The sequence below is a fragment of the Stegodyphus dumicola genome, chromosome 2 (genome assembly GCF_044657685.1).
Source record: "Stegodyphus dumicola isolate Sdum_Otavi_A_Nest chromosome 2, ASM4465768v1".
Lineage (NCBI taxonomy): Eukaryota > Metazoa > Arthropoda > Arachnida > Araneae > Eresidae > Stegodyphus > Stegodyphus dumicola.
In genome coordinates, this window is record NC_140769.1 from 170617335 (window position 1) to 170825070 (window position 207736).

Sequence of the window (207736 nt, forward strand, 5' to 3'; positions counted from 1 at the left end):
TATATAAATTGTATCATGCTGAATAACTGCGTTTGAAATATGATAAAACGGAGAAAATACAAATAGTCTGTAAGAGTTAGTGTTGTTAGTTAATACGCTAATAATAATAAAAGTTTGGTAAACAGTCGCCATATGCAAGCAAATTGAAGAAATCGGATTTAAGAAAATATTAACGTTCTGCAGATATTTTTCTATAAAACACTCTAAAAAATATATGTTCCCAGAAGAAATCGAGGCACAATCATAAAACTCGGCAGGAATGTAGACTGGTAAGAGATATGCCAATGATTTAAATTTCGACGCCAATGAGACAAAGATAAGCGCGCTATGCGCATATGAGATGATCAACTGGGAGAGCTTAAAAGCATGATTGTTTGCGCCGTAGGGCTATTCAAACGGATCTGTCAACTTTGGTATATGATAATGGGACTAGAAATGTCTCCGAGACGTAACCAGGGGCAATACGAATACCAGGGGCCTTTGTCGGAGTTTCAGAAGGCAGGTATAGTAGGCATCAGAGAAGAAGGTTGGTCGAAGAGTAAGTAAGTTGGTCGAAGAGAAGTAAAATATGCGAACACATCGGTCGGAGCGATTAGGTAGTTGCTAGATGTTGGTGACAATGGATCACGAAAGGCATAGTCTACCGTCGCTGAAAGTCAGGGCGTCCTAGGAACACAAATGTACGCGAAGATCGCGCAATCATAATAACAGCCGCTTCTGTACCAGTGTTACTGGATTTTTGCCGAACTCGGGCAAGCTGACGTGTGACCGACAGGTGAATGCAGGGCCCGGACTTCTTTATATGACAAATCGGGTGTCGTCCGGTACCCGCACCTATCTAGAACAACACAACCCTCGCGGCTTCCCGAAAGGGCTGCATCGGGAATTTATTAATGGAGAATATGAGGTTTTGACGTGGCCAAACAAGGGCGTATGCATATATGCTTCAGCATACAATTAATAAAAATGCCATACATAGGTACATTGGCTAGTATAGGTACAATGGATACATATGTGTGTTGGCCTAAGTGGTTAATGAGATAGGCAAACAATAAACATTTATACATTAAAAGAAATGATACACTGACAGTGCAACTGGCGCATTAATGCAGAAGATGACAAATAACGATTACGCGTAATCGTGTATCATCCTGTATGACTATGCATAAACTACTAGAAATGATATATGTAAACACTTAATCAGTAATAGCAATGATATTCTGACATGCACAGTAATACGAATGATGGCGATAAATGAAAACACATAATCATGTATTATTCTACTGGGCTATGCACACATCAATAAAAATGATACACACCTATACATTGACAGAAATGATACACTGAGAATGAAAATTGTGCATCAGTGTGAACGATGACAATTAATGATTACACATAATCGTGTATTACCTTACGTGGCTATACATATATTAGCACAAATGATACAGTTAAATACTTATACATTAATGGAAATGAAATACTGAAAATAGCACTTGAACATTATACGATAGATGAAGAATAATGGTAACACGTAATCGTGTATCATCCTATGTGGCTATACATACAGTAGTAGAAATGATACACTTAAACATTTATACATTAATAGAAATGGTACACTCTGACAATGAAATTTGCACATTAATACGAAAGATGGCGATTAATGATAGTACATAATCATGTACTATTCTACTGCGCTATGCGTACATGAATAAAAATGAGACATTTAAACACCTGTACATTCACAGAAATGTTGCACTGAGTGTAATACTTGTGCATCATTGCGAAAGATGACAATTAATATATACACATAATAGAAAACAGATTCCGTGCTACGGAAGGCCTATTCTGCGTTCCATGGTTGAAGACATTATTGAAGATAAAACTGCAGAACTTCAAGATAGAGTTTCTGCTGTCGAAGAACAAACTGAAGACAGAATTTCTACCGTGGCCACCAAGGAAGTTGACGGTTTAAGAAGACTATAAAACAGCTGGTCACAATTCTAACATTTTAAAATTCGAATATATATCCTCCCCACCCTTTCTAAAGCTATCCGCATAGGATGGAAGGACTTCCGGAAATGTTTACAACACGCAGTTCAGTATAGTGGCAATTGTAAATGGATAGGATTCCGAAGCTAAAGCCTGCCCATTTCACTTTTTTCTGAGAGCAGACGCAGCAGATATCCTTCCAACTCTGCCCGAAAACCACAAGCTAGAATCCAGTGCGTTCAATCTGCGCTTTGGGAAGAAGTGGCTAAGAGACTATAGCAGACTTTAATCAAAATCTCCTCAACTGAAGCTCCAAGAAATACAAAACATCTCAAAAACGCAGATGTCAAGGATCTGAAAAGCGCTTAAGTGTATACCACGATATTCGACGCACCTCAGCAAGCAACTAGTAGAGACCGCCATTCAATCAGAACTGTTCAAGTCCAGAAGCCAGTGGATTCACAGCTCGTATAGACGATTTAATCAGCAAGTCAGTGCCTTGATACGGAATAAGAGCGACAAGAAACAGACCTCAAAATATTAGAACTGCAGTGCTGATGGATGCATACGAAAGAAATCCAGAGCACCCCAAGGCACGTAAGTTAAACCTTTCCTAGCAAAAAGCGAGGGAAACTAATTAATGGCAATATCGCGAGACAGAGGTTGCGAGATAGTGAAAACCCCATTCTAAAGCGCTTCAGATTTCTACAGTGGGTGGTGGCAGTAATGGGCTTTATATCATGGGACGTACCAATGGAGATCCTTTTTAAAAATGAACCATTAACATCATGTTTGTAAGTGCCACCTACCACACACAGCATATGTAGGAAATATTTCTGACCTTTTTATACCAGGAAGAGACTTTATAAGAAATACACTTGTTTCCTTGGAATTTAAGAATCACGAACTGCATTGTAACTCTGAGGGTATAACTCTGTTTGTAATTAAAGATGGAGGAATTAAATACGTCCAACAAAAATAGCTCAAGACGATATCACAATATCAGCGAGAACAGAATTTTATTTCCTAGTTCCATAAGTGAAAACAGAAATTTCCGGTACGGCATCATGGAATATCCTAAGAACTATTAACAGCTCGAAAGGTGTACTAGTAGCCTCAGCATTCGTCGACGTATTGAGGACCATTATCACGGTGAGAGTTGCCAACGTAACCGATAAGGAGAAATAAATTAGGAAAGGTGAAGTGGTTGCTGCGCGCACTCCTATGACCTACGTTTAAACGAAACAGTAACTCATCAGAATCTGTGCTTTCGGAGAGCCTATCATCTGTGTTGTTGCAAAATGCATAACTAACCGATGAAGAGAGAAAATGCTGCAAAATATACCTTTCAAGAAGTATTTTTTTCTACTTATCTTCTGACGTAGGCCGAACCATTTTGATAGAGTATAGAACTGATGCAAGACATTATCCACCAATTTAGATCTAAAACGATGGTGAATCTAAAACGAAAGGCGATGGTGGTCCACCTATTAGGTGCCTCCATAATAAAGAGACCACCACATCCGGTCTTGTATAGATTAATGGACTGGGTTGTACTTGTAATTGTTCACAATCTGCCATTGGAAAAAAAGATCTAAAACGTGTATTGAGTCCTAAACAGGAAGAAGTAGGAAAACTTCTAAAGAACATGCAAGAGGAGACGTCGAACCTTCGGCAAATCCATGAGCCTCTCCCATCCATCTGGCTAAAAAGAAAGTCGATTTATCAACTAGATATTGCATTGACCTGCGCTTGTTGAACGAGGTTAAGAAGAAAGCTGGCAACACTCTTCTGAAAACTGACAACATTCTGGAAGCAAATGGTTTTCGAAGTTTAATTTATAGAGTGGATATTGGCAGTTATAAATACATCTTGATGACCGAGAAAAGCCGCCTTTTACTACCGAACAAGGAATTTGGCAGTTCATGGTGATGCCGTTTGGACTATGTAATGTACCGGCGACATTCGAAGACCTCACGAAGACCGTGTTGAGAGGCCTTTCCTACGAAGCCTGTCTGGTACACCTGGTCATCATGGTCGGGAAGAGTTTTAAGGAACATTCAGAAATAACTCAGAAAAGTATTCCAAAAATTGAAGGAAGCTAATCTAAAATTAAGCCACCTCAAAGTGTAATTTGTTCAGAGAGGAAGTGACTTACCTCAGACATGTCATCTCTGCCGAAGGTGTGTGTACGGATTCGGAAAAATTGTCAGCAGATGAAGACTGGAAACGCCCTTAGAATGTCGATTAGCTGAAAAGTTTCTTGGGGCTTTGCACGTAACATATGAGAGTTTTTAAGCACTTTTCTTCCATCGCAAGACCCCTTTCACAAGCTTACGCAGCAAAAAGCAAGCAAAAGTTCTTGTGAAGAAAGGAATGTGAGGATGTATTTAGCAAAATAAAGGAAGCCTTTAATATCTTCCACAATCTTAACTTATCCTCAGCTAGATAAACCATTTATTCTTGACACATGCGAACGCGAGAGAATCGGTGCTCTTTTGTCTGAAGAAATAAAAGGTCATGAACGTGTCGTAACGTACTGGAGCAAGTATATATTTAAACCGGAGAGGAATTACTGTGTTACCAGGGAAGTGTTGCTAGCCATATTTAACGGCGCAGAACATTTTCATCTTTATACTTATGGCAGAAAATTTCTGGTCCTTACAGATCATGCATCGTTGACTTCGCTATTAAGTTTCAAAAATCCCGAAGGCCAAATAGCCAGATGGATACAACGTCTCCAGGAATATGACATCACTCTGCAAATTTTTCGATATAGGCAAAACTCAAACGACATCTTTACATCTGCGATCAGACGGCATGGTAGAGACGTTTAATCGAGCCACCCTTAACAGCCTCTCACTGACGATTCCCAGAAACCAATAAGACTGGGACTAGAAGTTGCCTCTATTCTTACATGCCTACCGCAGTGCTATCCACGAGACTACTGACTATTCCCCATTCCATATGCTCTTCAATCGTGACCTTCGTCTGCCTTGTGATGTTTTCTTTGATCGGTCCCCTTATGTGCCTCCATCGCTTGAGGAGTACATCGAAGATCCTCTGGCACGATTTGAAGTGATGCAGAGTTTTGTACCAAAAAGGATCAGCTTAACGACGGAGAAGATGAATACTCGATATTACACGAGAGCTACAGAATATCGATTCGACGAAGGTGACAAAGGGGTTGGAATCCGATTCCTCAGAAAGGACTCTATCCTAAACCGACTATGGTCTTATTTGTGTACAAATCTGTAAATTTATGCATTTATTCATTGATTTAGTATTCAGTTTCTTTAATTTTATATACTGAAATTGTTCTTTTTGTATTGCATTTTTGTATTTTCCATAGTTGTAATCAGGGATTGCACTTCCCGGGACGTGGCCGCAACATTTTGCGATTATTCTAAAGTATACGGCCTTATTACAATAAGCCTGAAAAATATCAGGTTGATTAGAAATGCTTAATAATTTCTCGTATCGTTGGACGCAATGCAAAATTACTGCTCTTTGCAACACGCCGTATTTGTCAGTTACCCTACATCATGAATGTCATTTTTAAAATATGTGCATATAAAAATATGTTTTTATTGAATAAAAAGCAATTTTTCATGGTATTCACACAAAATTTGTAAAATAGCACAATTAATTTCTGGATATCATTTTTACTAAGTAATAAGCAATCGCATTAGTAATTAAAACAAATTTCGCTATGATGCCAATTTGTTTCCAATCATTTATAAATAGACTGGATTAACGTTCATGACAAAAGTTATGGTACATTTAGATAATTTTATTGATAATACCGTAGAAAATATTTTGATCTTCAATCAATGCATAATCTTTGAGGGATAAAAATTTATTATTTTTCTGGCTTTGATATAGCATTTAAAATGCAGAGCAGATGCATGTATATCCATCATTATTCATTCCGCCGTAGTAGTCAGAATTTCATTTTCTTTTTGAAGTTTTTTAATTGAATTTTTGAATAATTTCTTTTTGAAGCTTTTTTTTTTTGTGTGTGTGTAGGTGAGATAGATCTTTAAAAAATGTTCTAACTCGTTGCTTATATTCTTTTCTAAAATAATACAATCCTTTCGACTGTGAATATGAAAATGTTTGATTCAGTATTTTCGAATATTCTGCATTTAAATATATAAATATCACGAAAACAACTATAAAAATAATTTTATTAAGTCAACGAAGTTCAGAAGTAATATAAAACTTGTCTTATAAATTACTGAAACTTCAGATGACTTAAGGTACATTCCAACGTAATGTTAATTTTTTATGGTTTCCATTATTACTGAAATTTTGCATTTGAGAACAAACCTATCAATTTATACAAATATAAAATAACAATCATTATTTATTCATATTTTGATATTACCAATCACTCTAACTTTAAGATACTGAATAACTAATACGGAGTTATACAGTAAATGACGAGAGAAGAATCATACTGAAATGAAATTTTAGGTTAGTGATAGTTATCTTATAGCAAATTATTTATTGTAACACGCAATAATCCTTAATAATATGACATTTCTTATAGTTACATATGACAAAAACGCTTCACCACATGCTTTAACAGAGCTTAAGGGACTAAATGTTGCAATAGAAATTAAATTACCGGTAGTACGGATCACATTCATGTGCACAAAAGCTTAGAAATACACTCATGTCCATAAATTAAGGATAATTCGGAGTCACGCGGAAATCGAACTCTAAAATAAATATATCACCTGTAAAATCACTACACACATCTTCAAGAATCATATGCAAATTTCACGAAGTAACCAGATGACACCGATGGTGCGTCACAATGACGAGAGTGTAAGAACGTGATATATAAGGAATACAGGCAAAGAAGTAAAATTGTTTGCAGGCGCTTTATAAGCATTTCAGTGCAATAACCGAATAGTTATGACACAAAGGACGCATTTGGATGATTTTTTTACGTGGTAGAATTACCGGCCGTCTGGAATGTGGGCGTACCCAACTGGAAGTATCAGACGAACTTGGAATTGCCCAGAGTGTCATCTCCAGGCTTTGGCAACGATTCAAGATGATGGTAATGTGAGTAGACGTTACAGCACAGGTCGCCCCAGAGTTACAACGCCGAATGAGGACCGGTATTTGGCAGTTACTGCCAAAAGAGACAGGCGGGGCACAGCCTCAGACCTGTGTTGTCAGCTCTCTTCAGCCACTGGTACGACAATTTCAAGGCAGACCATGTACAGACGCTTACGGCAGATTGTTCTATATGCTCGTAGATTTGTCAGATGCGTTCCACTTACTGCAACTCACTGTCGCCTGCGGTTAGCCTGGAGTAGAGAGCATGCATTGTGGACCCCGCAACAGTGGGCTTGTGTGATGTTTTCCAACGAGTCCAGGTTTAGCTTGCTGTCTGATTCTCGCCGGATTTTCATATGGAGAGCTCCAGGTATCCGTTACCACCAAGAAAACATCATTGAACGACACCGTTACGGTGGTGCAGGAGTGCTCGTTTGGGGTGGAATTATTCTGGGTTCCAGAACTGACCTGCATGTTCAAATTGGAACAATGACAAGCCAAATCTATCGGGACGTCATTCTGGAACAACATGTACGTTTGTTTCGGGGCGCCATGGGCGCACAATTTGTGTTTATGGATGACAACGTCCGTCCTCACCGTGCAATCATCGTAAGCGAATGCCTTCAATCGGAGGATATCACCCGTATGGACTGGCCAGCATTCTCAACGGACTTGAATCCAGTAGAGCACGTGTAGGACATGCTTGGCCGACGAGTTGCAGCCCGTCAACCTCCTCCTACATGTCTACCGGAACTTCGGAGAGCATTGCTTTTTGAGTGGTGTAATATCCCCCAAGATCAGATCAATAATTTGATACTCAGCATACCTAGGCGTTGTACGGACTGTATTGCATCGTCTGGGAGACATACAGTGTATTAACAATCATGCCAACCATGTAATATTTTTTTTTTGTAATTTTTTTTTTTTTTTTGTAATTTTTTTTTTCTTGGAATTTGCTGCAGGGAGAAAAAATCGCTAATTTTTTTAATAATATAAAACATATAGCATCTTTTTTTGCTCTTTACCTTTTGTTTAACAAATAAGCTTTACAAATAAGTCAAATTTGTTTTGCTTCTAACTCTTCCTTTGTCTGATTTTGCATTATCCTTAATTTATGGACATGAGTGTAATACAATTTTTTATTAGCTGTGGCTGCAATTATTTTTCTACAGAAAGGGTCGAAAACAGCTTATTTATTTGAAATAGTCCTAAAAATTACAAAAACAGATTATTCCAGACAACCTAAAATGCTTTTAGGTGATAAAAACACTTGACTCTTTATTTCGCTGTACCTAAATATAGTTCGCGTTTAAAAACGAAATGTTACAACATGCAAAATTAATATTTTCTTCATTGCTTTAAATCATGTGAATCCTAGTTTCTTTTCTATAAATTAAAACTTCAAAGGTTAAGCATCACATCTGAATTTTCAAGGTTGATATATCAGCAGTTGCCCTTTAGAAAAGTTATCGCGCATTGTTCTTCAGAAAAGGTTGAATCTACTCCAGGCCATTACCTAAGCTTCATATATTAAGTATCAGTTTCTTTGAGATGTATTAAAAATGAGAAAACATGAAATCGCTAACAACGAACTATGCGTGACACCAATTTTTTCATTTAATCGCATTTAGGTAAGCTCCGCAGCTTGAATTATTACGAAACACTTCCACTATAGAAATCCTCTCCGTATACTTTCAGACGCTACTCTGCGTTAGCGCTGTATTTCCATTTTCATTTTGCATTTGGTCCTTTTGTAGAGAAGGCACACTTTCTTCAGGATCCGTCTTTAAAGGACTTTCCCTTTTCTTGCGGCATTTTATGCCAAAGAAAATGGAAGCTAATATGAGAATGCAAACTACTACCACTCCAATGATGATTTTGATGTGCAAGTTCGAACCGTCCTCTTTCTCTCGTTTCTTCAAAATGTCCAAAATCCTCTTCGTCCCTTCAGAGATATTAGACGGTTTCTGGGAAACAGGACTTTCTGTAGAGCTGCCATGAAGTGAAGATTCTGGTGCATTTGTGACGTGTTCATCAAGAACAGCTTTTCGTTTCGCAGAATCTGAGATATCTGTAACGTCAGGTGTCTTTACCTTTGTAGAATCTGATATAGCTGTAACATCTTCAACTGTTAGCTCTGTAGATTCTTCTTCCACATTTATCTTAGCTGGGATATCTGCAGAGCTTTTGGCATAAGATATCTTTCCCTTGGCTACCATGTCTTTCTCTGCATTGCCTGAAAAACAAACCACAACGTAAGTTTATTTATTTCAGTTTGAATTTAATAGTCTTAGTTTATTGTAAAATACATTTGCAATAGGACATAAGAAATTCAATTTGCCATTAATCAGCTTGAATTTCCTATAAACCCTTCTCATCTCATAACACTACAATATAAAAAAATATAACAGGAATCTACAATATAAAAAATGTAATTCATTAACACCTTGAGCGCAGCGTCGTTCCCTGGAGACGGACAGTGAAGTTTCGGTTTGCCTGGCGTCATTCACTAGTTTAATTTATAAGAAAATATTTATTTTTATTAGATTTTTTTCGCATGGCAGGCACTAGTAAAAGGCACAATATTAGGCTGATTGCCTTTTGGATCAAATCATTCATTTTGGTTACTGGCTTCATTTAGCACTTACGCCACAGCTGTCATTGTCGAGTTCTATTGCCTGGTCTAATGAATTATTATCTTCCAAAGATGATAATCGTAAAACTCGACGATGTCGACGTTTGGGTGATAAAAGTAATTCACTTGACATATCAATATCTCCTTCTTCCAGCACTTTCAAATCTTATGGGCAATAATTACTTTAAAAAACAAACCAAAAGTTTCTATTCTCAAATCATCTCTACACTTCCGTGGCTTTTTTCTAACTAATCGTCTTTTGAAGCTCGCCTTTTTGCCTTCGTATACGTGCGAATTGGCTGCTCCTTTGTTCCAGTTCAAAAAAAAAAAAAAAAAAAAAAAAAAGGTGATGAAAAAAATTGTCTCCTATTCGTTCCCATCGCTGCTCGCTCGGTGCTGGCTAGACTAAAGACAGCAATATCGAAGCCACGCTCAAAGTTACGCTTAACACTGTGTTAAGAGATCATTAATTTAAAACTATGTCTATACATTTAAAGCTCTAAACGAGACAGAGATAATTTAACACTAATCAGGGATGATTAGAAGGGAAGTGAGTGATAAACTTGTGAAATAAAGTTAACTATAGTTTTTAGTTTTTATAGAGTTTCAGATTTCTCTTTGCAGTTTAAGAAGAAATCTTCATTTAAAAAAAAAAATTACATTCTTTTTATAAATTGTAAATTTCTTTGATGTAATTATTAAAAACTATTCATTGCTTTTCGCCCTTTATTTAAAATAAATAGATATAATTATTTCCAATGTAAATGCTATACAATTTTTATTTCTTACCTGATACGTAAACTGCATTGTTTTTTAGGTTAAATATTTTTATTTATTACGTGCACAGTAATTAATCTTAAAACCAAATATACACTATGTATTTGCGTATACAATACTAACCCCAACATTTTTATAAAAAAATTTTGAGGCAAAAAGACAGTCGTTAAAATTATCATACACTGCCGTAATCTGAATCAATGTTAATAACAAAATCCGGATCTTGACGACAGGTACTTTTGCATTTTTTTGGGTATTTCCCTCTTTCAATGTTTTATAGCATTTTTGAAACTTTTTAGGGTATTTTTGGTGTATTTGAGAGTATTCTGAGGCATATTCTATTTATTAGATTGAAAAATAAAGCTATCCTTGAAATTACACTGTCTCAACTCCTATGAACACATCGTTCATAGTTAGGCATATCCTATCCACAGAAAAATAGCTTTTCTACTCCGGCATTTGTTAGGACTTTAAGCCTTTTTGTGCATATTCACTTTCACAAGATTACATGCACAGAAGAAAAAGATATTCCACATACACAGTTTTGGAATTTTACATGCACAGCTGTCTCCAACATGTTTTCCTACCTCGATAAAATCTCCTTTATTTTTTTTATTTATTTTTTTTTCTCAGTTGGTATAGTCCATCGGCAGTAAGTTGGCGAATGAACCTTGGATATTTTCATTTTTAAAAAAGACACTATCGGATTAGTATTGTCATCACAGCAAAAGACGTCTGGCGACCGCACGTTTCTCAAACGATTCTTTTGTCTCGAAAGTACAGCCGAAACGAGCTTTAAGAATCTCTGCTTCCTATGTCTTGTTTTCGCAATCTGCTCGAACAGAAAGTGTCCCTTCACATATCAGGCTCAAAATATAGCTTTTTAGGTTTAAAACAAAGCTTCCTTAGTTTTTCACGCGAGTTATACATATAAATTTTCTTACGTTATGTATGTTCCGCCCTGTTGTGACTAAAAACTGTGAGTTTCAAACTACGTGGAAATTATCCCTTATCTTGACAGGAAAAGCAGACAGAAGCATATGTCTCACACACGACAAGCATGAAACTAAAGAAAGTTCATTTGAAGTTGAAGAAGAGTTAACGCTAAGTGATCCTTTTTTTTTTCCAGGTATGCTCCAAAGCTGAAAATTCGGAAGAAAAAATGAAATTCAAGTGACAGGTATATATAAGTGTTTGAAATTTATTGCATTTGTCGGATGTATGTCAACTGCGTCATTTTTTATATTATTTTAATTATTTTTAATTATTATGTTTTATTTTGGGAGGAGGACATATTTTTATTTTTTAAGTTTATGTTTTATATATATCTATACAAATATATAATTATTATGTTTTATATATATCTTTACCATTTTGAATGCAGCTTTCAAACATTCCCTATTTATCATTACTTACTTCGAGAACTTTCTTTATACTTTTCATGATCATTGGTCAACAAACTGCTTCAGCCGTTTAGGTGTGAAGGTTGTAACACTCCAAAAAATTTTTTCGTGACCCGGTAAAAATGTTTATGGCTTATTGAAAAATTGAATTAATTCTAATTTTCAAATATTTTTCCTTTATCGTGAAAGTAACAAGAATACATATAAAAAAGTAAAACAAAATATAGTTTAATGGGAACTATGATGCTGTGTCTCATTAATTTAGAAGGCCTAGAGAAAATTTCCCGAACAGGTTGTTCCTAAATCTGGTTTGACCTGGTTTAAAGTCGGTTTCTGTATTTATTTTTTTAGAAAAATAACTGGCGAGAAGACTGTTTCACATTTGTAAGTGGAACCAAAAGGCATTATAAGGTTAACTGCCTTTTGTACCAAAAATGGATACTCTTGACGATAGAATATCCGAAACTCTACCAGTGGTATTTTGCTGAAGCTATCTTTAAGCACTGTATCACAAAATATTTTAATTATGGATTATATACATGAATCCAATAATTCCATCCCTAATTCTATATTAATTGCGAAAGATTTTATTATTTATACTTTGCTATTATGAATTAGAGAACAATATTCTTTAAGATTTGTATGCAATCCTCTTAGATGTTCTTTAACAGCACCTGAAGTTTCATCATGCATAGAACTGATGTTGTATTCTTTTTGCACTTCTGTTAGCGTCGTAAAAGTATTATAATTTCCTGCTTCCACATTAAGGGTCGACACATTGATGTATGTTTTATTGCAGCTCTTATCGTTCCTTGAACTTTAAATACAGTTACATTTTTGCCTTGCAACCAAAGATTCAATTTATTAATAACAGATTTTAAAAAGCAAATTTGGGTTGATGTTGATTTTGAAATCAGTTTGGAGAACTATCTGAACGTGCTACCAGTTACAACAGGAGAATACACGCTTGAAAGAATACACTCACTCCTTACGTTCTTTTCCCCCTTCTCCAACATGTAAACAGTGACTAGGGACGGGACCGAGAGCCAACTTACTTGATCTAAATCTACGCCAAACTCAAGGTTGTTCCGTTACTGTTTTTATAAATTTCAATATTAGTTCAATATTAGTACTCAAAAGTACAGTGTTATTTGTCTATCCAATGTATCCTCAGTTTTGAGTCTAGATGTCTAGACATTTTGGATTTAGATATAGATCAAACTCAAGGAGTGCCACCATGGTTATAGAAAAGTTTCCCGTTATAATTATTACTCGCTGGATTTGATGAATTCAATTTTCTTTAGTGTGTAGGGTTTATATTTATTTTAACTAACATTTATTTTAAGTTTAAACTATCTTTCCTGCCAAGCCTTACTTTCCCCTGGAATTGCCAATGCCAGAGTATGTAAATTTTCGTAGAACGCGCAAAGTATTCAAATTGTCATCGGAAGTATTTTGAGTTAAATAGAATGGAAACGAGTTCGAAAGTGTGCTTTCTTGCTTCACGAGCGTGGAGGTGGCTAGGTAGAAATTGAAGAACCACGCGTTTCGGCCTGTGTGCTTGCCTCGGCAGAGAGTTGAATCTTTAAACTTAATATTCAGAAGTTTGCTGAATTATCAGCGGTATCTTAGAACGCGGTTAGGTTAGTTACGTTTAGAGAGCCTCGTAGGTAGTCACTTGTTATTATTCATTTTTAATTTCTTATTTTTATTTTACCGCCGGGTCGGCGTAGTTTGTGAGCGTCAAGAGCACGCATCTGTAATTTCTAAAGTTGAATAAAAAGGGATTTAAACCCTTCTCAAGACTTTGTGTACTTTCTAGTTCTTAGCAGTCACCACTATTGTTGCGTGCAGGTTGGGGCCGCGCAACATTACAAGTGTATGAGTAAATTGAACAAAGTACGAATTTTTCCTGGTCATCAGTTATCAATTATATTCCAAGTTCTGGTAACCAAGTTCAGCTTTATCATTTTTATATTCTCCGTTGATTTAAAAAAAAAATAAGTAAATAAATTAATGCTGAAAATGCGTTTATTTCTTCCAATAACTAAACTTCAAAAATATCTAACATGACAGAAATTTAGTTTAAGAATTAGTGAGAAACATAAAAATTTATTACCTATTATTATTTATTATTAGTAATTATTTTTTATTCATTTATTAATAATTCCGATGTAACCTAATGTGCTAAATGCATGACTATTTAATGCAACTTACTCAATTGTATAGGCCTGTTAACTACAATTATATGTGTACAATACATACACTAAGCTCGATTACCAGCTTATATCGAATCAAAAACGCAATATATAATATAGAAACTTCAATTCTTACTGAGCTATATGTACGTGTAAAACGCGCGCTAAAAGAAGATATTTATGAGCGTACTGACACTGAGAACAGCTGTGAATCATGCTTATCACCTTTAGAATATTTCTGGCGCAGGACCCAGGGCTGTAGGATGGGTGGAAGTATGACGTATTTTCACATTCTAAATATTCATTTATTTTTAAAACATTTTGTGTAATAAATTATTAGTATAATTTACTTCAGCTGTCGCTATCAAATAAGAATGATAAAGAGGATCGATAGTATAGTACATCGCAGCATTTACAGAGCTAGTATCTTTTACAAGAAAAGCTAAAATTTAGACTCATAAATACCAAGTATTAGAGTAGGGACGAATTCTAAATTTTCGAATTGAAAAAAGGTTCTCAGATCTCCTTCATATAAGAATAAGGAAAGAAAAAAAGCTTTTAATTTACGTTAATTTTTTTTAATTAAAGCAAAATTTGAAAGCTATGTTTAATGAAAAACAAATTTAAAAATGAGATTTTTAAAAATACCCCTGTATTGAAGGCAGTACAAATAGATTTACCAAATGAAGTTCATAATTAAATGTTCTGAAATTTGTGTTCCTATACCCAGTACAATTTGATAAAAATATTTGAAAAAACATTACATTTTTTCTGAGTCTTTTTAAATCAAAGCAAGTGTAAAGGGAAGAAAATTATGTCAAGTTTTAATATAGATAAACCTTAAAAATGGTAATATTACTTTTTCTCTAAAAAATTATTATACTTAGGGCCTCCACAAGGTGATATTGGTGATTCAGGTCTACTAAACTTTCAACTACCCCTTTGTTTTAAAGAATGCTCCTATTGAAAGTCAATAAAAGTAATCTTTCGAAAGTTTTAAGTTTTTGATTAAAACATTTAACATTTTGTTTTGGGCAGAAGGGATAGGAGTGATTAGAATTTGCTTTATCTAAATAGTACAGGATGGAAAAATTACCATGTCCTAAATGTTTTTTTTTTTTTTTTTTTCTCCGCCAAATGAATTCACTGACGGTGATAGTTTGTTTATCTCGTTCTTGGTTTTTGCTAACTTTCACTGTAGCGCGGTTTATCACGAATTTGTTGTCTTCTTAATTAAAATTTCTGTTTACTCACGATTTTTACGTCATATCTAATTGTTGTGTAGCAAATTCACTTAATTATTTAAATTATTACTTAATGAAAATTAATTTATTAATTTCCTAAATTTATGTTACACAACTTGTATTTTATTTAATATCTGTGCTGATTTGTTTAATTTTTAATTGGGGTTTTGTACGAAAGAATTGATACGTTCTTTTCACTCGTAACTTGTAAATGCGCTGAAACACACACAATGAAATCAGGTGCTTTTCTACGTAATAATCTTGATTTTATATTACTTGATTTAGTTTACTCATTCTTAATTTATACCACCAGAAGCAGAAAAATTAGCTCTTTAATTTAAGATCACTTTCAAGATTCTAGCCTTAACAGATTTTAAGATACAATAAATTATTTAACTGAAATTTCCATTTTTCATTGTGTGGAAAGTAATGGGGGATGAAATAGTAAAAACGCTGTTCTTAACCAGGGCTAAAGGGCTGGCTCATCAGCTCCTCGCCGCTGAAACCGGAAGAAGAGAGTGATGACGTAGGTGGGTTCGCTTGCTGCTTTGAGAGTGCCTTATACCACCTTCTGTTTCATGAGTATTTGCTTGAAAATCAAAAGTTTTTGAACAACTGTTCGGTAAATAATATGAGGAAGAGATTTTATCTAATGAAATTACAATGTGTATGGATATATAGCTGACCTAGTAATGTAGCTATGGTCGATTTAATTAAACTATAGTACGCGTAAAATATAAGCCTTAAACTAATATTTAAAGTCGAATATACATTAAATATGGTTAATTTTTTTCTACAATATTTTTTGAAATGCATGTAAATAGTAACTTATCGATAAAAAACATTGACAAATTTCTATATTTACGAATAATTCTTTTTGAGTTAAAATATCACAAGTTGGGTTATAGAAATATCAAATTAAATCATGCAAACGTATTTTCAGAATACGTCCTTACAAACTCATCTGATTAAAAGCTAATGAATGCTAACAACAAATTTCATAATATATTAAATCCAAACAAATTTCACTTCATTTAATTTTGTCTTTCAACTAGCACTGGAAATGAGATAATTAGGTTTTTGTAAGTCTTGACAATGACTATTATGAAAACATTATTATTGATCATCAGGATTACTATGCAGTGTCCATTACTCATAAATTAATAAAAATATTTTAAATTTACATTTATATACGTTCTTATGAATAGTGTAGTCTTATATTTTAAAAGCATGTATTCTAATGCTAATTTATCTCTATGCAGAATTTCATGATTTGTTTTGAATAGTTTCATAAATAACCAAAAACGCATAAAATAAATCACATAACACATTATGAATAATAAACCAAATAATAAAATCTTATTTTAATACAATAAAATTAATTAGTTTACATGATTTATTTCCATTTACCTATTTGATGGTTAACTTTTCTTGCCGACACAAGGGATGCGTTCCAATTTAAGTGTCAAACTCTTACGACTGTTCATAATCAGCAAAATAAACGAATCGTGTTCTTATTGAGGGACGAAAGACGTTTTTTAAGTTTAGAAATATGATTTTCAATTGCTCCCATACATTTTGAAGAATTTTCTTCAACCTTCGGGGAGGCTTTTCAAGGAAAATTGCTGATATCTACCAATCATTTTACGCATAATCATTTGATTACAATGCTTTCTGAAATGCCATTTGGAAACAATTTAATTCGCTTTTGTTTCACTAATGCAGTTATTTGTATTTCGGTATATATGGTTAAAACATAAATTTTCATTTTCCATAATTTTCCATTTCCTTGATTAATTTTTAGGCCCGAAAGGGATGTTATTCTCGAATGGGATATTAGTCTCGATACGGCATTTTGAGTTGAATCACTGTAAACGGCGTATGCGTTTCAAATTGTTGCCACCAAATATTATCACACTGTACTATATTTAAAGAAATTAAATAATGAAGAATCTGCATGAATGTATATTCTTCATTATTTAATGAAGAAACATGAATGTATACATGTTTCTCTAACTGTGAAAAAACAACTATACATAGAGCCACCAAATTTTGAATAACATTGCAGCGGCAGCGCCAAACAGGCGATACGGACTTAAAAACTGTACAGAAAAGCGCCAATTGGCGAAACAGTAAACCCGTTTGGCAAACCTACAGGCTGACGGGGAGAGAAGAATTTTCCCCGGCAGTCAAGTGGAACTACTTCAACAAATGTGTGCGTCTCTGCTTCGCCGAGATATGTGAACTTGTGTACTCGCATCTGTACTGTGCTCTGAATTTCTTAAGCCGTTATAATGTACCCGGCAACTGTTACTTTTCCTTATTAAATTTGATTATTAATTGTAACATGTCTATCTTAACTAAGATTTCGGCTTTCCTAGTTAATGTTAGGGATATTTTCGTATGCACGTGTTACTCACACGTACATCAACATAATCCTCCACCTGAACATGGCCACCTGGAAGCTCGAATTTTGAATATCGTATTTGTTTTATTATCTATTTCATATTTTGTAAAAAGTTTAATGAATTTTTAAATAACAAGCTCAACGATCACAAAGCAAGCAGTGGCAACACTGTACGGAAAAAACCATTTTTATCTCCAGCGCGCGAGACTGTCTGTCGGAAATTTTAAAGAAAAATGTTTTTAAATATTTTGAGATTTTGTTGTTGAATCGAATTTTATGTGTAGGAGGCGCCAAGAAAGGGATGTTTGATAAATAAAGTAAACATCAAAACGTTAATAATAAAAAGGCCAAAACATTTTGTAAAGCCAACTCAGTAAGAAAACTGAACATTGATATGATGAACTGATTAAATACTGCACCCACACCTTTGCACTTAAACCATAAAATTCAATTCAACAGAAATATCGCAAAAGGATTTTAAAAATGAGCATCTCTTTAGAATTTCCGATTCATATTCTCGCTCGCTGGAGATAATTTTTTTTGGGGGGGATACAGTATTGCCACTGCTCGCATGGAAATCGTTGAGTTTGTTAATCAAAAATTCATTAAAGTGTTACAAAATATGAAATCGATAATAAACAAATTCCAAATTAGGGCTTACAGATGCCCATATTCGGTGGAGGATTACGTTATTCAAAATGTGATGTCTCTAGGTACTATCATTTTATCACAATGTGAGAAACATATATACATTTATGCAAATTCTTCATTATTTAATTTCTTTAAATATAATGCAGGGCTCTAACATTTGCTGGCAATAATTTGAAAAGTGATACCGCGTTTATAGTGATTCAACACAGAATGCCAAAACGAAATTAATAGCCCTTTGAGCTTAAAATAATAATAATAATAAAAATAAAAACAGAAAAACGTATGCTTGCTATGCTGCCATTCTTTCGTCTACTGAAGGTTTCTGTACGGAAATTGTTGAAATATCACGTTTGTTTGTTTCGTATTATGGTACGCATTACCGCAGGTAGCAACGGCACAGGGCTCCATTTTTTTTTTGAATAATTTCCCGTTACAAACACTAATTCATTTTAAAAATATCCTCAGCTATAATTTTCAAGTCAAAGAAACCTCTTTCAAAGAAATAAGAAGTAAAGATTTAAGCTTTCGCACTGTGAAGCTCTGGTCAGTAGACGAGGCGACGAACTCAGTGACGTCACATTGCTCCCCAACTGGGTTCGTGTCGGCATCGTTCCCCCTCAAACGGATTACCTAGCCTTTCTTTTTCTTTAGCCCTGGTTCTTAACAAGATTTCTAGCTCTCTGGCATACGCAGTTAGGGGATTTCTGGTGGGGTAAGTTTATGGTTGCCAGCTCGGCCTTCGCAGATGTTCCAGCTCGGCATTAGTTTGGCGATGTTTAAATTTGTGCTCAGTTCAACGCCTAGGAAAAGGAGAAATTTTACATAGTGTGAGGCGGTGGTTGTAAAAACTGGTTTTGTCACAATTTTGAGCGTGTATTGGCGTCGGTGATAACCTTGCTTAACAAAACGGGATGATTTCAGGGTGAAGGCAAAGAATCTCTAAGATTCTTTGGTGAAGGTCACTTTTTTCCTTCTTCACACTCTGGTCTCAGGACTAAGAAAAATGTGAGTTTAGCTTCGACCATGGGAAGCGGAAATGAGTCTTTATGGTATTGCCAGGGCTAGTTTGCCCGTTAAACGTATTCAGGAAGGTTTCATCTATATATATACCTATAAAGGCATAATGCATAGGAGTCTGCGCTCCACAGAAGTCATGTTTTCTCCTTCCCTTTTCCATCTAACCCTGAGACGGATGAACTTGAAGATCGTACAATCAACTCCATCCGAAGATTACTTCATATTCCGCCTACAGCGAACTTGTTACTCTTCTTCGGGATGTTTTCACCTTCATTTTTACATCTAACCCTGAGACTGATGAACTTCAAGATCGTTGAATCAACTCCATCCGACGATTATTTTTACATTCCTGCGACCGCGAACTTGATGCTCTTTTTCTGGATGTTTTCGCCTTCTATTACCATCTATTCCAGCGAAGGAGGGATTAACAGAGAAAAAAATCTTTATTCCGCACCGTCTGATCCGTTTTTTCCATTCTGGGTGCTCTGAGGGCGGCGACTCATCTTAGGATGCAGAGGGCTTCTATGAAATGTTCTGAGTTTCCGCATTTTTTCTTAAGATAAGTTAACTTTTTTTCGTTATATCATGTAAATTTTCTGGTTAGTTAAGCTTCTAAAATGTAAGAAATTAAAATTTATTCTTCACCAAGTTAAGAAAATTAAGAGAATGGTTTTTTTTTTTTTTTTTTTTCGATTTGATATGATCTGTTAAGTGGTACTGCAAATGAAATGATGCTAAGGAAATTTTAAGTTAATTACAACTAAAGAAATGTTAGGGAAATTTGAAGTTAACTGTAACTGAAGGAAAGAAAAATATCTTGTTAAAGTTATTTTATAGTTAATGCTCCTAGATTTGAGAATACCTTCTCGTACCAGCTGTAAAGTAATATTTATTGAAGAAATAAATTAGAGCAATAGTTGTAAATTAACCGAATACCTCTTGTATGAATTAAGCTGAGTATAGATGATCCTTCGAGGAGTCTTGTTAATGCTATATTTTCTTGTTTCATTTTTTTATGTGCAATATATTGTATAAATATTTGGTTCTACAAAAGCCTTCATAAAATACCTTTTATGTAGATAATTTGAGTATTTGATTAAGAAAGAATAATAGATTTCGGTGAAAATGTTAAACTAAACAGAGATTAAAAGGTGCAATCAAATTTAGATATATCCTATGTTTGTTTTTGACTTCTCCCAGGAGAAATGTTTTTTTATATGCAGAAGATTTTCAATATGGTTAAAATGATTTAGATGTACTCTGTCTTTGATAAATAAATGTCATGCATTTCTTGAAATAACAATTGTATGTTTTATTTAATCACTACTCATGATCATCACCAATTATCAACACGAGATTGTAGCGGTTAAATCACAACGCAGTGTTTGTATTAGTTCAGTTAGGATTTTAGGTAAATTTAAATTTGTGTGTGGTGTCTTCTTAAAAGGAGCCATAACATAATCAAGATCATCGGTTATCATTGTCCTGTGGATTAATGATCATTCATGTGAGACAGCGCAACAAATTTGGATAGATTTGAAGATAAGCTGACAGTCATCAGTGCTTCTTAAATTGTTAATTAGAGGTGGACTATGAGTTGGCTGTCATCAGCAGTTAGACTGTTAAGGGCCGTTCCCACTGAGATTCATCTGAGCAGTTCCATGTGTCGACTTGCTCCACTATGCCTGCAGTTCAGATTTTTTAACTTGCTTCCTATGGAAAAAAACTGCTTTTGGAGATGGGTCGGCTACGTCAGTTGTCTCTGTTAGCTCAGATAAACCCCAGTGGGTACGGAACTTTACAGGATAGAGCAGTAAATTAAGCTAAGTTACTCAATCAAAATTAAACCGAAGGACACCGGTGACGCTTGGTGATTTATGAGTTTAACTGTCACCAGTGTAGGCAATATTTTACGCAGTGTAAGCAGTTGTCAACACATTGGTGTGTATGGTATCGTAATGTTATAAGATATTTTCTCCTCTCCTTTCCGCATGCCTTCGTGGCCCGAATGGAAGCATACTTGAGACATGTTCGAGAGGTCCAGGGCTCGCGAGTCCCGGCGAGGACATTGCACATTTTTCACGTTTTTTACTTAATGGTTCTAATATGTAGCATTCCAGAAAACTTAATGGTTCTACAATGTACCATTCCAAAATGTTTGGACAGACTTTGCTGAGGATTTTCTAATGTCAATAAAAATTTAATAAATCACTAAGAAAAAGATTTACTGCTTTTATAGCACTCAGCCTGTTAAGCAGTTATTGAATATGAAACATAAATAGCGTGAATGGTAAATTAAAAATCTTACGTTTTCATTTGTTAAGAGCAGGTTTTAGACATTTCCCTTCGGTCAGTTTTCAAGACATTATCATGCCCGCGGATTTGAGTTTTCCAGGATTTGATTTTAGTGGTAAGCAACGCTTGCGAAGGTAAGTCAGTATCAGCGTAGCACATCATAACATAACATAAAGTAATGGTTTGAAACTTCTGTAGGGACTCGGTTAAGGATGCTCCTAATGGCAAACAAGATTGAATAATTTTCAAAATAACAGCAAGATTTCGCTAGAAAAATTATCAAAAGCGTAGAATCTGCTCTTTACTTAAAAGAAAACAAAAATTGAGCTTCTGAAATAACTGAACCTTTTGTAAAACATCTTTAGTACAATTTGTCAAACAGAACATTCAAGCATTTCTTATAAGCATTTTAAAAGAGTTTTCAAGAAATTTGTTCAGGCTTACTGTTAAATTCTGGTACAAATCGTAATTTAAGTCTCTAATCTCCGATATAAAGTAAGTCAATTTGTAATTTTAAATAATAATCAAGCGGCTCAATAAACCTCAAATGTAAATATATTATTTTTGATTATATAATAAGCAAGTTCATCTTATAAACACAAATTTTTTTTATTTCAAAAATTTATTTATTTCCTCTTAAAAATGAAATTCTAAAATAAAATTTTTATGTGAGTTAAAATTTTAGAATTTTTTTTCAGTGTAAGTTTAACTTATTGCTGCAGTATGTAAATGGAACATAAAGCAACATGACTTTTTATGTAAACAAATTTTAGTTTTATCGTAATTAAAAAAATAGCTTCTAAAACGTAGTGATTGTTGTCAAAAGAAGTAACACTTACACAGTATTAAAATAAACAGTAAAATGAATTATATAATGAAAACAGCATTTCAGAAACGCTTAAAAAACTATAAAAAATATAGAAAAGATAGAAAATTTAAATAGCAATGTCGTTAAATTGCATAAATTATGACTAACAAAAGCAAAGAATGCTTGTTGATATTTTCCTTTAGCACAACTTTTCAGCAAAACAGGTCAAGTGCTAAGATTCAGAAGACCTGTTCTGTACTGCAGGTCTTCAGCGCTTGTCATCTTTACCACATGCGGTGAATTACAGTGTTCGGTAGCGAAGATTGAATTACAGATGTTGTAGAAGTTGGCAGTTCCGAGATTCAAGATGGATGTAGAATATTTGAACTCAAGCACGTTCCATTCATACCTGATAAAATTTAAGTGATATTTAAAATTAAGTTCTTCAGAAATCGGAGCTTGGCAGAAAAGCATAAGATTTTAGAAGATGGTCTTTTAAAAATCTTCAGGACATTGACCTTAGCTGATTATATCTCAGATTCTCACTCAAAAACGAAACTCTCACACTCTCTAGTATTCAGTTCTCACTGCTTTAATGGCTTTAAATCAAGACAGGGAGGCCATTAGAGGGTAGCCATTACACAAATCTTCCAGCAGTTACATAGCATTAGCCATTACACAAATCTTCATGCAGTTATATACGGAAGATGTACACTGAGGGGAAATAAAGGGGAGACATTTATATATCTCTCGTTCTACTGGGTCGACTGAAGAAATTCAAATTGCGTTTTTCATGTCTCGAAAGCGCGACTTAGAATATATATTAGAGTTATATATATCATTATTCTAGCATCGTTATTCTGACACAAAATCGAACTTTTTCTGAAATGACATGCCAGTTTTTTACCATATTTCGAGTCTACGACTCAATTTATGCCTAGACATTAAATTTTGTAAAATTTGCTGCGAAATTTATGCATAAATTCAAAAATTTATCTTGGTGCATTTTTTTAAATTTAAATTTAAAATTTTTTTTTTCATTAAAAAATAATTTACTTGGCGAACTTCTTAATTTATGCGAACCTATTTTCCTTTCCTTTTTCTCATTGTAGACGAGCCGAAAAAAAGTCATCGTTTATACTTTCAGATAATTTTAACAAAGTGCGTAAACCACATTTGGCATTATTATAACTTATAACAAATATGCCAACTTTCAAAACGCGTCAATATGTAAATTCACGTATATCTTCAAAAATTTTGAACAAAGAAACTCTAATTTTTTGCAGGTGCGCCTAGAAATACTACTACTATAAGATGATGTTAAAACTTTTATAGATTATACTGCGAAAATGTTTTCGAAAAATTTATAAAAAATATTTTAAAATACAAATTTAAAAAATAAATCATAAAAAATGTGCGAATTATATTTGGATTAAGCCTAAATTTCGAATTCTGAAAGAAGGAATCAAGTAAGTTTAATAAAAAAAGGAGATATAAAGCAGCCATCGCATTCTTTTATAATAATAATATTTTAGCATATAAGCTTTTATAATAATAAGCAGCAATCGCAAACTCAACTATGCAAAAGTTGGCAGTTTGGCATAATTTGAGTCGTAAAATCGAAATATGTAAAACAATTGACATGCCATTTCAGAAAATGTACGATTTTGTGTCAAAATACCTATATTAGAACAATGCTATATATAAATCTAATACATATCCTAAGTCGCGCTTTCGAGACATGAAAAACTCAAGCAAAATTTCGTCAATCGGCCCAGTAGAACAGGAGATATAGAACTGACTCTTTTTTTCGCAGTGTACATCGATTAAACAAACTACTTCCCAATTCCTGTTCTTATAGTTCTACCGATTTATTCTCTTTGTTTTCAGGTGCCAGAAAAACATGATTTTTTTCCCCACAACTTTCCTTTTGTAATCTACTAAAAATTATTCCGTGTCTAAGAATATTTCGTTTAACTCTTAACTGCTAAGTAGAATAGGCTAGAAATGATGTTGGTATGGCAATAGAGCGGAATTGATGTTGGTATATTACTGCTATAGGGTGGAAAGGATGTTGGTGTATGTGCAATACGGTGAAAATGATGTTGTTTGGAAATGATGATAACCATGGAACGGTTTAATTTAGTTTCTGTGAAATTCGTAGCTGGTTACATTAGACATCTTACAGAGTTTAAGTTGAACATTTGGTCTTGTTTATGCAAGATACCTCCTGGTAAATCACGTCATGATGGCTCTGCCGTATCATGAGGGATATTAAGCTCTTGTACGGAATGACAAAATTAATATGCACTTTTAGGTTGTTATACTCCGATTTCGTGCATGTCTTTACACTTTTGCTGATTAATTAATAAATATTGGCTCGATATTAAGAAATTTTTTAAAAAGTAAATGCTCAGAGCTGAAATTTAAGCATCCCATTTTATTTTGATATTCTATCCATGTTACTGGAAACAAGTAATATTTCTCCAGTTAAAAATTTTGATTTTAATTTACACAATATCTACTCTCAAAACTACTAAGTGCATGTGCTAATGAAAATAGTTGCATATATGTATTTAGATTGTTAGAGCTTTACATGTTCTCCGCATTTTATTATTATCTTTACAAATATGAAATAAATTCTCACTGTTAACAGCGATGCATAAAATATTTTTGATTAATCTTATGATAAGTGGCCGCAACTGAAATGCTAACAATTTAGCGAACAGATGTGTGGATTCTAAAGATCCTTTTATTCTTATTTAAATCTTTTGACTCCGTGCAAGCCATTCTGTTCTACACAGAGTCCAGAAAGTTCCTTTCCCCTCTGAGTTTCAGAGAGAAATGTAGCGCAATTTTAGTTTATTTATTCAGTACATACTGTAATCCAATATTTACATATACTAACTATGTATCCGAATAGGGGATTTGTATATACTCCATTGAGCTGTTACACATAGATGTATGCGTCTCCATTTCCTTTTTGGCAAGTTGAGGAGAATTTGAGAAGTTATATTTCAAAAGGCTTCCCCACCACTTTGCCCAATTCTCCTTTGCTCTGTACCGAGGATGATTGGAGATATGTGACTTGACTATTTGCTGATAAATTGGCTGGTGTCGAAAGGCCCGAGGTTCGTGTGTGAATATGTCAATGACGATGAGGAAGCTGTCAAATGCGGCGGCCTGGAAATTGTTCATTAAGGAAATCCTGTGCTGGAGAGGAAAATGCAGATTATCTGTCCTGTTGCATCCCCACCCTATCCACGATTACTTACCACACACGATCAACATAAAATGGAGAGATCCGTCCTGTTGGACCCATACACGTTCCATGATTACTTACCACACGCGATCCACAAAAAATTCAATTCATCATCAATACCACAAAATATTTAAAAACAGCATCTTTTAGAATTTCTAATAGGCAGTCTCACGCGATAGAGATAAAAATGTTTTTTTTTTTTTTTCTTTTTTTTTTTTTCTTCTTTTGTACAGTGTTGCCATTGCTGGCTCTAAAATCATTGAGTTTGTTAAATAGAAATTCGCTTAAGTTTTATAAAATATGAAATATATAATAAAACAAATTCGAAATTCAAAATTCGGATTTTCGGGTGCCCATATTCGGATGGAGGATTACGTTATTCAAAATTTGAGTGCTCTAGGTACCGTCTATTTTTTATTGTGCGAGAAATACCGATACATCCATGCAGATTCTTCACTACTTAATTTCTTTAAATATAATACAGGACAATAATATTTGGTGGCCATTTTTTAAAAAGTGATTCACCGTTTATAGTGAAACGCCATAAAATGTCATTTTGAGACATACAGACATAGCCTAGAAGGGCTATTTAATAGCTCTTCTGGGCTACCCTCCTTTCGGGCTAAAAATCAATTAATCAGTCAGTTGATTATTCTTTCAGAAGGTTGGCACACAGTCAATGGTTAGTAAAATGAAAATTTAAGTGAGTAACAAAACGCAGATAAGAGTTGCACGCCGGAATGAAAAAGAGCATTAAAAAGAAAAATTCTTCCTTCCGACCTTATTTTCGTGGTTTTCCCCATGTTTATCGTGTCTTTACGAGCCTTAGAAAGTCCTCCACGAAAGCATCCCTCCCTTTAGGCCGATAGCCCTAAATGGCAGATAGATATTTAATTATTAGGCCTTTAGGCAGATATATATTTAATTATTAGGCCTTTAGGCAGATAGATATTTAATTATGGCAAAGCACACTAGTGGGTTTTGCCATATAGTATATATAATTATGGCAAAGCACACTAGCAATAGTGTGCTTTGCCATAATTAAATACACACACACACATACACATATTTCTTTCCGACCTTCCCCCACACCTCGCTTTTGTCGGAATATATTTTGAATGCTGATAAGTGTTTTGCCCTGTCATTTTCCCACGCTTCATAACTATACATTTTTTAATCAAAATTTTATCCATATCTAAATTAATAAAAACAAACATTTAATCGCTTGTATGCATATTTCACACACCATGAATAGACACGGATAATTTTAATTATAAAAACTAGGCGTATTTTGAAGAAATGTCCTATCTACCTACGTTCACCTCAAAAACCTACGTAAGGTATTATGTCAGCGTTAAAAAGGAGTTCTTTTTTTCCCGGATTTCTTTCTTTAAACTTAGAGTTTCGTTTTTTTTTTTTTTTTTTTTTTTCTTTTCGTTCTTTCGTTTCTCTTTCTAAGTTTTATAGTCAGTTGATTATTCTTTCAGAAGGTTGGCACACAGTCAATGGTTAGTAAAATGAAAATTTAAGTGAGTAACAAAACGCAGATAAGAGTTGCACGCCGGAATGAAAAAGAGCATTAAAAAGAAAAATTCTTCCTTCCGACCTTATTTTCGTGGTTTTCCCCATGTTTATCGTGTCTTTACGAGCCTTAGAAAGTCCTCCACGAAAGCATCCCTCCCTTTAGGCCGATAGCCCTAAATGGCAGATAGATATTTAATTATTAGGCCTTTAGGCAGATATATATTTAATTATTAGGCCTTTAGGCAGATAGATATTTAATTATGGCAAAGCACACTAGTGGGTTTTGCCATATAGTACACATACATTGAAATGTATCTTTTGTAATTTTTTATTTGTGTTAAGAACTTTTATAAAAATTTAAAACTGAAAATATTTATGCATTGGGCATATAATGTATGATTTAGTGAAATAATTTGTTTCTTGTAACATGAAAGCTTTTGTTCGATATTAAGCCAGCATTTTTGTTTTCGTAGTTCTGTCTATGTATAGCGTGGATACGAATTACTTTCCCTTATATAGGCTTTCACGAAGACATTCCTATCTTTAGGCTGACATCCCTCGCGTGCATTATGTTATCAAATAAGCCAAAACAATTACGATCTTCTTAACTTGAAAGTAATTTCGACGGAAGACGTTTTCCGTCTTTTGGTAGTAATAAAACTTCAAAACAATTTTCAAATTACCATTATAAAGGAACAGAAAATTTAAAGTATTGCACACAGGGCCGCCCGGTGGCGGTTAATGGAGATCCAGTTCCACTAAAATAAACAGCAATCGCATTCTTTCTTTAAACAATGCTTCTAATAAGGGTCACTAAAATTAATCTTTCCAAAGTTTTGAATTAAAATGTTTAACATTTTTATGGGTTAAGATATGAGCGGTTCGAGTGACGAAAAAGGACAAAGATTTGAATTTTGAATCTCAAATCCTTTTAAATCTCTGTGGTAATTTGAAAATTAGAATATTAAATCCCTAATAAAAATCGACAAAAGTTTACGATCTTCTCAACAATCAAAATGGTAAAAATTTTGAAATAAACGTCTTCGATCCCATGTCAGCACCAGCATAAGAAAGAACCAACTGATAATTTATTTTTATGTATTTGGGTCATATAAAAAGTCTCCGCGCTTTTTAGGTACATTTTTCAACAAAAATTTTCTTAATTGAAAATCAATTTTAATCAACTACATATTGATCATTATTATCTAGGACCTTTGGCCATTTTTCGGGTAGCTGCATAATTCCATCGGTATAAAACTTCTGTGGTTTATCGTCGAAAAACTTAACCAAGTGACCAAGTCGACCAGACAAGTGACCTGTACAAGTGACTTAACCAAGTCGACGCGTGCAGGGCCGAATTGATGGTTTCGCTAGGTTGCAGCAGTTCATAATGGACAATTCCCTTCCAATCTCGACATCGAAACTTCAGGAATGGAATTAAGCAAACCACTGCTGAGTCCTTCTCTCACTCAGAGCATTCTCCCCGTACACTTCACAAATATTCCGGCATATTTTTTGAAGCGTTGTTATTTTTTTTATAGTAAAAAAAGCATCACATACCGCATTTCTTCAGATATTTCACTCATTTTCAAATCAATACAAATTTTGACACGAGCAACAAATTAGAAAACTATCTTCACGAACAATGGAAGCTAAATGTCACCTTTTAAGCACATGTTCATTAGAGACAATCGGGTATATAGGCATCAATACCATCCAGTGGCAAAAAAGCGCGAAGGCTTTTTATATGACCCAATATTATATATCATAATGCGTTAGTTTTCACTAACACGTTAAAACTAATTGATCCTGAAATCGTTACATATGTCAAAGAAATCTATTTTTATAAACACAGATATAGACATAGGTAGAGGTACACTGCGAAAACCAAAGGGGGAACAGTTTTATTATCCCGTTCTAATAGGCCTATTGACGAAATTCAACTTGAGTTTTTCATGTCTCGAAAGCGCAACTTAGGATATGTATTAGATTTATATATAGCATTGTTTTGATATAGATATTTTGACACAAAATCGGACTTTTTCTGAAATGACATGCCAAGTTTTTTCCATATTTCGATTTTGTGATTCAAATTATGCCTAAAGATTAAATTTTATAAAATTTGGTGCGAAATTTACGGATAAACTCAAAAATTTATCTTGGCGCATTTTTTAGAGTTTGCGCCAAGAATAATTTACTTGGCGAACTTCTTAATTTATTCGAACCTATCTTGAGCTCACGAGACTATTGTCACTCGGAAAAATGACAGCGAAAATTAGCACTTTCAGAATTTTTAATTAACATCTCGGCTGATTAATATCGTACGTAGATGCGAATGGCCGAAATGTCTTCCCAAGAATTTTTGGAATGTAGAGGGTACCTCTCTTGAAACTCAACTCCCCGCCATTCCGGAGGAGATGATGCCAGACACAAACAAACAAATAGATGCGCACAGATTTTAATACTATAGAGTATAGATTATTCCAAAGATCTGATCTTGAACAAGATATCTTGTTTATGCCTAATATTATGTGCTTGACTTAACAAATTTCTTTAAAATATAGTTCAGCAGGAAGATACATTATATGTAAGATATTCCGCAAATGTTACTAAATTACACATAAAAACATTTTTAAAAACATCCCAATAAATTAAAAATCTCCAAAAAGAGAACGCAGATTTGATAAAATTAAAAACTAAAACCAATGCAAACGGTTATCATACATGATATAGTCCTCAAGAAATATTAAAATTTTCTAATAAAAACTTGATGGAAACGCATTCTAAATATGGCTACAATCTCTTAAATGTATCTGATAGTTTACGTAAACCTTGTTAGCACAGAAAGAATACTTTAGAATCTAAATAATTTTAATTAGAACTGATTCGAGAACATCGATGAATAAAAACCGGCAGAATAAACAAAGCAGCAATTTAGGCTGAAAATAATATTATCCAAACTGTTCAAAGCAAGAGGTAACAAACTAATTTTTTTAAGTAACACTGCTTTCAGTATTCCAAAACTTTTAAAAAGTTATGCTCATTTATGTTTACGAAATTTAATATATAATATTTTTATAAAATTATATAAATCAAATATTTGTTTAAAATATGTGAAGACTTTTTTTTAAATATTACATTTCGTTATTGATTAGAGCATAGAGGCGAAGTCAAATGTCTTTTGGAAAAGCATATACATCTAACACATGTAGTCGAACATCTAAAACTGCATCAATATAATTTATCACTTTTCATTAAATTTGCGCTAAAATAAAACGTATTTAATTAGTTTTATTCTAAAGTATAATTTTTGATTATTTATATATATGCATGTGTTTAATGCACACTTCAGTGCATTAAACAACTGCTGTGTAACAAAACCGTTCTTACACGTAAGTAGAATTTTTTTTTCTTGGAAACAATCATCTTGTATATCTGTAATTATTATGTTTGAAAGGGTTTCGAGTACTTTTCCCTCGAAATCAATATTTTAGTCCCTTGGGGGGAAAAAAAAAACTTTAAAAAAGTCTGAAAGCTTTCAGATTTTACATTCCCCACAATGGGCCGTTTCATTAACGCTTTGTGTGTTACCTTTATTTATTAAATATCATGTCCTTCCCACTTAAACCATAAAATTCAATTCAACAGCAGTATCGCAAAATAATTTTAAAATGAGCATATCTTTACAATTTCCGATACACAGTCTCGCGCGCTGGGAATAATTTTTTTTTTTTTTCCCTTCGGTACAGTGTTGCCATTGCTCGCTTTTAAATCGTTAAGTTTGCTAATCGACAATTCGTTTACGTGTTATAAAATATGAAATCGATAATAAAACAAATTCCAAATGAGGGCTTCCAGATATCCATATTCGGTTGAGGAATACCTTATTTGATGGTTCTAGGTAACGTTGTTTTATTCCAATACGAGAAAATTCACATATTTATGCAGGTTCTTCATAATTTAATTTCTTTAAACGTAACACAGGGCGATAATATTTGGTGGCAACAATTTGAAAATTGGAATGGATATTTAAAAGTTTTCAGCGCAAAATGCCAAAACGAAATTAACAGCCCTTCTGGACTAACGCCCTTTGGGCTAAAAAAACACTGCTACTAATTCCCTTGAAATCAAAAGAAATTTTTCTCTAATACCAATTTCAGTCTAATGTTTAATTTAGAGTAGTTTTACATTTCAGAACTTTTTCAAAAGTCATGCTTTTTAAATAATTTTACGTCCTTTATTTATAACAAAAACAGTAGGTGAAATCGTTAAAAAGTTACGGAAATTTAATACACAATTTGATAACACAGCGTTCTTCTTGAGATCTTTCATAAAAACATTTTACAAATAAAAAATAAGTGTTGCAACGAAAATTCTATTCAAAAGATTGGATGCTAAATGATCCCATGATTTTTAACACCAGCCAAAAACGCAAAATTGGCTTTGTCACTTTTGTCCCTACCGATTCTTTAAACTTGGAAAAACATACGCATGTTCAGACACGTTAATTATTATATCTGTTATACATAAGAATATCGCTTACCTTCAGTAGGAAAAGCAAGGATCTCTCGTGATAAAATTAGTAACAGAAATGCAAAAATCGCTTTCATTTTCATAGGATTTGGATTTTCCACAGCTAATTTTTGTTTATTTTCCCAGGTTTTTAGCTCAATTTACTGCGTTCCAGCTTAGTTCTGCATATTACACACCTCGCTTTCTGCTGTTTACGGATACGCCGGAGTTCCGATGAGCGACGCTGTGGACCCACGCGGTGCAAGGTCATCAGTCACGTGTTTTCAAGCTGGAGGTGTTCATTAAGCGCGTCTAAGCTGGTTTTTTAATAAACTTCCCATCTGAAAGAAAAGCGCTTAGTAAAACTGGGTGTCGGTATTGTTAGTAGAAGTGAGTTTCCAATAGAAATGAACAAGGTCGCCGATAAATGTTTTGGCGCCAGAGCGGAGCAGGTTTCCGGCGCTCCTCTTGCATATCCTTGAAATAGTAATAACAGTAATAATAATAAAAACCCTTTGTAAACCTTAAAGAATAAAATGCTGCAGAGCTTCTATTATCCTCATTGAATATTATCACTATGGTTCGGTTAACTGATTCATTAAAGAATCAATTTTCACTTGGGGGGGGGATCTGAAAGCTTTCAGATTTTACATTACGTCCAAAAGGGCGTTTTTTTAACGTTTTTGTGTGTTACCTTTATTTATGTTTTTCTCACTTGGACCATAAAATTCAATTCAACAGCAATATCGCAACATAATTTTAAAATGAGCATGTCTCTAGAATTACCGGTACACAGTCTCGCTCGCTGGAAATAATTTTTTTTTTTTTTCGTACGGTTTTGCCATTGCTCGCTTTGAAATCGCTGAGTTTCTTAATCAAAAACTCGTTGAAGAGTTACAAAATATGATATCGATAATAAAACAAATTCCAAATTCCAAATTAGAGCTTCTAGATGTCCATAATTGGGTGGAGACGTACGTTATTCAAAATTGGATGGCTCTAGATACCGTTATTTTTATCACAGTGCGTGCATACATTTAACATGCATGCATTTATTCTTCATTATTTAATTTCTTAAAATATAACACAGGGCTCTAATATTTGGTGGCAACAATTGAAAAGTGAAACGTACATTTAAAGTTTTAGACGTAAAATGCCAAAACGAAATTAATAGGGCTTTTGAGCTAAAAATCCCTCAAGTACACCATTTATTCTTCGGCATTATATTATTTATTTTTAGATATTATTTACTGTATTTTATATATATATCCTTCCTTTTATGAAGTAAAAGAAGTATTGTAATTGCATATAGATTTTGATCCTTCCAGAATCCAATTTAGACGCGGTTCTTTTTTTTTTTTTTTTTTTTTAATTTTATTTTCTATGTTATACTTTTATTCTATGTTATACTCTTAATTTAGATTTTTTATAGGTGATTGGACATATTTGGAAACGGATTAAAATTGTTTTGTTGACGTTCTCTTTGTAACACTTAAGATTATTAATATAATAAATTTTATCTGTATGCATAAATGCTATTGATCATTCCAATTACTGTCTTGTTTTTTTCCTTGCAATTCTAAATTTAAATCATTTAATTTCGATGTAAAATCTGTAAGAAATGATAAATCACTAAGCTAAATTTTATCACTTTAATTTTCAGATATTTGATCTTCTTCTTCGATAAAAAGTTTTATCTCAGTTAATAAATCACAAAATTGTTTAAAAAATTTTCTTCTGCTTATATTGGTACGTAATAACAGTTCTAGCTATCCTTTATTAAGTTGCAGCTGAAGAGACGTAGTTCGCGAATAAAAGTAACAATTTTCAACACTGTTGTGCATTATTTCTTTTGCAGTTAATATTTTCAGTCTTTTGCAGTCTAACACTTTTAGAAAAAGGTAGTGGAAAAAACTTAGGAAATAGCCATCGTTTTGGAATAGAGTTATATATCCATGCTCCATGTATGCCTATATTTATGCCATTTATCATGTATTCCTATTGCATCTGTTGAATTTCAAAGTAATTTACAAAATGGTATTTTCAAATTAGTGTGAAAGTATTTAAAAGAGTTGAATGTATTTACACCTCTCGTCATTTTTTTTAAAGACATCATACCGAACAATCCTTCTTACAACTGTTGCATCATGAAATTGAAGGAAAGATCGAAGAACATTTTTTAAATGCCATTACGCTTTCTTTTGGTAAAATATGAATTAAATTTTAAACGATACAAACAGTCACTTCACGGGATTTCAACATGAGCTTTTTGGAGCCTACTAATAGTAATTCATAAATTTTGATAAGCCTATTAATTATTTTTAAAACTTCTATTAGATAATCATCGAGACAAAATCCTCACGAGAGAAAACGTCACGGAGAAAATACAGGGATAAAACGTCGCACAAAATCATCGAGGAAAGAGCGTCGAAGAAAAAGCAGAGAAGGAGGGGGGGGGAATTTCGCAGTTCTAAATATGGACTCCGTGGTTCTAAAACAACGCGTTACAAAATATCGTCTAGAAAATAAAGTAGCAACAACATTTCGCAATATGAAAACATTGTCATACAAAATATCATGGTAGAAAGTAAAGTATCTGCAAAACATTCAGCGATGAAAACATCGCAGGAATGCACAACTTATGTGTCTAAGATGATCAGAAATAATAAAACTGTAACTATCACCAAATAACTTAAAAATATGAAAATCGTGAAATTGAAATTATTGATGTATTATTCAAACAGCAAGATTAAAATATTCTTATAAGTAACATCAAATTACGTATTAAACAACTGACATTACATCTATCATTCAAAGCAAAAAGACTATATTCTATAGTTTCTCCACCAATTAAAATGCAGTGAACGCTTTCGTAGCAACCACTCTCTAACACGGCCTGAAAGTAATTTCGTGAGAGTAATAATTCTGAGAGTAATTTCTGAAAAAAAAAAAAAAAAAAAGGAATAGCATCTCTATTAAACATTCCCTCTCTAAAATGACCACCTCTATAAATGATCAAAATCCTTTGGAACCCTAAGCAGTCAGTGCAGGGCTTGTTTAATTCAAAATAAGACAAAATAAAATTACACTCACAAAAACATGTTTCACAGAATTCCAAACATTTTAAACGCATAAATAATCCATATTTCTGAGATTTTTCGCCATCCGATGTTTTGTCTTTTTCGTATTGTTACGACTTTTGTATTTAGTTAGATATATTTAGTAAAATTATAATTAAAATAATTTTATTACCCCGTGCAATGCAGCGCGTGATATATTTTAAGAGAAAGCTACGCTGAAAAAATATAAATATAAAAAAAAGTGCATTCAACACTAAATAGTAATTAATATAAATTATAGAAATAAAGTTTATTTCTATAATTTATATTTAATTTGAATAAATGTAATTGACTACTATGTTAGCTGTAACCGCTGCTTTCCAGAAATCTCGAGAGCAGAAATTTCTAGAATCTCTCGCGACCTATTTAAAGCTATAAAAAGCCAGACAGAGAACATCTCATCTCAGTTGGCAATTTAATAAATGTTCCAGTTTTCCAAGTTGACTTAAAAAGATCCGCAGAAGAGAAAAGAATTTACCATCAGAGTCAGAACCATCAGAGGTTTAGAAGTCGCAATTGAAACTTATAAATCGAGACCGGGACCCGTGCGTGCCATTAAGTGCTAGCGGTACGAGAACTCTGCCACTATAAACCTAGATGCCTAAAATGTGCACAATTTCACGAAACGTACACATGTATGCAAAAGAAAGAACATAATAAATATACCTGCTACTTGTGCCTTACGTGGCGAAGCACACGTTTCGTCCTACAAAGGGTTGTACCAAACACCTAAAAACTATTCAAAAAGCTATTGAAGCTGCAAGAAGCAAAAAAGAATCCTTAAAATCATAAAACCAAAATAAATTAACATTACCAAAAGAAGAATTCCCTTCTTTGCCAAATACCAAAGAACAAAATTGCTCAGAAAACGCTTTCGGCTGGTTTAGAAAGAGCAAGATACCAAAGAAAATGAATTATCCTTTTTTTTGAATGGGTAAAAATTCACTTACAGAAAGCCAAAGAATTCTTTGCGAAATACAAAGCTGCCAAATCTATTATGGATAAACTTGAAATAGGAATTTCCCCAGCAGACTATTTTTCAAATGTTAGTTTTGATTTCTAGTCTATTAAATTAGCAAATGCAACATTTTAGTTTAATTCTCTTCAACTGCAGTATTCTACCCTCATCATCATCTCTGTTGAAAGGACTTAGTGATTTTATTTTATCTTTTAATATTACTTAGTGTGTTTAAACTCATGAATTGAATTTTGTATTTGCGCCTCTGTACGATGATGCACTTTAAAAATAGTGCATCTTATTTTTGAAAGCAAATGTTGATGTGGCGCAATTATTAATACACTGATCAAAACTCCTAGAAGTTGTATATCAGCAATAAAGTGTTGATACTTGATACCTCTCATCTCAATTGTTGTTTAGTTAGCTTCTGTTGTTATTCTTTAGAGTTCAGCGAAAGATCGGATTAGCTTTCTCTGTGCTTTGCGTTATATTTTAACGTTTTTAGTAATTTAAAGTAAAGCTGCTGATTATATTGCATGATATTGTATGAATATCTCTCAGGAAAAATTTAGCGTTCTGTTATATTTCTGGTGAAAAGAATAAATTTTATTAACCTTTTTATCGAACTTGTGCATTCAATCTATTACAAATCCGTAATTGCGAAATTATCACACTTTATTTTCTATGACATTTAAAAGTACAAAGTTTACTCCTTACGTTCCTCCACCCTAGTAAAATCTTTCGCATGATAACATTTCGCTTTACGTTGTTTTCTCAAGGACGTTTTCCCGTCTGCGATGTTTTCGCTGCTAACTGCAGCCTATTACGCAAAACTTCCAACGCCAGCTGCCTAGTTTTTAGAAATTACTAAATAAATTTCATTTAAAAGCAATTTCGGTTACTATTCGAAAATTTCATTCTCATTATACTACGTCTTAAATCATAAATACGAATTTAGTTTCCTGAGATAGTTTGTTCTCTATGAAAGCATCTATCACTTACGCAAGTAGCTCTTGTGTGCTTTGCAGCATTGCAATAAACAAATCTTAATAAGGCTTTCATCTGTAAAGGTTTATTCTCGACGAGATGGATAGGGCCATTTGAAATTCGCGAAATTTAAACAGACGCCAGTGGCGGTAGCACTCATTAAATGAGACTGAAACATATGGAGTCTATTTTTTCAATACCTTCCAAAAATTTCCAACAGTTATTAGATATCCGCTCCGTCCTTCCCACATAACGTCGTGTTGTAACTGGAAGCATACTCGAAGTGTATTCTTAAGGTCCACAATTCGAATCCCGGCGAGAGAACTGCATATTTTTCACCTTCCTGCATCGATATAACCTAATGACTCTACATGGTCATTAAATGTCGCTAATTGGAAATATGTTCATCAACAAAGAACGATCAAGAATATCATCATGAAATATGTTGCGCCTGTTATTTTCCATATAGTAATGATACCACTATGCAGATGAATTATTCTCAAACTACCTAATGTATAGACAAAAATAAATAATATATATATATATATATATTATATTATTTTTCATTATTCTTGCAATTTTTATGATGTTTAGAATTAGTTTTTTAGTTTATTTTGGTTTACATGCATAATTCGTGTCGGGGAAGTACCTATATAGGTTTGGGAAACTTTGGCTTTTAATTGATAAATTGGCTTTATGCTTTTAATTAATATTTTTTCCTATAGTGGATTTGCTTTCTAAATTTCTCAAAAATTTCTTAACTATGACATTTCACTTAGTTTTAGTTTTGTGTAATTCTTAACCTATGCCTATAAGGATGACGAAACACGAATTAAATGATTGAAGAGTTAGGTTTCGGGGCAACTTCCCCTTCAAAAGATCTGTCTCCTGCCTGCTCCACAATTATTCACTTTATGCAAATTAAATTTAGTTTTAAAATAATTAAAAAAAGTTTTATGATAAAATGCAAGTTAGTTCGTTGCAATAATAATCATTTTATATCTTTTCAATTGAATTTACATAAGTAAAAAATTTAAGTTACTTTATATGAATGAGATATTATATTATATTATATTATATTATATTATATTCGTTATATATATAATCTGATATAAATCACCATGTCATAGACAGGGCTATGAAATTAACAAAAATGATTGAGAAAACGGTTTAAGGCATTGCAAAAAAGAACATAAAACCAGTTATTCACTAGAAATTCAAACTTAGACCACAATTCTTTCTTTAGAGACTGTACTATTGTAAAGTTTTTATTTTATTTAACCGGGTATTTTATCATTTTAATTTTTCTATAATTCTACTTTCGTCAACTTCCACCAAAATGCAAAATTTAGTTCAAAGTAAAGATAAGGTGTCGAGTTTAAGGGATTTAGATTTGGCAGATTAGGTTGGCGCTACTTTGAATTTCTACTCTTGTGATTAGTTTGCCGTGAAAATATTAGCTTGCTATGATTCTTTGCACACTTTTGGCCACAGAAAGTAAGACTTTAAGCTGGGTTTTGAGATAATACTATAGAATACATTCGATTTCACTTCATTTTCTGTTGGGAAGTTATTGCTTATCGACAAGTTATCAGAGTTTTCTTTTCCTGTTTAGTTTCAGTTTATGCAATCGCCAGATCGACTTGTTAATAAAAATATATTTTTAAAATTTTTCTTTGACTTTGCGGCTTCTCGCTAAGATGTCGGATGGGAAGAAAAGTCGTCCGATAGTCTACGGTTACTGAATAGTTAGTTAGTTCTTTAAATTTAATATTCTAATCATATTCTGTTTTCTAAATGAGATACTATCTAAAAATATGTATTACACAAAAAAGGTGTGAAAATTCGAGTTAATGAATTAATTTTTCTTTTATTAACAAATACCATAAAATGTATAAAAAATATTATTTCAAAATATTAAAAACGAAAATTTCAGACATAATTTGTGCAACCGGAATGTATTTTATAGAAGCAGCTAAGGCGCAAGATGTTTGTATCCCTGATAAATTTTAAAGTTTAGAAATCTTCTTGACAATCATAAACTATATCTAAACTTTAAACAGATGGGAAGCAAATTATCACTTAGTAAAAACTGAGACTTGAGACTGGTGTAAAAGTCCCTTTATTTAAAACGAAATAAGAACAGAAGCCACATTCTGTGCTTAACAACTCAACCAACCACTTGGTTGAGTTAACTTACATAAATTAAATTCTAACTTACTTAACTTAAAGAGTAAGTTCAAACGTAAAATTTTAATTCAAATAATCTAGTAGCCGAAAGCTACATAAATCAGTTAACGCGAAGTTGGCCCCAAAACTTAACCTGTGTGTTATTATTGGAACGATAAGAAAGGCCGAAGACTGGAAATCTTACTATCTAAGATAGCAACCTAGTAACATGGCCTCGAGAAACAGAACACGCTCTTGAGGCTTCTGTATCTTTGGTCAATAAATTTCCAACAATGAAAAGCAAAAATTCCAAAATGAGATTTGTAAAACATATACTTTTAATATAATATTTGATACGATTATACAAAAACATTGATACGTGTAAAGATTTAAATATTGTAAATTTATATAGACTTTCATACAAAAATAAATCAAAATTCTTAAAACCTGTTTCCAAGTACCCTCTAAAAAATTAAAGTTATTCAGTTCAGATAGCACTGCGGGAACAAATAAAAACGAGTTAAATAATGTTTATTTCCAGCTGATGTTCATTAAAACTAAATTACAAGAATATTATAAACTATATCTTGTTTGTTTATTTAAATAATCTAAGCTCATAAGGATCATCGATCTAAGGGAAAGGATGCCTTCATGGAAGACTTTACAAGAAAAATTGACTCGTATTTACGATATATATACTGGTGTCATAATCAGGAGAATTTTCACATTTGGTCGATTAAATCCAAAACTGATGGAGAGGTTCCAATAAAATTCGGTAGGGACATAGACTGATATGATACCAAGCCTTTCTATCAGTCACATAGCTTTTGCATCGTGACTTTATACTGCAAATCAGGTAGTTTTTAAGTCTATGTTTCAATCGGTTTCACAGCTGCAATAAAGCTGATTTCAGATCCTAGAACGTTTTCGGAGGGGAAAGGTAAGTTGCGATTGCCTTCTAAAGAGCGCCCCAGGCATGATGTATAGAGCTTAGGTCTCTGGATCTGGTTGGCCAATTCATTCTGTTAATACTCTCACTTTAGGAAATCAACTATTAATTGGCCCTATGTGGATGAGTGTTATCGTTCATAAAAATGAACTGAAAGCCGACTGCACCTTTGAAAATGCGAACACCCTAAGATATCGGTTACTTGTAAAATCTGCTTGCTGTCTGAGTCCCTCTCACTTCTGCACACAGAAAAAAACCTTGTTTTGCATAGTGTAGAGAACATTAATATTTCGATGAAACATCAGTGGGAAACCGCTAGAGGAGTACCAATTCAGCCTAACCACTGATTGTTTATATACCTTCATCTGAAGAGAATCTGTGTCCTGGTATATGTCTTCCTACATCCGCGAAAAGGGCCAATATGACAGCGGAGGTTTAATAGTCAGCATATGCATCATGTTTGATGAACTCTCAAGTATTCATGTCTTTAACAGAAGCTTTGTGACTGCTACGAGGTACAGAGAATAGCTCTTAGAACCCTGCGGTTGCTTTTACAGGGGTACATATAACCTTAAGTTCATTTTTATGAACAACAACGCTCATCCACTTAAACCTAATCTGGTGAATGATTTTCTTGGAAGTGTGGATATCAGCCAGAGAGATTTTCAGACTCAAACCCTACAGAAAATATTTGTAGGATTTAAGCATTTGGAACCGGATCATAATCAACGATTGGAGAGCAACCACAAGTAGCGTTTCCCTCTCAGAACACTTTAGGCCATAAAGACAGCATTGCTGCAGAATGGAATTGACTGCCGTAAGAACTACTGTATTTTCAATATGAAGTTACTCTGTAAGAGCTGTACAATACTCTGTTAAAGGAGATTATACTTTCAATTATCATTCTGTTTTGTTAGATCTTGCAACTGCTGTTTCAAATCTTTCCACATTGATGAGCTTTACACTCGATCTTGCATGTGCACCATTGACTGTTGCATCATATATAATTTTATATTATATCAAATTATATCTATGCCATTTTCATTAAAACTTATCCATCAATTCTAGAGACAATGGACCAAACGAGAAAATCCTCTTAATTTTAAACAGCAATGTATATAAAGAAAATCACGAAAACCACTGTTCAACTACTCCCTTTGTCTAGATTTAGAGTCAGAAAGAACTAAAATTTTCAACTGTCATTCCCACTCAAACACTTATAAATATCATAAAGTTGATATAAAAATAATTATAAAACTCGGTGAACATAAAATATCGAAGGAGAAGTTTAAGCATTTCTGTGTATCTGCCTTAATCATCTACAAATATAATATATACCAAAAGACTTTGCCACGCTCGCTCATAAATATTTGCTTACTTTCGTAATATAAAAAAGGCTTATGAAAGATCACTTTTCAAAATTAAAATGTGCCAAAAATCGATTTTGTAATGCTTTTTTGCATCTCGTCTGGAAAATCACGGAAGGTCACGCATCCCTGTAAGGTCACGCATTTAAGGTATAATTAAAGCAATAAGTTTTCTTTTCTTTAATTCTTTTTTATACAATAATTAGAACATTTGAGGTTCCTACTTCTTTTATTTCATTGGTCAATTAATGTTAGTAACGCTTCTGATATATTTATATTCAGTTGTTGTTATACTTAAATATTATTAATATGTACGTTCAATTAATTATAACTTTTTATTACCAGTAGTTTTAATTACCAGTAGTTTGAATTTTAAAATTTTAATTGCCCTGAATTAGCTTCGCACGTCGATCACACGTCGTACAGCCCTCCACTCTTCACTGTTGTCTCATGCATTTTAAAAATTCTAATATAGCAATCTAAATTACACCGAAAATTTCGAAGTTTTCAATTCAAAGAATGTATCATAAACTCATACGGCTCCAAAGGTTCATGGTAGTCATTCATAGTAAAAAAGATGTTCTTTTATAATGTTTTGATCTGTAACCTTCGAAAATATACACTGGTGTGCAAAATTTAAGGACGAGACGGTTTTTTCAATATAACTTTGTACAAAAGCTTTCCAAATCAACACATTTAATACCGTAAGATCCCCAATACGTAAGGACATGAGTAATGTAAGCAATACTTACTAAAAGAGAAATCAGAGGGATAAAAAGAAGCTTTATTGAAAAAGTAGCATGGAGCGCAATGCGACTGAAGGCCGAAACATCCCTGTGATGGGTGTCCAGCAAGAAACATCCGGTCTTTAATAGGGGATATGATCTCCCCTGACTGCTAGGCAGGTTTCACAGCGTCTGCCCATGCTGAGAATGAGGGTGTTAATGAGTTGTTGAGGCATTGCTGCCCATTCGTCTTGCAGCGCCAATCGAAGCTCCGGAATCGTTACTGGTTGTAAGGTACGAGCTGACAAGCGTCTGCCTAGAAAATTCCATACATGCTCGATGGGATTGAGATCCGGAGATCGTGCCGGTCAATCCATACGTTCAATATCCTCACTCTCTAAGAGCTGTTCGGCAGCTACTGTGCGATGACATGGTGCATTGTCTTCCATGAAAAGGAACTGCGGACCCATAGCTCCTCTAAAAAGACGCACATATGGAAGAAGAGTCTCGTTACAATAACGGGTCCCGTTGACTGAACCTGCGTCGATGATGTGAAGGTAAGGTCTGTACGACTACCAAGCATGATGCCTCCCCAAACGAGAACACCGCCACCTCCATACCTGTCCCTTTCAATGATGTTCGAGGGATGATTGCGGCTTCCCCGCTCTCTCCAGATGAGTATACGATGAGAATCGCTACTCAGACTGAATCTGCTCTCATCTGTAAAGAGTACTCGTCCCCATTCATTGTCTCTACAATTCCGGTGTTCCCAGCACCACAGAGACGCCTTCTGCGATGGGCAGGCGTTAGAAGTACACACCGTACAGGGCGTCGTGCAAACAGTGACCACCGTGCAGTCTTCTGGCCACGGTAAAACGCGATATCGGTCGTCCAGTCGCCTGTGTCGTGTGTCTAGCGATTTCTTCCGCTGTCTTCCGCCTGTTTCTTCTGGCCTGTAAGGCAATATACTGGTCATCTGCAGGTGTGGTTCCTCGTGGACGACCACTACTAAACCCCCGGATAGCTGTTCCTGTAGTTTGAAATTGTCTCCAAAGTCGTGAAACGATGCTGTGAGCAATTCCGAACTCTGCAGCCACATTTGTCACACTGCGGCTTTCCTCCAACTTCCTAAGGATTCGACCTCGGGTAAAAGCATCCAGATGTCGTCTAACAGATTGATTATTCGCCATTTCTCGCTGAGGCAGCAACTCGGTGTGATTTTAACTGCTATACGGCGTGCAATCTCTTTGCCAGAAATACTGATCTTACACCGACAACATGCTTTATACTACTCAGACACTCCCCCATTATGTCTACCTGCATATCTGCGCATCTGCTACCGTACATCACCTTACCTAATCTCCTGATTGGTCTTTCTGTCCGCTCTGCCTCTTCGTTCAGCTGATATGCTAATTTTTCGACTTCGTCCTTAATTTTTGAACGCCAGTGTAGTTGGGACAATTAGTACTTCATTGCTAGACAGACAAACATTAGTACATTGGTTCATTGGTTCGAAACGAAAGCGTGTATCATTATAATTACAAAAAATAATATAAAAATAATTACTTGAACATACATTATAATAATATTTAATGTCTTTAATGACTTATAAGCACAACAAATAGACCCTCAACATTTGCAATATGAAATAGTTGGCTTGGCTACTTTTCCACAGATATTTTGTCCAGGAAGAATGTAAGAAGACTCATTCCTTTATGATAATAATATTCCAACAGTTGGCTCCTTTTTGAGATAATGACATACAAGATGAACGAGGTAGGCAATTTCTCCAGTTTATGTCAGCAAATCTCAACTACAATAACTCGTCTTCCACTTTCGACACAAACCTGGCAAAAGGCTAGCAGCATGTAACACTAGCATTTCAGATATAGTTATGGCACATGTTCCCAAGTACTACAGACTCTCCTTCTCTTTTCTCTGCCAAAAAGGCGGGTGGTTCTCACAGCAGATGTGCTATTCAGCTAGATATGCCACGATAAAGGTTTTAAAATTTACCTTTTCCATGTCACGAACATGTCCCCAGGAAGTACCAAAGCTTATTACGTAACTGCTGCTATAAAGTTAAATTGTCCCTATTTCAGAGAGCAGTCCTTGGGCCAGGAGGGATTAGTACACTTCTGGCCATTAAAATTGCAGCACCAGGAAGGAATAATCTGACGAACGTCAAAATCACATGAAAGGAAGAAGAGGCTAGGATATACAAATGGGATTAGTATTCCCGACGTAGGAGGAAGAAACGACATCTGAAGCACTGATATAAACGAAACGTTGTGTAGTGGACTTCTCATTCGTAACTGCTGCTATAAAGTTAAATTGTCCCTATTTCAGAGAGCAGTCCTTGGGCCAGGAGGGATTAGTACACTTCTGGCCATTAAAATTGCAGCACCAGGAAGGAATAATCTGACGAACGTCAAAATCACATGAAAGGAAGAAGAGGAAAGAGCTCTATAAGGTCGGGGTTGGTTTGCTCAGAATATCCTGCTATGCTTCGAATAATAAGAAAAAATGCCTACCAGCAAATGTCGGAATTCAATAGAGGCAGGATCGTTTTCTTTCGAGAGTGTGGGTTATCGTTCTGTAACATCGCCGGTCGCATTCTCTTGCGAATATGGAATCAATGGGTTGCTGAGGGTCATACTGAACGGCATGCAGAATCTCAACTCCTTCCCATAAATAACGCTCGAGAGGACAGACATATTGTGAGGTCATCCCTGCAGAACAGTACAACCACGTAACGGACCATTAATCAGGAAATGGGCATGTCTGCAGCACGCGCAGTATCCGCTCGCACGGTGCGTCGACGTTTGCAGCAGCGTGAACTAGCAGCACTCCGAACATTACTTCGTCTTCCCTTGACAATCCAGCATAGAGAGAGACGGCGACTCTGATGCGCAGAACAACAAAGCTGAATACAGGATTGGCACAATGTCATCTTTTCAGACAAGTCCCGGTTTTATGTGCAGTATTCTGATGGTCGTATAAGTATCTGGAGGCTCTGATATCGAATGCACGTCGCCTGCTTGCATTTGATATCAGCAGAGGGACCCTGCACCTGGAGTGATGGTTCGGGCAGCCATTAGGTACACGACACGCACATCTCTGATTCCGATCGACGGTAACTGGAATCGGTGCATTTCTGACGTCTTACGTCCAGTGGTGTGCCCTATCTTCAAGACCTGCCAAAAGCCATCTTCCAACAAGATAATGCAAGACTACATGTTACACGTCGTATTCTGACCTTCCTTGATACACAGGGTATTCGATTGCTGCCCTGGCCTGCACGGTCTCCAGATCTCTCACCGATCGAAAACATCTGGTCATGGGTTCTGAGACACTGACCCACCACCGCTCTCCAGCTAATACGGTTGATGATGTGTGGCATAGATTTGAAGCGGCATGGAATGAGTTGTCCGTTTCCATCATCCAAGCCCAGTTCGACTCCATGCCTAACTGGGTAAGGACCGTTTGAGCTGCAGGGGTAGCAGCTGTTTCTACTAATTTCTCCTCCCTGTAAACCTCCAAACTGCTTTTGTCTTCATGCCTTACTGTTTACGTACAATAAATATCTTGTTTGTATTTGCTCTCTTTCATGGTGTCGCAATTTTGATGGCCAGCGGTGTATAAAGTCCAAGAGGAGAAGGAAACAATATGAGAATGTGATTTAAGGTCGAAACAAAGAGCAAAATAGCGAGTATAGATAGTACTGAGCATGAAGCTAAGTATCGTAGCGCTACCGATAGAGTACGAAATATAGAAAACTATTAAACTAAGCTTATTACAATAAGCGGAAAAGAAAACGTTACAGACATCATGCGCATGGTATTCAAAAAAGAAAAGTATTTGCAGCTGCTGCAAAAATATTGGCTTCCGCTTCTTTAGCCTTCATTTGAGATAAATATATGTATCAAAAACGTGGGCTCATTTTACTCGTCATCGCACTGGTTACCTGCAGAATCACTTTGATGCAATGCAGAATCACACTGATTAGATGAACTTTCCAAATCAGATTGAGTAGATGGTATGTTTGACAGCTCATTGTTTCCACTTTGATTATAGAATGGATTTTGGTGAAGTGAGGACACATTTTCATCTAGAACTGTTTGGTTAGATGAACGATGATAGCCTTTTCTCATCATTTTAAAGCAAAAATAAATAATAATTCCGATTATTAATATTATGACAGCAATACCAATTTGTACTGATTTCGTTTCGAAATATTTCTCTTCTTCACTGAATAGCGAAGACATAACATATTTTATCTTCGTGATATTTTCAGGTAATTCCATAAAGGTTTTGTTCCAGTTTTCGGGAATGAAGCTTTATTTTCCAATTTGGAAGAGAAGATTTCTTCTTTGCTCTTCATCCATATCACCTAAAAGAAAAGTTTCGAATTAGAAAGTATGGTGAAGTATTAGAAATACAAATTTGATAAATTAAAGCTTATTTATATCAAAGTTAATCAATAAATATTGTTCTATGATGGTATAGGGAATGTTTATTTAAACTCAACAAGCTCATTAAATTTTTAAATAGAATCTTCTCGAATTAGTACAGGCTCCATAGAATTTAAAGTTCCCTACTATGTTGTAGTAACAATAAGAAAGATCATTCATACTTAACATTATTTACAAAAAAATAAGTACTGCCAATACTTAAATAGCTCAGAATGCAAAGAAATTACTAGACTAACATAATCAAACTTTATGGACTTTTGGTGCACATGCAGCAGACCACATAGAGATGGAAAATCGGTGCACGATTCCTTACAAGTCACTGGTTTCAAGCTGTTACGATATGTGAGACGACATGGTTTGACATCGCAGACACAATAATTCGTTCCGGTTGACAGTAAAAGAGACATAACTTCACGACCAGTGTCAAGAGATTTTAGCGTTCTGCAGTGTGTCTGTCGTCAAAGTCTCTCGATTTCAGGAAGGTTCACGAACCAATGATCTTGTGTTTCTTGTGATATCGTTCCAGATATAAAGAATCAGAGGATGTAAAATACAACTGAAAAATTAAGTAGGGTGGCCAATTCAGTCTTCAGATTTTTCCAACGCAACAACACGCCAGAATGCTCTGAAACTCCCGACTAGAGAGACCCGTCGTTAGCAAGATCTTCACATAAAGAGGATGGTAATCTTACCTACAATAATTGTTCTATGCTTCCCATGTTATTCCATGTTGTTGTGTAGGAGCTTCTCATAAATTTGTAGTAAATATATTTTGCGTTGCAAACATACAATAAGTAATATTTAACCTCAACAAATGTAGTAATTATTACATGGAGTCATCAGCGATACCTGCCGCCGGTTAACACACGCATAACAAAGCTTAAAACTCTTACAGGATGAATACAAACAACCCCTTCCCCGCTCTATGAAATTTACTCCCCTTCACTTTTAAGAAAAACTTACACTATTACCTTTTTCGATTTACGAAATAAATTTGGAAAATATTTCTGCTTTTACGAAAGAAAAGAGATAACATCATTGTGTTTATTTTATGCAACGATTGCACAAAATTTTATTTATTTGCAATCGTTGCATAAATTTTTTAAATAAAATTTTGTGCGTGCTTGGCTAAAAGTAATGCATTCGAATTCCATGCCGTTCTTCAAATAATCATCGTTACGTGACTCAAGAGTTGATTGTTCAGATGAATTCCATTGGCCATATTATCAACTTTTCAAGTGTGTGCTAACAGTTACACCACAAAGGCATGCAGAAAGGAGGGAGAAAATACTTTATAAACTTTCTACTAAAAAATGCTTTATAAACATCGGGATAAAAAGTAAAGAGGAACTTTGAAATTAAAAACAAAGTCGCACAAAATATCGGATAAACTACAAATCAGCTATGTAAAACATCCCTTGAAAAAAATACAGCAGAAATGTGCATTTTATGCATCTTAGAAACGTGCGAAATTCCATGAGTACTTTAATTAAAAGCCAACTCTCACGAAGACATTTTTAGCTATTTTTAGCAATTTTAAACTACTTTTATACAATTTCTATCGCAAAATTAATGATTCCCATACTGAATGCTATTATTTGAAGTGAAAGTCTTTTGAACATTTTAAATATTTATTAAAATTAAATATGAAGCCAGACTTTCCATTTTCAAACTTCCGTTATTTCAAATGACAATAAAAATTAAAACGAAAAATAATATTGCAATATGACTTACAATTAGATTATAGCTTAAGGTCTGAAAGCTGATGTAAACTTACATCCTTATCATATGAAAAGTGAGAATTGAATAAAAAGGGACCTTATTTAATAATACTGTTGCTTTGTACTGGTTCATGGATTTGGAGGGATTGACGGCAACACTTGACGAAGAATCAAAACAAAATTTATTCGCCAGTATTTCACAGGAGAATTCCAAGGACGCGTTTACAATCGTCGAAAACCTCCTATAAACATGCTGAAACAATTAGCAACATAGCCTTCCGACTATCAGACACAACTTCACGGCTAAACCCTAAATACAGCTCTCGACTCGGTCGATCGCTCTCGGTGCTCAACACATTCAAGATGCTCGTCGCGATATACTCTACGATACACTGACAATGCACTACAATATACTGCTACGCCGCGTACAGGCAAGGTTTATATAGCTTTTGGTCTGCCTACGAGAACATTCTGGGCCAAACCAGTAAGAATTCGATCTAGAATATTTTCCATCCATCTATGGCATATCTCCAATTTTGTCGCTAAATGAGGGGTTTCGGGCCAAATCGGGCAACCCTGCATCTCCTTGCCATTTTCTCGCAAGCCTAAACCCGCTTTGCGAGAAAGCTATTTTACCGCAGCTGAGCATTTCGTAACACACCGAACCATTTACCTGAATGGTTTAAGTACTAATACAAAAACTACGAACATAAACCATACTTTATTTAAATGAGTGTAATCTAATACATTGCTTACTGTGAAAACTGCTACATCATCAAGGAAGCGCGCAATAAGCTCTTATACATGTTACACACGAGAAAAACCACGAAAAACACCCATGCACCCAACCCAGGTTGACACTGCCAGTGTGTGCCTGGAATCGAACCCAGCTTGACACTGCCAGTGTTCAGTGATTTTAACACCGCTTGGCCGTTGTGGGCTGTAGCCTAAAGGAATGCGAATAATGATAAGTCACAATGACTATTCTAGTGCATCGAGAGGCAGTGACTGTTATGAGAATTTGAATTCTATGAATCAAGAAGAATACAGTGAACGATATGTAATGCCTAAAGAGCCCTCACTCCCCAATACCAGAAAAGGCAGGCATCTTTGACCGCGTTGCTCTTAATCGTGCAGCCACATCACCTACCATGGGCCGAGAGAGTGGCTGTGTTGCACGAGCTAAGTATCTTCACGTACGGTCCGAAAACTTTGGCAGAGTCACGGAGTAACAGGAAAGCGACCATTGCTTCGACTTTCCTTGAAGCTACAACACAAAACTAAGCACCTGCTATGGTGCGTTCAACGGCGAACGTGGACACATCAGTAGCGTGATATCGTTCTCGATGATGAATCCCGTTTTTGTTTAAACCATTGTGGTGATTTATTTAATTTGCTTAACAGTTATTTTGTGTTTAAGTGACTTTCCTATCGCTCTTGCTTTCAATTCACACTTTCTTGGTGGAATGTAAATTATCTAAAGCGCGTATATTCAAATTAGGTAAAATGAAATTAGTATTTAATGGAAGGTTTCGGAAAGTGAAATCAGGACGTGTTCTGCCTGCCAGAATACCACGTTGCTTTCTTTGAATGCCTAGCGATTAGATTTATGCGGCGTTGACCTTTCTTGCCATTAGGCTTGTTTACGCCGACTTTCTGAGTTATAGCTAGCTTGCGCCATAATTAACATGGGAAGCCGTTAGGCTAACTAACTTCCATTTAATTTATTACTTTTAGCTAAGCCAAATTTCTTGCGAGTACTCTCAGGCTATGGAGGCGTGTCCAGACAGCGAACAAACAAGAGATCACAAGGTAAACAAAGGTCACGATCGAAGATCATCTGAGAAGGGGAATAGCCGGTATAGTCTTGTAGACAGCACTGCGATAAGCCAGTAAAAATAGATGTAACTTCTTGGCCCAGTCCTCTTGCTTTCTGGAAACCACCAACGATAGGTTACTAAGGATGGTTCGATAAAACCTCTCTTTCATTGCCGTCTGGCTTTAAAGGCGTTGTTTGGGTTTTTTAAATGGTAAGTAGCTTGCAGATTTTTTTAATTAGAGCCGAGGTAAAATTCCTTCTTTGATAAGAATGTAACTAAAGAAGCACTCCGAATCTGGAAATTCAGTGTTGTATCATTACCTCTGCTACTGTGACAGCCTTTTTATCAGTCATAAGATACGCTTCAGGCCACTTGGTGAAGTAATCTATGACAACGAGGATGTATTTTTGGTGGTCGTGTGCTTAATGCATGATATAATTAAAGAAAATAAGAGTAGACAATCTCCTATAACAAAAGAATATATTAAGTACTAAATTACAATTTAAATGCAGAGATGCAGAGATCAACGCAGAGCTCGGAACACAGTTCATGCTTCCGTCGCGTACAGTTGCCTGACCAGGAGTCTGAGTGAGTAATGACGTCGCGTTGCTGCTCCGATTAAGAACTGGATTTTACACGTGGCGCTATCTCATGAATAGAAGTTGAAGTATCTGTCGGAACGCCCCAGTACCCCCCCCAAGTACCATCTGTACGTTATAAGTACTTTGGGTTAAATTTAACCTTTCTTCCAGATCTGGTAGTTTTAGGTTGCTCTTTAACGGGATGTAAGCTTTCTTCCGGGAGTGATGTTGATGAGGAAGTTGTTGGATCTTGCATTAGAAATGCTGGTTTGAGACGATCGATTCCAATCACTGATTGTTTGCCATTGCAGATGATGGTGAAATGTTTCGGTGTTCGTTTGACAACTTTGAATGGACCATCATATGAAGGTGTTAAAGTTGGCTTAATTGCATCGTTGCGCACGAATACGTGCGAAGAGGTCTCAAGCGCAGGATGTACAAAATAGCTTGGCTGGTTATGCGAAGATGCTGGGGTTGGCGAGATATTGCTCATGGTCTCACGTAAACGTTGAAGGAATGTTGGAGGGTCGATAACTGGAGTAGATTCTGGGTGAAAGAATTCACCTGGCAGACGTAGGGTTGCACCATATAACATTTCAGCACAAGTGCTACCAATGTCTTCTTTGAATGCTGTGCGAAGACCAAGCAAGACTAGGGGTAAGGCTTCTGTCCAGTGTGTGCTACTGTGGCACTTCAGACCTTGTTTCAGAGATCGGTGAAAGCGTCCCACCATCCCATTTCCAGTTGGATGGTATGGTGTTGTGCGAATATGGCGAATGCCAAGAAGAGAGGTGAGGGATGCGAACAAGTGACATTGAAATTGTCGGCCTTGGTCAGTAGTGATGGTGGTAGGCATGCCAAATCTTGAAAGCCACTGGGAGATGAATGCTCGAGCTACAGTTTCAGCGGATATATTTTCAATAGGAATGGCTTCAGGCTATCTTGTGTACCGATCAATACAAGTGAGGAGGTAAGTGTATCCATTTGAAGGAGGCAATGGGCCAACCAAGTCTAAGTGCACATGATCAAAGTGTCTTGCTGGAAGGTTAAATTGTTGAATGGGGCTGTGAGTGTGACGGGATACTTTACACCGTTGACATCTAATACATGAACGAGTCCTTTCTGTGATGTCTTGATTCATTGCTGGCCAGACAAATCGGTCTGCGATCAGCTTTTTGGTGGCGCGGATTCCAGGATGTGCCAAATTGTGCAAGGCATTAAACACTTCACGTCTAAAATTGACAGGAATATAGGGACGTATTCTATTGTTCTCTATGTCACAGTAAATTTTAAGCGTTGGATCAATGTGCAGCGGTTGTAACTGAAGGGAGGTTTGTGGATTTGAGATTAGGTTCTTGAGTTCCTCATCATGCAATTGAGCTTTCGCAATTTCAGAGAAATCTGGGGTAGTGAGGTTGATATTTTTTACCCGAGACAAGGCATCAGCGACACAATTATCAGTACCAGAGACATATCTGATATCTGTACTAAACTGGGCGATGAAATCCAGATATCGAAGCTGACGAGGAGAACATGAGTCAGAGTTTTTTCTAAAAGCGAAGGTTAATGGTCGATAATCGGTGAAAATGATGAAGTCGTGTCCTTCCAAGTTCTGCCGGAAGTATTTAACAGCACAGTACACAGCAAGTAGCTCCCTGTCATATGTGCTGTATTTCCTTTCTGCAGTAGTAAGTTTTCTGGAGAAGAATGCCATTGGGGAAAGTCCTTTAGTGGTATGGGCTTGAAGCACTGCTCCTATGGCCGTGTCAGATGCATCTACCATTATAGAGAGCTGATCACTAGGTGAGTGATAAGAAAGTGTGGCTGCATTTGCCAGATCGTGTTTGCATTGCACGAATGCTGCAGATGCAGATTCAGTCCAAGGGACAGCTCGTTGATCGTTTTTTTTTTTTTTTTTTTTTTTTTTTTTGCTATTCTTCAGAAACTCATGTAGGCAGGCTTGTGTTTTTGCGGCATTTGGCAGAAAGCGTCGGTAGAAATTTAACATTGCTAGAAAACGCTTCAGTTCAGAGATGGTTTTGGGCTGAGGTAGGTCGTTAATTGCTTTGACTCTTTCCGGTAAAGGTTTGACTCCATTCTGGGTGATAAGACATCCAAGAAAGGAAACTGAGGGTTGACCAAATACACATTTGGATGGATTTAGTTTTAATTCATGATCTTTAAGGCAAGTGAAAATCTGACGCAGATGTTGAAAATGTTCTTCCGCATCTGTAGATGCAACCAGGATATCATCAAAATATGGGATGCAGAAATCGAGGCCAGACATTACTTGGTGTATGAAACGCTGAAATGTTTGGCCAGCATTGCGAAGGCCAAATAGCATATATAAGTACTCAAAGAGACCAAATGGTGTAGTCACTGCGGTCTTGGGCACATCTTCAGCATGCACTGGGATCTGATGATATGCTCTGGCAAGATCGAGGGTAGAAAATATGTTTGTTCCATGAAAAAGATGGGTACAGTCTTGGATATGTGGGACTGGATATGTGTTAGGGACTGTGAGGGCATTAAGTCGACGATAATCTCCACAAGGCCGCCAGTCACCATTAGACATTTTAACCATGTGAAGTGGACTGGCCCATGGACTTTTAGATGGGCGAATGGTTCCCTGTGCTAGCATGAATTCAAATTCTTTGCGAGCAGCTTTTAGCATCTCTGGAGAAAGACGACGAGGCTTGGAAAATACAGGTGGGCCATGTGTTTCAATGTGATGATACACTTCTGGCTGATGAGTATGCTGCCCTGATTTGGATGGGTTTAAAATGTCAGCGAATTCTGCTAATAACCGATGAAACCGTGTGCTGCCCGATACAACACTTATGTTGGTAGGTACGTTCGATATGTGAGAAGCTTGGCCCTGTGATGTCAGCTGAGTTGTAGCATCAATTAAGCAATTATTCTTGACATTCACTAGAAGGTGGAAATGTGTCAAGAAGTCGACACCAATAATTGCTTGAGTTACATCCGCAATAATAAAAGGCCAGTTGAAAGTCCGGCGCAAGTTTAAATCAAGTATCAATAGTTTGGTGCCGTAGGTTGCAATTTGGATACCATTGGCTGCATACAGTACAAGTTTATTAAGTTGGTGAGCATTTGTTTTAGTTCTCGGGAGCACTGATATGTCAGCTCCAGTATCTACTAGAAAACATAACTGAGTTGAACGATCAGCCAGTACTATTCTGTCGATGTGGCGGACATTCTGTTGGCCAGCAGAAGACCGCCCATTTAGTTTCCCGCTTGTTCAAAAGTGCATGGAGGGGCACACTTGCGAGCTTGAGCGCCAAAGTTCATATGATAAAAACATATGCCCCTTGTGGGTTCTTTGTACTGCGTTCGAGTATTGTGACGAGATCGACTCCTGCTTCGGGCACGAAATTTATTACGTGGGCCCTGATTTGATCGATTATATCTCCGTAGACTTGTAGAGAGTTCAAATAGTTTTTTGGTCAATTCAGCCACTTGTTGTTCGAGGGATGAACTGGAAGGTGCAGCATTAGCAGCACTGACATAAGCTGGAGTAACAAGTTCATTAATTTTGTCAGCCATTGCTGCTAAACGGGTTAGATCTTCATTGGAAGCAGCAAGAATTATTTGTATGTTATTAGGGAGACGCGAAAGCCATAGTGACTTCAACAAGTCGTCACTAAAATGGCTTCCTGCCAGATCACGCATTCGTGACAGCAAGTATAAAGGTCGCTGATCTCCAAGTTCAAGTCCTTGTAGTAAAGTACGTATTTTTGAAGATTCACTTTCTGAATAGATTTCAATGAGCCGCTGTTTCAGTTTGGACATCCACTAGAAGACTTCAGTATCACAATCAGGTGGTTTGAGAATTAAGTCATGCACTGAATTCAGAATATCAGACTCAATTGCTGCAACTACATGGTTGAATTTTGTAGAATCCTCACTAATGCGAGCGATAGAAAATTGTGCTTCGATCTGAGCGAACCACAATGAAGGATTGTAACAGACTTATTTAAGTGTAATTGAACTATTTTATTCACGCCATGAGCTCATGAACTGTAACCGAACTATTTTATTTAAACGCCATCTCGTGGCGATATGAAAAAACGTCAGTCGACCTCCAGCCGCCATGATGATAGCTTACTATGTTATGTTATTCTCAATGTTTGATGTTCCATTTCGTTTATGTTTCATTTTTATATATATTTCTTTTGTTTGTAACCGTTCCTGTGTGCTCTGTTAATAAATCCTTTTAAAGCTAGCCGGCATTAGTGTCTATTGAGGAACGGCTACATCACATTGGCGCCCAACTAAATTTGAATCCAAAATGGCGCAACAAAATGTTTAGAATTTCTGTTTGGCTTTAACAAGCTCTTACTCCCGAATTTAACTTTTAGTTGCTGGAGATCGGCTCAGTTTCTTTTCAGGTGTGGACTACTGGTCAAATATTCTGGAAACGAATTCTGGAATTAAAATTGTCATACCGTGCTGCTAGCGCATCGAATCATCAACTGGACAATTTCAACGGAAAAGATAAGTTTCGTTTACATTATCGTTTAATCTGAGTTTAAAGTTCTTTTAAACTGATTATTTATTATAAGCTGCTTCTTAAAGCAAATGTAAATTCTTTACTGAAATCTCATTTATTGATACTACATAAGAGTATTAAACGAAAGCAAACAGCTTTCTGTTAACCAAACGTTATTTCTTGAATTGTAATTTGTTATTTTAAAATGTTAATTCGCATAGTAAATTAATTTGTGAATAATATTGTTTCACTGAATACATGTTTTGATGTTAAAGTTTGAATATATTCATGGACGTTGTTCATTAGAATTTATTAAGTTTCGCTTCTGACATACAGCAGCAGATGTTTTCCCCCCGCGGAAATGTTTAGACTAGCGATGATTTATGATGTGTTTACGTCAAATCTTTTATTATTTTTATTTCCTTTGAGTGCTGTAGTTCCTTATTAAATGTTTTATTCTACATAAAATAAAATATTGTACTTGTTGATTTATCTTTCGACGAACATTTTGAGAAAATGATTATAGTATAATACTTTAAGAAAATACGATTGTTTTCCTTTAATGAATGCATGTCTTGAAAATATTTCTTGAAGCGAAAGAAAATAATTATGAATAAAATCGAATGACTATTTAAATAAAGTAAAAGAGTTACTAAGTGTGTGTTGCTTAATCAGCTTAATATTTTGTTAAGATTAAGATTTCGAAGAATTCAGCTTAAATATAAAAGCTTATGGTAAGACATTTATGTATGTTTTGTATGTTTTGCTAAGTAGTAAACAATTTTTGAGCAATTTATTATATGTTATTTTCTTGATACAAGTTGAATTTATGAGGGCATTTTATGATATTTTTACGACTTCGAAATAATAAACTTTGTTAGTATTATTGTTTACATTTATAAATACTGTTTAATAGTGGTATATAAATGTACGAGTAACATTGTTTACATTCACACATACTGTTTAATAAGGGTATATACATTTTACTTAAAGGTATAATTATTAATTCTAAAATACTGTATTGTGAATAAAATCGAAATAACAACAAATTCAACTTCATCTCTTCCCTCCCCCCTGACCTCTCATATAATTATGGCTTACCTTGCCAAAGCACGAAAAGAGGATTTAAAAACTCTCGCTGCAGAACTGGGTTTCACTGTAAACGACACCATGCGAGTAATAGATCTTAAAGATCTTATTGTCAATTCCGACACTTATGATGAGGCTTTTACCAGGAATCTTCTGGAAACTTTAATCGAAACTAGACAACAAAAACAACGTGAAAGCAACGATCTGGAGACACGTCAAAGAAAAGAACAAGAACTTTTATTAGAATTGGAACGTTTAAAATTAAACCTGGCAGCTGCTAGCTCAAACCCTAACTATGCCGCCTTTGCTTCAAATGCAGCTATTGGAACAAATATTCAACACCTAATCCCTAAATTTACAGGAACTTCTGACATTGCAACCTACCTGCAAATTTTTGAAAGACAATGTGAGAAAGTTAATATAAAACAAATAGATTACATCACTCATCTCCTACCTCTTCTGCCTATAGACGTTTCGCAAATTATTTTAAGAGAACCAAAAGACAAATTAGAAGATTATTCTTACATCAAGAAGATTATGCTACAAAGATTCAAATTAAATGCTGAATCATTTCGAATTAAACTTACCACCCACCAAAAACACCCTGGGTCCTTATGGAAAGATTTTGCTTACGAATTAAATAATTATCTCGAAGAGTGGCTTCATAGTCTCGATGTTACAGACTTTGAATCACTCAAAGACTTGGTCCTGATGGATCAGCTTAAAAGAAGAGTCAGTAGTGACGTTAAGGAGCATTTTATTGATACTTGGGGAAAAATAATGAGTTCATCTGAATTAGTACAGAAATTGGATGATTATGAAGCTGTACGTGTTAAAAATACGAACTATAAAACTCAACTTCCTGGCAGGCGGAACTATTCTTACAAACCGACTAATCCATCCAAAAACAAAGTAGAAAATCGAACAAGTGACATACAGGGAACTCATAAAACCTTTTTAAATCGTGGTCAGCAACAAACAGAAGGAACGCGACCTCCTTTAACATGCTATGGGTGCGGAAAAACTGGTTTTATCAAGTCTAAATGTTCAGACTGTAACCCCCCAAAGAGTTCAAATTCATCAAATTTTGGCACTATCCAAATCCGATCCTGTTTATCTTCCACTCGGACTGCTGTATTTCCAATTAGTATTGGTGGTGTTTCCGGTACAGCTTTCGCCGACACTGGTGCTAGTCACTCAATTGCAAGTGAATCCCTCTATCATATTCTGCAAAAACAAGATGCAGTATTTGAAAAGACAACACTACAGGTGTCTTTCGCTGATGGTTTGGTATCTGAAAAAGAGGTACTTCGCACCGAACAAATCATTCTTCTCGAAGGCAGAGCGTTCAAAACTCCGCTCCTTGTGTTGCCTGATGCCAAGAATAACTCGACTTTGTTAGGAACTGACTTTCTTCAAAAAGCTAAAATTGTTTTAAATCTTGCTGAAAATAAGTGGAACTTTTCTGATGAACCTCGAAGAAAATATAGCTTCGTGAAACCTCATCAATCCCAAGTACTGGAAGAACCCCAGTTGTTATAAACAACTGCCGACTACGAGAAAATGAAGGACAGCAATTAACTACAGCCCAACGGCTTGCAACTGATGCATTGCTTAACAAATATCACACTGTCTTCAAATTAGGGGGAGAAACCACTAATCAAAAGCCATCTGGCTTACTTCAAATTCCAGTCTATGCTCAACGTTTTGAAACCTTGTCAATTGATCTTTTCGGTCCCCTTCCTGAAACACCGTCTGGTGAAAAATGGATTTTTATTGTGCAGGACTGTGCTACGAAGTGGACAGAACTATTTGCTTTAAAGGAAGCCACGGCCAGAGAATGTGCCACTATTCTTTTGGAGGAAGTCGCCCTTCGATTTGGGTTACCCAGGAAAATAATAAGTGATAATGGTACCCAGTTTACTAGTGCTGTTATGCAACAACTATGCTATATCTTGAACATTGATCAAAGTCTTACTTCTGTCTATCACCCACAATCTAACCCAGTTGAAAGGAAGAATAGAGATCTGAAACCACGTTTAGCAATACTTGTTGGTAACGACCATCAGTCATGGAAGGATAAACTGTCATTAATAAGGTTTGCTTTGAATACAGCCAAATGTGATTCAACTGGACATTCTGCTGCTTTTCTTCAATTTGCACAAGAGTTACGAACCTTAGATGATGTAAAGCATGATATAAAAGCCGTAATTGAGAACGATAATTTTGTTCCCGAAATTACTCCATATTTGAAACGTTTTGCAAGAAATGTACAACAGGTACGAGAAAGAGTCGAAATGCATCAAGATAAGCAGAAACGATATGCTGACAGAAAACGAAGAGAAACACCGAAATTCGTTCCTGGAGATAAAGTTTGGGTCACCCTCCACCAAATCAGCAAAGGTCTACTGAAGAAAACTACTAAATTCATGCCGAAGAGAGATGGTCCTTATGTGATAGTGACTACAAGATCTCCAACCACTTATGATATTGCCGATCCTCATGAACCAGACAAAATTCTCGGCAAGTATCATGTTTCAGCCTTGAAACCATATCAAGATCGAAATAAGCAAAACTCAGCTCGTGTAATTCCAGTGGTTCCCTTAAAGAAAACAGGACGCCCGAAACGTGTAATACCATCCGAATCTGCACCTGTTGCACAAGGTGCTGGTGACGCAAAATCTACTCCTCGTCAAACTGGAGCCCATTCATCTGATTCTCCGCCCGCTGCACAAAGTAGACAAAGGTCAGTTCCTGACTTCTTGCCGAGACGTCTACGAAGTCAGAGGGGGAGGATGTAACAGACCTATTTAAGTGTAATTGAACTATTTTATTCACGCCATGAACTCATGAACTGTAACCGAACTATTTTATTTAAACGCCATCTCGTGGCGATATGAAAAAACGTCAGTCGACCTCCAGCCGCCATGATGATAGCTTACTATGTTATGTTATTCTCAATGTTTGATGTTCCATTTCGTTTATGTTTCATTTTTATATATATTTCTTTTGTTTGTAACCGTTCCTGTGTGCTCTGTTAATAAATCCTTTTAAAGCTAGCCGGCATTAGTGTCTATTGAGGAACGGCTACATCACAGGTTTATTTTTCCAGAAAGGCGGTGAAAATAAACCTTTGTGGCTCTGGTGGAATATCGTCGGGCATACTGATAGATAATTTTCACTTTAATTAATAAACACTTAACAGCACAAATATTGTAGCAAGAGGATACACTATTGATATTTTACCATGATAACAATAAATATTTTAACCATACAGAAAAAATTTACGTAACGATACACACACAAATAATACAGGATTAGCAATTACACACACAAATAATATTTTACCGAAATGCATTTGAAAAGAAACCCCTATTTGAGAAAAAATGATGCGTTCATTTTGTATTGCGCACACACAAAATCACCACTTCACACTGCTGAGGCACATTATCGAAGGAAAAAGGAAATCACTCCTGTAGCACGTGGGAAAGAAATTCACTACTTTCGAACACTCAGGGAAGAATTTTGCCGTAGCACGTTGCACAAAAGTTACTGATGTAGCACATTTAGCGAAAATCACTGTTGTAGCACATTTGTCACAAAAGTTGAATGATCGAAGAATTATTGCACGACTGGCGAAGTCAGCGGAACGGAACAGATCACATTGATGATTTGCTGAAGCTCCTTGCGATGATATGCACGACTTTGAAAAAAACACAAGCAATATATATATCAATATTTCTAGAAATAATTGAAGGGGTACGTTGTAGCATACGTTTAATGTCCATATTCGTTGTTATTTTTAGTCAGTTTTTCAGAATGCCTTGGATGCACGTGGCTCAAGGTCGTTGAAAATCCATTGTCAGTAGCGTGCTCAGTCAAAAGGTCACCAGTTTTGGTGGTCGTGTGCTTAATGCATGATATAATTAAAAAAAATAAGAGTAGACAATCTCCTATAACAAAAGAATATATTAAGTACTAAATTACAATTTAAATTACATTGCAGAGATCAACGCAGAGCTCGGAACACAATTCATGCTTCGTCGCGTACAGTTGCCTGACGAGGAGTCTGAGTGAGTAATGACGTCGCGTTGCTGCTCCGATTAAGAACTGGATTTTACACGTGGCGCCATCTCATGAATAGAAGTTGAAGTATCTGTCGGAACGCCACATATTTGTTGCCATCAGCTGTTCGTGGCAGAGGCCCCAAGCTATCAAACAAGATACGTTTAAAAGGTGCTCCAACATTGTAACGTTGTAACTTCCCTCTGCTGCATTTCTTTGGTCTTTTCCAACCCGCACAGGCATCACAAGATCGGCACCACTTTTGCACGTCATCCTTTGTGTTACAACAATAGAAATGCTCTCAAAGTGGCCATTCCAAAGTGGCCTCCTGTAAGGCTGCTATGTAGTTTTTTAAGGACGTCCGGGATCTAGGATCTAGGAAGCATCAGCTGCCATTTACGTAACGAATAATGGAAAGGCAGCATCAGCTGCCTTTCCATTATCCGATTCGAATTTCCGGTACAAGGCGCCATTTCGAATGTGGAGCGAGTTCCCAGAGAGCCCAGTATTGTTTTCTCGTCAGACTATAGATCGAAATGTCCTGCCAGGTAGGTTTTCTGTTTGAGGACTGCCATAAATCATTTATGGGCTTAATGTCGCCATCTTCCAGCTGGGTTTTACTGACTTCTTTGTTACTTCATCAGCCAATGCTGATGTTGTAATTTGCCGTGCGACCGGATTAAGCAGCTCGTATTTTCCTTCGACCCTAGAACAATATCGCTAGCTTTCTGGACAAGGTCTTCTAGACAAGGCGTTGGCTTTTCAATGTGATGATACTTTCCAATGACGGATAGTGATGTCATATTCCTGGATCCTCTGTATCCACCTCTCAATTTGGACTTCAGGATTTTGGAATTTTAAAAGCCAGGTCAGCGATGCATGATCCTTGCGGAGGAGGAATTTTCTGCCGTAGAGATAATGATGCAAATATTCCACGGCTTTAACTATGGGCAGCAACTCTTTCCTGGTGATACATTAATTCCTCTCCGGTTTAAACAGGCATTTGCTCTAGTAGGCCATGACACGTACTTGGCCGTTTATTTCTTGGGACAAAACAACATCGACATTTTCATTGCTCGCATCCTTGTCGAGAATAAATGGTCTTCTGACCCGAAGGTCTAGAGCTCCCTTCAGGTTGTTAAATGCATCCTTACATTCCTTTGTCCGCAAGAACTTTGCACTTTGCTTTCTGTCAGTTTGTAAAGGGTCTTAAAACCGAAGAAAAGTCCTTCACAAATCTCCTATCGTAAGTGCAAAGCCCTGGAAAACTTCTCAGTTGACGGACATTTTTAGGACGTCTCAAGAGCATTTTCAGGGCGGCTTTAACTTCTTACACTTTTCAGGATCCGTACATACACCTTCAGTAGAAATGACATGTTCGAGGTAAGTCACTTCCTGTCTGAATAATTTACATTTAGCGGGACAAAACTTTAGTTTGGCTTCTTTCAGTTTCTGATGAACCTTCCTAAGATTTTCTAGATGTTCTTCCCAGTTTTTTCCGACAATGATGATGTCATCAAGGTATATTAGACAGGTTTCATAGGAAAGACCTTCCAAAATAATCTCCATGGAGGAGTTCGAATGTTGCCGGTGCATCACAGAGTCCAAACTGCATCACCTTGAACTGCCAAAGTCCTTGTCCGGTAATAAATTCCATCTTTTCTCTGTCATCAGCGTGTATCTCTATTTGCCAATATCCACGCTTTAGATCAAGCGTCGAAAACCACTTGCTTCCAGAAAGAGTGCCCAGAATGTCGTCAATTCTAGGCACACGGAAGCTCTCTTTCTTCCTAACACCTCGTTCAACCGGCGATAACCAACGCAATCTGGTTGAACCGTCTTTCTTTCTGACGAGAACGATGGGAGATGCCCATCGACCTTCTTAATACTTGATGGCATCGCTTTTTTGCATGTTCTTTAGAAGATGTCCTACCCCTTTCTGTTTAACAATCGGTAAACGTCTTTGATGTTGCTTAATTTGTGGTTGAACCCCCGTATTGATTCTATGCTATGTCAAACTGGTTCGAAGATGAAACCACGTCAGAAAATGAGCGGGAGAAAAGATCTTGAATGACACGTTCTGCAGCATTCCTCTTTTCATCGTTTAATAGTGCATTCTGCAATAACTCCGATGTATTGCTCTCTGGAGACACAAATTCTTGAGCGTTACTCTTTCGTTTAACGCTGACTACTGGAGTACATACTGCAACCACTTCACCTTCTTAATCACTCTCGCCTTGTCAGTTACATTGGCAACTCTCACCGGGATAACGGTCCTCAATGCGTCGACGAGTGCTGAGGCTACTAGTACTCTTTCGGGCTGTTTATATTCTTGGGATATTCCATGACGGCGTATCGGAATTTTCTATTTTCGGGTATGGATCCAGGAAATAAAAATTCTGTTCTTGCGGGTACTGTGATATCGTCTTGAGCTATGACTTTGTGGACAGATTTAACTCCTTCATCATTAATTCCGAACTATGTTATGTCCTCATAGGCAGAATACAGTTCGCTACTTTTAAAGCCCAAGGAAATATTTCATTTCCTCAAAAAGTCCAATTCGAGTATGCAAAAGTCTGTAACCTCTGCCACATATTCCGTGTGTTGGTAGCAGCACTTCCAAACGTGATGCTAACGTTTACATTTCCGTCGATATCGATTTTCTCGCCGGACACAGTCTGAAGGATGAAGGAGTGCGGCGTCCAGATAAGGTTACCTTCCAGTTGTTGAGCCAAATTTTTTCTGATGCTGGTAACGTTGGCTCCTGTATCGATGGTCATATTGCAGAGAACTTCATTTCTATGCCCCATGATGAAGAGTCCATTACTGCCGCCACTAGCTGCAGAAATCTGAAGCGTTTTTAAATGGGGCTTCTCATTACCTTGCATCCTCAGCCCCGCGAGATGGTCACTAATTAGTTGATATGAGCGGTGTTAACTTCCGTGCCCTGGGGTGTTCTGCAGTTTCTCCGTACGTGGCCTTCAACGCCATAGTCGAATTTTACGATCTATTTCTTGTCACTAATCTTCCGTCTCAAGGTATTGAGTTGTCTATTTAAATCATTAGACGAGCAGTGACTTGATCCACTTGCTCCTAGACTTGAGCAGCTCTGAATGGTGGCGATCTCTACGAGTTGCTTGTTAGGCTACCTCGAATTTACTGTTTAGACAGTCAAATCACTTAGTATAAAAAGGACTGTTGACCAGGAGCCGTTCAAAACTTTAAAAAATGACTCATCTTACATATATATGCTCTATTGAAGTGCGCATTCTCTTACCTGATTAGTGTATATAGAATTTTAGAGTTCTTATCAGCCCATAGTGATATGAAAAGGAGAAAAAGTGCCCTAAGAAATTATTCTTTAAGACAGTAAAATTATGTGGTGAGTATGCAATTACTTAATTCCATTTATCCATCAAGCATCCACCCGAGATTATTGCGTAAGAAGCATGTCTCTAAAAATCTCGGTCATGAATAAGTAGTAGTTGCTATCTTCATCTACAAAATTATTACAATTAAAAGATCAGCAGAATTCGAATCTGTGCGGTTTGGTTGATTTAGTTGATTATGGAAAAGCACTCGAGGGCTCTCTGCCTAAGGAAAGGAATACCTTCGAGTAGGACTTTCTAAGGGAAACAGGCTCGTATACGCGTTTCATATGGATGAAATCACGAAAACGCTCATTCAACGAGCCCGTTCGCGGAATTCGAACCCAGGCCCAAGCTACTACTGTTCGACGACTTTGCCCTTCGGCGGCTGGTGGCCCCGAATCTCTGCTGAGAAAACCTCAACTGATTTCGAGCTCAGTCAAGTCTTTTAATTGCAATAATTTTGTAGGTGAAGATACCAATTACATCTTAGTCATGGCCGAGATGTTTCAGAAAGATGTAGCTCGCATACAAATAGGATGCATAATGGATGGAAACCACAGGTAGCTGGATACTTACCACATAATTTCATTTTTTTAATAACATTTATTTCATGTAATTTTATTTACCAAATAATTTCCGCATATTTAATTTGTGGAATAATTTTTAGGACACCTTTTTCTTCTTTTCACATCACTATGGGTACGACAAGCACCCCACAATTCTATACACACTTATTGCATTTTTAAACACTAGAAGATTCAGCTAAGCGAAGAGAAAGGAGCTAGCCAGACAACAGCGAGTAGAAAAAGTGAATGCGCAATTTTTAGAATAGAGAGGGGAAGTACCCAAATTAAAATGAATAATTTTTGGATATCCTGCTTTTATTTCTGCAACTGTTATTGGTAGTCATATACTTTCAGTTACAGGAGTTTTTTAAATGACAAAAATATTTATATTTCGGCAATGCCAAATTTTTAAACAAATAATTTTGGGCAAGTAACAAAATTTAACTTTTAATGCAATCTCCTGGTTTCCACACTTATATTTGGGAAAGTTTTATACTCCTTGTAAATAATAAAATTATAAGAAGTTTGACACCTGTATGGCAAAAATTGATTGGGATCACATTTTGATGTCATTTTCAACTTCACTTGAGGGATCGGTTAATTAACGTAGTGTCCACATGAGATTTTTTTCTTTCTATTTTATCTTTTTAAAGAACCTTGCTTCCGGGGTGATTTTATGAATCATCACTTTGAAGCATAGCATTTGTCAATTCGTCCACCCCCTTACGTGCATTACTATACATCACTATTAAACTTTGAAATTTTCAGCTCTTTATTATTGAAATTAAGGACTGAAATTATTTTTTTCAGCCTGAGAAAAAATAATTTCTTTGAAACATATAACTATATCTCCTCTCGTTTTCAAAGATTTTACACTAACAAACTTATTAGAAACTTCAGTCCGTTCATGGATATACTCAAGTAAATATTCTTTTGAATTCAGATTTCTAAAAATAATTTCTGTTGCTAGTGGAAGTAATTCTGAAAAGAAATGCTTATCCTGTTGATATAAAAAAAAAGCTTTATAATTAGGAAAAATACTGGTAAAGGTACTTATTTAAGAGTGCTCAGTTAGTTAAAAGAACTCAGTTAAAAGGCACTTTCACTTGGAAAATTCTCTCTTTAAAAAAAAATGGAGGGTATTTGTATTAATTTACATCTTTTAGCTTGATTTATCACCATTTTGTGCGACTAATCTAAACATAGTATATATTTTCGGAATCAGCGATGGTCGCTTTATTTTTTTAATCAAAATTGAAAAATTGATATTTGTAAGGTTAATTTGCTCATATTATTTATATTATTTGTATTATGATTATGCTGCATATTATAGAGAAAAATGTAAGAAGGTCGATGACGAAAACCATTCTTTTGAAAGTACTAAAAGCAATTAAAAGGTTGGGAATTCTTAGTTTAGAATATTCGAAGAACATTGTTCGATTTCGAATTGATTTTAAAAGTTCAAATGGATGATTGATTACTTATCACTGAAAACAATACTATTGGCAAGAAAGTACTTATAATTTTTTTAATGTTATTAACAATTAAAATTTAGGTTACCACCGCCCTAAATACTTTATGACAGATTAGCTGTTGTGGAAAGAAAAAGCAGACAAGGCCATCCTGTCACGTGAATACAGCAAGGAAACTATTCTGCTTAAATGCAAGATCTTAAAATTGCACTTTTAATGTCTAAAGGTTGAAAAAAAGATTCATATTATTTAGACATAAATTCCTTACGTCTACAAACGAAATTCCTTAGTCGAGATTTTTTCAATCTAGAAAATATTCTAAATTATATTGTTTTTCAATATTAAATAGTGAAGATACAATTTAAAACCCAGATATACTTTTCAAATTTAAAAAATGGATTAAAAAAAGCTTTAATTCGATTTCTCAGCTTTCAGCTGAAAGACGCACAAATCGTAAATTCTCACTTTTTAACACTTGCACCTCTCTCGAAAAATAGAAAACGAAATATTTTTTAAATGAAAAAAATTCATGTAGACCTACGTTAAATGGAAACTATAAAATTTCGGGTTCTAAAAGGCGAATTTTGCTGGTAATTTCAACCCTAGAAAATTACGCAAAGGTTTCCCTTAGTAAAAATACGTTATTTCGATTTAAATAAATGATTAGTTTAGATTATAAGAGAAAAACTGAAAAACAATTTTTACAAGGAAATGCACTTGAAGTTTAAGAAATTTAGCCTTTGTTTTAATTATTAATTTTTTTTTTTCAAATGACATTTCTGATAGTAACATCGTAGTATTTCAACAGTAATATTAAATGCCATTCATGGCGCCATCTATTAAAAGAATAATAAAATAAATATTGAATAAGTAATGGAAGAGAAACATGTTAGTATGACATTTAAAATTAAGCCCAAAAGCACTTAGTTTGCTATTTATTTCATTTTACTTTTGCTACTATTTCGTTAAACACTGAAGTCATTTTGTTCTTGAGGAAGTGTGTGTCTATTTCTCTCTCGAAATCAATAGCGTTTTATTCAGTCCACGCTGACGGAAAATGGAAACACTAGTTCGTCTGTGGTGCCATCTGTTGACGTAAAATACTAGATCTGATAATATAATAATATTAATAGCAATAATCATGATGTAAAAAAGTGTTTTTTTAGAGTAATTATTTAATATTCACACTTGTGCTAGATTACATTTTAATAATCTGTTATCTTATTTTCTTTATCGATGTAATGCTAATTCTCAATAAGATTAATTTAAATCTTAAAATTTATTATGTATATTGGTGCTGTGTTTGATGTATATATCAATAAAGAATGCATATACTACATACTGATTTACATGTATATTGATAATGTATTTACAGTTATTTCTTTCATCCTTTTTATCCACATGTTACCTCCTCCCCTCAGACTGTCAAAAACTAAACACACAGATTTTTTACTATTAATATTACTCTGAATTTTATTTGCCTGCATATTTACAACCTTCTGATTCGCAGATAATTTGAAGCCTGATTCCTAGAAAGAGACAAAAATTATTTGCATTGTATTCTCCCAATTTAATTACGATTAAACTAATTTAATTAAAAGAAATTGAGATACAACACCACTGAGGGAACTTTAATGTCATCTAATTAGAACAGCTGTACAAAATAAATGGAAAAATCAGAAAATCATTAATTTTTTTGTCATCATAGTGTACTGACTATGTTTCGTCTCTCTAGACTTGGATTTTCTATCAGCAACAGAGAAAGACTCAAAATACACTTCCACGCTGTATTGAAGTAAGTTTGTAAGAAAAGGAAAGCAGTTAATAATTACAAAGCTTTCATAGGCCGTCAAAATTAGACATGAATCACATAGCGTCATGTAGCGTAGCACAGGAAAGGGGCGGAGATTCTTTTTGCTGACGGACAGAAAATGTAATGGGTTGGTGTACCAAATTTTAATCAGTGTAAAAGTGATTTAAGTCAATCTCCGCCCCGTTAGGCTTAGCTGTTTACACAATAAACAAACTCCTATAATCAATGCAGATTCCGCCCCGCTAGGCTTAGCTGTTTACACAGTAAAAAAACTCATATAATCAATACAGAAAGTAAAAACTTCAAATAATCGGCAGATATATGCGTGAAAATCATAAATATATGTTTCGCAACATAATTAATGAACTAAAATACAATACACAAAAAGTATGGATAATTTTAAAAGTGCGTCATGCGTTACGGAGGGAACGATCTTAAAATCACAGTTTTCCTCAAAAATACAACTTAAAATGCCAGTAAAGGAATAAAATTAGTTGCAGTAGTAACTATTACACAATAAATATACACATTTCAAAGAGAAACACTGATATTTACCAAAATATAAACAAAAATTCTAAAAGCTTATCGATCCCCAGACACTCGCGTTCTTCACATGTGCAGAATTGCCCAGTGCCCTTGTCATCGTGGCGCTCACACTGCAAAAAATTTCATGTATCATATTCCAAAGAAAATGTCCATTTTTACCACTTTCAAATCCATTGGAATATTTTTTTTTTTTTTTTTTTTTTTTTTAAAGTACGGCTTAAGCATTTTAGACAGGCAAGCACAGCGACGCAGAATTGTTTTCATGGCAGAAGTCAGGATAAAAAGGAAGGCATAGTTCCTCGCAAAGCAGTATTTATACTACGTAGGTGTATATGTAAAGCTAAGCCGTGATTGGTAAATTTCGGTTTTTAGTTACCTTTTTAAAGTAGTGTTATGTAATTTGGAAAGGTCTCGAATTTGGGAGAAAGGATGAACTCAGGAGGGGGGGGGACATAAAATTTAGAACAGTCGATTTTAAGGTTGCCAATTATTTCTCAACACAGCCATCGTATTTTATCTTACCTTACACTTACAAATGATAAAATATTCCTTATATGTGTAAAAATTAGTATTTTGTAAAATTTTAAGATTTACGATTATTCGTAATAATTAATGGCTGCATAATTTTTTATAATTGTGATATTATGTGTAAACATTTTTGGAAATGTTTCCCTGATTCGTAATGGCAGACCGCACATTGAGTTGAACAGCGTTAAACGAATGTCGCATACTGCGCATGCCCAGAAAACAATTTGGCGTAATTACTATGTTGGCGCGATTTGAAAAGAAGATAAATACGGTATGTGGTAAATGTACCGCCATCTGATTGTAAACAAATCTGGCGTTTAAATCTTCGTAGAGTATAATGTAAATGTAAATTAATTACTGTGTTAAAATACTATTTTTTGCTGTACTGCTCAAACAACTAGAAAGCTGAAATTATTGCGAAGTAATGTGAAGCAGTGTTTGCATTCAAAATGTCAAATTCTGCACGTTCCTTTGGAACTGTACAAATTTTCGTTCAGAAAAAGACTGAAATTTAGGATATATTAGTTGAAAATTTATTCATTATACTTTTAAGCAATAAAAACAATTCAGGATTTACCATACGTTCCATTTGAGCATAAGAAACACTGAGGAGTATAACAAATAACACTGAAGAAAATTTACAGTTCCTTAATGCTAGTTATTAAATTCTTTGAAATGAGAAAATAAAAGCGCGAATATACGCTAACAAACTAAGCGAGATACTCCAGTTTACAATTACTGAATTATAACATGTAAACAAATTACATTTAAATAACGAATTATTACGAACATATGTTAACAAATATTAAATGCACTGTTATTGACAAATTACAATGAAATATATATTAGAAAAATAAGCAAGTGCAATCGGTAGGGACGTTAAAATAACTAATAAGCAAAGTTCCACAACATTGCAGTTGTAAACATCATTCGAACACACTCGACAGCCATGGTGATCACGAATAAGCTAGCGTAGGGTTGCTTAGTCGCCAATATTTCTCCCCGCGCCAAAAGACCACCATCAAGCATGCGCAGTAATCGAAATTTGCTTAACATTGTTCAACTCAATGTGCAGTCTGCCATTACGCTTCCCTGATGTATCAAAATCGTGATGTGAATGTTCCAGAAACCAGAACTTTTTAGAGATCCGACTCAAATCTTAATAGGACTCTAAAAATGTGCAATTATTTTAAATGAATATAGCGCTTAAAATTATTATTGAATTCACAATTTTACGACTTGTAATTTTTTTATTGTTTAAAAGATAATTTTGTGTTTGTATTTTCAAAATGATATCTCTCATATTTTGCTGCTCTAATGCTTTTTCTCCCAAAAGAGTTTCTCTATTGCTCCGACGTTTTCTCTTTGAAGGGGGGGTTATGTGTAAGATAAAAAATATGAAAGCAAAAATTCTCATTTTAATTGGCTATAACCTCTTTTATTGTTTAATTTGGGGACTTCCTCTCTATATCTTAAAAACAGCGCTATAAGTCTAAACTGCTTCATTGAAATTGCTCATGCAATCCTAAGATACCTCTTTTGACTTACAATTTAGTAATGAGTTGGTGCACCAACCCATTACTAAATTGTAAGTGAAAACTTTTTTAACTGGAACTGAAACTTTTTGATTCCTTCTCATCTTCCTCTGAATTGCTGGGACACTTTCGCTTACACTTTCCTACTGACAAGACGCTTTGCGGCTACCTTCTTTGTTCACTGAATATATGCTGAGCTAACAAAAATGTAAGGCGCATAAGACGCCCGTCCGTATGTGAACCAAATATTCCGAGGGTGGATATTTTGATGTGATACAGCTTAAAGCCTGCGTAGTTAGATAGATGAAAATTATATTTTGAAAAAATAAAATAAATAATTTTCAAAATAAAATTATATTTTGAAATGGCCACTTTTGGATGCATAAACCAAAACTTCCAAAAGTGGCCATTTCAAAATATAATTTTATTACATGACAATTCATATCAGATAATTTTTGTAGACAAGGTATTTATTCAATCATAGTTAAATACGATAACTTTTATTTACAGTGTTTTTAAAAGTACGACGTAAGCATTTTAGACCAGCGTTACCAGATCGTGAGATTTTTCGCAATTTTGCGACTTTTCACAAGCTTGTGCTATTAAAATTTGAGTATTTGCGATTTTATAAAATATTTACTACCTCCATCATTTTTTTATGTTACTTTTTTGACTTGAAATATTTTAATATATCTTAAAATGCTTATATGTTAAAATAATGTATCAATTAAAAATAACTTATATTAAAAAAAAAGCAGTTAATTTAGACTTGAATAGAAGTTGACATCTAGCAATCCTGTTTATATGTGGACTTTCTTTTTCAAGGCTGCATAACCTTATGCCGTTGTAAAGAGAAGGGGGTAGGGGAAGGGAAGAAGGCGGGAAAGAAATTAAATATTAAACTGCTTCGGGACCTCTCACCTCCCCTCCCTCGTCTCCCGTGCGCATGTCGTCATCGGCCGCCTAGTTTATAAAATTTAGAAGACACGAATGTATTTATAATTGGCATAACTACTTTATTGTATCTATAAAAATCCAATATATCGCTATTTACACTCTTATTAAAATCTTGTAAAAAAAGGTTCAAAATTTTGCTTAGTTCGCAAAATGTTTTTTGAACTCATGAAGGAAAGATTGTATCGTTTTATTGATAGATAGGCCAATTCCGTATAAACAATAGCAATAAAAGAAAAAGCACTGAAAAAGGATGTAAAACCGAGAATTATGTACCTTAATACTAATATTTATGATTCTAGTGCTCTACAAATTTTGTTTTCCAGTCAGTCGGCCCCCCTCTGTTCTATGGTGATAACGAATCGAATAAAAGAATTTGCAGCTTGCACGCCATATATTGGGTACCCAAACAGAGAAAGATATGAAATTCATTCTTCTGATTATAATATTGCTAAGAACTAAGCAACGGAAATATTTAAAAAACAAAGCAATCGCATTTTCCTAAATAACAACACACATAAATTTAGCAGTGAAAAATCAAGGCTTTCTTAACTAATCAGAATAAGTCCACCACGGAAAATAGAAAAAATCACTGAAAATCATTCCTCAATTAAAATTTCCACGGTTAAACAAACAAACAAACAAAAAACAAACAAACAAAAAAAAAAAAACAATGACTTAAAAAAATCAATTGCCAACGCAAAAAATTTAGTACAAAAGCGCTTGCAATCTAAACGTGAGGAATATCTTACAAATTAATTTAAAAACAGAAACATAACTTAAATAAGAATTAATTAAAAAAGGAATGGATATTTAAACAATTGAAAACCATCAATATAGTTTTTAAATTTTCCCTTAAAGCTAAGATTTGTAATTAAAATGATTAAGAATCGAATACAGTCTGTAACTTAAACAGAACCAACGGACAGTAAATTTGTGATAACGTCAGAGGCCCTGTGAACAAGCGTAGCTATGACGTCACAAAAATCATGTGATCTCAGACGTCTTTTGCTACTTTAGTTGAAAAATTTCTGACAACACTGTTTTAGACAGGCAAGCATAGCGGCGCAGAGTTGTTTGCATGGCAGAAGTTAGGGAAAAAAAGAAGGCGTAATTCCTCATGAAATACTACGTAGGTATTTATACTACGTTGGTACATATGTAAAACTAAGCCGTGATTGCTGAATTTTAATTTTAATTATCTTTTTTACGCAGCGTTATATTATTTGGAAAGATCTCGAATTTGGGAGAAAAAATGAACTCGGGGGGGGGGGAACATAAAATTTAGAATAGTCAATTTTAAGGTTTCCAAATTATTTCTTAACACAGCCATCGTATTTTATTATATCTTACATATACACTGCTCGACATTGAAAATGCAAAACCAAGAATGAGTGGTCAGAAACTGATGAAATTTGGAAAAAGAATATAAATCAATTCAATAGCTGATTAGAATAGTGCTGGTTTAGCACGGTAAAGAATGGTTAACTTAGGCTGAATAAAACCTATCAGGCGTGACAATTATGCGAAATGTTCAAGAGGTTTACTAGCATAGCAGCGAGATAGCAACGAAACATGCGCTGGCTAGCGAAAACACGCTCTTAATAAACTCCATTTCCACTTCATTTTCCTCTGTATACGGGACGTACCCTTCGGGATATTGCAAGCTTTTTGCCAGTTGTCATCAGATAAGGAATCCTAAAAGTAGAATACAATTTTTAAGGAGTCCCGAGAACAAGATATGAAATTTAAAAAAGAGAGTGACTACCTTGTCACTGTGCAGGTATGCCCTCGTGGGGTGGAGGTATTTTACAATTTCAGCAGATAACATGAAAGAGCAAAAATTTCTTGATTAATTTAAAATATTGTTACGAAAAGTACAGGCGCGGTGGGATAGCTTCCCCGCAAAGCAGTTTGAGGGATGCCATAAAAATGGCACAGGAAGGCAGTGTTGCCACATTTGGCAAGAAATCGCCCATTTCGCGACATTTCGCGACAAAATTGGCGATATACCATTTACGGATGAAGAACCTTATATTAGCCCAGAATGTTCTAGAACACAAGCCGAAAGCTATATAAACCCTACTGGTCCGCAGTCAGTGTGTGCCTCGTCTAGCGAGCTGATAGTCAGTCATTGAGCGAGTGTTTCGAAGTCTAGCGCCGAGTTGGTCGTCGAGTGCATCGAGAGAGTCTTAGTGCATCGTCGAGTTTTGTCTTAGATTGTGCTGAGTCGAGAGCTATACTCTTGTGTATCGTCGAGTGCATCGCGTGGAGAGTCTCGAGAGTACGTGGAGTTCCGAGAACGGCCAAACAGAGTCGGAAACTGTACTCTGGTGTTTTGCAGTGAAGCTGTCTCCGCCGTTATTGCCTGACAGTGTGAAGGCTGTGTCGCTGAACTTGTCAGTATGTTTATAACAGTTCGACGACTGTAAAAGGGATTTTGGAGCTGTCCTGAGAATATTGGTGTTTCTATACTTCATCAAGTGTCTTCGTTATTCACTCCGAACCTACGAACGCCGTACGAACGTGAAGGAAGAAAATAACGTAACAATATATACATAAATACTTAAAACGAAAACAGTTCAGAAATAATCAGAGTCCAATTTGGAGGTCACGTGATGTTCCACAGTCTTTTCATTGGCTTTGGCAGTAAAATAATAAATTGAGTAACTTACAAAATAAATTATATCAAGAGCTGTGATTTTACATTTTTCTATGAAAAATTAAGGTCCATAGGAGCACTATTAGAAGAAACATATATAACACAGCACAATAATTTTCAAAGTCCAGTTGGGGTGTTCCGTGATGTGGATGCAGTCATTACATTGGCTTTGGCGGTAAAATACGAAAAACACTTATATTAAAATAGGAATTCATATTTTTCTGAATAAACTCAGGGATTCACCCGTTTAAATACTCACTTAATTTACATCCTGGCGAAGAAAGGCGAGGGGAAGTTGAGGAGTTCAGGAAAGGTATCAAACTTAAAATAACTTGTTATGCAAAATAAGGGAAACCTTACAATAGTTACTGTCCACGTCGATAGCAGGACGACACACTCTCCGGATAGGTACATCGGGAGGATGCACAATCTTCACACATTTCTTGGTTTTCCAAGGGCTTATATAGTGCTGACATTTCACCTCTTCAGCACTGCGCAGGCGCAAGGGGGATGCAAATTTCCCAACTGTTTTTAATTATTCTTCACATAACTAAAAGTCACCGTCAAAAGAAGACTTTTTTCTCATATTGGACTACTATATATGGATTTCAAATTGTAATCAATTTATTTTATAATAAAGGTACATTTTATTAAATTTATATTTATGAATTGTACGCATTAAATTTGTCTTAGTTTTTATGTAGCCATTACATAGTTTTAATAAATATATGTTATAAATACAGTTGCTGTCTTTTCTTATTCATTCTAAATCATGTATTTTTGGCATTCATAAACAAACTTTAAAAATGCATTATTGTTGTTTTTGTTGTCATCGTCATCATAATCACCATCATTTATCCTTCAAATGACATGAACTGATCTTCTTAAATTTCTAAATTAAATTGTTTAGCTATTTAAGTTTTTAAAATCGCCCAAGATTTTTTTACGTTTATTCATTTGAAAAAAAATGAGTATTTAAATATCTAAGTTAAAAGATATTATTGAATCTTTACTCTCTTATGTTACAAAGATACGAAAATTATCAACAAAATATTCAGTATACAAAAGTAAGATGTAAGGAAATGCAAGCAACTGTAAAAATAAACTTAAAATGTGTTATTTTTAAAACTGCAAATCATGTATTGGGATTTAAAATTAGTTTCATGCGATAAAATCAGCAAATGATAAAAAAGATGTTGTTAAAATGTAATTGCATTGGAAAAGTGAATTTTATTTAGGTTTAAAAACAGTTTCCAACCTGCAATGAAACTTCGAGTCTCACTTTCTATAGTAGCATAAACTCATGAGCTCTAGAAAGACTATAGGGGAATAATCCTTGTGTTTTAACTGCAGACAGACAAAGTCAGAAGAAGGAGGTAAATAGTCCTTTTATTTGATCACAAAGAAGTAACAATAACCCACTATAGTTTACGCAAACCAACACGTATAGCTTAGCTTAAACAAGTAACGTTGAACTAAAATAAAATGAAGTTAGTTTAGCCTATCGGCTCACAGGATAAAACAACGCCTAGGAAGGCTCTGGTCTGTAAGAAACCGGCAAGACAAGCTTATCGTGTAGAAGCATTCAACGCAACAGAATCAAATCGCTATATAGTCACGTTAACAACGTGGCCTTCAGTAGGCAGAGCATGCTCTAAAATAACCTTGGAAAACCTTTGCTTAAATAGCACTTCTTTCTCTCTCAATCTGGATAAACGCTCGCTATCTCATTTACATTCTGGCATAAAACTTGAGTGAAAATGAGAACGGCTAAAAACTTAAACACAACATTAACTATTAGTCAAAAATAAATAGATAAATCCCCACAGACTGTAGTAGATATAACTGCTGGCATAAATGGACGGAACACGCATCTATAAAGCCAGAAACTGCTATTAGATTATGTCTGAAAGAATGCCAAAATTCGAAATTTTAACTGAAATTACTGCAATTTCACACTGATAGCAACAATTTAATTCACTCTGAAATTCTCTCTGGACTCAAAGTCAGTGAAAACTGATTGGCAGTGACTGCGGTTTTATAAAAAAGTTTTGAATTTTAGAAAGCACCAAATTTAATTCTGTGCATTTCTTATTCCCTTCTCAGTTGAATAAAAGGAATATGCAGTGTTACGATCAGGTATGCAGTATAAAAAATATATATATTTTAGAACCATTAATTAGTTACAACTTCTTAAAAAAATTCCATCGCATTAAACATACTTTTACAAATGCATGTATATTTTAGAGAAACTTTAATCACTAAATAAAGCAAACAAAAAGGAAAATGAAGAACAGGAATTTCGATCGAATATAGTATATCTTCCTCATGAATACACGGCTATAAAACGAAATCTACAGAGCTTTTCGCATATTTTAAAACTACTTTGCTTTGCTGTTAAAAAAAATGAAGAAAGAAAAAGAAAAAAAAAAAAAAAAAAGAAAATCTTCTGCTTGGAATTTTTTTTTTAACAGCAACTATATTTCCCAAAGTATAGATTATCGTCTGCTACTTGACAGTTTTGTTTTCATGCAAAATGGCGCTTTTAAAGAAGCAATAGATGGAAGGCTATGTCTCGGCTTTTCCCGAAGAAAATTATTCCTATCTAGCAATTACAAAAAACTATAAAAGCCATGGTTTTTCGATATCTAAAGCTAAAATAGGTAATATTATCACCAAGAAAGGAAAAAAGTGTCAAAGTTTGGCTTCAAGTGGAAAAATTGTTCCAGATACATATCCAAGGAAAACACGGAATGTTTAGAATTTTGTAAAGGTAAGATTTTTAATGCTAAACGAAACTTCGCCAAGTCGAAGAACAAAAGCATGGTCACTGTCAACTGTAAACAAAGTTATTAATGCTAATTTGAATCCTAAAAAAGGCGAAAAACATAATCTGCATTTTTTTTTTTTTTTTTTTTTTTTTTTTGTCTACGACATATCGCCAGACGCAGAACGTGCTGCAGAATTCTTTATGAGAAACATTTATCCGGACAAAAATGGAAGAATGTTATCATAACATATCAATCTTGCGTGTACTTAAATGACTAAAATAAAAAGAGATCTATTATTATCATCAAAGATGAGATAAAAAATCTTATGGTTCAAAGAATCTCAAGAAAGTTTTCCAAAGGGATTTATGATTGTTGCTGGTTTTTCATATTACGGTAAATTAAAAATAAAGAGAGTAAAGAAAAGTATTAAGATCGACTTTAAATATTATCAAAGGCATATTTTATACCCAATATTCAAATATGAAGTACCTTGTGTTTATACACAGTGGGATCAATCAGTAGTATTGCAGCAAGACAAGGCAGCGACACGTCAAAATCCACTGTTAATTTCCTAGAAAAAAAGTGGAATGAGAAACGGGTATCAAGGCAAAAAACCTTCAGTCATATCGCTACTAAATCTCCTGATCTAGTATCTGCAATGTATTTTTGTGCTTTGGGACTTTTAAAAGTTTTGGGACCACCTACAACCTCTAGACTTAGGAAAGCTATTCGAGAATAATGGGATAAAATACCTCTTCCGATGCTACAAAAGACTGTCTTGGAAATTACGGTGTATAAAAATTGTGATGAATAAGGGTTACCAAATGGAACATTTAGGACATAAAAAGTTTAGGTAATGTATTCCTGTAATTGCTTTGAAAAATCGTCTAAAAAATGTGCGAGCGTTCTCGGTAGATGCACTGTAGTTTAAAAGGCAGGCTGAACTTTATGTTCAAAATGTCACGTTATAATCTTTATCTCTCATATTTCTATTGCCGAATCCAAACTTTCGTAAAGTAAGAGAAACATAATCTTAGCTTTTGTAAAATGAGATAAACATAATCTTAGTAAGACAAACATAATCATCAACAGAATCAAGTGTTTCACTATCACCACTTCATATAATAATGTTCATAAAGAATTCTGCAGCGCGTTCTGTGGTAGTATATCGTGGAGAAAGATGATGCGATGCACACTTTTTTTCGCCTTTTTAAGATTCGAATCAGCATTAATAATCACTTTGTTTATAATTGATACTGAGCGTTTTAATGGTTTTGGCCTTATTTATGTTCTGGGTGGTAATATTCTTCTTAAACAAATCTTAGTTTTCTTACGCTATATTCCTAACTTATTATTTTTTGCTCAACTATTTTAAATTATTTACTGTATGAGAAATGGAGATTTGTAAATTACAATGCTAGTAGCCTGGAAGTCAGAATTTCATTATGCATTAAACAATATTGCCAAACATGGCACAATTTATAATACAATTTGTAGTATATTCCCTAATATTGATATATTGTGTAGTTAACTTATCATTGGTGATTATTGGGGGAATTAAAGCAACAAGAGTCAGCGTAATATGCACAAATTTCCATGACTATTTTCGGAAGCTTAAATATAGAACTTTCTTCAGCTACTGAAGCTTCAGGTACAAAAGTTGAAAAAGAAGGTTCTGTATTTAAACCATCGAAACTACTTTTGCAAATTTGCGCCCCCCCCAGTGGCTGAGCGGTAAAGTCGCTGAATACTGGTAGTTCGTCCCGGCGCTCGAGTTGACTCCATGAGTATTTTCGTGGTTTTCCTCATGTATAGCGTGTATACGAGCCAGTTTTCCTTAGAAAGTCCTTCACGAAGGCATCCTTTCTCTTAGGCAGATAACCCTTGAGTTCTTTGCCATATCTAAATAAACCAAACCAACCTGCAAATTTATGAATATTACGCTGATTCTTGTTGCTTTAACTCTTTCAATATTCATTGTTCGGCGTGTTATTTTAACTCAAATTATCGATGGGGCTATCAATTTTTCCTGCAGAAAATTATGTAGCATTGCTTTTAAAACATGAGTAAAATAATTATAAAGCAGAAATATGTGTTTATTCTGTAATTATTGTTTCCTTTTCCCTCCTCTAATTATACAATAAAATTGATGTTTGTAAAATAAACAGCAGTTTTTATAGCATGTTCATGTGTAATGCTTGAATAGCCACAGCAGCTGTATGTATTTGATAAAATTTCATGATGCGTTTTGTTTTTCGATTGGATCGTGCTGTAATCTCAATCTGCTATAATTTTGAAAGGTTATTGCAGTCTTAAGGTGATGTAGGTATTTCTACTGCATAAAAAAATAACACAAAAAAACTAGAATTTCATATTTTATTTACATAATGGACACTTAACATTTAGTTAACTAAATACAACCACTAATACATCAATGCACAATAAAAAAAAATATTTCCTGCATTTTATCCTTTTGAATTTCCGTGCTTTAACAGAAAAACAGAAACTACTAATTATTATTAAACTTAACTTTAGTATAACGATGTTCTGTAAATGAAATAGTGATTTAAAAATCTATCAAAGATATTCTGGAGGAAAAGCATATAAAGAAAAAAATCATGTTTCTTTCTTTTCTTCTTTTTTTCTTTCAAAAATCTTTCAGCATTCCCTTTATGAAACGAATTTTAACAATCTAAATTTTAACAAAAATATTCAAAATTATTCCAAAAAAAATTTAGGTTTATGGAACTTGAAAACCCTTGAAAGCATGTTTTTTATTATTATCTTCAGTAAAAGTATTTATGTACATTTTTACACGTTTTGAAATTTTGTGAGAAACAGTTTTCCTGATAAATTGCTTTTAAAAATTTTACTATTATTTTATTAAGTTCTGGACAGGAAGTCAATGAAAACTAAACGCTACCAAGAAATTTATTGCAATTCAAGTTAGCAATAAGATAAAGCACATTTGAAAATAAACATTAGCAACTTATGCTAACTTATAAATACAAAAATTAACATTACATTTTCTATAGGGAAAAACTCTTTATTTTTTATTTGATTTTATACCCAAAATTGCATTATTTTGTAAAATCCAAAGTAATCCACTTTTCTAGAAGCAGCTCTAAATTCAAATTCAAATTTCAATTCCTGTTTATTTAATTTATTATGTTCTGTTTTCTTATTTTATTTCTATTGCAAAGATTATCGATGTCAATATACCAAATATAATACCGCTTCATAAATGGCTTTAGTCATTAAATCGTAGTTAAAGATTATTGATGTAAACAAATAAGAAATGCCTATAAAGTGCTTAAATTGTAATATGTTAGTTTAACTGTTTTGGTTAAGAGTTTTCCTTGCCATTTAAAAAGAATTTCATAATTAATCCTTAATTCACTAACTATCTTTAACTGTCTTCAATCTTAACTATCTTCGCAATATGTTATAAAGAGAAAAGAGAAAAGCAATCACTCTGTAAGGTTTTATTTTAATTAGGATTGATTAAAATAAATTTGAATTTATTTTTAATTAAACATTAATTTAGCCTTACCTGTAACACGCAAGGCTAAATTAATGTAAGCATTACTCAAGCACGTAAGGCCTTACATAAGTAAAGCTTAATAAGGTTTACGTATAACACGCATCGGCACGTTCTTTAACATTAATTTAGCCTTACGTAAACATTAATTTAGCCTTACGTAAACATTAATTTAGCATTATGTATTTAGAATAAATAATATTCTATTAGTCATCATTTCATTTATTATACACTACGAATTCTCTAGCAGAATTTTAAAATAATGCAGTATTTATGTCATGTGTAGTAAATAAATAGAACTGCGGAGGATTTCGGAAGATAGTGAGTAGACTCCTGCACCTGAAATTTGAAGCTTCGCCCTTGGTGCTAAGCTTTCCTGGCAGGAAAGCTTAGCACCTTTTTTGGTGCTAAGCTTCAGAACTGAGTTTTGTACCTTGACATTGAAGCTCGAGGGAAAAATAAGAAATCATACATAATATGCAATTCACTAGAAAGCTTCATTCGCAGTAATACTATTTTATACATTGCTTCATTAATCCAGAATCAGCAATAACCTTGTTGTTCCCCAGAATGTCTCAAAAATGTCTATAGATATAATATCATTATGTATATTATTATTAAATTGAACTTAACTTATTATTTGGAAAACGAATAATTAACTTAATACAATCCCAGATTTCTATCAAACATTATTTTAAATCTACGAATATTTGCAAAATAATAAATCTCGGCCTCATTAAATATAACATTTTTGCAATTTGTTCTACTAAAAGTTTTTTTTTTAATATGTCAGGCACTAGCCTTTTTTAGTATTTTGCCACTGCTAAGGCCAGAAGTGGCGGTCATTTTATTATTGAAACGTTTAATAGGCAGCTACCGTTTCTTCTGATGAAGGGACAGGCAGGTCAGGCAAAATAGGACGGATCACCAAGACTTCGCATATGCTCACAAAGGTACTGCTTCGTCGCACTACTGTACATGAAGGGACAGACAATTTACATCCATGCCTTCTCCGGGATTCGAGCCGACACCCTTCAGTATCGCAGTCGGCATCCCTAATCACTATACCGTCTGGGTGACGTTCTACTGAAAGTAACCTGCGTCCTTATTTTTGGTTGCCATATTTGATGTGAGTGACTCTAAAGAAGTTAATATTCTGCTAACTAAGACTTCATTTATATTAGGAATAAAAGAGGTTAGTTGTACTTAAACAAATTTTAAATAATTGTTGATAATTCTACAACTATTACATGCAGATTAACTAAAAACATAAAACCTTAACAGAAACAACATAATTCAATCACTTTTAAAGCAAAAAATGCACAATTTACCAAAATATAAGCATGAAAAAAAAATGAGCTCACCTAGACGAAGTCTACCGTAACAAAGTCGGTATATATATATATATATATATACTTTTGGTGCGGCCAATTTGAACCAAAAACGGAGGTGCACAACACATGTTATAGTAGTCCTATATACAAAATTTCAATGTCCTGAGGCTACTCGGTTTTGAGTTATGCGAAATATATACATATGCACGTTCGGATGTCATGAAAAAAAATCTCTTCTGAGTCCATTTTAAATTCATTTTTGGAAAAAAAGTCCTTTGTCTTGTCCTTACATACATATGTCACGCAAAAACATCGTTAAATTGCATTCGATAGCGGTCAAAATGGACATTTTCGTTGAAATATGATACCGGAAATTTTTTGTGATTACAGTGCTTCCTTTATTTCGTACAAGGAAGTTAAGAAAAAAAAAAAAGAAGAAGAATTGTACAGCAAACTGTTATTACTCTTCATCAATGAATGGATATATTACCTACGGAATTAGAAGCGAGCGAGATAAACTGCTGATTATCAGCTAGATGAATTTAAAAGTTCGAATGACTTTGTGTTAGTTTAAAGTTTGTTATTCATTTATAGTTATACTTCTTTCTTCACATTTCAATGAGCATACAAATAAATTCTTTATTGAATATTTGAAAAAAAAAAACTTCTATTGGCAAATAATTTTTATTTTCTTTTAATTTGGCTGTGAAATTTAATTAATTTAATTGAGAAATTAATTGATGAAAATGCTTTATATATATATTTCACGTTCAATCTAAAAGGTAAAGGAAAAAGCGCATTTTTATTTACACTTTATGATGCAATTATTTTCTCAAAACATTCATTTTTATTATTTAATTTTTAAGCTGAACTTTTCACTATTTGAGTATGATGACACATAACGTCTTTTAATATTTCTCAGCATGCTTGGAGCTTCTGAATACGAACACTTAAAAAACAACGACAACAATATCAATAAATACCCATATTAAGAAGTTAAGCTAGAATCCTTTTGTTATGGCTTTAATTATAGCAACGAAATCCTCTGTAAAATATTTTCAATGTATACACACACACACACGTAGATATATATACATAATAACTTAAATGTTTAAGATCATTTAACATCTTTTGTCACATTCTTTCCTGCCATAAATTAATCAAAAGACAAAATGCAGTTTTATATGTCTATGTTACAAGAAATCACAAGTTCCTTCTTAAGAATCTGAATAAGATTCAAAATGTATGATAATGGTCCTTAAAGAACGTTGACAACATTCTAAATATACGCTGTGTTAAATATTTTTGAGCTAATTACTCGTTTACTTAATGTTAACTGCACTGTTGGCTGGGTTCTGTTTTAATTCCAGAAGCGCCGGCTTGATTAATATTTTTCTTTGGTCCATAGATGGCAAGATACTCTTCTCTTTCTTTGGCATATTTTTCCAGATCTTTTACGCCCAATTCCGCGAAGGGATCTTTACCTACATTAAATGTAACAGAAGGCTCTTCACTGGTGCACTTCCATTTGTAAAGTCTATACGCTCCATATGCAAGTAAACACAAAAATATGAAGGCCATCACCAAGGCTGCACTGTGAGAATTTGGTAAGCGAGTTTCTCCACCGCCAACTTCCTGATCCACTATAACAAGTGGATCGTCTGAACCAACTTCCATGATTTCTGCAAGAAATAAAAAACATCTCAATATATTATAAACACATGTTTAATAACGGTATTTCGAATCTACATCAATAGTCCGAGTATAGAACAACTTCTCATATGAGAAGAGAGGGGAAAGAAGCTTGAATTTAAAACAGTTTCATGCAAGTTAGGAAAAAAAGATAAATTTTTACTAAGTCCTAAAAGCATTGCAAACATCTAGCTAATTGGTGAAAAACTTACGTTGTATTCAAAGGGAAATTTTCTGGGATTTGCGATTTAAAAAATTGAAATCTTTATATTTTATACTACTCCTAAAGTGGCGGTTTTTTTTTTTTTTTTTAAATTTACACATACATACACACACGGTTCGAGAGCATTTAGGCTAACGCCCCTTTGGGCTAAAATAGCATATCTTTAGAATTTCCGACAGACAGATACGCGCGCTGGAGATAGAAGTATTTCATTCCGCATAGTGTGTTGCCTCTTCTCTCTTTGAAATATTCGAATTTAATAATTAAAAATTCGTTAAAGATTAAAAGTATGAAATAGATAATGAAACAAAATTCGAAATTCAAAATTCGGCCTTCCAGGTGCCTATATTCGAGTGGAGGACTACATTATTCAGTATTTGTTGTATCTAGGTATTGTTGATTTTCACAATGCTAGAAGCATACATACATTCATGCTGATTCTTCATTATTTAATTTCTTTAAATATAAAATAGGGCGATAACATTTGGTAGCAACAATTTGAAACGTGATGCGATGCAAAATACCGTTTCGAGGCTAATAGCCCTTCTGGGCTAATTATTCAAGTACAGGACTTAGAAAACAGTTTGAGATATTTTTGAGATAACAATGACTGTCATTTCAAGTTTGCTCAGCTTTCTAATCGTTTAGCTTGTCATAATCGTAACTTGTAACATGTCAGTGTGTTTAAATGTTTAAAAAAACACAGTTTCAGTGTTTAGGTTCTCTTTAACAAAGGACTTAACAACCGCCATTTATTTAAAATCTAGTGTTTCTTTACAGGCACTTTGGGATCCACTGCACTTTGTCCTGCACTGGTTTTCGGATTTTGAAAGATTTCTTTATGTTTCTGTAATTAGCATTCTGATCATTAATATGACATCTTCTGTCCTATATCATATATATCTTAACTTCCTATATCTTAACGTATACTATTAAATTTTTACACAGAAATTAATTTCTGTTTCTTGCGCGTAATTAGCTGCTGTTTTAATGAAATTCTGTACTGAAACTGTTGCTGATATGATTCAAATTTTGCCACTGCTACAATTTAAAAATCAGAATGTTAACTTTTTTTTTCTTTGGAGCTCCGTTTTATGCATGTGACTTTACCAAAATGAGCGAAATCGAAATGGAAAGTAAGAGCATTTTAAAATTTAATCACTAAATTTTCTTGTCACAGAAGCTGGGTGTATTAATTTATAAAACATTTCATGAAGAATATCAGCAGCGTTATTTAGGTATTTTGGTCACATAATTTATCTAATAAACATCATTCAATAAAATGGAAGTTTCTGAGCAATTTCAACAAAAAGAAGTTTAAAAGAGTTTTCTCCATTTGGAAATACTTTACTTTCTTAACCAAAGGTTCACTCTCTTCACTTTGCAGAAGTTAGCATGAAATTTGAGAATATTAATTCTAGATTTTCTGATAAGTTAATTATATCAGCAAATTGGAAACGTTCCTTTCATAAATATTAGAAATTTAAAATCAAAGAATTTGTAAAAATCTCTTACTGAAAATGTGTTTGAATATACCGTATTTGCCGGCGTATAAGACGCACCGGTCTATAAGACGCACCCCCTTTTTTATACACACATTTTTGAAGAATAAAACTTTATTACTGATCATTATAATGAATTTACAGGATTTTAAATATAAAGTAATACAAGTAAAAATTAATACTTTCTGCAAATATCCGATCTACCTGGAAAAGAACACCTTTTTAATCTTCTTCGTCGAAACCCAGACGAAAATTGCCAGAGCTAAATGAAGAGTCAAACCTCTTTTAAATCAGCATCTGAGTCCTCATACAACAAATTGTCCTCTGCAACATCCAGTATTTGTTTTAGTCCGCATATATAGCTGGTTTCTCTGAATCTTGAAAACCATGATGCTGATTCAGTAAAATTGGCAATCTCTCTACCAGTTGCTGTCACGTTCGCTTGAAGAGTAATCATTTTTATAGAGAAGTATTCAGCTATCCAAGTATTCAGCTCTGCCTCAAGTTCAGGCCGTTGTGCAGTTCCCCATTCGTAGGTTATGTTTACTGTGAGCTGTCTTGTTTAGATTCTCTTTCTGATTCTGCCACATTCTTATCATTTTCTCAGTTGGGGGGACAGAAATGCCTCTCTGCAGCCCCGTTTCTATGTTCTTTAGCATAGACAATCCCACGTAGCTTGTATGCTATATTATAGCAATGCCGACGTTGTTTTCGAGCCATAACTTTCCAACAAAGTTAGGACAATTGAACAGTAGAAAGTCACACACTTTAAAGTCGTTCACAAAAATTGGAAAATTTAAACGAACTCAGATGAGATCGTCAGTAACAGCGCATGCGCATTCACTGAACTCTACGTATCTGTAATATTCCCACACTCCACAAAGAAACAAGAAAAAACGTCGCATAACTCTGAGCTGAGGAAATTTTCAGAAAAGAATGTAATCAAAAACTGAGTATCGAAGTATAAGACGCATTCCGTTTTTCAGACCTATTTTCAAAATAAAATAGTACGTCTTATACGCCAGCAAATATGGTAATATAATTAAAAAAGAGTAAAAAATTCTGAAAATTCTAAATTCTCTAACTTCTAAAACGCATTGGAATGAGTTGGTTAAACTAAGCTGCAATGCAACTAAGCTCCATCTGCTAGTATTTCACCATTTTTTCCTAATTATCTTTGCAGTACTAGGGTCATTCTGCATAAGTACTAGAATTTCGCCATTGCAATGCTCTTAAATGCTAGGGTCACTAAGTTTAACTTAAGGCATTTAGCTGTTTTTGAAATACAGCTGTATTTTTGAAATTTTAACTGTACTTTTGAAATACAGATAAATGCTGCAAGTTAAACTTACGAAATCATAGATGTGTTTAAAGTAGTTTCCTCCAATATCAATGAACTTTGTAGGAGAATTTTTCAAAGATTAAATCCTTTAAACTATCAATTCCTTGGAATGTGCTTTTACAGCTTCATCACTCTTATCTTCGGAATAAAAAATGATGGCCACGTAATTTTTTTCGATTAAAAAATAACGAAAGTTCACTGATAGCAAGATCAGGAGAACAGATATTCTATCACTTAGGAGATATTCTATCACTTAGGAGATATCTATAGAATATCGGAGATATTCTATCACTTCGATGCATTTTTGATCAAGAAATTTGACTGTCAGTCTTGCTGAATAAGAAAATTCATTATTATGGGGAATCATAAGCCTCCTAATATTCCCTTCTTGAAAAATTTCTGGAATTTTTCAAGTTGTAATTATCATTTAGTTGTAATTATTTTCTATCTCTCTAACTTGATGACTTCACCAGTCCTGTACCTCTGAAGAAAAGGGCATACATTACTTTTCTCATTGTCTTCTCACCATTGGTTAGAGATCATCTTCAAAGACTCATACTTTACTTTCTTGTTGTGTTGGAACGCCAAAACAAGTATGCACGTTTCATAACCAGTTATCTAATGTGATTCCCAGCATCACTATACTATTTTAAGACTTCTTTACTGATTCCCATACTCTTCGGTTTTGATGTTCTGTTAATTTATAGGGAACCTAACGACAAAAGTTTTTTCTGAATAATTTTATGTTTAATTGCAAATCCAATGTTAAATTTCTTCCGGATCATTTTAGTAGGTACATCATTATCATTGGTCAATATTTTTCCTATGACCAACACATTTTCTCGAACTATAGTTGCCAAAGGATTTCGTGTGTGTTCTTCATCCAGGAGAGAATTTCGACATCTACGAAATTCCATAAACCATCTGAATATAGTGTCACGAGATGAAACTTCATTTCCATGCTGCACACATGTGTGAAGGCATTCTTCTTGATTTAACCCCATCTTAAAATCATACAAAAGTTATGGCATAATAATGCTTTCGCGTCAGATCCATTATCCTTTCTTTCAAATGGTATTCTGAGATAGATAAATTGTAGTTATTGCCATAAATTATCGCATGAGGACACAAAAGAATTTAAATTTACATAACTAATAAATAATTGTTTTTAGCGCATATTATCTGCTCCTCTCTCAATAATTTCATGGTTACCCACGTAACAAAAAGATAGAGTTTAAAGCAAGAAATTAAATGTATGGAAAACAATTATCGGTGACGTAAGGAATGTTCCTAAATTGATAAATTATGAATAGTGCCAGAAAAGACAAAATTCAAGTGACGACGAAAGCGAAAAAAATCTACTTTATTTTAAGGAAACATTTATTATGAGACAGCTCCAAAACTCAACAAAATTACATAATTAAATATGTATATTATGCATCTAATTCATTTTCCAAGGAAATTTGTATTACTTTTTAGCATATTTCTGCAATTAATGTAAACCAGTTTTAATGACTGATTAAAATGTTTTTATTTGTTATAAAATTCAAATGCGATGTTTCACTTTAGACACGAATACCAGGTGAATAGGTGAATGCAGGATCGGACACCTGGATGGCTTTTTATTACAAATCGGATATCGCCTGGTAGCCACAACTGTTTATTGGAACACTGGTTTTTTGTTCCCCAGCGTACACTACAATTGGCCACACATATACATATATTTAATACATACCATAACATATAGATATCATAGCACTTTCATTATCATTTACATGTCTAAAGGGGCATTTGTTTTTTCATTTACACATACACACACGTTTCAAGAGCATTTGTGATAACGCCCCTTTAGGCTAAAAATATTTAAACACAGCATGTCTGTAGAATTTCTGATAGACAGTCTCATGCGCTGGAGATAAAAACCTTTTATTCCGCACAGTGTGTTGCCACTGCTCGCTTTGAAATCGTTAAGTTTCTTAATAAAAAATTCGTTAAAGTTAAAAAATTATGAAATAGATAATAAAAAAAATTCGAAATTCAAGTTCCGAGCTTCCAGGTTGTCCATATTCGGATGGAGGACAAAGTTATCCAATTTAGTATCCAATCTCTAGGTACCGTTGTTTTTTCACAGTGCAAGAAACAGACATATATTCATACAGATTCTTCATTATTTAATTTCTTTAAATATAATGCAGGGTGATAATATTTGGTGGCAATAATTTAGAAAATGATACAGCCGTTTATAGTGATTGGACACAAAATTTTGAGATTAATAGGCCTTCTGAGCTACCGTCTCTTTGGGCTGATAAATAAATAAGTTTAACAAATAAAAAATTTAAAAAAAACACTAAGGAAACGTGTGCTGTTGTCACGCAATGTATAAAGTGACCCAGATACTGTGACTGTGTCACGAAGTTTTCAAGCAGCACTTTAACAACGAATCTTGTCACGATAAACCTGAAAATTTACAAGAAAACAATCTCGAACTCCTATTTTAGAGAGTTTTTTTGTTCCTCTATGTTTTGGTTCTTATTCCCGAGAAAATTCGTAGAAAACTTCAACTGGCAAATTTTGTTTTCCCAAATTCGAAAGCTTTCTGTTTTTCCCAAACTGTTAAAGTGAGAAATAATCTTTTGGTACGAGAACAAGTTAAACATTTAAATGAAGTGTTAAAAAAAAACATCGAATCATTGGAAAATGAAACCGAAACATCACCATAGTTCACCATAACGTTTTTGAAGAGACGAATTTTGGATGACATTCTTAGAATGAAATGACATTAAATATGATGAGTAATTCTTTTACAAAAGCAGGAATTTTGTTATGGATTTAAGATTGCCTTTAAACCTTTTGATTTCTAGAATAAAATATACAAATATTTTAAAACTAGGAATGAAAATGTATAAGACACTTTTGTTCTAATATAGGTATTTTCACAAAATTTCTAGAACAAGTTGCAATTTTCTCTAAAATGCATCTTTTAAATACTCTCAATAACAACAACGCAGTTGCTTGCTGTGATGATTATTTTGTCATAGTTTCACCACCCACCTAACAAAATCAGGGCAAAATCCTTCATAAATTAAGACTCTGCAAAGATGTTTGGAGTATGACTCCCATAGTTTGGTGAATAGCAACTGATTTCGGCTTATTACGAAAAAAATGCAACGAAACTAAGTTCAGCGTCTTAGGTAAAAAAACTTTTGACAAACTGAACATTTCTAATTAAAGAAATCCGACTTTCTGCGCGTAAAAAAAAAAGAAGAAAAACCTTAAAAAGATTTTTAAAAAAAATCTGAAAGCTTTCAAATTTTACAATACGACCAAAGACGCATTTTTTAATATTTTGTGCGTTACCTTTATTTATTAACTATCATGTTCTTTGCACTTAAACCATTAAATTCAATTTAACAGCAATATCGCAAAATATTTTTTTAAATGAGTAAAACTTTAGAATTTCCGATACACAGTCTCGCAAGCTGAAAATAAAAATGTTTTTTCTGTACAACGTTGCCATTGCTCGCTTTGAAATCCTTGAGATTGTTAATCAAAAAGTTTTACAAAATATGAAATTGATAATAAAAAATATTCCATATTCCAAATTTGGGCTTCCATGAGCCTATATTTGGAAAGGATTACGTTATTCAAAATTGGATGGCTTTGGTTAAAATTGGATGGTTTGTTTTATCACAATGCGAGACACTTGCATACATTTATGCATTTATTTGCATTTATTACATTATTCGTACATTTATTTAATTTCTTTAAATGTAATACAGAGCGATAATATTTGGTGGCAATAATTTGAAAAGTGAAACAAAGCTTATAGTGAATCAAAGCAAAATGCCAAAACGAAATTAATAGTCCTCCTGGGTAAATTGACCCTTTGGACTGAAAAAAAAAAAAAAAAAAAAAAAAAAAAAAACCATTTACTTTTAATAAATTTCACCTGCGGAAATCTATTAGTTTGTTATATTTATCAACTATTTCGAATTATCAATATACCAGTGGTCGAAATCCTGCTATACTTAACTAGATTAATTAACATGCAAATAAAATGTTAACTTTTGTCTTACCTGGGTTTAGGTACCGATTTGAATTCTTTCTCAGTCAGTTTCTAAATCCGCATAGGAAAAACTTGCATAGTAAAAGGTTTATAATTATAAAGAAAACTCTCTTTCGATACATAAGAAGAGAACGCTTCTGCACGTGTGGGTACTCGCAGCTGTCGTCAGAACTGTTCTGCTTCTTTGCTTGTGACAGATTGAGTAAAAGAGTACGGAGGAAGGACTGTCTCCCAAACTTTGCGTGTCAAGATAAAGGTTTGACTCTAACCTTGACTATGAAAACTTCAATTGTTTGACATTGGTAGAATTTATCATAGAAGTGCAAATCGCTCATCTATATCCAAAAACCTAGCAATTTAACGCAATGGCGTAATACCAGTATTGATATTTCACATTCTTTCCCGTATATTTTTGTTGCGATTAAAAAAATTAATTTTGGGGTAGGTTTTTTTTTTTTTTTTTTTTAATGATTCTTTTTCATTCCTTGCGCAAAACTATTCTGAATTTCTATTTTTATTTTATTTAGCATAACGCAGCGTTCATAATAGTATATTATTGTTCGTCTTTTTCAAACCATTTACATATTGGTCAGTATTTGTAATTCGTAGTTTGTTACAAATATCATGGAATATCATGGATTCTGTAATGAAAATTGAAAGTTAGGTTATAATCTGATTTCATAATTTAAAGTAAAGTACATAAAAGAGCTCCTTAAATCACTTGTAAGAAAAGATTATTCCAGTACTTTCCATATTTTTGAATCCACGTAAATTACAATAACATGTAAAGCAGAATAAATCTTAAACCTTGCAAAATTTATAAAGTTCTACCTCTTAATTTTAAAATAACTGAGTAAACAAAAATAATTTTGGTGACTTGAAACAGCGACGCTAGAACAATAAAAATTTTTATTTTCTTTTATATTTTAGAGCTCTTAAATTCAAAATAATGATATTAGCCTTCGTCTTCTTTAACATAAATGACTTGCAAAAATATAAATATCATAATTATTCAGTAGATAATATACAACAATTTGCATCTTTGAAAAATGTTTCCTTCATATACCTCATATTTAATTAATATTAAATAATTAATAATCAATTATTCCTCAAATGATATTAACATTTCTAGAATATATTTCTGGCAAAAAGAATGATTTTAAAACAAAGAAGCTCTGCGTACCAGTTGCTTGATTATTTCAGAAACAGTTTGTGCTTCAGAATTAAATAATGCATTTTTGGCAACATTAACACGCAGCACAACTCAAAAGATGGTCAGTTGTCTTGTGTCAAACAATTACAAGTGCGAAATGTGCTACCATCTTTAAAATGGTATAGAGAATTATAAAACCTTTTACTATCTCTAGACAACAGCGTTTGTTAGTAGGTGGGATAAGAAGTTAATAAATTTATGGCCTTGCCATTGTCCATACAACCTGTAGACAAATCGTCTGCGTTTCGAAGGTGCAAGAAAAACGCTCCCGGTGTCAAAAATAAATCATACAATGAGAAGCATCCGAACTCACGCTTCGAAGTTAACATTTGGTTTTGAATTTAAAAGAAAAAGAATGCGTGCTTTCGTCATTCTGGTCATGGTCATAACTCCTTCCAATAGCGTAAATTATCGGAGTCTATTTGAATTTAATAATCACGATTTTTTGTAGAATAGGGGTGAAAAGAGGTATATCTTATGCTTTGTTTTATGTAAGACTTGTAACCTTAGAATAAAGTTTGCATTAAGCTAGAGAGAAATGAATTTTTTTTTTTTCTTTATGAGCAGCTGAAAGAGAGGTGAAAGATTTTAAAGGGAAAATTTTGCGAATTGAAGGATTACTAAACCGTTCCTGTCATTCTGTGGATCAAAGATCCTAGAAATTTATTTTTCTACTCAAAATTCATAGTTAAGAAGAAATCATGTAAAAAATATCGCCTTGACAAAATGTTACGAAATAAATTTTAAACAGATTTCCAGAACACAGGAGAACAAAAGCTCCAATACTTGGATTAAACACTTTTAGTACAATTTTTGTACGTATACGAAACTATATCTCATTTTTAAAAGACAAATTAAAACTAACTTTAAAAGTAAGTGACCCATACGTATTCTATTCTAAAAACTCAAACAGGGGACAATTACTATTATGTTTAAGGAAGATTTAAATAGAGACAGTATAATCACATATAGTTGATGGAAGAGGTACAATCAGTTAAAAAACAATAATGACCAATTTTGGATTCCTCTGGATTTCAAGGAAAAATGTGTGACACCTGTCCCTCTAACACCATTTCTGTTTTGACAAAGGGTATCGAGCAGCAAGAGAACGACAGTACAGTAACTCTTTTAACCTATAAATAATCTTTCTTATGGACTAAAGATCGACAGTTTGCTCCATAATCCTCCACGGCAATGTGTAGTGTCATAATGGGAGCGCTGTCACGTATCCCACGAGGTGATAGGAGATACCTAACACCAGCGTAACTAACCCTTCTGCCAGGTGATGTTAGTTAAACTCATGTCAATATGGTCTCATATGAGACTGTATGTCCATGAATTCTTCGCCAAACAGAAAGGACCTCTATCAGGAGTCCAATAGGACAGTAAGAGAAAGTTATACGTGCTCTGGGGCGGTCCTTATTGAGAATCAAAAGAAATGGGGGTGTTGATGGTGTGTGATGCCTTCCATTAATTTCGCAGAAGGTGGTAGACGTGGAAAACGATTACACTGAGGGATTTTGAGTGTTTATATTTATGATCATTAAGTCTTTCGAGAACTATCAGCCTATTGTCATTTCTTTTTATCCAACCTTTGTACACAGTATTTTTACACTTCGCGATTTCTTTATAAAACTCAAGCTGACTGCATAAACAGTTGATAAGCTCGATGTCAACAGTGGCGAAGTCATGAGTAATCAGTGTGAACAAATCTGTAAATAGCTGTTTATTCAAGCAAGAAAAAAATTACATTATGAATGTGATATAGAATCAATGATTTTTATTCAGTTGTTTACGCTATCAGAATTCTCAGAGCACAACAAAAGGATTATTGTTATTCTGAAAACAAGCTCTCGGTATACACTTGGACTAAACAAAAGCCATAATAAAGAAATGCCTTCCAAAATGATTGACATTTCGGTTGTTTCATCTTTAAATTCATTCGCAACTTTAAAAACATTATTTATATAGATATTTAATAATTATTAAATATCTACATTATAAGCCATATTTTATTAGTAAGACTTACAATTCCGTACTTATTATCGATAGCTTCGAAGAATTTTTTTTTTAATTTAACATAATGAACATTGTGTTGCTGAGTTAAGTCACCTAGACCATTTCATTCTGAAAACATATAATTTTCCTTTTTCAGAATTAAATATTCAGCATATTTAATCAACACATTAGTTGTTCAATAAATTGTGAAATTCATTGAAAATAAAGTGTTTAATATTTTTACTTTTGAATAGTTACTATTCTTATAGGTGATGATCTGTTTTAATTTTAATAATGCTTCCAATGTTGCCAGTATAAGGTTTTTTAATGAAATATTGATTAAAGAACGTTAAATTTATAATCTAAAAGTGTACGCTTTACAAAGGGTGTTCACACATTTTTGTAACGATTTTTATTTTTTCCGTGAATTTAAATAGTAATTTAAAATACAAACGCGACTTGAATCAAATTGGAATAAGGTTTGATTATCATCTGTACCATTAAAAATATTTTTTCTTTAAAATGTTGCTGAAAAATAAAGAATGCATCGAAGGGTATTTTTTTGCGCTGTCCGAAGAGAAATACTCTTATTATTAAAACCAAGATGTGAAAGGCATAGTTTTAACATTTCTACATGTAAAATAAGGGACATAGTTAATATGAAATGAAAGAAATGTCAAAGTTTAAATCTGTCTGAGAAAAAGGCATAGGCAAAAAAGGCATACTTAACAAAGGCACGTACAGCTCTTAGTAAATCTGAAGTCGCATCTCATGTTTTAAAAGAAAATCCAGGCCCCCCCCCAAAGACCTATTGCAAAATTTTTAAATATACCTGTAGGAACTGTGAACAAAATTATAAAATCTGATTTAAAGATAATCGAAACAAAGAAACATGATGTTCATCGCCTAACGCCGAAGCATGTCCTAGGCGTAAGACTATGTGCAGATTGCTGTATGAAAATTATTTGACAGGTGAAAAATGGAAATACAGGCTTGGATATATTTATCTAACTGAAATAGAAAAAGATCGATTTATTACTGAAAAGAGGAGAAAAAGACTTAATGTGTTGGATCAGAGAAAACAAGGCGAATTTTTTTAAAGATTTTATGATTATTGCTATATTTTTTATAACGGAAAACTTAAAATAGGGAGAGTATAAAAAAATGTTAAACTTAATTCGGATTACTATCAGAAATAATTTTAACACCTATTTTTAAAGAAACAATTCCATCTGTTTATCCAAACAATCTTCACTGTGTTATTAAGATCCATCAGGATAAGGCTCCAAGCCATATCTGTAAAATCTGTAAATCTACTGCTCTGTTTTTTTTTTTTTTTTTTTTTTTTTTGAAAAAATAAGAAATGAAACCGGAATTGAAGCTATTCCCTTTAAATGCATCCCACCCAAGTCTCCTGATGTGTCTCCTATGGATTAATGTGTATTCAGACTTTTAAAAGAAGATCTTTATAAGCGGCATCCCAAAACATTGTATGGACTCTGGGAGATTATGAAAGAGGAGCGGAATAAAATCAACCTTGATGTTTTAAATAAAGGACTTTTATCTTGGAAATCAAGCTGTAATATTATAGCTCAACAAGAGGGCTGTCAGTCTGTATATATTAAAATATAAAATTCTAAGGTTTGTTTACATAAAAAATTTTGCAAAATCGCTACTAAAATGGGTGAACACCCTCTGTATAATCTAAGCACAGAACTTTGCAAATTGTTCATAAAGTATTTTAGGGTAAATATTAATATTCCATATGTTTATTTCTTTATTTACACCTGAGTTATTACTGCCATACATGTTGGTTTAAATGATAAAGGTTAAATGACATTATGCAAACACTTTTACTCAAGTAAATAACAACAAAGTGTCTACAGGCCTTTCCTTGAAATTCAGCTTACATATACTTCAGAATAAAGAAGAATGAATCTAGAACTTACAGACGCCCATGGTAGGTTCTTTATGATTATGTCCACTCCTTCTGTTCCTGGGGGAAAAGGACACATGATTCTGCCAGAGAAAAGCAGAAGTAGTATATAGATAGCAGGAAGTTGGAACTTTTAAAATTGCATGTCGTTTATAGGCAATTAATCACGGAACACTTTTGAGTCTTCCGTTCTTCGCAGGAAAGAGTCGGCATATATTACGCGTTGAAACAGTAATAAAAAGAAATGAGATTTCTGAAAATTTCGTTTTAAAGTCTTATGAATAATTCAGACTTTTGTATTCTTTTGTCTAATCATCTGGCATACCAGTTGCGAAAGTAGTTTCAGCATCATAAACTACTAAAACATGGCTACGTAAAGAAACAAGAATAGCTGTCAGGAATAATGTTTTTCTTCGCAACAAGAGGAAAAGAATACTGTGCATAAGCCTCAAAGAAGATTTATTTCCAAACTTCGATTATGCAACTAATGCAAAGAAATATTTAAAATTTTTGCATTTTCCATCTCCTGAAAATGATACGCTGAAACGAATCATCAAATCTCCTTACTTGCAGGAAATCAAATAGTACTTGTTTTTTCCTTGAATCAGAACTTTTTTTGGCATCAAAGAGGAAACATGATACTGTACCCCAGTTATTTCCTCATTCAATAAATAAGAATTTTTTTTTTTAATTTCTAGATCAATAAGCATTACAAAACATGCCACTCAGAGTCCAGAAACTTGTTTCCCTCTACACTTAATAGTTTCTTTATATCGTTTACCTCTATAAGAGTTGCCATTTTTTTTATTTATTTAATTATTTTTTTGTGCAATTAAAAATTTGTGTTAATAAATTTAAATGTGTAAAAAACTAAAAAAACCTAAAAGCCTTCAGATTTTACATTACGTCTAAAGAGGTGTTTTTTCAACGTTTTGTGTGTTACCTTTATTTAATGAATATCATATTCTTCGCACTTAGACCATAAAATTCAATTCAACAGCAATATCGCAAAATATTTTTTAAATGAGTAAAGCTTTAGAATTTCCGCTACACAGTCTCACACGCTAGAGATATTTTTCCCCGTAAAGTGTTGCCACTAATCACTTTGAAATCGATGAGTTTGTTAATCAAAAACTCGTTAAAGTGTTACAAAATACGAAATCGATAATAAAACAAATTTCAAATTCCAAATTTGGGCTTCCAGATGCCCAGATTCTGTGGAAGATTTCATCATTCAAAATTGGATGGCTCTAGGTACCATTGTTTTATCTATCCTAGTACGTGAAACATACATATATTTATGCCGATTTCTTCATTATTTAATTTCTTTAAATATAGCACAGGTCAATAATATTTGGTGTCGACAATTTGAAAAGTGACATTTATAGTGAAGCAACGCAAAATGCCAAAACGAAATTAATAGTCCTTCTAGGACCGTAATTGACCGTTTAGACTAATAGAATGACGCTCAAACTTAAGCAGCACTATTCCTAATAATAAATTCACTGGATCAGAAACCTGCTCATTAGTTTCTGAAGTGAAGTGCCAAAAAACAACCGCCTATATTTTCATGCTTGAACGCTTCCTTAAATCCTCTTTCTACGACAATTTGTTAAACTAGCTGTGTAGGAAATGGCCCTGAAATTATAACTGTGACTGAATGATGTAACAATAATGCGCCACCAGGGGCGTAGCGACGGGGGGAAAAGGGGGTGTATGATGCCCCGGGCGCCGCTCGCAGAGGGGCGCCAAATTGTCTCCAAATTTGATTTTCCGGAAAATTTCAGTTTTTATTTTGATCGATTTCTGGAAAATGTATTTAAAATTAATAATTATTGTAATATAATTAATAATTTATTTTCTTTATTTCTGACCACTTTTTCTTCTAAAATAAAGATATGTTTTTATTTTTTTTAATTTTTAAACGATAACAAACGGTACAGTCTCATATTATAACCCTTCGACCTTGAACTACACTCTTAGACAAAAAAAAAAAAAAAAAAAAAATCACCACGGCGCCCCGAGAAGATATAAAGCAAATTGGACACAAATTAATTGATATGCATACAGATTTCGACGGGAAATGCAAAATTTTACAGTTTGGCTGCCAATGAATGAACGGTTGTTGCTACAGCGCATCTGATCTGCTTGAATTGGCAGGATATTTAAGAGGAGAAATTACGATTCCAGGTCATAAATTCCCGCCGAAATTTATTCCGTGTACTCTGGTAGAATAAAAATCTAACTAGTAACTATGCTTCGCATACAGGTGCGCCAACGATATGCGCAGATGTCAGAATTTGAGAGAGGTCCTGTAGTTGGGCTCAAAGAAGCCGGTTGGTCCTTATCGGCGAATAGTTCGACATTTGAGCAGGAACGATGCTACTATTAGACAAAGTTGGCAGGAATGGGTGAACCATGGCCGCACGCAACGGTAAAAAGGAAGCGATAGGCCTAGAGAAATTCCTATTTTAAGTATAGAGCCCCCAAATTTACGCAGTAGCTAGCTTGTAAGGATTATATTAATTTTATTAATAGTTAAATTTTGAGTTAAGCTTCCTTTCCTATCGCTTCTTAACTTTAACCTACCACTTCCGGCCAGAACGCAGTTTTAGAATCCCGTCTGCATACTAATGAGGAAGAGCAGTACATAAGTTTTACTGTCTGAGGGAGACAGACAGACAGACAGAAAGAAGTACAGGAGGCACCAAAACATCGCCATGGGCAAAACGGGTATCGCCCCACTGCACTAACCATCCATAGAAGTGTACCTTGACCGGGCACGCTAACACCGTGCTCGGGAATTAGTTGACATTGCAGCAAGTAGCATTCATAATACACAGTTATATATTAATGGTGCATAATTTGCATTGCAGACAATATTGTCTCAGATATACTTTACACGGGTACTTTGCAGTTGAATGGATAGATACAATAATTACAATAAGTTATTTACAGATGCATATACATATTTCTTTTGTGTTTCGGTTTGGAGCTTTGTTGGTGGGGGGAGTGTTTATTTTATGTGGTTCGTTGTTTGTTTGGTTTTTTTGTTACGCTATTCACATTTTATAAGTTATCATTCATACTGCAGTTCATAATACAGCATACAGTTTATGAATTCATTTCATGGTACATAGTGTTGAGTATGTAGTACTGGTGCATCTGTCACACATTGCACAGTATGGAGTAGTTCATAGTTCGTGGTATGAGAAAAGTTACGGTTGTCTCAATAAATGGATATATTTAAGTGTGTTTTCTAAAGGCACTCCTGTATAGTTTGAGGGTGAGAGTGGATATTCTTATTGTTGAGTTTTATGAACTTAGAGGATTATTTGGGGTTGTAAGCTATGGATGACACAGGTCCAGTCCTTGGCGGTGTAAGAAATCAATAATATTTTTGATGTTTTGGAAAACTTTACGGTGCTTAATAATGAATCTTCTAAATTCTATTCCAGTGTCGGTGGGATGGCGAATGTGATGGGCTGACGTTAGCGGACACTGAAACATGTAATGTTCAGGGTCTCCGCATTCCCCGCATATGCATCTATCCAACGTAGCCATATTGCAATCATAAAAATACTTGGGGAAGGGACCGTGACCAGAGATGTACTGGGTGAGGAAGTAGGTTTAAATTGTGGTATTTTCATCAGCCTTGGGTAGTAGTTCGAATGTACGTCGTCCTTGTGGTCCTTGTTCCCATTGACGCTGCCACTTTTCATTCGCCATTTGTTTTAGTTTGTATTTTAATGCTGATTTAGGCCATGGGATATGAATTTGAGATCCTTTTTGTTCTAGAGCTACCTGTTTTGCTAGATAAGCGGTCCTTTCATTGCCTTCACAGGCGTTGTGCCCTCTGGTCCATGACAGGACAAATTTCTTATTACTTGTGCTTATGATGTCTTGAATTTGCCGGGCTATAGGAGAATTTGTGTGCTGCTGTTTGATGGCATGTATGGAAGACTGATTGTCGGTGATTACGTGGATGGTATCTGTATTCAAGTCATTAAGTAGCATAATGCTGTTTAGTATGGCTATGAGCTCTGCTTGATATACACTGTTTTGCGGCCGAATGTAACATTGCCATTCGGAGAGGAGGCCTGTTTTTGTTTTTATGGTGACACCGCTTCCTACCTTATTTTCATCTTTGATCCATCAGGGACAGGGACAGGGAAAAGTGGACGGAGCACCAGAACTTCGTCAGTGACTTTTACAGGTGTTGCTCCGCCGCACTACTGTACCCCGCTGGGCTTTTAGTTGGCCCGCATCGGATGCTAGCCTACCAAGACATTTACATAGTAATTTTACATTAATATTAGACTTACGTATTGAATATACAATTACAAAGACATAGTATACAATTATTGCAAAGAAATTAACCTATTAACAAAAGTTGGATTATGGCAGATTGAAATAACATAATTACTTCGAACATACATACAAACTTTCATTGTACATTGTACTTCATACAAACAATATATTTACATTAGTATATCTAGTTACATCGAATTAAAATAAACATCATTTTAAGGAGCTAATTGAAGGTTTTTTTTTTTTTTTTTTTTTTTTTTTTTTTTGTGCACTTTATCATACTTAGTTGAATTACTAAGGCGAATTCTCTTATTAATACATTTCCTTTCATTATATTCTTTTACACTAATATATCTAATAGAGTCGTATATTATTTATATTATTTTTTAATTAATGATTTAATTATTACATTAATACAGTCCAAATTCTTAATGTAACTATTTTATAAAAACTATTATTTAGCCTGTTTCAGACACTTGCAATATTTCTGAAATCTTGCATTATTTTTGCAAGTTGTAGAATAAGAGGTATTTATACAGATGTGATAGCATCTTGACATATGTCTTCTCTTTTATATGCAAAAAGTTTCTTCATAATCAAGGAAACCTTTTGTTGTAATTGAGGTATCGTTAGCATGCATTTAATGTACTCAGGCGTAATTTGTGACCTTCCTTTGCAGTGTAGCTCTTTTGTGAGCTGGCACTTGAAAACATAGTGTTCTGGGTCTCCCTTTTCTCCACATACGCACTTGTCTGAATCGCTCAAATTTCGTGCAAAGTAGTACGTGGGGAAAGGACCATGTCCAGATAAGAATATGTTGATGAAGAAGTTATAAGAGATTGGATCATATGTGGCTTTCTTGTAGAAGTTGAAAAGCCTTCTACCTACTTCTGCATTTTCCCATTCAGTTTGCCATTTTTTTAATGTAATTTTTTTCAACATATGTTTCACATACGATTTAGGGAATGGGACATTGATTGGAGGTAGAGATGGGTCTTGAGCTGCATTTTTAACAAGCGCATCTGCCCTTTCATTTTGGGCTTGTCCAGCATGCGCTTTTACCCACTTTATTTTTATAGATGTTCTCTTGCGCTGTGATAATAAATCGTAGATATCTTGCACTATTGATGATTTGTTTCTTGCATCATCGACAGCTTTAATTTCCGCTTGGCTATCACTGTAGATGGTAACATAGATGCTTTTGATGAGACCACAGAATAGCGTGTTTTATGGCTGAAAGCTCAGCTTGGAAAACGCTGTTGTTGTTCCTTAGGTGTCCTTTCCATTCTGTTGTTTCTTGTTCTGAGAGGAGTGCAAAGAATGCGCATCCTACTTCTTCGTTTAACTTTGACCCATCTGTGTACACGACTGGAAATGAAGGTACACTGAGGGTGTCTTCTTTTGTAGATATTCTGAGTTTTGCATGTACTGCAGGGTGTCTTAGGTAAGGATTTCGTGGCTGTTCAAAATCAAGGGGACACAGGTTTTGATCTTCTACCTCTATGTTTTCGTGAGGTGGAATAACGTGGCTAAGTCTGCATCTTCTTTTGCTTTCAGGTGGAGGGGTGGGATTCCTGTTAATACACAGAGAGCTGCCGTTGAGGTAGTTCTGTATGCTTTTGCTATTTGTAAGAGGAAGGGGCGTTGGATCGAAGCTAATAGTCTTTTCTTTTTCACTGTCATAGGGTGAGTCCATGCTGATGCCCCGTAGAGGATTATTTTTTCGATCAAGGTATTATAGAGAATGTTTTGCATCCTCGACTTGAGGCCCCACGTTGTGCCTTGCATCCTCGCGAGGGCTATAGAAATAGTTTGGGTCTTCTTCCGAATTTCCATGAGGTGTGGGATCCAAGAAAACTTTTGATCAATTTTCAATCCAAGAAATTTGATTTCTTTTGAGATCTTGATTCTTCTATTATTGATTTTAATGCAAGGTAGCCTTTGTAGCGATTTGCCCGGTTTTGGAAATAAAATAATATGTGATTTAGACTCTGAAATTATTAGTTTTTGATTGACGCAGAGGGAATGGAATATGGAGAGAGTCTCGTTACTATTCTTTTCTAGTATGTCTCTTGAATGCCCATTTGTTACAAAGGCCACATCGTCGGCAAAGGCGATGAGCTTTGTATGGTCCGGCCACTTGTAGGAGGTGATATAATTGAAGGTGATGTTCCACAGGTCTGCACTTAGACAAGAACCCTGTGGACAGCCCCTCGTTATTCTTCTTTCTACTATACAGTTGTTGCTGATGATTATCGTTGCTCTGTTTGTTAGGAAACTATTCATTAGCTTGAATACGTTCTGAGGGCATTTAATGTTGCGCAAGGCTTCAAGGATACCAGGCCACCACACGGAGTCAAACGCATTTTTGAGATCCATGCAGAGTACTGCTGTATGGAGAGCTGAAGATTTATTCCTACGGATCTGCTCTTGAAGTTCTACTATCGCATGTGATGCAGATTTGAGAGGTCTGAAGCCGTATTGGTTGGGGCTTATGGTTTCGTTTTTCTCTAAGTGGTGGCGTAATCTGCCCACGATTGCACGTTCCAGAAGTTTACCTATTGCAGGTAAGAGGTTGATTGGTCTGAAGGCTTCCGGATCCGTAGGATCTTTATTATTTTTCTTGAATAGTATTGTTTGTCCCTGTTTGAGACAATTCGGGAAGACATAAAATTTGAGGCAGAGGTTTAGTAGTTTGTGGAACAGAAAAGGCATTGCGTGGTGAATTATCTTAATAATCCTGTTGTCTAATCCGTCAGGTCCCGGAGCTTTATTATTCGGAAGATACTTAATAATTTTTGAAATTTCTTGTGAGTGGAATTCCACATCGTCTGGAGTATTTGGAGCGGTATTATTGTATCTAATATTGGAATGTGAGTGGCCATCATCTTCTGCGTTATCTTTTAGGAAGACAACATCTAGAATATTGTTGAGAATCTTTTCAGTGACATTACCAAGCTGGCTGTTATGTGAGAGTTGATCTCTCGAAAGACCGATATGTGCGGGACTAAAAACTTTACTTGTAGCCATTTTATACAGCTGGCCGTACGTATCTTTATTACTACAGCAGTAATTCTTCCAGCTGCTTAATTTTGCTTCAGTTATTTTCTTTTTGTAATTTGCCAATTGTTGCTTGTATTTTATCCATATTTCCATTTTCAACCCTTCCGGAGCACTTTTCATTTTTCTACGAAGGGCCCTTGTATGTTGCTTTTCACGTCTTAATTCCTTTGTCCACCAGTTAGTCTTCGTAATCTTGTTGTTGTTACGGAGTTTAAATGTGTTGGTCGCTGTCTCCTGTATTGTTTTGATAATTGTTTCCATTAAATCATGGACTGCATCGGGTGATGTGCATTTATCTATAAGTTTCTCCGCATACTGAAGACATGTGGAGATTTTTCTTCCAAATTGCCTTGCTTTTTGCTTTGAGATTGAAAATCTTCTTAATTTGAGGTCGGGGATTTCTTCTGATAATTCAAATGAAATGTAGTTATGATCTGAGTGGCTTGGATCATCAAGAACTTTCCATTCTTGTATTTTATTGGAGATACTCAATGTTGACAGTGTCAAGTCCGGCCATCCTTTACCATTTGTTGTTTCAAATGTAGGAGTGTCTGAAGAGAGGTTATGTATATACAGATTGTGTGTAGCAATAAAGTCAGCTAGTGTATGTCCTCTATTATCTGTATTATTGTAATTCCTTTGTCCACCAGTTAGTCTTCGTAATCTTGTTGTTGTTACGGAGTTTAAATGTGTTGGTCGCTGTCTCCTGTATTGTTTTGATAATTGTTTCCATTAAATCATGGACTGCATCGGGTGATGTGCATTTATCTATAAGTTTCTCCGCATACTGAAGACATGTGGAGATTTTTCTTCCAAATTGCCTTGCTTTTTGCTTTGAGATTGAAAATCTTCTTAATTTGAGGTCGGGGATTTCTTCTGATAATTCAAATGAAATGTAGTTATGATCTGAGTGGCTTGGATCATCAAGAACTTTCCATTCTTGTATTTTATTGGAGATACTCAATGTTGACAGTGTCGAGTCCGGCCATCCTTTACCATTTGTTGTTTCAAATGTAGGAGTGTCTGAAGAGAGGTTATGTATATACAGATTGTGTGTAGCAATAACGTCAGCTAGTGTATGTCCTCTATTATCTGTATTATTGTAATGCCACATTTGATGGTGAGCATTGAAGTCACCTGTAATCACGTGCTGTGATCTTCTGAGATTACTAAAAAATCAGTTGATGGAGGTGGCTTTTCGAGGTTGCAGTGGAGATTGTGAAGACCCAGAGCTGGATGTCTGTTATATTTCAATGGCTTTTCTTCATATTCTTGTGGATTGAAAATTACGCCGTTGTACTTCGAAGTTTTCTTGAGTTGTAGGATGATTGTGGACAGTGCGTCGATTTCTGTTTGAATTGGTAGTGGCGTCACCCCGGCTATTGTTTGTAGTGCGTTGGTGGAGGTTGTTGAGAATGATCGGGTAATATTGATCAAGAAAGGTCTTTGAATTGAGTTAAGGGTCCGAATTTTTCTTGCTGTCATGGGAAAGGCCCAGATAGCGGCTCCATTGGTGATTATTTTATTGACTACTGTCTTTAATAGAATTTTCATAATGCGATGATTAATTAATAAATGATTAAGGCAGGAATATCCTTTCATCGCCCTTAATGCTTTTGCGATTTTGGCGGTGGTTAGCTTCTTTTCCTGAAGATGTGGTATCTAATTGAATTTCTGGTCTATGGTGAGTCCTAAGTACTGAATGGTCTTCACCCATTTTGTTTCCAATTCGTAGCGTGGGTTTCCTGGTTATTGTTTGTCCTGGCTTGTGTACCAACGCACTACAAACAATAAGTGCGTGCGATTTTATATGTGATATTTGGAGTTTTCTTCTATGACAAATGTAGTTGAATATATTAAGGGTGGTGTTGCAGTTTTCCTCTAGTTGTCTTCGTGTAGATCCTTGGATTATGAAGGCAACATCGTCAGCGAAGGCTACAATCCTTGTATGATTTGGCCACTGATGATCGATAATATTATTAAACGTGATGTTCCAGAGGTCCGCGCTCATACACGACCCTTGGGGACACCCTCTAGTTTGTTTTCTGGCGATTATGGTATTGTCATGGATTACTACGCCTTGTCTGTTCTTGAGATAGTCCGTAATCATAAGGTACAGGTTTCTTGGACACTGCATCTCCCTGAGGGCCTGCTTGACAGCTGGCCTGCAGAGAGAATCGAATGCATTTTGCAGGTCAAGACATAGGAGAGCAGAATGCATTTGGCGGCTTTTGTTTGCTTGTATTTGAGAGATTGCTATATCTATTGCATGAGTGGTTGAGCTTTTGGGTTTAAATCCATACTGGTTGGTACTTATTCTATGTCTTTATATATACGGTATTTTAGTCTATTGACCAGAAGTCGTTCAAGGAGCTTTCCCATGGCTGGTAGTAGATTTATTGGTCGGTATGTGCGAGAGTCCTCTGGTTTTTTATTTTTCTTCGAGAAGAGGATGATTTGTCCGGGAAGCAGTTGTATTTCAGGCATTTATTGTACAGATTTAGGAGTATTTCTGGGCTGACTTTAGAGATTATCTTATTAACTTGATTTGAAATCCCATCTGGGCCAGGTGCCTTTGCATTGTTGAGTGTTTTGACGAGTTGTAGTAGTTCTTTTTTTGTAAATTGTCTGTCATCTGGGGTGCTTGGTGAATTAATGGAGGTTCTTAATTCTCGTTGCTCTGGGGTGTCTTCTTCACAGTTGTCATGTGGGAAAACATGGTCTAGGATGTTGTTTAAGGTTTCTGTCGTAACGTTGGCGTTGTTGTGCGTATGTATGCTATTTGGGGTGTGTATCTGCGTCGGCTTGAAAATCTTTGAGGTGGCCATTTTATAGAGTACTCCGTAAGTATTTTGGTTATTGCTGCAAAAGGAGGTCCAAGATTTTAGTTTAGCTTCCGTGATTTTCTTCTAATAAATTTGTCTGAGGGAGAGAGATACCAGAGATTCTGGTTAGCACGCGTCCGCCTTTTAAGGCTACTCTCTCTTAAGCTATTGTTACGCTCGGCCGTACTTTAGGCCCTTGATAACTTCGCAGTCAATTAGAGTTAAGGGCCAACTAAATTAGACTCTTAATAGCTTCGGCTATATCTCTTTAGTTAAGATTAGTTTAGTTTAATTCTTAGTTTCTCAAGTTCAAGTCCAAGTGTCGGCTTTATTGTACAACTCCAAGACGGAGTTCTGTTAAATCTTATTTGAATAATAAAGGGTTATTTTACCCTTCTATCTTGTTCTTTCCTGTCACACAAACTCAAGCGATTATTCGCTTATCAGTTCTTAAGATTCTTCACTTTCAACGTTAACTTAGAATTACACAGTGGAGAATCCTACAAGCTTTATACAAAAATGCAACTCCAATTTCCCTATCACCAGTGTAGGATTTACGTATAAGCTACCCAAGCTATAGTTTACGCCCCCCCCAAATTTAAAATATAGCATAACAGACTTATAAAGGGTCCCAGTTTTCAAATATAGCTTAGGGCCTCATCAAGTTTAAATCCAGCCCTACCTATCACTAATAGTTGCAAAGATTTTTTTATTGTACGTAATTGCCTTTAATGTCTTTTTATTTCGTCAATAACTTCTCTTCCCGCAACTGTCACAAATTATTTTTTATTTAGACCATGTCAATGCCAAGGAAAAAATTTAGATGTTCTCAGAATCGATAAAGAAAACTAGAGCAAGAAAAAGAAGCTCAGAACTCCAGAATAAGAATGGAATTATATTTAATAAACAAATCGCAAAAAGAAAAACTGCACATCACAACAAATCAAATACAAAGATGATGAATACAAATTCAAAGATGATGAATTTTGGGGGGGGGCAAGTACATCATAAGTCCCAAATCCATTTCCATTACTAATAAGTACAGAAAATGCAACAGAAACACTCATTGCAATTCCGGACGTTCTGGAGTTCAAAGATGTTGCTTATTTAAAATTCTCTAATAATCTTCCAATAATATCGAACCATCTTCGCGCCGAAATGATTATTCGTGGATGCCGCGTATTTTAAAACGAACCCAGTCTAAATGCAATAGCAACATCAACTAATCGTCTAATGCCAAAATCTTGGTTTTTTCGACGAATCGGTAATGAAGAAGGAACTGAAATAAACCGGTCTTGGTTATTATATTCACCAAAAAATAATGCAGCGTACTGCTTTTGTTGTTAACTGTGTGTTACATCAAACTCCGCTACACAGTCATCTTTCGTAACAGCATCTGGTTTTAATAAATGGAGGAAAAAAGATAAATTGATTAGCCATGAAAGAAGTCAAATTCATCGAAAACCGTTTGCAACGTGGAAAGAAGCATAAAGAAGATTAATTAATAAAACTGGACTCGATGAATCATTAAAAGCAAATATACTGTCTGAAAGGGAACGGCGGCGAAACATATTGCAACGGATTTGTATGAAGTATATGATTATACAAATTCTTCCTCTACGTGGTCATGTTGAAATTCTAGCGCTTCAAGACGGTACAAATGTCGGAAACATATTATCTTTACTTAAACTTGTAGCTTAAATTGATCCACTGCTAGCTACTCATCTAAAAAATTTCATAGAAATGCCGAGAACTGTCTCATACTTATCACCACAAATCCAAAATGAATTTATTCATCTTTTGGCGTCCAATCAATTAATAAGTGACATCAAAAGAACTAAATATTACAGACTTTTATTTGATTCGACTCCTGATATTACTCATCGAGAACAAATGTTGCAAGTCTTTAGTATGTAGATATTGATTTTACCAATAGAAAAGTTTCCATCAAAGAATCTTTTTTAAGATTTATTGAAATACATGCTAAAGATGCAGCCTCAATTGAAAATACCATATTAGAAAAATTAAATTCCGATCAGATTTCATTAACAAATTGTAGATTACAATGTTATGATAATGCTGCCGTGATGTCAGGTCACATATCTGGCGTTCAACAAAGAATTATGGAAAAAAATAATAAAGCATTATTTGTAAATTGTGAAAACCTCTCATTAAATTTAGTAGGAGTCACTGCAGCTAAGCAAGATCCAATCGTTATAACATGCTGTGGAATAATTGAAAACATATATCTCTTTTTCTCACGTTCAACATTACGATGGGAACAGTGGCGTAGCTAGGGTGGGGCAAGGGAGGACATCAGTCCCCGAGCGCAGCATCCAAGCGCCAAATTCATGCTGCGAAATTTTTTAATGAAATGTTTTCCATTTTTGGCACACAGAAAGGGGCGGAAATTCTTCAGTTGTCCCCAAGCGCTGGAAACTCTAGCTACGCCCCTGGATGGGAATTATTAAGAAATGCTTTAAAGAAAACTGTTAAACATGAATCTGAAACACGATGGAGCGCCAAAGCAGAAGCGGTTAGCGTTATTGTTGGAGGACTGGAAGAATTAGTAGAATTATTCGAAAAATTAGAAAAGGATAGAACTACCACAAGTGACATCAGAAGTGAAGCTGCACTTTTATTGCAAAATATGCTGAATTTTAGTTTCATAACTTTAGTCCATTTTTGACATAAAATCTTGAGGAGAACTGATCATGTGCAGCTTAGGTTACAAGATCCTAAAATGAATTTTAGAGAAGCGTTCTTGATCGTCTGCAGTAGGAAATAAATAAACGATTTACACAACTAAGTGATCTTAACTCCAAATTTGGATTTTTACTGGAAGTTGAAAATTTAGTGATCGCAAGATGTTACCAGTAAAAAAGTTAATCTAAAACTCCATTACAGCTTCTTACCTTTATAACATCGTACGGAGAAGATGTTTTTCAAAACCTGAGAGTCGCTCTACAAATACTCCTTACTATTTCAGTATCAATTGCTAGCTGTGAACGTTCGTTCAGCAAATTAAAATTAATTTTGACACATCTACGATCAACGATGGGACAAGATCGCCTAAATGACCTAGTATTTTTAAGTGTAGAAAGAGAAACATTTTAAATGATCGACTTTGATGAAGTAATTGATAAATTTGCTTCATATATATAAAAAAATATAGCGATCTTATATATATTAACTTTATATATATCTTATATATATTAGCTTTTAAATTGTTTATATATATAGCGATCTTATATATAGCGATCTTATATATATTAACTTTTAAATTGTTTGAAAATTGTACTTTTTTTAATTAATTAAGTATGTTAAATAAATAACATCTTTAACTTATTCTAGATGACCGTATATCCGAGTTTTCTACTGACAGACAGATTTCCGAATGCAATTCCTGTCTTGGTTTTTTAACAAGATTCTTTTTCCTCAAATTTAAAGCCTATCCTGAGCCTGTGTCCCTATATATCTCGAAAACCAGAATAGTATTTTTAGAAGAGTACTTGCAGTGACTATTCATAATATATTATAGAATATTTTAAGCTAGGTACTGTAATCTTTTATTTTTGTCTTATATCCTTATTACGAGTATATTCTATATGTTACATTACTATATGTTTCTCGGGGGGGGGCGCCAGAAAGGTATCGTGCCCCGAGCGCCAGTTATGCTAGCTACTCCACTGTGCGCCACCTAGCTGAATGCGCAGACGAGTAGAAGCTACGATGACGAATTCGAATGCGTAATGTTGTCACAATTCTTCTTTTCTTTTTCTTACCCCTTTAAATTTACGTAGTATATAAATAGTAACTTAGTAAAAATTGAGCATTAGTTATGTTTTTCCCATATTTATATACGTGTTTTATTTTAAATACCGTATTTGCCGGCGTATAAGACGCACCCCGTTTTTCATACACATTTTTGAGCGATAAAACTTTATCACTGATCATTATAATGACTTTACAGTATTTTAAATATAAAGTAACGCTTTCTGCAAATGCCCAATCTGTCTGGAAAAGAATACCTTTTACTCTTTTTCGTCAAAACCCAGACTCTCATCTCCAGAGCTAAATGAAGAGTCACTTGAAATTTCTAAAAGTCGTTCGCAAGAATTAGAAAGCATAAACGAACCCAGCTGTAATCATCGATGACAACGCATGCGCATTCACTGAACTCTACGTAACTGTAATATTCCCACACTTCCCAAGGAAACAAGAAAAAAAATCGCTTAACTCCGATTAGAGAAAATTTCCAGAAATGAATCTGATCAAAAGCTAAGTTTCAACGTACGAGAATAAGACGCAGTATCGGCGTATAAGACGCATCTCGTTTTTCAGACATATTTTCAAAGAAAAAAAAAGTGCGTCTTATACGCCAGCAAATATGGTATATATAATTTTAAAATGCAAAATTTAATGTATGTATATGTTACTGTGAAAGACCGAAATTGGAATAAGGAAGAAATAAATACTAATTACACATAAACAAAGTTTTCGACTAAAAATGGCAGCTTTACTTTTTAGCACAGCTTCTTCGAGTATTCTACACTAAAATGGTCAGCAAATATATGCACCTCTCAGAATAACAGGGGACAGCGAAGAAGTGTTCAGTATAACAAACTTAGTCCCACATTATGATACGTACACTGTGAAAAAAATAGCGACAGTTCTATATCTCCCGTTCTATTGGGCCGATTAACGAAATTCAACTTGCGTTTTTCATGGCTCGAAAGCATGTCTTAGGATATATATTAGATTTATATATATGGCATTGTTCTACGGAGAAATTCAAAAATTTATCTTGATGCATTTTTTTTTCGGTTTGAGCTAAGAATAATTCACGTGACAACTTCTTAATTTATGGCAACGTTTCCTTTTTCAATTTCCGTTTTTACATTGTGCATGAGCGGGAAACAAGTTGCATCGTTCCTACTTTCAAATAATTTTAACAAAGAGCGTAAAGCACATTCGATGTTATTATCGCTTTCAACGAATACGCCAAATTTCAAAATGCGCCAGTATATAAAATCACGTATATCTTCGGAAATTTTGAATAAAAAACTCTAACTTTCTGCAGGTGGGCCTAGAAATACACCTACTTTAAGATGATGCTAAAAATTGTACTGGATATAATAAAAAAAATTTCGAAAAACTTATAAAAAATATTTAAAATTACAAATTTTAAAAATAAATCATAAAAAGTAATATCTAACAAAAAATCTGAATGGTTTCAGATTTTATATTACGGCAAAAAAAGGGGCGTTTTTTTAACCTTTTGAGTATTACCTTTATAAAGTATTTCTCCCACCTTCCTAGCGTGCCTTCGTGGTGTAGTGGTTCTGCACGCTGGGCCGGTATTCCAGAGGTTCGTGGTTCGTTTCCCGGCGAAGGCGACTGCTAATTTTTCATCTCTCCGACTTTCCCAATTAACTTGATGTCTCTACAGTGGCGCCCGAACTAAAATGGTGTTGGATGATGATTCTCCGCACCCAGGATTTGGCAATTGGGTCCCCTAAAAACTGCAGTCGCCCTTTAAAAAGGGAGAGTATATAAGGTGTTTCTTCCACCTACCTAGCATGCCTTCGTGGTGTAGTGGTTCTGCACGCTGGGCCGGTATTCCAGAGGTTCGTGGTTCGTTTCCCGGCGAAGGCGACTGCTAATTTTTCATCTCTCCGACTTTCCCAATTAACTTGATGTCTCTACAGTGGCGCCCGAACTAAAATGGTGTTGGATGATGATTCTCCGCACCCAGGATTTGGCAATTGGGTCCCCTAAAAACTGCAGTCGCCCTTTAAAAAGGGAGAGTATATAAGGTATTTCTTCCACCTACCTAGCATGCCTTCGTGGTGTAGTGGTTCTGCACGCTGGGCCGGTATTCCAGAGGTCCGTGGTTCAATTCCCGGCGAAGGCGTTTGCTAATTTTTCATCTTGCCTGCTTCTAGAAATAATAACCTAATGTCTTTACACCTTTATTTATTAACTATCATGTTCTTCGCACCATAAACTTCAATTCAAGACCAATATCACAAAATATTTAAAAGAGCATATCTTTAGAATTTCCAATAGAGTCTCTCGCGCTGGTGGTAATTTTTTTTTTTTTTTTTTTTTTCCGTACGAAGTTGCCACTGCAGTTGTTGAGTTGCTTGATGAAACACTCATAAATTCTTTACAAAATATGAAATAGGTAATAAAACAAATTCCAAATTCCAAATTTAACCTTCCGTATGCCCATATTCGGTGGAGACGTACGTTATTCAAAATTGGATGGGTCTTGGTACCGTTGTTTTATCAACATACATACATTTATGGAGATTCTTAATTATTTAATTTCTTTAATTATAATACAGGGCTCTAATGTGTGGTGGGAACAATTTAAAGTCATTCACCGTTTATAGTGAATCAACGCAAAATGTCAAAACGAAATTAAAACCCCTTCTGGGCTAATTGCCCCTTTGGGCTAAAAATGCGCAAATTATATTTGGATTAAACCTAAATTTCGAATTCTGGAAGAAGGACTGAAGTAAGTTCAATAATAATAAGAGATATTAAAAAATTCATATCAAATACAATTAACATTGAGGAGTTAAAATTTTGTGAGGTAAGTTTTTGAAATCCTTAATCCCCCTTAATTTGATTACTCTTAATCTTCATTATCTTTCTGCACCGTAATTTACAATACAATAATTCTTTTATAGTATCGGAAGAGCTATTTTATCCCATTGATCTCGAACAGCTTTCCTAAGTCTAAGGAGGTTATAGGTCGACGTTTGGACAACCGGCTTTTTAAAAATCCAGAAGCGCAAAATTCCATGGATGATACCTCGGGAGATTTAGTAAGGATATTAGCGAAGGGTATATACCTTGATACCCGTTTCTTGTTCTATTTTTTCCACGAAATTAACAGTGGTTTTTCAAGTGCGGCTGTTTGCTTTGTCTTGATGCTGTTCTGATGTTTGATGGCATCGTGGGTAAAGATAAGGTACATCATATTTAAAAATTGGGAATAAAATATGTTCCTGATAATATCTGGAACTGCTCTAAATATTTTTCTCCACTCTCTTTATTTTTAATTTGCCATTATATGAAAAACCAGCAACAACTATATAGCCTTTCAGGAAACGCCCTTTAGATTTTTTTAACCATGTTTTAAGATTTTTCTCTCCTCTTTGGTGATAATAAATGGATCTCTTTTTTATTGTAGTCATTTAAATATACCCAAGATTGATTGGTTATGACAGCATTTTTTCATTTTTGACCGGATAATTGTTTCTCATAAAGAATTCTGCGTTCGGCGATATTTCGTGGGGAAACACGATGCCTATTATGTTTTATCGCCTTTCTAAGATTCAGATCAACATTCATTACCTTTTTTATAGTTTTGACATTGAGCATTTTAATAATTTTGCAACTTTTGACTTCGGGGATTTTCTTTCAAGGTTAAAGATCTTACCTTTGCAACATACGAAATATTCCGCTTTTTTCTTGGATACGTATTTGGAACAATTTTTCCACTTGAAGGTGAACTTTGACATTTTTTCCTTTCTTTTTGACAGTGTTATCTATAGTAACTTTAGATATTAAAAAAGCATGGCTTTCACAGCAGTTGTGTTGTGCATAGTATCCCTTGTCTGACTGTAACAACAGAATAATTCATCGTGGCAAGGAGCGCGAGATTGCGCCTGTCATTGATAAGAGCCTTGAGCATTATATAGGGGACAGTACGACTTTGCTCATTCCACCCCCAATTTTGAAGGACAGCAATCCGAGGGTCTTCCACTGCTCTTCCCCTACCAGCAGCCTCTCGAGAGAGCTTTTGCTCGACGCATAGTTAGAGTGCCCATGCTGCAGAGACACTGTACATTTACAAACATCCATGCTTTCCGGAATTCGAACCCGGGCTCTTCGGCACGCAGTCAGCGTTGCTAACCACTAGCCTGGTTGGGCCGCGAACGTTTTACAATAACTAGATACGAATAATTTTTTTCGAAAAGAGCGTCAGTTTAGTCTCCTATCCACTGGTTCTTTAAATGTGCCATTTCGCATGAAAAGAAAACTTTCAAGCAGTAGACGATAATTTATACTTTCAAAAATATTGTTTCATTTAAAAAAAATTCTGAGCAGACTATTTTTTTATAGCAGGCAAAATCTTCAAAAAAATCTACGAAGAGCTTCTGTATATAAAAACAACTTTGCCTGTGTCCTTTATTCATTGAACAGCTGTGATCAAACAAATGTGACACTTTTCTTTGAATAGCTCTAATCAGAGAAAAGCTTTGACATTCTCATTTTCTAAATACCGGCAAATATTTTTGAACATCGTTCAATAAATATCGTACAATGCAGTAGCGAAAATGAAGAGATGGAGAGCAAAATACTTTTTAGAGATCACTCTCGATGTTTGTACTTTTTTAATTTCGCACTAAAATATAATGATGTTTCTCAGTAAGATTACCTTTAGCATATTAAATTAGTCTTCACTGCTTTAATCAAACTTTTAAGGCAGATAATACAGTTTATTTTCTCTACCTCTTCTGTAAAGAATCTAGGAAGATCTCATACAGTAGAAACGTTTTCATTTAATACTTTTTTTCAAGTACCAATACAAGCACATGATGCAGTATCAGGATTGATTATTGTCTTGGCGAGGCTTTACGAACTGAAATTTTAGGTTGGCTGTTAACGAATTATTGCTGACTACTTTAGCTCTTATACTGAAACCACATCGGAATGGAATACCCCATCTAATTGCCAAAATAACCAATAATATTCCATAACTTCAAGCAATTTTTTCCTACGTTAATTAAAGTATTGTTATAGTAGTTGTAAATTATTTTGGGCGTCATTTCCACTCAGAAAAGAAAAAAAACAAAATTCGAAATCGAATAGAAGTAAGGCCAAGGTTACAGGAGCAGACGATAAGCTAGCAGATAGCTGAGTCACCAGATGCATTATTTATGACTATGAGACAGCAGAAAGTCAGGGAAAAAAGGTCTTATTTCACAATGTTTGTAATATTTCCTGCATACAAAGCAGCTGTAGAACAAGGTTTTTGATGCCTTATAAAAATGTCAGTGCTTCATGTCCACTTTTTACAAAATGAAGAAAATGTACAGTCTGGAATCAATGAATTTTCTGTTCTTCTGGCGTCCATATTTATTCATTGTACTATATCATTTGATGCTCTGCACTGTACTTCTATGAAAATAGTCTACGAAACTCTTGTTAGGAAAAGGTTTGGATCTTTAAATACGTCAAAGCACACGAAAGTTACTTGCCTAAGGGGAGGAATACCCTCGTAGAGGAATTTCTAATATAAACTGGCTTGTATTCGCAATACACACAGCCAGTCCGTTTGCATGGATTTGAACTAGAATCAAACTACTAGAATTCAGCGGTCGTAACTAGTACTTGGCCACTGCTGTAGGGCGTAAGAAACAGATTTGCCTTGACATTCCAAAAGAAGAAGTAATTACCTAAAGTGCTGTTTCTTAATTACATATCACGCATCATATATTACAATGCCTTCTGACAACCTGAATAGGCTACAAGAGAACTATCTTCAACTAAATTTCTTAAATGAATTAATATGATGAATGAATTAAAAGTTTAGGTAAAAATAGGTTAAATGAATTAAAAGTTTCAGAATTTTCAGTCTTAAAATTATGCATAATAAATTAATCAATGTTACTAGCTTAATTTACAGATTTCATTTGGGTAATGAAAAATACGTAAGCTAAAATTTTTTTAGAAAAGAAAAGACCTGTAATATTCTGATAAAGAATCTTACAAACACATTTGCGCATCGATACAATAATTGAAACCAAGAAAAACTAACATCATTTAAATTCTTTTCAATTATTCATACAAGCTAGGGAAATATCTGGGGTATTTGTTGTTAGCAAATTCGAAAGGAGTTAGACCAAAACTTGTGCATGGTCACGAGTTGCAAATGGTGACGAATGTCATTTAAAGACGAGATTTCTTTCAAGTTTTCCCTTGCAAGTGCTCTTAACTGTGGAAAAGTTACTTTCATTAAATGAAAATTTTCTGGGGAATAAACTATAAAGGTTTGAATACCTTTATATTTATTGCTCAGAATTGCCTTTGTATTATATTTTTAATACAAAGAAAAATTTATTCCTTTTTTTGTGAAGGAAACGTTGTTGGAAATAAATGAAAGACAGCATTCCATACGTAAAACTGAATGGGCAGCTACAGACTTGTTGCGATATTATGTTTTAATATATGAAATTTATATAGGATTAAAAAAAATACGTAATTAAAAATTCTAATTTAAATTTGTAATAGCCCTTTAACGTTTCATTTTCATTTGGAAATCCTTTTCCATTTTTAAGAATAGCAGTTTCTTATAATAAAAAACCTTTCTGGGCTGTGTCATCTCCAGATTACTCCATGTCGTACGACTTTTACATAACGCTGGTGAGGTTTTGTGAATTTAAACTCGTGCAGCCAATAATAATTTTAGAGCGCTATTAATTAGCCAATCAAATGATTTCGAAATTGAAACTAACTCATCCTTAATTAAGATTACTTTTGCATTACTTTCTGCTTCTCGTGTGAACAGGACCTGCTAATATCTATTAACAGAGCCTGTTAACAGGACCTATTGCTTCTCTTCAAAATTATAATTTTAAAATGTCATGGTATCGATTTAATTATACAAAAAGCAGGCGCTATGACTCCCAGTGTGCTTTTTGCTTTGTTGAAATGCTTGGCCAACTAAATTTTAAAAAATATTTAAATCTGGCTTCGAATGTAACTCAATCATTCTATATCTACAACGCAACACCATGACTTCATATATATGTGTTGTATACTTCAACATTACAGCCATGAATGATATTTCTAAATTATTATATTCATATATCATGTTTCTTCTTTAGCAGGCACTTGATAGCCGGAAGGTCGCTAGCCCAGAAGGGCTATTAATTTCGTTTTGGCATTTTGCGTTAGTTTCACTATAAATATCTGTTCACTTTTCAAATTGTTACCACGAAATATTTGAGCCCTGTGCTATATTTAAAGAAATTAAATAATGAAGAATCTGCGTAAATGTATGTTTCTCGCATCGCAATAAAACAACGGCACCTATAAGCCATCCAATTTTGAATGGCGTACGTCTAGACTCGAATATGGACATCTGGAAGGCCGAATTTGGAATTTGTTATTATCGCTTTCACATTTTGTAACACTTCAACGAATTTTTTATTGACAAATTCAGCGATTTCAAAGCGAGCGATTGCAACACTGTACAAAAAAAAAAAAAAAAAAAAAAAAAAAAAAAAAAACATTAGCGCGAAACTGTGTATCGGAAATTCTAAAGATATGCTATTTTAAAATTATTTTGCGATATTGCTCTTGAATTGAATTTTATAGTTTTAAATGCGAAGAACATGATATTTAATATATAACGTTAACAAACAAGACGTTAAAAAAAAGCTCATTCGGGCGTTATGTAAAATCCGCAAGCTTTCAGATTGTATTTCTTTTTTGGTATTTTGTTATTCCTTTTTCTCCCATAAATGGCCAAAACTGTGTCCAATATTTCTGTCTTCTAGTTATTAGTTTACATTTAAGATTATCTTTGTGTCCAGTCGATGTGTTTGTCGGCGGAAGTTTTCTCCTCTTCGAAAGGGCAAGGTCTTGAGTTACGCATAAAACCTAGACCAATCGGTTCTCAATCTTTTTCGCCCCATGCACCCCTTTCCCCATTGCTAGACGATCCTGTCCACCTTTATCCTTTCCAAAATTCAAAAAATACATATACATTTATTTAAATCTAGATTATTTTTAGTGTGGTTTAATTATAGAAAATGCCAATAAATGTCAAAACTAGAAAAAAAAATAGTTTTTCGATATTCATAAACTAAGTAATTAATTCTAAGTGTAATTGTAGTATCTATGCTGGTAAGGATAAACAGTCTCGAGAAGTTGGTGAAAAAGTTTGAAGGTTATGAGATCTGCGAATTTAACTCCCCGAAATTTTCTTGATCAGAATTTGAACAGGGAGGGAAGCTCCCAAGGCTCATGATCACCGACTAATCGATCCGTTGCTTTAGCTCATGATTATTCTTGCTTATTTGCTCAAGGACTGTAAATAAAGAGAGGTTCTTTCCTTAAGTTTACGGAATGTTCAGCTATAATTTTCTAAGAGTAGTACGTGCTTCTCCAATTTATTTCATAGAAAACCACGTTTAAAAAAATTTTAACAATATAATGCTTCTTTAAACATCTGAATTTAAGGCAAAAATAAAAGAGAAAGAAAAAGAAAATGACATAAAAGCATTTTTTAAAGAAATTAGAAATGGCGTACCTAATGAAGTGGTAACAAAAGTAGACATGAAGGATAAAATATCTAATTCGAATTATGCGTGACTAAAGTGAACACGAAGAATGAAATATTATCTCCACATGCATCATTCTAAAAATATTCGAATTTCCTGAAGCGGAAAATTTCCACACTTGGAAATATGTATTAAGGGAAATTGCGTATCGCGTGGACAGTAACAATAAAGGAGGTCTAACTTTAGGATGTTCTAAAAAAGGACTGACCATCTGAAATCTTATAATTTCTACATATTTTTATTTTTTATGAATTACAATTTTTTCCAAAATGGAAACTCAAATATTAGAAATACATACCCATGCATTTGTTAAAATTATGCAGTGTAAATATCCTACCTTTCACAAGCACTTTCTTTTAAATGCATTCTTTCTGACAGTAGTTAAAACCTCGTGCTGCAGCGCTTGAATACATGTGCCTGTACCACGCGTACAGCACAGCTATTATCCTTAAGTTGCGAAATGTTTGAGGCTTCACAGATGTTGAATTAACGGACGAATTACGAAATCTGACGTTGGATTTACTGTTTTGTTTATCAATAGCTTTTTCGGCAGTGAAAAAGTACAGGGACTGTAATTATTATAGAAAGTCACATAACGGCTGTCTACAGGAAAGAATGCTGTTGTGAATGATTTTTTTAAGATGTAGAGTCATTAGGATTTTTGAAGTAGGAAACACGAAAAATGAGCAATGCCCTCGTCGGAACTCGAACCGGACCTCTCGAATACGCGCCGAGTGTGTTGCCGTTACACCCCGAAAGTATGCAGAAAGGAAAAAGAAAATACCTTGTAAGGAACTACATTTCATTTATATAATACATGGGGGAAACTACATTACGAAAACCCTCACGCGGCTAGCCCAATAGCGCAGATTTGGATCCAGGTTGAAGTACAAGTATTCAGCTATTTTACAGCTCTATCGCTGGTAAGCCGAGGAATACGAATAGAAAAACTGATTTAATTTAATATTAATAAACTTTAGAAAAAAGTCTGACGTTTCGTGGATTTCGGATTTTTCTATATAATTTCTCTATGTGATTCGAAAATATTAGTAAGTATCTGGCATGCTATGAGATCTTCTGGTGACTTTTGAACAACCTACACTTCATCATTTTTCCATTATGTCCTCTAATTTTTATTTCATTTCTCAGTGAGCATAGTTCTTAAAAGACAAGCAAAAAAGGCAACAGCGGGATAAAATAAAAACCATTTAATCGGTATGCTTAAAATTGATCCAAGAGGTTGGTGTAGCATTACGAGACCACATAACAAACAATAAAGCAAAGGTATACAAAAACACGTGTATTACGACATCACGTCGTGAAAGACCAAATGGGTCGGAAGTATGTTCAGTGAAAACTCGCTAATAACGGATATGATACCCTCTAGCTTAAATACATGCTTTACAGCAGTCTGGCAAAGTGTCATTGATCCCTTCTCGCCCATTCCTGTAGTAATGCATGTCGGAGCTCGTGGAGGGTGTCTGGCAGGAAACTGCGATCTGATATCCATCTTCCCAACATGTCTCATGGATTCAGGTCCGGTGATCTAGCAGACCACGGCAGATGTGAAATGGTTTAATTCCCCAGATAATTCCGCATCACTCGAGCTCTATGCAAGCGAGCGTTATTTTCAAAAATATCGCGTCGGTACCCAATGCAGCGATAATAGAACACACAAGAAGATGCAGAATTTCATCGCGATATCGGACGGCTGTGACGGAACCACCAGGAATCACATAGAGGTTGGTGCAACCGGTCCGTTGCTATCCAGCTCATACAAGTAAGCCTCTTCTTCTGTAAGGTCTCTTTCGACGATGTTTGACGCCCGATAGCATGCCCCTGTCTCTCGCCATATCATTACCTTTCGGGAATTATTCTGGATGTTAAATCGAGAGTTATCCGTAAAGAGTGCGTGGTACCACTGCTCTGGTGTCCAACTGCGATATTCAAGGGCCTAATTCAATCGCGCCCTGACGTGTGATTTGGACAAAGGAACACAAAACACAGGTCCTCGGGCGTACAGTGTCCCTCTTCATGCCACCGGCGCGACACAGTTTGCCGGATATGGGCCGTCCAGCAGCAGAGAGATGCGGCGCCAGCTGTCGTGCTGTTAGTGATATGCGGTGTCGTGCACATATCAACAGAATGCGACTGTATGAACATTGGAACAAACCTCCAGCGTCCGGATTCATATTTTTTGTTACGTTTTGTTTATATTTACGTTTATAAGTAATATTTTCGAAAATGAGAGTAATTAAAAACAGTTTCAGAGAGATTATTGGGCAGTCAAAGCAATTTAGTTCTCTCCTTTCATTCGATGATCGAACATATCGTTTCATTCGAGAATATCCAAAAAATTACTTGAGGCAGATCATTGCAGATTAAAAACAAGGGTTGAAGGTTAAACAGGACACAAGTACGTTGGTTGGTCATTATAATTAAAAGCATTATTCGTTATTCGATTCGTTAGAGATTCGGAGGCTTAGAAGTATTAAATAACAGTGGAATAACAAGTTCTCGACACAAGTAATGCTTAAATTTTAAAATGTAAAATGAATTCATTTTTATTCCGGTAGCATTTATAGTATCGACCTTGAAACTACGTTTCTTTTTAAATGATAACGAGAATATTTTTAAATATGCAATTTAATAAATATTTTGTTTGAAATATTTTCTGAACTTATTTTCATTCTGTTTTTAATTTTCTCACCCTATAAAAACAACCTTAAAAAATACGACTTCCTTTCGTTGATCTGGATTCTTTTCAGCATATTTTGAAAATAACTTAACGCTTGTATTTGTCACACATTTATAACAAAATAGTTCCATACTAAAACTGAATTACGACTTATAGTATTTTAACGGTCTAAAAGTTCCTGGTAGGAATTTAATCGATTTAAAGTAAAATTTAAATTTTGGAAGTTTTAAAATAAAGTAGGATTAGTATTTTAAAAATGTATTGAAAAACTTTTTATCGTGGTTATGTTAAAGTCAGTTAATAAAGTAAGTATGTCATGCGCTATACATAAATACTATACATGCATTATTCATTGCAGCGAAAGAGCCACAGAATTTTATTTTATGGAAACTTAAATCCAAATCAATGCTTTGTTTCTGATTTTTTTTTCATTTTATCTAATTAATATTATCATGTAAAACTAGTTGGTTATTAGCTGTTGATTATGCTTCTTATATACTTTTTCTGGTACTAAAACCTTGCAATTATTGGTTTAAATCAAATAGCAGCAGTAATTAGTAAATAGGCAAAAGTTTAAATAATAAGCACTAATTTAAACCTTTTTGAACCTATCTGAAATAGATATGGAAAGAGAAATACGTGAATAAGTGTTCACGTGTATATGTGAAAAAACTGAGAATTTTGGCTTTTTTAAAATTTTGTTTCTGTTAAAAACTGATAGACAAAATCGGTTGAAAGAGAAAGAAAAAAAAGACGATCTGAAAGCCTTCAGATTTTACATTACGCCCAAAAGAGCGTTTTTTTAACGTTTTGTATGTTACCTATATTTATTAAATATCACGTTCTTTGCACTTAAACCCCATAAAATTCAATTCAACAGCAATATCACGAAATATTTAAAAACAGCATATCTTTAGAATTTACGATACACAATCTCGCGAGCTGATTTTTTTTTTTTTTTTTTTTTTTTTTCCGGTACAGTGTTGCCATTGCTCTCTTTGAAATCACTGAGTTTGCTAATCAAAAATTCTTTAAAGTTTTACAAAATTTTAAATAGATACTAAAACAAATTTGAAATTCAAAATTCGGGCTTCCAAGTGCCCATTTTCGGTTGGAGGACTACGCTATTCAAAATTTGATGGCTCTAGCTACCGTTGTTTTTTCACTAGGCGAAAAACAATCATGCAGTCATACAGATTCTTCATTATTTAATTTCTTTAAATATAATACATAGCGATAATATTTGGTGGCAATAGTTTGAAAAGTGAACCAACGCAAAAAGTGAAACGATGCAAGACGCCTTTTTGCAAAAAATATCCCTTTGGGTCTAACACCCCTTTGGGCTAACAAGGTCAATGCATGTTTTTTGGTACAAACTGGTTCGATTTTAGGAATTTAAAGGACTGCCATCTAGCTCTTTATGTATGACCCTTAATTCACCTTCAGAATTAAAGGAACTTGCATGCATAAAGTAAAAATTATATTAATTGCTTAACCAATATTAATTCTTATAAAGCTGTTATTTCTAAGTCAAATGAAAATCATCCAGGTACTTGAAGCACAACAGATTGTATAAAATATAATAAATCGCTATAAATAAAAAGTAAAGTATTATGTAAACATTTATTGTAAAACTTACCATTCGAATGTGCAGTTTTTAGTTCCAAATATAAAACGACACCCATTGGAAAATTGATAAATAATTGCTTGAAACTAAGCGAAAACAAAGCCATGTTGCTTTGTGGTACTTCTTCGACAACTGTTTGAAGCCTCTTTAACAAATATGAGAAGAGAAGCCATAAATTTTTCAAAGTCTACAACCACAACTGACATATAACTAATTGTTTTGTCGGTCTTCCGTTGATTCGCGCTCAGACTCATAAAACAGAGCGAGGTGGAAGAATGTATTGTACGAAGTTGTGGTTGACTTAGCCTCTGCGACACATCAAAACAAATGACACGGATGAGTTAATGACTAAGTAATATTTTTTTTAGCTAACCCTGACTTGGCTGTTCACATTCACCTGCAAATAAGAAATGAAATGCTTCCAAGACCTTGCAAAATGTTAGGCAGAAAATGACAGTGTCTTTTTGTGAATTCTACCGTTACAGAATTTGCAGGGCAACGTGCTTTGCATAACGTCCAATTTTCACGGTCCATTGCAGGAGTAGATTTGCTTCATTTCCTAATTCTTCGTTTTGAATTTCATCGTTATCTTCTTTAGACTGCAACAATATCTTATACTAAGTCTGTTTTCGAAGAATATTGCATCGATAGATATGTTTCCGTTCATTTTGTTTGCTTAGTAATACGTAAAACAGCTTTTGGATAACATTCCTAGAACTTCGCGAAACCAAATATTACCCTCATAATTTTCCTACCCGTTTATAGAATAATTAGTAAACTTGATAGCCGTAATTTTTGTCTAAAGCTTCTTAATTGATCGCATATTTTAAGGGGCGCATCCTGATGATCCTAGGATTAAAAAAATATATTCATAATTCTATTGATTTTTTAAAAAATCCTTTCATTACTATCATTATCTTGATTTTCCTGAAGTTTTATACGTGTAGACTAATAGTCTTCCTTAATATTCGAGTGAGTAAAAAACTTGCATAACAGTCTGTAAGCAAAGATGAGTGCTCTCAGCCATTTTCTGATTTTATTCCTTGATACTTGCCTTAATACCAACAAACTTTCACTTCTGATGTCTAGAAAAATCATATGCACATCTAGCGGCATCGAGTCACCAATTCAAAACAGGCTTCAAAATCCTCCCTCAAATGAACTTCATTATGGATAATGTTTGTTTGTTCTGGTGTCCATGAAGTCAGTTAGATGGTACCATGAGCGGTACAGACCACTTTAGTTCTCTCGAAGCAATTTTCTTCATAGAGGTCTTCCTGTGATCAATCACTAATTTGCTGCACTGAAGCCAAGATGGCGGGGCAGTAAAAGACGGGGTCTGGTCCAAATTCGATTGCATGACAGTTTCTGCAGACATTGTAGGTTCTTGTTTTGTCTGGTAAGATTTTCCTCCCTTTCAAAATGAAATGGCTGGAAGTTCGGTCCGAGGTTCGGATCCCACGAACGGGCTGGGCTGGCTGCATGGGTGTTTTCGTGGTTTTTCCCCATGTGTAACGTGTATACGAGCCGGTTTCCCTTAGAAAGTCCTCCACGAAGGCATCCCTCCCCTTAGGCAGATAGCCCTTGAGGCTTTGCCGTAATCACACACACACAAAATGAAATGGATAATGAAAACGAAATATTAATTAATAATTCCTAGCTCCTTGGCTACCTGTCTTCTTCTTAATTTTGCTTCTATACATAGCGTCATACAGACTTGGAGATGAGTAGCTAGTTTGGCTTATGGCCGGTCGATGGCATGAGTGGCAAAAGTCAGCCATTTGTGAGTTAAAATTAGTTTTTGCTGTTTAATAAGGTGAAAACAGCGTGTGGAGCAGTTATCTGTCCAGTAACATTCTACTGCAGAACCTTTTTGAAAATAATATTAAAGTACTTGTTGATATCCTTTGAAAAAAATCCCGGCATTTTACTTAAAAGCTACTTGAGGAAAAAATTTCAAAATTTATGTGCATTTTTTAAACTCTGTAAAGAGTATGGTCTCAAAATTAGAAGCATTGTAGAGACATTAGGTTAATTGGAAAAGCCGGAGAGATGACAAATTAGCAACTGCCTTCGCCGGGAATCGAACCACGGGCGAATTATTAATTAATAATTCCTAGCTCCTTGGCTACCTGTCTTCTTCTTAATTTTGCTTCTATACATAGCGTCATACAGACTTGGAGATGAGTAGCTAGTTTGGCTTATGGCCGGTCGATGGCATGAGTGGCAAAAGTCAGCCATTTGTGAGTTAAAATTAGTTTTTGCTGTTTAATAAGGTGAAAACAGCGTGTGGAGCAGTTATCTGTCCAGTAACATTCTACTGCAGAACCTTTTTGAAAATAATATTAAAGTACTTGTTGATATCCTTTGAAAAAAATCCCGGCATTTTACTTAAAAGCTACTTGAGGAAAAAATTTCAAAATTTATGTGCATTTTTTAAACTCTGTAAAGAGTATGGTCTCAAAATTAGAAGCATTGTAGAGACATTAGGTTAATTGGAAAAGCCGGAGAGATGACAAATTAGCAACTGCCTTCGCCGGGAATCGAACCACGGACCTCTGGAATACCGGCCCAGCGTGCAGAACCACTACATCACGAAGGAACGCTAGGAAAGCGTGAGAAATACCTTATAGTATAATTTCTTAAACTGCCTTTTCTATTAATTTTAGAATTCGATTAAGATTACTGCAAAAGTGGAGTTACTCAGACAAGCTCTTTTATTGAAAAATATACTAGTATATATACTTTCCTTTAGCGGCATCTAGTTAGTTTTTGTAATCAATAAATTTATCAAAAATTACAAAATTGTAAAATTATGAAATAATTGCAAAAGCATTTGAAAGCGCTATTTATACATTTATGTCTTTCGAAGCGGGAAAAATGAAAAAGTATGCTCAAGCCAGTATTCGAACCAGTAATCTTGTAATTGCTAGCTCAGCATCTTACTACGTCTACCCCTATAGCACACTCGGAGGAGTGCTATGATTCTTCATAAGGCTTTTATTAATTATGTAAGCTACACTAAAGGTTAAGTATCAATGTATTGTGTTAATCGATATTTTTAAATTCACTTTATCTTCTCACCCCTCGATATTTTTTAAATTCACTTTATCTTCTCACCCCTCGATATTTTTTAATTCACTTTATCTTCTCATCCATCGATATTTTTTTAATTCACTTTCTCTCACCCCTTTCAATTGCAGTAATACTAAGGCATATAAATTAATATTTCTGCACGGATAAATAAACACTAATAGATCGTTTTCACACTTTTTAGACCATGAGAGTAGTTTCTGAAATCTAGACCCGTTTCGAAGGCTAAGTAATCATAATTAATTAAACTTATTATACAGTTTTAATAAATTTGTAGTTTCCTATTATAACTATTTCTGAAGTGCTATTTAATAATCTCCTTCAGAATTTTATTCCGGTATACTTAAGATTAATGAACATCTAGTAACTAACTTTCTGTATAAGAACCTGCATTTTCTCGACTACTGAATCAAAATTTCACGAAAATATATGGTTACGTGTTAAATTTTGTGCACAGTTAGATGATTCTATTACACTTATACATATTTGAAGCTGTTGTATTTTTCTGAACGGGAAAATCTAGAGAAGCAAAGCTTGCCGGAAAAGTAAGAATACAGGGGGCACATTGAGTAAATAGCTATCTCGCTAATTTGGCGAGATATTTCTGTCGATTAATTTTTATCACCAAATTTGGTGAGAAATCGACAAATCGCGCCAGCGTGGCGATCTTCTGGTGAAATTTTGGTTCGGTCTCTGTATAACTGTAATGAACATTTTAATTGATGTTCTGTGTAGCTGTAACCGTAATTTGGCTCTTATATAGATTCCAGTGATTTCAAGAAGCAGAAAGTACTAGAAATACCTCGGCGGCCAGATGAAAACCATGCAAGAGCGGAGAAAGGGCATCTGCGCTTATTTGTTACTTCAGTGTGAATTCGGAGTACTAAGGTATCTCCGGGTATGCTTCGCTCTTCAGATGCCTTCAGATGCGCTTTGCATTGTGTTGTGTTTAACGTTCTTAGTAATTTGAAGTGTAGCTACTGACTATACTCTGTGTACAACTATTGTTGTGGAAAGTTCCAGATTTGTGGAGCGTTTCCACTAATAAAATTATTTTAATTAACCTATCATCGGACCTGAGTACATTCATCGGACCTGCGACCAATCATCGCACCTGCGGACGCACGCAATAATTTCCTTCAAAATCAAAGCTCATTTTTTCATAAATACTGAGTTGCCTAGTAATTTGTGTCACATAAGATAATATTATCTTGTTAAGAAGAAAATATAATAATATGATTCATTTCATTTACTAAAAAAAAAAAAAAAAAAAAAAAAAAAAAAAAAAAAAAAAACTTTTATTTCAATAAAACTTTGAATTAATTTATATGAATTATTTAATAAAAAATTGTAATTTGCTTTTATATTAATTGTGCTAAGTTTTAATTGTGGGCATAAGCCATATGTCCATTTCGAATTATGATGTATATTCTGAGTTGACAAACACATTTATACGCCATAGTAAACATTATTAAATCAAAAATAATAAAATAATGTTCTTTCCCTCAGTTGTTTCGATGCAGATTCTTTCCTGATTTCACGGAACTTTTCACAGTTTCTAAACTTTTCGGTCCATTTAATCAAGGAAATGAAACAAAGTAATCAATATTTATGGCATTAGATTTATTGAAATTAGAAAATAATAACATTGTAACACTGAAGCGAAGAAGCAATAAATATTGTTGATTAATTGAAGTCATTTTGCTGTGATGTTTGTCATTATTTCATAAATCATTTTCTACAGACCAATATAATAATTCATTTTTGATTAATTAATTTATTTGCTGAAATTTATTTTCCAATTTAAAAATACATTTAATAATCATTATTCATTATACAATCTACAAATTATCTAAACTTCCAAATTTCTTTGAGTGGTACTAATCTGAAATTAGAGATTTTTTACATTGCATAGCAAAGGTGATATATTAAAGTTGCGTAATTTAAGCATATAAACATGTTCATTAGCTAATAAATATATCATATTCATATAGTACAGCATTAAAAAATACTCCAGCGGGGATTATTTTTATGTAATTGTCTAATATACAAAATACAGAATAAATAAATCTCCTTCGTAATTATGATTAATGATAAATTGATTAAACAATCATTTGGCATCTCGTGCATAAATAATTATTAACATTATTATAATGTACTTGTAATCCTTGAACCAACCAAGGTCTATTTTTTTTCTTTTTTTTTTTTTTCTTTTTGTAGATATGAAGTACATTTATAGAAATACAATAATGCCCCCATATCCTCTGTTTCAGTACTTCCAGTTTTAGCTACGCTTGGTTTACTGCGGTCTAACATAATTTTGAAAATTAATGAAGTAAATGGTTTGCACTTACTAACCCCGTACAAGGTGAGAACTTACTGTCGCATAAAAAGTACACACACCAGTACAAACGCTCCAACTACCGGCTTCCCGTGGCATTCATATCATAAACACAGATATACATGTGCAAATCGGAACGATGCTTCATGCTGTGCTTAGGTTAAAAAAAAAAAAAAAAAAAAAAAAGGTGATTTTTATTGCTCTGGCCTTCTGTGAAACTGGCCATGATAGTATACACTAAAAGTACAACAAATTTCCATTGTTTAGTCAGCCTTTGAGGGTTAAAATAAAACATAATCTCTTATATTTATGAACAAGAAAGAGAACCTGCATAAAATTCAAATTCAGACCGCAGAAATACAATAAAAACCATTCATTTTATTATTATATATAAGGTTCACTTTATTATTATTTTATTGTATCTTGCTTATTCCTTGATATAATAATATACCAATTTAGTTATGTCATATTCAGTAAATTACACGAAAAGCACGCAGTATAGACCTTTTGGTATAATCCACTGGTATAATACAGGTAACCGTGTTAAGATGTGGAAGGTATAGATTCGAGGATACGGAGGCATTACATTATGCTCATTATTTATGAGTTATTTTATAAATATTGTAAAAATAAATACATATTGGCTCAAATACAAAACGATGTGTTTTTCCTCTAAAATAACCGTTACATATATGCTAATATATATATATATATCCACTGGTATATATATATATATATATATATAAACTAATATATATATATATATATATATATATATATATATGTATGTATGTATTAAGATACGTCCAAAACTAAAAAATACATGTTAAAACAAGTTACATGTTAATTTTTACCTTTTATGTTAAAAGTTTATTAATTTACTTAATTTTTCCCTTTTTAGGCAGCTTAATTATTTACTTCTTTTAACATGGTATACGAAACCATCGTATATTTTAACCAATATGATGTATTATACTATATCTTTTATTAACTGCAGCCATATTTAATGTCAAAAATATATCACACCTTTTTTTCAATAGTATGTGATATCGCTAATGGCAAGAAGAAAGCTGCAGTTTGGTCAATATTTACCTGATAGTATAAGAGTTCTTAGCAAAAATATAACTGAAATTAGACCTTCTGTGTCCTATTAGTAATCTAAAGGTAAATGCACCTATGGTAGCTAGTAAAGTAAATGCTATCGTAGCGTTTTAGATTTAAACTGTTAAACTTAAAGCTTCAAAATCTTGAATATGTGTTTTTTAAGACTACTAGATAAGAGTTTATCATCGTTATACATAATTTTTTCAAGTCATGAAAAATAATCATGAAGCATCAATGAGGGATTCAAGACAAAATATTTGATTACCATACGGTTGAAAAGACTCTTTGAAATAAATAAGTGGCCATTTATAATAATCTAATTAATAAGTGGCCATAATATAATATTTATCCACTTAAATAAATAAGTGACCATTTATAATAATAATAATAAGCAAATGAATATTAAATGAACAATAAATAGTTAAAAAATAATTAATCTTGTTTGTAAAAGCTATCAGATAATACCATTCACAGATGAAATCTTCAGCAATAGGTTTACGCCAAGTATCTGTATAGTATTTCAAACTACAATTCGAGCATACGAGGAAACTGTTAGTGCTCTTTGTAAAATAAATAGATTTTTTAATGCATATTAAAGCGTATACTTAACACAGATATTATGATCTTAGATTATTATCTTTATGTAAATAATAATACCACTTGGATGTTTTATCAGATGATAAACATAATCTACATAAGGCGATGAAAAAAAGGTTGTTAGAGGTCTTCAAAGAGAGGTTGCAACCTAAATCTTGTGGGATTTTAATGAACTCCGTTGATATACTCTGTAAAATGCGAGCAAATAAATAAAATCTTCAGATCATGATGTGAAACTTAGTTTAGACCTTACTCTTTGCCATGTCTCTAAACCTTTCGCCTCTTGAAAACGACACTTCACATTTAATATAATTTAGTAGTTGAAGATTACATAATTGAATTATCAGAAGAGGCTGAAGTGGAGTCCTTTTTAGCGGATTCTTTCGAATGTAAATGAGAGATAACTGCTTCTATTCCAGCCCAGGTTTCCTCAGCAGTAGGGATAATCTCCGTCCTGGGGAGCAAAAATCCGAACACCCCTCTGTCGCGAAGTTCGATGGAAAAGCTGTATTTCACTCCAGCTACGTCATATACCCAATCTGATGCGCTGCCACTTGTAGCATCTGAAATAAAAGAGTAAAAATGTTAGAAGAATAAAACTTAATCGTAATTAAAAATTAGGAAACCTTAGTTATAAAATTTTACGAAAGAAAGATGTAGGAGCTTCTTTGTAGATACCATTATACCTTTTAGAGCTGATAAACGTGAGAAATCATTAATTCCCTGGCCAGGATTCAAATCACTGATCTTCCAGTTGCTAGATACTGATTACAATCGAGGACACGTATGAAGTAATGAAAAGTTTCTTTATACATGTACTTAGATGGTGTTCAGGCTTCATATTCCCATCAGAAGTCGTCATTGCATCTGGTATACCTAATTTGCTGAATATTATAGCTTAGTTTATCTTCAGAGCACCTACCATTGGACCTACTATTGGACAAAACATTTTCAACAAGCCTGTTTCGTAATAAAATATTGAATATGTTGTTTGATTTACTGAATGTTCCACTGAAAGTAAAAAACAGAACATATAGCGAAAATATGTTAGACCTAAACAATGTTTGAAACATTGAACTTGTTGGAAAGTAGAAATACTGCAATACTAAATCCTTCAATCTGTCTCACTTTCAGTGAGACTCGAGAATTATTGGCAAAAAGCTCTGAGGTATTGACGTTTATTAAAGTTCAAGTAGTTATATTGCTCTTCAGAATCATACCAGTTTTGGGGGACACAATTTGCAAGCAAAAGCTATACAAAATGTCAGCATCCTTGATGATGTGCTCGTTACCATATCATTTTTCATATTGCTGTGCCGAAAAATAAAATTTTCGAAACATCAAAGTGTTCTGTACTATCGTAAATTCGAAATCTTAAATCGAACCATCGTAATCTGATGCCTCTTTATATCCATATTTTATATGTTACACTGTTTTCACATTTAGAATTACCTTAGAAAAAAGGAGGGCAATATTATAGGGTCGAAAAAACTCGACACTAGAAAAAAGTCAGTTCCATTTGAAATGTAAAAGTTTACATTCTAGGTATGTTCGATACAACTTCCTATGGAACATCCGCTTTGGCTGCAATGTTCCTGGCATCTCGGGAAAGATTGGTCAACTCTTTCTTTTATCAGAGCCAGGCCGTTGTTTCGATTTGGACAACTTGATTTGCACGAAAACATTGTCCGATCTCATAGAACCATCTTAGCAGGAAGGAACAGCAGAGCCAGAGAGACAGAAAACTGGCAGATAAGGTGGGTATTCAGGACAGGTATTTTATGTGCTATCAGATAAATTCATGCTTCTTTGCTCAAAATGAGAGATTGCTTTGAATGTTCGACGGATGCTATATAAATACGCTTGCACTGTAGCATGAATTATACTATTCCGCTGCATATCATCTCATACATTTCTTCTAAAGATAATACGATAGCGCGTTTTAAAAACCAAACTTATTTATTATAAGTTTTATGGACGTGACATGAAGTTTTTACGAATTTTTTAATAGAGGGATAAAATCTTCCTCAAAACGTACAGAAGCAATTTATCCGCCATGAAGTCGAGACTTTACTATAAAATGATCTCCAAAAGCTGAAACTTCAAAACAACAGAGGTTAAAAAAAGGGTTGAAGGTGAAGGGTTATAATTTTCTACAGTTTTTATTTTGACTATGAAAATGTCGTAATACACGCATCGTTGGCTTCTCCGACAGTTCACTGATGCGGTGATCTGCGACGCATTAAATGCGTTTGGAACATAAATTACAATAGAGTCAAATGCTTATTAAAAGCAAACAAATTTAAAACTTAACATAACATTTATTTCAAATATACAGAAAATTATAAAACTTGTTAAATAAAAAATTACTTCCGAAGGATAGTAATAATAAAAAATGAGAATTTTACCCATACTTATCAAGTTTCATATATCTAATGATATGTTTTAAAATATTTTCCTAGCGATAAATCCTAAACATAATTTTTGTAGTAATTATAAAAGCCATTATTTAACTTTTATCAAATAATAATCTACATTAGTGTCCAAAATTAAAGTTATGATCACATTTTTACGATAATTCAAATTAGTTACTGTTAATATTTTTAAAAATGATATGCTTTGTCGGACGCTCCAGGCATTAAAGAAGAACTTTAGAAGAATGGAAGTTCGAAGTTACTGCACGCTATGATAATTTTGTTTTTTGTTTCGTTTTTATATCACAACTTATTTACCTCCTCTTTTTCTTATGTTACTGTTTGCTATTTTATAGTATTCGGCATCTGTATAAAAATTTCATGAAAATAAACCAAATATTTTTCGAAATATCACTTGTTAGTGATCTTAATTTTAGACAGCAGCTTATAAAGTTGTATACATCTATTCCATTTGATTAAAAGTACTTGAATTTGTTTTTCCAAAGACGCAATCTAGAAAATTATATTTATATCGATATCAAAATATCTAATAAAACCATAAAGTCTGTTAGAAAAATATGTGGCAAGAACGATGGTTACAAGACGATGGAGATGCATTCTTACGTTTTCCCAGACGGTTATTATATTAGCTTCTTGTTTGTTTGTATCGAATATAGCAAAGAAAGAAGAGAAGAGACAATGACGAAGGGCTTCCTAAAAAACTGGCTTTTATTCACTTTACATGTGAGAAAAATAATAAAATATCCATGCAGATCCATGCCGCCAACGTTTTTCGAAGACCTAGATCAAATTCAGCCGTTTTACATATTCACCCACCTGTACATCAAATAGTCTTGAAATAATTCTATTAGCCTACTGTTGCTAATTCTGACTATTTTAGAAAAAAAGAGAGTTTCTAATTTCAGCAAGGAAGGATAGATCTAAGCGAATTATGTGGTTTCTTTTAAGGATGATGAAAATATGAAGAAAGGAATAATTTTATTACTCATTAATTTGGTATTTCAAATTGATTTGGTCGAGTACCAGACATAAAAAAAATTGAAAGAAATTACGATCAGTGGATTACCTATCAATTTCCGTTCTTCTGAGTTCAGTTACAAATATTCTGAATACTTATACTGCGACTCACATAATATTGAATTGAAAGCAAGAAAAAGAAATGATGATTGAAAGATTTTGATTAAACAGTCTGCTTTCCCTAACAGATGTGTCTTTATAAATCAATAAGTCAGTAAATAAATAAATGAAGGGCGCACATGCTAAAGGCTCAGCTGCTGTTATACATGATGCAATAACGAATTTTGTTTTCAGATTTTAAACACATAATTAGAAGATTAAAATCTCAAGTAGGTGAAAGAATACTCACAAAGTGTTTGGGCAGAAGGTCCATATCTGTATGACATTCCGTGCGTTGCTTCAACTGCAGAAACTGCTATGTTTAGCAATTCCATCTGTAAAATTATAAATACAAAATATTGAATACTCTTAATTATTTTATGGAATCGATTAGAAAACAATACAATCAGATTACTTCCTGAATTATAGTGTATTAATGTTGTGAATGCAGATTGTGTCAGCTTCTATGCAAAGAATGCTGAGAACTTACGTTCATACACTTTGTCATGTATGCATGACATTTCATATGGTACGTAAATATGGACCATATTTAAAAAACAACTTATGTATGATGTAATATTGAGTGGACTGTTTCTGAACTTTTCTGTTTTCATAAGGAGGAAAGACTTGCTTATTATCCTATAAATGTCAATTACTCTATATGTACTAATTTTACAGTGTACTTTACAAGATCACAATATTGGCAAATGTAATGTTAAATCATTTGTGATCAATGCAAATCCAAAGATCAAATGGGGTGGGAACCTGTTGATTTTTTTAATTATAAATAGAATAGTACTTACGCTGTAAAATATAGTTCCATTATTTTTATTGATCTCTCTCTCTCTCTTTTTTTTTTTTTTTTTTTTTTAAGTAAGCAATGAAATATGCTCTATTCATGTAAAATTCGTGTATTGTGGAAAAAAGTCAACATTTTTGGTTTCCAGGATTGCAAATCAGTACGAATCTTCACTTTTATTTCTACGAGTATGAAATAAAGCTGTAAAAGAAAATAAATGTAATACACTATAATTCTCGGAGTAATTTCCTATACTGGATTATAAATTTCCTTAATATTTTAACATAAAGTAAAGCTTTAATTATCCGAATAGAATAAGATTACAATAAGTTCGGGTAATCGCTGTTTTCGGATAGTAAATTTTCACGTTAACAAAAAACAGTATTTCATGTAAATTATTTTTCTCTGGTATTGTATTATTTAAGTAAACAGAAATTTATTTTAATAATAAAGTCTTTTCAATCGACATTACTTTATAATATCAGTAAAATGAGCATAAACCCACAACAAACAATTATTACTATTTATTTTCCTACATTGTAATTCACAATTAATACAGTTGTTCTTTCATCTTTCTCAAACGATTAATGATTGTTGATTTATCTTTACTTGAAAGCGTGATTGAATTTACTTTCAGGTGACAAAATTAGGAACAATATAGCCACAGATGCTTTTGTCCAAGACTAAAGACTGAAGCAAATTGAGCAAAATGAACAAATACTATATACCAGAAGTGAAAGTGAAGCAGGCTAAGTTAATATAGTAATAGTAATTACGAAAAATTCATGGAGTTTCAAAGATTAAATTATGAAGTTCTAAGGAAAAGAGAAATCAGAAGATTTCAAAGAACTTAACTTCCCATACTTGCATCTTATTCCTTGCCACTTCGCCAAGTCTAAGAGAATTTTAACAATTTCTGAAAACTGATTTTTGGAATTTCTGTATTCTCTTTTTTAAATTGAATGCAAGCATCTGTTTCAAAATAGTGTATAATAAATATTCTTGCTAATATTCATTACAATGGTATCATAAATTTAAGTAAATATTTACGTATGTTTTGATAATTATACTTAACCATTCAATTAGAAAATAAAATGTTAACTTTTAATATTCAACTTTTTTTTTAAATTTGCTGATTCTTCCTTCTTATCCTAAAAATTATAAGCTTTTAATTTAGGTATCTGATTTATAATCTGACGTTATTTCTTGAATAACAGTCTGCTGATTTTCTGCTTATATAATGACAACAAAAATTATACACCAATCTAATATTTATCAGGTTCCTCACTAATAGAACTGTGAAAAATGAACTCCTTGAGCATATGGGAGTATTTAGTATTATGTCAGCTGTAAAAAATCATACTTCCTACTGAATGGTTCATAATTTATCGTATTCGAAGATGCAGAGTTTCTGCTTTGAACAATGTTTTTCATCTCATTCCAGATGCTGTGGTAACATAGAGATCTGGTAACTTATGTCGCCGAGGCCTGTATTCTAAACTCTGAAAAATGATCCTCTAACTATGATTTAGTGTTTCTTGATTTACATGGCTATGGTATGTTAGATAAAAAAAAAAGTTAAACCGGTCAGAATGGCGTAGTCAATGAACACGTGTAATAACAGAACCGAAAGACGCGCATACAGCGCGTTCACCTGACGAAAACGTTTACAAACCTAACAGAAGTTACACTGGGTGTCAGCTAAATAAACTTCATACGGCTGCGGAACCAGTATACAATATACTACTCACGTGTGGGATCCATGTGTTTTTTAAGGCACATTCCTAATGAAAGAGCCGGACAAGGCTACTCGTTTGTAGTTATCAAGAATTCAGTATCCGAATTGCCGAGGCCACATGAATTGCATAGCTCCTTATCATGCGTTCATTGGGAATACTTTCTGTTTGCGTTTGGGCTCCTAAACCATATACACGGGTTATCATTACTTAAGGAAAAATCACAAAAAGGACGATTACCCAAAATGTTAATGTACAATTTAATAAAACTGACCCACAATGTATAACACATTGTAAGGTATAAAATAACATGGAAAGAAATTACAAGACAATTATGTTGTTATAGAAATTAGCATGTGTATAAAATTAACAAATCGGATTTGTCAGTTTGGTATAGGAAAATTACCTTCAATATGGAGTATGATATCCCTTAAAAGCAATACAACACATACAGCGATGTACCGATGCTGCCAGTTATGCAGTCTATCAGTTCTGAAGCAAGTGAGAGCCAAAGCGTTTTCAAGCGTGGCAAGTGTCTAAAGAGGAGTATTGATAACAGCTATAAATTTTTCTAAATCATCTCAAACATGCTCGATAGGATTCAGATCTGGTGATCGAGCTGGCTACTCCATGCGTTGAATTGTTTTCTTCTGAAGATAATCATCCATGATAGCGGTCTAGTGTTGTCGTCCCGTAGCAGGAAATGATCACCTATTGCCACGACATTAAGGGAGCACATAAGCATCACGGATGTCAACTCTATAGGCCTCAGCATTAATGGTTCCACGTGGAAAGAGCTACCCCCCCCCAAACACAGACACGCCTCCTCTGAATGATAACGAGTTCCATGTCTTTTCCAAATCAAATAACGCCTGCTATCGCTAATGGCTTATTTTCGAACGAGTTATCGCTACTTTTGTGATTTTTTCTTTTCAAATAATTACAAATTACATAAAACGTGAAAATCCTAAAAAGACCATCTTTATAAGAAGATCACTTATGGAAGATACCATTCTAAAAGCATTATTAAGTAACAGAGTTGAACTTCAGTAGTTGTTATATTCCCCCAACGTGAAACTTCTACGGAAAACCAGAATCGCTTGGGAACATGGATGATCGTCTTTGGTGTCATTTCAATATAAAAAGGTATTGACTGAGACCCTATTATTCTAGTAATAAGATTACCTCACTAGTAAAACAACTTCGCATTTTTGAAGATGTTTTGCAAGGGAAGCATACATATAAGGTGCTTACTCGTACATCTATTTCGTATGCAAAAGGTGTTTCACAGGAAATATGTTTAAATAATATTAATTCAGACCTTCAAGTATGGTATTTACTATAGATATGTTTTCCAGGTAAATATGTGTTTCAATCAAATTAAGTAAGCATGTTTTTTCTTCAAGTAAACCTTTTTCTGCAGTAAAACGTGCTTTCGTACAAATAACAGACGTGCCTTCTTTCGAGCATGAAACTTATGAAAGTTTACCTTAATATACTTTTTTTAATGTTAGCCTATTTATAACAAACTGTGTCTCTTAAAGAGACCTAGCAAAATATTTTTTAAAAATGTTCTATATTTGGAATACGTATGTATTTATAACTGTTGTTCTACGATTTCGTGTAAGAAATTTTTTAGCAGATATTTTGCACTATTTTTAGACTTGTAAAACAGAGACTTTAGATTTATTAGAATTTGTTGACTTCATCGACAAATCTTCATCATCATTTTAGATTCGGTGAAATATCGCTAAACCTAATTTTTTTTAATTACTGTAAATCTTGAGATGCAAGTTAGGTTATTTGAATGTCCACATCAAGGCTAATCTGCGTAAGGGAAGGGTAACTTTTGTGGAGGACGTTATAAGGGAAACTGAGTCGTATTCACTTTACGAATCGGGTAAATCATGAAAACCAATCATGCAGCCTGGCTGTTTGCCTATATTTGAATCAAGCTCAAACTACGCTTTCAGCAATCTTAATCACTCGGCCACTGATATGCCAATTTGGGGCCCACTGATCCTCTGACATTAAAATTGACTGACGTGTCAATCTTAACCACTATTGTGCCAAGTCGAGGCAGAAGCCACGAGATTAACATTAAAAGAAATCCAGATTTTTCCAGACTCGTTTATTCGTATGAGAAATGTAGTACCTTGCCTCGTTAAAAATAGCAATGATACTATGGTCTTAACCTGCCATAAGTCTTTCTAAAACTATCCGGTATTAGATATTTAAAGGATTAAAATTTCGTGAAAATCGAAATCTTACGTGATCTTTGAAATGGGGTGCTTGCATAGTGGTGTAGCCGTGAGGGGTCATCCAAAGTTGCGAGAAAGAGTGCAGCGTGAAGTATGCTTTTAAGCGGTCTTTGATTTGTGTAACACCGTCTCTGATAGCCGAACTTTCTGCTTCTGAAAAAGGACGGTCACCTTTGAAGATGGAAGAACACGGTGTTGAACTAGTACTGGGACCTGCAGAGAAGTATATAAGGAAAAAAATAGTTTTTGTACAAAATATCTATATTTTATTACATAAAATCACTTCATTTCAGAAAAGCCCCTCTCTAATCCAAATTCTTTTGCAAATGATGCAATACTTAATGTTTATTATTATAAATAGTAAAAAAAAAATCTGTATTCTTTTCCTTATACTCAGAATGCAACTGGTACAACAATAAAAATAAAACAGAGCAGCAAATTCGTCTCTAAGAACTAAATACAAACGGATTAGTACGTAAAAGCAGTAAAAATTAATAAATTAATGCATTACAACTAACAATCTGTTAATTTTTACCGCTTTTATATACTACTAGAAAAGATATCACAGAGAGAGCAAAACGAGAACATTGGGATGTAAGTTTGAACTGCTTTCAATATTCTAAATATTACTCTGAATAATTATAATTGCTTCGATTATCTTATAATTTGTAACATAATTTCACTCTTCTTCCAGCATGCCTTCGCGGTGTAACTGTAGCACACTCGGCGCGTATTCCAGGTCCAGGTTCGAGTCCCGGCGAGGACATTGCGGATTTCTTCAGTTTCCTGACATTGAAGAGTTCTACGTTACTCTACAGTGGCGCTCGAACTAAAAGGGACTGCACAATAGTTCGTCACCACCGAGATTTGGTAACTGTGTTCCCTAATCCCCAGTAGCCCTTTGAAAGGGGAAGTATTATTTTCTCCCGCCTTCCAACATGCCTTCATGGTGTAACGGTAGCCCACTTGGAGCGTATTCGAGAGGTCCAGGCTCGAGTTCTGCCAAGGGCATTGCGTATTTTTCACCTCTCCTACTTTAAAATAGCAGACTATAAATTCAATGTAGAAGAATGACCGTTCTGTAAAGAGAATGTAAAATATTGCTATTATTTGCGTAAAATAATTGCAGAAATGGCTGATTTTCGAAAATAAAAAACGTTTGCAAAAGAATGATTTTTTTCTTAAGGATGGTTTCTGGCAGAGCCTGAAGGTTTCAATAAGACGCATACTGCATTAGTCAACATCTTATAAGAAATTTCCTTTGTAAACATGTAAATTTATATAGAAAGTAGACAATAATGTGCACAAGAAGAAATTTTGTAATCTACTTAAATATCTTATATTTATGAAATGTTAGAAACGTATTTTAACCGCTCGGTGGCGAAGTGACTAGAGCGTCGCGCAGGTGCACCACAGGTCCAGGGCAAGGTTGACTCAGCCTTTCATTCCTTGATGGGTAGATAAAATGGGTACCAAATTAGCTTAGGGACTAAACACTGGGGTCCTGCGGCAAGCTAAACACTTGCCGAGGGCATATGCTGATGCACTCTGGGGCCCAAGGTCAAGAAAGCAGATTTTGGGGCACTACAGGCCGTGGCCCACTAGCGCTGTTGCGCCACTGAGTTTAGTTTAGAAACCTACTTTATTTATGGCTTTCGAGGTAAAAAAATTCTGTAAACAATCAAGAAGATCCATAATTGATATATTAGGTCACTGTCTGCACTACTGTTTCTCAGAAGTTGGCGTTTCGTATTCTGTGAAGCAAATTATTGCTTTCATTGGATATGTTTCAGACGTTTCATTGTAAAGCATTTTCTCCTTTCGTACTGTGTTCTTCGTCGTGTAGTGCAAACACGACCAGCTAGCAGTGGGATGCACAGAGTTCGAATCCCGATGAGGGTATTCCTAATTTTTCATGTTTCCTGCTGTGAAAATTTCCTAATGACCTCTTCAACATTACTAGCCTGACAAGAATAACTCTTAAACTGAGTTCAAATGTGTAATCTGAGAAAGTCAATGGTTGCCAATGTTCTGAACTGCCTAAACACGGTTATAAGGGCAGTGATTTCGATTCTTCTTGAAGCAAGCAACAAGTGTGTAGAAGTGCATTGGTACGTTGCCCTTCAAAAATATCTGTCAAACAAACTTCACTTGGGATAGTGTAATTCTTTTCAATTACACGGGAATATTCTAGGTGGTGTTGGTGTATTTAATTATGGCAAAGCACACTAGGGCTATCTGCCTAAGAGGGGGATGCCTTTCGTGGAGGACTTTCTAAGGGAAACTGGTTCGTATACACGTTACACATGGGGAAAACCACGAAAATACCCATGCAGCCAGCCCGTTCGCGGGATTCGAACCTCGGACCGAACTATCAGTGTTCAGCCACTTTACCGCTCGGCCGCTGGTGGGCGGAATATTCTAGTATTATATCCTTTTTTCGCATGTTATTGCTATGCTGAATAATACTTATGTTCCGAAGTTCCAACACATATGGAGATGTTATATGCATATATTTATATATGTTATATTCGTGGATTTGGCCAGATATAAAAGGGTAATATGTATGAAAATGTTATTCAGACTATTCTAAAAACACTGAAGCAGTTTCTACAAAATGCCTTTTCACATATTTTGAAAAGAGAAACTGAATGCGATGAGACAGTTACACGCAATCTGAGAACACATTCTCAATTATTTAGTTATCTGTAATTTTTCTCTCGAATGTTTTGAAATTAATGTTTCTTATAGTACACTATTAGCACTATTTTATGTCAAAAAGAATTTACATGAATAGAATTTGAAAACAATCAAAGCGAAGTACATTGCGAAAAAAAAAAGGACAGTTCTATATCTCTCGTTCTACTGGGCCGATTGACGAAATTCAAATTACGTTTTTCAAGCGCGACTTAGAATATATATTAGATTTATGTATGTATATAGCATTGCTCTAACTTAAGTATTTTGACACAACATGGGTCTTTTCCTGAAACAACATATTATTTTTTTCCCATATTTCGATTCTGCTACTCAAATTATGCCTAAATGTTAAATTTTGTAAAATTTGGTGCGAAATTTACGGAGAAATTAAAAAATTTAGCTTGGCGCATTTTTTTCAGTTTGCGCCAAGAATAATTTACTTGGTGAACTTCTTAATATATAGCAACCTATTTTCCTTTCCCTTCCATTGTGCAGGAGCAGAAAAAGTCACATCGTTCCTACTTTCATATAATTTTAACAAAGTGCGTAAAACACATTAAATGTTATTATCGCTTTCAACAAATATGCCAAATTTCAGAAGTGCCAATATATAAATTCACGTATATCTTCGGAAATTTTAAATAAAAAGCTCTAATTTTTTGCAGGTATACTTAGAAATACGTTTAATTTAAGATGATAATAAACATTTTATAAGTTATAATTCAAAATATTTTCCAAAAATTTAGAAAAATTATTTTAAAATACAAATTTTAAAAATAAAACATAAAAAATGAGTGGAATTTATTTGGAATGAACTTAAATTTCGAACTATGAAAGAAGGAATTAAGTAAGTGTAATAAAAAAGAGCTATTAATAAATACATACCAAATTGAATTAACAGTGAGGAGCTAACATTTTGACAGCTAATTTTCTAAAAACTACCCGTGCGATTTTTACAAAAATTGGCGCTTTGGTATAATTTGAATCGTAGAAACGAAATATGGAAAACAGTAGATACACTGCGCAAAAAATTTAAAAAAACGTGGGGAAAGACAGTTCTATAACTCTTCTACTGGGTCGGTTGTCGAAATTCAAATTGCGTTTTTGATGTCTCGAAAGCGCGACTTAGGATATATATTAGATTTACATATAACATCATTCTAACATAGTTATTTTGACACAAAATCGGACTTTTTCTAAAATGACATGACATTTTTTTCCCAAATTTCGATTCTGCGACTCAAAGTATGTCTAAATTTGGTTCGAAATTTACGGAGAATTCAAAAATTTGTCTGAGAGTATTTTTTTTTTTTTTTTTTTTTTTCAGTTTTCGCCAAGAATAATTTACTTGGGGAACTTCTTAATTTATAGCAACCTATTTTCCTTTTCTTTTTTTCATTGTAGACGAGCGGGGGGAAAAAAGTCATCGTTCATACTTTCAAATAATTTTAACAAAGTGCGTATTATCGTTTGGCTTTATTATCGCTCAGAAAAAGGATGTCAAATTTCAAGACGCGTCAACATGCAATTTCATGTATATCTTAAAAAAAGTTTGAATAAAATCTATTTCTTTGCAGGTGTGCCAAGAAATACATCTACTTTAAGATGACATTAAAAATTTTATAGGTTATGCTTTAAGATGACGATAACTATTTTAAGATGGCGTTAAAAATTTTATAGGTTTTATATGTTTATATGTTTTATATGTTTGTTACGAAATAATTTTCGAAAAAATTTATAAAATATATTTTAAAATAAGTTACAAAACTGTGCGAATTATATTTGGATTAAGCCTAAATTTCTAATTCTGGAAGAAGAAATAAAGTAAGTTTAATAAAAAAAAAGCGATATTAATAAATATATATCAAATTTAATTAACATTGAGGAGCTCAAATTTTTAGAGCTAATTTTTTAAAAACTACTCGTGCGAATTTTACAAAACTTGGTAGTTTGGCGCAATTTGGGTTGTAGAATCGAAATATGGAAAAAAATTGGCATGTCATTTCAGAAAAAGTCCGATTTTGTGTCAAAATACATATATTAGAACAATGCTATATGTATATATATATATATAATACATATCCTAAGTCGCGCTTTCAAGACATGGAAAACGTAATTTGAATTTTGTCAATCTGCCCACTAGAAAGGCAAATATAAATCTCCCCCCCCCCGCAGTGTACATTTTTTGCAGTGCTTTAAAAAGGAGAATTGTCTTTCACCTGCCTCCAAAATATATGTCAAAATTTCGATTAGGATCTGCTCCTCTGCATATCAAGACACCAGGGAAGCTCGGAACAACAGCTCTGTTTTTTCTCCACAAACGGTTCTAAAAACAAAAGACATTAAAATACATTTAAAAACACAATTTATTGCCGTGATGCACGTTTATAATTTCATAAATATCTATGTCATTGAATCAAAACAAGATTAAACATTTTATTTTTAAGGGACATGATTAACTCTGCTTTACTAGAACTGTAAAAATGCATAAAAAATTGCTGAATGTAACATAATGATAGCTATCCTGATTTTATATTAATGCATGTATATGCAATAATGTCTGTTGCTTAGTAGGAGAAAAGCAGTTTCTAGTGTCTCTAAAGAGAGTTGATGGGACCTCTTTTGAACTGGGAAGTGTATATCATTTAACCATAATTTTCTTAAACCTGACACTGAAACTGAAGCAAATTCAAATTTAAAAACATAATTCTGTATGAGTTGTTTTAAAAATAACTATGACAGAAATTTAAAAAAATATATTAATTTTAATCCATGTTATATAACGCTTTTGTTTAGCAAATTCTGGCATATAACTAAATGAATATTTAAATACAAAAACTAAATTATACATACTTGATCAAAAAACTGATTTAATTAAAATAAAAATAAATTATCACTGAATCAATAAAAATAACTGATAAAGGAGAAAAGTAATTATTATAAAATAAAAGAAAAAGTAAATATTTTAGTAAATTATGAAGTCAAATTTTATATTTTTATATGACAGTATTTTGTAAGTCTGATAAATTTTATTTATCGCGATCAAATGTTCTGTGATTTAAAAATGTTATTCGTCCTTATCTTCTATCTTAAGTAGAAAGGAACCATCTACAATTTGGTTTTAGTTATTCTTGATTGTGGGTCTTTCAAAAGCACTGCGTTCAGTATATTATCATGCGTATATGTCCAAAGACTATTTTGAACAGTACTTCTTTTAATTTTCAAGCAAATTTCAACTTCTGCACCATTTGACCTGTTTGATTCTTTTGTATTCTTATAACATTATTATTGTTGTTGTTGTGTTGTCGTGTCTATGCCTACTCCAAAGAGAGGCTAGACTTCTATTTTTCACCCCAATTTTGAGAGAGAGCACCCGAGGGTGGTCCGAGGGTCTACGATCCCTCTCTCCTTCTACAAATCACACGAGAGGACTTTCGGCTCGCCGCATATTTAGAATGCTCCCATACCGTACGGACACTATACATGTACAAACATCCATGTCTTCTCCGGGATTCAAACCCGAGTCTTTCGGTAGCGCAGTAGACTCTCCTATCCACTATACCGTCTGGGCTAGGGGTTTACAAACCTATGCCCGCGGGTATCAGGGCGCCCACCGATTGCTGAACGTGTGCCCGCCACTGTGCGATCATAGTATAAATGTTTTTTAGTTTTCAATAAAATTCTATGCGAAAGTTTTCTCATTTTTAATTAAATAGAAATTGCGTCTAACACAGATACCAGTACAAAGGGAAATGTGACCGATCTCTTTTTCATGTGCATGTATTCAACAGATATCTTTTTCATGTGCATGTATTCAACAACAACTTTATCCAACAGATATTCTAGAATGTGCTCTTAGGGACAAAAGGTTGGGGATCCCTGGTCTGGGTGATTTTATTACATTATTCATTCCCAGGATTGATCGCTTGACGTCAAGTAACGTATAACATGAATTTTTTAACCTCTGCCTTATTCTTTTTGCCATTCATTTTCTCTGTTGATGATTATTAAAAATGTTGAGGTTTTATTTTATATTCGTTTATTTATTTATTTTCCACTTTGCACAAATCTTTATTAATGATTTTTGCCATTTGAAGTAGCATATTTGTGCTTCACCATGTAATATCTCCACTTGTTAAGCTTTCAGTGTGACAGCTGAAGTAAGGGCAGGAACCAGACAGGAGAAGGGTTAAAAGAACCCTTTATTAGACTCTCTAAAATTCACAATGCGTCGACTTGACGCTAACAAACTATGCCTCGCTCGGTCGGTAACTCAACTAAAAATTCAAAAATATTAACACAATAGTAGAATGTTCCCCAGGGCTCAGATAATCCTGTTATCTAAAACCGCGTCAAAGTCGAGTGGCAGCAAAGTAATAGCAACGACTCAATGTTAACCAGCCATAAATGCAGAATCAGAAGCTCACGCTACAAAGGCACAGTACTTTCGCCCTCTCTCTTCCTTCTAGAACTCAGCATTTAAATCTTTTCTCTTCATGGTAGAATTTGCATTCCTTCAAGCGCGCTACCCAATTAAAATTTTTTGGCATTTGGCATTGACAATTAGAGGAAGGAAGGCTTATAGGAAAGAAAGCATAAACTTAAACTTAACTGGTTAGTCAAAATATACAGGGTGATTCTAAATTGTTTTTACAAATTAAAAGGGGGTGATAGTAGACACCCAGACGAGCAATAATTACCATAGAACATAAGGTCACATTTCACTCTAAGAGGCAGAAAAAAGGAAAGTAGAAATGCATCGAGGAAAAACAAGGAGACTATCTCCTAAGACTATCAAGAATAAACCGTACGCAAATTTTCACTGAGAAGAAGCAGCGTTTTTCTCTTAGTTGGTACCGGAAAAAGACAATCAGAGCAAACGGTGTCCTTGAAAACGGCACATCATCATCGCTTCAAATATTACCTTGATAACATCGTCTAAACCTTTTCGTGAATGGTATGGCGGAGTACAAGTACGAAGAATTGGCAGATATTCGCCTCACATACGGTGGCACATACTCTCAACATGTGGCGTGCCGTATTTTACACGAGGAACGCATGTTCCCCTACCACGCGCAAAAAGTACAATCTTTGGACACAGATGAAAAGATGATTATCCCTGGCGGGCAGACTTTGTGCAATGGATGCTTACAATGAGGACTAACAATCCACGATTTCCTGCATTAATATTATTTAGTGATGAGGCAACATTCAGCAGAGAAGCCATTTTTCAACGTGCACAATTAACACGTTTGGTCTGATAGCAATCCTCACTGCACTACCTTTCATAAACACCGGCAGAAACGTCTGGGCAGGTATCCTAGGTATAACCTGGTAGGCCCTTACATCATGCCAGACCGTTTGACCGACGCAACATACCGTACCTTCTTGGAACAAGTACTTCTCAGTTTATAGCAGTCTGTTCCGTTCCTCATCCAGAGAGACATGTGGTTTATGCACGATGGATCTCCAGCATATTTTTCCGTCACGATCCGTAACATTTTGAATACCACATATCCCGCACGATGGATCGGACGTGGTGGACCTGTGGGCTAACAAAATTAACACGACACCAGGAATCTCCTAGAGGGTGCGCCAGTCATTCCTTCACTAAACAATAAATCTGATTGCGCAACTTTTGATCTCGTTCATTAGCTTTCCCAACACTGTTGTGAGTTTAGGTTGGAATTCTAACATTGCTCTTTTTTGCCTCTCAGAGTGGAATGCGACCTTATGTTCTATGGTAATGATCGCTCGTTTGGATGGGTACTATCACCCTTCTTAATTTGTAAAAACAATTTAGAATCACCCTGTATAATAAATCCCTACAACTATTTTTATGCCAAGCGCCATCAAAGCTGTTGCTAAAGATATAATAAACAATACTAACGGCTACGTAGGCCAGAAAAGCAACAATTGTTGTAAATATAAAATAAAAATATTTAGGTGAAAATTTTATTTTAGGAAGGGAAATTCTTTCGTAGCTCTTTGTTAAATAAGAAAGGTACAACTCACCCAACTCCAGGTATACAAATATCCGTCGGGGTTCACCAAAGGCAGAATGTACCAATCATGGGTGTCAATTAGGTTTGTCAGTTTCCGATCTGTTCCGTAATTGATGAGAAGATTGTTGATCATATAGAGGGCTGAAGCAGGAGCTACCCATTCTCTGCTGTGAATTCCTGCATCAATCCAAACAGCTGGTCGAGTATTGTTGCCACCAGAACTTATCTAGGAGAAATAATTTAATGGAGTTTTGTTTTGCACAAATGATTCTTTATGATGAAAAATGACTTTCCTTAAAAAGCTATAAAAGTATAATTTTAATCATTGTTATCCTGCTTACGAATTATGAATATCCTAAAACTTGTGCATGTACTAGCAGTGTTCAAAATGTTTAAAAGGAAACAAACCCAAAACAATCCATGAACATAGCTATTTGTAATTCTTAGCAATTTAATATTTAGCAGCTAATCTGAAACTTGTTAATGTATTTAAAAAATTGTAGAAATTCGTTGTTTTGATTGAATTTTTGCATTAACACATTGTTAATTATACAGTTCATAAACACAACATGGCTGTCCTGTTATGTTACCTCTGGAATAATTCCTCTGAGGAGATGTTGTGAGATACATTACTTTGTTTTATTTTTGATTAAACTTTACTCTTCCATGTATCAAGTTCTTGCTTTTAATTATCTTTGGCTGTTATTTTCTCTTAGACTTTAAAGTACACAATTTTATACAAATTTTAAATACATACATACCTGTATGTATTTGCAGATAAATCGCTTTCTCTATGATAACCTGAATAATAGTAATTGAAATGCATGGTCTTGCTCGAGATATATTGTAAAAAATTTTCTTCCTCCTTAAAATTACACTATGAAAGCCTGCCTTCATAGTGTAAGTGGAAGCAGATCAGTCTAGCAATCGAGTAATCCGGAGTTCGATGACATTTACTGGGCCTTCGTTTACGCAGTCAGTCTTTAAGAGGGGGAAAATGTAAGGTATTTCCTTCCTCGTTACTACGTGCCTTCGCTGTGTAATTGGAAGCACGTCCGGCTGAGAATCGGGAAGACCAGATTTCGAATCTCGGCTTAGGCATTACATATTTTCCACGTTTTGTGCTCCAAAATAAATCTAACGACTTTACAAGACTTTTTTTTTATTATTATTTTTCCGATAATTTTCTGAATAGTATACAAAAGAAAGATCTTTTAGTTAGATTTCATTTAGTTAAAAAATTCTCTTTTCCCGAAGTTATTAACCGCTAGCAGAGTTCATTCATTTCTGATTTAATTAAACTTAAAACACCTTTATACAACACAGAACGTTCTTTCCTGTATTTTATATTCATGAAATTATGTTTCCTAATATTTCCTTAGGCCTCATTCACAAAAGAAAAATTATTTTTACTCATCTGATGTAATTTAGCATTCTCATATAAGGTGCTGAAAATCAGCTATATCAGCGGTCTGCTTGGATCGCACACTGTCATTTTGACAGTATTTCTGACTGAGAGAATGTCCGCCTTCGCCGGGAATAGAACCACGGATCTCTGGAATACCAGCTCAGCGTGCAGAACCACTACACCACGAAGGCACGCTAGGAAGGCGGGAGAAATACCTTATATACTTCCCCTTTTAAAGGGCGACTGGGTTTTTTTAAAGGGACCCAATCGCCAAATCCTGGGTGAGGGGAATCATCATCCAACACCCTTTTAGGTCGGGCGCCACTGCATAGGCCTTTTTGTTTTTGGAAGCAGGAGAGATGAAAAATTAGCAACCGCCTTCGCCGGGAATCGAACCACGAATCTCTGGAATACCGGCCCAGCGTGCAGAATCACTACACTACGAAGGCGGGAGAAATACCTTATAACACTATCACGGTTACAGTAAACATTTTTTTTTTTTTTTTTTTTTTTTTTTTTTTTTTTTTTTTTTTTTGCTATTAATGGAAAATTAACAAAGAGATATAATAATTCACTACTGACCATAAGAACCAGATGTCAAGCTATAACGATTTACCACTAGTAACATTTTATGAAGTGTATAGGCAATTTTTAAATCTCGGATATTAGTCCAGATGGCGTTGCGCCTATTTGCTGTTGCAAATTTGTCGTGCAGCATTTGTTACGAAAGCAGCCAGAGAGGCAACAGCGAGCCATCGTCATTATCACTTATGATGGCGTCTAACGAGAGCAACACAGTGTGCAGAGTGAACGTCCTGTTTCTACCTCACTTATGACAGTCTCCATTTGAGAGTCTGAAAGTGATGTGGCCATCGGTTATAGTTTGCCATTTTGGAAAGTCACACAACACATTAGCATAAAGTCAAGTTTCAGGAGATATCAGGTGACAGATTCTCGTTTCTGTCCTGTCTAGTAGTGACAGATTCTACAGTCTCTGCTAGACAGGACTTTCTGAAAAACGGGATTCTGTTAGCACTAGTTTAAATAAGAGAATTCCTAGAAAAAGGAGCCCCGCTGGAGCGAAGTCCCGCCTAGCTACGGAAACGATGTTGCAGCTACGCAGGATTTCTTCAAATCTCACCGAAAATGTATCTGCTGGAACTCTGTCCCGGATAGAAACAACCAATCAGACGAAATTTCTGCTTCTGAAGGAGCACGTGATCCCTGTCTGAATGATAATCGATTACTATTTGGAGTTCAAGTCTTTGTAGTAAGTGAAAATGATAACCTACCTACGTGGGTTTCCTGGAATTGTGCGGGTTCTGAGAATTGTCCCTTTCGACGTTAAGTCCCGCGTAGCCGAAACATAATGTCATTGGGACTTTACAGGTACATTAACAACACGTCGCTCTATTGATGCAATATTGTGATCCATGACATTTATTTGTCTGCAAAGCGTCCTTTAACAGGATGCCCTGCCACATAACAGCTTAAATTAGCCTAAATGTTTAGAAAACTGGACAGATGCTTCCTTGAGCAGCTAGATGGCCCTGCCTCTGGCCATTCGAGAATTCTAAAGGACACGAATGTTGAATGCCGTCTCTTCCCTAGAAAATTCAGACGAACTGAGGATTCGATTTATTGCTATACGGCCTACCTGTACCTCCGAAAATTGTTCGGACACCCATAAATTTAGTACTATGTCAAGTTCAGAAATGCATCATTTAAGTTAAATTTCACTTAAATTACAGTTAATGTTACGATTAGGAACCTTGTTTACATGTGTAAATTAAATCATTTGTTCTACATCTAGTATATGGCTATCTATGCATTCAGTTTGGTCGGTTTGGGAGCGTTCCTTTATTACTGTAGCATTTCCCCCCTCAGGCGGTATATATTAACAACAATAAAAAATAACATGAATAAGTCACATACCTTGAGGGCATAGATGACATTTCCTTCAAATGTGTCACCTAGGTTGATCAATTGAGTAAGATTTGGATATTTTTGTTTGACATCATGCAAATACGCTACGATCTGTAAAAAAGTGAGTGAAAGGAGATGTAGAATGCCGAAGGAATGTAACAATATGCTAAAAATGTTGGGACAAATGATGATTATATGCTTGAAGAACTTAAGTAAAATTATAATTAAAAAAAAAAGGGGGAAACATTTTCTTTTCCAAATTTGCAATATCAAATTTACATATTTATTACAAAATTTCTCGGAAAAATTTAGCTTTTCTTTAATAGCAAAGCCAAATTTCTTTCCGAAACCTCTTAAATTTCTGATTCTGTAGATATTATACAATAATTATACAGGGTGCGGCAGGTAAACTACCTTATTTTATAAATGAATAACACAAATAGTATAAGCGATATCAGTTTAATTTTTTCCCAAGTTATAGAGAGACACTTAAAGTTTTTTTCATTACGGTTTAAAAATAATATCATTAAGGTGGCCTCCGTTTTGCTCAATGTATTGAGATATTCGACTTTTGAGTTTCTTTTCCCTTTTACCAGCATATCAACGTGTATGTTGTCGATAACAGCTTGAGTATTGTCCTTCAGTTGAGCCAGGGTCTTTGGACGTTAGAGATTTCAGATAGCTCCACAAAAAGAAATCACACGGGGCTAAATCAGGCGAGCGCGCTAGCCACTAACAATCGCCTCGTAAGGAGGTAAGACGTCCAGGGAAATGTGCTCCAAAAAATCCTGCTCCAGTGATGCCTATTCTGGACAATGCACACAAAACAGTCACACGTTCTGTATGGAGGGGCTACTCAGGAAATTCTCGGGGATTCGTGCCACTCCATTATCGCATGTTTTGCTTAATGCATGCTGCAACAGAAGAGATAAAAATGAGCCCCATCGCTGAAGAATACAAGGGCATCATGAGGCGTATTGTCAAGAATGGCTCTGCATGTATTTTTTTGTGAAAGAAAATCGCGTGGATTAAGTTTTTGCGCCACTTCCAATTTATATGGATGAAAATGCAGTACGTTGAAAAGTACGAGAACGCGCCCTCCTCTCTCATCCACAGCATGATCGGTACTAAACCTACATGACATAATAATTTAGATCAATGAGCCCTTCTCGGAATAAATGTCGCTAGATGGCGCACGTTTCAAATAAGGAATTTTTCCCTGCCGCACCCTATGGTTTTTATTTTGCTTTTTTAGACTGCATGCCATTATACTGCCAATATTTAATTGATTGATATCGTGTTGAAAAATATGAACTGAGTGATTTACTTTCTTATTCTTAGATCCAAAGAAATTATCTTAAAAATCTTACCTCATCTAAGGGGTGGTAAACGTCAAAAGCAAATCCGGCTGTTCTACCAGAAAAATGATTACCTGGGTTATTTTCTTCTCTCTCGCGTTCAATCCATCTGCCAAAAATGAATAAATAAATAAATACAAATGGTAGCAAACTTCAGTTATTTCTAGTTTAAATAACGGTAATATTTTAAAAGAGTGTTATATATAACCTGGTAAATCAGCAGCTCAGAGATGATCAATAACGGCTCTTTAGGTTACGAAATTTGTAAAGCAATTTCATGCTTTGTACCGAAAAATTCATTATAATCTCAGAATCGAAAGAAAGTTCCAACGTATATAGAAAAAACTATAAAACGGTACAAAATTTCATCCAGAACAAAAATTAGGAAATTTTCATCTGGATTATCTTTAAAATGCCAAAAAGGGGGGGGGAATTCACACCAAAAAAATGCATGAGACGAAACTGTTTTGTGTGATATGTCTTGTTAGAAGCTGACGTTTTCAACCGTTTACCGATAGATGGAACTCCAAAAACTTATTTAATTTTCTGTCAGTTCTTAATAGACAAAAATTTCTAGAAATAGTGAGTATCGGTAAAATCTAATATTTGTGACGGTAAATGCTGCTTAAATTGACTAAATATTTTTAAGCTTGATAATATAATAAGGAAGGTCTGATAAGGAATTTTTTTATGACTCATGCATTCTCTTTCTTAATACCTTTCTGAATTTTTGCACAATCTACAACTTATTAAATCTTATGTTTCTAAATAGGATAATTCATCAAATATTCTTTATTTTCTCCAATTGAAACCTTTTAGACATAGGGCATTCTATATACGAGATTGGAGCCGCCCAGACGGTTTAGTGGTTAGGAAAGCCTTACTGCGATACCGAAGAGCTCGAGTTCTAATCCCGGAGAAGGCATAAGTGTCTGTCCTTTCATCGGAGACTGTAAAAGTGTCTGACCTTTCATTGGAGGTAACGGTGGCCGCCTGTTAGGTGCCTCCACAATAAAATGGCCACCACTTCTGGCATTAGGAATGGCTATTGCCGTTATAAGGAAGTCCGCGCCTTTGGAAAAATATATATATATATATATGAGACTGGCAGCCTTGCCAGGATATTGGTTAGTGACGCTGGCCCTGTCATACCAAAAGGCTTGGGGTTGAATCCCGGAGAAGGAATGGATGTTAGTAAGCAAATAATTGCCTATTGCGGCAAAGTGGCACTCAAAGTACACGACGAGCCGAAAGTCCATGTTGAGAGATTGGTGGTAGGGAAAGAGGAGAGGAAGATCGTTGGACCAGCCCCCCCGGGGTGGTCTTCCTCAAAATTGGGACGGAAATGCACAGTTAGTGCTGCAAAACTACACTTATACGATAAATGGTGAATTTCTCATGTGCTGTCCATTTGTACCTGTATCTGTACACAAAAATAATAGGGAACTAAGAAAGAAACAACCTTTAATAGAAAAAATGAACAAATTAAAAATGGAACAAATTCGAACGTTAACTCAGTCTCTTAGTAACATTTCAAGATTTAGGTTGATAAACTGATACATTATATTGTGCACAAATAACTCCAATATATTACTAAAACTGATGTATAAGTATAAAGAATTTTAATTTGTTTTAAATCAGTTGAATATTCACGTACTTTTATTGTATCATTTATTTCATTACAAATATTGTATTGATATTAACTGAGCAATGTAAACTTACGTTTGCAAGTTGTCTGTAATGGTATAAAACTGAAGACCCATTGTTCGGAGAGTTCCTTCTAACTCAACCGCTCTTTTAGGGGGCACGTGAACAGTAACGTTTTGCATTTCACGAGTTGGTTCCATCCAGAAATCAACCTAAAATTATGATATTCATTAATAAATTTTCATTTTATAAAATTTAATAAAATTACTCGTACCCTATATATTGTTGACTATTATCGAAGTTAAAAATTATACTCTGAATTCCCATAACATTTACTAAAAATGAAGAGCTTAATTTTCTCTTATTATTAAAAAAAAACAATAAATAAAAATAAAAATAAAGAATAATCTTAAATATAATGCACTTCATACCATATGAGAAGATTTAAAAAAAAAATTTAGAATCATTTCCACTTTCTTGCATCAATCAATACCATGTTGTACCTCTGGCATTCAGTTTATTCACTTAAAATAACCTCAGTATCGTCTTGCGCATCCAAAGAAAGAAATTTAAAAGAATGAATTAGTTAATTTAGATTTCCAGCATTTTAAGGACGAAATCTTAATACTGCAATGTCAAGAGCAGAAAGCAGCCAAAACAATTGTTTTAGGCCTTTAAATTTAGTAGCCAATTTTCAGTTTGAAGGTATCGTAAATGATTATATTTTTTAGCATTTTCGTCGTTACTAAAAGTATAAAATTCAAGAGATAATAGCAATTGTAAAGTTTTCAAATTTCATATGTTATTAGAATATCTAAGGACTCATATTTACATGATTTTGACCAAACTGCGCTTCAGTGCTTTACAATTAAAATAAAGTTTGAAAAAAAAATATCTTCTGAACTTTGAAATGGGAAATCTTTCCAATAAAACCTGGTTTAAGGATATTAAATTCTGATCGAAAGCTGTAAAACCAAACTGTCTTCAAATAATGCAAATAATAATAATAATAATAGCAATAACAGAACCACAAAATAAAAATTTTAAATTAAGAAAACAAACAGTTTAGATGAATTGGCTTTACCTCGGGATCTTCCATAAAGTTTCTTAAAGTCTCCACTTCTTCAGAATTACGTGGTACCATGGCAATAAGTTTGTGCCTGAAAACGCATAAGATTATCAGATAAGAACAAACATTCAGACTGCATCAATCAAGTTCAGCATACCTACAGATATCTAATAATATCATAATGCATATTGGCATCTGAATTCTCAGTCTCCATTGCAGTATTTTCATGAACTCTATTGCTTCAGAAAGGTGCTGTCTTGAACATTCAATGAGGTGCGATATTCATGCACATTCTGTGAAATCAAAATAGGGATACTACTGACAATTCCATACAAGTTCTGGTGAAAGCTCGCTTTATATTTTAGTACATCAAAACTTGTCAAATTTATTCACAAGCTTACATAAATCTGTGAATATTTTATAACCTTGTGTTATCCATCACTAGAACCACAACCAAGATTGAGTTTTGATTTCACCATCAATTCTTTGTATAATAAGAATGGACGTAGCTTATTCTCGAACACTCAAACTTTCAATTCTTAATAGTGATACTGATAAATTCACGAAAGAATCGGTAAACTTTAAAGTATCTTTAATGTGGTAATATTTTCAAAATGACAGTTTATCTCTGAATTTCACCAAATTCCTTAAACTGACAACCCTGATCATCATAATATATAAACAATTTTTACAGGTGGTGAAACTTTGTACTGAGTGATAAGAGACGCAGTTTTTAAATTCTAAAAGTACGTATTTAAGTGGCAAATAATTACGAATACTTACTGAGAATAATGAGGATACTTACTGAATGTGGCTAATAAGCAACTAATCTATTGTAGAGCTAGGTGATTTAGGGCATTATTCAGATTCACAGGAATATACGACTGAAACATAATAATGGGAAGTTTACAAGTACGTGTCCTTTGGATCCGGAACGCGTAGTTTGTCAATGATGTATTTTCTACTCAATAGATAAACTTAATTTCTCAATGGTACGAGGTGTGACAAAAAAAAAAAAAAAAAAAAAAAAAAAGAGACTATAAGTTTGTAGCTTGAAAACAGAGTGGAGTTGGCAACAACTGTTTTGATGACTTCATGCCACACACCTCCTCTATCCATGCGGCCAGTTTCGACTTAACTGACCACGCCGGCGGGGCCATTGAGTGAACACGTGCAACTGCATTCTGCCGGAAAAGTGTCTAATGTAAAAACCGAACAGCGAATCAACATCAAGTTTCTTGTGAAACTTAAGAAATCATCAAAGAGGAAACATTTCAAATGTTAACCGTGGCTTATGGAGATGAAATTTTGTCTCATGCACGTGTTTGAATGGTATAAGCGGTTTTCAGGGGAAAGGGACAGTGTGGAAGATGAGGAACGTGCACCTAACCCTTAGGCTTTCATCATGATTGAATGGGTTCCCAGTGGTCAGACTGTTAATCAATACTACTGCATTGAAGTACTGAAAAGACTTCGAGAAAAAATTAGGAAAACAAAAAGGCCACAGTCTGTTGCACCAGGACAATGCACCCGCTCACCCGGCGCTATCTGTCGAGCAATTTCTGACCAGCAAAAACATTACTGTGATGGGGCATCCTCCTTATTCACTTGATTTTGCTCCATGCGACGTTTTTTTTTCCCCTAAAGTTAAATCTGACTTAAAAAGAATCCATTTTACCTCACCTGAAGAGGTTCAGGCACAAACGGAGAATCTCCTGAAGGGCCTTCCAAAACATTCGTTCCAGAACTGTTACCAGCAATGACAGCACCGAATGCAGAAGTGTGTGAACGCTGAAGAGGACTACTTTGAAGGTGATAATGTCACGGAGAACTGATTCTGTAAGTATAATGATTTTATTGGACCAATCTCGTTTTTTTTTTTTTTTTTTTTTTTTTTTTTTTTTTTTTGTCACACCTTGTATATTAGGTACTTAGTGGTCAAATCTAGTTTCTCAATGGTGGGTTCGATTACGTTCCCTTCAAGACCAAAACATATCTGTTACCATATTATGAATGCTAAGCATTGTATAAGCGGTCACACTGCCAAAAACTGTAGAATGTAAATTCTAAGCACAGCCAACCACAGAAAGTCAACTTTCCGCGTACCTGATACGCTACCAAATCCCGCATAAAAAAAACTCTGCTGCGATTTCTAAAATTCCCATTTCTTCCCAATATCCATTTGCAAATGAAAAAAGCTTGGTTAACGAAGAATTATACAGTTTCATATTTTAACACAAAAGCTCTAAGTTTCAAAATTTTTCAGTTAAAAATAATTTTAAGCCTAATACGAACTAATGACGTTCTAAACTAAACAACTATTCAATGACGTTCTAAACTAAACCACTAAAACTTTCAGATTTGAAAGTTTTAGTTGACAGTATAACGCAGTATTTTTGCCTAGCAACGAAGTTCTGCTTGTACCGTTTGTAATGCTTACGCCGTACTGTAAAGATTTCCTAACTGTCTAAGAATGTGAGAAAGTCTCGATGGATATTTTGGGTTTCTCTACCATACCGATCTTTCTCTCTTGAGTTACTGTTCTGCTGTTTTAAAGTCGTACACACTAATCCCTTCACTGATGACTGTTGTAAATCTGCGAAACGTATCGCTAGTTTCAAAGGTGTTGTTCAGATGAAGGAGATGCATTCGGAAACAGTTCAGAACATTAACAATTAAGATAAGCACAGGTTTTTCAGATCATTTACGATGGAAAAAATGTAGAACAAACATGACGTTCTAGACTAAACTCAGTAGCGCAACAGCCCTAGGGGGCCAAGGCCAGTAGTGCCCCGAAATCTGCTTTCTTGACCGTTTGCCCGGAGGTGCGTTAGCATATGCCTTGAACAAGTGGTCATCTTATCGCAGCACCCCCAGTGTTTAGTCTCCAAGCGAACTTTGTACTCATTTTATCTACCCAAGGGATGAAAATCAAGGGATGAAAGGTTGAGTCGAGAGACGTAACCTTCGAGAGGTAGTTACAAAACTCATGGTGGAGAAACGATGGACGGAAAGCATGACTCATCTTTGATTTGTTCGACTAGTGTCATGGCCTTCTCCCTCTCAAAGATCACGGCCCAGCCTGGGGATAGAACCCCAGACCTGTGGTGCTGCTGCGCGATGCGCTAGCCACTGCACCACCGGGCCTCCATGAAGTTATGTTCAATAAATTGTTCTGTTCTCAAATAGCTTTTTTACCAACACGCAAATGAAGATATTCCAAGTTCATTCAATGAAATGGCTCTATCATGCTGCTTGACTGAATGTGTCACGATTGAGACGTCTCTACTGCGAAATATTTCTCCACTTGTTCAAAAATAGCAAAATAGTTGTTGCCTGTAAAAAGAGATTCATAAACAAGACAGCCATATACATAAGAACTTAGTCGTAGATCCTTGCTGAGAAAATGTATAAGCTTCGGCCCAGTTAACAAAATAATTCGTAAATACCAAAATGTACATTTTATCATTAGCTGTTTATGTTGTTATCTCAAAACTGTTCATAATAACTTCTTTGAAAGTCACTTCATTTATGTACCATTGTATGTTCCTTTGGATATTAATCTGTAGTCAGTTGTTTGCGCTTTATGGGACATGTACTATTTCTGCATTCTTCTACTGTCTAGAAGAAACTCCTATGAAGAGCAACTTCAGCACATCAAAAATGCTTGAAGAGAAATTTCTCAATAAGACAGAGTTGATATGAAGATACTCCAAAACACATTTTGGAGTTCAATATTTTATTACTAATGACATACATCTGAAAAATCGTACAGTCATAGCTTTTTTTTTCATTCGGTTTAGATAAGTCAACTTTTCTCTATATTATAGATGAATGCTTTGTAAGCAGGTAATAATTTGCCTGATTCGCAAAATTCCAAACTAAAATTTCCTTTTCCAGCAATGCTTAATATGTAACTGACTATAAATGCCACTAACAGGTAGACCTGTAGCATTAATTTAGTTATTTAGAGTATGATTATTGATCTTTAAATTATTTTCATAGCCCCATGATTTCGATTGCAAAAATGGTTTTGCAAAAGCTGTAGATCGTGCGCTTTTGATAATTTCAAATTATTTTGGTAATCATTGATTAGATTACCGCAGGAAGCCGGTTCTATTTATTGACGCAGAATAAAAAAAACATTGGTTTTATGCTTTGCTCATATTAAAAATAACCATATTTGTTTGCTTTCATTAGATTTAAAAATATAGTTAAACACTGCAAAAGAGATTTTAGCTTACTAGTAACAGATTCATTACATTTTATTATAATTACGAATACTTACTGAGGATAATTAGGATATTTACTAACAGCAACAAATAAATAACTAATATATAGTAGAGAGAGTATTATAAAAATTAAAAATAGTACTGAATTTTATTGCATTTTTCATTTCAACTAATTTTCTTACCCAGTAAAGTTCTGGAAGGCGTCGCATCCAACGATTAGCGCAATAACAAGTATGCCAAGCCATGTCCAATCTTTCTCCATCATTTACCTTAAAAAAATAAATGGTGAATATTAATAAATAACTAAAATTATGACAGGAGAAGAGCTTGATGAAAGTTATTATAAGACATTTGGATCACTAAAAAGGGGGACGAGCTCTTTTGCATTATACTGTTACATTTTTATGCAAAGAAAACACAAAAGGTTTTAGTAAATCCGTAATATTGGCATAAAACAAATCTTTTAAACTTAATATGCTTTCAGTAGTGGGTACTAACAACGAGCACTTTTATGCATTAGTGTAAAATAAAGTATTTATACAGAAAAGCATGAAATGCTACAAAGGGTTGTGAAATGTAAATCCTCTAAAGATTATATTCTAATTGAGAACATCGTGCCAAGTTCATTATTTTACTTCGCGTATTAAAGTTGAGCAGTTAGATACTACTTTTTGGGACTTGATCTTGGATCTGTTTCGAAATTAGGGGCTAAGTTATGAAGTCATATCAGAGGGTTAAAGAGGGCTAAGAGTATGGCGTAAGCATTTCAAATCTCATAAATCCAATTTCGTTTCTATGAAACTACATCGCATTACGTTATCAACCGTGGCGTAAAATTTACATAATAGTTCAAAGGTTTCACTTTCAATCCCTTTTTACTAAGAACTGAAATAAGTCTTAAAAAAGGCGACCAAACAGTGACGCGACTGACATCATTTTCGACCATCATTGGCACAATAGACAGGGACAGTTTTAAGAAACAAAAGCTAGGTGCTAACGTATTATACCATCGATTTCCAAGCAGCGCGATTCAACTTTAATTATGCATAAGCGTGACACACCAAAACACTCATTAACACCTGCACTTTCGCTTAATCTAACTCCGATTGATACTCGAATAAGTAAGTAATTTTTTGTTTTTATGAACAAGGATATTATTGTTACGTTCAAGGTATTATTGTCCTAGTGTTCTGTTCCTTTTCCGGAAACATCCATATTAGGCAGTATGCAGGAATCAGGCAAAAAGCCGCTCTGAAGAGCTCAGTAGTCTATTTTACCTGCCGCTAATCCCACAATCACTCGGCGACAGACTTTTCAAAAACCTTATCTAAATTAACCATTCCAACTGGACCCGCGAGGTCACCACTCCTGGATCCCGGAACTCATAGCGGGGTGCGGCTATATTAGTCTGAAGATTTGATTAGCTGTTTTGCTACCCACCAGTACCACTATCATACTGCGTTAACTAGAGACCGATTAATAAGGGATGCACCTCACACGTATATTAATTACCCTGCAGTACACAGAATTCATGTTTAACAGACCAACTGCTACACCACTACTAATACTACAGATTGCAGGCTTAAACTACTATATAGGTTATCTCGTATTATTTCTTCCTGTTATTTACTCAAGAATTCATCACTTCCAATTAATTGCTGTTTTGTCAGAACAGATATTGTTTTATATTGTACATAGGATTTTTCTTTAATGTTTCTTGCATACATGTATTTTTTCTGTATTGTGTAATAGTTTGCAAGCTCACCACGTTTCGGATTCTACAAACCACTTAACGTGTTTCCGGACAGCTTTTTCCTCCTTCCTGTCCTTCTGCAGCTGCTCCAGACATGACTACCTGATCACCGAAGATCAGAGCTTCACTTCTCTTTTTCTTTTACAAGGCTATCTCAACCGGAGAAACTTCATCTTTGGACTTTTACATACGCCAGGACCCTAAGGTGACTCCTTCAGGAATCTGGGAGGAGTAGGAGTAGTGCATGCCGCTCCCGCAGCATGCCAGAATAACCAACAAAGTATCAAAGTATGAAAAGTTGGGATAATGCATTTTTACCACAGACCTTCGAAAACTGTCAGGCTCGTGTTTTTCTCTCCGGCGCCGATCCTGTCCATGTACCGATCCTAGCCGGTACAATAAATGACAGCTGGGGGTAATGAACAAGGATATAAATTAATTATCATTCCTGTACATTTTTCCCTTGGATTTTGAAGAAACTTATTAAAATTTAGAGCCTGCCTTATGGAATCCTGCTTTTAAAGAAGTGTGTATTAATGAACACGATATGGTCGGCTGAATATAGCCAACAAAACAGTAATAGATTGGAACAATTTTTTGGTTTGCGGGAATTTGTATTCATGTTATCTAAACAGAGGTTTCAGTAAAATCCAGAGGCCTTGCAAAATAAAATAGACGAAAGCCTTTTTACGCGGTGCAAAAATGGAGCAAATCGAAAGTACTCGTTATTCATCAAATAAAGAGATATCAGGTGCTTCAGAACTCCTCGGAAACGATTAGCGCAACTTTGGCTGGATTTCCGTCAGCTTTCAAGATTTAATCGTAGCCAACTTTCACATTCGACAGGATAATATGTAAGCACCAAAAGATGTTGATGTTTTGTTTATATTTCCCATTCATTGTATGCTATAACATATGCAACTTCTGAAAGTTTTGCTATGGGAACAGCATATTTTGTTCTCTGTAAACAGATGTTAAATTGAGATTTAAAATTTGCGCAGGAAATACTTTTGCTATTATGAACGCTTTTATGATTCTTAGAACTTATGGCCTAAGAAAATACAACAGCGGTATGCGAATCTCGGATAAAATTACCCTTAAGGAGATTTGGTACTTACATGAAGTACTTACTTTCGGATAACGTCAAATACATTAATATTTTTAGGAGTTAAAAAGAAAATTACTCGATTACTGAGATATGTCGTGGCTCCAGCATAACTTCTTCTCATTTTATGTTGTCGCCTGCAAAAGCTCATTATGATAAGGAAGTTACAATGTTACGAGTTTTAAAGATCATCGTGCGTAGAGAAAGAAATTCAATTATGCTTGATGCATATCTCCCGGCAAAAATATTGACATCTCATTGCTGTCATTTCCTAACTCAGCCTCGACAATTTTATTCTCAGCTGAACCCAAACCTAGAATATCTGTTTAGTACGCAGAGAACGTTTAGAAGCCAGAAAATCGAAGGAATCAACAAAGCACTCGCCGAGACTCCAAATCTGGACCCCCTGATTACGCGTCGGACATACTATCCAACTGCACCACAATGGCATGCGGAAAGGAAGGAGAAAATACCTTATATACGCCTCCTCTTAAAGGGCGACTGAGGATAAGTGGACTCAACCGCCAAATCCTGTTTGCGACGAATTATCGTCTACCACCTTTTAGTTCGGGTGCCATTGTAAAACCTTTTAATTTTTCGATGTCAAGAACCTGAAGAAATCTGCCGTGCCATTACCGGGACTCGAACTTTGGACCTCGGGATTACATGTCGGATGTGCTTCCAGTTACACTTCGAAGGCAAGCGTGTAAGAAAATACCCTTTAAATATTAATATATTTTTTAATTTTTTCCTGATTTTAGTAACAATCTTGCTGCTTGCATACTAACTTACTGGGCACTTGCACTGCTATATTAGTTGCAACGCGGATTTAAAGAAAAAAAACTGGAAAATTCTGTATTGAGTACATTTTGCGTGGGAAAAAGGTAAAGGGGAATCAAAAGTTGTTTTTTACAACCGAAAGTAGTTGAAAAATGGATGAAGTTACCAACACCTAAGATGAGATTCATTTTTTGCTCGATTGACCTTACGTTTAGCTACCATCACGAACGGGGGCGCTAAGCATTTTACCGCTGGGTACAATCTTTGTGGGTCCTAAATTCTGAAAATTTTGTCCCCCTTAGTTTCAGCTACCTAGTGCCTTCTCTTAACTCCAAAAATTTTGCCATCCCTAAATTCTGCTGCACATTATTTCTTGAAATTCTAAAAATTTTGCCATCCGTAAACTCTGCTGTATCCTGATTCCACCGGTTACACTGGCTCTAACAACGATCTTTGATTACCATATTATACGTAGAAGCACGGTATCTCACTAATTACGACAACTTTGCATGAGTATTTGGAAGGTTAAAAAGAAAAAAAAAAAAAAAAAAAAAGCCGTCGCGATGATTTTGGTACACGTGGTTATAATTGGCCAATAGATGGCGCTGCTTAAAAAGACTCCAGAAGAATGCGCAGAGTTCAGCAAAAGTAGCAGTCCAAGCGGGTGAGCGCAGGAGTGGGTTTTTGTGTTCGATTTCCCAACAGGGATGGATTAGTAGGAGTGTGGTTGGGATTGAAAGAATGAAACTGAAGTTATGTAAGTAACTTCAAGAATTCTTTTCTCGTTTTTATCAATATACGTTAAATAGAAACATAAATTGTGTTATATCTGTATGATTTTTTTAAGTGCAAAATTGCTTTGCGGTTTGACAGAGCTAGCAACCTTTTAAAGACATTCTACAGAAGAATATATCAGAAGATTTGTTCCTTATAAGGCGTTCTATCTGATAGTCAGTTAATAGATTTAAAATATATTATTTTAAAAAGTAAGAACATTGAAAAATAATTCGCCAGGGTTCTTTTGAGCAGAATTTTGAATGGTAGATTTAAGTAAAAAAAAATGTAGAGAGGGTAAATGAGCAAAACGAACTCTGGTTTCAGAAATTTTATAAATGAATGTAATGATATAAATTTAAGAAATAGAAAGGCTCAGTTAGAAATGAAGTATTTATTTCACAAGTACGACGTGATTGACGATGATATAGGTAATTAGTTTTGTTTCTGCTTTTGTTTGAAAGAGAACACTGTCGTATCTGTCGTATTAAACTGCGAGAAACATACAGAACTTTTGGATACAGAACTTTTGGAGAAAGATCATTTTCAGCCATGAGAGGAAATGTAATATATTTGGTACTGATGGGTCGTCGCATTGTTACCCCAAAAAGCCAAATACTACTCTTAGTTCTAAAATTTCACGTCCAACTGTAAAACATGGGCTGCATCCATTATGGTTTGCTCTTGTATGACACAAGTGGAGATGGAAAGCTTGTTTTCATTGATGCCATTATGAACCATATAGATCTCTATGACCTAAATCCAAAAAGACAGATAACCTTCCTGTGTGTAACACGTAATCCATATCTAGTCTCACTCGGCCATCGGTTGATATACAACTAGTTATCTAATGGCCTGTAAAATTAATTAAACAACAAATACATAGAAAAATTAGTTCATGGCAAAGCACACGAGGGCTGTCTTCCAAAGCAGACGGATGCCATTGTGGAGGACTTTCTAAGGAAACTGACTCATATCAAGTTACATATGAGAAAATTAACCATACAGCCCAGATCGAACCTGCGTCGAACGATCTTAATCACGGTATTCAACGGTCTTAATCACTTGAAATGAGTAAAAGAGTTTACGTTTAATCAGCTATGTATTTAATTTCCCTCACGCTTGTCACTGTTAGGCACTGAAGTTCAGATAGTTGAAAAATTGGGAGTTGTTCACAGAATTAATAAAGAATTTTGAAGAAAATAAAACTAGCAAGATGCAAATTTTAATAAATCAGGATTTTTTTAATACTTGTGTATGGTGACTTTTATCATCAGTTTTATCAGTCACACTGTAGAGTCGTTAGGTTTATCAAAGCAGGTAATACGAAAAATCAGTGGTGCCCTTGCCAAGATTCGATCTCCGCACATTCTGATGCCAGATGGACGTGCTTTTCAATTACACGACGAAGGCACGGGGTAAGGAGAATTCTTTTAATAGCCGAGTTCTTTCTTTAATAGCTATTAGCCTTGAGCCACTAAAGTGCCGGAAGTGGCGGTCACTTCATTATGGAAGCACCTAATAGTGGCTACTGTTGCCTCCTACGAAGGGACGGACAGTTACAACCATGCCTTCTCCGAGATTCTAACCCGGGCTAATCGCTACGGCAGTCGGAAAAAGGGAGAAAATACAGTATAACATTAGTCAACCACAGCACTGCCTTAATTACCAAAAATATTAGAGCTCATGGAAAGAAGAAAATTAGGTACATAGAGGAATTAAATGGATAGAGAGGGGGGGGGGGGAAACTTCAGCAAACATATCTTTTATAAAAAATTATATTGTATTATTGAACACTTTTTGTTTATGAAATGTCTGATATAAATGTTTGTTTTAAAGTTAGGATTTTGAAAAGGGTTTTAAGGTAAGGATCTTGAAAGTAATATATATATTGTTACGAAATGTACAGGCGCGGTAAGATGGCTTCCCCGCAAAGCAGTTTTAGGGTTGTCATAAAATGGCAAGGGAAGGCAGGGTTGCCACATTTGGCGACAAAAATTGGCCATATACCATGGACGGCTGGAGAACCTTCTGGAACGAATTCTTACCGGTTTACCCAGAATGTTCTCGAACACAAGCCGAAAGCTATATAAACCCAGCTGGCCCGCAGTCAGTTAGTATCAAGTTGGTATCTTGTCTAGTGAGTCAATCCCTGCGGAGTCGATCGAGCTGACAGCCGGCCAGCGAGTGCCGAGTGGGTCGTCGAATGCACCGAAAGAGTCTCTTAGTGTATCGCGGTTAGTACATCGTCGAGAGAGAGAGAGCGTGTTGAGCTCCGAGAACGACTGAACCGAAGAGTCGGGAGCTGTGCTCTGTGTCGTCGAGTGCATCACGAGTTGTAGCGTGAAGAGACTCGAGAGTACGTGGAGTTCCGAGAGCGACCAAGCAAAGTCGGGAGCTGTACTCTGGCGATTTGCAGTGAAGCTGTCTCCACCGTTATAGCCTGATAACCTGAAGGCTGTGTCGCTGATTGTGTCAGCGTGTTTATGGTAGATCTTCGACGACTCTAAAACGTGACTTTGGAGATGTCTTGATCAGTATTGGCTAAATAAAGTGTGTTTCGATACTTGCACCGATCTAAGTGTTGTCGTTATTCACTCCAAATCTACGAACCCCGTACGAACGTGACAATATATATATTACTTTCAAGAAGTGCTTATATTTATTTATTTATTTGTAAATTTTTGAATAATTCATATTTGTGAACCAAATCGATTATGGGATAAAATTAACATCATTTCTTTTTGTATGTTTACCTACTATAATATCTGTTTGTTAGTCTGTAACTTAACCCGTCATTCATTCATTTGTTAAAAATAGTAATTATTATAATAAAAAAAACTTAGATCGGTGCATATTTCATGTAAAATTTTATATAAAATCTGCTAATCTAGGCTTCTTTCTTTAATCCTATATTTCGCATGTTGTTTTTTTAATTCTTTAATTCTGTATTTTACATGACATGCTTCTTTTTTCTGTAGATTTATTTATTTGTCCTTGATGCATGCATCTGTGATGAAGAGAAAATCTCTTTAAAATTCCTCAGAGCAGCAGAGCTGGATTAGAAACCAAATGATGCCAGGAATAAGGCTCCAGTTTTACTCTTTGTTGACCTAAAAACAAAGAATTTTTTTTCCCTCCTCTCAAAAAAAAAAAAAAAAAAAAAAAAAAAAAAACTATTACTCGTTTTCAGTTATGGTATACTATAAGCACATGCTTATATTACTTAATAATTAACTCAGCCCCGATCAAAGTCATCGATTCTCCTTTTTTTGGAATGCTGTAAATCATGGGGAGTGGGGCCCAGAAATACGTTTTCACATGGGGGGCCCACGAACTCTACTTAACGCCCCTGTTCTGGTATCGGAAAGTTGTAGTAAACAGTGTCACTGTTCTAGGCCTAGTATCGGAAGCTGATGATACAATGACGACTATAGCTGAAAATTCTGAAATTCGTCAAATCTAAGCCTAACAGAAGATAAGCAAATACTAATGTTACGATATGCTGATCAAGAACAGAACAGAACTATCGACATTTTTTAAGAAAAAACAAAATGAGCGAACTGCAGAGGAAAAGAAAGCAATTAAGAACTGCGTAAAAAAATAGACGTTTTGTGGAAAACCAATGTGTGATCCTCAAAAGCATGAGGTGCTTCGAATCCCTCATTAATAAAATGACAGAAAGCTATCAATAATGTTAATTATATCCCATAATACGTGGTAAAAGACCTTTTGCTATTATTTATATGGATCATTTATGTCTTTTCAAAAACGTTCTAGAAGAAATCAGGAGCTATTAGTGGTAATTGATAATATAAGATTTGTGAGAAATTTTGCAGTTAAAAATATAAGTGCCAAAGTATGTTTTTGGAGTCTTTGAAAGAATTTGTAAATGATTTTGGTCTACCGGAAAAAATAAACGACAGAAGATCCTATTTCACTTCACTTTTATTTGAGCATTATTGTAAAGACAATGGAATTCGTCGTATCTTGAATTGTGTCAAACACCCTCAAACAATAGTGTGATAAAGCCTCTGTCAGTAGAACAATTTTAGGAACGATAACAACACATATGTTAAATAAACATCATAAAGACTGGGATTCCAAGATAAAAGGAAGATATCTGAACATTGTGTATAAAACTGCGAATAATACACGATTTGAAATGTTATGAGGGTATTCACTCATACTTAATGATGAGCTCCTTAGGAAGTTAGCAAATGAAGATGTAGACTTTTGGTATAACTATCGAAAAATTCAACAGCAAACGCGAACAAGAATAAAAGAGCAGCAAATGAAAATGATGGAGAAATTTGCACAGTAATATTTGAGCAAGGAGAAATACTTGCGATGAGATGTGCTTCAAAAGCTACAGGCCAACCTGCAAAGACACAGCCGAAATATCGAGACCCATTTATAATCACAGAAGTGTTACCCAGTGATTCTTACACAGTAACACGATTCAAAGGGAAGGAACGAAGGTCCTTCTTCACCCAAACTCATGTTAGCTGTTAAAACCATGGAAGTGCGAGCCAAATTCCGATGATGACACAGACGAGTTACCGAAACTGAAATCCTTGACGAAACTCCGGAAAGTCTGTGCGCAAGGCCTGATGATGATTAATTATACAATGGCTAACGTAAGAAAATTCCCCCTTTTTTTAAAAAAATATCTGCATGTGCATGATAAATATTAAAAACTCATAAATTGAAATGATTGAACACTTAGAACCGTGAAAGACATATTGTGCATCTTAACTCTTTTAAATGGCCAACTCGACCTCAGCTCATTATAGCCATTTTGAGTAATAATTAAGAGAGTCAGTGACTAAGTAGCGTCACAATTTTATGCTTAGTTAGAAACGAATGAATCTGTCCACACTCAGTGATTTTGTTTCTACGGGATATGGCAAACTAGATTCTGGATTCTTTAAATACTCTCAGTACTAGATTCTGGCTGGATGGTCGAACTGACTTGGCCCATTTTAGTCACAATGTATTTTTATGCGAGTTCCATAGGTGGCAGCAAGTTTCGTTTGCCTTATATTGGTGTCCAAGTGTGTTTTCCGAATTTCCTTCATTCTTTTTGTAATTCCTGTAATTCTTCTGGTAATAAAAAATAAATAAAAATAAAAGCTGAGACAAATAGAAACGAAGAGCGTATTGCAAAAAAATATGACGTTGCATTGTGCGCAACGCAAATGCTTGCATTAAAATTGATCATACCTAAAAAGAATCTTAAATTGTTTTAATAATTCAGAAGGATAACATATTTTATGTCAATATATAATATAATATATATTGACATAAAATATGTTAGTAATATATTTTTTTACTTCCTTGTACGAAGTAAAAAGTAATCGCGAAAAGTTTCAGGCAGCATATGTCAACGTAAATATCCATTTTGACCGCTATCGAATGCAATTTAACGATGTTTTTGCGTGATATCTGTACGTAAGGGTAGAATAAAAGACTCTTTTCCTCCAAAAAAAAAATATAAAACTTCTTTAAAATGAATTCTGAAGAGAATTTTTCGTGGCGTATGTACGTACGTATGTATCTCGCATCACTCAAAAACGAGTAGCCTCAGAACGTTGAAATTTTGTATATAGGACTGCTATAACATGTAGATGTGCACCTCGTATTTTGGTTGCAATCGGCCGCACCAAACGTATATAAATATATTTATATATACAGTGGCTCCCAAAAGTGTTCGAACACTTCTGATTTTCATTGAAATAATGTTCTATCCATTAATTAAAAGTAAACTTTCTCAATGAGATTTTAATAATAAGATCTATAATCTATTCATAACAAAATTACATGAAATATTTTTTAAATATAGCGAAACTTTATTTTAAAAAAATTAATAACCAAAAATGACAAACATTTTATCTCACAAAAGTTTTCGTACACTGAAATATTTTTTAATAATATCAAAATAATATTAATCGAATGCGATGTAAAATATTGGAAAGTGATGTGGGAGCAGGAGGATGTTATCAGTTATTATAAATTTGTTGAAGTAATAGCCTTAACTTAAGTAGAAGCATTTGTTCCACAAAGGGAGATTTGTATCAGATTTGTCTCGCGACGGGGCTGCGTGCGCATCTGATGTGCCGTTGAATAAGTGTGGAGTGCGATATGAGCGATAAAAAGAGTTAACGAATTTAATAATCAAAATGTATAATGATGATTTTTGCGAACATTTTCGAACTGATTATGCACAATTATCATTTAGAACTGCTATGCATTTATTTATTAATATTAATAATTGAGAAAGTATTTGTATTATTGGTTTATCTAAGTGCATTTAGGTAATTAAATATTTAATAATATTTAAGTGCATTCATTATTAGGTCATTCATTATAAGAGCATTTATTATAAGTTCATTAGGTATCTAAGTGCATTTAGGTAGTTAAATATTTAATAATATTTAAGTGCATTCATTATTAGGTCAATTTGAACACCATATATATCCTCAATATATAAATAATGTGTATTGTGAATCAGATAGTTCATTTAAACGTAATAATTTAAAGATAATGTATAATATCAAGATATCAGTTATCTGTATTAGCGAATAGATTTGAGTAGTACTGCTAATTTTAATAATGAGAAATAATGTTTTTCTATTATTTAACCTACAATATCAAATTTTTGTAAATCGTTTTGAACTCGTATGTAAACTGACCGTAAACTTAAGGAGTAAAAAATTTGCTAAACACGAAATCATCATAATTTAGTTTTCCCTCGGTCTTACGGCCAGAGGTGATGTCACATATTATAACTGTTTTGAGTTTAGAAAATGGGATAGGGTAAAACTATTTTTCTGTTGAATTTTTGGATGTAAAGGGAAAACATTCCTTGTATTTACACAGACCTACTTTTTTTAATTTTCTGAGATATAAAACACAAAGAACACCAATAAATAAAATTCGGCGATCAGTTGCGGCTTTCTTACTCTCAAAATATCACTTTTCATACTTTCTTATAATAAAAATTATCATTCTGTAATTTAAGATTTTTCCAACCAAAAGTTTGTTTTATTTTTTCCCCTAATAGAGAATTCCTCATATTCAAATTTATGATGGCAGGTCTTTTAGATTAATTCACGCTTGCGAAAATGGAAATAAAAAATCTTTCGAATCAGTACTTGCAGTAAAATTTTTGCTAATAATTCAGACTTGAAATAATTAATAAAGAAACTAATGCATGTTCACGGGATGAATCACAAACTGAAGTAATGCAATAGAAGATGAATTGCTTTTATAGGTACACAAAAGAGAGTTAAAACTTTACAGATATACTGTAAAGAAACTTTTATACATGTTTTGGATAAAGATATGCATTTTGTTACTTATAATACAAACAAAACAAGTACAGACATCGTACAAAATTATCCAATCATTTTCCATTAATCCTATGAAGAATTTTTTCCCTTTAATTGAAGCAAATGACTGTAACTTCCATCATACCACAGCCTGTGAAAAGCTTAGGATTAATCAACTAATAAATGGGCACAGAATTAAAATCGTATTTGAATGGGCCCGCAGGGAGCTCATGTTCTTCTAAAAAGTAATGGACAATGAATAAATACTTAAGTATAAATGGAAAGTTTCCCAGAATGAAGAAATAGTAAATCTGAATAATATGGTGAAGCAATAATTATAAAAAGACATTATTGATGAACAATTGAATAGAAAATGAAGTTGAATTACTGCGATGAAAATCATTTTGGCTTTCATCACAGTTCAGTTCCTGCATCACTTCCATGCATAACATCATTTTCCGACGATTGTTCGTCGATAATAAATGTCTTAAAAAGTTGACATCATAAAACAAATAAAAGTTTGAGGAAAAGCTGCACTTTTATATATTTAAATTTCTTCTACGTTTAAAGAAATATACAACAAATAACGATTTGAACGGAAAGGAGCTAAAACGAATTTCCTCCTTCTTGAAAAGTTTAAAGAATCACTGTGCGGCAGATGTTAATAAAGTTAACTGCCAGAGATCAAAGAAATGAAAAAACTTCCACTTAAAAATGCCGACAAATATTAAGTAATTTTATTTTAGAATAAACAATCCACTTTAATAGAATCTGAAATTCATTTCAAAGTTCATTTCAAAATTCATTTTTCAAAAGTCATTTTGTAACTCCAAAAGCCGCCCAACCGGGATAGTGGTTAGTGACTCTGACTGCCGTACCGAAGCGCCTGGGTTGGATTCTTGGAGAAGGCATAGGTGTTCGTAAATGTGTAGTTTTGCGCGGCATGCATACATTCGAAATATGCAGCGAGACGAAAGTCCTCTCGAGAATTTGTTGGTAATTATCATGGAAGAGTGGACCCTGTCGGATATGTTCCTCCTTCAAAACTGGGAGCGGAACTGAGCAAAGTCGTACCTTCACCAATATGATGCCCAAGGCTGTTGCCAACGACAGGCGCAATCTTGACTCCTTGCCACCATGAATTTCGTGGGCTTTCTCTAATTTCATCGCGATTAGTCACAACAACAACGTAACTCCAAAATTATGGCAAAATAATAATCATAGCTGAATTGTTTGAGAAATGATAGCAGATGTATATTCGTTGCGTTTGCGGGAATCAAGTGTTTAAAATAGCTCTGGAGCCCACCTGAGCCCGGCTCCGGTACTTCTCAGCAATTTTAATAAATCGCGTAGTGGATAAACGGATTGTATTCTTTTTGTTATGAAATTATTTGATCTCACAGCAATTTATTGTAGCAGTAAGTAAATCTTGAAAATCGATAATAACTTTCGAATTCAAGCCTGTCTTCTTTCCCTTGAAAATAAATCCTTAAGTGGAAGATGAGACGTATAAGAGAAGAAAAGCCCCAATTACTTTCCGAAAGCTTACCCTCCAGAAAGTGCAATAAAATTAAGAGACCTTTATTGGGAACAGGTAAATGTCACGTTTCCGAAGGTGTGTTCATCCTATTTCTGCCACTATCAGCATTTATAGTTATCCGAAATTTGCAACAGTACGCTGAAGGCAAACCATCGTTTTCGTTCCTTAATACTCTCCCTGAACAGACCTTACTTAATGATTTAGGTGGATCTGATTACGGCAAAGCATACGGCGGCTGTCTGCCTAAGGTAAAGATGCCTTCGTGGAGGACTTTGTAAGAGAAATTGGCTCGTATCCACGATATACGTGGGGGAAACCAAAAAAACGCCTGTGTAGCTAGCCCGTTCCATGGAATCAAACCCAGGTCAAACTTTAGTTGGCGACTTCACCGCTCGGCCGCTCGCGGCCCCTAACATAATAAAATAATAAGATAAGGAGTTGTAGCGCTCTAGAAACTCTTGATTTCCCACGGAATCAAACTTTCGGACCAGTGTAACCAAATACGGAGGTTGAAATGAGTCACTATTTTCAGAACCCCACGTAAGTTTTCAACTTACAAATGAAGCTTTAGACTCGGGAGCTTAGTTTCTCTCTGTTTCACATTCTGCTTGACGGTCGTAATTGTATCAGGAAGGCATCGTGATCAGAGAGTGTTTAATTGTTTTCTGTTCTTTGTTTTCGTATTACACTTCTCTGCTAAAATTTTTTTCGATACTTATACCGTTTCCAGCATTCTCTTTATTCTCATTTTTGATTCTTAACTTTTTTTTTTTTTTTTTTTTTTTCCCCATGAGTATGCTGGAAAAGCCCAACGGCAGTACTTCGTTTTTGAGTGAAATTGCAATTTCAGCTAAAGCTCCAAATAAAATAAGATCATGTGTTTTATTTTATTATTTAACTCTTTATCAGTAATTTAACATATTAATTTTCCTTTACCTCCTTGCATTTTACTTAATTTTTATTATTAATTATTTTATTTATTTACTTTTGTTCGCCTTTCTTGGCGAACCTCCAGACGACTCCGGCACACCTATTTTTAGAAATTAAGCGCTGTTGAGCCCGACCTAAAAGTTTTAATAAAACAACATATTTTTTTTTTTAATCTGAAATGTTTCAGATTTTAAATTACATCTAAAGGGGCTTTTTTTAACGTTTTGTGCGTTACCTTTATTTATTAAATATCACGTTCTTCGCACGTGAACCATAAAATTCAGTTCAAACGCAATATCGCAAAATAGTTTTAAATTAAGCTTATCTTTAGAATTTACGATACGCAGTCTCACGCGCTGGAGATAAAACTGTTTTTTCTTTACAACGTTGCCATGGGTCGCTTTGAAATCCTTGAGTTTTTTAATCAAAAATTCATTAAATGTTTTACAAAACATGAAATCTACAATAAAACAAATTCCAAATTTCAAATTTGTGCTTCCACATGCCCATATTCGCAGTAGGATTACGTCATTCAAAATTCGAAGGCTCTAGGTACCGTTGTTTTATCACAGTGCGAGAAATATGCATACATTTATGCAGATTTTTCATTATTTAATTTCTTCAAATATAATGCAGGACTCTAACATTTGGTGGCAACAGTTTGAAAAGTGAAACATTTATAGTGATTCAACGCAAAATCGCAAAACGAAAACAATAGTCCTTCAGGAACAAAGCCACTTTGGACTAATAAATAATTACATATTTTCTTTAATATATTAATACCTATGTAACCCAAAAACAAGTTTTAAAATGTTTTAGTTTTTTAGAAGGTTAGCTTCACCTTCTATTTATACAAGGAAGTAAAAACTCAGACTAATGACAAGGGAATATTTCGGACTCAGTTGCATTTGCCAACAGAATTGCGAAGACGGAGCGAATCGGTACTAAACTTGCAAATTTGTCATAAAACCTAGTTGAAGATAAGGCTATGTAGTCATCGTGGTCATAATCCAAGGAAGTATGCGAAATTTCGACACGTTTTTGCGCTAATCATGCAATTATGCCACGGTTTATGTATGATGTTTGCATAGCAGACAATGATAATCATGAAGTACCTTCATTTCTGCGTATGTCACGTGTGACTAAATTCGTCATTTTTAATCCGTACTCTAAAGCCGAGGTTTTCAAGTTTTTTTTTTTTTTTGTTTTTTTTTTTTTTGTTTTTTTTTTCAATACACCTAAAGAAAGATGCTAAAGTTTTCAAAGAAGCAGCATTTTTTCAAGAAATCTAAGTTGCTTTCATAGTATTCTAATAATAACTGTCATGTTACTTTTAAAAATGCTGTTTACTCTTCAGAAGATTTATTTTTAAAAAGTTTTGTTTATGTTTGCCACTGTGCGTGCTAATTGCCGAAAAGCTCATCCTCCTAATTGCCAGAAAAAAAAAATGTTCTTAGATATAGGAAAAGAAAGTGTTTTCTTCTATTAGCTAGTCTTCTAAAAACTATCCTCAACTCAATCTGCAAAGAATTAGTTGTAATCTGCAGTACGTGCTTTCATGATATGTTAGTTGTTAACACGTTCATTTGGCAAATGGAAGATCCCTGGTTCGAATACAGGTGAGGGCACAGTTGATTTCACCTGGTTACTGCTTCGGAAGCTCTACACATTGCTTTTATACCATATATAATTTCTTATTGGGTACTTACGTATTAACGTAATCACCACAGTAGAAGTCTCCAAACTTTCAGATTGTGCCAAATTCCTGCAACCATGCACGTGACCATTCTTCGAGCAACCATGTTTATAACACTCCTTCGGTTAAGTAATGCCGCCATTTTCGTACGCATTAATTTTTGTTGTATTCTAATTTCCGACGGTTTTTATAAACAAATCGTGATATTTTTTGCCTTTTAGCTTAGTTTTAAAATATGAGCTTGTGGAATTTGCCAGCAATGGAAGAAACTGCGGTAAAATTTCTGCAGAAATGCAGAATTTTGCTGAAAATTTTGTAAATGGAACAAAGAAGAGGTTAGGTTATTTAATTACAGCAAAGCCTCGAGGGCTATCTACCTAAGAGGGTGATGCCTTCGTGGAGGACTTTCTAGGGGAAACTCGCTCGTATACACGTTACACATGGGGAAAACCACGAAAACACCCATGCAGCCAGCCCGTTCGCGGGATTCGAACCTCGGACCGAACTACCAGTGTTCAGCGACTTTACCCCTCGGCCGCTGGTGGGCCGGAAACAAGGAAGAAATGCGTTTCCTAGCTAGCAGCTGATTCCGAGAATTGCACGAAGCCGAGTCTCCGCAATATTCTGACCAGATCCAGCGAAACCAGATCGCTGCGTATTTCGGAATAATCACGCAAAAAAATTACGGAATTTTTACTGTAATAACTTTTATTAAGAAGTTATGTTTATTTTGGGGATCTTCTGATAAACCATACAGGCAAATTTGCTTTGATACTTTCCCCCTATTCCCTTTCCTTAGTTTTTTTACTTGTGGTGTTTCCGAACTTTGTTGTTCTAAGGATTTTTAACACTGTGCCATTGTAATACTCAAATATATTTGCATCATCAGTACAATATAACAATGCATTGTGCACATATAGTTGTCTGCATGCAAACGAGTTCCTGTAACAATGCAAACTTTCTATCACTGTGCAGCACTCTCCAGAATTATCAGGAAGTGTCTATCTAAATGTATACATAAACAAAAACTGGTTTTGGTCAGACCTACTCCATAACATTAGCTTATTTTACTATCCTATTTTAGCTCAGATCGATCTATATATTTCAGTGTAGTGGGCCAAAATTATTCCCACACCGAATAAAAAGTTATCGTAAGTAATAATTTTGGATCGAATTTATAGGCTAAAACTATTTCCAGAAGAAATTATTGTATTTGTTGTAAATTTTGATGCATTTAGCTATAACGCCTGTAATATTTTTATACTGCAATATTAAAATTTTCATTTTTATTATAAATATCTATAATCCTCATTCATCGATTGTATGCTGAGTTTCAAAATGGAGTGTAGTAGTTATCAGTTTAGTACATTTGATGCTTTAAAATAATCTGAGACTAATTTCTTTCACTAAGAATGCTTCTCGTTAATACTTTGACTTGGCAATTTTTACTTTATCTGCCAGATAAGAAATACCTGATCATTAATTTTAAGATAAAATATCCTATTTTTAACATACTCATTTTATATATATTATTTATTTGTCTTGATTTGTTCTGTGATATCTTCCATAGCCTTTCGATTTGTTGATATTGCTTAGAATTCATAAGGATTCCTTATATAAGTTTTATTTTTATGTTGACAGATCTGAACACTGCGCAAAAAAAGGGGGGGCAGTTCTATATCTCCCGTTCTACTACGTTCTACCGATTGACGAAATTCAACTTGCGTTTTTAATGTCTCGAAAGCCTGACTCAGGATATATATTAGATTTAAATATTGTTCTAATATAGGTATTTTGACACAAAATTGGGCTTTTTCTGAAATGACATGCCAATTTTTTCCCATATTTCGATTCTACGATTCAAATTATGCCAAACTGCCGAGCTCGGTACAAATCGCACGAGTAGTTTTAAAAAAATAAGCTTTCCAAATTTTAGCTCCTCCATGTTAATTTCATTGAATTTGGTATATATTTATTAATCTCTCTTTTTTTTTATTAAACTTATATGGTTCTACCTTTCACACTTCGAAATTTAGGTTCATTTCAAGTAAAATTCGCCAATTTTTTATGATTTATTTTTTTAATTTGTATTTTTAAATACTTTTTATAAATTTTTCGAAAGAAATTTGGGTTATAACCTGTAAAATTTTTATCATCATCTTAAAATAGATGTATTTCTAAGCACACCTGCAAAAAATTAGAGTTTTGTATTCAAAATTTCTGAAGATATACATGAATTTATATATTGGCGCGTTTTGAAATTTGGCACATTTGTTCAAAGCGATAAAACATGAATGTGGTTTAGGCACTTTATTAAAATTATTTGGAAGTAGGAACAATGTGACTTTTTTTTAATTATTTGAACGTAGGAAACGATGTGACTTTTTAAAATTATTTGGAAATAGGAACGATGCGACTTTTCCTCCCCGCTCATGCACAATGTTAAGGGAAAAGAAAATAGGTTGCCATGCATTAAAAAGTTCGCTAAGTGAATTATTCTTGGCGCAAATTAAAAAACATTCGCTAAGATAAATTTTTGAATTTCTCCGTAAATTTCGCTCCAAATTTTATACAATTTAGTATTTAGGCATAATTTGAGTCGTAGAATCGAGATATGTAAAAAAAACTGCCATGTTATTTCAGGGAAAAGTCCGTTTTTGTGCCAAAATGCCTATGTTAGAACAATTGCTATATATAAATCTAATACATATCTTAAGTCGCACTTTCGAGATATGAAAAACGCAAGTTGAATTTTGTCAAGCGACCCAGTAAAACGGGAGATATAAAACTGTCCCCTCCCCCTTTTTTTGCGCAGTGTACATAGAAACCATACACTTAAATTAAGGATATATGCTTAATGTATGTTTAGATATAACTGAAGGGTTGTTTTATATAATTAAAGCTAGATGATGAATACACATACAATATATGACCATGGAAACAATTTCATATATATAGTCCTTGTGCTAGGAAGAAACGGGTGATATGGTTGATTACGATGACCTCACAGGGCCTAGAAAACGTACTGATAGTTTTGGTACAAAGTGTATACTGGTCAGTACCGCTTATCCGCCAAAACCACGTCAGCATTCCACATCCACACATATCCGGGTTTCCAGTGCGATTTTAAATATACATTCACTATCTGTTCTTTTTGCCCACTCGCGGCCGAGCGGTGAAACCACTGAATATTGGTAGTTCCGTCAGAGTCACGTCGAACGGGCTGATTGCATGGGCTTATGTAAAATTCCAATAAACAAGTCAGTTTTCCTTGAAAAGTGCTCCATGGGATATTCCTCACTTTCCGTATAGGGCCTGATGGAGGAGCACGTGATAAATATAAAATACTTCTCTTTTTTACTACTGCGCAGACGGAAAAGGAGAATGCAAATTTCTGACAGTTATTTAATTATTTATTCATTTATTGTGGATAATTTTTCAAATTATCCAAAATAAATTAATCGTCGAAGATTAATTTCTCGTCGAATTTGTTTCTCGAGCTCGGTTACTAGTTGCTGTTTTCGAACTTTCCTAAAAAACCGTATCATTATATTTATTTTAATAATAGCTTTCCGCAAATAGTCATCAAAATTTAAAACAAACTGCAATCAACTCAGTTTAAGGACTACTGATTAACATGATCAAGGCTGAATCCATGGCGTTTAAATCACCCGCGTATTTCCTCTTCGAATAAATGCATCGTATAATGACGTAACAGTCTCAAAGATGAAAGTTGAAAAGATGAAATTTTGTTCGTTTTAATTAAGTTGCATTTTATTCATTATAAATAAGTCATCTCGATTTGATATCGAGTTCAATAATTAATACGACCAGATAATTATATTTTTTATACTCATAGCCTCTGTAGCCTAAATTATAATAACTATAATTTGGTAATAGCTTAATTTACGAGTAAATTCAATTTTACTTTGCTCAGTTCCTAATCACTTGTTTACCGATTTAAGATAATAAAACTACCCCTTCTTATTTTAGATGATTCATTTTCATAAGGTTGGATGTATTGGACATTGTCTTGGAAAACGTAATGCTACATTTCTAAAAACGTGAAATGTGCTTAATATAGGAAATATGCATAGAATTATATAAAATGTGATTAATGTTTTAACGGTTTAATGTATTCTTTAATTAGGTCCTTGAGTATTGTAGTCTATGTTCTGTATGTAATATAGATTATCCAGCTTTTCTTATAATTTGCACTGTGTAACTGTAGTATTATGTGAAATTTATGGATGCTGAGCTTCGAACATGGAACTTACAATAGTTTTGTGTAGTAAAAAATGGTAAGTAATATGGGTATAAAATATCAGTATTTCTTTGTAATAGTTTGCATATGAAAAATATAAACTTCTATTTTCGGAAAAATTACGAGAAATGTATCAAATCATGTAATAAATCTGGTTGGTCTTCAAGTTCGACAGAAGTGATTTAACTTGGGATGTAACTTTACATAAGAAAATCTAAAATTTCCAATGGGAATTCATATTTTGGAAAATAGTTTTCTATTCTTGATACAGTTTCACTGCACTAAGTCTTCTAGCTCTTATGAAATATCATTGTTATTCACAAATTTTCATGAAAGATGAAAAATATTTGATTTTTTCCTTGAAAGGTTAAACGTCATTCAGTAAGCACCTGCAATTAAACTCGTATGGCACTCTCTAATTAATGTGAAATGATATATATTCTTTGAAAAAGATTGGGCTATGTTCTTAGAATCTACGAAATAGTGAAATGTTTGGTATGAAATGATAAAAGTCTTGCATGAAGTTCGGTATATGTTCACTCTCATTATTGAAGATCTCTTCCTAAATTCTAAAATAGTGATGTTTTTACTCTTATTATTTTCAAAATTTGGTACTTCATGAATTAAATAACTGTATAGATGTACTAAACTTGATCGAAAATTCAAATATTTTAATAATTGTTTGATTTTATTTAAATGGTTTAGAAATAAATGAGCGGTATGTTAGGTAGTTTCTTTCAGAAATATATCCGTGTTTGAAAACTCTGTAGATAATTTGCCTTACTGAGATTATTCTAAATTTTTAAAAATATATGGGTGATATGATGCTATGTTATCATCTAGAGTGTATTTTCTCTTTGCAGATAGTGTATAGAGTTACAATAGGAATTGAATCTTCTTTCTATAATAGCAGAATTTAGTAGTATCTCTAGAAGAGGAATTAAAAAAATTTCCTGTTTTTGTAAAAAATAATGAAATATCTGATTGTCATTATGGTGGGAAGTGTTATTCAAAAGTTTCAGAGTGTTAAAATATGATTCTGAAATGGCGTTTTCTGAAAATAATCAGTGTATTTCTCAATATTATAAGTTAAAATAGTCAAAACTAGAAGTCTTTTTACACAATGTGAGTATGAAAGTCATTGAAAAATCTGTTGCAGTCGTATAAAATTTAAATCGAAGGTGAAAATTGTTGCTTGCAGGATTAAACAATATCAAAATTTAGTTTGAAACTAAATCACTGAGTGCTACATACAGATGCGATCGCGATTTTTTCAAGGTCTTTTAGTAGAAGATATCCTATTTTTTAAGTAAAATTATTTTTCTTTTCCTATGAAAGTAAGTCTAAAGCTAAATCTTTGGAAAAGTGAGATATCTGGATTTTCATCTGTTAGGAGAAATGCGCATGCTACATAAAAATAAAATAGGGGTATCACTGAATTTTCTTGTTACTACAAAACTAGATACTAAAGGGTAGATTTAGAAAATAAAAGAGCATTTCTAAAAAGTTGGTTCATTACCTTACTTTTACTTCTTAAAAGTTGATAAGTTATAAGAAAATTCTTTTTAACCGTATGCTGCTTATAGGAAATGATTTGTTACTCAGGTTTTATATTAATGCATTACACGATTTTACATTTCGTTTAAGTATTGGTAAGGTTTTACTGTTCCTAATGAGTGGAATTTTCTTAGTGTGTACGTGAATATTTAATTGCATTTTCCTTAACAACGCGTGGGAGTAATTTAATAATGCATCGCATAAATATTCTTTTCTTTTAAAAATCCTAGTTGAAAGTTAATTAAAATTATTTATTATTAAATGTATGTAAAGGGCTAATTGTACTACAGAAAGGTTCATGACTTTTCTATGTATACTGACGAGGGTATATAAAGTGAACTTCAGGTTTTCCCCACTGATAGTAAATCTGGAACAATAAAAATGTATTAAGACTCATTTTTGGGTAAATATATTGCTTTCTATCGCACACTTTCTAAACATTTGTTGGAAACTCTGGGTAAGTAACTTAAATTCAGTAAAGATTATATCCTGATTTGGGTAAAACCTTAAATATTCTACAGTGAAAAATGTTTATTTCATATTTAGTTCTTAATATTAAGAAAATAGTTCTAAGATAGTTATTGTGTACTGTGGGAATACTGCAGGAAAAGATGAATGAGTTAGATGGTCTATGGAGTTTTTCACTCAGAAAAAAGGTAATGTTTAGCAAATTACAGTTCTCGAAAATGCATAGAATGTTCCTGTAATGCAAACATATATGTACAATTATAAGAAAACGTAATACTTATTTGGGTGTAATTTTTTTATTGAAAATGAGTTATTCCTTATTAAATGTGTATTAGTAAGGAATATTTAACTGCTGTGATGAGTATTGTACGGAGAAATTTCTGTATTTGTGATGAAGAAAGTTAAAATATTCGAAATTGTAGTGGAGATTTGGGTAAAATGTCTCTTACTCTTTGGTTCCTTCTGTAAATATAGGTATATTGGTAATTATATATGTTGTGTAAAGTACTTCAAAAGATTTCGTTCATAAGAAAATAAACTGGTAAATAAATTAATGCAAACTGACGTTTGCGAAAAGAACATTTTAGTCTAAGAAATTGAAAAATAGTCTATATATGAAATTGTCTAGTGAATTAAGTTGGAACTGTCTAGTGAATTAAGTTGGAATTAAGTTGGAACTAAGTTAAAAAAAATGTATTAACACTATGCGTTAGAAATAAATGCATATCAATAAAACAAACTTTCAAGAGATGAAATTGTAACCAATGGGTAAAATCAATGATCATTCATCTCTTATTCAATACTGGAAATGTTTATCTTAGAAATTTCTTTTATACATGTAACGTCAAATTTCGTCCATTTCACATGAAAGCCGTTCATGAAGGCAGAAATATCCGTACTTAGTGTAGGGAAAGGTAATAAAATGAAAATTTACATAGTCGAGACATTTAAAGTGATGTAGAAGGCATTCAATTAGTACAAATTACTGAATTAAAAGGTACTGAGCGTTCAAAATAATAAGAAAGAATTTTGTATGAGTACATGAAAGAATGAATATGGGTCTAAAATTATGGATAAAAGTTAAGATTTCATTCTAAAAATTCGGAATCTATCAAACTAGCTTCACGAGAATCAGGATTCAAAACTGAACAGTGGTAACACTGAAGAGCTTAAAAACATATATTCAGATATAAAGGGTATTAAGAATTAAAAGGAAATGCTAGAATATGCAGGAAATGTTAAAGTTTGAAAATGCGAATGAAGTTAATGATGAAGTAAAGTAGTAGGATAAGTCATGGTAAGAGTACTACAGAATGATAAATTGTAGAATTGGCAAATTAAAATAGTACTATAAAATATGGACTAAGTAAGGACTATTCAACGAATTGGATATGAATAACAGTTAAAGGTTGTAAAATAAAATGCTTAATTTAAATCGATCTCTATTTTTAAGAAATTTAAGCGTGTTAATTTAGCTGAAATAGTAAAATCACAAGCGCAATTACAATCAAAAATTATAAAACAGAGTTAAAATTTAGAGTATGTTGGAAACTAGACAGAAACCCAGTGCCAGAAAAGTATGAAAATTACATCTAAAATTAACTAAAGTTTATGCGTATGGTAGGAAAATGTAACAAACAAGTTCAAAATTAGAGTACTTTAAAAATTACGAAGGTATAAAATGTACGAAACATGTTAAAAATAATATCTAAAATTAAATAAAGCTCATATACATGGTAAGAAAATAGAGGAATTAAGCTAAAATTAGGAGCTTGTTTGAAATTAGGAAGGTTAAAACGTATGAAAGTCGTTACAAATTAAAGGAAAGTCATGTTAAAATATAAGAAATTAGTTAAAATTCTTAGTATGTTGAAAACTAAAAGCGATAAAAAATAGAAAAGGAGTTAAAATTTACATCTAGAATTAAATAAATCAGGTATATGGTAGAAAAATGTAATAAGCAAGTTCAAACTTAGAGTACTTTAAAAATTACGAATGTTTAAAATGTACGAAGCAAGTTAAAAATAACATCTAAAATTAAACAAAATTCATATATATGGTCAGAAAATATAGGAATTAAACTAAAATGTAAAGTATATTTGAAATTAGGAAGATTGAAACGTATGAAAGTCGTTACAAATTAAATGAAAGTCATGTGAAAATATAACAAATTAGTTAAAATTCAGAGTATGTTGGAAACTAAACACGTTAAAATAACGAAAAGAAGTTAAAATTTACACCTAAAGTTAAATAAAAGTCAGGTATATGATGTGAAAATATAGCAATTATGTTAAAATTAGGAAATTATGAAGGTTAAAATGTATGAGAGAAATGAAGTAAAACTCATGTACGTAGTGTGAAAATATAGCAAATTAGTTAAAACTCAGAGTATGTTGGAAACTAAAAACGTTAAAAAATAGAAAATAAGTTAAAATTTACACATAAATTAAATAAACGTCAGGTATATGATATGAAAATGCAGGAATTATGTTAAAATTAGGAGGAGTTGTGGAAATCATGGAGGTTAAAATGTATGGGAGAAATCAAGCAAAAGTCATGTATATAGTGTGAAAATATAAGCTGGTTAAAAATTTCAGTATATTAAATAGTGTGAAGGTTAAAATGTACAAAACAAGCTAGAAATGTTACATCTAAAATTAAATACAAGTCATCTATATGATTAGAAAATGTATGAAATAAGTTAAAATACAGAATATGTTGATGATCGCAAACGTTGGAAAGAAGGAAAAAAGTTAAAAATTACGTCTAACATTGAATAATATAATACACGAAAATGCGTGTTTTAGTAATTACACTCATAAAATATAACGAATAAGTTAAAAGTATTGCCTAAAAAGTCTGAAAAAACTCTGGGTAAAATGAATTTAAGAATAAAAATGAGTAATGTAATGAAGATTACGGAAAGTATATGTGATATTATGAACAAAAGATTTAAGACATAAGGTAAAATTCTGAGTGTATAGGATCACTCAATCATTAAATTTGAAAATAATCCTCGTTCAGAGTAACTAGGAGATAATCATCATATACGTAGTAAAACAGTTGGAATACGAAGAAAAAACACAAAGGCTAAAAATTTATTAACGAAGGGAAATCACCTCCGATAAATCAGTAAAATATAGTCTCTTATTAAATTGTGATGACATGTAGCAGTTTTGCAGATATTCAGTCATAGGATAAATACAAGTAAGAAAATAATTATCTTCGGAAGACTGTGAAGGAAACATTTTATTTTATATCTGTTTCTAGAAAATAACTGTATCAGTCACTTAAAACACCTACTTGATATACGTTTTTAAGAACTCAATATAAATAAGCAAGTTTACAAATTATCATATAACTACTAAATCACCTAATTAATAAAATCTAAGCACACGGCCTTTTTCTGTGACGTAGCAACTACCCTTATCTCCCATCCACTTTCTCATAAGGCTCCCTGTCCGCATTTTCAGATAAGTCCCCATTCCACGGCTGAGGCTTCCTTCTCGGGAGCTCCCTCAACTCCCGCTCCCTAAGCTCCCTGGCTCAGAACTGTCTTTTTCCTCTACTTTGCTCATTTAAGGTAATCATTTAAGATGAATATGTTAAATGCGGACAGTTTTCTATCAGAAAGATCAAGATGAAGGCAACGCCCAAGGCCTTAGAAAGAAAGATGTTTGAAATAATGCATAAAAATGATGCTTTTGAATATATATAATGAAGAATATAAAATTTTCAAAAATTAAAATAACTGTTATTTGTATTTCTGATAGGCTTTTAATGAAATAAATCCCTGATAATTTTTTTCTGAATTATATATCATTTTCTCTAGTTTCAATTCAACAATTAAGAGTAGAAAGTTTTAAAAAAATCTTTAATTGGAAATTATTGAGTGCTTGAAAAATGTTTTTATTTAGCTATTAATATTTCAACTGGGATGATTTTTCGTAATTGCATTCTCCCAAACGATCATTTTAAATCAGTGTATAAACAAAATTAATTTGTCAAAAGTTACCATTTAATAATTTTCAGAAACAAAAACAGAATCAGTTTTAAGTTAGATAGTGCCGAGGGAAAATAGTGAAATTTAAAGAGCGTCTTTAAAGAAATAATGCAAAGAGTGTTAGAGAAAATCAACCCAATTAGTTAACATTTGGGGAAAATACCCTTCTATGCCCAAGGATTTAGCTAACCATAGCATGCGTACTGGGTTCGCGCAACACCAATGCTTATTAAATATCTATTTTTTTATTTAGCGACTTCCGATTATTCTTCAAAGGTATCAAGGACTGATTTAGAAACTTCGCATAAAAATCGACGATTAGGAAACGTTGCCGGATAGTAGGTAAAAGAAAAATCATTACAAGTTATCCGATGATTTCGGTGTGATTTTCAGTAGATTATAATATACACATCTGTTACTTTAATAGCCTATTATTTTGTGTTTACCCTTTGCACAGATATTTGCTCGGCGTATTTGTAAATAGATTGGGACTTCGCTGGTAAGAAAAATAATAACATGAACCACTAGCAGCCTTGGTAGAGAAGCAGCAACACAATAGCTCGTAAAAATAAAATAAATATGAACTTATTGACAACGACTTTTTTATCAAAATCCTAATTTAATAATAAACTGTAAGAAATTTAATAATGTATAATACGTTGTTAGTGTTGTTATTTTAACGCTTTAACATAATAGGAATATTTTCCTATTTTTATTTACCTATAGAAACCATTTAAATGTCTGCCAAATATTTTAGCTGACAAACATTGTTTATATATCTTTTGCTAAATAATCCTATAGCATTTGCTGTGTTTATATGCTAATAAAAAATATGAAATTTGAAAATTTCAGATTACAGTCTAACATCCTGAAAAATTGATCATTCAAATTTCAAAAAAGTAAATTAAAAATATATAAAAATCAAAAAGAAATTTCAATCTGATCTTAGAATGCAGATTTCAGTTTAACAGCTAAGGTAATTTAGACGATGCTGTTACAACAAGCCTTAGTCTCTCGGAAATTAATATTTATTTGTAATGTATCATATATCTACAGTAAGCTGTTCATAATGGGAAAGTCAAATAGTCGAAGGAAAAATATATTACGATATAATTTTTTTTTTTTTTTTTTTTTTTTTTTTTTTTAGTCCAAAGGGATTTGAATCCCGAAGGACTATTAGTTTCGTTTTGGCATTTTCGGCGACTCATAAATGTCGGTTCACTTTTCAAACTGTTGCCACAAAATGTTAGAGTCCTGCATTATATTTGAAGAAATTAAATAATGAAAAATCTGCGTAAATGTATGTATATTTCTCGTATTGTGATAAAACAACGGTACATAAGAGTCATCGAATTTTGAATAACGTAATCCTCCAACGAATATGAGCATGTGGAAGACCAAATTTGAAATTTGAAATTTGTTTTATGATCGATTTCCTATTTTTTAAAACTTTGACGAATTTTTGATTAACAAACTCAAGGATTTCAAAGCGAGCAATGGCAACGTTGTGCAGAAAAAAAAACATTTTTATCTCCAGCGCGTGAGTCTCTGTATCGGAAATTCTAAAGATATGCTCGTTTTAAAACTATTTTGCGATATTGCTGTTGCACTGGATCTTATGGTTTAAGTGCGAGGAACATGATATTTAATAAAGAAAGGTAACACACAAAATGTTAAAAAACGCCCCTTTGGACGTAATTTAAAATCTGAAACATTTCAGATTTTTTTTTTTTTTTAATTAGCGCCAACATAGAGATGTGTACACTTCTTCAGTATAGAAAAGATTGAATTATTCAAGACATATAGCTTGGCAATTATTTTGCTAGATTGTTGCGCACAAGGCTCGTAACGAATGTCGAGTGGCAGTACTTTTCCACTCTGCCAAGATGATCTGAGAACTGTAAACAATGAATAATCTATCTTATAGAGGTTTCTTAAGAGGCGTTTTAAAAAGATAATTGCTAACATGTCTTTAAAAATCTAATTCATATGTGCCATAGACGTAAAAAAAAATGGAATAATAAACACGAAAAATAAATTTACCCGTATATGAAAAAGAAAAAGGCGAATTAAAACGGCTTAACGCAAGAAAACGGCTTAACGCATAAATTCTGATATGTGCCATAGACGTAAAAAAAAATGGAATAATAAACACGAAAAATAAATTTACCCGTATATGAAAAAGAAAAAGGCGAATTAAAACGGCTTAACGCAAGAAACGAATACGGGAAGCTGTAGGCAAATGGAAGAACTAAGCGTTTTATTTATAAACATTTGGAAGAGATTTTTAATAAATAAAACCAAAAAATAACTTCTTGACACAATGAATTTCGTGGGCTTGGTCTGATGGTACTGTCAGACAAGAACTACAACAAATATCTTCATAACAGTATATGAAGATCTTTTATACTATTTTGATGATGGTGATGTAGAATAAAAAAAAAAAAAAAAAAAAAAAAAAAAAATTCTGGCCCTAAATTCTGATCTGAAGAATCAAGATCAATTTTTTTTTTTCTATAGACATTCACTTTATGAATAGTCATTTCTCTGATTTGAGAATTTTCGATTCATTTTTATTCAAGAGTTTGGTTTTCTTTTATTTGAATTTCTTCTTTCAAACTTACATAATAATACTAATAATGAGACTCAAATTTTAACTGCCTACATGTCTCGTATCAAATTTCACTTGTTTACGTCATAGTAAAAATAATTATAATTATAGTCGTTTGGTGTACTAATTAATAATTTCGAACCAAATTCTTCCTGCCCAAATTCTGTAAAAATACATACATAAATGAAAATTTATTCGGCATAACAAAATACAAGGCACGTTCAACATGAACTCTAACCAAAATTCAGTCTTAGATTAGCTCTCTTTTCAAAAGAGAGTTCAATTCATTTCAAGAAAATCTGATGTAGATCTTAAGACGGGTGAAGCTACACTTGAAGGCCTTGTTTGATATTCTTGAAATACATGCGTTGCAAAAATGTTTCGTATCTATTTAATTTTCTGTTACTATTCCATGAAAAAATTTCAGATTTTTTTTTTTTTTTTTTTTTTTTCTAGCCAGTAAAAAAAAGCCACGGAAAAGATCCAGGTCCTGAGATTAAAGATGAATATTTACCAGGCATTCAAATAAACTAGCGCTGTTTTTATTTAATTTACATTGTGAAAAAGATTTTCAGAATCTTTGTAATTTTTGAAACAGGTCTTGCCATCTATCGGCATTTGAGGATGATCAGCTAAAGAAATAAATAACAGGTACCGCCATCTTTCGGCATTTATACAACTAAAAACAATCAGGTATTAAAAGTTTCTGTACAAATAAAAAAAAACTGGTACTAAGCGCTCTTTTCAGTTATATCAAGCAATAATTTTCAAAAAAAATTTTTTCATTTTTTAATTTAAATCTCACGCAATTTTATTCATAAGCCATTTTAACAAATTAAGTAATTTGGATTATGCAGTAGTATTGCTCAGTAATATTATGTCATATTTTGTTAACATAATGAACATTCATAGAAACTATATCGTATGATTTATTTTTTGAGCTTTTTGGTAACAATGAACTAACTATTGAATAAATTTTACTTATTTTATGTTAATTGCTTTAATTTATATGGAAACCTATTTTTCAGGTGAACGAAATTAATTTTAGAATATTTTTGAACTAATTTCCTTTATTGAATGATTTAAAACGGATTTAGTTATAAAAGTAAAAATCTAGGTAAAATTTATAGAATTATTAAAAATTTTTTGATTTTTTATTTAAGAAATTCAAACCATTGGATGTAAACGATTCATTTAAATCGAATAAGTAATTAATTATTATTTTTCCCCTTGTTTGTTTTACAATATTGACTTCAGTCATTTTGCATTTAGCGCTTTAAAATGTTTGCAGCTATAGCATTGTACATTGCTTTTAAAAGGTAAACCTTTATTACATTTAATTATGCATATAAAATAAACGCCTGTACTTATTTTTGTTATTAGCGTTAAATAATAGGTGAACAGCGTTGTTAAGAGTTTGAAAATTCAAACATGTAACATATTGAGAAATATAAAAAATAAATTTTAGTTTATATAGTCAATATATAATGCACTGAGCGATGGCTAAAGGGGGGAAGCCTCTAAAAGAAAGCAAAATTTGGAAGTGGGGTTATTAGAAAATTAACTAGTCAGTTGCTTTCTATTAAAATCAATTTAATTAACTTCATTAGTTAGTAAACATCTAAATACTTCAGTATACTTTAAAAAAAATTATACCTTGCCGTTTAGTAATATGTTAGGAAAGCAAAAGTATCATAAGTCAAAATAATAATAAAAATAATAATCATTTCATTTTTTGTTAAGTAGAAAATTGATGTCTAATGTTTTAGCGTTAAAAAAAATAATTCTACGCACAATATGGAAAGTGAACAAATGTAACTTTCTGTTTATTAAGAGAATAATAAAATAATAACACTTTTTTTATTTCTTTTTTTACATTTCTACAATGACTTATTTTGTTATATTAGCAATTTTTTTTATAGAAATTGTTCTTACGTTTTAATAATAGCAGAATAAATAATTAGTTATATGATATTTTTAATTGATGGATTTTTAACTTAATAAAAACTGAACCATTTTTAAAAGACTAGTGATAAGATACTCGTTTTGATTAATTATAAATTATAAAATTATTTTCATAATAGCTAAAGGATTTTAAAATAATTTTCTCAGGAAAATACAGCGTTTAATCATCTGCTATGATCAAGAATATATAATAATAAATTGCAGTTCAAGTAATATATTTTGCTTCTAGAAAAATCGCTTAATAAAACATAAAACCGAGCACTTTATATATAATGTGCTCGGTATATAAGCACTTTATATAAGCAAATTAATCACTCGATTTATTGTGTGAGTAAAGAAATATAGAAGAAATTACTTACTTTAGCTTCAAAACTTTCTTGTTGGAAATGGCAGCAGCGAGAAAATCAAGCATATAATTTCAAGATCATGTCTTTACAAGTTCGAGATGGCTCTGAAGAAACTCTAGAAATACTTCTAGAATTTTTTATTATTGTTATTTCTTTCACAGTTTTCCTCCTGGAGAACTTTTACATACCCTAAAGCCGAGTTCTGACCTTAGAAAACCGGAACTGACCTCTGGCGACCGAAATTGTTCGCGACTCAACGTCGACTCCAAAATGGAACGCCTTTTGTATTTTTTTGTATGGAAACAGAGTTGCTACAAAATACCATGTGCAATAGGGTCTTAGTAAAACTTGGAGAGGTTAGAGGATTTAAATTCAAAATGGTTACATTACGTGGTTTCTTCAGCGAAAAACCGCAAGCTGAAATTTTAGAAGTTTAATTGCATAAGGAAGTGATTATATTTTACAGAGCTTATTTTCTAAGAAATTTAGAGATTTTGACTAGCAGAAAAAAAGAGACAGAATTTGCTGACCCCGAAAGGGTATAACAGGTAAATTATTTGCAGAAGTTTAAAGTTGTTTTTCGAAAAAGAATAATATTGCGGAAATGAAGAGCAGAAAATTAGCATATGGTAACGAAAATATTTATTTTCCCGAAGCTTTTTTTATTTGAAAAATTATAATCAATAAGGTGTATATCTAAAAGTTCGAAAAAACTAAAACTTGCATCCTAAATTCACGTTTTTAAATTCCGAAAGCGAAAGCTACAAAAATAAAAATTTTACTTCGAAAAACAAACTAAGCTACTTTAACTAAAATAATAAAGAGACCGGATTATGAACTCCTCTAGGTTTCTAAGAAATCTGAACATTTTGATTCACACAAAAGAAAAAGCAGCAGTTATTTGACCCTGAAATGACACAACAAATTTGCAACTTATTTTACGCTTATTTTATCAAGCTTAATTGTGTTACGAAAGAGAAATTATATTGTAGAAGTATACAACAGAAAAATAGCGTATGGTAATTAAAATGTTGCTTTAATAAAAGCTTTTTAGTATTCCAATTCATCTTTGGAAAAATGTCTCACTAACAGTTAAAAAAATTTCTTTTTATTGTGTCATAAATGCGTGTTTTTGGATTTTAAAAGCTGAATTGGAAAAATAAAGATTTTACTTTTAGACGCAAACTAAAAAAGGAATTAAAAAAAGGAAAAAAAGAAAAAAGAAAAAAAAAACTTGATCTGAAAAATTTCCTTTGTTCTTAGTTAGATCAATAAACATATTATTTTAACAAATTAGCAAATAAATAAATAAATAAAAATTCCTTCTTGTGACAGTAAAAACTGATGCATTTGGTTCTCTTATAGTACAGAAATTAAATAAATCTATGATGTTTTAAGATTTAATAAAATTTTAATATTTTAACATAGAGTAAAAAGTTCTAGTAACAACAGTGCATTAATTGTGTTAATTTTCTTTTGACAGACGTAACTTTTTATTTTTGTTTACATCCGATTTTGTCAATTCTAAAACAAGCATTTTCTCAATATAAAAATACGTAAAAGAGAAATGCATTGTAGAAAACTCACTTTTAATTACTAAATATTCTGCAGTAATTAAACTTTCCTTACTAATTATTCAGCATTAATTAAACTTTCTTAGATACTAATTTGAATAAATAACCAGTTTTAAGATAAGTTTCCATCCACCGGAAATTTCGTCTGCGCAAACAGTTCGCAGTAGCGTGTTTAATCATGTTTTGTGAAACGATTTTTAGCGTTCGAAAGAGAGAGACTTGCTTTAGAACATTGTGTTGTGAAATTTGTAAAAAATATATCGTTACCATTGCGACACAAGGTATCTGAAATGGAACTATCACATTACCAGATTAGAAGCATCATTTACTTCCACGTCTGTTCCAAAAAGTCGGCTACAGAATGTCACCAAATCATGTATACAGCTCTAGGTACTAATGTTGTATCATATGACACTGTGAAGGATTGGTACCGAAAGTTCAAAAAACAAGGACTCTCACATTCAAGAAGCAGAATGCCCTGGCTGGCCTGCTGATGTTCAGGAGGCCCGCTGCTTGTGAGAACTTGTGGAAGAAGATTAGATTAGTACTCGAGAGCTTGATAAGACGTTAGTGCCATGTCTATTAGTCGCGCTATGCATCGCATAAACTTGACATACAGCTTCAATTGCTGGGTGGCGCATGAGCTGACTCAAGCAGATAAGGACAGACGTGTTCGAGCCTGCACTAATCGGCTCGAATATCAACATAAGGACAAAATTGTGCAGCAGTTCGTCGCCAATTCGGTGATGAAAAGTGGATTTACTTCAAAAACACAGGCCGAAAAGGGGGTTGAACTGCGCCCGGTGAGCCCGTCGGCAGCGTCGCAAAGCGCAAGTTGACTAACAAAAATATCATCTGGCTGTGTATCTGGGTGGAATTGTCTTGCTATTATCCACAAAAAATACCTGGAAAAATTTAAAACCCTCGACAGTGAGCTGTACAGCGAGATGCTAGTCCGTGTTGACGGTGCTATCAAAGAAAAAAATTCGAACTGAGTTCCAGCGCAAAAAGGTAATGTTCCGTCAAGATTATGTAAGACCACATATGTCTGCATTCACCGGCTGGACTCTGTACCGACTCGAATGGGATCTTTTGTCACACTCACCATATAGCCCCATAATCTCTTCCTCCATGTACCTTTTTCCATACTTGCAGCTACATCTTGCTGGTGCTATCTTGCCTCCTGCACAGGACGTCCGAAATAAGGTTGATCTATTTCTGGACTCGCAACCACCAAGTTTATGAGCCGAAGATTTGCAAAACTACCAAAACGTTGGTAGAAAATCATAGATTTGGGTGGTGATTACTAACCACACTAAAAATACTGCTTTCATTTTTTTTTCTAACCTTTTTAACTTTTTTTAACGTTTTTTGTCACGGAAAATTTTTGTTCTAACCAGATGTATTGTTTTTGCTCGTGAAGTGAAGTTGATTATCAAAAATATTTCTTAAGTAAATTCCTCTTAGATTTTTTTTTTTCCAAGCGCAGAAGGAACGTCAATCCCGAATTGGATATTAGTTTCGAAACGCAATTAGCATAAACGGCCTATCACTTTTCAAATTGTTGCCATCAAATATTATCGTCCTATATTATATTTAAAGAAATTAAATAATGAAGAATCTGCATGTTTCTCGCATTGTGAAAAAACAACGGTACTATCGAATTTTTAATAACGTATTCCTCCACCCGAACATGGGCACCTGGGCACTGATTCGAATTTATTTTATTACATATTTCATATTTTGTAAAACTTTAATTAATTTTTGATTAACAAACTCAGCGATTTCAAATTGAGCAATGGCAACACTTTACGGAACATTTTTATCTCCAGTGCGCGAGACTACGTATCGGAAATTTTAAAGATACGTTGATTTTAAGTATTTTGGGATTTTGCCATTGAAACGGATTGTATGTGGCGTAAGCGCCAAGAACGTAATATTTAATAAATAAAATAAACGCACAAAACGTTACTAATAAAAAGTCAAAAAAAAAAATTGTAAAGCCAATCTTAGTAAGAAAACTGAACACTGGTATGATGAGCTGAGAAAAGACTAGAAATAAAAAGACAGAAAAATATATGCCAACACTTAACGCTGCACTGGCAATTCTAAACGTATTTACTGCTATGCTGCTTTTAAAATTTTTGTAATTTTGATGTTGACTTGCATTAGGGTGAAAGTGCGAACAAAATGATGCTTAACAATAAAGCTAAAAGGACAAAAAAGGGGGTTAATCCAATAAGTGCAAAATAGACTGGTAGACTGCGAATTCAGCGAGAGCGTAAAAACCTTAACAAACCCAACTTTGGAGGATAGTTTTAATTTTCAGTTTTATATCAGTTACAGTGAATTTAAATTTTATACTGAAGTAAGAAAAATAAAGCATCATAATATTCCTTTATAAATATTGCTATGTTTCATTGAAATATACCATAGTTCATAAATAAAATATTGTTACGTTATTTTCTTCCTTCACGTTCGAACGGGGTTTGTAGGTTTGGAGTGAATAACGACGATACTTGATGAAGTATCAAAACAAGTATGAAACAAGTTGATGAAACAAGTCAAAACAAGTTGATGAAGTCTCTTGTTCTTTTCCTTTAATCCCGTTAAATGTTTCATCCATCATTTCCTGATCTTTCTCAGGCAATTCGTCAGCTACTCCCTTCATTTCTTCATCCTGAGATTCTCCATATGCCACTACTGTCATTTTCACATCTTCTGTTCTGGCTTCAGTTTCTTCTGCAAGATCAACTTTCATCCTCTGAAGTTGCTCTAGCACCTTTTTTCAGCCGGCTTTCATCTCTTCTCGTCCAGTCTTCATCTCTTCCGGTCTGGCTTTCATCTCAGCCCTCATCCAGCTTTTATCTCATCATACCCGGCTTTTATCTCAGCATACCCAGCCTTTATCTCAACACATCCGGCTTTCAACTCCTCCTGTCCGGCTTCCATCTTTTCTTGGAATTCAGCAAAGGCAGTCACGAGCTGTCTTAATATTTTTCCATTGCTGCTGTCACTGGCATTCACCCTCAAATCTCACTTCTGACACCAGTTGTTAGGTTATCTTCTTCCTTCACGTTGTACGGGGCTCGCAGATTTGGAGTGAATAACGACGACACTTGATGAAGTATCAAAACACACTTTATTGGCCAGTACTCTCAGAACAGCTCCAAAATTATGTTTTTTTTCAGTCGTCGAAGAACTACTATAAACACGCTGTAACAATCAGCGATACAGCCTTCAGACAATCAGACTGTAACAGCTACAACTCGCGACAGCTATCAGGCTAAGACAGCTTCACTGCTTAGCACCAGAGTATAGCTCAGCTCCCCTGACTCTCCTCGGTCGTTCTCGGACTTCAGGTACTCTCGAGACTCTCCACGCTACAACTCGCGATGCATTCGACGATAAACTAAACTACAGGTCCCGAATTCTCGGTTCCGTCGTTCCCGGAGCTCAACACACTCTCTCGACGATGCGCTAACCGCATTACACTAAAGATGTTATCACACATGGCTACAGTCACTGCTAGAAGGGACTTTTCTGAGAAACGAGATTCTCGTAGCACTGGTTTAAACGGCAGGATTCCTAGAAAAAAGAGCCCCGCCTGAAGCGAAGTCTCGCCTTGCTACGGAAGCAATGTTGCGGCTAAGCGGGATTTTTTTCAAACCTCACCGAAAATGTCTCGGGTCCCGGGTAGAGACAACCAATCCTGACGAAAGTTCTGCTTCTGAAGGATCACGTGATTCTGATTTGAGCGATAATCGATTACTGTTTGGCGTTCAAGTCTTTGTAGTAAGTGAGAATGGTAACCTAGCTACGTGTTTTTCCTGGAATTCTGCGGGTTCTGAGCACTGTTCCTTTCGACGTCAAGTCCCGCGTAGCCGAAACATTGTCATTGGAAGCTAAGAGACTCTTTCGGTGCACTCGACGACCTACTCGGCACTCACTGACTGACTATCAACTCGATAGACTCCGCAAGGACCAATTTACTAACTCTCCGTGTACCAGCAGGGTTTATATATCTTTCGGCTTGTGTTCGAAAACTTTCTGGGCTAAACCAGTAAGAATTCGTTCCAGAAGGCTATCCGTCTCTATCCTATCCGTCTCTCTATCCGTCTATGGCATATCGCTAATGTTGTCGCCAAATGAGCGATTTCTCGCCAAATGTGGCAATACAGCCTTCCTTAGCCTAAGCCTTCTCTGTGGGCAAGCTATCTTCCCGCGCCTGGACATTTCGTAACAATATCAAATAAATTATCAGAATGTTCTGTTTATACTAATTCAGAAGTAAAACAGCAAAAATCAGCGTTATATTTTCAAAATTTTCACAGGAGTAGTTTCGATGGTTTTACCGAACCACCATCCTCAGCTGCAAAACCGCAAATGAACAAGATAGGAAATAATGATTAGATAAGATAAGAAAGCCTGGACAAGAATAAGCAAGTGGTGTCATCTGTTGGTGAAACCAGAACTAAAACATAATTTTTTTAAAGGCCGAAGGCAAAGATGATTTGGAATTAGGATCGTTAACTAGAACAGAAATATTTTTTTGATCTACAGTACAGAAAATCTACAGTTTCTTCTTTGGAATTAGCTGATGAGTATTTGTAAATTACAAGCAAATTAACATATTATACGTTTGATAGTAACATATTATGTTTCATTAAAACATATAATATGTTACTATCAAGCGAGAGCAGTAGGTACTTTTTTTAGGGGGGGGACGTCTTCTCTAACCCGTTATTAACTTCTTTCCTGGCCGAGTGGATAGACTCAGGAACACTGGTAAATCGTTCCAACTTAAAATTCCAGCAAATTGTCTGGCTACATGAATGTTTTCGTGTTTTTTTGCATGTAAAATGTGAGTACTAGCCAAATGCTTTAAAAAGTCCTCTACGAGGATAACCTTTCCCTTAGGGAGATGGCCCACATGCGCTTTGTTGTAATGATCCGGACCAACCAGTCTTACAATTTTCTGAATTTAGCGACTACTTCGTTTCTCTTCAATCAAACACCTGATATTTTCAAGTTAAAATACGTTAAATTTCCAGCCTGTATTGCACTCCGTATGCGCATTGACGAACTTAAATGATAACAATTTTTGGTGCTCAGATATTGAATAAATTTTAAGGTTTTATTATTTATGAATGCATTTGTGTATTTTCGTGGTAATTTTTAAATATTTGTTATATGTATACATCAGGTAGTAGATCTAATACGGGCACCATATGATAATTTTTAAATATTTGTTACACGTATGCATCGGGTACTAGAACTTACCCAAATTCCTATTTTGCATCACTGAATTAACGAACAACGTGACCGAATCATAATTCAAAACGACTATATATATACCAAAAATATAAAAAATATGTTAAAAAATATAACAAATATTTGTTACATAAAAAAGTAATAAATCAGAAACATTTATGAAAATTTGCACCCAGAGCCATGAAGGCTTGAAGATTTTTAGCATATGATTAATTTTATGCGTTTGATTTTGTTGCCACTGAATTTCATTAAACTACTGAGTAAAATTATTCTGCTGAAATGAATTTTGCTGCTATACTTGAAAGATAAGCAATGTTTGCCGTAGAATTAATGGACAAAAATAGCATAAGTAGTACATCTTTTTCAAGTTCAATCTGATAAACTGCGGTAATCTCTAAGCCCAAAATATACAATTTTTAACATGTGGATTATGTTCAAAATAACAAAATTTTATCTAGCTAAATTCAAATTGAATCTCATAAAAATTATTACATTATGAAATTCCAACACCAATCAATAAACTGAACATTTGTTTTCACTTGTTAACGATTGCCTTCGTGCCATCATTATATCTATATATATATATATTGCAAATAAAATAAAACAAAATTTTCTTTTTAAAATGTGGTTTCATTTTCCGCATTAATTTCCGCATTAATTTGGCAACAAGCATTTTAATTTTTTTAATTTATTTCAGATTTATTTTCGGTACATGTTCTTATGCTAATGTATTTTTATCAACGGATATCTTTTCAGTACTGAGTGTAGAAGATATCTTCAAAATTTCCTTTAAATGGCATCCCAGTTTTTTACAGTGATAAAACGAGGATTTCGTATACCTTCCCAAGGAAATTATATTGCCACTGGAGAACCAAACAAAAAAGTCCCTCTAATCGAACCTTCAACATTGGAGCGACAAATCTGGACTTCTGTTAAAGTTTTGGCTATATCTTTGCCGAGCATGTATCTAGGTGCGGTCATTAATGAAAAAGGATGGTTCAAAAGAGCTAAGAAAACAATTGAAGATAATACTTCCATAAAGGAAGAGGTGTCGAAATTGAAAGATAAAGTAAAAAATTGATAAGGCTTTGAAGACTGCTGTAAATGTTTAATTTTAATACAAAAAAAAAATTACTTTAGGAAGTTATAAATATTTGTATGTCTAAATTCTTAAAGAACAACTCACCTGCAGTTTCTTTTGTAGTTTAATCAATAAGAGTTAAAATATGTGACACTAAATTATAATGCTTGTTTTTGATAGACTAATTAGAAATGTAATCTTTGAATTAAAATGCTTGTTTTTGGAATTATAATGCTTATTTTTTATTAAAAATTTAGAAGTAGAAGCATTGAATTTGAATTATTTTCCGTTTCCTCTACTGGCCATATGCAAATACTAAACTGCTAATGTCGGATACCGATTTCAAAATTCAGCTGTACATCGACATTCCTAATACTCAAAAGTAAAATAATGTTCAAAGTATTGATACAACACTTATTTTATGCTTTGTAACATTAATAATTACAACTCTTATACTTTAAAACAGCTAACTACGAATATGTGGAGACAATTTTCATTAAATTTAAAACATTAGAATACTCTTTTTAGTTGCCAGACTCAGAATTACAAAGTTACAAACGTTAAACAGGTGAAGTTATACCGACAACAATACGCGTGCATAAATTTAACACTCTTTTTTACAGTTAATATCAAGCTTGTAATATTTTTCAATCTTTTGAAAACTCATCGAGTAGCATTACTCTATATTTTTTTATAACTGAATAGACTTATGAAACAAATATCGAGTTTTCGTATACAAACAATTTTACAAAAATGTTAAAATTTTATTAGGTTAGCCTTAAAGTACTGTTTAACGCAAATACATTTTTAAACTAAGAAATTGCGCAAATACTCTGTTTTTATGATTATATATGTGTTAATGTCTAATAATTTGCCTATTCCTTAATGTCTAATAGTTTTCCAGAGAATTGATTTTAAAATTATATCTGCCATTTTCATGAATCACGTTTGATCATGATATATATTCAATATTAAAACTGCTCATTTAAAAAGCATGAAAAAGTAAACAATATTTATGAAATGGTTCAAATATTTTCTAAATATATTACTTCTCAGTTTGGGCTCAAATTACTCTCAATTTGGGACAAATAAATATATTGCAGTATTTAGTTTTATATAAGTTGAAGAATAAACATTATTAAGACATAAAATTACTTATTAATGGAATAAAATTTTTTCACAAATATGTAAATTTTAATAAGTCTGCATAAAGATATACAGCTATCCCCCTTCCCTTGGTAATACCATCTGAAGAAGCCTTTGATGCCAAACTGCAAAACATCGGTAATGTGGGTGTTATCAAAAGAGAAATTATCAACTTTTAAAAGTATCCTGTAAATGGCTACCAGATAAACTGTTTGATGAAACATTTTTTCGCCTTTCTAAGGTGGTGCTGCTAATATAAAAGTGCACTTATATACATCTTGGGGAAGAAGAAAAGAGTGCTAAGAGATTTTTCTCTTTAATAACAGGTAGTCGCGTGCTTTTTCGAAATACCTCTTTATTTAAACAAGCATAACTTTGAGTATGATGTAAAGTATGAAGTTTGTAGCACGCCGGGAGGACGTTACACAGAGGGTCTCCCACCCCTCTCTTCTTTCACCAAACCACACGAGAGGACTTTCGGCTCGCCGGATATTTAGAGTGCCGCCATGCCGCACCAACACTCTACATTTACAAACATCCATGCCTGCTCCAGGATTCCGAGCCCTAGCCCTTCGGCATGGCAGTCAGCGATGGTAACCACTATACCAGTTGGGCGGCACTTGTTGACTAGACGATAGCAAGCATTAAAAGAGATTTCAATTAAAAATTTTGCAAGCCGCTACTGAGTTCTTATATTTCTCCCTAAAAAATGGTATTATCGAGCTATTAACTAAATGATGTCAGCATATTTGGATTGATGCTTCTTCAATTGCTGCCAAGATTACTGGAGGTGTTGGCAACATGAATTAGCATAATATTCATAAATATGCAGAACTAGTTTCAAAGGTTTAAGTTATAGAACCTTCTTCTTCAGCTGCGGAAGTAGAAATGACGAAAGAGAAGCTTGTGAAATGTTTAGGCGATAACAACGAGAGAAAGGATGTCAAGCTAATGATGTTACCTGTTGGCAAAACGTGAAAATGAATAAATTAATTTCATTAAAAGCTGAGGATAAAGATGGATTGGAATGGGAATCGATAGCAAGAACTGAAAGATTTTTATGAATGTAAAACGCCTCTTTAAAATCTAATCGGCTAACGGAAGTTTTTTTTTTTTTTTTTTTTAATGGAAACTGTGGTTTTTCTACCCAACAGTATTGGACAATAGTGGATTTATGTGCTTCTATTTTTCCTAATATGTGTCTTATGTTCCTTAGAGCGTCATTTTAAGGCTTTCTTAGCTCCTCCTGGATATAAATACAGGAGCCCTTGCAATGCAAATTAATCCTCATTAGCAAGGAATCCTGTATATACCTCAGGGGTTCCTATCTGGAATAGAGTCTACTAAGTATGGAACTGCGAATTTTATTGATGGACGAGAAAACGTACATTTTTATAAATAATCAATGGAATGAAAGGAATGACAAAAGAAGTCTTATAATCTCCTAAAACGAGAGAGGGCTTATTGATGTCTTAAGATGATAATTTTTTAACTGCGTGATCAATAATCTTAGGTTAAAAGCCTTTGTAAATAGCACCTGCTTTTAATAGTGTTTAGTTTAGTTCTTGATTAAGAACCGGTTTCGTAGAGCAAACTTGAAATGCTCGGGAAACGAAGGAGTAAAACTTAAATTAAATAAATAGCGGTTTATTAAAAAAACTGACATTTTCGCTGAAATTAAAGAAATTAAATGTTAAAATTTTCTATTATTTAAGTTTGCATGAACGCAAGCCATGATTTCGTAAGAGCGAATGAACAACGTGCCTGGGCTTTTAGTTTTAAAACGGCTTCCGAATTCTCCTATAATAATTAGAATGTGTAAAGTTTTTATTCACTTTTTATACTTAATCTGTGTATTTTTGAAAATATAAAATCATGAAAATATCTCTTCAATAGGAAGAATTTCTTTCCCATGTAATATTCCTGTAAGTATCGCTTTCGAGAATTTTGGACATTATTTTTCTCTGCCCACCAGTGGCTGAGTAGTTAAAGTCGCTGAACACCGGTAATTCGGTCCGAGGTTCGAATCCCGCGAACGGGCTGGCTGCATGGGTGTTTTCGTGTTTTTCTCCATGTGTAACGTGTATACGGGCCAGTTTCCCTTAGAAAGTCCTCCACGAAGGTATGCCTCTTAGCCAGATAGCCCTAGTGTGCTTTGCCATAATTAAATACACCACACCTTTTTTCTCTGTCGATCATGACACGATTGAAGCGCAGTGTAAAACATACCCGGATTCGTTTTTGAGCATTATTGACCTCCATCATTGTCCTCTGCATATGATTCGTTCATTCGCTGTGAAAGTAATTGATCCACCCAGACAAAGGAGTCTAATGAACACATATTAAAGATAAAACTGTCCTTGTATGTGAAGCGTTCACAGTTGAAGTAAATATCTGGTTTCTTGTTTTTATAAAATAATCAGTAACAAGATGAAATACAGTTGCGATTCTTCTTTCGCTGCTCTTTTGCACCAAAAGGTAATGGTTTAACAGTTATAGGGAGTATTTAATAGTTATAATAGGTGACCTATCAGTTTTGTTCTTCAAACTGTAGAGTCGTTAAGGGCCTGATTCCATAGGTTTTTGACTTTATTTAACCCTCTTGCCGTTTCAAGTGTCAATCGACTATATTTATCCAGTCAACGCAGCTCGCCGTCTAATTGAATTAGATAAATGATTTCTCATTAAACATCGTAAGTTTCATTATCTCCTAAGAGGTTTTTGAGACCAAACATAGACGCACATGGAACTTTGATAACCATCATGAAGGTTATCAAAGTTCCATTGCTGTAAATTTTTTTTTTTTTTTTTTTTCTTGGAGGGAGGGAGTAAGACAAAAAGGGAATGATTTGCTTATAAATTATTGCTAAAATTGTTGGTGAGCTTTATGTTACTTTTTAGATTATGAAGAATAACTAGTTTCTTGAAATATTCACATATTTTAACAGAAACGAACAATCTTGATCAGGGCAAAATTAAATTGTTTTTTGTTATTCAATAATTAAGATGAAAACGATATTAGTTTGTTCATTCTAGCAATAAAGATAAATTATTTTTACTCATATTTGAATTAATGGTAAAGTCAATAAACTTTAATAATAATTAGGGCAGATAAATTTCCAGATTGAGGGAAAACGAAAAGAAACCATATAAAAAGGAAAAAGCTTTGGAAGTGAATTGGGTTTTACTGAAGTTTTTCACATGCCCAAATTTATCTTCTTTAGTTAATGAAATTAATTCTAATGTCTTAACGCATTCAGGACTCTAGTAACTTAATTTTTACCATTTCATTACTATATCCTTCGATAGATGGTGCTGTGTCAGTTTTCGCTTTGCTTACCCTTTATTTTCGATATAAAATGGCTGTCCTTTCTCCCATTATTTTTTTTTTCCTTCTGAGAAACGCGACCTATATTTGATCGCCTAAAATCATTAGGATTTTATTCAAAATCCGCGCCAAACTAAGATTGCTTCTATGCCTAATTTTTTGTTTGACTTCGCATTATCTACAAGTTTGAACCCAGTTCCATTTATCTAACCGTATTTACACACACGATGGTTTTAAAAGATTGTATCACAGATTATCTCTTAAACAGACGATTATAGACCTATCAGTAAGACTGAGATGAAACAAACGAGTCTTTTTTAACACTGCAGCAGTTTTGTTCATGTAATATCTTCTAGTAAATATGTATAGAGTTTTAATTTCTACATATGCTCTTTACTGAAAAATAAATATCTCATTCTTTATCGTTATGAACATCGTTTTTATAAAATCCCGGTTCTGTAAATGCAGAAAGCTTACGTAGAATTTGGCAGATATGAAAAGCATTTTCTCACTCACCATCTTTTAAAGGACCCGTATAATAATGTGAGTATATATTTGGACTAAAAATGACATCACGTGATCAAAATTGTTTATCTCATTTAATTCGTTTCACATATTAGAAGAACAAGTTACTCAAGAGGTAAGTTAGTTGTGTGATATTTTGAAACGACCTTGCATACTGTTCATTATACAGACTCAGCATTCATCACTTGTTTGTAACCTTTCGTCTCACTTCTAAATAAAATAATTTATGATTAAAATTAATTTAATGAAGCTAAAAATGTTTATTTGCTGAAATGAGGTATTTTGCTGCAACAAATTATAAGATACACTAGAAGAAGATTGATGGATTTAAAAAAAAATAATAATAATATTTTAGATATGTATATATAAAAAGAATATTCTCGACCTAGCATGAACATAATATGCACATTCATACAGCAAATAATAACTTATTACCTAATACCAATAGAAGTGTTCTAGTTTCAATAAAGGGAAAGGAGAAGTCGTTCATTAAATAACACGTTTAACATTCAAAACAAATTTAGTAATTTATTTCTGGCTATTTATTTTCTTATTAATCATACATTAAATAACATGCAACTTTTAAAACAAATTTAATGATTAATTCCTGGCTTCTTTATTTTCTTATTAATCATACATTAAATAACATGTAACTTTCAAAACAAATTTAATAATTAACTTCTGGCTTTCTTATTTTAATCTAGCAGTATGGTGTTTTCCATTCAGTTATTCTAGGGATTCGGTTTGCATTTTGTAACTTTCTGTTTTTTAATTACCGCTATTATAATATGCATACTTAGCTTTTCGGCCGTTTTAGTGCAATGTTCCATAATTATTGATTAACTACATACTAATAACGTATGTTTAACTAGCGCCATATGGTAACTGTGATTTCCACGGGAAAATGAAAGAATATTTATCAGTGCAGTGTTGCAACAGATTTTTCCTCCTCTCTACGGATTTCTTAGCTTGACCTCATAGTTTTTGGAAATCTGTACCCTCTTTCCCTCTGTTCGCCTACCCTCTTTGGAATCCTGGTGTGTTTTGGGGATCAGTCAAACCCCTGGGATTCCCTGGATGGCCCCTGGAAGAAGTTGCTCAACGCATTGTCTTATGTCCATATGCCTGTCATCCAATGAGGCCTAACGGGGCTACTATCTTCCCTGCCCTCTCTTCTGACGTACCAAATGGGCCCCCTCTGAAGATATACTTGCGCAAGTCCCTACTGTACCCCGCCTTCTAAACTAGAGTACATTGCCTAATGAATAACTACGCAACATTGTATGTAGCAACTCAGTCTTACATTTGCATTTGTGCTTTCTGTAGCAGCATATATTAAAGATAAATAACTCCAATTGACATTTGAACGATGCAGGTTTTAATTGCGCGGCTTCACTTGTAAGCATCCGTCCCGTCCCCCACTTCCTTATAATAAGTAATCATTTCTTCTTCCAGTAAATGTTCTAGAAAAGTTTTTGGAGATATGCAAGAGATTCGCAAATTAATCAAGTGATTTCACAAATATCGGGGGAAAGAAATTCCTGCATAAATCTCATGTATGAAAATACGTAAATATTACTTAAGCGTTTGATTCACTATCATGAATTTTTTTAATAATGTCGTTTTATTCATAATGTCTGACACAGGTCATATCACAGTGTATAATAATGAATAATAAATGCTTATAACACATTAAAACATGGTGTAAATATTGAAAAAAAAAAAAAAAAAGATTCATCTCACGGATAGGGAACATAGGTAAAAGGGCATCAACAAATACAGTACAGAAATATAATGTTCATTCCCTCCACACACACACACGCGCGCGCGGGCGGCATTTGCTCGTTGCGGTTTCTTTTATTTTTAGAATACCATGTTCCATATATATATACCATCTATTTCCGCGTATAAACAGAGAAATTTTAGCAAATTGTTTGCTGCGAAAATTAGGGAGTTTGCTTGTATGCGGTTTTAAAAGAGCTTACAGATAATTTGATAGCAAAAATAAATGATTGAAAAAGTATTAATAATTGAAATAAATTTAAATTAATTGAAAAATACTATATTTTTTAATCGGCCGCCCAGACAGGAAAGTAGTTAATGACTCTGACTGCCATACCGAACGGCTAGGGCTCGAATTCTAGAGATGGCATGGATGTAGTTTGTCCGTCTCTTGGATAGGAGTCCGCCTGGTTGTGCGCCTCCATTATAAAGAGACCACTGTTTCCGGCCTTAGTAGTGGCTATCGCCTATAAACGCTTAGTGCCCACCAATGGCGAGGTGAAGACTTTATTTAATCATTATATACAGGGTGACCCAAAAGTCCGTTAAAATCTGAAAATTCAATAATTCGCGGAATAATGTAAGTAGAGAAGTAAAAATTGACACACATGCTTGAAATGGCATGGGGTTTTATTGAAAGACAAGAAAGGCCAAAGAAAAAAGGCCAATGTATGGCTCTGGGTTGCAAAATGTCAGTGACGCTGCATGAGAATCTAGCATGAACTGAGTTGCAGTGAGAGAGGGAATCAATCCCTTCATGACTTTGTCACTTTTCTATCCATCCCACCGGGTGTTAGTCACGGTGTGATGTGAATTTCTCACATCAGTCGTGATCGGACCCTTTTTGTTCGAGGAAATGCGTGGTTCTGCTATTCAAACCGTCAGTGTGACGGGGGCGAAGTACGCAGATATGCTACAGAATCGCATCATCCCTAGTCTCGCTGATAAAGACCTGTTGGAAGGTATTACTTTCATGGTCCAAGGCACTCCACCCCATATTGCTACACGTGTGAAAGATCTCATGCATGCATCGTTTGGTGAGGATCGCGTACAGAGCCGCAACTTTCGTCATGCTCGGCCTCTCAGGTCCCCAGATTTCAATCCGTGTGATTATTGATTGTGGGGCTACCTAAAATCGCAAGTCTACCGCGACAGTCCAACCTCATTAGTGATGCTAAAAGACAACATCCGACGTAATTTCTCACCATACCTACAGATACGCTGTACAATGTTGTTCACAACATTTTCTCTCGACTATACATATTGTTAATGAATGACGGCCGACATGTTGAACATTTGTTATAAAGAACATAGTCTTTGCTAAATATCAATTGTTATGCTTATTATTGCTTTTCTTGTCATATAAAGCGCCATCTGCTGGCCATTTTAAGTTTTTTTTTTTCTTTCTTTTTTGCTTTCAATACAATCCACTGACATTTCAAGCATGTGTGTCAGGTTTTACCTCTCTACCTACATTATTCGATGAATTATTGAATTTTCAAACGTTAACGGACTTTTGGGTTACCATGTATATATCAATCAAACTGTTGAATATCCGGCTATTCAACTCGGAGACTTCTATCGATTTTCGGAAAATTGTCTTTACTATAGGCGATGGCATTATTCTCCATTCCCCCATTAACATCGCAATCACTTATACCATCTTCAGTTCCATCCACAGCATGCTACGCTTTTTGAATAATCGGACAATCATTTCTGTATTCTCCTTCAGTTTATCTGCTACGCTCTAGCAAAGTTAGACAACAAATTATACGAACCTTTGCTATGTTTAGCTGGATTCATAAGGCGATTTTAAATTCGCCTTTTACATAAGTTTTCGATTTTGGTTGAATTTCGTTCCCATCTTATCTTGCATCTATATTAAGTGATTGAGGAAGTTGATCGTATCGTTAACGACATTTATTTAATTAACTGTAAAAAAAATAACACTTTGCCAACTCCCCCACTAGAAAGAATGTAAGTTACTTAATACCATTTCTGGCCTTTATATCTTCATGTACATTCACTGATCTTATTTATATTTTTTTTCTATATTATTTTTATATTGTCTTTGATTTGTTTTTACAAAGTTTGCATTATTTATCTTATTTTGTAATCTTCTATGTTTATTTCAACTTTACTTTGAATTCGATTTCATAATGAAAATTTCCAATGTTTAATTTCTACAAATAATATAGTACTCAAATGCATAAACATGAAAGTGTCGGGGACGGTTACTCGAGTTAAATAGGATTTCTCTACAGTAATTGATTTTTACTCCAAATTGAATTGACTAAAATGCTTCATAAGAATAAGTTCTTTGAGTATCAGCATTGGTTCATAATTCCTTCTATTCGCGGAAATATTTGGCCTGACTAGAATTGCCGGTTTGGCTTTAACTCGAGTAAAGACGAAACACTTTCGTATTTACGTATTTTTATCAATTATTGTTCATCGAACGGGAGTTGGTTTGTTCCCCTTGAAAAGTCAACTAATTTCCGATCAATGACAATGATTACATGTTTTAATTTTTCCTTTTACAATTGAAATTTTATTCTTCATGATGATTTAACTCCAGTCCCCGTTAAAACATTATTAACATTTTGCTTTCAAATTACTTCAAAACATCTTTCAAAATATAACTTACCAATATGGATTCACACTTTTAAAATAATTCTACTTTAATTAAACTTAGGAGATAATATAATCAATTAATCAATACTGTTTAGGAAATAAATTATTATTAACTATGCAGCAATTGCGCAAGTAGTAATAACTTGTATTCGCACTAAATGGATTTAAGATCATACAACATTTGATATGCTAAATAGCAGCTATTAGCGCTATTTATCTCTTACCTAATGTACGCACTTTATATATTATCTCCATTCTTTTTTAAGTTTTAAAGTTCGTATACAAAAACTTTACTGTATTGAAGGTTAGCAGCCTCCTTACTTTTATATCTTGCTAGTTTAACTCATATTGAAATCATTAAATGTCATTCCACTAGATGACAAACTTGAAAATTTAACGCCATGCCTGCTACAGGTAAACCCAAAAAACAATTTCTATGAAAAACATTTAACTGTATTTACATGATTACATGCGGTACTTGACATATTAAATATATAGGACAGACTAAAAACAATCTTAACTTTCGAATCATAGAGCTCAAATCAAAAAATTCAACGCACAAAAAAATAGCATTAAAATAAGTACACCATCACAACTTAATAAAGCAGAATTAGAACACTTTAAACACCATGACTTCAACTCTATTCAACTTCAGATACTAGATATAATACCCAATCACAAAACACGAATTTTTCAGGAATCTCTCTATATACTAAAACAACGTTCACTTTATCCATATGGACTTAACACTTATATACATAGTCATAGAGATACTTCTAAGAAGTCTATTTTCAGCCAATTTAAGCTCTACAGCAACAAAACGCAAAGAGGAAAAAGAGGAAGCAAAATAAAAAATAATGCGAGATTTTTATCCACTTTGGATACACTTGCATTGAAAAAACAATTGAAATGTTTTTTTGACTCAGACTACTTTCCCAAGAAACTTCTCAACTGGTTACACTCCTGTACTAATAAATTCCTTATCAAACTAAAAAAATTCATTTAAGAAAGCTACGACGACATACAAATCATTAAAGACATGATTCTTGATTTTAGTCTTTTCAGACTCTCTAATAGTCTCACTCAACGCAAAATTTATTTTAAAGTCAATTTTCTGCATCCGCAGTTTGACAATATTCATT

The 207736-nt window shown here is 34.1% G+C and overlaps 3 protein-coding genes and 1 long non-coding RNA gene across 4 annotated transcripts; 1 reads left to right on the forward strand and 3 right to left on the reverse strand.

Annotated features, from left to right (window-relative positions):
• Nucleotides 1-8243: 8243 nt before the first annotated feature.
• On the reverse strand, nucleotides 8244-32142 carry LOC118200670 (uncharacterized). The gene is made up of 2 exons (XM_035372629.2): nucleotides 31830-32142; nucleotides 8244-9301 (listed from the first exon to the last, which is right to left on the reverse strand). The coding sequence occupies exons 1-2, from the start codon at nucleotides 31900-31902 to the stop codon at nucleotides 8760-8762; spliced, it is 615 nt and encodes a 204-aa protein (XP_035228520.1). The 5' UTR covers nucleotides 31903-32142; the 3' UTR covers nucleotides 8244-8759.
• LOC146998650 (uncharacterized) lies at nucleotides 11605-134796 on the forward strand. Its single transcript, XR_015039655.1, has 2 exons — nucleotides 11605-11657; nucleotides 134419-134796. It is a non-coding gene; the product is annotated as an uncharacterized LOC146998650 (long non-coding RNA).
• On the reverse strand, nucleotides 78917-122674 carry LOC118192697 (uncharacterized). The gene is made up of 2 exons (XM_085811446.1): nucleotides 122309-122674; nucleotides 78917-83111 (listed from the first exon to the last, which is right to left on the reverse strand). Exons 1-2 carry the CDS (start codon nucleotides 122400-122402, stop codon nucleotides 82762-82764), a joined length of 444 nt encoding a protein of 147 aa, XP_085667572.1. The 5' UTR covers nucleotides 122403-122674; the 3' UTR covers nucleotides 78917-82761.
• Nucleotides 127891-189440, reverse strand: LOC118203884 (carboxypeptidase B-like). The gene is made up of 11 exons (XM_035376186.2): nucleotides 189263-189440; nucleotides 158306-158392; nucleotides 153907-153982; nucleotides 152898-153034; nucleotides 151188-151284; nucleotides 149827-149928; nucleotides 146494-146709; nucleotides 142702-142804; nucleotides 137789-137991; nucleotides 133233-133317; nucleotides 127891-129994 (listed from the first exon to the last, which is right to left on the reverse strand). Exons 2-11 carry the CDS (start codon nucleotides 158386-158388, stop codon nucleotides 129759-129761), a joined length of 1338 nt encoding a protein of 445 aa, XP_035232077.1. The 5' UTR covers nucleotides 158389-158392; nucleotides 189263-189440; the 3' UTR covers nucleotides 127891-129758.
• Nucleotides 189441-207736: the final 18296 nt, after the last annotated feature.

Excerpts from the sequence above, each read along its gene's own strand:
- LOC118203884 (XM_035376186.2), bottom strand. The coding sequence starts at position 158,388 with ATGATGGAGAAAGATTGGACATGGCTTGGCATACTTGTTATTGCGCTA. Across the intron at positions 153,983-158,305 it reads GCCTTCCAGAACTTTACTGG|GCACAAACTTATTGCCATGG; the intron begins GTAAGAAAATTA and ends ATGCGTTTTCAG. Across the intron at positions 149,929-151,187 it reads TTTACCACCCCTTAGATGAG|ATCGTAGCGTATTTGCATGA; the intron begins GTAAGATTTTTA and ends ACTTTTTTACAG.
- LOC118192697 (XM_085811446.1), bottom strand. The coding sequence starts at position 122,402 with ATGGCTTTGTTTTCGCTTAGTTTCAAGCAATTATTTATCAATTTTCCA. Across the intron at positions 83,112-122,308 it reads AAAAACTGCACATTCGAATG|AAATCATGGAAGTTGGTTCA; the intron begins GTAAGTTTTACA and ends TATTTCTTGCAG.
- LOC118200670 (XM_035372629.2), bottom strand. The coding sequence starts at position 31,902 with ATGAAAATGAAAGCGATTTTTGCATTTCTGTTACTAATTTTATCACGA. Across the intron at positions 9,302-31,829 it reads CCTTGCTTTTCCTACTGAAG|GCAATGCAGAGAAAGACATG; the intron begins GTAAGCGATATT and ends TTTGTTTTTCAG.